This window comes from Felis catus, chromosome E3 (assembly GCF_018350175.1).
Source record: "Felis catus isolate Fca126 chromosome E3, F.catus_Fca126_mat1.0, whole genome shotgun sequence".
NCBI classification, from domain to species: Eukaryota; Metazoa; Chordata; class Mammalia; order Carnivora; family Felidae; genus Felis; species Felis catus.
This window is the reverse complement of record NC_058383.1, coordinates 25450429-25699856: the sequence shown is the minus strand read 5'-3', so window position 1 is coordinate 25699856 and position 249428 is coordinate 25450429. Positions and strand designations below refer to the sequence as shown.

The following is a 249428-nucleotide window of genomic DNA, read 5'->3' as shown; positions in this document are numbered from 1 at the left end:
GTGACTTAGAGACTTTCAAGCACCCCCTCCCCCAACCCAGACTTTGAGGACAGTCCATTCTTGTTTCTGAGAATGAGACCACCTTCCTCCACCCCATCCAGGTCCTACAAGACACTGCAGGGAGATGACCCCTGCTCCCTACCTCCCTGCAGTGGGGTGGGGATAGAGAGGCAGGAAGGTGGGTTGTAGAATAACACTCCCTTCTGGGGGTAGGTGTATGCCCTGATCTTTGAAGACCACAGACCTTTCAGATATTTTCATCACTTTCCCGAGAGCCTGTGGTCTCTCACTTCTTGCACAGACAAGCCGATTTTCTCCTGGTCAGGACAACTACACATCTCCGCGAATACCTTTTATTATTTTTAAGGAAAAATGGAAGGGAAAGGCAATACAATTTTCTTGTTTTATTTGCCTACGTATCCTCAGCACCTAGAACAATGCCTGGCATACAGCAGGCGATCTTTAAATACTTACGGGAAGACCCCTCTTCTGCGTTCCAGCCGGACTGCGTAATTGGAAAGTGGATAGGCACCGCCACCTGGTGGTTATTAGTGGAACTGACACCGAGATCCTTTCCGGTGTAAACGTGCGCAAGTTCACCTTTCTAAGCCCCAATTTCTTGCAAAATGCAAAATGGAGATAACTTTAGCAGTACATGCCTAATGGGGCTGTTGTGAAGATTAAAGACATAATACATGTAAAGTGATCCATGTAGAGTTTGGCATCTTGATATATATATGGTTATATTTCCTTTTCTGATTTATTTTACAGATGGAGTTTCACTGGGATGATTAGTTTAGCTTTGGGTGATGATACTTTGGGAAGCAAAGAGTGAAAATAAAGGAAGCTTTTGAGTGGCAGGTGCATACTTCCTCCCACCCCCACCCCTTGTTCAAGGAGTCATGGATAATCATCATCACCATTATGATAAGGTATGAGTGCTACTGTGCGCCAGGCGCTGTTCTAAGTACTTAACGTTCTTTAAAATATTTAAGCTTCCCAGTAATCCTCTAGACCAGATATTATTATTCACCCTGTGTAACAGATGTAGACACTGAGGCCCAGCAGGGTTAATTACCAGTTCACGGTCATACAGTTGTCAGAGCTGGGAGTTCAACCCGGGTTGTTTCTTTTACCCACTGGCTAAACTGGTGTAATTTGTTGCAAGGTCAGACATCTTCAGGGATGAGCTTCATGTCCCTGAAGGCTCCTTCAGTCTCTAGCCTTGAAGACAACAGCTCTAGGAGGTATAGGGAGCTGTGTCAGGTTCTCAAATGTTCAGTCCCCTTTGGGCAAACGAAGAACAGAGGCTTCCTTGGCTCTATTCCTCAACTGAAAAGTGACAAGAGCATTGCCCCTGGATTCCCACTGACAAATGTCACAGTGTGTCATTAGGTGTCTGTGTGGCTCTTTGTTTAGTGTCTGTCTCCCCAGCTAGATTATATCTCAGTGCTGTCCCAATAAGAACTTTCTACAAGGATGGAAGTGTCCTATATCTGCACTGTCAGCTATGGTAGCCACTAGCCACATGTGTCTGTTGAGCATTTTATACTTTACTAGTATGGCTGTGGAAATGAAATGTCAGTTTTTAATTAAATTAAATTTAAAATTAAATTTAAAAAATTAAATTTAAAATTAAATTTAAAAAATTAAATTTAAAATTAAATTTAAAAAATTAAATTTAAGTAGCCTCAGGTGGGTAGTGGCTATTGTAAGGACAGTGTAGCTCTAAGCTTAACGAGAATAGGAGCCATGTCGGCTGTTCATCCTTGTTTTCCTTGCCCAGTACAGGGCATGGCTCATCAGGTATTTGTTGACTACATGAATAGGTAAATTCCAGCCTCGTTTCTCCTGTTAGAGTATGTCTATTCTGTATTCATTCCTGTCAGGATCCTCTTTTCTCTGCAAAGTAGATCAACTCCCAGATGAATGTGCTGCTCAGGGCTCTGGAGTTGCCAAAGCCCATTTCCACAGGTCATGTTGCTTTAACCACGGTACCTTCTGAGGTGGGTGTCTGTATCTTGCTGTGACACAACCGAGGCTTGAAAAGTTGAGTGACTTCTCCAAGTTCTCACAGCTGGTAAGTGGCAGAGGCAGGATGAAAGCCTAGCCACCCATCCTCTTTCCACTCTACCCCACTGTCTTGCAGATGAAGTTTCCAGAAATATCAGTGCAAGTCTAAGGATGAATGAATTTAATTGATGGGGATTCAGGTGCCTGGTAGGATGAAATTTCAATACTTCTATAATAGCCTCAGGCAAGCGACTGCCTAAATATTGAACCCTGATGGTGTCACTAACACTTTCCTTGGGTGCCTTCTAAGTCCCAGGCTCTGTGCCTCATTCTGTTATGGTTCATAGATAGACATGAGGTGGGTCCTGCTATCAGCAGAGGGGGAGAGAGGTGGTTAGCACAAAGTGTTGTGGGAAGGCCTCCTAATTAATGGAGTCACGGGGGTCCTTGCTGGGCAAGGTTGAAAGGAAGCTCAGGAAAGGGCTCAGAGACTCCAGCACTTGACTTTCCCTCTGGAGTGGGAATGGGGGACACTCAGGCCATCGACATCTCTGGGCATCGACATCTTTGGAGTGAGTGGCTAGGAAAAAACAAATGTGGACACACCATTGCTACCATTCTATTATTTTGTGCCTGTGACATACATCACTAGTTGATCACCACACTGCTTTTAATGTCTTTGGTCTATAACTTATGCCACTCATTACTGGAAGATTCAGTCACTCTTGCAAAGGGCACATCAGTTACTTCCAGAGTCCCCAACAGGGTACATCAGAGTTCACAAATCAGAGTGCTAGCTACAATCACCATGTGGTAGCCACCTTTTCTTCTTTTCCTGTATTGGCTCCCCCAGGTCTTTCCTTGTCTGTGGTCCATAAGACTGCTTGGAGTAGTCTCATGATAACCCCTGTAGTCCCCTGTGAGGCTGCCATGGTGATGATATCCCAATGCCCCCAAGGCTGTCAGTTAGGAAATATTCAAGTAACAGGACAAAAGACGGCCTAAACAATAGGGATTTTTGTTATCACATGATAAGTTGAGATGTGGGTGATCTCACTGTTGATTCATGGTTCAACAATGTCAGCAAGGGCCCAACTCTTTCCAGCCATCTACTCTACCATTCTGAACTTGGCACCTCATGGTCACAAGATGGTTGCCACAGCATCAAGCATCAGGTCTTCATTTGATGGTCCCCAAATGGAGGACAGAAGGTGTTCAGGGAAGAGAGCTCCCCTCATGACCTCCCTGTTACCCAGGAGGGAAATCATTACCAGAACTATCTCCTCTCCCCCTCTCTTCCCAGCTGTAGACTTCCTTTTACATTTCATTGGCCAGAACAGGTTACCTAGCCTCTCCTGATGCAAGGGAGACTTGGGAACCAAGCACCTGGCACACGGAGACTCAGTAAAGAAGGATGGAGAGGGAAAGGTGGTTGAGACCCGAACTTCAATGTCTGTCTCAGGTGTGTCTCTTCCAGGTAGGGAGCCGTGCATGTTGAGAGTCTCAGCTAGCTACCCAGGAAAGGGGCTTCCAAGCTTCTGAATGTCACCACTGTGCCTCAGAGGGATCAAACCCCAATCCCAGGGCTGGATGGGATACAGGTGCCCCCACCCTTTAGTTTCTCCTGAAGCAACTTCATTTCCACAAAAGCAGCTCTCTTCTCTCAAGAAAAGATTTCTGCTTCACCATTTCACTGCTAGAAGGTGCCTTGCCAAGTACCCAAAACAAAGGAATTGTTTGCTCCTAAAGGCAAACTCAAGTTCCCACCTCTGTATAAAACAAAGAACCGAAAGTTGCTGTATGATCTCACTTATATGTGGAATCTTAAACAAACAAACAAAGAGGGGTGCCTGGGTGGCTCAGTCTTTCAGTGTCCCACTCAATTTCAGCCCAGGTCATGATCTCAGTGTTTTCAGCATGGAGTCTGCTTGGGATTCTCTCTTTCCCTCTCTTTCTGCCCCTCCCCTGCTCACAGGTGCTCTCTCTCTCTCTCCCTCTCTCTCAAAAATAAATAAACTTAAAAAAAAAAAAAAAAGGAAAACAAAACAAACCAAAAGCCAAAACCAAATCAAAATAAAACCACATAGAAAAAGAGATCAAATTTGTGGTTATGAGAGGCAGGGAGTGGAGGAGGGGTAATAGGCTAAAAGTGGTCAAAAGGTACAAATTTCCAGTTATAAATAAGAATTGGAGAGGCAATGTACAACATGATGACTACAGTAAACACAGCTGAAGGGTGTATTTGAAAGTTGCTAAGAGAGTAGATCCTAAGAATCCTCATCACAAAGAAAAAAAATTTTTTTTCTTTTTCCCCTCTTTTTTTCCCTTGTATTTGTATAAGATGGTCTTATATAAGATCTTAACTAAACTTACTGTGGTCATCATTTCAAAAGGTATGTAAGCTAAGTCATCATGCTGTACAACTTAAACATACATAGTGCTGCATGTCAATTATATCTCAATAAAACTGGAACAAAAATATAATAATAAAATGCAAGGAATTAAAATACAACAAAGAATTGTTTGAATTGTTGCAGTCCTAGGTTCTTTCTTTCTTTCTTTCTTTCTTTTTTTAATGTTTATTTTTGACAGAGTGAAAGCAGCAGAGGGGCAGAGAGAATGGGGGACAGAGGATCTCAGGCAGGTTCTGTGCTGACAGTGATGAACCAGATATGGGACTTGAACTCATAAACTGCGAGATTATGACCTGATTGAAGTTGGATGCTCAATCGATTGAACCACCTGGGTGCCCCTAGATTATTTCTTTACAGGCTTCTATGAACCTTCGCAGTGAAGGTCTCAAAAACTTTAGGAGCATTTGTCCTTACTCAGCTATCAAGCTCGGAGTGGTGTGGGTTCCTAGGTTAAGAAAGAAGCCATGGGAGGTTGGGGTGGGTTGTGGACAGGACAGCTGCACCTGTCACAGAGCCTGGGCTCTAACCACTACCCCATCCTGCCTTCTCATCTCTGGCAGAAATCTCAGCTCACGTTCCTTTAGCCCAGGCTAAATGCATGTTGTGACGTGAATGCAAATCACCTGGGGCTCTTGTCAAAAGCAAATTTCGCTTCAGAGAGTCTTGCTGGAGGCTGGTGTGTGGGAGGATTCTTCAAACTAAAACCCTCCCTGGTGGTTTGGGTAGCAAGGCCTTAGCGCAATTGTTCTCGATCCTGGCTACCCTTTAGAATCATCTGAGTCCTTAAGCAAAATGGGTGCCTGGGACCTTCCCAATTAAGCTAGAACCACCGGGGATGACGCCCAGGGATCTGTATGAAGACTTTGGCATCCACTTGAACAATTGTTAAGCCGGGTGGAGGGAGACTCTTGAACTCTGTATCTAAGAGCAGGAATTCCTGAATCAGAAATACTGGACACGGAATCTCTGGAATGCTGTGCAACCTTGGAAAAAGTCAGTCTGTGTGCCTCGGTTGGTTTCCACATCTGTGCGGGGGGGGGGGGGGGGGGCAGTGGTGGTGATCATAACAGCCTGCACCCATTAGAGTTGAGTGAGCAGTAACAATGTGTGTCAACGGCTTTGAATCCTGCCTGGACAGAGGCAGTGCTCAGTACTGGTCTGGTGGTGCTGTTTTAGTTTAAAAGACTGGAGGAGATTTGGGTCAAGAGAGCAAATCTGATCTCTAGTGACTTTTCCTCAGTATTCCTTGGTGAATACAAATTGGGTGAAAACATGAAAATATTCCCATTTGTCTCTGCTCTCTCCATCTCCTCCACCTACCAGGTAGTTCTCAAGGTGTGGCCCAGGGAAGCTCTCAGGGGATCTACAAGATCAAAACTGTTTCCATAATAGTACTAACATCGTATTTGCCTTTTTCACTGTCATTCTCTCACAAGCATCCAGTGGAATTTTCCAGTGGCTTCAAGACATGTGATACCTCGACTGGCTTGAATGTAGTCATAGATGTGGCACCCAGCTGCCTTTTATTAAGTCAGACATTACAGAGATTTTCAAAAATGTAAAATATCACTATGCTGCTTACTAAGAGTTTCTTATTTTGGAAAATACAGTTACTTTTCATAAAAAGATTTTATGTTAACATGTAATGAGCTTATTTTTAGATGAATGAATAACTTTTAAAAATATAAGTTTTAATTTAAAATACAGTAAATACTGGTAGGTATAACCCACCTTAAAAAAGCTCTTTGAAGTCTTCTGTCAATTTTAAGAGGGTAAAGGGGTTCTGAGGCCATTAAGTCTGAGAACCACCAATCAAGGCCCACTTATCTAGAACCATCTCTCCAAAAAGAATAGCAAACAGCTCTATAGCCAGGCCCTATTCTAAACACTATATATCTCTATATAGAAACTTTTCTGATCCTTGTGACAATCCTATGAGGTATACTATATCCCCATTTTATTTTAAAATTATTCTTCTAGCTTTATTGAGGTATAATTGGCAAATAAAATTGTAATGTAAGGTGTACAACATGATCACTTGACATATGTCTGCATTGTGAAGTGATTACCACAATCAAGATAATTAACATATCCATTACTTTGCATAGTTTTGTTTTGTTTTTTATTTTTCAGTGGTCAAAACACTTGAGACCTATTCTCTTAGCAAATTTCAAGCACACAATACAGTATCATTAACTATAGTCAGCATGACCTGGCCATGCTCAGAATTTATCACTCTTGTAACCAAAAGTTTCCCTTTGACCAACATCTCCCCATTGCCCCCCACCCTCCAGCCCCTGGCAACCACCAATCTACTCTCCACTCCTAGGGAGTTCGGTATTTTTAGATTCATCTTGTAAGTGAGATCATACAGTTTTTGTCCTTCTGTGTCTGGTTTATTTCACTTAGCATAATGTCCTCCAGGTTCATCCACATTGTCACGAATGGCAGGATTCCTCTTTTTTCAGGCTGAATAATATTCCGTTGTATATATACACCACATTTTCTTTGTCCATTCATCTGTCAGTGGACACTTATGTTGTTTTTATGTCTTGGCTATTGTGGATGGTGCTGCAGTGAACTTGGGGGTGCAGACATTTTGCCAAAGTGGAAGATGAAGCATAGAAACCAGGCTGAGTCCTTTGACAACAGTCCAGGCACCAAGGCTTTGTGTGCAGAAAGTTTCCTCCAGAGCTCATTCCTGCCGGTCAAGTTTCGTCTAGTCCCACTGTGGGGATGAGGAATTCCTTCTCCTCCTCCTCCCTCCTTCTTTTCCCCAGCCCCACACGCTTGCTGAGGGCTTGGTTCAGCCAACTGTGAAAGATTGTACCAGACAGGCGAGGCTGAGGTGGGGATGGAAGCCTGAGGTGACATGGGTTACATAAGGGCCCTTCGGATGGGGGACAGTTATGTAATGGGGGAGGCAGGCAGAGATGGCGAAGCGAGTCAGGGCAAGGGAAGAAACCAGGAGCTGGGGGAGGAGACAGAAAAGGACTGGGCAGAGGAAACGTGTCCGTCACCAGCCAGGGCAGCTGCCTTGTAGGAGACAACTAGAAAAGGCCAAGGGTGGGGCTTCCTGTGTCCTGTCACCTCCCCAGTAGCTCTGCCCTGGGAGACTCCAGCTTCTCCTTTTGTGGCCTCATTGGGTACAGATGATTCCAGAAGTTCCCCAATATCTTTTAGCCAAACACCTTTACTACTTAATTAATCAGATCTTGCTTACAAACAAGAATCTTGAGTGATACAGAGATCTTTCCTACTCAAATCCTAGAATATATGGGGGTCTGGAAACTTCCAGACACATGGTAGGTACTCATTATATGCATGTTGAGTGAAAAAGTAAACAATGGATATTTACCCATTTTCTTGTAATAGTTTTACTGTTATACTTTCTCTATCTGAAGATCACTTTGGTGGGCAAGTAAACTTGTGGGTTATTCTCACCCTTCTATTCTCTGTGGCCAACAGGAGAATGCACCTGCTACCACAGTCATTTAGTCGGTCAACAAACCTTACCAAAGCACTGTGCTAAGTGCCAGGAATGTAACTGAAAACAGGATGTTAGTGCTTTTGACCCCAAATTCCCAGCTTGTTGCCTTCTGGACATGTGGTAGGGTTGCACCATCAGGGTCTTTGTGGGTAGAAAGGTCCGGTGACCTCTACTGATCAGTGAGTTGTGGAGGGAATGATTGGTGTCACTTCCAGGAAAAAGATTTCATGGTTGGTTCAAGACTTTCCAGTGGTTTCTTTTCTCGACATTATGCAGAGGGTGGTTGCTCTGCCAGCCTCGGGACCCTTCTGAGGTTCTGTGTGCTTTGGTAACCACATTGAGCAGACAGCCAGGAGGTACATTTGTCTGAACAAGAAATAAACTTTGCTCTTTTATTCAACTGAGTATTGAGGCTTGTTTCTGCAGCATAGTCTGGTCCCTCCTAACTGATCAAATGGTGCCAGTCTTCCAGGAGTTTCCAGTCTGGTAGAGAAAGTGGACATATGTGCTTCTTTCTTCTTCTTTTTCTTCTTCTTCTTTTTTTTTTTATGTTTATTCATTTTTGAGAGAAAGAGACAGGGGGAGATAGAATGTGAGCGTGGGAGGGTCAGAGAGAGATGGAGACACAGAATCCGAAGCAGGATCCAGCTTCTGGGCTGTCAGCATAGAGCCCGATGCAGGACTTGAACTTACAAACCATGAGATCATGACCTGAGCTGAAGTTGGATACTTAACCCACTGAGCCACGCAGGCGCCCCCTATGTGCTTTTTTCTGTCTGTCCTCCCAGATCCACTCTCCTCCCTGCTCTTTGAGCCAGGAAGCTGAGCTGTGTGGATTGCCTCAGTGGGCTCCTTGTCTTCCGGCTTCTAGTTGGGTTTGGCCAAGGGAAGCCCTGGCAGAAAACTGGAGAGAGAGAGAGGAGACTGAGATCAAAGTGTTTATTCATTTGGCTCCTTTGCTGTGCCTTGGGCTGGCTGTGGTCCTCTGCTGAAAGTCAATCTTTTTGTGAGGCAGTCATTTCTACACAAATCTTTATTTTTTGGGTTCTGGTAATCGCTTCTTCCTCGTGACCCTTCAGACCTGGGGTGGTGACACCTCAGGTGCCACTAACCCCCCCGGTGACTACACTGTCCTATATAGATGGCTCCCCTAAACTATGTCTTTGTTACTAGCCCTTCTGTAAACAAACCCCTGCAGTGAATTAAAGACCTTGAGGATATTATGCTAAGCTAGGTAAGTCAGACAGAGAAAGACAAATACTGTATGCTATCATTTATATGTGGAATCTAAAAAGCCAAACTCACAAAAAACAGAGTAAAATAGTCATTACCAGGTGGTTACCATGGGCGGGATAAGACAGGTGATGTGTAAAGGTACAGACTTACAATGAGTAGTATATAAGTCCTAGAACCTTTATTTTTTTATTTAAAAAAAAATTTTTTTTTCAACGTTTATTTATTTTTTTTGGGACAGAGAGAGACAGAGCATGAACGGGGGAGGGGCAGAGAGAGAGGGAGACACAGAATCGGAAACAGGCTCCAGGCTCTGAGCCATCAGCCCAGAGCCTGACGCGGGGCTCGAACTCACGGACCGCGAGATCGTGACCTGGCTGAAGTCGGACGCTTAACCGACTGCGCCACCCAGGCGCCCCTATTTTTTTAATATTTATTTTTGAGAGAGAGAGACAGAACACGAGTGGGGGAGGGTCAGAGAGAGAGGGAGACACAGAATTTGAAGGAGGCTCCAAGCTCCGAGCTGTCAGTACAGGGCCTGGCAAGGGGCTCGAACCCACAGACCGTGAGAGCGTGACATGAGCCAAAGTTGGACACTCAAACGTCTGCACCACCCAGGCACCCCCTTCCTAGAAATCTAACATACAATATAGTGAACATAGAAAACAGTATTGCATTATAATCAGCAAACTTGCAAAGAGACTAGAACTCAGTTATGCCAACACTGAAAAAAATGATAATTACACCATATGAGGGAAGCGCTAATTATCACCACAATGGAAATCATATTACAATATATTAACATGTCAGATTAACATGTTGTACACCTTGTATTTACACAATGTTGTATGTCAGATGCATTTCAATTAAAATTAAAAAAAGATAAGCTCTAAATTCCAGCTATTCCACCCATCAAGAGGTGAAATCTATTTCCCCACCCCTTGAATCAGGGCCAGACTTGAATTTTGTTTGACCAGTGGAATGTGGTGGAAATAATGCTGTGTAACTTTTAAGGCTGGACTTTTAGGGACATGAAACTTCCGCTTTCATGTGCTTGGGACACTCGTTTGGAACCCCACCATCATGCTTTGAGAACCACAAATCACATGGAGAGGCCACATGTTGGAGAATTGAGGTGCTGTGGTTGACAGCCCCTGATGAGCTTGTAGCCAACAGCTGTGTCAGTGAGCCACCTGGACAGCCAGCCCAGCTCAGCTACATTTTCCACATTGTCCTATTTTGAGAGTGTCATCTCTTTTGTTGGGATTCTGGCTCATTCTCCCATGAATAGATAGTTATAAGAGATTTAGTACCTGCTCAGAGAGGTAGCATGGGCCCAGGTGCTCAGAGGAAGATTCTTCTCTCTGACTTGGGAAGTCAGAGCAAGTTTACAGAGGCAGTGACACCGAAACTGATCCCTGGAGGCTAACTGGGGTCAGCAGCTAGCTGGGTGAAAGATCAGGAAAATGGCACTGTGGGTGTAGGGAACCATATGGACAAAGGCCTAGATGGCATTTGAGGAGCTGAAAGAAGCCCAAGGTGGCTGGAACAGAGAAGGTGGTGACCCTAGAGGAGGGCAGAAGGATAAAAAGGGCTGGACACCATGGGAGGGGTATAGGTCTGTGCTCAGGGCAGTGGAGCCCCCTAGTGGTTTCAGCTGAGTGACACCATCTAATTCATGTTCTGCAATTTCTACTCTGGCTGTTAGGAAGGAGGTTGTCTTAGTCCACATGGGCTCCTATAACAAAATGCCACAGACTGAGTAGCTTATGAACCACAGACATTTATTTCTCATAGTTCTGAGGTTGCAGGTCCAAGATCAGGATGGGTTCTGTGAGGTTCCTGGTGAGGTGTCTCTTCCTGGCTTGTAGACAGCTGCCTTTCTGCTGTGTCCTCACCTGGCAGAGAGAGGGATCTCTGGTGTGTCACCCTCTTCTTATAAGGGCTCTAATCTCATCTTGGCGCCCCACCCTCATGAGTTCATCTAATCACCTCCCAAAGGACCCACCTTCTAATACCATCACGTTTTGGGGTAGGGCTTCAACACATGGATTTGGGGAGGACACAAACATTCAGTCCCTGGCACAGATGGACTGGGGACTGACTCTTCTGCAATTAGAGAGAGAACAGGGAGCTGATGTGTCTAGATTTTAGCAAATCTCACCTGGTCAACAGTCTATCTCGCCTGACAGGGAAGACCAACATGGCTGCAAAGGGACCGAGGAGGTCCTGGGAAGACCAAGACCCCTGACCCCTTCACTTCCTTCCATTTATTTTATTTTTAATATAGCTTATAGTACAACAGCTCCTCTATTTCAAAACACCTATATGCTTTTTATAGAAAATCCAGAAAATATTATAAATTTTAATTTTTTTTTCCAATGTTTATTTATTTTTGGGACAGAGAGAGACAGAGCATGAACGGGGGAGGGGCAGAGAGAGAGGGAGACACAGAATCGGAAACAGGCTCCAGGCTCTGAGCCATCAGCCCAGAGCCTGACGCGGGGCTCGAACTCACGGACCGTGAGATCGTGACCTGGCTGAAGTTGGACGCTTAACCGACTGCGCCACCCAGGCGCCCCTGAAAATATTATAAATTTTAAATGAAGCAAATTCAACACCATATTGCCACTCAGAAAGACTCGATATTTTTTTCTATTACACACACACACTATTTTATCTATATTATATGTCTATACTTGAAATAATTTATGAATGGTTTTGAGTTCTAGTCTTAAAAATTTACACTATGTTCTCAACATCATGGCACATGGTTGAATGTTATTTGAAAACACTTCAGTGACTGCATCATATTCAATTACCAGCCTAGACAGACAATTAACTTGACAATGTGTTTTTTCCCCTTTATTGAGATATCATTAAAATGTAACACTGTGCATGTTTAAGGTGTGCAAAGTGATGATTTCATACATGTATATACTGCAAAATGTTTACCACATCCTTTATCTCACATAATTACCATTTTTGTCGTGGTTGTTATGGTGAGAACATTTAAGATCTACTCTCTTAACTTTGAAGTATACAATATTATATTATTAATGATAGTCACCGTGCTATACCTTAGATCTTCAGAATGCATTCATTTTAAAACTGGAAGTTTGTGCCCTTTTTTATTTTTTTATTTTTTTTATTTTTGGGACAGAGAGAGACAGAGCATGAACGGGGGAGGAGCAGAGAGAGAGGGAGACACAGAATCGGAAACAGGCTCCAAGCTCTGAGCCATCAGCCCAGAGCCTGACGCAGGGCTCGAACTCACGGACCGCGAGATCGTGACCTGGTAAAGTCGGACGCTTAACCGACTGCGCCACCCAGGCGCCCCAAGAAGTTTGTGCCTTTTGATCAACGTCTCCCCATTTCCCCCTTCTTCCAGGCCCTGCTACTCTACTCTGTTTCTAGGGGTTTGGGTTTTTTTAGATTCCACATATATCGTGTGAGATCAAACAGTATTTGTCTTTCTGTGTATGTCTTATTTTACTTTGCATAATGCCCTCCAATGTCATCCATGTTGTTGCAAAAGGCAGGATTTCCTATTTTGGCGGCTAAATAATATTCTATTGTATATGCATTCCACGTTTTCTTTATCCATTCTTCTGTCAGCAGACACTTAAGAGTGTTTCCTTGTCTTTGTGATTGCAAATAATGCTGCAGTGAATATGGGAAGGTAGATATCTCTCAAAGATTCTGTTTTCTTTTCCTTCATTTATACACTCAGAAGTGGGATTGCTGGATCATATTTAGTTCTATGTTTAACTTTTTGAGGAACCTCTTCCTTATTGGTTTTTTTTTTTTAATAGCGGCTGCACCAATGTACATCACTACCAACAATGCACAAGTGTTCTATTTTGTCCACATCCTCGCCAATACTTATTTCTTGACAACATTTTCATAAAACGAGTTTTGCAAATTAAATTTTATGAGAAGTAGTTTAAAAGTGTGGAATTTTTTTAATGTTTATTTTTGAGAGAGAGAGAGAAAGAAAGAGAGGAGGGGGGGAGGGGCAGAGAGAGAGGGAGACACAATCCGAAGCAGGTTCCAGGGTCTGAGCTGTCAGCACAGAACCCAACTCGGGGCTCAAACTCACAAACTGAAATCAAGAATCAGATGCTTAACAGACTGAGCCACTGAGGCACCCCAGTTACTGTTGTATTTTAAATTTATTTATTTACTTTTGGTGGATAAATATTCACCTGGTTCAAAAACAGCCATGTAAAGAGATACCCAGTGTAAAATCTCTGCCTTCAGGGGCTGCAGAATTTTTGCATGGGTGAAGACAGGTATTCCCCTTGGTGAATGCAGCCAGGTGCTTCGGGAGAGGAAAAAAGCATCTCTTTCTTCTGGGAGACCTTACTCTGCACTGGTGACCAAGCTTGGTGGGGGCCCTGCAGGCATCACCCGAGCCCCTCTCACAACCTCATGTCGTGTTGAGCTCAGTCTCCCTGTCTGTGGCGGCTCTGTCCTCTGTCCCTGCTGCCATCAATTCAGGTAATCTCCTTCACAAGTAAACACTGCTCTTCCTTTTTTCTGTTTGCTTCCAGAGGTTATTTTTTTTATTCAAGTACAAGCTGTGGTATTATGACTTACAATAAAAATATATATTTGGACTTCATCCCTGTTCCTGGCACAGAGCTCCTAAAACTCTTGGAATTTCCTGTGATGAAAGCAGCCAGGTGTCTTTTGTTATGTTAATGAGGTGCCTTTGGACCGCACCTAAGGATGGGGGCTGGTTGCCTGGAGGCCGGGGAGCGGGGAGGGGCTGGAGGTTGAATTAGTCACGGAGGGCCAATGATTGAATTGATCGTGACTGTGTAACAAAGCCTTTGTAAACCCAAAAAGAGAGGCTTTGGAGAACTTCCAAGTTGGTGAAGACGTGCAGGTGTGGGGGGAGTGGTAGGCCTGGAAAGGGCAAGAGAGCTCTGCGCCCCTTCCCCACACCTTGCTCTATGAATCTCTTCCATCTGGCTATTCCTGAGCTATACCCTTTTATAATAAAGTGGTGATTTAGTAACTCCAATGTTTCTCTGAGTTCTACGAGCTGCTGTAGCAAATTAATTGAGCACAAGGAGAGAGTCGCTGGAATCTCCCATCCGTTGCTGGTAGGTCAGAAGCCCAGGTTATAAGCAGACTTGGAATTGGCGTCTGAAGTGGAGGTGGGTGGAGGGGCAGTCTCATGGGACTGAGACCTTAATCTGTGGAATCTGAGCTGTCTCCAGGTAAATGGTGATGAAGTTTTTGGGGGTGGGGTTCGCGGGGATGGCCAAGAAAGAATTCTTGAAGACGTGTTTGGTGCAAAAAGGTGATCTTGTTAAAGCACAGGAATAGGACCCGTAGGCAGGAAGTGCTGCCCGGGCACGGTGAGGAGAGACTGGCCGTATACTATGGAGCTGGGGGGCAGTAAAGTCCAGGGGAAGTTTCCAGTGAGATTTTCTTTTTTTTTTTTTAATTTTTTTTCAACGTTTTTATTTATTTTGGGGACAGAGAGAGACAGAGCGTGAACGGGAGAGGGGCAGAGAGAGAGGGAGACACAGAATTGGAAACGGGCTCCAGGCTCTGAGCCATCAGCCCAGAGCCTGACGCGGGGCTCGAACTCCCGGACCGCGAGATCGTGACCTGGCTGGAGTCGGACGCTTAACCGACTGCGCCACCCAGGCGCCCCTCCAGGGAGATTTTCATATGCTAAAGAAGACTCCCGGAGTACTGGAGGCCTAGCTCTTGTCAAGCTAGGGTTGTTTGCCCTCTAGCAAAGCATTAGCATTAAGACACTAGGAAGTTCCTGGAGAAACATTTTACTCTGCTGGCCTCAAGTATCTGTCAGTGGGCTGCAGGTTATAAGGAAATTTAATTCTATCTGCCATTTCCTTGTTTCCCACATCACTCCCAGCCTCCTCCCTTCTGGAAGAGGGTGGATAGATGCACCCAGAGTCCACGCAGTCAGCCAGCTTCACCCAGCACTTCTTTTTACCAAAGGCCCCCTCCTTTAGCCAACGAATAAGGAAGGTGGGATTGATTTAGCAAGAACAAAGTTTATGGCCGATAGAAAGGAAAGTGAGAGGAGGGCGCCTAGATGGCTCAGTCAGCTAAGTGTCTGACTTTGGGTCAGGTCCTGATCTCATGGTTTGTGGGTTTGAGCCCCGAGTCAGGCTCTGTGCCAACAGCAATGACAGATTCTGTGTCTCCCTCTCTCTGCCCCTCCCCCCCTCATGCTCTGCCTGTCAAGAATAAATAAACGTAAAAAAAAAAGAAAGTGGAGATCACTTTTCTTTAGCTAAGAGAGAAATCTCAACGAATACACCAGGAGACCTGAAAAGGTGCTTTTGCACTCTACCCCCCCAGCACCGTACAGGAGACTGCCCTTCCTTGCCATATTCCCCCAGGGCTGGGGAGTGCCCCACACTGTAATGCCCCCGATTTCAAATCCATCCGAGAGACCACCAAGCAGCCCATACCAATGCAAACGCACGAGGGTTTATTTGCAAGCTCGAGCTTGGGCCCAAGTATACCGGACACAGCGGAGCAGGGACTTGGACCCCTAGGTTAAGAGGCGTAGCAGTTTTATAGGGGCCAGTGGCCAATGAGATTGTAACACACACAGAAAGTTGCATAGTCATGTCAGTCCACACGCAGGTGGCCAATTGAATTACAATTTACCCTATAGTAACTGTTTGAACTAGCCTATCACTCTGGTCAGAATTGGCGCACGTTTGGCGGGCAAAAGGTGGGGTTTACATTCTTTGGCGGTTAGGGGTTCCGCATTCCTATTTGAGCCGGTTTCCAGTAAGGGTGTACTCAGCGGCTTGACTAGGGTGGGGGAGTGTCTTAAGCAATAAGCAGGTCATGTGGGGGTTATACATGCGATGGTGGCTGTAGCACAAAATGGAGTTAGTCTTGCTCTGCTTGTCCAGGGGTAGGGGATTTTTGTCAAATTCCTTGGATCCCACACACACGTGCACCTATCAGGCACCACAGCAGCTAGAGGGACTCTTAGCCTCAACCACCCACTGTGTCAAAAGAGTCCCTACTCCCAAATCCTAGCCCTGATAAGGAAACCAGGATACAACCCAGACTCCAGTTTCATGGAAGAGTGCCCTAATACATGGGAGAACCTCCCATGTTAGGAGAAGGAATATGTTCTTAAGTGAAATAGGTGAAAAGGGTAAGAGAGTATATCACATCTGCTTTAACAATTACGCGTGCGTTTATAGTGTATGTTTTCTCCCCAGACCAAGCAACTCTCTGACATCAGCTGGGTGTCTTACAATTCAACTCAATTCTGATACCATTTGATGTGGGAAACAAAGGCAGAAGGAAATGGCAGATAAAATTAAATTTCCTTACAACCTGCAGCCCACTGATAGATACTTGAGGCCAGCAGAGTAAAATGTTTCTCCAGGAACTTCCTAGTGTCTTAATGCTAATGCTTTGCTAGAGGGCAAACAACCCTAGCTTGACAAGAGCTAGGCCTCCAGTACCCTGGGAGTCTTCTTTAGCGTATGAAAATCTCACTGGAAACTTCCCCTGGACTTTACTGCCCCCCAGCTCCATAGTATACAACCAGTCTGTCCTCATGGTGCCCGGGCACCACTTTCTGCCCATGGGTTCTATCCTCGTGCTTTCATAAAATCACCTTTTTGCACCAAAGCTGTCTTTAAAAATTCTTTCTTGGCCGTTGGCTCTGACCCCTTGCCCTTGGTTGTATTGCCTGCCTGCCTCAGTGGTTTACCTGGGACTGACCAAGATCTTCATCCTCAAGACTCTTGAACACCTGGTCTCCTTGCACTATTCAAGGCTGTGGCTGATGCAGTTGACCCTTCCCAAGTGCAATGGGCTGAATGTTTGTGTCCCCTACCCCCACTCCAATTCATATGTTGAAATCCTAACCCCCACTGTGATAGTATTTGGAGGTGTGTGTGTGTGTTGGGGGGGGGGGGTCTTTGGGAGTTGATTAGATCATTAAAGTTAAGCAGTCTTGATGGGAATAGTGTCCTTCTAAAGGGGATCCCAGAGAGCTCCCTCTTTCCACCAAGTGAGGACACAAGGAGAAGTTGGCAGTTTGCAATATGGAAGAGGATCTTCACCTAGAACCTGATCTCGCTGGCGCCCGAATCTTGGACTTCCAGGCTCCAGAACTGTGAGAAATACATTTCTGTTGCTTATCAGCCACCTACTCTGTGGTACTTTGGTATAGTCAAGTTAAGACACTGCCAGAAGCAGGCAAGAGATGCCCAGGTGGAATCATCTGAGTGTGAATCGTCTTTCTGACCCCTTTGTGGGAAGGCAGCCCTGTCTTCTCCCACTGATCAAGGCCATTCTTCCTGCCAGGACAGTGGCTTCTTTCTTGGCCTGCTCATCTTGAGCCAGGAGGAGCCCAGAGAGACCAGATGGCAGCTGCAGTTTGAAATTTAATGGGATATTTGCTGTGTCCCCTGGTGGGGATGTTTCCCCTCTGGGAGCCAAGACCCCACCTTCTGCAGAGCCCGGAGTTGCAGCTGAGCGGTGGCTGTCCTGGTCCCCATGCAGCATGCCTCCCCATGTCTATCCCCTGCCTGCCCCAGGAGGCACTGAGTTTGCATCCCTGGTCTAGATCCAGACTGTTGTCTACCTCTCAGGTTCTCATTCAGAGAACTCCTTTCTCTCGGGAGGCATTTCCTGCAATCCCCACTTGGGGGAGATGTCTCTCTTTGTCCTGTTGCATTTGGCTTTGGCCTGACATCTCTTTTTTTCTTTAATTTTATTTTGACAGTATCTTTGGCATGTCCCAGGCTTTTGGCTTTGTTATAAATGAGTAGGTAGGATCGAGTGGGAGAAGTCAGAGTACCCCTAACAGCTTTATGGATTGACAGCCCTGCACTACTCAGGGCTCCCCCGAGACCCGTGGATCTCTGGGGTCTGAGACACAACAAAAACACACTTTTTTTAATGTTTATTTATTTTTGAGAGAGAGAGAGAGAGAATCTTAAGCAGGCTTGATGCAGGGCTCAATCTCACGAGAATCGGAGGCTTAAGTGACTGATCCACCCAGGCGCCCCAAGGACAAGTCTTTTTTTTTTTTTTTTTAATTTTTTTTTCAACGTTTATTTATTTTTTTTGGGACAGAGAGAGACAGAGCATGAACAGGAGAGGGGCAGAGAGAGAGGGAGACACAGAATCGGAAACAGGCTCCAGGCTCCGAGCCATCAGCCCGGAGCCCGACGCGGGGCTCGAACTCACGGACCGTGAGATCGTGACCTGGCTGAAGTCGGACGCTTAACCGATTGTGCCACCCAGGCGCCCCAAGGACAAGTCTTAATGTAAGCCTCTAAGAGCTTCATACTTGCTAATGTCCCATTGGCTGAAGCAAGTCATGTGGTCAGGTCAATTCAGAGTGGGAGGACACTGCACAAGGGTGTGATATCAGGAGGAGGAGCCCAACAGAGGACACCAATGTCATAGTCCACTATGGTCACCTCAATCTCTGTTTCAGTGATGTCATGTCAGATGGATGTGGGTTTGAATCCTGCCTCTGCTACATACTAGCTTCTTGGGGGTTGAAATGTGTCCTCCCCTCCCCCCAAATTCCTATGTTGAAGTCCTAACCCCCAGGAGCTCAGAATGTGACCTATTTGAAGATAAGGTCTTTATAGAGGTAATCAAATTGAGTGAGGTCATTAGGGTGGGCCCTAATCCAGAATGACTGGTGTCCTTATAAAAAGGAGAAATTTGTACACAGACAAGCACAGAGGGAAGACAATATGAAGAGATACTGAGAAAAGAGAGCCATCTATAAGCAAAGGAGAGAGCCCTGGAACATACTGGTCTCTCACAGCCTTTAGAAGACATAATTCCTGCCAACACTTTGATCTTGGATTTCCAGGCCCCAGAACAGTGAGACAATGAACTTCTGTTGTTTAAATCACCCAGTTTGTGATGCTTTGTTATGGCAGTCCTAGGAAGCTAATACATAGGTCTGTGACCTCGGACAAGTTACAGAACTCTGTGTCTCAGTTTTCTCATCTCTAAAATAGGGGCAATAATAATGGTTATAAATATTATTACCTGTAAGACTCACTGATACAACAGGCACTTCTTACTTGCCAACCACCATTCTAGGCATTGGAGATGGGAGTGGTTCTTGATCCCAGGGAGCTTACCTTCTTTACAGACAAAAAATAAGCAAGCAAATAAAATAATTGAGATAACTTGAGATTGATCAGTGCTATGAAGAAAATAAAGTAAAATGAGATGATAGGAATGGATAAAGTGGTCAGAGAAGGTCTCTGTGAGCAGAGACCTGAAACATGACAAGGAGCCACAGGTGGAAGATGAGAAGGAAGTGAGGTTCACATAGTAGAAACAGCAAGTGCAAAGGGCCTGAGGTGGGCATGATTTTCATGTGTTTGGGAAACAGAAAGCAGGAAAGGGTGGCTGGAGTGTGGAGAGAAATACTGTCATAGGGGATCTGTGCTGACCAGTGCTTTGAACAGGATATGTGTGTAATTCCGGTGTTTTAAATAGTAACCTGTACAAATTTCCTGTGGCTGCTGTAACAAAATGTCATGAACTAGGTGGCTTAAAACAGCAGAAATTTTTTGTCTCACAGTTCTGGAGGTTAGAGGTCCAAAATCAAGGTGTCAGCAAAGCTGTGCTCCCTCTAAAGGGAAGAGTCCTGGGGCTCCTGGGTGGCTCAGTCGGTAGAGCATCTGACTTTTGGTTTCGGCTTAGGTCATGATCTCACAGTTTGTGAAATCGAGCCCTGTGTTGGGCTCTGCGCTGACAGTGCAGAGCCTGCTTGGGATTCTCTCTCCATCTCTCTCTGCCCCTTCTCTGCGCATACTCTCTCTCTCTCAAAATAAATGAATAAACTTAAAGCCTTTTAAATAAAACAAAAAAAATAAAGGGAACAATTCTTCTTCGTCTCTTCCAGTTTCTGGTGGCCCCAAGGTGCTCCTTAGCTCTTGGTGTTGTAATTCCAACCTCTGCTCCATCTTCACATGGCCTTCTTCTCTGTGCCTGTGTGTCTCTCTGTGTCCTTTCCTCATCATGTAAGGACACCACTTATTATTATTTTTAATGTTTTTATTTATTTTTGAGACAGAGAGAGACAGAGCATGAGCAGGGGAGGGGCAGAGAGAGAGGGAGACACAGACTCTGAAGAAGGCTCCAGGCTCTGAGCTGTCAGCACAGAGCCTGACGCAGGGCCCGAACTCACGAACTGTGAGATCATGACCTGAGCTGAAGTTGGACGCTTAACCAACTGAGCCACCCAGGCGCCCCAGGACACCACTTATTGAATTTAGAGCCCATCCTAATCCACTGTGACCTCATATAACTAATTGCATCTACAAAGGCCATATTTCCAAAGAAGATCTCATTCTGAGGTTCTAAGTGGATGTGAATTTTTGAGGGACACTATTCACCCTACTGCAGAAGCCACCGAATAAGAACTAATTTGTTCTTCACTGTAGCCCTGAGAGGAAGATAACGAAAGGGTTGTTTCTTTTCTTTTTTTTTTTAATTTTAAAAAATTTTTTTATTTTTGAGACAGAGAGAGACAGAATATGAGCAGGGGACGGGCAGAGAGAGGGGAAGCACAGAATCTGAAGCAGGCTCTAGGCTCCGAGCTGTCAGCACAGAGCCCAACGCGGGGCTTGAACTCATGGAGTGTGAGATCAGGACCTGAGCTGAAGTCGGACACTTAACCGACTGAGCCACTAGGCGCCCCACGAAGGGGTTGTTTCTTACCCCTTTTTTACAGTTGAAGAAACTGAGGCTCAGAGAGCCTTAGGCACATGCCCAAGGCAATGAACCAGTCCATTCATTCACCCATTCACTTAATACATAAATGGGATATGGGCCAGGCAATATCCTAGTTGCTGGGGATATAGCAGTGAGTAGGACAGACAAAAATTACTGTCCTGTTAAGACTGACATTGTAGGGGCACCTGGGTGGCTCAGTTCGTTAAGCATCCAACTTTGGCTCAGGTCATGATCTCACTGTTTGTGGGTTCGAGCCCTTCATCGAGCTCTGTGTTGACAGCTCAGAGCCTGGAGCCTGCTTCGGATTCTGTGTCTCCCTCTCTCTCTGCTCCTTCCCCACTCATGCTCTGTCTCTCTCTCCTTCTCTCTCTCTCTCTAAATAATAAATAAACATTAAAAAAAAGACTAACATTGTAGTCAGGGGAGAGGCAATGGTCTAAGATACTAAGGTAGTAAGACATGTAGACCTTCAGATAGAGATGAGTACTTTGGGGAAAATATGGAGTACAAGGGGAGAGAGTTGCAGGTATTACATTTTGTTTATTTATTTTGAGAGAGAGGGAGAGAGAGAATCCCAAGCAGGATCTGCTGTCAGTGCAGAGCCCCACATGGGGCTTGATCTCATGAATAATGAGATCATGACCTGAGTGGAAATCAAGAGTCAGGTGTTTAACTGACTGAGCCACTCTGGTGCCCCTGCATTGTATTTAAAAAAAATTTTTTTTAATGTTTTTTTATTTTTGAGAGAGAGAGAGCATGACTGTGAGCAGGGAAGGGGTGGAGAAAGGGGGAGCCACAGAATCTGAAGCAGGCCCGAGGCTCTGAGCCATCAGCACAGAGCCCAATGTGGGGCTTGAACTCATGAACCATGAGATCATGACCTGAGCTGAAGTTGGACGCTTAACAGACTGAGCCACCCAGGTGCCCCAAGATTGTATTTTAAATAGGGAGGTAAGAGAAGGGCACATGTGAGCCAGGCTTGGAGAGCTGAGACAGGGAGCAATGTCTGTATCTGGGGAAAAACATTCCAAGTGAGGGAACAGCCTTTGTGCTTCCCAGTTGCCATGTTGCCCTCTCTCTCCCCTAGGGTTCGTTGGTTTTTGACACCCACCAAAGCCCAACTGTGCCTTCCTCCCCTCCTTTTGAATGTCACAGCCTCTGAGCTGATGGCGGACTTACCCTTGCAAGCCCATGGAGGTGGCCTGCTGTGGAGCCCAGTGGCCACAGGGTGGCAGTGCCTCCCGTAGTCATGGCTCCTCACCCAGCTCCGGCGAGTTCAGTAAGCGGTTAATGCAGGTCAGTAAGCGGTTAATGCAGGTCCGTTTCTCTTTGTCCTTGAAAGGACAGCAACTTTTGGCTCCAAAGAGCAGACTTCTTTGTGTTTTATAGCCCTTTGTGTCTCCACTCTCTGAAGGTGAGGGTGAGGAATGGGGAACCAGGACTCAGACTGTTAGAGTGGGGGTTTCCCACCAGGGGCTGATGAGATGATCACAGATGGAGAGTTTGCGACTGGGATGAGGAACTAGGGGCTTAGAGAGGGGAAGTGAGTGACTCAACATCACACAGCTGAGTCGTGCCAGAACTGTACTTTCTGATCTCTGGACCAGTTCTGGCCCGCTGTGCCACCCCACCTTCTTCCCCAGGCTTGGGACACAGATTGAGTTAGTGGTGGAGTCAGAAAGGTGGTCTTTGTCTGCTGCTGGGGTAGACCTTGGGACTTAGTTTTCCTATCTGTAAAATGGGAATAAATAATGGGGTGGTACCTGTGTGTAGAGATCAAATGTGGACTAGTCTTGGGGATGATATCTTATTTTGACCCCTCAATACCTGTGTTGGGAAAACTTTTTATAATGTTTATTTATTTTTGATAGAGAGTGTGAGCAGGGGAGGGGCAGACACACACACACACACACACACACACACACACACACACACACACACAGAATCTGAAGGAGGCTCCAGGCTCCCAGCTGTCAGCACAGAGCCTGATGCAGGACTTGAACCCATGAACTGGGAGATCATGACCTGAGCCCAAGTTGGACGCTTAACTGACTGAGCCACCCATGGACCCCGGGGGTGCACTTTAAAAAATTGTTTATTTTGGGGCGCCTGGGTGGCTCAGTCGGTTAAGCGTCCGACCGGCTCAGGTCATGATCTCGTGGTTTGTGAGTTCAAGCTCCGTGTCGGGCTCTGTGCTGACAGCTCAGAGCCTGGAGCCTGCTTCAGATTCTGTGTCTCCCTCTCTCTCTGCCCCTCCCCTGCTTGTGCTCTGTCTCTCTCTCTCAAAAATGAATAAATGTAAAAAAAATAAAAAGTTTGGGAACACTGGTCATTTCCCTAGTTGGGCAAGGGAAGGCTGAAAATCCAGGCTTTAGACTAGAAATAAAGATAAAATAATAACCACAGCAGCTACTGTTTCTTAAGTATGTCTGTTATTTCATTCGTGTCTCACAACCATCCAATGGGTGGGCATTCTTGCTAAACCCACTTTATAGCAGGGGTCAAGGCTGAGAGAGGTTCGTAACTTGCTTAAGGTGGCACAAGTGATAAATAGCAGAGCCTGAACTTTAGGATGTTAAAGACACTGGGCTCAGCCACTGTGCTATAATGTCTCTCAGCTTTCCTAATTTGTACCCCTGGGATGATAAAATCTACAGGGACCCATTGTGTGATACAAATTCTGACCATTCACCCTCATAGATAGTCTCCAATTCTTCTAAAAAAAACAAAATAAGACTATAGCCTGGCTTCAGGAGAGAAGTGAACCAAATTTTTTATTAAAAAAACAACAACACAATGAACTGGGTCGCCTGAGTGGCTCAGTCAGTTAAGTGTCTGACTTTGGCTGAGGTCATGATCTCTTGATTCATGGGTTTGGGCCCTGCATCAGGCTCTGTGCTGACAACTCAGAGCCTGGAGCCTGCTTCAGATTCTATGTCTCCCTCTCTCCCTGCCCCACACCCCCAAATAGATAAACACTAAAAATAAGATAAAATAAAAAAAATAAACAATGAATCTTTAAAATTTTTATTTATTTTCACTTTTAAAGTATAATTTTCACAATTATATAAAGTATATATGTAGGTAGTATATTCATTGCCCAGCTTCAAGGGTTATCAACATTTGCTGTCTTGTTGAATCTATTCCCACAGCCAAAATCTAGGTTTACCTGGGTGGCTCAGTCAGTTAAGCGTCTGACTTCAGCTCAGGTTATGTGAGCTCGTGAGTTCAAGTCCTGAGTTGGGCTCTGTGCTGACAGCTCAGAGCCTGGAGCCTGCTTTGGATTCTGTATCTCCCTCTCTCTCTGCCCCTCCCCTGCTCGCTCACACTCTGTCTCTCTCTCTCAAAAATAAATAAACATTAAAAAAAGAAAAAGCAAAATTCAAATTTTTTTCTCAAGAGGAATTTCTCAAGATTTAACTTTTAAAAAAATTTTGGGGAACTCACCACACTCCTCCCTCCACACATTCCCCTACAACCCACAAATTTATTGAGACACAATTGACATAGAACATTTTGCAAGTTTAAGATATACAATGTAATGATTTGCTATATGTATATATTACAAAATGATTACATAATAAGGTTGGTCCATATAATATAATAAGGTTGGACCATAATGAGGTCAATCACCTCACATAGTTACAGTTTTTTTGTGGTGTGGTGAGAACTTTGAAAATCTACTTTCTTAGCAACTTTCAAATATACAATATAGGTAACTATAGCCACCATGCTGTACATTACATCCCTGGAACTTATTCATCTTATAAATAGGAATCAGGTTTTTTTGTTTGTTTGTGTGTTTGTTTGTTTTTGCTGAGAGTATTTAAATCTCTAAGAATCAAATCATATTATGGCCTGGATCTTTATTATTATTATTATCATCATCATCATCATCATCATCATCATTATTTTTGAGAGACAGAGAGACAGAGTGCAAGCTGGGGAGGGGCAGAGAGAGAGGGAGACAGAATCTGAAGAATCTGAAGCAGGCTCCAGGCTCTGAGCTGTCAGCGCAGAGCCCAGCTTGGGGCTTGAACTCACAGATTGCAAGATCATGACCTGAGCCAAAGTCGATGCCCAACTGACTGAGCCACCCAGGCGCCCTGAGGCCTGGATCTTTTAAATTTGTTCTACCCACCCACACTGGTGCCTTTGGTCCTACCTCTCTCAGTAAACATTAGTTCCACTGCAAGTGAAAAAAGATTCAAATAATAAGGCTTAAACAATAAGGGCATTTGATTAATTTATATAATTGAAGTCTGTGGGTAGGCAGAGAGTTGGGGAAGTGACTCAATGATTGCTAGGCACTAGGGTGGTACCTCTGTGAAGTCTCAGTCTTTACTGCATAGTCTCAAAATGACTGCCAAAGCTCCAAGCATTATGTCCTAATACAACAGCTTTCAAAACAGAAAGGGTGGGAGGAAAGGAGCAAGAGGGTCATCTCCTTGTCTGAACCTGCAGTTTTCCACAGGAATGGAACCGATCACAGAGGGTGACTTTGGAAATATATGAGGACATTTTTGTTGTCACAACGATCAGAGGGTGACGGGGCATTTAGAGTGTTGGCGGTCAATGTTACATATCCTGCAATGTACAGGTCAGTTCCTCCAGTGATGATTATCTCTACTAGACATTCATTATAATCATCTGAGCCAAGAACTGAATTCCACTTTCATATAAACACAACTTGCTTTGAGGGTTTTAATATAGACCAACTTTTCCAGGGATGCAGCTATAGACTGTAACAAAGGAAGTCTGTACTTTGTTTTGTTGAGAATGTTGACAAGAGTTGCTCCTTGTCTATTTCAGGGACACACATCACTGGTGGCAACCTGCTAGTGGTGTTTAAGGGACCATCAACAGGGTCCAATGCCTGTCCGTGTTTACATGGCTGTTGCTTTTCTAGTTAAGTCTAGCTATAAGTATCTGGCTGCTTCATTCTTATGTTTTTTGTGTCATGGTGTCTAAGCATTGATATATTAAAATGCCTATTATTTCTATTATACATATCCTTTTATTATTTTTTCTTTATATTACAATCAGGTCATTACATCGATTTAACAACAAAAAAATATGTACAAAAAAACCAATGTGTTGAATTTCCCTTTAGGAAGAGTAATGGGGGGATTACAAACATTTTTATTATAAAAAAGGAGCTGGAGTCCCTGGCTGGCTGAGTCGCTTAAGTGTCCATCTCTTGATTTCAGCTCAGGTCATGAACTCACGGTGGGTTCGTGAGTTTGAGCCCTGAGAATCCCTGCTTGGGATTCTCTCTCCCTCTCACTCTGCCTCTCCCCTGCTCGCACTTGTGCTTTCTCTCTCAAAAGAAATAAAACTAAAACAAAAACAAAAACAAAAACAAAAACAAAAACAAAAAAAAAAAAAAAAAAAAAAAGGGAGCTACTGGGACTGAAAGTGTGACCCCTTAGCTTAGAAGTATCTCCTGGAGATGGGGCACCTTTCTTGAGTGCTTGGCCACTTGATCCCTGTGCAAAAGTGGGGAGTTGTTTGCAGGGAAAAAGGGGATTGCTGTTGGGTAGAAGACCGTGGATGTCTGTTCCCCACTGATGGTGGATTCCAGCATCTCAGCAAAGATCTCAAGCTCTAGGGTGGCTGGAAAGAGCAAAGCTTCTGATAACCGAGTATGCAGATGGGTAGACAGAGGTGTGAATGTGTGTAGGACAGGGGCAGAGCTGGTTTCCAGGAAGTATCGAGTATTTGTATATGTGTATGTATGTGCATGTGGTGTGTATATGTAGATGCAGTATGTAGATATATTTTAATATTCCCTGATTGAGGTTATTTGTAAATAAACAGGAGGCAGAGATAATAGTGGTTTGGGTGCAGTAGTAATTATTGTAGTCCTCTTCCCTTATCTGCGGCTTCGCTTTCCACAGTTTCAGTTCCCCGGGGATCAAAAGCAGTCGGGAAACAGATGATCCTCCTTATGACGAATCCGCAGAAGGTCAATAGGCGCCTAGCGCTACGTCACGGCACTTACGTCAGGGCACCTACGTCACAGCGCCTGCGTCACTCACCTCACTTCGCCTCATCGCGGGAGCATTTCATCACCTCACGTGGTCACAAGAAGGGTGAGTAGAGGATTGAGAGAGAGGCCTCATTCCCACAACTTTTGTTACAGGGTATTGTTATAATTGTTCCATTTTATTATAGTTTTGTTAATCTCTCAGTGTGCCCAATTTATAAAGTAAACTTTCTCATAGGTGTGTATATGGAGAAGACGCAGTATTTATAGTGCTCAGGGCTGTCTTCGGGGTCAGGTGTGTGCTGGGGGTCCCGAATGTGCCCCCCGGGATGGGAGGGCTGTGGCATTTGCCAGAGAAGCTCTTCAGAGAAACTGGGTGCAGCCTCTGTAACAGTTTAAAGAAAACCACGAGACTGAAGACGTGGTGCTGATATGCGTGAGGGCGAGGGTGGGGGGATTTTAGTTACCTAAGTGGCTGTTTCTTTAAACCAGAGTTGCCCTGACTTGCCTGAGGCTCAGAAGGTGCGGCGTGAGGAGAGGATTTTGGATTTAATTTCGGGGGCCCTGAGAGCCTCTGGTAGTTTGAGCAGGAGAGTAAGGGCGTATTTGTTAAAAAAAGGACAGGGGCGCCTGGGTGGCGCAGTCGGTTAAGCGTCAGACTTCAGCCAGGTCACGATCTCGCGGTCCGTGAGTTCGAGCCCCGCGTCGGGCTCTGGGCTGATGGCTCAGAGCCTGGATCCTGTTTCCGATTCTGTGTCTCCCTCTCTCTCTGCCCCTCCCCCGTTCATGCTCTGTCTCTCTCTGTCCCAAAAATAAATAAACGTTGAAAAAAAAATTAAAAAAAAAAAAAAGGACATACCCAGGCCCCATTCCAGCCTCTCAGAATCTGTGTGAGTGATAAGCACACCTCAAGTGATTCTTATCATCATGCAGTTTAAGGGATAGCATGCCTTATAGTGGGGGTTCTTATACCTGAGTGTGCATCAGAATCTCCCTCTCGCACCCGCCACCCCCCCCCCCCCCCCAAGGGCTTATCAAACCACTGCGTGCTGGGTCCCACTTCCAGAGTTTCATAATCAGTAGCCTGGGGAAAGATAGAGAATTTGCATTTTTAAAAAGTTTCCAGTGCTGCTGATGCTATGCGTCCCTGGACCACACTCTGAGAAGCATTGGCTTCTGGCAGGGGTTCTCAGCCCTGGCTGCATATTAGAATCATCTGGAAACTTTAAAAAATATCAATGTCCCGGTAACACAAGGGTCCCAACACGTCAAAATCTGTAGGGGTGGGATCCAGGCATTGAAACAAAGAAGCCCAACCTTTCCAGTGTGTAACCAGGGATGAGAACCATTATCTGAAAGTTGTTTTTTTTTTTTTTTTGAAATCGAAATGGCATCTGATTTCTTTTTTAAAGTTTGTTTATTTATTTATTTATTTATAATAATCTCTACATTCAGTGTGGGGCTCGAACTCATGACCCCAAGATCAAGAGTCAAACATGCTTTCAACTGAGCCAGCCAGGCACCTTTATTTCTCTTTTTAAAAAAGTTTATTTATTTAAGTCGTCTTTATGCCCAGTGTGGGTGGGACTTGAACTCCTGACCCTGAGGTCAAGAGTTGTTTGCATGTTCTTTCAACTGAGCCAGCCAGACACCTTCATTATCTGAAAGTTATAACCTTTAATAACCTTCAGTTGGTTATTAAAAGATGCAACACCTTCAGCCCCACCGCTCCCTAGTCAGAAACCCTGGGGCTGGGGATACTTGCATTTTGTTAAAAAGTTTTTTTCTTTTTGTCTTTTTTTAAAATATTTATTTTTGAGAGAGAGAGAGACAAACACACACAGGGTGTGAGCAGGGGAGGGGCAGAGAGAGAGGGAGACACAGAATCCAAAGCAAGTTCCAGGCTCTGAGCTGTTAGCACAGAGCCTGATGTGGGGCTCAAAGTCACCAACTGCGAGATCATGACCTGAGCCGAAGTCGGACGCTCAACTGACTGAGCCACCCAGACACCCCTGTTAAAACCTTTTTTTAATGTTTTATTTTTATTTTTTGAAAGAGAGAGACAGAGTGTAAGCAGGGGAGGGGCAGAGAGAGTTGGAGACACAGAATCTGAAGCAAGCTCCAGGATCTGAGCTGTCAGCACAGAGCCCAATGTGGGGCTTGAACTCACGAATGGCAAGATCATGACCTGAGCTGAAGTCGGACACTTAACCAGTTGAGCCACCCAGGCACCCCTGGGGTTTCTTGCATTAAAAAAAAAATTTTTTTTTTAATGTTTTATTTAGTTTTGACAGAGAGACAGAGCATAAGTGGGGGAGGGGCAGAGAGAGAGAGCCTGCAGAATCTGAAGCAGGCTCCAGGCTCTAAGCTGTCAGCACAGAGCCCGTCGCAGGGCTCAAACTCACAGACTGTGAGATCATGACCTGAGCCAAAGTCAGACGCTCAACCGACTGAGCCACCCAGGTGCACCGATTCTTGCATTTTAAACAAGCATCCTAGATGCACTGAAATTAGAGAATCTGGTCACATGGCCACTGTCCCCTCCCCAAACTTCTGTGTCTTGGGGGAAATAATGTGTAAAATGACCAAATCCTACCATGAGCTGAGCCCATTGCAAGCTGGAACATTTAGATTTAGCATCTCCTAGTTCCCAGTATAACCATGAACGAGGTAGAAGTATTAGCTCCCTTTGACAGATAGGGAAACTAAGGCTTAGGGACATCACATGACTCACTTAAGGTCACTCTGCCCCTAAATGGCAGAATCAAGATCTGAACCCAGGGTTCTCAAACTTTAAAACCCTTGCCCTTTGTGCCAGGCTATGTTCTTTGCTTGGGGTCTCCTTCAGACGTGTGTGTGTGTGTGTGTGAGAGAGTATTGGGAACCCTTGCAGAAATACAAAATATTTTATATCAGTGAAGATGTAGTCTGGGTGTTCAGGCCACTGTAGTTGTTGAATAAACAGAAGATTCATTTATGTCAGCCGTCTTGCCCCTTCCTTCTGGAACTGGCTCGTTGGTATTAATGGGTAAATGGGCCTCACTTGGGCAATTGTGATTAACGCTGACCACTGAGATTACCTCAGCCCCACTGGCTCCCACATGCCATAAAGCTTCGATTAATGCAGCTCCTCTACCCTGTGCTCTGGGTCCCGGGCCTGGGAGGAAGCCAGCCCCATGCGCAGAGGGGGGGTTAGCGGAAATGAAAGACTATTGGCGTTTTCAAACCATTGCCTTAGTTTAGGCACTCAGCATTTCCCTGTCCGGCCTGGCATTGACTTGAGAAGCTTGGCCCGTGGGGACTGAAGGAAGGAGGGCGCTTAGAAACCGAAGTGGAGTTTGGGTTCATGTCCACATGGGCTGCTCAGAATGCAGTAATCCAGGTTTTGGATCAGATAAGGTTAAATCTCTGCTCTGCCTCTTTTTCAGTAAAAATTGAGGTATAATTCATTTACCATAAAATTCACAGCATAAAAGTATACAATTCAGTGGGTTTAAGTGTATTTGTGTAACTATCATCACTATCTTATTCCTGAATGTTTTTATCATCCTCCAAAGAAACCCTGTTTCCATTTTCCATTTCCACTCCTGATTTCCTTCTGTCCACCAGCCTCTGGCAACTGCCAGTCTGCTTCTGTCTCTGTGGATTTGACCAATCTGGATATATCAGTGGAATCATACAATATGGGACATTTTGTGTCTGGCTTCTATCATTTAATGTTCTTAGGATTCATCCATGTTGTAGCGTGTTTTAGTCTCTCATTACTTTTTATGGCTGAAAAATATTTACTTGAGTGCATAAATAACATTCTGTCTGTCCATTCGTCCGTTGATGGACATTTGGATTTATCCCACTTTTTTGGACTATCATGACTAGTGCTGCAATGAACATTTGTGCACCTTTTATTTAGATAGACATGTCTTCATTTCTCTTGGGTATATACCTATGAGTGGCATTGGTGGCTCATGTGGCAACTCCATGGATAACTTTTTGAGGAACTTCCAGACTGTTTCTATAGCATCTCCCTGCTCCTTTTGGGGGGAAGTGGCTTCAGCTCTGGAATCTCAGTCTGCTCCTCCATAGAATGGGAGCCATTGGAGTGCCAGCCTCATTGGGTTGTTGTGATGGGGGAATAAAATAACAAAGGCAGAGCCCTGCAGCACCATCCCTGGCATGGGACCAAGCACTTAATAACTGTTAGCTCTTATTAGTATTTACCTACATATTTACTTATTTATGAAAGGAATATAGCCCAAAAATATATACCACCCTCACCGGGAAGGAGAATAATAAAATAGGCTTAGAAAATCAATGGGGATATAAATGGCAGTATTTCCTGGAGTCCAAGTGTGGGTTTTATTAAAGTTCAATGCAGTAAGCATTTCTGCATTGAGGCTGAGCTTATTTACTCTTAGAACCTGAGCAAAGCAGAGAGATTGGGACTCGAACCAGTCACCTGTGGGGTCTGTTAGCTCCCTCGGATGGCATTCCCCCATCCCCATACACTTATTTCTAGTTTGTCATTAAGGTAGGTAATCTGAAGATTGGACAGGTCTGTAGTTGGCTGGCATGGGATGAGGAGTCAAGAAAGAGCCTGGAAGAAATTCTGACGAGCTATCCTTGTGACCGTTCTTGGCAATGGTCACAATAGGAAAAGCTACCATTTTTTGAGCAGTAACTATATGCCAGGTGATTTGTTCAAAGCTGGGTATACAACCCTGACTATTAACTATGTCACAATTATGTGAGTCTTTTTGGTCGAAGAGATAATTAATAAATAATAATGTGTGCTAAATATGTGTTAGGTGCTGTGCTAGCTTCCTTATATACATTATCTCATTTAATCCACACACTACATCTATAGATTGTTTTCATATAATTCTTGTTTTACAAGTAAGGAAACAGGCCCAGACAAGTTAAAGGACTTACCCAAGGGCTCTCAGTGAGGAAGAAGTGAAGTTAGAATATGAACGTGGGTGTGTGATTCCAAGGCTTTGCCCACTGTTGGTGGTAGACACCCGGGTTTGCTGCTGTGCATAAGGGGCTGAGTCCTTTTCCTATGCCTTTTTTTGGTTCCTCATCTCCTCCTACTCAGTGTGCTCTGGCTATCCTGGCCTCCTTTCAGTTCTGAGAACACCGACTTCGTTTTCTTTTTGGAGACTTTGTACTTGTGTTTCCTATGCCTGTAACTTGCCCTCACCAACTCTTTTTTATTAAAAAATTTTTTTTCTAATGTTTATTTATTTCTGAGACAGAGAGAGAACACACCCACACATGTGTGGGGGAGGGGCAGAGAGAGAGGGAGACACAGAATCTGAAGCAGGCTCCAGGCTCTGAGCTGTCAGCACAGGGCCTGTCTCGGGGCTTGAACTCACAAACTGCAAGGTCATGACCTGAGCCAAAGTCAGTCACTCAGCCGACTGAGCTACCCAGGCCCCCCCTCACCAACTCTTTCACATAGTTAACTCCTGTTATTCTCCCAGTCCATGGGAGAAACTGCTTATTGCCTCCCCAAAACAATTTGCCCCTTATTTTTTTTTTTAAATTTTTTTAACGTTTATTTATTTTTGAGACAGAGAGAGACAGAGCATGAATGGGGGAGGGTCAGAGAGAGGGAGACACAGAATCTGAAACAGGCTCCAGGCTCTGAGCAGTCAGCACAGAGCCCGACGCGGGGCTCGAACTCATGGACCGCGAGATCTTGACCTGAGCCGAAGTCGGCTGCCCAACTGACTGAGCCACCCAGGTGCCCCCAATTCGCCCTTTTTTTTTTAAAAAAATTTTTTTTTCAACGTTTTTTTATTTTATTTTTGGGACAGAGAGAGACAGAGCATGAACGGGGGAGGGCCAGAGAGAGAGGGAGACACAGAATCGGAAACAGGCTCCAGGCTCTGAGCCATCAGCCCAGAGCCCGACGCGGGGCTCGAACTCACGGACCGCGAGATCGTGACCTGGCTGAAGTCGGACACTTAACCGACTGTGCCACCCAGGCGCCCCCAATTCGCCCTTTTTAATAACAACTCTGGGTGATGGTTTAGAGACTCCAGTGTCCAGCCTTTCTTGCAGCATGTTGTGTTCATGGGACCAGCTTCTGGCCAATGAGATGGAAGTAGAAGATTCATCTCCTTTTTTTTTAATTTATTTTTATTTTTTATTTTTATTAAAAAAAATTTTTTTTTCAACGTTTATTTATTTTTTGGGACAGAGAGAGACAGAGCATGAACAGGGGAGGGGCAGAGAGAGAGGGAGACACAGAATCAGAAACAGGCTCCAGGCTCTGAGCCATCAGCCCAGAGCCCGACGCGGGGCTCAAACTCCCGGACCACGAGACTGTGACCTGGCTGAAGTCGGACGCTTAACTGACTGCGCCACCCAGGCGCCCCAGAAGATTCATCTCCTTAAATGGGTGGGGGTGTGTTCCCTTATTTGTCTAATGTCCTTGCCCTGTCCTGTTGTTTATGATGCCAATGTGGTGGCTGGAGGTCTGGCAACCATTTGGACCCTGAGGAGAATGGAAGCCGCATATTAAGGAATGTAAAGCAGAAAGACAGAAGGAGGCTGGCCCCCTGAACTGATGGAGCTGCCAAATTAGTTTTAGGCTGTTAGCCTTCTGGCTTCTCATGGAATAAGACAAATTGGAAACTTTTGTTAAAGCTACTAAGTTGTGTCTCTATTACTAGCAACTAAAAAAATTCCTAACTAATACAATTTCTTGGCTTAAATATCACTTTCTCATAATGGCTTATGTGAAACTCAAAATAGGTCCTTCCTTTTGTTCTTTCTTGTAACTCCTGGTTCTTTTCTTTCATTGCCCTGATTCCAATGAAAAGAAGTATATATACATATTATATTTATTAATTTATTTTCTCCACTGGACTATTGGACATATGGGCAAGGCCACTGGGTATAGTTAGATTTGCATGACACAAATCTAAGGGGTACCAGTTAAATAATAGTTTATGTGGATGGCATTTCCTGAAATTGTGTTAATGCATAGCCTGTACAGCACAGTCCTATCTACAAGGTCAGGAGGGACCTTGACCTTGAAGCTTATCAGTGTACTCCTGGTGTGTAGCCATAATGTCTGGGCCATGGTCAATCCTCAACAAACTTTGTTTGCAGGATGAAAGGATTAACAAAAATTATGGATGCCCTGAGGTGGGTACTGAGGGTAGAGGGTTGGATGAAGCTTGGAAATGATGGCAACAAGGCATGGAGTCTCTAACCCTGAAAAGAACCAAGGATTCTGGGGCTCAGAGGGAGGTGGTCCCACTTTTGGGGGAGCTGGAGGATTTGTGGATAGGAGAGACCCTTCTCTTATTTGGCTTCAGTTTTCCATCTATAAAGTGAGGGCATTTTTGCAGAAAAGTGGTTTTGTGTAACCTTTATTTTCTTTTTTATTTTATTTTACATCTTTTTTTGCTTTAAGTAGGTAATGCCTGCATGATAAAATACTCAAGTATACAAAAAGCATAGAAAGAAAAGTAAATTACTTTCATTTCTAACTCCTACCTCCCCATATACACTCTCTGCATTACCCACTCCCCACTCCCCCTCCCCCCCCCCCCCAAAAAAAAAAAAAGAAACTCTCCTGGCTATCACTATAACCAGTAGTTTTCTTTTAAGGGAGCAAATTTCTGTTTTCTTTCATGAAAGCAGTGTAGCAAAGCAGTGTTAGCAGCAGGTGGGGATGTAGCTCAGTGGTAGAGCGCATGCTTAGCATGCATGAGGTCCTGGGTTCGATCCCCAGCATCTCCATTCTGTTTGTATCCTTGCTTGGGGAAATAGATTTCTTTGTTACAGCCACACCACTTACTTTACAATCTGCAAACTAATCATCTTGCTTGGAGGTAAGCACTTATGTTTTTTTCCTGGTTTGCTTGTAATTCTTCTGTTTTCTTTTTTAAATTTACTTATAATTGACATATAGCATTGTATCAGTTTCAGGTGTACAAATATAATAATTACATATTTGTATATATTGTGAGATTATCACTACCATAAGTATAGTTAACATCTGTCACCATACATAGTAAAAAAAAAAAAAATCATTGTTCTTGTGACGAGAACTTTTAAGATCTATTCTCTTAGCAACTTTTAAATATGTAATACAGGGGTGCCTGGGTGGCTCAGTCGGTTAAGTGGCCAACTTCGGCTCAGGTCATGATCTCGCGGCCTGTGAGTTCAAGCCCCGCATCGGGCTCTGAGCCTGTTTCAGATTCTGTGTCTCCCTCTCTCTGACCCTCCCCCGTTCATGCTCTGTCTCTGTCTCAAAAATAAATAAACGTTAAAAAAAAAGTTTAAATATGCAATACAGTGTTATTAACTATAGTCACCATGTTGTACATGACATCCCCATGACTTACTTTGTAACTGTAAGTTTGTACCTTTTAACTTCCTTTGCCCATTTTGCCCCCACCAGCAACCACCAATCTGTTCTCTGTATCTATGATCTTGGATTTGTAGATTCCACGTATAAGTGAGATCATAGGATATTTGTCTTTCTCTGATTTATTTCTTTAGCACAATGCCTTCAAGTTCCATTCAGGTCATTACAAATGGCAAGACTTCCTCCTTTTTTTATGGGCAAATAACATTCCATTGTATATACACACACACCATTTTCTTTTTTCATTCATCTGTTGAACACTTAGGTGGTTTCCATATCCTGGCTATTGTAAATAATGGTGCAATGAACATAGGGTGCAGATATCTTCAAAATATTGTTTTTGTTTCTGTTGAATAAATGCCCAGAAATGGAACTGCTGCATCATATGGTTGTTCTATTTTTAATTTTTTGAGGAAATTCTATACTGTTTCCATAGTGGCTGCACCAATTTACATTCCCACCAGTAGTGCACCAGGGTTCCCTTTCCTCCACATTCTTGCCAACACTTGTTATTTTATTTTACTTTTTTTTGGTGATAGCGATCTAACAGGTGTGGGGTGATAAGTCACTATGGTTTTGATCTGCACTCCCTGATGATAAATGATGCTGAATACCTTTTCATGTACCTGTTGGCCATCTGTATATCTTTAGGAAAATGTCTATTCAGATCCTCTGCCCTGGAATCAGTTTGTGTATGTGTGTGTGTTGTCTGATTAATACAAGTTATCTTTCAGGGTTATCTGTATAATACAAGTATACATATGCTTATATGTGTATGTATGGAATTTGAATATTTTTTTTTTTCAACGTTTTTTATTTATTTTTGGGACAGAGGGAGACAGAGCATGAACGGGGGAGGGGCAGAGAGAGAGGGAGACACAGAATCGGAAACAGGCTCCAGGCTCTGAGCCATCAGCCCAAAGCCTGATGCGGGGCTCGAACTCATGGACCGCAAGATCGTGACCTGGCTGAAGTCAGATGCTTAACCGACTGCGCCACCCAGGCGCCCCTTGAATATTTTTAAAATAGAAATTTATTCTAAATTTTTTTTTTCAACGTTTATTTATTTTTGGGACAGAGAGAGACAGAGCATGAGCGGGGGAGGGGCAGAGAGAGAGGGAGACACAGAATCGGAAACAGGCTCCAGGCTCTGAGCCATCAGCCCAGAGCCCGACGCGGGGCTCGAACTCACGGACCGCGAGATCGTGACCTGGCTGAAGTCGGATGCTTAACCGACTGCGCCACCCAGGCGCCCCTAAAATAGAAATTTATTCTTTAAAAATAGTTAATTGTTTTAAATCTAAACTATAAGGAAATAATGATTATTAGTGATTATTAAGTGACCATTACTGAAAATAATTTTGTTATTAATCACATACTGTTTTAACCTTATAATTTGTTTTATTTATTTATTTATTTATTTATTTATTTATTTATTAACATTTATTTATTTTTGAGACAGAGAGAGACAGAGCATGAACAGGGGAGGGGCAGAGAGAGAGGGAGACACAGAATCTGAAACAGGCTCCAGGCTCTGAGCTGTCAGCACAGAGCCCGACGTGGGGCTCGAACTCATGGACCGTGAGATCATGACCTGAGCTAAAGTTGGATGCTTAACTGACTGAGCCACCCGGGTGCCCCAATTTGTTTTCATTTAATAAGGTGTCTTGGGATTGTTTCATTGATCTCACTTCTTTTATTTAAATGGTTGTCTAGCAGAGTATTTCACTGTATGGCTGTATTATAATTGATTTAACTGGTCTCCTGATCTTTTACTGCTACAGACAGTGCTGCATATGAATAACCCTGTACTTAAATCTTTTCACACGTATGCAATTATATCAGTTGGTTAAATTCATAGGAGTAGAATTAATGACTCAAAGATGAAAAGTGCTTGTAATTTTCATAGGTACTGCCTACATGGGGTGTACCAATTTGCCTTCTTACCACCTATTCATCTATGACTTTATCAGTGTATTACCACACTTTTGGTACCTTTGGATGGGTTATTTCATTAGATTTTCTTATGAATGAAATATTTTCCTTTCTGTCAATTATCTGTTCATCTTCTTTGTCTTTTTATTACTAGATTAGGTTATTGGTCTTTTCATTATTCCTTTGTAGAAACACTTTATAAACTAGGGGGATTAGCTCATTGTCTTAAGATGATCAAACTTTCGATATTTGGATAGATCTTAATCTGATGGGTAAAAAATATAGGTTCACTTTGTGAGGTCTTTGTCTCTGGGTGAGGTTAACATCTTGTGTCTGAAATCCATTGGTATTTCCTTCTGTAAACTCTGTGCATGCTCTGTACAGCAGTGGTTCTTAACTGAGGTTGTGCATGAGGATCACCATCTTTGAGATACGTGAATGCAGCCCTCAGCCCTGGGGATTCTGGTGCAGTGTGTCAGGCACTTCTAAAGAGCCTCCAGGCTGATTCCGATGTGTTCCCTTAGTTATGAATGGGGGGCATGGGTGATCTGGGGGCCTTTTTCTGCTCAGTATTGCTGTGAGTAAGTATTCAGCAGTGGCAGGAAGGAGAGAGTTATGCAGGGAGAGAATCGATAACCCTCCTTGCTGTGGGGTTCAATGGGACTTGCACACGAGGTGGCTCAGGGGCTAATGTGGCTCGCTCTCGTTGCTATGGTAGCCAGTCAATATGTAGGCACTTGGTTTGGGAATTGGTGCCTCTGTGTGCTTGCTCTGGGCTTCATGGCCTGATAGGACATGAGGTTGACAGACAGCTGGGTCTTCAGAGACCAAAAGAGTTCCTGGAGGACAGATCTGGGAGGATCAAGCCCCTGGCTCAAAGGGACCATGGCCAGAAACTGTATAAAGGCAAACTGTATAAAGGCCAGAAACTGTATAAAGCCACCTGGATGGCTCAGTTGGTAGAGCATGCAACTCTTGATCTCGGGGTTGTAAGTTTGATCCCCACCTTGGGTGTAGAGATTACTTTAAAAAAAAAGGTGCCTACTTTCCTCCTCTCTTTCTCTTTGGAGGAATTCAGTGCTTCCATTTATTTTATTTTTTTACTAATTTATTATTTTTTAAGGATAATCTGCCTTTTTAAAAAAAGTTTATCCATTTATTTTGAGAGAGAGAGAGTGAGTATGTGAGCAGGGGAGGGGCAGAGAGGGGGGGGGAGAGAGAATCTCCAGTAGGATCCATGCTGACAGCACACAGTCCACTATGGGGCTTGATCCTAAGAGCCATGAGGTCATGACCGGAGCTGAAATCAAGAGTTGCCACTTAACTGAGTCACCCAGGCACCCTTCCATCATTTTATTTTATTTAGAAAAAAAAGTTTTAATGTTTATTTATTTTTGACAGAGAGAGAGAGACAGAGCATGAGCGGGGGAGGGGCAGAGAGAGAGGGAGACACAGAATCCGAAGCAGGTTCCAGGCTCTGAGCTGTCAGCACAGAGCCCAGTACGGGGCTAGAACTCACAGAGTGCGAGATCATGACCTGAGCTGGAGTCAGACGCTCAACCGACTGAGCCACCCAGACGCCCCTGCCATCATTTTATTTTAAAATAAGCAGCCAACTTTTGTAGCAACGTGGATGGAACTGGAGAGTGTTATGCTAAGTGAAACAAGTCATACAGAGAAAGACAGATACCATATGTTTTCACTCTTATGTGGATCCTGAGAAACTTAACAGAAGACCATGGGGGAGGGGAAGGAGAAAAAAAAAAGTTAGAGAGGGAGGGAGCCAAACCATAAGAGACTCTTAAAAACTGAGAACAAACTGAGGGTTGATGGGGGCTGGGGGGTGGGTATTGAGGAGGGCACCTGTTGGGATGAGCATTGGGTGTTGTATGGAAACCAATTTGACAATAAATTTCATATTAAAAAAAAAAGAAATAGGGGTACATGAAATGGGCTGTTTGCTGCAGACCTAGCAGAATATAAGCTGAAACCAGTCTTAATAAGTGAGGCCGCTAGAAAACAAGGAATAGTCTGAAACATCAAGTACAACATCAAACTCCAACAGGAAGGCTCAACACTTAAGCAAGATTAAGGATGCCAAGGGCAGATACTGGAGAGATCTTATATGGTGATTGCTTACTGAAGAGGGGTTTTCATTCAAACGGCATAGCTACTTAAGAATTGGGTAGGAGTGAGTAGTAAATGACTTAGAGCCATTTTGAAGAAGGAAAAAGTTATGGATATACAGGCAAACATATTCAACAAAGTAATAATATGTAAAAAAAATAAGCAGCCAAGAAGAGGAAAGTTTGGGAAACGTAAAACCTTAATATTGCTGTTTTGTCTTAAGAGCAAAGCTTGAAACGAAGAGTCTGTACAGAAAGTTTGAAGGAAATAAATTTAGGGGAGCACAAGATTAGGGAAAGGAATTTAGAAAGTTGAATTAGACCTATCCTGTAGTTCTTTCTGCTGTTTGACTTTAAATTATTTTAATATATTGGATAAAGACAAAGTAATATTTGTAACTATACAGTGAATACAAATCTAATGCTACCATTACTGGGGATAGTCCCCCAATGGTATACCTAGTGTTTCACAGTTGGGCTAGATTATTTTTATTTATTTATTTTTTAAATTAAAAACATTTAAAAAATATTTGTTTATTTTTGAGAGACAGAACATGAGCAGTCAGACACACACACACACACACACACACACACACACACACACACACACACACAGAATCTGAAACAGGTGCCAGACTCTGAGCTGTCAGCCTAGAGCCTGACACAGAGCTTGAACTCACAAACCATGCAATCATGCCCTGAGCTGAAGTTGGACACTTAACCGACTGAGCCACCCGTGTGCCCTGGCTAGATTTGTTTTTTAATATACCCTCTTTCTTTATAGAACAAAACTATTTTCAGTAAAGATTTAATATTCAGTAATAATCACTATTTTCTTGATCCATAGTTAGATTTAAAATAAATAATTTAAGGGAAATGTGAAATTCTATTTTTAACATAGTATTCAAGTTTAACAATATATGAATCAAAATTCGGAACCACCAAAAAAAAATTACATCTATAGTTCATACCTTTTTGGTGTTTTAGATTTTAAACACAAAAACTCCCAAGTGGTCAAATTGAAGGACAGAGTTGATGAGACTCAAATTTTCTCTCTTTTTCTTTAATTCTTTTTTTTTAATGTTTATTTATTTTTGAGAGAGAGAGAGAGACAGAGAGAGAGACAGAGACCGAGACAGAGTACAAACAGGGGATGGGCAAAGAGAGAGGGAGACACAGAATCCAAGACACATTCCAAGCTGAGCTGTCAGCACAGAGCCTGACACAGGGCTCAAACTCCTGAACAACGAGATCATGACCTGAGCCAAAGTCAGATGCATAACCCACTGAGCCACATAGGCATCCTTCTCTGTCTTTTTCTTTAGATCACTGTGCTATCATTTATTTCCAATACGTTATTTAAAAACAGGAATACACAATATCATGGAGGTTAGAGATATGAATTGCACCCCAAACAAACCCAAACAAATTCAGATTCATAACTTACACCTGAAAATGAAAGGATATCGCTGAATCTGCTGTGACTGTCAGAGGCTGTTGTGAAACCGGTTCTCCAAATTACCTTCCGTATGGAACACACTGTTTATTAAAGAGTCTGTCTGTCAGGGGCCACTCAGGAGACACACACCACACTAGTAATTTGAATAGGGAAAATTTTATAAAGAATTATTAACTAGTAGAAGGGATTAGCTACAAAGAGAGGTAAAGAAAGTATGGGACTAGCACATGTAGGAAGCAGTTATTATCTCTAGGGTTGAAAGAGAGTACTCAAGTATATCGGTTTTCAATTGCTGAGTAACACATTAGCACAAAGCAGTTTAAAACAATACCTATTTAGCTGTTATGGAAGACATCATGGTGGTTCCTCAAAAAATTAAATGTAGAGTTACATATGATCCAGCAATTCTGAGTATACACCCAAAATAATTGAAAATAGGGACTTGAAGAGTTATTTGTACACCTGGGTTCACAGCGGTAGCATACACAATAACCAAAAGGTGGCTACAAATCAAGTATACATCAGTGGATGAAGGAATAAACAAAATGTGGTGTATCTATGTAATGGACTGTTCTTCAGCCTTAAGAAGGAAGAAAATTCTGACACATGGTACAATGTAGATAAACCTTGAAAACATGTTGAATGAAATAAGCCAGTCACAGGACAAATACTGTGTGCCCACGCTTGTATGGTATCTAGAGTAGTCAAATTCATAGAGACAAGAAAGTAGAATACTGGTTGCCAGCAGCTTTGAAGGGGTAGGCTTGGGGATTTATTATTTAATGGGGACGGAGTTTCAGTTTGGGATGTAATGGTTGTCCAACAATGTGAATGTACTTAATGCCACTGAACTGTACACTTAATTAAAGTGGTAAATTTCATATTATGTTATTTTACCACATTAAAGAATTAAAAAAAACCCCACTTATTTCTTAGCTCACAGTTCTATAGGTATGGCAAGGTAAGGGAAATTCAAGACTGAAATCAAGGTGTCAGCCAGACTGAGTTCTTGAATGCAGGCTGTAGAGGAATGTTCACTTCCAAGATCATACTTGTTTTTGTCAGAGTTAATTTCCTTGCAGTTGTAGGACTGAGGTCTTCGTTTCCTGCTAGCTGTCATCTGGGGGTCACCCTAATTTGCCTGCCTGCCACCTACATTCCTTACCATGGGGTCCCCTCCATCTTCTAGCCAGCAGTGGCAAGTCAAATCCTTCCGTGCTTTGACTCCTTATTTTTTCCTCTCACCTCTAGACCCAGACTTAAAGGACTTACGTGATTAGGTCAGTTTCACCCAGATAATCTCCCTTAAAGTCAACTATGCCATAAAACATAATCTAATCACAGGATTAGCATTCATCATATTCGCAATGTTAGGAATTACATAGGGCACGTATACTGGGGATCGCAGGGAGATGCGGGTGGGGGGCTGCCTGGAGGCCACTTTAGGATTTTGCTTACCACACAAAGGAAGGAACAAATTGTAACATGCTGACTCCCCAAGGCAGGGATTTGGACCTTGTGGGACAGTGACAAAGTTCACTGAAGTTCTGAAGGCCAGGGCTGGTGAGTAGAAAACAGTCCATTGGAATGTTGGCAGAACTCACCGAATCCTCTCACTGGGGTGCTCCTGAAACTCCCTGGGAAGCCACCTGTTGGCTGCCATGCACTAGGGGCAAGAAAAACTTTGGAACCAGTAACAGAAGCACCTCCCCTTTGCAGTATCCCTCTAGTGTCCTCTACTGGCGTAACCTAATATTATGCCAGCTGGCAAAGGAAAAATATTCACAGGGTCCAGCTTCAGTATCTCATATCAGGTAAGAGAAGGATAAATTTGGAGTTCATAGGCAAAAAATTGATAACTGGCACAAAGGATAAGCAATAAAATGTGAAAATTTGAAGTTTATGTATATATGTGCACATATCTGTATATCTAGTCATTGCAGCAATTTTTAGCACTTAAACCAACAAAAGCTTTTTTAGTTAGGGGAAGAGTATTTTGTCACTGAAATTGTTTAGAATTTCTGGAGCTTGGTGAAAGTAAAAAACAGACCAATTGATTTTTCACTTGTTTTATTTTAAAATTCCCTGCAGCAATGAACACCATACCTGTGCCCAGGGTGGAATGCCCTGTTTTTCCCCTGATTCTGTCTCCTCTCTTCCCTCAGAAGTCACCACTATTGTGAATTTTGTGTTTATCATTCTGTTGCTTTTCTTTGGTTTTGCCTAATATGTTTGTAGCTGTAAATGTATTGTTTAATTGGTGGATTTCTGAATTTATGTCAGTGGGCTCACTGTATATATTTGTCTGCAAGTTTCTTTTCCACAGTATGTTGTAGCACATTCACATTTGAGCACTGCTGTAACTTGAACACAGCATTTTGGGCTGTCCCCTTACCATTCCCTATTTTTTTTAAGAGTCAGCCCTGATTTCTCCCTCATTGAGGTGGACACCTGTTGCTTTTACCTCTACACCATCCCTTAGTGTGGGAATATCTCTCTCAGGTTTTCCTTTGGAGAATCACTCCTCTCTCATGTCCAGCTCCAAGCAGAGAGAATTGTTGTTTAAAACCCTGATGAGGTAAAGAATTTGCCCTGCTTGAAATCCAGGTACTACACTGTCCAGTATGGTACCTACTAACCACATGTGGCTATTTAAATTTAAATGAATGAAAATTACTAAAACATTTGGTTCTTTACTTACACTATCCACTTTTGAAGTGCTTAATGGCCACACGTGGCTATGGGGTCCCATGTTGGATAGTGCAAATATAGAAAATTTACTTTATCACAGAAAGTTCTATTGGGTGGGGCTGTTCTAAGATGATTGGAAGTTAGTGATCAGGGGGAATGTCAGGAGGTGAGGCTAGAGAGGGGAGCAGGGACTATACCCATGAAGGTCATGATAAAGAGTTTGCATTTTAAGTCTAGTTGAAAGTCATTGATGGTTTCTAAGCAAGGGAATGACATCGCCGGATTTATGTTTTAAAAGGGTCACTCTGGCTGTTGTGTGGAGAAGCATGGCAAAGAGGCAGAATTGGAAGAGGCAGAAAAGGGGGAAAGCTAAGTAAGTTTTCAGAGTGGTCCAGGCAAGTGATGATGGTGGCTTGTGCTGATGAAACTGGATTGAAAAGGACAGGTACTAGAGAGGTTTAGAAGGTAGAACTGATAAAACTTACTATTGGTGAGGACAGGGAGGGAGCTGTGGTGGCCGTGAGAGTGGGCCTGCCAACCTTTGGGGAATATGATTGATTCACTCTAAATCAGTGGTCTTAGCCATGGCTGTAACTCTGGAATCTTCTGTAGGAGCATTAATAAATACAAATGCTCAGTCTCTCCCCTTAGGAATCTAATATAATTGGCTTGGAGTGAGGCCTGGACATTTGTATTGTTTTGAAAAGCTCCTCAGGTAATTTTAATATGCATCCAAGGTTGAGAATCACTTCTTTAAGTAAAAGGATCACTGAGGAGCATGTGCTGGATTCCAACACAGTAACTGGAACCGAAATTTAGTGGTTTGATGGTGTAGTTCAGTTCAGAATAACACTTGATTCCTAAGACAAAGAATACAATAATATGACCATAAAAAGGTAAATATACAGCTCAAGGTATCAGTGGGTTGAAAGTTCCAGCTTCAATGAGAGACTGACCTTGACAATGGCATTGGCATCCATGGCCCTAGCACAGTTATCTGTGGGAATCATCAGTAGAGATATCTTTAATAAGAATGGGCTAACAGTTTTGTGATCAGCAGAAGACATCACTATAGTTAACAGGAGCAGAAAAGGCAGGAGTGGAAAAGAGATAAGCAGTGAGGTCATTGTATTTGACATTGCTTTTGTCTGTCAGCATCATTTCCTTGAGAGGACCCCTTTCCTCCTCCTTGCTTTGCAAGTGGAGTTGTCTATCATGGTGTCCCATTTTGGCCAGGTGGGCCAGTCAGAGTGTAGCTTTCTCCTGGACTCAGTGATTGGTCCAGAGGTGGTTATATGCCTCAAAAAGTACCAATCCCTGTCCTTCCATAGGATTTTATGTCTGCACGCCACACGAGATGGCAAGATTCAGGTTCTTTCTGTATTTGTTATAAATGGCTATGTAACAAATTACTGTAGAATATGGTGGTTTAAATAATAACGTTACTTATTATCTCTTACAGTTTCTGCAGGTCAGAACTTCAGACAGGCACAGTGGGATGGATTGTCCCTGTTCTAGGATGACTGTGTTATCAGCTGGAAGACTTCACAGCTGGGGACTAGAATCATCTGAAGACTCATCCACCCACATGTTTGGTTGTTGATGCTGGCTGTCAGGTGAGCTTAATGGCACTGTTGTGTGTCTCTAGCCTCAGGAAGTGTCTGAGCCACAGACCAGAGTGTAATCATCCTCACACTACTAGGAAACCAGCCCTCACTGGGCTGAATTTGCCAGACCACTCCTGCAAGGTGACTTTCACAGGGACTCCAGAGTCATTGAACACAAAATAGACTGTGTTTTCTGATCCTGAGAAGGCAGGATGTCATTTAGTCAGTTCAAGAAAAAAAAGTTCAGCCCAAAGATAAGTGGAAACCAAATTTGTCTGCCTTTCATCTAAGTCCCAAGGTTGGAGAAAGATCCGGGGAGTGAGACTGGTTTATGACATCTAACAGGTTGTTAATTACCTTGAATGGGTCCCACGTGATGCTTTTAAGCACATGGCTTTTGCCCAGGGAGGATGGAGTGGGCATTTTGGTTTGGGCCAGGGGCAGGACGTGAGTGAGGTTTTATAGATCCATATCTTCGGCTCTTCTGAGCTCATCCTTGTGATGTTGAGGCTGGTGTGGTCAGTAGGACAGAGGGTATCAGCATGGTCAGACCCAAACAGTGAGTGAGGTTTCTTGTTCCTCTTTATTTTGCCATAACTCAGAAGCATTGCGATGGGGTATAATAGGGGCAGTGATTTCTTCCCCTGGGTTTGTTGTCCCCAGATGACACTTTTTCAACAATTTGTTTAAGGTAGGTGGCTGTACGATTTATCATCCTAACCTGGTCACAGTGTTAATTGCACTAGGACAACAGTTGGCAATAAAGATTTTACTGGGCAAACAGAGTTGGAGGATCCTCCTAGGTAAGGGTGGCAACATGCTTGTGGAAAGATGATGCCAAAGGTGGTATGAAAGCAAGACTGACATGTGTGTCAGGCAAGAGAGGGCAGTCAGAGGGTGGAAAATTCTTGATTGAGCTGGCTTCTGCCTCAAGTCCCTACCACCTGATAGTGGGACTTGGCCATTCCTCTGTAAATTGTACTCTGCCCCCTTCCAGCCTGCTGACTCAGTTGCTGGATTTAGGGGGATTTTTCTGGAAAAGTATGCTTATGTCATTCACTGCCTTTTTGAGTTTTTAGTTAATGTATAATACATGGTAAACAAAATTTACATATGTTTACATGTGTGTACACCACCAGCCAAATCAAGATTTGGCATGTTTATCTGGCTAGAACGTTTGAATTTGTTTCATCCTCCTGAGAGAAGACCTTGGTTGTTTTGCTTACTTCAGCCTCCAAATCTCACTGCCTTAGTTTCCTATGGCTGCTGTAACACATGAGAACAAATGTAGTGGCATAAAACAATGCAAAGTTAGGGGCCGCCTAGGTTGGCTCAGTGGGTTAAGGGTCTGACTTCGGGTTAGCTTATGATCTCATGGTTCCTGGGTTCAAGCCCTGCTTTGGGCTCTGTGCTGACAGCTCAGAGGCTGGAGCCTGCTTCTGATTCTGTGTCTCCCTCTCTCTCTGCCCTTCCCCTGCTCATGCTCTGTCTCTCTCAAAAATAAATAAACATTAAAAAAATAAAAAAAACAACACAAAGTTATTATCTTACAGTTCTGGAGGTCAGAAGTATGAAGTGGGTCTCACTGAGCTAAAATTAAGGTGGCAGCCGGGCTGTGTTCCTTGTGGAGACTCTAGGAGAGAATTTGTTTCCTTTGCTTTTTCAGCTTCTAGAGATTCTAGAGCCATTCCTTAGCTCATGGCTCCTGCATCTTCAGACAATTGGTGCCAGTTGACTCTGTTACATTGCATCCCTCTGACACTCATGCTTTTTGCCTCCCTCTTTTATGCTTAAAGACCATTGTGATTAAGGTGGGCCCACCCAGATAATCCAGGATAATCTCCCCATTTCAGGGTCAGCTGTTTAGCCAACTTAATCCCATCTGCAGTCTTTTTTTTTTTTTTTAATGTTTATTTATTTATTTTTGAGAGAGAGCACAAGCAGAGGAGGGGCAGAGAGGGAGACAGAGAATCTGAAGCAGGCTATAGGCTCTGAGCTGTCAGCACAGAATCTGACACAGGGCTTGAACTCACCAACTGTGAAATCATGACCTGAGCCAAAATCAGATGTCCAACTGACTGAGCCACCCAGGCATCCCTGCAGTTTTTTTTTTTTTTTTTTTTTTTTTTTTAGTGTTTGTTTATTTTGAGAGAGAGAGAGAAAACATGAGCAGGGGAGGAACAGAGATAGAGGGAGAGAGAGAATCCCAAGCAGGCTCCTCTCTGTCAGTGCAGAGCCTGTCACAGGGCTTGATCTCAGGAACATTGAGATCATTACTTGAGCTGAAATCAAGAATTGGATGCTTAACTGACTGAGCCACCCAGGTGTCCCCCCACAATTGCAGTTTTAATCCTCCCTTGCCATGAAATGTATTTGCAGATTCTGGGGAGTAGGATGTGGACATCATGGCCCGGACCCCATTATTCTGGCTATCACACATGCCTATATTAACCTGTTCACTAATTAGGGAAAAAAACGAATCCACCTTAACTCATTATACTATTTTCACTTTAAGCAGTCCAGATTTCTGCAAGGAGGTTTGGGAGGAGAGAGCTTGTATGTACTGAACATGAATGTTGTCTGATACATGGTTTTTTGATTTCATAAAGATTATTTCACTTACTTCTCCTGGAAGTCATTGGTGATGGGTAGTTAGGGATGCTTTTGGCTACAAGGAATTTAGAACCTGACTTACAGTGGTCTAAATAAACAGGGGGTTGTTTATATCATGGAAGAAGAAGCCTGGATGTAAGCAGCTAGCTGTTGACCTGGACTTAGCACCTCAGCAATGTCAGGACTGGTTTCTCAGAGTTCCCTTGGCTTTTTCTAACTGCCTATTGCCTCATGTTCAAAAGAAAGCTTCCCTGCTCCAGGCATCATATCTGTTTTCAAAGCAAAAAAGGGGAGAGGGAAAGATGGCATCAGCTACACCTGTTCATTTTATTCATTAAATTTTTTTTTAATTTAAATTTTTTATTTTTTAGAGAGAGAGAGAGTGCAAGTGGGAGATAGGAGCAGAGGGAGAGAGAGAAGCTTAAGCAGGCTCCATGCTCAGCGCAGAGCCCAATGTGAGGCTCAGTCCCAGGACCCTGGGATCATGATGTGAGGCAAAATCAAGGGTTGGACACTTAATGGACTGAGCCACCCAGGAGCCCTGTTTTGCATTTTAAGAGAATTTCATATAAATGAAATCATACAGCATGTACACTTCTGTGTTTGGCTTCTTTCTTCACCATAGGGTTTTTGAGATTAATCCATGTTATGCATGAATCAATAGTTTGTTCCCTTTTATTGCCAAAATGTGTTCCATTAATGGATGTACCACAGCTTGTTTATCCTTTCTTTTGTTGATGGTTGTTTGGGTTGTTTCCAGTTTTGGCTATTGTTCATAAAGTTGTATGAATGTTCTTGTATAAGTCTTTTTGTTGGCATGTGCATTCATTTCTGTTGGCTGTAAACCTAGAAGTGGAATTGCTGCATGCATATTTGCTTTATTAGAAACTGCTTGGCTGCTTCTTGCTAATGGCCCTCCTAAAAGAGGGGAGATGGGGAATGTAGGGAGAGAGTTCTCGGAGCAGAGGAGGTTCAAGGACCTTAAGCATATAAATAAGTCATGGATCATAGGCATGTGGCACCTGCATGTATGAAAATACATGTTGAGGCCAGGTGGGATTGGGGAATGGCTCCTCAGCCTCAGCCACTCTGTCGCATGGGAATAGGACACCAAGTGTTTCCACATATTCTGATTTTAATCTATTGGTTCTCAACCTTGGCCACCTATTGGAATCACCTGGAAGATTTTAAAAAATGCTGATGCCTGGGTCCTACCCCTAGAGATTCTGAATGAAAAGGGTAGAAAGTGGCCTGAGTATCTAGATTTTTAAAAAGCTCTTCAGGTCATTATAATATTTAGCCAGGGGTGTGAACCACTGTTCTAAAGTAAGTCCTTCTCAAACTTTAATGTTAAAATGTGAATTCTGATTTACAATGTCTGGGATGGGACCTAAAATTCTGCATTTCTGAAAAGCTCCCAGTTGGTGCCAGTGCTACTGGTCCGTGACCTCACTTTGAGTAGCAGTGTTTAAACAGAAGCTACAAATATGGATTTTAAAGTGGGAAATCTCCTAATTAGAAAACAAACCATTGGGTATGCTAAAACAAGTCTGTGTGCTGGTCTCCCTGTGGGCTACTGGTTTAATTCTCTCTGTCTCTCTCTGTGTATCTCTCTTTAAATATCTCTTTTGTAGGGTTCCTGTTTTGGCCAGGACACAGAGGTCTTGTGAGGTCTGTGACAAACTCCCTGACTTTCAGGGGCTCAGAGCTGTATTGGTCTGGAGGCAGGGATAGACAGGAAGGTGGGCGAGCTCTCAGCCTGTTTAGGGACATGGTAATCTGGTAAATGCCTTGGAACAGTCTTCCCCACACCACCTCAGGGCAATCACACCCATAATTGGCATAACTGGCTTTCCTGCAGATGAGAAGAGGCTAGACAAGGTCCAGACAGCTCCCCATCACACCCCGGCCTTAGGAGCACGCATTTCTCCTCTCCCTTTATCAGATCAAAGTCTTCCATCAAGCTGTCTGGTTCTGTCTTATTCAATTAAATTTTTTAATTCAATTTGACCCATGCATTCATCTTCTTTGAAATCTGAGAGACGACAGCATCCGCTACAAATTGAGAGTAAATGGCCGAATTAGCTTTCAGAGAGGATTCACCAGGACTGTTTCTTCCCAGAGACCAACAGGCTCTTTGGAGGCAGCTGGATCATGGAGGAAGCTGGCTGGGGGCATGGAAGAGGGGGAGGGACAGTCATAAATACACTTCATCTTGGGATCCTTGGAGAGATGGCATGGCACATGGCCCTTGGAGTCAGAGTGTCTGGGGTCAAATCCAGTTAGGTGATATCAAGGCAAATGCTTGAAACTCTTTGCCTCAGTTTCCCCACCTGTGAGATGAGGATGATGACAATAGTACTTACCTCCTAGGGCTGTTAGGAGGATTAAGTGCATCCATACATGTAAAACATGCAGAGTGGTGCCTGACACATGACAATAGGTGTTAGCCAGTATTGTTACTATGTTGTACAGTTTATGCAGTATATCCATACACAGTACAGTGGAAACACATCACATTAAACACCCATTTTACTTAGTGGGAATTAAACCATGCAAGCTTGGCCAAAATTTCACTCAGCAAAACAACCCCCAATCGGATTTGTGTGTGTGTGTGTGTGTGTGTGTGTGTGTGTGTGTGTGTGTGTGTGTTTTAACTGAAGGATCAGCATTCTGTTTTGTTGCTAGAGGAAAAATTGGCTCAGGGAGATAGTACAGTAATACTCAGAACCATGCTTACTTTATGGATCCTATATCTTTCAAGGAAAATTTTAGATTATATATGAGTTTGCCTTAAATACTGATTTTTCAACATTTCTACTGAGTCTCCATGTGATTTTGGACTTTACTGTGTCTTATTTGATCCTTGTCCAATCTGGTGAAGTAGGCAGGGTTTATAAGACTAATCATGATAGCAGAGCATGACAGTTAAGACTGAGAGTTTGGGAATCAGACTGCCTGGGTTCAAATCCTAGCTCTGTCACTTACTCTCTGAGTTACCGTAGATGAATTTACCTCTTTGTGTTTTCATTTCCATACCTGTAAATGGGGAAGATTATGATAATAACAAAAAAAATAAAGTAATAATGCTCATCTCATAGGATTGTTTGAGAATTAAGTGGGTCAATATATATAAAGTTATTGGAACACTGTTGGGTAACTGTGCCTAAGAAATACTAGTTAAAAATCGTAGTAATAGTAATAAAACAATGACTAGTGCCAAGCTGTGTGTGATGCATTTTGTATATAGTATTACATTTGAACCTGGTAGGAGTTCTTTTTGCAGACAGTGGGCTCTGCTGCTCATGTGTGCCATTAGCCTTAATGGTGCCAACCTGCCCCTCTATAGATGTACACTAGAACTTCAGTTTATTGAGCACCTGTTATGTGTAGGCATTGTGCTAAGTGCATTATCTCATTTAATCTTTACTGCGACCCTATAAGGCGGGTGCTGTCATAAGTTCCACTGCCATATAGAGAAACTGAGGCCTGTGTCTGATCCATTTCTGGAGTCCCAATATCCATCCTGGGTCTGTTGGGTATAACTGTTTGCTGAATAAAAGGTTGCCTTCAGTTCTGGGATAATGTGTAGTCTGTTCATCTGTTATGAGAAGCTGGGAGGAAAGAGCAGGGTTTTGAGGGGAGCACACAGTGAGGAAGGTGGGGCCTGGGGGCAGAGAGCCCCTGTGGGAATGTTGTGGTGCACTGTCTCACCGTCTATGAGCGTTAATGGGGAGCTGTCTGACAAAAATCTAACCAGACAGCAGCAGCGGCGGTTTATGAAGCTCAACCAGAGGTGTCTGATGAAGGGTGAGCCCAGCTAGAGGACGTCTGGGGTGTCTCCCCCACTTAGAGACATTTAGTTTCATGTAGGGCCAGGGAGCAGGGTGTGGGTGTGGGTGTGGGTGTGTGGGTGTGTGGGTGTGGGTGGTAGGCACATGAACAGGAGAAAGATTTTGAATGCTCTCAAATGAGACCTTCACATGACTTTCACTTAGGCCTTGGGAAGAGAATCCTTGTGAAGCATTTGTAGAGTTTATATCTCACTCCACTGTACAAGGAGGATCTAAGGTGGGTTCCAATCTAGATCAGCAACCTTAGGGTTATTGACAGTCTTTATGAAGGGTTCCTTTAGAGACTGAGGTGGAATTGCAGGGGACTGAGGAATGGATGAGAGGGTAGAAAATAGAAACACATGTAAATTCTTTTTTTGGGGAAGCTTGGTTGTAAGGGGCTGTGTGCCTTGTGGTTTTAATTTGCATTTTCCTTAAAAAAACAGAAACAAAACAAAACAAAATTTGCATTTTCCTGATCACAATTAAGTTGAGCCCCTTCTCCATATTTGATAGGTCATTTGGATATTGCAGATGGTGCAGTTTAAAATAGGGAATGAGGGGTGAGCCTCACTGAGGAGGTTACATTTGAGAAAAGACTTGATGGAGATGAAGATGATTCAGGAAAAAGGGAGAGTAAGTGGGAGGGGTCAGGATCTGGGACACATAGGGGCCTTGGTCATATATGATGGGAGGAGGTGGGCACAAGATATGCATCAGCTTCTTTGTTTCTCAGAAACACTGGACTGAGAAGCATGGAGTTCAGGGAGGTTAAGTGACTTGCTTGAGGTCATACAGCTAGCAGATGGCAGAAAGGGGATTGAAATGCAGAGCCATCACACATAGCCTTGGCTCTTTAGTCCGTGAAGTTCAGGGAGACCACCCTGTCCCTTTCATGAGAGGCCCATTCCCACTAAGAGTAATAATGCTCACCATTTCACTGCACACTGAGATCCAATGAGTTCTGCACTGAATGGAATTCTAGGGAGAGTAAGAACAGGAGCCTGAAGGACTGTTTGTGCCAATAAATTGATTTCTTTATGTCCTTATGCTGCTGGATTACAAGAAATGAGCCAGGCCTGCTGTTGCCCTGAGGAGTCCCTGGGGAGGTTTTTGGAAGCCCCTGTTGCCAAGGCAACTGAGGCCACCTCTGGAGCCTGGTCCTGCATGGCTCCTGTTTGCCTGCTTGCAGCTGGTTTTCTGGACCTTGGCCAGCCTTACCTGCCATGCTTTCCAGTGACAGTGGGAGGTAGAACAGGAGAACTCAGGGGTTCCCTGTGATAGGTGCATCACCCAGCACCCACCTGCTGCCCTTCTCAAAGCCATGCAACAGCTACTGTCTCATTGTGAGACCTATATTATCTGGCCTTACCTCTCTGGAACCATCTCTTGTTATCCTCTCCTCACTCCCATCCAGCCTCTTTGCTGGTCCTCAACACTCCAACCCTATACTCACCCCAAGGTCTTTGCGCTTGCTGTCCTCTGTGCTCAGAAGGCTATGTCCCCAGATTTTAGCCAGGCTGGTACCATCACTTCCTCCCGCTCTTTCCTGAAAGTCCTGCCTTTTCAGCAAGGACTTGACCAACATCTCTATTTAACATTATACCCCCATGTTGCCCATCCCTATTTCTTGCTATATTTTCCCCTATCCACAGGATCCCCAGTATACAATCTAATTCACTTGTTTCTCTTGCTTATTGTCTTGTTTTCTGTGGCAGGTAGCCTCTGTGAAAGCCCCCAGTGGTCCCCACTTCCTGGTATTCATGCCCTTGTGTAATCCCCTGAGATTGATTAACTTGCTTCTAGACAATAGATTGCACCAACATTGAGGGGATGTCAGTTCTATGATTAGTTTGTGACTTCCAACTTGGTAGCCAACTCTCTCTACTGCCTTCTCACCTGGCTTGTTCTGATGAACCGAGAAGCCACGTGGAAAGTCTCTGGTGGTAAGGAAATTACCAGCCTCCAGGCAACATCCAGCAAGGGGAACAGAGGCCCTCAGTCCAACAACTAGCAAGTAATGGGATTCTGCCAACAACCATGTGAGGTTGGAAGTGGATTCTTCCCCATTTGAGTCTTCAGAGGAGACTCTGGCCTGGCTGACATCTCAGTTATAGCTTGTGAGGGACCAGTTACAGCAGAGGAGCTAGCTGAATGTGCCTGGACTCTCTGACCCACAGCAACTATGAGCTATTAAGTGTGAGATGTTTAAGCTGCTAAGTTTTGTTGGTCATTTAACGCATGGCAATAGATAACTAATATACTCCTTTCCTAGAATGTAAGCTCTACACTCTCATTAAATTTGCCAGTAACCTCAGTGCCTGAAGTCCAGTGGACACTTTTCAGTCTGTATTCTGCTTGATTTGCATGAGAGGCCTGCCTCTCCAGCCCAGAGCCCTTGGCTTTCCTCTACCACCTGGCTGGCCACCTGCCCCCACAATGAGGAGAAAGATGTCTGGACATACACTGCAAACACTTGCTGGGTACTTGTTGTCTGAGGGATAAGCTGATGCATCTGGAGAGAGATTTCTAAAACATTGCTCAGTTGGGACACTGGGGAATTTCCCAAGGGAGAGAGACCAGAGAGGGAGGGAGGGAGGGCATATTACCTTTCTTAAGAAAATAATGCCTGGGTGTGCCTGGGTGGCCCAGTTGGTTAAGCATCTGACTCTTGATTTCAGCTCAGGTCATGATCTCACAATTCATGAGATCAAGCCCTGCGTTGGGATCTGTGCTGATGGTGCGGAGCCTGCTTGGGATTCTTTCTTTCTGCCTCTCCCCTGCTCGTGTGCATGCTCTTTCTCTCTCTCTCTCTCAAAATAAATAAATAAACATTAAAAAAAAAAAAAAAAGAATGGGACACCTGGGTGGCTCATTTGGTTAAGTGTCACACTTCGGCTCAGGTCATAATCCTGTGGTTTGTGATTTCAAGTCCTGCTTTGGTCTCTGTGCTGACAGCTCAGAGCCCGGAGCCTACTTTGGATGCTGTGCCTCCCTCTCTCTCTGCCCCATTCTTGCTCATGCTCTATCTCTCTCCCTCAAAAATAAATAAATATAAAAAAATAAAAAAAGAAAAGACAGTCTGGAACCCCTGTTAGAGAGAGAGTCTCAGTGGGGAGGATCAGCCTTTGTTTCCCCAACTTTTGTTCTGGGAGATGTGTCTTGCCCTGGATGGCTTCTGGAGGCTGCAGCTACATGGTTTGATTCAAGGGTGACAACGGTCCTCTTTATGGCCTTTGACCTATTCTTATTTGTAAAAGCAGCTTTATTGAGGTATCACTTATATAAGATCACCCAGTTTAAGTATATAGTTCAATGATTTTTTTAGTTAATACTTATCATTACAATTTAGTTTTAGATTTTTTTTTTTTAATTAAGTAGGTTCCACAACCAACATGGGGCTTGAACATACAACCCTGAGATTAAGAGTCACATGCTCTGGGGCGCCTGGGTGGCGCAGTCGGTTAAGCGTCCGACTTCAGCCAGGTCACGATCTCGCGGTCTGTGGGTTCGAGCCCCGCGTCAGGCTCTGGGCTGATGGCTCAGAGCCTGGAGCCTGTTTCCGATTCTGTGTCTCCCTGTCTCTCTGCCCCTCCCCCGTTCATGCTCTGTCTCTCTCTGTCCCCCCCCCCAAAAAAAAATAAACATTGAAAAAAAAAGAGTCACATGCTCTACCAACAGCTAGGCACCCCAGTTTTACATCATTTTTATTATCCCCCAAAGATCCTTCATTTCCAGCTAATCCTTATTCTTACCTCCAGCCCCAGCTGCCACTAATGTATTTTCCTTCCCTGTAGATCTGCCCTTTCTGGAAATTTCATATAAATGAAATGATACGACATGAGTATTTTCTGCATCTGTCTTTCACGTGGCATAATGTTTTTGGGATTCATCCATGTTGTGTGTGTTAGTAGTTTGTTCCTTTTTATTGCTGAGTAGTTTCCCATTGTGTGTGTACCCCAGTTTATCTGTTTACCACTCAATCAGTGTTTACATCACATCTGCTTCTTGGTCATCATGAATAACACTGCTCTGTAACATTCATGTGAAGTCTTTGTGTGGAAATATTTTCATTAAAAAATTTATTTATTGGAGAGAAAGAGAGAGAGAGAGAGAGAGAGAGTGAGAGAACATGGAAGAGAGAGGGAGAGAGAGAATCCCAAGCTGGTTGTGTGCTGTCAGCACTGAGCTTGACACGTGGCTCGAACTCATAAACTGGGAGATCATGACCTGAGCCAAAAATAAACAATCAGATGCTTAACCTACTGAGCCACCCCCAGAAGCCCCTGTTTTCATTTCTTTTGAGTGCCTACCAAGGAGACCCTATTTTTGATGCCCTCCATAGTGTGCCTGATGTCAGGCTGGACTGTTTGGGACACATTTTATGAAAGGCTTGGGAACCACCATAAAGACAGAGACATGAAGGGAGCTTGAAGACTGACTGTGGCTTCCCTTATTTCAGCATCACATTCTCTGACCCTTGGCCTGCTCACACATCCTGTCCCCAAGGCATCATACCATAGAGTGGGCTTGGGTGTTGGTCTGTCTGGCTTCAATTCCAGCTGTGTGACTTTGGGTTGAGTGACTTAAAAAATTATGCCTCTTTTTCTTCACCTGTGACATGAGACTCCTGATAGCACTTCCTTCATGGGCTTGTGAGGACTGATATGATCATGCATGTAGTGGGGAAAAGGTTAGCACCTGACATACAGTCCTCTCCTTTGTGTTGGCTTCATCTCCTGCCTGAGGTGGGTGGATGGATGGATGGATGGATGGAAAGATAGATAGACAGGCAGATAGACAGACACCTGCCCCTTGTTCCAGTTGACATTGGGCATATCCCTGAAAGTGCAGAGAAGCCACAACTGTAGGTAAAAAGCTGGGGCCAAAAGGAAGGTGTAGGAGGACATGGGCAAGAGGCTGGATGGAACTGGGTTCAAATCCCATTTTACCTCCTAGTTATTCTTAGGTTAGTAATACCTACTCCACATGGTTATGGTGAAGATAAAGATGCATGACAAGCATATAGCTCATTGGAGGTAGCCAGTGAACTACCTGGAACATGTACTCTGGGATTTGGAGCCTAACAAAACTGGATTTGAATCAAGCCCTACCATTTCCTAGGTGTGTGGTCCTTTTGAAGCCTCCTTGCTTCTCTGAGCTTTATTTTCACCATCTGTAAATTGAAGATAAGAGTAATTTAATTCACACATATGATGTAAAATGAAATGACATGATACCTTTTGCTCCTAACTTACCTGGTCCTTGGATCACTTAGCTGTTTATTAAAACTCAGCTTGTCAGCTTTATCTGTGGAGTCAATAAAACTGAGGTGGGGTGCAGGAATGGGTAATTTTAATAAGCAAGTTTGGGAAATACCAAGATAAGTATGCAAAACTCTTAGCTTTCTGTATATTTATTTTCATTTTAATAATTATAGTGCATAACACACAGCGTTATCACAGTCACTGTTTTTTGCATCAAACAGAAACTGGCTGTGGGAAGTGTTCAGGTGGGAAGTGGACAGGATACTTTCACTCAGCCCTCCTTTCACTTCTCCACCCACTTTCTGTGATCCTTCCTCAGTAGCCGAATGGCGCAGCTTTCCGTGCACACACCCATCCATCAGCTCAGGTCAAGCACTGCTGAAAGATTCGCTCTCAAAGCAAAGTGCTTTCTCTGCTAAACTCATTATTTCTTCCAACAGAGCCAGGAAAGGATATCATCTTTAAAACCTGCTCAGGCCCAGCCAGCAATGTTTCTTAGCACTGTTTGCTTTTGGAGAGCAAAGGCATAATAATCATTGCTTCCTGGATCAGCCAGGATCCAAATCACGGGGGGAGACAGAAAGAAACTACTCCAGGTTTTTTTTTAAACTGAGGGAATTTATATACTCAGGGGGTATGTAATACATGAGAAGGAAGAGCTGGGAGCCAAGCAGAGCACTGTGATGCAACCCAAAGCAGGAAGCTACCTCCATCAGCAGGGCTGGAAGGACAAAGGGAGGGAGTAGGGTTGGCAGAGCCCAAGGCTGGGCTCTTCTAGAAGAAGCTTCTAGAAGAACAATGGAAGAAGCTTCTAGAAGAACAGTGGCACATATGTCTTCTGCGGGCTGAAGCCTCAGAGACGTCAGAGCTGCTGCTGGAGAAGGTGACTGAATCCAGAGTGCAGGGAAGGAGAGCTATCCTGGCGTTGTGCTTCCTCCCACCATCCATTGTCCTGCCAACTGTGGTCAACTTCTAACTGATTCAAGAGCCTGGGAAATAGCCTGCAGGGGTCAGCACTGCTGGGAGTAGGGGGAGTGTCTCTGAGAAACAGGCCTAGGACTAGCACATCTCTGTTCCCTAAATGACCTAGAGGAAGGGTCAGTAAACTATGGCCTGAGGGCCAAATCTGGCCCACCACCTATTTTTGTAAATAAAGTTTTATTGGCATACAGACACTATTTTTTTTTTTAATTTTTTTTTTCAACGTTTATTTATTTTTGGGACAGAGAGAGACAGAGCATGAACGGGGGAGGGGCAGAGAGACAGGGAGACACAGAATCGGAAACAGGCTCCAGGCTCTGAGCCATCAGCCCAGAGCCTGACGCGGGGCTCGAACTCACAGACCGCGAGATCGTGACCTGGCTGAAGTCGGACGCTTAACTGACTGCGCCACCCAGGCGCCCCAACACTATGTATTTATATATTGTTTGCTTATGGCTGCGTTTGTGGGGCATCAGCAGAGTTGAGCAGTTGCGACAAAGACTATATGGCTTGCAAACTCTAAAATATTTGCTACCTGTCCCTTTGCAGAAAAAGTTTGCAGAAAAAGTCCTGCTCTAGAGGAAGGTATCCATGGTAAAAATGCCTCCCTATATAAAAGGGCAGGCTAGGAGCCCCCAGGGAGTCTGCTAGGCCTGGGGACTCATAGGGGAGGGTGGAGAAAGGATGTGACACAGTGGAAGTCCTGGGCAAACGTCCTCTCTTTCAATAGCTTCAGCACCAAAAGAGTAATTTAAGTGGAAGGGGTTTCAGTCTTCTAGCTAGACTGAAAGCTCCATGAGGGCAGGGACTCTGGATCCACAGGATCCATTAGTACTGGCTGAACTTGTCATTTGTTATCCTGAGAAGCAGGATGTGTTCCCATCATGCACCATCTGGTAACTGATTATTTTAACTATAGGAGGTCCTGGTTATCCAAAGATAATTTGTACTTGGGTCAGCCCACTGAAAGTGAATCTCCTTTAAAAGGGGACCAAGATTTCATTATAGACGGTGGGGGAAAAATGACCAACAACAATGAAAAAATGGAAAGATGGAGATATAGAATTGGGAAAGCTAAGTTTTATATTATGTTTGATGCATTGAATATGATTTTGGTTCAATTGACAACTCTCTACTAAATCTTAGGTTAAACAAAAAATTCATCACCTTTTTTTATACATATTTCTCTACCAAAATTAAGTGACAGTACAATATGACATCTTTCTCTTCACATTTGACTGATAACACCATCGTAAAGAGTATTTTTTTTTTTAAGGTTTGAGAGCTTCACCCATTTTTCCAAAGCCCTCTCAACCCATTGATATTCAAACCTAAGTTTTGGTGCCTTGGAGCAAATTTCAGTCACCTCATCCTAGTTACAGCTTGGTCTGACACATGCTAGGTGCTCAACAGATATTTTAGAATGAAATTGAATTCATAGGGAATAGATGAATCAAGAATTGGTAATAATTGATTCATCTTTTGGAAACTACATAACACATATATAGTGGTTTGATTGGAAGTGACAGAAACACAACTCAAAGTTGCCTAGGCCAATAGGGATCTATTGAATAGCCACAGGCAGGTTGTGAGGCAGTTGGGCCTCATGAAGCAGGACTATTGTTTTCTTGTTTCTGTTCCTGTCCACCTGTTAGCTTAATTCTCTCATGATGGATGAGTTTTCTCCATGTAGTAGGAAGTATGGTGGCCACAGGTGTTGACTTTCAAATCATGATTGTACCAACTAGAGAGAGGCCACCTTGTGGCCTCTGATTGACCCAACTTGGGTCAAGTGCCCATCTAACCAATCAATTGTGGCTTGAGGGCAAAGAACTTGGCAGCTCTTATGGAAATGTTACAGACAGAGCTGGGAAAGGACCAATTACCAGAGGAAGAAAGTTATGGGGAAGACAAAACAGTAGATAGTCTACAATGGGTTTATCTGTCACACTTCTTGCTGTTCCTTCTACCCAGATATTGCAGCACAAATTGCTTTTTAGACCCTTGTGAGGCCCCGACTTTGGCATAGTTGATCCCCAAATGTAGTCTGTGCTCTGTCTAGCACTTACTCTCTCATCTTTCAGGTAGGTCTCTTCCACAAATTTGTCTCAGTCCCTCCAATCCAGAGAGAGTTATCTGCTTTCTTTTTGTGCGTCAACATTTAACTTATACTTATGTACCTGTACAGTTTATTTAGGTGCTTATGTATCTCTGCATCTACCCATGAACACTTGAGGGTGGAGGTTATGGGGTTCCTAGCAGTTGGCATTGTACATAGCATGTAGTAAACACTCAATACATCTTTGCCGATCAAAGGCAGGGCTTCCAGATAGTTATCATCACGTGAGGACAGAGTTTGGTATCCCCTGGTGTGTGAGTTTTGGGAAAAGCAGGCAACATAGGGATTGAAAACCCAAACTCTAGAATCAGGAAATGTGCATTCCAGTACTGGCTCTGCCCCTGACCAGCTGCATGACCTTGGGCAAATTACTTAACCTCACTGAGCCTCAGAGGTCAAAATGGGGATGGTGGTGGTAATAATACTATCTTCCTCATGCAAGACTTAGCGCAATGCCTGGCACATAGTAGGCACTCAACAAATGGTAACTGCTATGATTGCTAGATGGTTAACCATTTTTCTTTTTGTGAAATGGCATGCTATTGCACAGTAAAATTGAGATAATAAACCAGGTAAAGAAAGTCTTTAGAGGAAACATTCCCCATACCTCAAAGCTCATTATTTGTAAATCTTGAAGTTCTTTGACACAGTAGCAGTTGAATGCCATTTCAGATACTGGCTTTCTTGGATTTTATTTTATCCACTTAAATTATTTTGGTCTAAATAGCAGTGTATTTGGGGGATATCTGATATATCCAGTTAGAGCAAGTGAACACACACTCACTGATCTTGCCCACTAGATGACAGACCCCAATTCAGACTTCCAAAGCTGAGGCTTCCCTTGTGAATAATTTATTCTATTTCCCTTTCAAGCCCATATTTGTGATTTCATTATAGATGCTTTACATAAAACTCATGTCATATACATCTTAAGTTCTGTTAATCACTGATTACAGAAAAAACAACCTTTGCTCCCCTATGGAAGTGAAGGTGTTCACTAAAGTGAGCCACAGTCTGCCTGCAGTGAATGCTGAGGTTGGAGGGTGTCCATCCCCTGCCATCCTTTCCCAACTTGTAGCCTTGAGTTCTGCCAGATGGGTGCATAGGTAGGAGACTGGTCGTTGCCTCTCTGGCTTCATACTTAATTCTCTTGTGCACCTGCCCCTTATAGACTCTTTATTCCGAAAAATGAAGAGGCTTTGACATAGCTAGGAGCCCCTTAAAGGCAACTGTTTCCAACTTGCCTGATCTGAGAGTTACAAGAATTACAAAAATACAGTTTCCCAGGGCCTGCCACAGAAGGTTCCGGTTCAAGAAGTCTGGAGTGGGAATGGAGGATGTAGTGTTCACATATCACAGGTGGTTCTTATAATGGGGGATTTTGGGAAACAATATTTTAGATTAATGCTTGTCAAGACTCACCTGGATATCTTAGTCACTTGCAGATGCTGATTCAGCAGGTCTGAGGTTGGGCCTAAGATTGTGCTTTGCTGATGTGTTCTCAGGTGATCCTCGCATTGCTGGTCCATGGACCACACTTAAGGAACTGCAGCTGCTAAACTGTTGGGTCTTTAAGAATATGTTAGTTTGGGGGCGCCTGGGTGGCTCAGTCGGTTAAGCGTCCGACTTCAGCCAGGTCACGATCTCGCAGTCTGCGAGTTCGAGCCCCGCGTCAGGCTCTGGGCTGATAGCTCAGAGCCTGGAGCCTGTTTCCGATTCTGTGTCTCCCTCTCTCTCTGCCCCTCCCCCGTTCATGCTCTGTCTCTCTCTGTCCCAAAAATAAATAAACGTTAAAAAAAAAAAAAAAGAATATGTTAGTTTGTCTAAGTGGTTTATTGGAAGTTAGAGGTTTAAGGAGATGGTGATTTGCATAGGTTTGCTAGGTAATTATGAATCCCCTTGAGGAATATTTATTTATAAGGGTACCTGGGTGGCTGAGTTAGTTAAGCATCCAAGATCCGCTCAGGTCATGATCTCATGGTTTGTGAGTTCGAGCCCCTCATTGGGCTTTGCCCTCTCAGCACAGAACCTGCTTTGGATCCTCTCTCTCTCTCTCTCTCTCTCTCTCTCTCTCTCTCTCAAAAATAAATAAACATTAAAAAAAGGAATATATATTTGCATAAATGATTTATATTGAGTTTTTTTGGGGGGGGGCAGGAACCTTCACTGTTCAGGGCACTGGACTTCTAAATAGAGACATTTCTTGGGCTATGAGAAAAAAATTAGGCTTCTCTCTTTGTTTTTCATTTCATTCTTAAAAATTCCCCACCCCACCTCTGGGGATGTTTTATAATCATCTGATGTATCCATACAATAGGACATGCAAATAATCTGTGTATACATGTATGTAGATAGTGGGAGTGCATGTTCAACAACATTTTATTAATGGGGTGTGCAGTACAGAAGTCTGGAGACTGTGGCATAGGTTCTTATGAAAGGAATGAGTTTCACAGTATTAAAAAGTTCAACCATGTAAATTTTAAGGATCTTAATTGGCTTTATTCAACAATTCATGAATTGGGAGCATCCCATCCAGCAGAAAGAAAGGAGCTCCAAGGAACTGTACAAATGAAAGGTTATTATAGGTAGAAAAGAGGAGGAATGAAGAAGTTACACTGGGCAAAAAAATGGACTGTTATTGCAAGGTCACTTTCCTTAGAAGATAGTAAGGGTCTATCAGGCACATTACTCAACTAATGCTGATCAAGCAATGCCTGATTGACAGGCTTGAGATTCCATTTCTGGGAGAGCCAAAGCTGTAAAAAAGTCTCAATTTGGTGACATAGGGCTTAGCATAAGTGACTCCATTTTGGGTCCGTTGTCTAGTTTTCACAATAGGAAGGAGAATTTTTTTTTAAAAGGTGAGGTCATGGTTTCTGAAAGAAGAGAGGGGCCTTGGCAGACAGCAGTCAATGTTTATTTCCATTGGCTCATGAATGAGCAGTGGAGGTCATCTAAAGAGCAAAGGTCAAATAGTAGTGCATTGGCTGGACCTTAAACATTTTTTTTTTAATGTTTATTTATTTTTGAGAGAGAGAGAGCAGAAGAGGGGCAGAGAGAGAGGGAGACACAGAATCCGAAGCAGGCTCCGGGCTTCGAGCTGTCAGCGCAGAGCCCGACACAGGGCTCGAGCTCACGAACTGTGAGATCATGACCTGAGCCAAAGTCGGAGGCTTAACCGAGTGAGCCACCCAGGTGCCCCATTGGCTGGACCTTTATTGCAAGGATCTCTCCCTCCCTCTCTGTCTCTCTCTTTCTCTCTTTCTCTCTCGTCCCTTCACTTTAGCCCCTTCCTTGGAAAATGTTTGTTCCCAGGTGGCAAAGGAACAGAGATTGCAGGACAAGGTCATAGACCATTCCTGGAGCTCAGGAGAAAGAACTCTGCAGACAGCATGTGTAATTTCATCTTTTCTTGATTAACTGCTGCCCCTTGTCCCCACCATCCAATTTCTGGCCTTCTCTCCTTTCTAAGTGAGTAGTGCTGAAAGGTTTGACACATACGAATGTGATGAGTATACTCAGAAGATCCAGAGAAGGTGGTGGATTTGGGCCACTGATTTATGTCTCATGAAGGCTGAGGGTAGAGGTGTGGTGGTTGGAATTGTCTAGTAACCCAAAGGGAGGGCACCAGTGACTCAGCTTGGTACATGGGCATTGGTTTCCAGATCAGTCCCCAGTGCATCCTCCAAGGTCATCCTGACAAGGCACTAAGTTAATACAGAGAGCATTGGGCAGTAGAGCCATAGATTTTGTTGAACCAAAGGTATGTCCCCTGGGAGTCAAGCAAGTTTCAGGACCATCCCTGACTCATGAAGAGATCTTGAGATAGAAAATAAGTGTAAGCAAAGAAAAGAAAGAATGGCCATGTAGCAAAGATGTGGTCAGGGTCCAAATAATCTGGGGCCCCATGGGCCATGGTAAAGATGTTCAATTTTATTCTAATTGCAGCAGGAAGTCGCTGGAGGGTTTTAAGCAACTAATTTTGGTTTTTGAAGGATCACTGTGGCTGATATTTGGAGAATGGAGGGCAAGAGTAAGGGCAGAGAGACTGATAAAGAGGCTGCAACAGTGGTGCCTGGCTGGCTCAGTTGGTAGAACATGTGACTCTTGATCTTGGGGTCATGAGTTCAAGCCCCACATTGGGCATAGAGCTTACTTAAAAAAATAAATAAATAAAAGGCTGCTGCAGTATCTCAAGCAAGAGATGATAGCAATGGGAATTGGGAGGTAAAGACCTTGGCAAGGCATGTGGTGGGACTGAGAGGTGGACCCAGGGCTCAAATCAACAGTGTAGGAATAGATAGACCTCAACAAAGGGAACAAGTACTCAGTGAGGGCCTGAATAATTTGGATCTGGACTGAGACCAAGAAGCAGGCATGGGACATGAATAATAACAATTGACATTAAGACTGTTCTTCAGGGGCACCTGAGCGGCTCAGTCGGTTAAGCAGCTGACTTCGGCTCAGGTCATGATCTCATGGTCCATGAGTTCGAGCCCTGCGTGGGGCTCTGTGCTGACAGCTCCGAGCCTTGAGCCTGTTCCAGATTCTGTGTCTCCCTCTCTCTGACCCTCTGCTGTTCATGCTGTCTCTCTCTGTCTCAAAAATAAAATAAAAGTTTAAAAAAAAAAAAAAGGCTGTTCTTCAGTGCTGGAGGCTCCTAATAGATTTCCTGATTTGTGCAATGGGATGCAGCATGTGCCTGGCATGGGTCATTTAGTGAGACAAGAAGGTGCATCAGGTGATAGTGGAGATGTGATACACAGGTGGCTTGACAGTTTCCAACATGGACCATAATTTTCCCTTGGTTCCCAGTAAAACTGGATGGTACCCAAGTTGTATTAGACCCATAGCACTTCCTAGTGGCTGTCCTGACAGCAGATTTGTTTTCTTACTGGCTCCATTTTGCTCCTGCAAGGGAATTTTGTGCAGTCTTGTCCTCTTTGAAACAAATCTTAGTTTTACTTTGGGCCTTTCACTGGTCCACATACCACATACATGTCCCTTTAACCACCACTTTCTTTTCCTAGCTCTTTGATGTTAGGCAAATCTCTTGCTTTCTTTCCTTTTATTCTTTCCAGTTCATATAAAAGCCCTAAAGGGTCATAAACAGGCTTGCTAAGTGGCAGAGTGGTATGGGTAATATGTCTGTATTAAGGTGAAGGAAAATCTCTAGTTTTTCCTTAATAAAAATTCAGCTTTTTTTATGATATAATTGACAAATAAAATTGTGTATATTTAAAGTGTAAAATGTGATGATTTGATGTATGTGTACTTTGTGAAATAATTACCGCAATCAGGTTAATCAACACATCCATCACCTCACATAGTTACTTTTTCTCTCTTAAAATTTTTAATGTTTATTTTTGAGAGAGAAAGAGAGAGACAGAGTGTGTGTGGGGGAGGGGCAGAGGGAGAGGGAGACACAGAATGCAAAACAGGCCCCAGGCTCTGAGCTGTCAGCACATAACCCAATGTTTGAACCCACGAACCTGAAGAGCATGACCTGAGCTGAAATTGGCCACTTAACCGACTGAGCCACCCAAGCACCTCCATTTTTTCCTTTTATGGGGCAGTACTTAAGATCTACTCTCTTAGCAAATTTTTTTAATGTTTATTTGTTTATTTAGAGAGAGAGAGAGAGAGAGTGCGTGCATGTACATGAGTGGGGGAGGGGCAGAGAGAGAGAGAGAGAGAGTGAGAGGGTTGGGGAGAGGGAGAGAGAGAATCTCAAGCAGGCTCTGTGCTCTCAGCACAGAGCCCGACACAGGACTTGATCCCAGGAACAGTGAGATCATGACCTGAGCCGAAATCAAGAGTTGGCCACATAACCAACTAAGCCACCCAGGCGCCCCTCTCAGCAAATTTTGAGTGCCTAACACAGTATTATTAACTATACTCACAATGCTGTACTGTATTCACAATGCTGTAATGAAGCTCACAGAGCTCCTTAGAACTTCTTCATCTTACAGTGGAAGGTTTATATGCTGTGACCAGCATCTCCCCTGTCCCTGGTGCCACCATTCTACACTCTGTTTCTATGTTTGATGAAAATCTCTCATTTTTGAAGTGGCAGTAGCAGTGTCAAAGAGAACCATCCTCTTAACCTCAAAAGCCATTGAAAGGGCTCAGGGTTCTGTTCAGAATCTACACAAATGCCTTCCTTGATCTCTCTGTGACCTTGTGAATTAAACCTGGTTTTTGCCCTTCTTACTGATGCACTTCCTACTGTATGCAGGACATTTGCCTCTGATCTAAGACTGTCTCTTATTTAATACTTGAATTAGTACCACTTGCCAGAACTGCTTTCTACCATTTAAAAAGTTATAAAATGGAGGACTTCGGCTATGGTAGTGTTAAGTAAGCTATTGGGAATGACTCTGGGAATTCCACCACCACATTTTCCTCAGTATGTACTTTATTTATTTCAAGAAATATTTATGGAACACGTACAGTATACCAGGATGGAGCTAAATGACAGCATTGAGTAAGATTTGGTCTCTGCCCTCTAGGAACTCACAGGGCATATGAGAGAAAGTCAAGTAACTAGATAAGTATAATATAATATTTGGCAGGGTAATGTGTTGGTATGTTAATTTGTGTTCATTGTACCTTTATGTTTCCCTTTTCCCATTTCAAGCAGATTGCTAAGCATTGCATTTCCTAACCCTTGGGAGTATTTACAAGATCGAAAGAAGAATCTGCTTAAAGTCGATAGTTCTTCCTGTGTTTTATAAAATGCCTGGAATCACTGAAGAGATGAAGGAGGAAGAGGAGATGGTGGGAGGGCACTGGAAGGCAAGGTCAGAGAAAGGACTCAACCCTAGAGTCTGGGAAGGTTGAAGGTTGGCGGGCCACTTGATTAGTTGGTGTGATGGTTAATTCTGTATGTCAATTTGACTGGGCTAAGGGAGGCCCAGGCAGATGGTAAAACATTACATCTGGGTGTGTCTGTGATGGTGTTCTGGGAAGAGATTAGCATTTTAATTGGTAGACTGGGTAAGAAGATCCCCCTCACCAGTGCAGGTGGGCGTGATCTAATCCATGGAGAGCTTGAGTAGAACCAAAAGGTTGAGGAAGTGGAATTTGCTCACTGCTTGAGTTAAGACATTCATCTTCTCTTGTACTTGGACATCAGCACTTTTGGTTGTCAGGCCTTTAGGTTTGGACTGGTATTACACAAGGGTTCCTGGGGTTCCAGCTTGCAGATTTTGGGACTTCTTAGCCTCCAAAAACCTGAGCCAATCTCTTTACACACACACACACACACACACACACACACACACACACACACGCACACACACACACCACTATTGGTTCTGTTTTTCTGGAGAACCCTGACTAATACTTTTGGTACTGCCACCTTGCTTAGAAGTGAGTACAATTCAGCTGGGATTCTGAACCCCAGGAATCGGGGTTTCCAGCCTTTGCAGAAATTTCTATGCCCCTCTCTGGGGCTGAATCAGAGAACTCAAGGGACTTATGTCTGCTTAGACCTAGGGTCAGCAAATTATGCCCTGCTGCCTGTTTGTGTAAATAAAATGATAATTGGAACACAGCCATGACCATTCATTTGTCCAGCCTATGACTGCTTTTGCAACATGATAGCAGAGCTGATTAGTTGTGACAGAGACTATATGAGCCTCAAAGTAAAAAATATTTACAGGGCAACTGAGTGGCTCAGTTGGTTGAGCATCTGACTCTTGGCTCAGGTCATGATCCCAGGGTTGTGGGATGGAAAACCTTGTATCAAGCTTTGCACTGAGCATGGAGCTTGCTTAAGATTCTCTCTGCGGCGCCTGGGTGGCGCAGTCGGTTAAGCGTCCGACTTCAGCCAGGTCACGATCTCGCGCTCCGCGTCAGGCTCTGGGCTGATGGCTCAGAGCCTGGAGCCTGTTTCCGATTCTGTGTCTCCGTCTCTCTCTGCCCCTCCCCCGTTCATGCTCTGTCTCTCTCTGTCCCAAAAATAAATAAACGTTGAAAAAAAAAATTAAAAAAAAAAAAAAAAGATTCTCTCTCTCCCTCTGCCCCTCTACCCTGTGCTTGCATGCTCTCTCTTTCTCTCTAAAATATTAAAAAAATTTTTTACTATTGTTAAGGTCAGGCATAGGGTAGGGTAAAGATACGAGTCAGAAGCTAAAAAATTTTAACAGTCAAAGGCTTTATTGGGAACTAAGGTCTCGGGCGAGGTTCCATGACTCAGGGAGAGAGAAAGAGAGGAGTCAGGGAAGTCGCCCCCGGGTGTGGTGGGGTAGGGTTTTTAAGCTGCAGCGGGTCCGGGTTTAGGTCCGCTGGGCCTTTTTTGCAACAGGTCGTGCTATCGTTCGGTGATTGGTTGACCTTCAATTTGTTCTGGCGCGCAGCTTGGGGCTTTCCGTTGGGTTGCGCTGGCAAGATGGCCGTCCCCTCCACTGTGGTTCCAGGGACATCCTAACAACTATCTAACCTTTCACAAATGTCTTTGCTGACCGGCTTGGACAATGTATATCTTAAGCAGTGATAGAAAAGGCCAAAACAACTACTTGAAGAGTTTGGGCTGATTAAGACCTCGGTATTTTCACATGACCTTCAGGGGTAGTGGGCTGCTGTGCTCAGGGAAGGTGTTCTGGAAATCACTGATGTCTGCTTTCCCACTGGGCAGTAGGATGGGGACCCAGAGTTGGAGTTGATTTAAAGAAAATGAAGAAACGGAATAATCTTGTACACTGGCAGTGTGCATCTGCTTTATTGAAAATGACATGATTGTAAAATAACTATTTGGTGCATTTCACTACTCCTGGAAATTCCTTATATCACTGTCTTTCCCACCTCAGGCTGCAGCATTCCATCCTCATCACCCTCAGGGGAAGGCTGTAACAGGAGGAATGCACAGAGGAAGAAAAAAGACAATGCTCAGCTTTTGAGTTCCAAAACAGGCTTTTGAAACTCTTGGCACCTGATAATAATTTTGAAAGCCAAGGCTTTTGCTTTACGAGAGCCAGGTTTTTTATGGTTTCAGAAGCTTAAGTCGTGAAACGTTTGGGGTGTAAGGTTTATTCCATAATAAAAAAAATTGGAAAGGACAGATGAAGAGGCGGTTTTATCATTATAGGAGTGATAAAAATCTCCCCTGGAAGAGAGAAGAACAAGGAGAAACAAGAGAATTAGGTGCTGATAAGTATTGTAATAGTTATTTATTACTGCATAACAAATCACCCCAAAGCTCTGTGACTTAAAACAATAGCACTTATTTATTTTGCTCACTACTCTGCAATTTTGGCACGGTTTGACCTAGAAAGCTTCTAAACTGGAATGGCTTGGTGGAGTAGGGGTTGATGGTGATTAGGAAGGTCCATTTGCAAGATGGTTAATTCATATGGTTGGCAGGTTGGCGGTGGCTGTTGGTGGGGAACTCAGCTGGGGCAAGGCCAGGGATTTTAGTTCCCACTCCATGGAGTTCCCACTCCATGGGATGCTTGGACTTTTTCATAGCATGGGTCTGAGCTCCAAGAGCAAGTGTCCCAAGAGACAAAGGTAGAAATGCATGGCATTTAAATGATCAAACCTAATCATATAATGTCTCTTCTATCTTACTCTGTTGTTAAGACAGTCATAAAGTTTGGCTCAGGTTCAAGGGCAAGGGACATATATCCCACTACTCAGTGGTGAAGTATAAAGGTTATACTGTAAGAAGAGATGTGGGATGAAAGACATAGTTGCCACCATCTTTGGGAAAGCCAGTCGTTACAAGTATTTTTTAGAAGGGACTTTGTCTCCTGCCTCCTCTCAAACTGAGTCTCAAGGGAGAAGGGGTTGAATAAATTCTAGGTAGGTTTAGGGGTCCAAGAGCAGAGAGGGCCTGAGCTTCAGCTGTCAAATCTCCTTGAGGAGCTCCTACCCAGCCTGGCTTGAAATGGCAGGTAAGAGGTGGCTAGGAGTGTTGTCTGAGCAGACTGGTCAGGAGCAGGCTCACTGAGTCCTCAACCTCCCAACATCTCCCAGGGAGGAGAAAATGCATTCCTCTGTGCCCAAGGTCATCCAAGGTCAGCATGGTCGGGGCACCCAGTCTTGCAGTGACAATGAGGGGGAATGGCCATCACTGACTGGAGACCAGAGGCATTAACAAGTCCCTGTCATGTCAATGAGAAATAGTGATTTGATTGAAGATAAGACAAAACATTTCTTGGTGGACCACTAAAGGGGTAACCAAGGGCCAGATATTTCTTCCACCAATGCCATGATGCTATGTGAGCCTCCCCAAAATTAGATGTAATTTGAAGGAGAAGGCAGAAAGGAATAGACCATGACATAACCAATGAAGCCTTGAATTTGCTAAGTCCTTCCTGACTTGTCCATGTTTATCCTCAATTGACCAGGATTAGGTTTACTGCAGCCAGATAGACTGGGGGCTCGGGAAAATCATAAAATGCAGTTATGAGGAAATAAGAAAGATTATATTTTTGCTTACCTGGGTTTGTGGCTTTTAAAAGTTATACTAGCTGCCAGGAGATATGCTTTGGCTACAAAAAGCACAGAGCCAAACATTTAGGAAGAGGGAACGTTGAGGCTTAGTGGTGACTGAGTTAGTAGGGGGTCCAGACAAATAATCTTTAGGAATACCCAACATTGTAAAGTGCCTGTATTCCCTGAATTTTTGTGGAACTGAGAGGGAGCCTGGGGACAGATACGGTTTTAATCCTTCTTCTTTTGAAACGCAAGACAGAGCTGCAAAATTGAGCAAAAAATGATGGACATTTTTGCATCGCTGTCCAATTTGGCCAAGGCTATATCATCTCCATAAGCAAATGAGTATTTGGCATCCCTTGGCAGGTTTTTCCTCGAGTCTCATTAGTTCCCCAAATGGAACAGCTGCTGCCCAAGCATTTTGCTCCACCAGCCCTGTGAGTGCTCCCTGCCTGCCCCACTTCCTCAGCTCTGAAGGAATTAATTTCATCTGTAGCAGAGCTCAGAGGCACTACAGTGATTTCTGTTGGCGGCCAAGGGGCTCCAAACAGCCAAGCTAAACATAGTGGGGAGGTGAGCTCTGTTGTCTCAGCTGATGGCCAGCATGTCAAGACCCCATTAGTTACAAGCACCTTCCACAGTACTGGGCAGGTTTGGGAGGAGGCTGGACCAAAGTCTCATCCTGAGGGTGGGAGAAGGTCTAAGGAGCGAGCATGAGGTAGTGCTGAGGGCCCCCTCTCCCTTATTTCTTGCCTTGAGGCCGACCTTGTACCATTTTCTGTTCACAGCTGTCCCAGCAAGGGCTTCTTTGCACCTGGGTGGCGGAATATTCTAATGGCAGTGCTTCTTAAACTTTAATGTGCATTTGTGTACCTGAGGATCTTGTTAAAAAGGCAAGGCCTGGGCTAGTCTTGGGTGTGGCCTGAAACTGCATTTTTTTTTGGGGGGGGGGGATTACTATTATTTTATAAAACTGTGGTAAAATACATGTAACATAAAATTTGCCATTTGTAAAATACAGTTCATTGGCTCTAAGTACATTCACATTGTTGTGGAACTGTCGTCGACAACCATCTCTAGAACTTTTTCGTTTTCCCGAGCTCTGTACCCATTAAATCACAACTCCTCATTGTGCCTTCCCCCCAGCCCCTGGCAACTACCATGCTACTTTCTGTCTCTATGAATCTGACCACTCTAGGTACCTCCTATAAGTGGAATCATACAGTACAGGCATACCTCATTTTATTGTACTTTATTGTGCTTTGCGGATATTGCATTTTTTTACGAATTGAAGGTTTGTGGCAATCTATTTGTTGAGCAAGTCTATTGGCACCATTTTCCCAATAGCATTTGCTCACTTTGTATCTCTGTGTCACATTTTGGTAATTCTCACAGTATTTCAAACTGTTTCATTTTTGTTATATTTGTTATGGTGCTCTGTGATCAGTGATAATAACTCCCTGAAAGCTCAGATGATGGTTAGCGTTTCTTAGCAAGAATGTGTTTTTAATTAGGATATGTGTAATTGTGCCTGGGTGGCTCAATTGGTTAAATGTCCAACTTTGGCCCAGGTCATGATCTTGTGGTTCAAGAGTGGCTCTTTGCTGACAGCTCACAGCCTGGAGCCTGCTTGGGATTCTGTGTCTCCCTCGGTCACTGCCCCCCCCCCCCCCGCCCCCACCCCTTCTCACGCTTTGTTTCTCTCTTCATCAGAAATAAATAAACATTAAAAAAAAGATGCATATGATTGTTTCTCTTTAGATATAATACTGTTTCACACTTAATAAACTATAGTATAGCATAAACATAACTTTTATATGCACCGTGAAACCAAAAAATTCATTTTACTTGCTTTATTCCGATACTTGCTTTGATTGCAGTGATATGGAACAGAATCTGCAGTGTCTGTCAGGTATGCCTGTATTTTTCCTTTCGTGTCTGACTTCACTTGGTGTAATGTTTTCAAGGTTCATTGAGATATTAGCATGTGTCAGAATTACTTCCTTTTTAAGGCTGAATAATATTCCATTTATGGATACATTACTTTTGTTTATTCATCCATTGATGGACGTTTGGTTTCTTTCCAGTTTTTGGCTATAGTGGATAATGCTGCTACAAACATGGGTGTGCAGGGGCGCCTGGGTGGCTCAGTCGGTTAAGCGTCCGACTTCGGCTCAGGTCACGATCTCGCGGTCTGTGAGTTCTAGCCCCGCGTCAGGCTCTGGGCTGATGGCTCAGAGCCTGGAGCCTGCTTCCGATTCTGTGTCTCCCTCTCTCTCTGCCCCTCCCCCGTTCATGCTCTGTCTCTCTCTGTCTCAAAAATAAATAAAAAACATTAAAAAAAATTAAAAGAAAAACCAAAAACCAAAAAACAGACATGGGTGTGCAAAGGAGACTGTGCATTTTCCCAGGATGCTACTGCTGCTGGTTTTTGGACCAGCCAGGGTCTAGTCAGGGTTCACTGGCTTTGACTAGCCAGGGTTCACTGGCTTTGACTAGCCAGGGTTCACTGGCTAAGGGCCTTGGCCTTGGATTTAGCCCCCAAGGTTTTTATCTTAGATTTGTAATTTTTTACCTTGGGCAAATAACCTAACCTTGCTGGTTTCTGTCTCCTTCTCTGTCAAATAGAGATATTAATGGGACTCACCTCAGGAAACTAGAGTAAGTATTGAATGAGATGATACATGTTAGCTGCTAAGCACAATGCCTGGCATGTGTTAGTTTGAACCATTTGAAATTGCTGATATCTGACCATTTCTGACCTATAAGGATGGCAATTTCTTTATTTTTTTAAATGTTTGTTTGTTTATTTATTTATTTATTTATTTATTTATTTATTTATTTAGAGTGCTAGCTGGGGAGGGGCAGAGAGAGAGAGGGAGGGAGAGAATCCCAGGGAGAATCTGCACTGTCAGCAGAGAGCCTGACACAGGGCTTGAACTCATGACCTGAGCCAAAATCAAGAGCTGGACACTCAACTGACTAAGCCACCCAGGCACCCCTAAGGATGGCAATTTCATACTGTTCAACCGAATAACGAGCTTTTAAGATGTTTGTAATAATTGTTATTGAATAGCGTTAATGTTAACCCTCATTTTCAAACCATAGTTACTCATTTTCTTAATATGGACTGTCTCCAGGGAGCTCCAGCAGGGAAAAGTTACCATCCCTTTACTTCTTTCCTTACCCCATTTGACCTTAGCCAGCAGGCACACCTGCCACCTTGGCCTCACTCTTTGCAACATTCTCCTTTCCTCAAACCTACCAAAGTGAGGAAATCCTTGCGAGTGTCAAATAATGTTCTCTGTATTTTTCTGCCTAGAGATAATTTTTTCGTTTGTGTATATCTTACCCTTACTACTGTATAGTTTTATTAGTGACCTGGTTTTATAGGCTTCCCTCAGCCTTTGGTGACCAGTGGGGTCTTGTTGACTAGGACAGTTTGGCTTTTGTTGGCTTTATCTGCATAGTGCAGAATCCTGGTGGGTCTTTCCCAGAGTCTCCCCCACATTCCTGAGTCCCAGGGGTGTCCCATATGATCCTAACCAGTCCTCTTGGCCAACAATGTGTGTCCTCTGGCTGATCTTGGCTGTCTGAGAAGGCATGAGTGGAGGGAATGTTCACTGTGGCTGCTGTGCTAGTACCTCTAAAAATTCCAGACCCTGGACACAGAGTTGTTGTCTCCCCTCCCCAGAAAGACAAATCCTTGAGGTGCTGAAATAGCACTGCATCTGGGTCTATTCTTACTGTATCCTGGTCACAACATGGGGGGAAGATCTTTCCTGGTACCTCAGGATCATATTTAATCCTATGGACCCAGAACTGTGTTTAGATTTCTGCACCTAAGACCCAATTTGAAACTGGCTTCATTGGTTGCATCCTGTAGTCCTGATACCCAAGGTTTCTAGGTGGGGACAGACTCAAAGCCATGCTTTCCTTCCCTCTATCTTTTCCCATAAGAACCCAAACCTATCCATGCCATGCATGAAAAGCATAATAGCTAATTTTTACTAAGTGCTATGTTAAATTTTGTGATTTTCCCCAATAACTTGTTTACCAATAAGGGGATTATACATTACTGCCCATTGCCATGTGATTGAAGTGCCTCCCAACAGGAGAAGCAACATTCCTGCCCATTGACATTGGGCTTGGCCATGTGACTTGCTTTGGTCAATGGCATGTGAATGGATATGATGGGTGTCTGAACAAAAGCTTTAAAGCTATTGCCAGTTTTTGCCAGCTCTCTTGTTGTTCTTCTGTCACAAGAATGGCACATGTCAGGGCTTGTCCTTGATGGGGATTTCCCTTTATCATGAGAGCAAGGAGTAAAACTTTGTGGTTGTAAGCCTCTGAAATTAGGGAGTTATTTGATAGACAACAAAGCTGATTAGTAAAAGGGCTCACCATGTTCTAGACACTGTTCTGTAGTGTATTTATTTATTGATTAACTCTTATAATGACTTTATGAGACACATACTAGTCAGGGTAATGTAAGTTTTGCTGCCATAACAAAAACTCCAAAACACTCAATGGCCCCACAAGAACTTATTTTATTTTATTTTTTTCATTTACATCCAAATTAGTTAGCATATAGTGCATCAATGATTTCAGGAGTAGATTCCTTAGTGCCTCCTACCCATTTAGCCCATCACTCCTCCCACAACCCCTCCAGTAACCCTCTGTTCTCCATATTTAAGAGTCTCTTATGTTTTGTCCCCTTACCTGTTTATATATTATTTTTGCTTCCCTTCCCTTACGTTCACCTGTTCTGTCTCTTAAAGTCCTCATATGCATGAAGTCATATTTGTCTTTCTCTGACTAATTTTGTTTAGTGTAATACCCTCTAGTTCCATCCACGTTGTTGCAAATGGCAAGATTTCATTCTTTTTGATTGCCGAGTAATACTCCATTGTATATATGTACCACATCTTTATTCATCCATCGATGGACATTTGGGCTCTTTCCATAGTTTGGCTACTGTTGATAATGCTACTATAAACATTGGGGTGCATGTGTCCCTTTGAAACAGCATACCTGTGTCCCTTGGATAAATACCTAGTAGTGCCATTGCTGGGTTGTAGGGTAGTTCTTTTTTTAATTTTTTTGAGGAACCTCCATACTGTTTTCCAGAGTGGCTGCACCCACTTGTGTTCCCACCAACAATGCAAAAGAGATCCTCTTTCTCCGTATCCTCGCCAACATCTGTTGTTGCCTGAGTTGTTAATGTTAGCCATTCTGACAGGTGTAAGGTGGTATCTCATTGTGGTTTTGATTTGTATTTCCCTGATGATGAGTGATGTTGAGCATTTTTTCATGTGTTGCTTGGCCATCTGGATGTCTTCTTTGGAAAAGTGTCTGTTCATGTCTTCTGCCCGTTTCTTCACTGGTTATTTGTTTTTTGGGTGTTGAGTTTGATAAGTTCTCTATGGATTTTGGATACTAACCTTTTATCTGATATGTCATTTGCAAATATCTTCTCCCATTCAGTCGGTTGCCTTTTAGTTTTGTTGATTGTTTCCTTCGCTGTGCAGAAGCATTTTATTTTGATGAGGTTCCAGTAGTTCATTTTTGCTTTTGTTTCCCTTGCCTCCAGAGACGTGTTGAGTAAGAAATTGCTGTGGCCAAGATCAAAGAGGTTTTTGCCTGCTTTCTCCTCAAGGATTTTGATGGCTTCTTGTCTTACATTGAGGTCTTTCATCCATTTTGAGTTTATTTTTGTGTCGGGTGTAAGAAAGTGGTCCAGCTTCATTCTTCTGCATGTTGCTGTCCAGTTTTCCCAGCACCACTTGCTGAAGAGACTGTCTTTATTCTATTGGTTATTCTTTCCTGCTTTGTCAAAGATTAGTTGGCCATATGTTTGGGTCCATTTCTGGGTTCTCTATTCTGTGCCATTGATCTGAGTGGCTGTTTTTGTGTCAGGAACTTATTTTTCACTCATGCTTTATGTCTGCTGAAGATGAGCAGGAGACTCTGCTCCTCATTGTTACTAAGGGACCCAGGATGATGGAGAATCCAATCTTGACATGTGGTCACAATTTAGGAAAGGACATACAATAAATTGTGCACTGGCTGTTAAAGTTTCAGTCTCAAAGTGAGACACATGATTGTGCTCATGTTTCTTTGGTCAAAAGCAAGTCATATGGTGCCTCATTTCAAAGGGTTATCTTAAATCCACATGGCAACCCTGCAAAGCAAATGGGCTTCACTCTAGTTTACAAATGATGGATTCAAGGCTTGGCAGGCTGAAGGGCATACTCAAGGTCACACAATGGGGTGAATCTTGCATTGAGTTCAGGTCTGTCTGACTTCAAAGCTTTCTCTTAACTACTAACTATTACAGCTTTGCAAAAGTTGGTTTCTTTCAGGTTAAACACCTTGTGGATTCCACCAGGAGAAGTCTTATTTTCAGATTTTTAGCTTCCCCTAGCTCAGAAATTGGCTCAGGAGTTTGATTTGACTTCTAGTTTCTTTGGCTTTGCACAGTGTTAACATTCTTAATGATTAATTGCAGGTATTTAAAATTGGGAATTTGGGGCATCTGGGTGGTTCAGTTGTTTGGGCATCTGACTCTTGATTTTTGGCTCAGGTCATAATCTTGTGGTTGTAACATTGAGCCCTGTATTGGGCTCTGTGCTGACAGTGAGGAGCCTGCTTGGGATTCTCTCTCTCCCTGTCTCTCCAATCCTGGAAAATTGAAGATATGGTCATCTTGGGGTCCCATTTACACATGGTGACAATGAATAGGGGCTGAATAGGGCTGTTGCCTTTAAATGGTAACTGTGTTCTCAATTTCATCATCCTCTCTTGTCCCCCAGCTCTATGCCTTCATTTGCCATACTCCCCTGGCCCTGGCAGGCGTATGAATTTGGACCCTTGCTCTAAATCTCCCGTACTCAGCTGAGAGAGTTACCAGGCAGAGAACCCACCTGTACCCGATCAACAGAGCTTGGTGGTAAGGCAGGTGGGGGGAGGGGGTGCTATGATGGCTTGTCCAAAGAAATGAGCAAATGGGCTGCCTGTCAATAAAACTGTAACACAGTAATTCAGAGTGATCCCAGCCACTAGGACAAGCAGGTTAGACATGCAGGGGCATGCTCAGGACAATCAAATTCAATAAATATGAATTTTATATCAGCAAGTTTTTGCCACCAGCTCATTAAATTGCACTAATAATTATGGGGCTGAGTGCCCACTTAACACACTGCAGCCAGAAGGAGAGTTGATGAGGAACCAGGCAAGAGCCTCACTGAGGGAATCGATATAAGCAATGAGAGAACATTCATCACAGCTGCTGAGTAGGCTGGAGAATGCCCCACAATGCACAATTGCAGTCCGAGGAGGAGGAGGCAGAATACAGAACATGAAGCATTTAAGCCAGGTTGCTTTGCTAGTGGTTCTGGTGAAATTAAGTTGCTCTTGGTCACCACCTTTGCTCCCTCTTCCCTCTTTCAGGAAGGCTTTTTCTTCTCATCCCAGCACAGGTTGCTGTATACAGTTGTACAACTTCCCAACCATAGGAGGTGCTATTCCCACTGTGATTATGTGATGATGTCCCCTGCACTTGTGCAGTGCACAGTCTATGCAGCTGCACATGGCAGCCTTGTTCCTGCACTTCCAAGTCCCACTCATCCTTACAGGTAGAGTTCAAATGTCACAGCTTTCTAGAACCGTCTCTTAACTCTTTCTCTGAACTGCCTCTACCTTTGCTGTTGCAGTTTTGGGGCATTTATCATTCCTTTAGAGAATTCTTTTCTCACCTGCCCCTTGCCCCCCAACTTAGATGCATTTTCTCTTGTTATTCTCTCTCATAGCATCATGTTCTTTTCCTTCATGGCATTTATCCCAATTTGTAATTAAATATTTATCTGTGCAATTATTATTTCATTTTCCTTTCTGCATCTGGGTCGTAACCCAAAAGCAGGGGACCATGCCTCAATTTGTTCACTGCTGTTGTCTCACCCCTGGCACATAGTAGGTGTTAAGTATTTAATGACTAAAGGAAAGTGCATACATATCACTTCATTTACTACTCTGTAGGCTAACAGAGGCTAGGATGTAGCCTTATTCATACTTGGGTCTCCTGAATTTTTAGCAAAGACCTAGTGCATAGTAGGTCCTCAGTGAATGTTTACTTGAGTAGTAAATGACATAAGTTTCTATGATCAGATGGACTAAATTTACTCTAGCCTTTCTCAAAGCAGGCATCCCTTCCTGGGTCATTGCCATTTCTGCTGTTCCTCTTATTCCAAATTTTGTCTGAAAGATTTGAGTGAATAGTGGACAAACATGGGGTCAAATCTTCCTTAAATCAGTGCCCAGCTCAGGAGCTCACAAACTATGGCCAATGTATCAAATTCTGCCAATCAGTTGTTTTGTAAATAAAATTTTATTGCAACATGATCAAGCCCATTTTTTACATGTTGTACCTTACTACAGTGGCAGAGTTGAGTAGTTGTACAAGGACAACATGGCCCATGAGCTTAAAATATCCACAGACTGGCTCTTTACAGAAAAACCTTGCTGACCTCTCTTCTGGCTCAGTAGCCTTGAAGAAATAATTTAACCTTTCTGAAGCTCAGTTATCCTATTTCCAAAAGGTCTTGTAATACCTACTTCATAAGGTGGTTATGAAATTTCACATATAGTAGGTGATCAATAAATGCTGTTTTCTCTCTCTCTCTCTTCTTTTAAACAGAATTCTGGTCCCTTTTCCTGAATCTTAACAGAATCCCTGTTTGTAGTCATCCATTTATTTATTGGGCATCAACTATGTGCTAAGTATTTTGTGAGATACTGAGGATTCAGTGGTGAACAAGACACAGCCTCTGGCCTTGTGGACCTCCAGGTCTATAAGGGGAGACACAACAAACAGGCAACTCAAACCCATTGTGAGTAGGAGGTCCAGGGGACTCTGGGAACACACAGGGAGGCAGCTAATCCAGCCTCTGCAGGCTGAAGAGGCATTCTAGAGGAAGTGACATTTAAGCTGAAACTGGGAGAGAAGGTGAATTAGCCAGGAGACAAGATTAGAAGGACCATTCTGGAGCTGTTGTTAAGCCTATAGTTTCCTGGAGCATGGGATGGTGCAGGATCACTGAGTACCTGCAACAATCCTTCTGGAGGAGAGAGTGAGACATAAGACTGGGCAGGAAGGCAGGCGTTTATCTTGAAGGGCTTGGTGGAGCCTCTTGTTCCACGTCCATCCCCAAGAATGTGGGTGCTGAGTCTTGAGGTGGCCTCCTGGCTGGGTGTGGTTTGGGCTGGTGTATGGGATGAGAGTATTAGAACCTCTGTCTCCTGGGAGCAGCAGTGATGACATGTGCTTTTAATTAAGTTCTTAGTGTCACTGCCACCAAGGCCTGCGGGACCACCTGGAGAATCCCATGAGGGATGGCAAGGTGACTAAGTGCTGTGTGTGGGGTGACAGCATCACCAAGGCCAAAGTGGGCAGACACCACCTGAATCCAGCTAAGTGGTGCCATGGGAAGTCTACATTTTAATATAGTTAATCTTTACAGAGTATTTATTCTGTGCCAGACACTCTTCTGTAAGCTTTCTATCCATGAGCATGTTTAATACTCTTACATACTTATGAGGCTTGGACTGTTATTACCTCATTTGGTGGCTGAGGAAACTGAAATCCAGAGTGTGTAAGTGGCACAGCTGGAGACTGGAGCAACCAAGATTTCTTTTTGTGTTTTTTTTTTTTGTTTTTTGAACTCAGGGCTTAGTTTTTATTCCTACACCCAAGCAATTAATCACCATACCACTGTACCTTTTTGAGCACTTACTTTTTAGCAAGCTCTATTTTGGATGTGGATGTGGAGAACATTAGGAGAGGTACAAGTTAAAGAAAAGAAAAGAAAAAGACTTTGTACCTGGGGAACTTTCTTTCTTTCTTTTCTTTCTTTCTTTCTTTCTTTCTTTCTTTCTTTCTTTCTTTCTTTCTTTTTTAATATGAAATTTTTTGTCAAATTGGTTTCCATACAGCACCCAGTGCTCATCCCAATAGGTGCCCTCCTCAGTACCCATCTCCCAACCCCATCAACCCTCAGTTTATTCTCAGTTTTTAAGAATCTCTTATGGTTTGGCTCCCTCCCTCACTTAACTTTTTTTTTCTTTCCCTTCCCCTCCCCCATGGTCTTCTGTTAAGTTTCTCAGGATCCACATAAGAGTGAAAACATATGGTATCTGCCTTTCTCTGTGTGACTTATTTCACTTAGCATAACACTCTCCACTTCCATCCATGTTGCTACAAAAGGCCATATTTCATTCTTTCTCATTGCCACGTAGTACTCCATTGTGTATATAAACCACAGTTTCTTTATCCATTCATCAGTTGATGGACATTTAGGCTCCTTCCATAATTTGGCTATTGTTGAAAGTGCTGCCATGAACATTGGGGTACAAGTGCCCCTATGTATCAGCACTCCTGTATCCCTTGGGTAAATTCCTAGCAGTGCTATTCCTGGGTTATAGGGTAGATCTATTTTAAATTTTTTGAGGAACCTCCACACTTTTCCAGAGCGGCTGGAGCAACCAAGATTTGAACACAGGGGGTCTGTCTTTAGGGCTGTGGCCAGATTCTTTATTTTATTTTATTTTACTTATTTATTTATTTATTTATTTATTTATTTATTTATTTATTTATTTAACGTTTATTTATTTTTGAGACAGAGACAGAGCATGAACAGGGGAGGGGCAGAGAGAGAGGGAGACACAGAATCTGAAACAGGCTCCAGGCTCTGAGCTGTCAGCTCAGAGCCCAACGTGGGGCTCGAACTCACGGACCGTGAGATCATGACCTGAGCTGAAGTCGGACGCTTAACCGACCAAGCCACCCAGGCGCCCCTATTTTATTTTATTTTATTTTATTTTATTTTATTTTATTTTTATTTTTATTTTTATTTTATTTTATTAAAAAATTATTTTAAATGTTTAGTTTTGAGAGAAAAAGAGCATGAGTAGGGGAGGGACAGAGAGCGAAGGAGACACAGAATCCAAAGCAGGCCTCAGGCTCTGAGCTGTTAGTACAGAGCCTGGCATGGGGCTTGAACTTACTAACCGTGAGATCATGACTTGAGCTGAAGTCAGATGTTTAACTGACTGAGCCACCCAGGTGCCCCATAGCTAGATTCTTTTTAAAACCCTCGGTGAAGTGTCAGGGTGGGGAGACTAAACATCTGGCCAAAGAATGGCTCAAAGCTGCTACCTTTAGACCTCTGATTAAGGGGGGCAAAAATGAATTTCATAAATGTAAAATGATGATGAATTAAAAAAATTTGGCCCACTTATATGAAACAGCATTCTTTCAAAAGCTGCTTTGTCCTTGATGGATCAAGATGTATGTGCCAGATGTTAAGGCAGGATGCTTGTAATGTGGGTCTCAAGCTTCAGTGTGCATAAAATTCTTTCAGGGGTGTTTTTTCAAATGCAGACTCAAAGACCAAGGACAGGGCCCAGGAATATGCATTATAACATATTCAGCAGAGCCCCATTTCGATTCAATTGTGAATGAATCCTGGGCCAGCTTTCAAGAAGCAGTGTGATGTAGGGAGATCAGGAAAGGTCTGATCCAGCTTCCTAGTGAGTGATAAAGAGGGTGAGATGCTGCTTCTGTCTCTGGGCATCAAACTAGGGGGAAGAACTCTGCCTTTAAGTTCAGAAATAATGACCACATCATTTCTCAGCCACATGTCCCTCCCTGAGAAAGCCACCTAATCTCTATCATAACCCTCAGTTTCCTCATCTGTAAAATGGACACATTAATATAAGGGCCAAATCCATTAGCTTCTTAGCTGTGTAGTATTGAGAAAGTTGCAGAACCTCTCTGAGCCTCTGTTTTCTCATCCATAAAGTGGTCAATAATAATAATGAAGACTTTATAATTCTAGTGGGTAATAAAAATAAATAAATAAGAAAAAGATTTTTAGAGAAATTAAATGAGAGGGAAAATAGGCAAGTACTTAGGAGACTGTTGATAAATGTTTCTTCTCTGTTCCCTTCTACCTATATTGGTCCAGTTAATTGCTTTCCCTGGGTGAGTTTATTGCTTTGAAAGGAGATACTTGGTTCATTATGGGCATTTAGCTTAGTTGGTTAAGATGTGGAGTTAACAGGATCCTAACTGTGGTTTGAGTCCCAGCATGTTGGGGGATTTAGTTTTTTCTATTCAGAAGTCCTCCAGTGGGTTTCCTCACTCCATTCGGCAGCCAGCCACTGTCAGACCAGAGACCTGGCAGATTAGGGCAGATGAGGAAGGGAAAGTGGTGGGAGGCCATCATCCATCACCATTACCATTACCCTTACCCTTCACAAGACACAGGTTCCCCATAGTAGCAATCAGCAGCAGCATCCTTGAATTGGAAGATAGCTCATAATTATGAGTTTATGAATGGACAGCTCAGTGGGGTACAAAGAGCTCATTGGGTGTCTGGAAGGCCCAGCCATCCCCCTGGGTCCCTGGGAACTTTGGAAACAGCCCCAGGTCCCCTTCTCCAGCCTCTCAAGAGGACCTTCTTCAGTTTGTAGCGGACTTCAGAAGGGCCTTGTGGCCTGCTTCTTCAGAGAGAGGTGACAGAAGGGAAATTGTATATAGGAAAATGTCAGTAGGAGAGGTGAAGGTGACTTTGGAGTAATTGCATTTTCCACGAAGCCTGTCTTGACGCCATCCACACCTTTGGAGGGAAAGACTACTTCCAGCTTTGTGCCCCACAGTACTTGAGCACTTGTACTGCTTCACTGTGTGTATTTGGCTATTTATTTACTGATGTCGACTGTTGGTTACACAATACCTGAAACATTGCTCTTGTAAAAAATTGCAAATTAAAGATCATTCTAAAGACTCCTTTGTCCTCCTTTCTCATCACAAAATGCTCTGCATACATGACGTGTGTGTGTGTGTGTGTGTGTGTGCAGAGTGGATAATTTTTTTGAATGTTTATTTTTTGAGAGAGAGAGAGAGAGACAGAGGACAAGTGGGGGAGGGGAAGAGGGAGAGGGAGACACAGAATCCAAAGCAGGCTCCAGGCTCTGAGTGTCAGCACAGAGCCTGATGTGGGGCTTGAACCCACGAACAAGAGATCATGGCCTGAGCTGAAGTTGGATGTTTAACCAAATGAGCCACCCAGGTACCCCCAGAGTGGATTGTTTTTAAAACACAAATGGTATCGTATTGAATAATCCTTTTGATCCTGCTTTAAAAAATTTTTTTCAACCAGCAGTGTAATTGTAATTTCAATGTCTTGGAATTTTTGCCATGTGAATAAATACAGACTTCATTATCTTTCTTTTTTTTTTTTTTTAATTTTGTAACGTTTATTTATTTTTGAGACAGAGAAAGACAGAGCATGAGTGGGGGAGGAACAGAGAGAGAGGGGACACAGAATATGAAGCAGGCTCTAGGCTCTCAGCTGTCAGCACAGAGCCTAACGCGGGACTCAAACTCACAGACTAGGAGATGGTGACCTGAGCCAAAGTCACTTAACTGATTGAGCCACCCAGGCACCCCTTTTATCTTTAATGGCTGTTAAGCATTTCATAGACTTCATGGATTGCAAATATAATTGTGTTTTGGTTTTCTTTTTTTTCTCATTTTTGGCATTTCCCTGTTGATGGACATATTTAAGTTTATCCTCTTTTATTTTACACTAAATTTTATCTTTACATTAAAATTTTTTTTAATGTTTATTTCTGACAGAGAGAGAGAGAGAGAGAGAGAGACAGAGCATGAGCGGGGGAGGGGCAGAGAGAGAGGGAGACACAGAATCTGAAGCAGGCTCCAGGCTCTGAGCTGTCAGCACAGAGCCCGACGTGGGGCTCGAACTCATGGACCGCGAGATCATGACCTGAGCTGAAGTCGGATGCTCAACCGACTGAGCCACCCAGGCCCCCCTAAATTTTACCTTTACATTTTAATGAAAAATTTAACACATAGGATTTACATTTTGACAAATGATATTGCCATGCATATTGACCCTGCATCCTTGTGCACAGGTAATACATTGTTTCTTGTGGGCTGTGTATCTTGCTCTCATTTATATCCTGCATTTGACTGAGCCACCTGAGGATACAGACCATGCCCTAGCTCTTTCTGTATCTCCAACTCTAGCATTGTGCCTGGCATGTAGTAGTGGCTCAATGAATGTTTGAATGAATCAATGATTGAATGGTTAGTTATCTGTTGTTGCTTAATAAACCACTGTAAAACTTAGTGATTTAAAAGAACACGCATTTATTAATGCACAGTTTTTTTAAAAAAATTTTTTTCAACGTTTTTTATTTATTTTTGGGACAGAGAGAGACAGAGCATGAACGGGGGAGGGGTAGAGAGAGAGGGAGACACAGAATCGGAAACAGGCTCCAGGCTCCGAGCCATCAGCCCAGAGCCCGACGCGGGGCTCGAACTCACGGACCGCGAGATCGTGACCTGGCTGAAGTCAGACGCTTAACCGACTGCGCCACCCAGGCGCCCCAATTAATGCACAGTTTTCATGGGTCAGGAATTCAGGCAGAGCTCAGCTGGGTCCTGGGGCTCAAGTTCTCTTCCAGGCTACAGTCAAGGTGTCAGGAGCTTTGGGCATCTCAGGGTTCCAGTGGGGAAGGATTTGCTTTCAAACTCACGTTTTTGTTGCTAGGATTTAATTCCTCATGGGTATTGGAGTGAGGGCCTCATTTCCTTTTGTCTGTTGCCACATGGGTCTTTCTAACATGGTAGCTTTATCAAAATATGCAAGCTGAGGGGCACCTGGGTGGCTCAGTCGGTTGAGCGTCTGACCTCAGCTCAGGTCGTGATCTCACAGTTCATGAGTTCGAGTCCCACATTGGGCCCTGTGCTGTCAGCCTGTCAGTGCAGAGCCCCTTTGGATCCTCTGTCCCTTTCTCTCTGCCTCTCCTCTGCTCTCAAAAATAAAACATTAAAAAAATTAAAAAAACAAAAACAAAAAAATATGCAAGCTGAGAAAGGTAAGAGTCTGCTAGCAAAACAGGAGTCACGATCTTATGTAACCTAGTCATGGAAGTGACATCCCATTACTTTTGTCTTGTTCTGTTGATTAGAAGCAAGTCACAGGTCCCAGGCACACTCAAGGGGAGGAGTTTACGTAGGGTGTGAATACCAGAAAGTGGGGGTCACTCAGAGAAGTTAAGTGATTTGCCTAAAGTCACAGCAAGAAGTGCCAGGATTTGAATCTGGGAATTATTCTACAAGTTTAAGCATGAAAACAAGCCATTTTGCCCCGAGATTTGTCTTGACATAATCTAATGCAAGTGGTACATGTTGAGAGGGTTACAGAGAGTCATCCTGGTACAATGGAAAGAGACTTTTTAGGCAAGAGACTTACATTTTTTAAAAGTTTTTTTAGTGTTTATTTTTTGCGAGAGAGAGGCAGAGTGTGAGAGAGGGAGAGGCAGAGAGAGGGAGAAATAGAACTTGAAGCAGGCTCCAGGCTCCGAGCTGTCAGCACAGAGCCCAACGTGGGGCTCAAACTCATGAACTGTGAGATCATGACCTGAGCCAAAGTTGGACACTTAACAGACTGAGCCCCTCGGGTGCCCCAAGAGACCTACATTTGAATCCTGGCCATGCAACTTCTGGTTGAATGGTTTTGGGCACTGAATTCAGTGATCTCCATGTTCTCCTCTGCTAGTGGGATTGTTGTCTGGATTAAATGTGATAGTGAATGTATATACAGTGCTGCTCAGAATGCCCCTCATGTAGCCTGCACCTCGTGCATGCAGCTGCTGTTTTCAGGAGAGCTAGTCGACAATGGTATTGTTTACAAACATGTATCACGTGCTTTTGAAAGCTTCTTCCAAACCTGATTATTAATTGTTTTTGGGCCGAGTCTGGGGTGCTCCTTCTGAGGTATTGTTTATGATGGCTATTCTCCTTGTTGATTTTGTACACACTAACCCACTTGATTAAGCATTGATAGAAAAACAAAAGTCGTAATTCAGGCAAATAAAGGATTCTCCATGAGAGGAAATCTTGACAGCCGTGAAATTAGTGCATAAGTATGGTTTCCATGGTTAATCGTGACTGAGTAGCTGGCCTCAGTGGGAAACTGCCAACTTAGACAATGGATATCAAGGGGACTTACCCACTGTGGGTTGAGGACAGGTTTCTAGGAGGCACACACTAGGTTGTGGAGTTTCAGGCAGATGGTTGCCCCTTTGCTCTTTGAGTTTTGGACTGAGAAATTAACAGACATAGGAGCAAGACAGGGATAAAAGTATCCTGTTGCTGACTAATTCGAATTGGACAACAGGGCTTGGACGTGTGGACCCAATCATCCCTCTGGTCCTCTGGTCTAGAACTTGAGACGTTCTTATGGGGAGAGCTGGGAGTGAGGGGGAGAAAGAGGGAGGGGAAGGAAGGGAGAAGAGGTGCTGAAGGGCTGGAGTGGGGAAAGAAGAGGGACGACTGGAGAAAGGGATGAAGAGGGAGACAGAGATGCCAGGAGGGAGCAATGGACCAGTGGAACCCAGACTCTGGTCAACTAACCAATCAGATCTTTGCTCTGCCTCACGGTGGGAGGAGTCAGTGAGAGGGTGATAGAAAGGTAAAGGCTTTCACCTAATATTCACCTAATAATGGTTCAAGTCCCTATTTTATGAGCCAGACTGGACACTGAGAGGAGACTCTGGTTCCCACCTTTCGTCAGCAAATGTTCATAATTGTACCAAATATTTACTGAGTTTTAACTGTGTGTCAGGCATTGTGCCAAGCCCTTTAAATGAATTATCTTGTTTAGTCCTCACAGCAATCCTTTGAGAGGAAGAATAAAATTAGCCCCGTTTTACAAATGAGGGTACTGGGACTGTGACACCTTGTCAACAAGCCAAGGTCCCACAGCTAGTAAATGTCGGCCTGAGATTCAAATCCAGGTCTGTCTGCTCCCAAACACTTGTTTTTAAATGCCAGTTTTCTAAAAAGGTGATCCACGCACTTGCTGATTCAGAATCATCTGGGATGTGTTTTAAAAGTGCAGATTTCCAGTGGGCCTGACTCCCACCCCCAAACACTGACTCAGGAGGTCTGAGGCCTGGCACAGGGATGTGCACTTTAAGGACCCTTGGTGATTCTAATGCACACCAAGGTTTGAGAATTATTGCAGTGGAGGGATAGATTTCCAATTCAGCTTTTGCTAATTTACCTTTGGGAAAAGAAAGTGAACACTTGTTTGCAAACAGGGTTTTTCCTTACTGATTTTTACTAATATATTGAATCTGGCAGCTTGTTGGGAGCTAGATAAGCGGGTCCTCCCTTCACTCAGGTATCTGAACTGCAAAGCTCTGGATGTCACCACCAGGGCAACTTTTCTTACCATCTTTGATCTGGAGGGTTTTTCCTTTTGCCCTGTGGTGACCCCAGTGCCAAGAGAGGACAAGACCAGGGGGTATTGCCTCTGAAAAGCTGACTCCCCCACCCACTTTGCTTTTCAGGACGTGGTCATTTACATAGACTGGCATAGCCACTTGCATTCATTTGCATTAATCTGCATAGATTTGCATTCATTCGGGATGTGCTTGGATTCTTCACTTAGATCTGTGCTTGAGTGTGTTCTATATATTCCAATTTCCTACCTTCCATCCTCTGATTTGGACCTAATGTAACTCTGATTTCAAAGTTTTTTGTTTGTTTGTTTTGACTAAAAAAAAAAAATGTTCCTCATAGGGACAGTTGGCTTTGGGAACCTGACTTGATTGTTGGGACAGGTGGAGTTTCCTTTATGGCCAATGGGAGGGTGTGTGTATTAACAGCATGGACTCCACAGTTAGATGGATCTGGGTTCCAAATCCCGGTTTATCCACTTATTAGCTATTTTACATTGAGTACATCATTTAACTGTCCTAAAGCCTCATGCACTCAACTATAATGGGAATAATAATAGTACCTACCTAATTGTGTTGTGGGGACTAAATGCATATAAAGTGTTTGCTTGGCACATGGCTCATATTGCTTGGCACATAGTAGAAAATGGTAGTAATTAAAATATCATTCTCTTGTGTTGATGATGATGGTGATGATGGTGGTGGTGGTGATGAAGATGCAGCACTCATAATGTTGTTAATCCCAGAAGACGAGTATTAAGTGGGGAGAGAACAGATTCAGTGTTACTGTGGTTTTGAAAATACATCCACAAGTTCTTTGACATCTTCCCCTCAAGACATAGAGCTTAAGCCCCTCCCTTTGAGTGTGAGCTGGCTTTAATGCCTAACTTCTAATGAATAGAATATGGCAGAAGTGATAGTATGACACTTCCAAGATTAGGTTATAAAAAGACTACAGCTTCTGTTTTGGATTCATGTGCTTTCTCTCTCCTGGATCACTCTGGGGAAAGCCAGGTTGTGAGCAGCTCTATGGCCAACAGCCATGTAATTAAACTTGGAAATGAATCCTCCAGCCTTTTAGAAGCAGCTGCAACCAATGGCTTGACTGTAATTTCATGAGAGACCTTGAGCCAGAACCAAAAGTGAGCCTTTCCACATTCCTAACCCTCAGAAACTGTGAAATAATGAATGTTTTCTGTTTAAAGCTGCTAAGTTTGGGGGTAATTTGTTACACAACAAGCAGTTGGGAAGTCTATTCCAGTTGTGGATGTCCCTTTCTGGGATCATAGGGTTATTATTCTTGGTCTGAAATCTGAATGCTCAGGCCTGATTATAGGAGAGGTTTATGCAGAGGTGCATTGAGGCATAGCTGGAATACTAGTGAATTTTAACTTGTTGACCACCACACACATGACAAATGCCTTTCCTTGCATGACGTACTTATATATATGTTTCTTGAATAATATTTAAAAATCATTGATTTAGAAAAAAAATAATGGATTAAGTAAAACACCGTTGCATTTTTCAGCAGCTACAAGGTACATTAGTAACAATATTCAGTAGATGCTTGAAGCACCGTTGGGATGGGGGGAGGGTTATGTCCCAAGCTGGTTAGGAGCCCACTTCCTTTTTCTCATTCTTAAAGTTATCCATTTATTCCCAGATGTTTGTTGAGTATCTACTAAGAGTTATTCTCACTACTAGGCCCTGAGAAGTCTATAGTAAATAAGACAGCTTGTGCCCTTACAAAGAATATAGTCTAGTAGAGAAAATCTGGAGGCAGCAGGCAATTAAATAAGCAAAAATAATAGTGTGTTGAAAATTATGATAGTTGTATCTCTTAGGCTTTTAAAGCCATCATGGTAGAAAATCTTGCTTAAAACTTGCTTAGGAATAAGAAATTTATTCACGCAGAGTTGGAAGTCTATATAGGGTAGACTCTAAGCAAGGAATGATCAGCAGCTCAGTGATGTCAAGAGAACCCAGATTCTTTCTTTCTCCCTGCTTTGCCTTCCTGGAGCTGGCCTCATCATGGTTCTCCCAATGCGCAAGATGGTATCTAAAGGCAGCCGGGCTCCATGCTTCATTGTTCACTTCTATCAGGAGAGATGCTAAAAGTCTCCATGCTGTACCTAGACTGTATCCCTTCCCTTCAATCTTATTGGCCAATTTAGATAATATGGTCTTTCTGGAACCAATAACAATTGCCAGGGTCATAAATTACTCTGATCAGTTAAGACTAATTAAGCTATAGCTGGGGATACATTACCATTGCCCTATAACATGTGGGAGGTGTGAATGCCTGATGTGATCAGATTTTGTTAGGAAGAAATAATAGAGAGGATTTTGGATTCTGGTTAGGTAGACAACAGTGTCTTTTTTCTAATTATTTTTTTAAGTTTATGTATTTATTATTTATTTTAGAGTGAGAGAGAAAGGGAGCAGGGGAGGGGCAGAGAGAGAGGGAAAAGTAAGAATCCCAAGCAGCCTCCTCACTGCCAATAAAGAGCCCGATGTGGGGCTTGAACTCATGAACCATGAGATCATGACCTGAGCTGAAATCAAGAGTCAGATGCTTAACTGACTGAGCCACCCAGGCACCCCAACAACAGTGTCTTATAATATGAGAAGACTAGGGAGATGTGGGAATATATGACTGAGAATATGGGAGGACTTCACTGGGGAAATAATGTTGACAAAGGGGTCTGAAGGATAAAGAAATGGAGACAGATGAAGGGTGTGTGTGTGTGTGTGTGTGTGTGTGTGTGTGTGTGTGTGTATTTTGAAGATTATAATACCACAGATGGAATATGTTAGGACCCATGAGAAAGAGTTTCCCAGGAGATCTTCTCAACCCTCATCAGACTATAATGTGTGTAAGATATGAACCCTTGTTTGTTAGGTCACTGAGATTTTGGGGATGTTTGTTATAGTAGCTAGTGTTAATTACCCTGACTATCACAACCTGGTGTTCTCTATTTTAGAAGGAGGGTCATGGCAAGAATGAGAAGGACCCGAGTAAGCAGAAATTATCTAGGAAAGGATGTGGACTTAGGGTCAGATATAGATTAAGTCCCAGATCTTTAGTTTATTGGCTAGGTGATTCTGAGTAAATTCTGTTGCCTCTCTGAGCTTCATTTTTCTTCAAATGCACAATAATGACTAAACTTAACTTTCAGAGTTATTGTGGGATTTAGGAATACCATATGTGAAGCCTTCACATGCAATAGATGCTCAATAAATGATAACTGTTATTGTTATTATTATTTAGCAGCCTCAAACCTTTTGCCCAAATGCTAAGCAATTTTGATGTCTAAGATAGGGTGTGGATGGTGTTGGGGAATGAAGAGTTGACCAAACCCATGGCATCTAGCTAGTGCTAGGGTGGGACATGCTACTTTGATAGACTGGAGCCAGAGTGGGTAAGTCCACATTGGAATCCATTAGGACATGCCAACAGGTAAACCCAGAGACTGAGTGTATACCCTGAGTCCTAGGCAGCATTTCTCAAAGTATGGTCTATGGATCATCTTACTCTGTAGCACCTGGAGTAGCATTGACTTCTTCAAATGACCATTCCTGGAGCCCAACCCAGTCTACTAAATCAGAATCCAGAGTTGTGTGACCCAGTTAGCTGTAACTTTAGTGAGCTCCTCCAGGTGATTAGGATCACTGATTTAGGACATGGAGCCCTCAGCTCAGAGACTGTCTGTGACAAGACTGGAAGGGGAGTTGGTCTCCATTAGTAATGGTTACCATTGCATTCCTGGGTGCTGGGTAGTACCCACTATCTGAATCTATTTTGTTCCTTAGTTTTCATAGCAAGAGTTCTGGTAGAGAGGGTTACCTGTATTAACTCCTTCAGTCATCACACAGCAGGACTTTGTATTAGTTTCCTGGGGCTGCCATAACAAATGACCACAAACTGTGTGGCCTAAAACAACAAATTTATTCTCTTACAGTCCTGGAGGCCAGAAGTCTGAAATCAAGGTGTTGTCAGGGCCATGTTCCTCAGAAGACTCTAGGGAAGAATTATTCCTTACTTTCCTAGCTTTTGGAGGTTGCCAGCAACCCTAGGCATTCCTTGGCTGATGGTAGCATAACTCCAATCTCTGCCTGTGTCTTTACTTGGTCATTTTTCTTCTGTATGTGTGTGTATTTGGGTTCAAATTTCCCTGTTTTCATAAGGACACCAGTCATATTGTACTTATGGCCCACCGTAATCCAGGATGATCTTATCTTAACTTGATTACATCTTCTAATAGCCTGCTTCCAATCAAGGTCACATTCACAGGTTCTGGGTGTATATGAATTGTAGGGGGATGATATTCAACCTGATATATTATTAACCCATTTTACATATGAAGATATTGAGATTCAGAGAAGTCACTCAGCTAGTAGGCAGGGGTACTGAGATCTGAACCCAGGCAGACTTAGTCCAGAGCCCATGGTCTTTTTTTTTTTTTTTTTTTTTTTTTTTTAATTTTTTTTCAACGTTTATTTATTTTTGGGAGAGAGAGAGACAGAGCATGAACAGGGGAGGGGCAGAGAGAGAGGGAGACACAGAATCTGAAACAGGCTCCCGGCTCTGAGCATCAGCCCAGAGCCTGACGCGGGGCTCGAACTCACGGACCGCGAGATCGTGACCTGGCTGAAGTCGGACGCTTAACCGACTGCGCCACCCAGGCGCCCCAGAGCCCATGGTCTTAACTGCTTCTCTGGAACACAGAAGAAGGGCTCAAGGACAGAGCTGTAAATAGCCTTGGGGTATTGTATTTTGGACCTCTAGTGTCAGTGGCTATGTGGTAGGAGGGCAGATTGGATTAGTTTCAAGGTAGACATTGAGCACATGGATCATGGGCAGGGCCAGGCCAGGACAGACCACAGTCATTGGACTTATCCAGTGACCCCTTTAACAGCCCAGCTCCTGCTGTTTCAGTTTTTACAGCAATAGAAAACCACCCCCAAATTTAGTGTCTCAAACCAGTCACAGTTTATTATTTTTCAGGATTCTGTGAATTGACTGGGTAGTTCTGCTCTACATGGTTTTGACGGGGGCCATTTATGATGTGTTCAGTCAGGAGTTCTACTGGGCTTTTCTATATATGGCTTATTCCACCACATGTTGTTTCATCTTTTAGGATCTCTCTATGTGAATGATACCCAGGACTTCCTTATAGTGTGGTGGCTGGGTTCCAAGAGAGATTATTCTAAGAAGATAAGTCCCTGTGTGCAAAAGCTTAGTAAGCCTCTCCTTGCATTATAGGTGCTATGGTCCCATAGGCCATTGTAGGCCATTGTAGGCCATAGAGTCAAGGGAATAAATTAAAAGGTGTGGTTCATTGTGGGTCTCCATGGAATAGTCTACCATCCCTGTATCTTGGGGAGAAGGAGGTAGCTGCTACATACTTCCCTAAGGCTAGATAATCTGGTCAACTGGGTCCTTGGCCAGAGTTCTCATACACCTGTCAATTTCTGCAATTCTGTGTGTTTGAAGCTCTCCCAGCTAATTCATGTGCAATAATTTGAACTAATATTTATGCCCAAGCAGTCTTAGAAGGCATGAGTCATTTACTGTGTGACATAAGCTTGATCTTCCACTTTGGTCTTGTTCAAAAGGTGGAGCCAAGCTTTCCTTTGGTTCCAATGTAATTGAGGATTGATGACTTATTTTCTTCTGTTAGCTTTTTCCCTTGTTGCACAAATGATATGTGTTAACTATAGTACATATAGACAAAAGGAAGAGAATTAAAATCTCCTGTGAGGGCATGTGCTACACCCCACAGATCCCCCTTCTAGGAACACTTGTTGTCTAGAGTTTGGACGTATGTTGGCCCTTTCAGGGACTACCTTGGCCTCAGAGGGTGGCCGACATTCAGTGACTGATGGACGTAGGAAGCGTAAATGTCTGGTTACCTTGGCCCAGCTCGGGACTCTCTGAAGGACTAGTCTAGATCTAGAGTTCTCTGTATCGAAGTTCAAGCTGTCCCCTTCCCCACTTCCTGCTTCCTGTTTTTCTCTCCCATAAGTGTTGATCCCAAGAGCCCTCCTCAATAAACATCCTTCATGATCAACTCCATCTCAGAGGCTCCTTCCTGGCGAATGTACCTGTGACATTGCACCTTATCAATCTCCTCAGGAGATGACCGCTGTGAACATTTGGGCATATATCAGGGTGATGCTTTAAAACTCTCTTCCTCTTTCTATATGTAATAGTTTTTTTTTGTTTTTATAAAGTCAGGATCACAATGCACAAACTCTTTCTGTTTGATATAGTACTGTGTAGTGCTTAAGAGTGCAGGCACTGCGGGATCATATGGTAGTTCTATTTTTAATTTTTTTTGGGAATCTCCATACTGTTTTCCAGATTCGCAGCACCAATTTACATTCCTAACAGTAGTAAACAGGGCTCCCTTTTCTCTACATCCTCACCATCACTTGTTACCTATGCCTTTCTGATGATAGCCTTTCTAAAAGATATGAGGTGATTTCTCATTGTGGGTTTGATTTACATTTCCCTGATGATTAGTGATAATGAGCATCTTTTCATGTACTTGTTGGCCATTTGATGTCTTCTTTGGACAAATGTTTACTTAAGAAAGCTGGACTTGCAAAAACAGAGAGTAGAGTGGTGGTTACCCAGGGCCAGGAGTCAGGTGTTGGGGATATGTTGTTTAAGGGTACAAACTTGTAACTAGTGATAAAGAAGTCCTGGAAATCTAGTGATTATAGGCATTAATACTGGGTTATAACCATCAAAGTTGCTAAGATCTTAATTAGTCCCACCACAAAAATGAAATGATAATTAAGTGATATGATAAAGGTGTTAGCTAATGCTGGTAATCATATTGCAACATATAAAATATCAAATAAACCTGTTGTACACCGTATTAAACTTATACAGCATACACAGCGTTTATGTCAATTATCTTAATAAAAAAGAATGCAAGAATGAAAGGCAAATGGCCTGGGTTCCAGTCCCAGCTCTGCTACTGCCTGGGTTTATAATCTTAGACACATTATGTAATCTCTCTGAACTTTAGTTTCCTTATCAGTAAAATGGTGGATAATCACAATACTTTCTTTCTAAAGTTGTTTTGAGGATTTAATGAGTTAATTCATTTAAGGGTACAGTAGAACAGTAGTATAGAGTATTTCCTTAATAAATATTAGTTACTATTATGATTTCATAACTGGGTTTTCTCAATATGTTGTAACATTTCCCTATGACACCTGATACTCTTTTCCATTATCATTTTTAATGGCTTCCTGATACTCTACTGTGAGAGTGTATCAGAGTTTATTTAACAGTCTCCTATTATGGAAGGATGTTTCTGGAAGAATGACCAGCATATACAAACACCAAGAGGCAAGAGAGTATTTGGACCTGAAACTGATTTAGTGTTGGGGGATTGAAAGGAGGGAGCAGGACTGCACCCCTGTGAGCCTTTGCCAAGGTTTGGGCTTTACCCTGTGATTGACGGCCACCAGTAGACATTGCTCTCCAAACATAGAGTTACAGACACTATAATGTCAAAGTCTAGGACAGATATTTTATAAGGGAGAAGAGTCTTGGTGACACATTTGAGTCATGCTGGACTTGGTCCATGAGGCTTTTATGCTGGAGACAGAAGGCAGGGCAGGAGGACTATGTGCTGCCTGCCCATTTGCCTCCGGAGAAGCAGCTGTAGTCTGACCCCCTAATAGTAACCTCATATCCTGAGCGGTCAGGATGCTGCAAGCTCCCTTAGTATGAATACACTTCTCAAATTGAATTCCCACAGCAGGCAAACAAAACTATTGGATCATTGTTAGCTGTTGTGGGCAGAGTCAATTCACTTGTGGTGAGAGATGGTTAGCAAGGGCAAGGAACTCAAGTGCTGGGCTAGAGGGAAGGTGAGCTCATCAGGAGGAGGCCTTGCATGCTTCCTCTGCACTTTTGGAAACCAAGAAACAAATAACATTCATAAACTCCCTCTTAGATGAAAGATAGGATGCTTTTGGTGAAAGCTGTTTTGGATTTTGAATTTGATGAAACTTTAATACCCCAGAGAAGTCTAGGCTGTGGGAGGAGGAGAGTGTCACTGTATAAGGTTGTGCAGGTTGGGCACTGAGCAACCACCCCATTCATATTATAGCTAATGGGATTGGCAGCCTTTAGGGCAGTGCTGTGTTCAGTTGGAATGTTTTCATGTAGCAGCCCTTAGGTAGGTTCCTGGGAGAGGATTGAACCCTCATCTAATTACTTCTGGCTCTGAGAAGGATGCAAACCCTAGCATTCTAGTTCTTCACAAGGAAGGAACATAGAATTCCCCAAATGTTTGCAAAAGAGGGAATGTATTTATGCTTAGAAATTCTCTTCTTTATCAGTTATTAACCTGGTCAATTTAAAAGGAAAATGTACATTTTTGTGTTTGAATAGGCAACATTTCTATCTGGTTTAAAATTCAAAAGACATGAAAAGGTTTTCAGTGACCAACCTCCCTTCTCTTCTGTCCCCCAGACACACATTTGCTTTCCTATGAGGTGGCAAGTGGTGTCAGCCTGTCTTATTCTTGGTCAATTATTTTATTTTTTAATCCTTTTTTTTTAAAGTAATCTCTATACCCAATGTGGAGGTCAAACCCACAACTCTGAGATTAGGAGTTGCATGATCTTCTGACTGAGCCAGCCAGGCACCCCTATCCTTGGTTAATTCTTAAAAAAAATTTCTTTTTAAATGTTTATTTATTTTTGAGACAGAGACAGAGCATGAGCGGAGGAGGGGCAGAGAGAGAGAGGGAGACACAGAATCGGAGGCAGGCTCCAGGCTCTGAGCTATCAGCAGAGGCCCACGCAGGGCTCGAACTCACCAGCCGTGAGATCATGACCCGCCGGAGCCAAAGTCGGATGCCCAAACAACTGAGCCACCCAGGTGCCCCTATCCTTGGTTAATTCTTAATCCTAATTCAAGACTTTGAGAAAATTTCCCAACCCACCTCCTCCCTGCAGCCTACCATCATTTTTGTCATTCATTTACCAACCCACAAGCCTTCCTTTGTCTGTTTTCTTTTTCTTTCTTTCTTTCTTTCTTTCTTTCTTTTTCTTTCTTTCTTTCTTTCTTTCTTTCTTTCTTTCTTTCTTTCTTTCTTCCTTCCTTCCTTCCTTCCTTCCTTCCTTCCTTCCTTCCTTCCTTCCTTCTTTCCTTTCCTTTCCTTTCCTTTCCTTTCCTTTCCTTTCCTTTCCTTTCCTTTCCTTTCCCTCCCCTCCCCTCCCCTCCCCTCCCCTCCCCTCCCCTCCCCTCCCCTCCCCTCCCCTCCCCTTTGTTCTTTCTGGATTCCAGAGGCTAAGGATTCATCCTCCTTCTTGCCCCCTATTGTTGTATTACTGATTAGTTAATTCTCCTTTGTTCCACCCTCTCCAGGTTCCTAATGATGAGGGAGCATGGGGCGGGCTGAGGACAAAGTGCAGGCTAGCAGTGCCCCCCCCCCCCCCCCCCCCCCCCCCCCCCGCACTGTGGAATATGTGCGATATTCCTCAGGCACTCTTGGCTCCTCAAGGAAAAAGGAAAGGAAAGAAAACAAATGGCTAACTCATAGAGATCACGGTTGTACAGGACATGGGTCTCCATCAGTTTGCAAATATCCTAGTAAATTACAAGAAACAAGCAATCTTATCAATAGCCTAATCTCCAGAAACCTGTAGACTCAGTTTCCTGGGCCCATCATCACCCCTCCATAGTGATATGGGGAACAAAGGCAAGAAGGAAATGGCAAAATTTCCTTATAATCTGCAGCCCATTGACAAATACTTGAGACGAATACAGAGTATAACATTTCTCCAGGACCCCCCTCCCCTCCCAGCTTACTAGAGGGAAAACCACCTTAGCTTGACAATAGCAAGGCCTCCAGTACCTTAGGAGTCCTCTTTAGCACATCAAAGTCCCTTTGGAGACCTCCCTTTTGACTTTACCTCCCCAACTTCATAGTATATAACAAGCCACTCCTCACAACCCCGTGGCTCTGGACCCCACAAACCCTGCATCACCCCAAAACCTCATCACCTAATAGCATTTCTAATGTGTCTAGTTTATATTCTTTTGTTTATATGTGTTCTTGTACATGGGTAGTGTTTACAACAAGAAAACAACAGGGCTCCAAGTGGAGTCACTTGTGCTATGCTCCACATCAGCAAACCAAGATTTAAGATCTAACCTAATTGCAGTTTTAGTCTCCTCCTGGAATTACCTGGTCAGCGCTAGTGAGCTGATGGGCCTGATAGACCTTCCCCCAAAGAAAGGTGACTTTGTCTGGACAATCCGCTCATTGCCCTGCCTCCTTCTGCTTATAAAAATCTTCCATCTTGCATAGCTCCTCAGAGCCCCTTTCTGTCTGCTGGATGGGATGCAGCCTGATTCATGAATTGTAGAGTAAAGCCGATTAGATCTTCACATCATTCAGCTGAATTTTGTTTTTTTTTTAGCAGTAGCCATGTATTTTTTAAAAATTCAAGTAAACACTGAGTATCCATTCTGGGTTAGGCCCTGTGGTGGGTCTTGGGATGAAATTCAGAGCAGCATAAGACGGGCTGGTTCCTGCTCCAAAGGAGTCTCCAGAGTGATGAAGTTTTGGGGGTTATAGTGGGGTTTGGAGCTGATAGCCAAGAAAGAATTCTTGAAGATGTCTTTGATGCAAAAAGTGATTTTGTTAAAGCACGGGGACAGGACCTGTGGGCAGAAAGAGCTGCACTGGGATTGTGAAGAGTGGCTCCTTATATACTATGGGGCTAGAGGAGGTAAAGTCAAAAGGGAAGCTTCCAAAAAGATTTTCATATGCTAAAGACTCACAGATTACTGGAAGCCTAGCTATTATCAAGCTAAGATTTTTTTTTTCCCTCTAGCAAAGCATTAACATTAAGACAGTAGGGAGTTCCTGGAGAAACCTTTTACTCTGTCTGCCTCAAGTATTTGTCAATGGGCTGCAGGTTATAAGGAAATTCAATTTATCTGCCATTTCCTTCTTGCCTTTGTTCAACACCACATCACTGTGAAGGGGAGGGTGATGTTGGGGCTCCAGGAAAAGGAGTCTGTAGGCTTCTGGAGATTAGGATATTCATAAGATTGCCTCTTTCTTGCAATTTACTAAGATATTTGTAAACTGATGGAGACTCTATCAGTTTAATCATTTGTTTTCTGTCCTTTCCTTTGTCCTTTGGCAGCCAGGAGTGCCTGAGGAATGTCACACACATCCCACCTGTGTGTGTGTGTGTGTGTGTGTGTGTGTGTGTTATGTGTATGCTGTTCCTGTACTTTGCCCTCCACTTGCCTTATGCTCCCTCATCAAGGTGTGGATCACTTGGGAGTTGTCCTTTGCTCTTTTTTCCTGCACAGATAACTTTCTGAGTGTTCTTCTTGCTCCTACATCTCCTGTTTCTCTTTCTGTCTGTTTTCCTGTTTCTGTCTTCCAGTCTCCCTTGTCCCCCTTCTTACTTAATGCTTGCTCTGGGCTAGCCATTTTACATGTTGAATCTCATGACTCTTCTCCCCAGCTCTGGAAAGCAGGGGACCCAGGCTTGCTGGAGCTTTCCGAGGGATGTCTTTTCTCTCTGCAGGCCCCCAAAGAGACTCAACTCCTCAGTGCATTAGCAGTGATGCCATTTTTCCTGAAGACTTCATGGATGTGGGAAGGCAGTTCACATTGCACACCATTCCATAGAAACTTGAGCAGATTCCCCGTTAGATAACTGTGGTTTTGCCCACCAAGTTTTCTTCCCAGCAGGGAACTTGTCTCTCCACATCTGTATTCTCTTCTTCCCCCCTCTTCCACTTCAACCTTGCAGCCTCCAGAAGTCCCTCTGGCATCCCAGGGAATGCAACTCTCACCTTCAGTTAAGCATCCCCTATTAAGCAGGACAAAAACTGGAGATTAGCTGTAAAGGCCACCCTTTACAGAGGGCCTTTACAGCTAATCTGAGAGAGGTTAGGGGTAGACGTGCAGATGATTTACTAAGGGGGAGGGGTAATAGGAACAGTCTGCCCCAACAGGAAATGGCAGGTGGAGAGGGCGTCATGGCCTGCAGAGAGAACTCAAATCAGTATTAAAACTGACCAAGAGCAGGCACACTTTTTATTATCACCAAGCATTGGCCAGAAATTTTAAACACTATCTGTGATAAAAAACTACTCCCCCTCCCCACATGCCACTGCCATCACAAGTTGGGTGCAGTTATAGCAGAATGTTTAAATTAGGAGTGGGACAGCCAGGTTTCAATCCCAGCTGTGGTGTTTAAGAGCTGTGTGATCTTGGGTGAGTTACTTCACCTCTCTGTACTTGGTTTTCCTACTTGTAAATTGTGGACTGTACAAAATCATGGCATGTTGGTAGGTTTATATGAGTTAATGTCTGCATTTGCTTGGAGCAGTTAACAAGCATTTAAAAAAATGTTGGCCATTCTTAGTGACAGGGAAATTATGAAAGACTTGGGTTGAGCAGGCAAAAAAGATGATTGGGTATCCTATCCAGTACACTCCTCAGGTTTATCTCTACCTTTCATGGCCTCTGAGCTATTTTGCAACTCTCTAAGTTGCAGAAAACTGATAATAATGCAAATGATTCTTGTCCCTAGAAATGCAAATAAATTTTGTCTCATAGACTACAAGTGACTGTCATACTGTGCCTGTTCACCAGTTTTGCATCCAATAAGTATATTCATTTCCTGGAATCCTGATTACCTATGTGTGTGTGTTCTTTGTCTTCTCCTTTAAGCCAGTTGTAGCATATTTACGGTTCACTCCTTAACAAATGACTTAAATAAAATCTATGATGTGTTTATATTTATGTGAGAGACATTATTTTGCCTGTTTTAGAAACATTATCCTTTAATGGTTTGTGCTATTTTTCTTCCATTTCATAAAGAAAACAACCACAGCTTAACTTTCCTCGTCTCATCCAAACTCCCCAAACAAAAGAAACTTCTTTAAGGACCGTGGTGGCTGTGTAATGTGTCGACTAGACTGAACCACATTTTCCAGAATCCTCTTTCCTCCATATTTCTGGGTAGGGTGGGCTACCAAAGAGATTCTTCTGGGGGTTGTGGTGGGCAGGAGTGAAACAGCTTGCCCACATTGCTGCTTATCTTCTGGCTCCCTTCCTTGGTGTGATGCAATGCTCGAGCCTGCAACCACTTCCCTCCCTGGCTCTTCCTTTATTTTTTCCTTTTCTTGGACAGGTGTGTGTGTTCACCTCCAAGGTAAGGTTACCAGGGTGACAGGCAATAGGACCTGATAGAGGTGCTTGTGGCTTATAGCCTGTTCTTTAATTTTTATTTTTTTAATGTTTATTTTTGAGAGAGAGAGAAAGAGAGAGAGGAGAAGGGACACAGAGAGAGGGAGACACAGAATCTGAAGCAGGCTCCAGGCTCTGAGCTGTCAGCACAGAGCCCTATATGGCGCTCAAGACCATGGACCGTGAAATCATGACCTAAGTCAAAGTCAGATGCTTAACTGACTGAACTATCCAGGTGCCCCATAGCCTGTTCTTAATTTTACTCCACCCATCCTCATTTTTTTTTAACATAAGAAGAAAAGAAGGAAAGAACTCAAAAGGTGTAAACATTTTATAGGTAGGAGGAGAATAAGAAATGGATTGAGAAAGAATAATCATAAAGATAGAAAATCAGGAGACTGTTTCTGCCCTCTCAAGTCTACCTGCAGTTGTGTTCTTCTGATTTCAAAGGACTTGCTAGACTTTTCTAATTATTGGATATTGCTCTGATATCTCAAATTCAACATACTTTGACAAAAAAAAAAAGCTTTGACATCTGACTTTCCTATTTGTGTCAATGTGATGAAAAGCATGGTTTCTTTTCAGATAAATCTGAAGCCCGACTCCTTGCCAACAGTTATGCTTTGAGTTGCTGTCCTTGCAGGTTCAAAGACTCCTTTGTGATTATTCCTCCTTTAAGAATAAGCTGGCCTCCATCTTTTTTGCAGTGTTGGTGGGAATGCAAGCTGGTGCAGCCACTCTGGAAAACAGTATGGAGGTTCCTCAAAAAATTAAAAATAGAACTGCCCTACAATTCAGCAATGGCACTACTAGGTGTTTATCCAAGGGATACAGGTGTGCTGTTTTGAAGGGACATATGCACCCCATGTTTATAGTAGCACTGTCAGTGATAACCAAAATATGGAAAGATCCCAAATGTCCATCGGTGGATGAATGGATAAAGAAGATGTGATACATATATACAATGGAGTATTACTCGGCAATCAAAAAGAATGAAATCTTGCCATTTGCAACTACGTGGGTGGAACTAGAGGGTATTATGCTAAGTGAAATTAGTCAGAAAGACAAATATCATATGACTTCACTCATATGAGGACTTTAAGAGACAAAACAGATGAACATGAGGGAAGGGAAACAAAAATAATATAAAAACAGGGAGGGGGACAAAACATAAGAGACTCTTAAATATGGAGAACAAACTGAGGGTTATGGGAGGGGTTGTGGGAGATGGGATGAGGTAAATGGGTAAGGGGCATTAAGGAATCTACTCCTGAAATCATTGTTGCACTATATGCTAACTAATTTGGATGTAAATAAAACAAAACAAAACAAAAAAAAGAATAAGCAGGCCTCCATATTCTCTCCCCCACCCATCAGAAGCCTTCACTATTCTCATGGTCCAAAGTGTGAGTTAGAGATTCTGTTCACTGTTCACATTACACCCTGCACACAGTTTTACCACTGCATTTAAAATAGTTTATATGTAGTTATGGTTCTGTTATTTCATAAGTACTAGTTTGGATGAAGGAATATAAGATGCATATTAAATGTTTGTTGAACATAGATCTCTCTTCCCCTCTGTCTAACTATATGGAATATCCATATGCGTATCTACCTTCTATATCCACATCCACATCTCCACTAATTTCCGTAGATCTTCTAGTGGTTCTGCTTCTCTGATGAGGCCCTAAATGAAACAAGCACCCCGTTCAAGGACGCAGGGCTGGCCAGTGGCAAAACCCAGGTCTGTGTGGGCCTGTGTTTCCTGATTCTGCTGGTTTCTCCTTCCCTCTCTGCTCTCCTGTGTGTCAGCTCTACATGGGTGGGCTGACTTATTTTTCTATCTGTTGGCTTCTATATTCTTTGTCCCCAACTTGCTCTTCTTTCTTCTCCAGATTCCCTTTCCTTTTTCCTCACTGTTTTTGGTGTAAAAAGAAGAGATGCTTACCTGTTATGATTATGTTGACCGAATGACTTAAAAAAGTCTATTGGTGATTTAAAAATCAAGTGACATAAGAAGAAGAAACCCAATAAATTAAGTCAGCTTGCTTTTAAGTGGGGTGTGGCTCAGATTGTGTTTTTTTCCTTCTAAGGTCCTCAGTATTTTTATCTTCTAAGGTCCTTCTAAGGCAAAGTTCTGCATCCTAGTGGATTTAGATCTACACTGCACAACTCCTGTTTTAGGTGAGTCTCACTTTTAGCCTGATGCAGCCTCGATTTCCAGATGTTAACGTGATTGTGCTTCTACTAGGAATTGGTTCTCCCTTCTCTGACTGTCTAGCTTTCAGTCTTTTTTCAAGGTATTGGCAAATCTCTTCCTTACAGTAGTTAATTTTGTAACCCAGATGTCTTCTGTCAGGGCCATACACCACCCTGCACCCAATTCCTAAGAGTTTAACCTCCTAGGTGCTTGTGAAATACCAACTGTTTACTGAAGAAGTTGTAGGGAGACCTACATTATACACCTCACATCACAAACTTATATTCCCTACTATTCTTCCTCCCAAGGCTACTTGCCCCTGGTAGCCACCACATTTTCCCTCTTCCTTCCCTACACAAACTCCCAGCCTACTCTGATTTCTGGAATCAGAATCCCAAGGGTGTAGGGTCTGGAAATAATAAATTTTAACAATTGTCCTGGATTATTTTTATGCACAGGAAAGTTTGAGAGCCATTACACTATAAGGCATAGTCCCAGCTTTGTCCAGGATCCTGGGCCCTTTTGCTACAGTTAAAAACTCAAGCTTTGAGGGGAGCCTGGGTGGCTCAGTTGGTTAAGCGTCTGACTTTGGCTCAGGTCATGATCTCACGGTTTGTGAGTTCAAGCCCTGTGTTGGTCTCTGTGCTGACAGCTCAGAGCCTGGAACCTGCTTCAGATTCTGTGTCTCCCTCTCTTTCTACCCCTTCTCCGCTCATGCTCTGTCTCTCAAAAATAAATAAACATTAAAAAAAATTAAAAAAACCCCCAAAACTCAAGCCTTGAATTACAAAGTGCCCTAGTTTGAATAACAGCCCAGTTACTTTTTAGCTTTATGACTTCGGCAAATCATTTTAGCCCTGTGAACCTGAGTTTACCCATCAGTAAAATGGAGTTAATGATAGTATCTCATTGAGTGATAAATGAAAATTCATTCACTCCTTTATTCACTCATGCATTCTTTCATTCACTTGACAAGTATTTATTGAGCATTTACTATGTACTAAAAACTGCTAGGCATTGGGGAATATAGAAGTGGAATACACACACATGCACACACACTCACTCTGCTTGCCCTCCTTGAGCTTATATTCTAGTGTAAGAGTTGGCACACTTTTTTAGTTAAGGGCAAAATGTTAAATATTTTATGTTTTGTGGGCCATGGGTGGTTTCTATCACATATTTTTTCTTGTTTTTTTCCCCCTAAAACCCTTTAAAAATGTACAAATTCTTACTTCATGGACCAAACAAAGACAAGCCACAAGCTGAATTTGGCTGACTTCTATTGTAGTGGGTTCAGTAAAATAATAGCCATAGGTATTTTAGCAGACATATTGATGAGGTAAATTACATAGCATAGTTCCTGGACTGGAGTCTGGGCTTGGTAAATAGGTGTTTTATTAATGCCTGATGCCACTCTGTCCTGGTCAGTGTCCTCTGACAATGGGTGTCAGACCTGTTGGCTGTTCCGCCTTCTGGAAGTGACCAAGGCCTGCCAGCAGCTCTCTGCCTCTCCACAAGGTCAGAGGGGTGGCTGTAGGCATCCATTCTGCCTGTTGGACATGGCCATGCCTGGCAGGGTGGCTACTGATCTCCTGCCTGGCCTCTCCAGGACACACTTCCGCCAGTTCCTCTGCCTCCCAGGGAAAATAGCCGGAACCAGCTGGGATGACTCATGATGCAGTGGCCACGCGGCTTGGTTCTCTGCAGGCCCACAGCCTCTTGGTGCCAGTTGAGGGGGTGGTGGAAGGGGAGAGGCCACTGCTCAAGATGTCCTCCCCTCCCCAGGGTGGGGCAACCTGAGGACATCTCTCAGCTGCCGGAAGCTTTCTGGATGTGGAGTGCAGTGGTCTGGGGTTGCGTCAGGTTCCCTCACTGGGCAGTCAGCCATCAGCTCTCACATCCTGGGGAAAAGCAGGGACTGAGTCTGCCTTTGGCATTTGCAGAGCCCTTGAACTCCTGCTTTCACTGGATTGGCGTGTCCTGCCCTTGATATCATCCTGCTGTCTTTTATTACATGGCAAAAGCTGGCCTCGGGAAGACAAACGTTCCAAGTGTGGCTTGGATGACTGCTTCCTAATCTGTCTCCTCGTCCCTGCCCTGAACCTACCCCTACCACCCGTCCCCAGCCCTGAATCCATCTTCCACGCTATAGCCAGCATGTTTTTTCAAAGATGAAACTTTGATCTTGACCTTCCTGCATTAAAAACTCTTCAATGGCTCCTCATAACTTTTAGGATAAAGTTCAGTCCTCGGCTAGAATGTCTGTGATCCTGTTGTTCTTTTCTTCAGCCTAATCTCCCTTACTCTGCACCCAAATCATGCTGTATATACACCAGTTCCCTGAAATTCCATGCCTTCATGGCCCCATGGCTTTGTGCATTCTGCTCTCTATTTGCTTGGAATTCCCTCTCCCTCCTTGTCAGCTGGAAAAAAACGTGTTCTTTTCAATGCCACTCAGTTGTCACTTCTTCACGGAGCCTTTCCTGTTCTCCCAGCTGAATCCTTCTTTCCGTCTCTGAGTTCCCGCTTATACAAATTTTAATCCTGTCTCCCTAGTGTAGGCAGGGTGCTTAAGAGTCTGAGATTGAATTCCAGCTCAATCTACTGCTAGCTGTGTGACCTTGGGTAAGTCACTTAACCTCTCTGAGCTCCAATCTCATTTGTAAAGTGGAGCTAATAATAGTACCTACCTTATAAGGTGCGTCTGTTGTGAAGATTGGGTGAGAAAATACATGTAAATATCATCATACTATGAATGGCCCATAGTAGATGCTCATTAAATTCATCGACATCATCATTAGATGATACTGTGAGCTCTTTGATGATAGGGGCCATGGTTTATTCACCACTGGATAAACCTAACACAGTGCCTGCCTTATATCAAGTGTTAAGTTACTTTTTGTTTGAATTCCATTGAATAAAGGTCATGTAAAAAAACCAGTCTATCCTAAGTATCAAAATTTATCTATATAAGGATGTTCATTGCAACATTCATTTGGAGAGTAAAATCCTGAAAACCACCAAAATCCCAGCAATAAATTATGGTACCTCCTTAATATAGAGAGTATTTTATAGTGATTAAAAACAATGAGATTAGGGGTGCCAGGGTTACTTAGTCGGTTAAGTATCTGATTCTTGGTTTCGGTTCAGGTCATGATCTCAAGGTTTGTAAGATTGAGCCGTGTATAGGGCTTTGCACTGAGCATGGAGCCTGCTTAGGATTCTCTCTCTCCATCTCTCTCTCTCTTCTTTTCCCGCACTCACACTGTCTCTCAAAATAAGTAAATAAACATTAAAAAAAAAAAAAAACCCAAACTGAGATTACCCCACATGTGCTGACATAGAAATATATCCGGGTGGGTGGGGTGCTGGGTGGCTCAGTGAGTTAAGCATCTGACTTTGGCTCAGGTCATGATCTTGCGGTTTGTGGGTTCAAGCCCCTCATTGGGCTCTGTGCTGGCAGCTCAGAGCCTGGAGCCTGCTTCAGATTCTGTGTCTGTGTCTCTTTCTCTGCCCCTCCCCTGCTCATGTGCTCTCTTTCTCTCTCTCTCTCTCAAAATAAATAAACACTAAAAATAAATTTAAAGAAGGAAATATATCCAGAACATTTTCTGTGAAAAATGCAGGTTTATGTCAGCAGATATGATACTATTTGCATGTGTGTGTGTGTATATGTAAAAGGATATTTATGCATAGGAAGTAATTTGGGTCCTATGAGAAACTTAATAGCAGTTATCTCTCAGGAAAGAGGGAAAATAAGGACTTTTCTGTGTATTTTTTAAATTTATAGATTTATTTTTTATTGAGATAAAATTGATATATAACATTGTGTCAGTAAAGATATGCAATGTGCTGATTTGATATATATTGTAATATTATTACTACCATAGTACTAGCTAACACCTATCACACCACATAATTATCATTTCTTTTTCGTGGTGAGAACACTTAAGATCTAGTCTCTTAGCAACTTTGAAGTTTATAAGACAGTACAGGATAGTATAATCACTATCCCGTGCATTAGATCTTCAGAACTTATTTATCTACAAGTTACAGGTTTGTATCAACATTTCCCCTGGCTATGTGCCAATAGAACTTTGTTTACAAAAACAGTCAGGCAAATTTGGCTATAGTTTGCTAGCCCCTTACTCTTACTGGTAGCAACTATTATAGTATATCCTAGTGTCTTCAGAGACATTAAGATGTCTAATGATAACTTTTCTCTGCTTCAGTTTCTTAATATTTAAGATGTGGGCGATGTCCCTTATGAGCTCTGAAGGGTATAGGAAGAGGTCAGTGAGAGGAAGTGACTGCAGGTTGACCCATGAGCTAGCTCTGGGCAATTGGAAGTTCCTAACACCCTCTCCTGTCTTTGGGATGTACACTCTGCCCACTGTTCCCATAGCCATTTCAAGGAGGCCTTGAGAGAGTGAGGTGTTGAGACCATGTAGGTGGCAGATGTGACTGAACCCTGTTGAAACCTCTTTATAAACTCTTAAGATTACGTTACGCAGAACAAGCCTCATGAGTAAGTTCCCTGATTATTAATTCTGCCCCCTACCCACCTGGACTGGCCTGCCTCTTTCTTCCCTCTCTTCTTGCTGTCCGGGTATAGGGGCTGGTTTGCAAACCAGTGCTTGGTGAGCCAGCCATGAGAAGGAGGAAACAAGCTTTGGGAAGGATGTATCCATTGGGAATATCATGAGTTGGCTATCGCCTCTGTGTGAAGAGGGCCTTTATGTCACATGCTTGTGGACCATTGTGTGAGTATAGGGATGAGCTGAAAATGCTGCGGGCCTGATGCACTTGTTTGAGGAACTGCACAGAGTGTCCTGTGGCAGAGAAGCAAAGAGCATGGCTGCACAGTGGGCTGACATCTACTGTGGGCACATCGGACGGCCACTGATGCCCAATTAGAGGCTGAAGCTCAAGTGAGAAAGTTAGAAAAGCTGAGGTTAGAGAGGAACAAGCAGTGTCTACTAATTTTGTGGGCTTTGGAGCTGGTAGACTCAGGTGGGAGAGCAGGATAAGTTGGAGACCCTAGCATTTTGTAAAGCTGGGAGAGTATAGGCTGCCATGGATTAAAGTCCAAATGCTGTGACAAAGCTTGATTGGGATGCTAAGATGTAGAATCCCTGGGAAAGTGTTGGAGGAGGTCATCTAGAGGATGTGACTGCGGGTTGACTCAAGAGCTGGCATTGGGCAATTGGAGGCTCCTTACATCCTCCCCTGTCCTTCGAATATATGTTCTACCCATTAAGAGCTGTTGCAAAGATGCAGCCTTTAGAGAGTGAGGTGTGGTTGAGACCATGTGGATGGTCAATGTCGTTGAACCCTGTTAAGGCCTGTGTATAAACTTTTAAGATTCTGGCAGGTGTATAGAGATCTACTCACCTTGAGGTGCCAAAGACAAGCTTTGTAAATTCCTTCGCTTATTAACCCTGCCTCCTACCCATCTGAAGTGGTCTGCCTCTTTCTTTGGTCTCTGCTTGTCCTCCCCATACAGGAACCAGTTTGCAAACTAACAGTGAAGGAGAAGTCCCTTCTGGCCTCTAGTGGTTATAGGTGATCCTTGGTGTTCCTTGGCTTGTAAGTACATCTCTGCCTCTGTAGTCATATGGCAATCTCCCTTTGTCTGAGTCTCTTAGAAGGACACCATGATTGGATTTAGAGTCTGTTCTGATTCAGTTTAACTTCATTTCAACTTAAATCCTGATTATGTCTGCAAAGATCCTATTTCCAAAGACGGTCACATTCATAGGTCCTGGGGTTCAGGGCTTGAACATATTTTTTGGGGGAGACACAATTCAACCCACTACAGAGGAAAGGAAGATCAGTGTTGTTTGCTTCTCCATCAGAAATTAGGGCCACAGGGGACCATGAGCAGTGATTAATTCCTAATGAATGGAGAGCCACCTCTCTAGAAGAAGATAACTCTTAAGTTGCTGCTTAAGAAACTGGGTAGATGGTGGTGCCATTTGTAAACTTCTTTCAAAGTGAGTTTCAGAAATATGTAGATTCTCCCTTTTCCCAAATGATTTTTCATTGCAACCACTTGCCTATGTCCATGTTCACCAGCCTGGCCCAGGTCCACATCATCTGTTGCCCAGACCACTGTAATCACTCCTTCACTGCGTGCCTGAGGCTACTTTTGCACAAGTGTGAGCCATTTGGCATCCAGCAGCCAGAGAGATCTTTATAAAATGTGAACTTGATCATTTATTCTCTTAACTAGACACTTCAATGGCTTTTCCCTTTGCACTTAGAATGAAATCCAGACTCTTTACCAAGGCCTACATGGCCCTCTCTCCAGTGCATTCTGTGTTTCTCCCCAGCTTGATCACTTGTTTCAGCAACACATGTCTTCTTGGAGTTCCTGGTACATGCCAAGCATTTTCCTACCTCAGGCTCTTTGCACACACAGTTCCTTCTGCCTCTAATGCTCACTAATCTAACTGATAGCTGGCTAACTGCTGATCATTGTTTAGATCAGGGAGGATTTTCCTGTTTCCTGGTTTGAACTGGTACTATTCTCTCCCTTTGCCCTACTGATTTCCTTTATAGTTTCTGGCAGTTCAGAATTTTTTAGTTAATAGTGTTTGATAGTTTTGTACCTATGTCCCCACTAGACTGAGAGTGATAGGAGGTCAGGAGCCATGTCTATCTGGTTTGCTGTGGACCCTCAATGCCAATGCCATTGACGGTGTCACATGAAGAGTAGATGCTGTTCATGGAATGAATGAATGAGTGAGTGACTGAGTGAATAAAAGAAGTTGGGAACAGTTAGTTTTAGGGAATGATTCTGTCCTTCAAATAGAGAAGGTACAATGGACTGCAGCAAGCCAGGACAGCAGGTGGAATGACCACTCTGTGTGATTCCAGGGTCTTTGTTTCCAAATATTTCCTTTACCTTTGGGCCACTGCTGTAGGTTCTGATTCCTGTTCACAGAGTGATAAAGGTATCACTTAAATTCTGCTCTAACTCAGCTAAAGTCCAGGCCCCCATCACCACTTACCTATATGAGGAGTAGCCTCACAGACCTCCATGCCCCCCTGCACAAAGCTGCCATGGGTGGTCCATGTAAAATGAAAATCTCACTATGTTTCACTCCCACTCCAAATCCTTTATGACCCCTTATTGACTGTAGGATAAATCTAAGCTTGAGATCTCCAACATCTGCCTTGATGTTATTTTCCTAGTGTTTGTTCTTGCTTTTTCCCTCCTTAAACTTTTTCCTTCAATAATCTCTTCTAGATTAGGATTTCCACCACACCATATTGCTGACTTTCCTTCTCTGCCCATAAAGCCATCCCATATCCAACAGGAAAAACTTCTATTCATCCTTCAAACCCCATCTTGGGTGTCCTCTCCTCCAGGAGTCTTATATGAAAGTTCCTTTATGACCAGATAGAGTTTATTGCTCCTTTCTCTTTGCTAATTTGTAGCCATACATGTACTTAACTGTTGTACTTACCTCACCATATTGGTACTGTTTTTTATTTCATGAAGATGTACCCTGTTAGATAGTTGAGGAAACTGATTTTCATAGAGTGTGTGGCACCTGCTTAAGTTACACAGCTAGTGATGTCAGAGCTTGATTCTGGGCCTGGCTCCTGCTTTTCAAAACCCTCTGCTCTCAACACCATGCTATGTATTCTGCCTCCCAGGGCATCAGGAAAATGTCTGGACCCCTCTTTTCTGTGCTCCCAGTCCCTGGGGGCCTTTGAGGAGGGGATTAATTGCAAATTCCAGACTGTCCCTCTCCTTGCACAGGAAGCAACATTTTTGGGGTTGAGGGCAGCACTTGGGAGAGGCACCCAGGGATCTGCCAGGTCTGGCTGTGTCTCAGGTCCCAGAGCCCCCGGATTTGCATGCTGCCTGTGCCACCACTGCCTGCACGACAGCCTTGCTGTCACGTAGCGCTGGACCGCAGGTGTTCTGCACCAGACCCTCTTTCAGGAAGAAAATGCAATTAGGGCTGCACAGTTGTCAGACTTCATCTCCATTCCTGCCTTGGGAGAAGAATCAAAGGGCAGTGCGTGGGCTTTGGGTGCCTGTGCGTGTGACTGTGTATGAGTGTGCCCGTATGCACGTGTGTCTTGGGTTAACCCCTTCAAGATTCACAGGGTATTGTTGGGAATGGAGAAACTGGAGCTTTTCATTTCTGCCAGTGAACCTTGCTTCTTTTTTCAGTAATAATAGTTACATTTCTTAAGGACTTACCCTGTGCTGAGTACTGTGTCAAACACATTATGTGTGTAGTGTCATTTAAAACTCCTAACCACTCTGTGAGGTTAGTGTTACTGTTAATCCCATGTTACCGATGAGAAAATAGATGTAGAAGGACTGACTCCATCGAGGTGGTGAGAGTCTGAGACAGGATTTAAATCTAGGCTGATCAGACTCCACTTATCTAGCACATTGCATCACCTTTTCAATAAGGTTGATGTTGCTTGTCTGTTTTTAAGCAGACTGAAAACATCTCTCTTTGATTTGACATCCATTAATAGATTCTTTTATGCATACAATTTTTCCTCCATTTCATTTTTATAGGTGCCGCTAGCTTGTTACTCTTTCATAGTTATCACTATATTATTCAGGGTAGGCAAAGTGAAATGCAGTAACAAACATCACAGAAATACAGTTACTTAACACACATTCATTTCTCATTTAAAATTCACTGTGGGTTTGGGTGGCTGACCTCCATGTATTGGCTTAACCTAGATTCTTTCAACAATTTCTTGGCAGGGAAAGAAACACAGACAATCACTTAGTGACACTCAAATGCCACAAAGTGGTTTAGGTCTCTTGTGCTCACATACCATTGGCCAAAAAACCATATGTCTATGCCTCACCTTAAGATGGTGTATGCTCACAAAGATTAGAGAGCCTCAGGGTCTTGTTGAATCCCAATAGTATCTCCGTAATGATCTGTTCCCTTTCTCTTCCCCTTCTACTTTCTGTGTCTGATGGACTCTTCTCAAACACCTGTCAAGTCTATCCAGCCTTTTGGGGGTCATATTATTATTATTATTATTATTATTATTATTATATAATTAAAAAATTAATTCCAGTAAAGTTAACATACTATGTTATATTAGCTTCAAGTGTACAGTATGGTGATTCAACAATTGTATACTTTACTCAGTGCTCATCATGATAAGTGTACTCTTAGTCTTGGGGGAGGTCATATTATTAATTATAGTCATATAAGGGACAGATCCCAGACTTTGGGGACACACAGACCTGATGATGGTCTTGGCTCCACCATTCTCTTTATTAGCTGAGTGATTTTGAACAAGATACTTGGCCTCTCTGAGGTTCGGGTATCTCACCTGTAAAATGAGGTTGATAAGAGGGTCCTGCCTTGAGGGATAATGAGGACTACATGAGATAATCCATGTAAAGCTCTCAGCAAGACTAGTGATAGTAGCAATGTTTAACATCATTATTATTCATTGAATGTTTAGATGAGGTGCTCAATAAATACTATTAGAATGGTTTTGACTGTTACCACTTTTTAATTATATTATGGTTATTTATGAGTGTTTCATATTTCCCTTCCATTCATTCATTTATTCAAAAATATTCATGAGAGTCTCGTCATGTGCCATGTACTATTTTACCAGTTGAAGAAATATCAGGGAAGATGTTAGACAATCTCTGTCTACACAGAGGTGAGTCTTTCTCTTCCTTTCCCCTTCTCCCCTTTGTGTTTCTTTCTGTCTCTCCTCTACCCCTAACACCCCCTTTTCCTTTCTCTGTTAGTCAAGACCCACCTTCATTAGACATTTAACATGTTTTCATTGAGTGTCTGCTATGTGCCAGCACATGGGGATATAGTAGTGAACAACACACGTACCACTCATGCCCAATGGCACAGCAGCAGTTTTAATTTAGGGTATGGGCAGTGCAGGCTCTGATCTTGGTTCTGAGAAGACCTGGCCCCTTGGCCTCCAGAAACCCCTACTGCTGGGATAGAGTTCTGCTGCCCTCTTCTCAACCTCAGCATCCTCCCTGGACTCCTTACATATTCTCGTCACCACCAGTGGCTACTAGAGCTTCCTGATTCTTCACGAAGTTTTGGGATAGAGCAGGCACACAGCATCCTGAGCCCTGGCTCCTGACTGGCTGTTTTCTCAGGCATGTCAGGACTCTGCTTCACTTTTCTGCATAAGAGGCCAGAGCTGATGGACTAGGCTTCCTACCATGCTGACTGGCGACTATTAGGAACGTGCCCCTCTGTGAAGATGGAGAAAAAAGGGTCACAGATGGGGTTTCAGCTTGGGCTATATAGTACATATAAGGGGACTTATTTGGTGAGAGTGAGTCCTGGTTTCCAGAAGGACTAAAAAACTGGGAATGGAGAGACCTGGTGTTTGATTCCAGCTCAGCCTGTAGCATGCCATGTGATCTAGGGGAAATGCCTTTCCTTCTCTGGCATCACTCTTCCTGTCTGTGATGTCTGATTCTTATAGTACTTACACTGTTTTGCCATATCAGTGTATTACCTCTAGACTTACTTAGTTGTTTTTCTTTAAAATGACTTACCTTAAATTTACTTTAAAAGGAAAATTTATGTAATATTTATGTCCTATATTTAGATCATGAATGAAAATCCAATTATCAATCAATTTCCATAAATAAGAGACAACCATGAAAATAAATAGGGGGAAAACAAACCCACAATACTAAGTTATGCTCAGATAGTATTGCCCATTAGAAGCTTTGAGTTTGGGGCCTGACATGATTTGTTAAATAGGAAATATGGCATGTTTTAGAAAGGTGTTCTAGATGTGCCAGCACCACATAGAGACTTGTAATTAGAAAGATAGAAAGAGAACAGTGGAGATAGAATGTTGTATAAGTTGATGTTATTTACTTTCATGTCTGGGTACCACATAAAAGCCAGTCTCACTCTTATGAGTGATAATTACCCCTCATTTTGGAAAACCTCCATGATTTCTTTTTTTTTTTTTAATATATGAAATTTATTGTCAAATTGGTTTCCATACAACACCCAGTGCTCATCCCAAAAGGTGCCCTCCTCAATACCCATCACCCACCCTCCCTTCCCTCCCACCCCCCATCAACCCTCAGTTCGTTCTCAGTTTTTAAGAGTCTCTTATGCTTTGGCTCTCTTCCACTCTAACCTCTTTTTTTTTTTTTTTTTTCCTTCCCCTCCCCCATGGGTTCCTGTTAAGTTTCTCAGGATCCACATAAGAGTGAAACCATATGGTATCTGTCTTTCTCTGTATGGCTTATTTCACTTAGCATCACACTCTCCAGTTCCATCCACGTTGCTACAAAAGGCCATATTTCATTTTTTCTCATTGCCACGTAGTACTCCATTGTGTATATAAACCAAAATTTCTTTATCCATTCATCAGTTGATGGACATTTAGGCTCTTTCCATAATTTGGCTATTGTTGAGAGTGCTGCTGTAAACATTGGGGTACAAGTGGCCCTATGCATCAGTACTCCTGTATCCCTTGGATAAATCCCTAGCAGTGCTATTGCTGGGTCATAGGGTAGGTCTATTTTTAATTTTCTGAGGAACCTCCACACTGCTTTCCAGAGCGGCTGCACCAATTTGCATTCCCACCAACAGTGCAAGAGGGTTCCCGTTTCTCCGCATCCTCTCCAGCATCTATAGTCTCCTGATTTGTTCATTTTGGCCACTCTGACTGGCGTGAGGTGATACCTGAGTGTGGTTTTGACTTGTATTTCCCTGATAGGGAGCGACGCTGAACATCTTTTCATGTGCCTGTTGGCCATCCGGATGTCTTCTTTAGAGAAGTGTCTATTCATGTTTTCTGCCCATTTCTTCACTGGGTTATTTGTTTTTCGGGTGTGGAGTTTGGTGAGCTCTTTATAGATTTTGGATACTAGCCCTTTGTCCGATATGTCATTTGCGAATATCTTTTCCCATTCCGTTGGTTGCCTTTTAGTTTTGTTGGTTGTTTCCTTTGCTGTGCAGAAGCTTTTTATCTTCATAAGGTCCCAGTAATTCACTTTTGCTTTTAATTCCCTTGCCTTTGGGGATGTGTCGAGTAAGAGATTGCTACGGCTGAGGTCAGAAAGGTCTTTTCCTGCTTTCTCCTCTAAGGTTTTGATGGTTTCCTGTCTCACATTTAGGTCCTTTATCCATTTTGAGTTTATTTTTGTGAATGGTGTGAGAAAGTGGTCTAGTTTCAACCTTCTGCATGTTGCTGTCCAGTTCTCCCAGCACCATTTGTTAAAGAGGCTGTCTTTTTTCCATTGGATGTTCTTTCCTGCTTTGTCAAAGATGAGTTGGCCATACGTTTGTGGGTCTAGTTCTGGGGTTTCTATTCTATTCCATTGGTCTATGTGTCTGTTTTTGTGCCAACCTCCATGATTTCTGTAAAAAAATCTTTTAAAAATGTTTATTTATTTTTCAGAAACAAAGAGAGTGTGTGAGCAGGGGAGGGGCAGAGAGAGAGAGAGAATCTGAAGCAGGTTCCAGGCTCTGGGCTGTCAGCACAGAGCCTGTTGTGGGGCTTGAAATCATGAACCCATGAGATCATGACCTGAGCCAAAGACGGATGCTTGACCGACTGAGCCACCCAGGTGCTCTGTTTTCTAAGGTCCCTTCTTGCTTGGACATTTTAGGACTCTTAAATACCTAGATTCTCCAGCTGTTTTAGCACATCTTGCTGCCTGGTGAGGCATGTGGAATTGTTTCATTTTTTAAATGAGTTAATTAAGGCCTTAATGTGGTTGGTCCCAGGCCTCCCATGTCCCTGCTCAGCTTTCATGTTTGGGATCCGTAATGGCAATTTCAGACCTTCTCCATTCCCATGCCTCCTGCCAGCTACTATCCTCTGACTAGATGGTCATGGAAGCCATAATTCAAAGGGGAGGTCCCCCTTTCCAATCCAGCCTCTCCTTTTCTTATTTTGTGGTTCAAGAGGTATCTTACCTGTTCTCTGGATCCCCTCCTGGGTTCTCAGGGTCTTCACTCCATCAATTATCCCTAGTCTTTTCAGCATTTTCAGTTTCTCTCCTCTAGTGACTCCTCACCAACATTTGTTTGGGTATCTCAGAAGTTCTTTCCTACAAATGGACAGTTTATTGGGTGATAAGGAAGACTCCAAGGAAACAAGATTGTTTGAAAAAAATATCTCCCATACTTGTTGAGAGCGATTACCTGTCTTTTGACAAATAGTTCAATCTGGTAAAGCAGGCATTTGGCAAACTATAGATAGCCTCTAGCCCTGCTTGTTTTTTTTTTTTTTAATGTTTTAAAACATTTATTTATTTTTGAGAGAGTGAGAAGGAGGAGGAGGGGCAGGGAGAGGGAGACAGGATCTGAAGCAGGATCCACCCTGTGAGCACAGAGCCCACTGTGGGCTCGAACCCATGAACTGTGAGATCCTGACCTGAGCTGAAACCGCAAGTTTGCCACTTAACTGAGTGAGCCACCCAGGTGCCCTGTGCTTCTGCTTGATTTTACAAATAAAGTGTTATTGGAACATATGCATGTTCATTTGTTTATGCATTGTCTGTGTCTGCTTTTGCACTATAATGGCAACGTTGAGTAACTGTGACAGAGATGGTTTGGCCTTCAAGTTAATATTATTTATTATCCTTTACTTGAAAAAAAGGGGGTGCTTGGCCAGTTCATTCGGTAAGCATGTGACTCTGATCTTGGAATTGTGAGTTTGAGCCCCATGGTGAGGGTAGAGATTACTTTAAAGCATTATTTATCATCTGGCCCTTTGCAGAAAAAATTTGCTGACTCCATGCTAGAGAAGAACCAGTTCATATTTCAAGATAAGTATTAATGATGGGCTGCTTAAAACTGACACATGTTTAAAACCATTGTCTGAATAGAAATGTGGCCACAGGCCAGAACAGACCATAGAGTGATGGTTCAAGGTCTGGATTGCACGCTGGATGTGTCACACTTTGATCCATCCACCTCTTAGATTTTTGCTTGCATTCAAAGATCTCGGTGAGTGAGGGCATTGTCTCATTGGAGTAGTGTGTGTTTAGATGAGCAAGCTGGGCAATGATGATATTTCATAACAGCACACATCCATTCAGCATGATAAGCACAGCACTGCCATGTGGAATGATATCCAGGTGAAAATCCAGTGCCTTAATGCTATCTGTCTACACCTTGAGCACACCTTTCCCTTCAATGTAACACATTCATTTATGTGTGCTTTTTATCTGGAAGAAACACACATGCACTCAAATCACAATTTGGTCATCATACATTCTGGATCCTGTGGTTGGCCAATGTGAGATGAAATGGATGGTTGAAGCTTGTCTTCATGTCTCAGAGTTTTGGGTGAGTTCTCAAAGCTGATAGGAATAGGGAGGGGCAAGGAATTCCCTGTATTCTAAAGTGAGGTGTTAAATTCTTTTGAGAGGACTTTGGCAGGCCCCCAGGTTGGATCTTCTAGAATTAGCCCATCCTCAGACTTCAGACTATGGGGAGAAGGCTAAAGATTGATCCAGGAGCTGAAGAAAGTATAGAGTGAATAAACCAAAGAGTGGAAGTGTTTTTAGACAGAGAGTTTTTAGATTATTGATGAATTTCTGCATCCTCTTCCCACCATGAGGCAGAAGGGGGTGGTGGCAGTGAACTTAAAGATAGCTGCTTGGAAAGGTTGAATTATATCCCCTGAAACTCAAGGAATAAAGTAATTGTTACCTGTTGTACGCATAAATATCCAAGACAAGCTCCAATCCAAGCCAAGCTGGAAGCCGAGGAAGAGATAAGGCTGCCTTTGCATTGCCCGGAGTCACACAGGCAAGGTTGCTCTTAACCTTACCATGGAAGGGAGCTGGCTAGGGGTCATCCTAAAAGGTATGCACCCATGAGGATCATCTGGAGAGAGAAGGTTACTTCAGCAGATGGGTGGACTGCCAGAAGCCAACACCTGGGACATAGAAGATGAGAAAGTTTGTTTAATGGAACAGTGGTAAGAAAAAAAGTTTACAATTAGTCTGTATTCCTACCTTCAGTCTCAGGTAACCATTAATCTACTTTCTCTCTCTATAGACTTTCTTTGTTCTTTAGAAAAATATTTTATGTAAATGAAATCACACAGTATATAGTCTTTTGTGTCTGGTTCCCTGCACTTATTAGCATGTTTGTGAAGTACATCCATGTTGTAGCAGGTATTGGTATTTTGTTCCTTTCTATTGTTGAGTAGTATTCTGTTGCATGGATATACAGTGGTTATGGGCATTTTTTGTAGCCGATACTACCCAAAGCAATCTACATATTCAGTACAACCTCTATCAAAATAACACCAGCATTCTTCACAGATCTAGAGCAAACAATTCTAAAATTTGTATGGAACCAGTAATGTTGAAAAAGAAAACCAGTGCTGGAGGCCTCACAATTCCAGACTTCACGCTGTATTACAAAGCTGTAGTCTCAAGACAGTATTGTCCTGACACAAAAACAGACACATACATCAATGGAACAGACTAGAGAACCCAGAAATAGACCCACAAATGTATGGCCAACTAATCTTTGACAAAGCAAGGAAGGATATCCAATGGAAAAAAGAAGTTTCAGCAAATGGTATTGGGAAACTGGACAGTTTGTAATGTAATGGTATTTTGTTCCTTTCTGTTGTTGGGTAGTATTCTGTTGCATGGATATACACTGGCTGTGGGCTATCCTAGGTGATTCTAATGTGCAGACTGGATGTATCCATTCAGCCATCTGATTATGAACAAAAAAAAAAACCTGTGAGACACCAAGTCAACATGTTTAAATTTCTCCTAGTTTATAAAAAATAAAACCAACCAGTTTCCTTCAGCATCACGCCTCCATGCAGTGAGCAACTCCCTCCCTCTCGGTCTTCCTCCCTGACAAACTTCTTGGCCAGCTGTCTCCAGTTCCTCACCTTCTTCTTGACTTCTGACCTGCCTGCTGCTCTGAAGCTGCTATGTGTAAGGAAATGTCTTGGTTGTCCCCTACTTAGCCTTGAGGGCATTTGTCTAGCTAATTATTTCCTTCTTCTTGAAACATCATGACATCACAATTTTATGATTTTCCTTTGAACTCCTGACTGTTTCTTTTCATGAATATTTTATTTGTATTAGTTTTCTACTTATGTGTAACAAATTACCAAAAATTTAGTGGCTTAAAACAACACATATTTATGATCTCAGTTTCTGAGGGTTAGGAGTGCAGGTACAGCTTACCTGGCTCTTCTGCTAGGGTCTAAGAAGGCATTTACATCAAGAGTCTTGACTGAGGGAAAATTCAGTCCTAAGCTCATCAAGCTGCTGCCAGAATTCATTTCCTTGTGGCTCTATGACTGAGGGCCGTGCTTCTCATTTGGTGTCAGCTTGGGGCAATGCCTAGGTCCTAGAGGGCCACCCACAGTTCCTTGCCATGTGGCTCTCTCACAACATGACAGCTTATTTGTCAAAGCCAGCAAGACTAGTCTGCTAAGGCAAAGCCTCATGTAATGTAACATAATAATGAGAGTGATATCCTATCACCTTTGTCATATTCTGTAGGTTAGAATCAGGTCACAGGTTCTGTCTGCACTCATAGAGAGGAGATTATATAAGGACTTGACTCATTGGGGATTACTTTGCCTTCCACATTCTTTTTTTTTTTTTAATTTTTTTAAATTTTTATTTATTTATTTATTTATTTATTTATTTATTTATTTATATGAAATTTATTGACAAATTGGTTTCCATACAACACCCAGTGCTCATCCCAAAAGGTGCCCTCCTCAATACCCATCACCCACCCTCTCCTCCCTCCCACCCCCCATCAACCCTCAGTTTGTTCTCAGTTTTTAAGAGTCTCTTATGCTTTGGCTCTCTCCCACTCTAACCTGTTTTTTTTTTTTTTCCTTCCCCTCCCCCATGGGTTCCTGTTAAGTTTCTCAGGATCCACATAAGAGTGAAACCATATGGTATCTGTCTTTCTCTGTATGGCTTATTTCACTTAGCATCACACTCTCCAGTTCCATCCACGTTGCTACAAAAGGCCATATTTCATTTTTTCTCATTGCCACGTAATATTCCATTGTGTATATAAACCACAGTTTCTTTATCCATTCATCAGTTGATGGACATTTAGGCTCTTTCCATAATTTGGCTATTGTTGAGAGTGCTGCTATGAACATTGGGGTACAAGTGGCCCTGTGCATCAGTACTCCTGTATCCCTTGGATAAATCCCTAGCAGTGCTATTGCTGGGTCATAGGGTAGGTCTATTTTTAATTTTCTGAGGAACCTCCACACTGCTTTCCAGAGCGGCTGCACCAATTTGCATTCCCACCAACAGTGCAAGAGGGTTCCCGTTTCTCCGCATCCTCTCCAGCATCTATAGTCTCCTGATTTGTTCATTTTGGCCACTCTGACTGGCGTGAGGTGATACCTGAGTGTGGTTTTGACTTGTATTTCCCTGATAGGGAGCGACGCTGAACATCTTTTCATGTGCCTGTTGGCCATCCGGATGTCTTCTTTAGAGAAGTGTCTATTCATGTTTTCTGCCCATTTCTTCACTGGGTTATTTGTTTTTCGGGTGTGGAGTTTGGTGAGCTCTTTATAGATTTTGGATACTAGCCCTTTGTCCGATATGTCATTTGCGAATATCTTTTCCCATTCCGTTGGTTGCCTTTTAGTTTTGTTGGTTGTTTCCTTTGCTGTGCAGTGCCTTCCACATTCTTATAAAATACAGTAAATGCAGAGTATATATACTCATCTGTATAATATCTTGGCATTTTTCCTTGTTTGTTTCAGAGTTATTTAAAGGAATGAAACATCAGTCCATTCAGTTGCAGTCTGTTTTGTGTCTGTTTCCTTCGGATTTCCTTTCTTTTGTCCAAGAAGTATTCACTATCAAAAATTTGGGATTCAGCATCTCCATTCATATTTTTACTGTTTCTCTAAATGTATGTATGTACCCAAGGAAACTTAAATAAATGTAATCATATTTTATATACATGTCAGTTTTTAACATTCTCTTTTGAGGTTTATTTATTTATTTTTTTTAAATTTTTTTTAACGTTTATTTATTTTTGAGACAGAGAGAGACAGAGAATGAACAGGGGAGGAGCAGAGAAAGAGGGAGACACAGAATCTGAAACAGGCTCCAGGCTCTGAGCGGTCAGCACAGAGCCCGACGCGGGGCTCGAACCCACGGACCGTGAGATCATGACCTGAGCCGAAGTCGGACGCTTAACCGACCAAGCCACCCAGGCGCCCCTTGAGGTTTATTTTTGACACCTGTAGCTTTAGTTCATTCATTTGCTTTGTGATGTAGCATCCTATCTATTTGACCATTTTCTTGGTGGACATGTAGGCTATTTCCAAGTTGTTGCTAATGCCACAATGCTGCCATACACATGCTGGTACCCATATCTTTGAGCATATGCATGAGATTTTTTCCCCTGAAGTGTGCAGCTGGAAATAGAATTATTTGATGGTAAGGTGATGCCTCGCTCACCAGTTGTTCTCTGTGTTGCCCAGCTTCTCCTCAAAGTGCTTATACCCATTTTTTCTCTTTTCACAGGCATTTGCCTTTTCCATATCCATCCAACACTTGAGGCTGTTTCTTTTAATTATTGACAATCCAGTAGGTATGAAAATTGTTGATGTTTTAATGTCCACATTCCTGATTTTTAGTGAAGTTGGACATGGTATGTATGTATGTATGCATCATTCATTCATTAATTCATTCACCTTCCAGATTTCCTCTTCTGTGAACTGCTTACTGCCTACTCATAGTTAGAATCTTCATGATTTTTTCCCAAATATATGCCAGGTGACTTGACCTGGAAGAGAGACCATTTCCCACTTCTGCTTGGAATGTGGCCCTGCTCTAGCTTTTGTTGGCCTTTTCATGGTGGCCTCTGTCAGTAATGGCAACAGTGAGGTCCTCTGAAGTTCTTCATGTTTGGGAGACATCAACAAGAAGAACCTGGGACAATAGAGGAAGAAGAACAGGGAGGCCTCCATGTGGACACACTAGCTAATAGATTGGGGACATGTGAAGTGACCACAGAGACTCCTCGAAATATTGAAAGGGGGACCCAAGGGAACACACAGAGGCAAGACAGAAAAATCTAGGTAGATTATAATTAATAGAACTTTAAAAACAATTTTTTTGACGTTTATTCATTTTCGGTAGAGACAGAGTGCAATTGGGGGAGGGGCACAGAGAGAGGGAGACAGAATCTGAAGCAGGCACCAGGCTCCAAGCTGTCAGCACAGAGCCCGATGCGGGGCTTGAACCCATAAACCATGAGATTGTGACCTGAGCCGAAGTCGGACGCTTAACCAACTGAGCCATTCAGGTGCCCTAGAACATTTTTAATATAGCTCTTTGTATATCTACAGGATGGTGAGGCAGGGGCACGTTTGCATTATTATACATTTAGCCTTTTCTGATTAAGATAATATGGCATCAGTAAAATCCTTTTATAACCTTAGCAGCACATGTATAAACCAAAGGGAGAGGTTAACCTCCCAAAAGTATTGCTGTTTCCTTAAGCAGGGTCTCTCTCACTGTAAGGTATGATCCTTTCTCTTTGGAAGGGGCTTACACATCTACCTACAGCTGTGCTGTACTTGGTTGGAGATATAGTCTCATTTAATATTTCAGTTCCACCAAGATAAGATGGAATATTTTAAAGGTATGGGATGTAGCAGAAAACCAGCAAAGAGAACCTTAAGGAAGCAGTCAAACTTGAAGTAGAATTGCCTCTAGGTAGACCTATCTCATTGAGAGAAATCTCAGGAAAGATGAACCATCCCAGTTCTCTTTTCTTCTGGCTTCAAGCCCCACATTTAGCATCTTCTTCCCAGGAAACATCTTGTAAACATATAAATTGTCCAAGTTAAGACAAAGAAGCTGAACTCTTTCTCCTACTTTTCCAAGCCCATTCCTTTTGCCTTGTCCAATGGCCTGCTTCTTCCTCAGATGACAGATGCTATGATGACCTCATTCTTGGGGAAAACCCTGTCCTTTCTTCTCATGGCTGTGGCCTTTCCCTTGCAGACTTCACAGGGACAGCGATGTCAGAACACATCACCATGCCCCAGAAATCAGATACACTAAGAGGGACACACATATAACCACAGGGAGTCATTTCCTTACAGCCTCTTAAAAATCAGATATTTATAAGATTAATTTGCAATAACAAGAAGCCCTTGTCTCTAGCTGAGGAATATTTGTGTCCTCTCTCAGAGCCCTGGAGACATACTTGACATCTTGGGGACAGGTCACCTGTATCAACCTTCACCCACCAGCAGGAACTATTTCCATTTTTCTCATCACTGGTGCGAAATGATAGCAACCCTAACGAGATGGGCAAGTGGCCTTTATGCAGCCGCCATCACATCATCCTGAAGGCTGAAGTTTCACTCCAGCAATTAGTGTTGGTTGCATACGGTTTGAGAGAAAGAATTCGGGTGTAACTGGAGGCCACATTTCATGGTATTGAAATTGACTGTGGAGTGACTGATGGCCTGCCCCTAGTCTTCCAAATCCTTGATGCTCTGTCTTTTCCAGGGACTGTCACTAGATGATTGCAATGAATGATATGCTTTCTCCACTTTGAAAAAGAGAGAAAGCTGGAACATGACATAACTAAACCTTTCTTCTCAAGAGTGGCCTTGTCATTGCAAAGGTGACCCAGTTTCCCAGAGAAGTTCTGGAATATGCAGTGTTCTCTTGTCCCTATCGTGGGGAACTAAATAATCATAGCACTATTTATTAGTAATACAGGTATGTTCCAAACACTTAAAAAAATCATGCAAATAATTCCTACCACCCGCCTTTTCAAGTCAGTACTATTGTTATTCCTACTTTCCTTATGATGTAACAGTAGCTCAGAGACTGGAGTAACTTTTCTAGTGTCATGTAGCTGGCAAGTGGTGGAGTCAGGATTTGAACCTAGATCTGCATGACCCACATCCTTGCACACTAGGAAGCTGCCTTTGAGGGTTGCAGTGCTGTGAAGGTGTCTGATACTGGCACCACTTTTGTTCACTCCTAAAAGTGCTATTTGGCATACTTATTTTAATCAAAGTCAATTAAAATTATTTTTGATGTCAGGGGCACCTGGGTGGCTCAGTCAGTTAAGCATCTGACTTTGGTTCAGGTCACGATCTCATGGTTCACAAGTTCGAACCCTGTGCCGGACTCTGTGCTGACAGTTCAGAGCCTGGAGCCTGCTTCAGATTCTCTCTCTCTCTCTCTCTCTCTCTCTCTCTCTCTCTGCCCCTCCCCTGCTCACACTCTGTCTCTCTCTCTCTTTCAAAAATAAATATTAAAAAAACTAAAAAAATTATTTTTGATTTCAGAGCGTTTAGAGAACTGTGTGCTGGCAGTGAGAGATAGACCAGGGCTGAGGCCTTGAAGATAGAATTATGCCTTTGGAGGCACCCAATAGCCCTAATTTGAGGACATGAGGCTCTGGAGGATTAGAAGGATCTTTTCTTGCCTTTTTTTTTTTTTTAATTTTTTTTTTCAACGTTTATTTATTTTTGGGACAGAGAGAGACAGAGCATGAACGGGGGAGGGGCAGAGAGAGAGGGAGACACAGAATCGGAAACAGGCTCCAGGCTCCGAGCCATCAGCCCAGAGCCCGACGCGGGGCTCGAACTCACGGACCGCGAGATCGTGACCTGGCTGAAGTCGGACGCTTAACCGATTGCGCCACCCAGGCCCCTTTTCTTGCCTTTTATCTAAGTATTTTAACAGTGCAGTACACCGGACTGTTTTTCTCCTTGTGGGTTGTGAAATACTGAGCCACATTTGTAAAATTCCCTGGGTCATAAGGATGTGAATATAGGGGAGACCCATTTTTTCTTTCTAATAGTTTTTTTTTCCCCTAATCCAATTAATTATTTTTTATTTTTTTAATTTACATCCATATTAGCATATTGTGCAATAATGATTTCAGGGGTAGATTCCATCTGTTAGTTCTATCTTAACCCGTAGTTTAGGAAGTGTTGATTTTACTCTCAGAGGTACTTGGAAGGTAACTTTTCTCAACCCTTCTTTTTCACTCTGCCCCCAAAGGAGAGGGAAGGCCTTGACTGATTTGTAGCAGAGGAAGAAGGAACACCATATATGTAAGAAAGCCACCTTATCTTTCTATTTCTCAGGCCTCCAGAAAGGAGGAATTGTTTCCATGCTCCTGCCTTCCACACAGGAATCCTAACTGGGTTGTGGTCCAGGTGTGGCTTGCAGAGGAGGGTCTAGAGGTCCGTCTATAATTGTCCTCACTGATAGGACTCTCCTTGGGGGACAGATATTATGCTTGCAACTGTCTTCTATACAGTTCCAGACTCTCATGAGTGTTTGAGCCAAAATATAAACTGATTGGGTAGGAAGTCCATTGGCTCTCAATTCAACCAGGTTTTCCAACCCACCCTTCTAGTAATAGAACTGATCATTGATCTCCACTAGTCCGTTTCTTGAATCTGTTTCTCAGCAGGTTCCACACTCAGAGTAAGGGGGTATAGGGTGTGATTTGTCAGTTTCCTTAATCTTCAACAGTGAGAAGAAGTACACACACCGTGAAACCTCAACCAATTCTGGAAAGTCTGAATTGGGAAATAGCCAAATGAAAGATTATTTGGGAAAGCTGTATTGTAATTTGCCAGTTCTTACAGGCAACCAAGTGTTACCAAATAGGCAAGTGGTTCTCAAGCCTGGCTCTGTATCAGAATCACATGGGAAGGCTTTAGAAAATTTTGATGTCTTGAGCCCATTGCCCTTGGTTCTGATTTAATTCATTTGGGTGTAGAGTCAGGCCATAGGTTTAAGTTAAGGCTGGAAATCACTAAAGGAAGGTGCTGAAGGCTCCTTGTTTAATAGGTCAATGTCTTCTAAAGTACAGTGCTTATAACAAGGGGAATGTGAATCAAGTTAGATGACAAAGGCTTTGCTTCAGTAACATTGAAGCACATTGCAAAAAATTTTTTCCCTTTCTAATTTGTTATTAATCCTTCTGATTAGGTTAAGGAGAAAGTCTCAATATGGTGGTAGTAGGCCCTTAATTCCTGTCTTTTGTTATTTATTTATTTATTTATTTATTTATTTATTTATTTATTTATTTAAATGTATGAAATTTATTGTCAAATTGGTTTCCATACAACACCCAGTGCTCATCCCAAAAGATGCTGTCTTTTGTTTTTTAACACAAAGAGAAAAGATGTTAGTTTCAGACAGTTGTATAAAGTAAGAATTATTAACAATCTTTGGCCTTTTTAAAATGGGTTCTATCTATTATGGCAGGTGATTCTGGTTTTCCATTTATGATAGTGATTTAAAGTTTTCTTAAAAAAAAAACATTGGTTCTCCATTTTGGTTGTACATTAGAATTATCCAAGGAACTTTAAAAAATACTGTCATCTGGGTTTCATGTTGGGTATTGGGATTTTCAAAAAGCTTCCCAAGGGTGTAAAACCACTGTTTTAAAGTCCAACAGTGCAGTACTTCTCAGTATTTCATGTGTGTATGAATCACCTGGGATCTTGTTAAAATTGAGATTCTGGTTCAGTACGTTGGGGTAGAGCCTGTGATTCCATACTTCTTACAAATTCCCAGGTGATACTGATGTGATGCTGCCATTAGTGGACCATGGTTTGAGGAGCAAGGCCCCAGTGGACCTCGTGTTCTAAGAAATCCAATTCTTAAATAGTTTCATAAAGTAAATAATGCTGTACCAGTTCCTTTTATTTTAATTTTATTTTTTAAAATTTACATCCAAAATAGTTACCATATAGTGCGACAATGATTTCAGGAGTAGATTCCTTAGTGCCCCTTACCCATTTAGCCCATCCCGCCTCCCACAACCCCTCCAGTTACCCTCTGTTTATTCTCCATATTTAAGAGTCTCTTATGTTTTGTCCCCCTCCCTGTTTTTATATTTTTGTTTCCCTTCCCTTATGTTCATCTGTTTTGTGTCTTAAAGTCCTCATATGAGTGAAGTCATATGATATTTGTCTTTCTCTGACTAATTTCGCTTAGCATAATACCCTCCAGTTCCATTTACGTAGTTGCAAATGGCAAGATTTCATTCTTTTTGATTGCTGAGTAATACTCCATTGTATATATATACCACATTTTCTTTATCCATTCATCCATGGATGGACATTTGGTCTCTTTCCATATTTTGGCTGTTGTTGATAGTGCTGCTGTAAACATGGGGGTGCATATGTCCCTTCAAGACAGCATACCTGTATCCCTTGGATAAATGCCTAGTAGTGCCATTGCTGGGTCGTAGGGTAGTTCTATTTTTAGTTTTTTTGAGGAACCTCCATACTGTTTTCCAGAGTGGCTGCACCAGCTTGCATTCCCACCAACAATTCAAAAGAGATCCTCTTTCTCCACATCCTCACCAACATCTGTTGTTGCCTGAGTTGTTAATGTGAGCCATTCTGACAGGTGTAAGGTGGTATTTCATTGTGGTTTTGATTTGTATTTCCCTGATGATGAGTGATGTTGAACATTTTTTTTCATGTGTCGGTTGGCCATCTGGATGTCTTCCTTGGAGAAGTGTCTATTCATGTCTTTTGCCCATTTCTTCACTGGATCATTTGTTTTTTGGGTGTTGAGTTTGATAAGTTCTTTATAGATTTTGGATACCAACCCTTTATCTGATATGTCGTTTGCAAATATCTTCTCCCATTCTGTCAGTTGCCTTTTAGTTTTGTTGATTGTTTCCTTCGCTGTGCAGAAGCTTTTTATTTTGATGAGGTCCCAGTAGTTCATTTTTGCTTTTGTTTCCCTTGCCTCCGGAGACGTGTTGCGTAAGAAATTGCTGTGGCCAAGATCAAAGAGGTTTTTGCCTGCTTTCTCCTCGAGGATTTTGATGGCTTCCTGTCTTACATTGAGGTCTTTCATCCATTTTGAGTTTATTTTTGTGTCTGGTGTAAGAAAGTGGTCCAGGTTCATTCTTCTGCATGTTGCTGTCCAGGTTTCCCAGTACCACTTGCTGAAGAGACTGTCTTTATTCCATTGGATGTTCTTTCCTGCTTTGTCAAAGATGAGTTGGACATACATTTTTGGGTCCATTTCTGGGTTCTCTGTTCTGTTCCAATGATCTGAGTGTCTGTTCTTGTGCCAGTACCATACTGTCTTGATGATTACAGCCTTGTAGTATATCTTGAAGTCTGGGACTGTGATGCCTCCTGCTTTGGTTTTCTTTTTCAAGATTGCTTTGGCTATTCAGTATCTTTTCTGGTTCCATACAAATTTTAGGATTATTTGTTCTAGCTCTGTGAAGAATGCTGGTGTTATTTTGATAGGGATTGCATTGAATATGTAGATTGCTTTGGGTAGTATTGACATTTTAACAATATTTGTTCTTCCTATCCAGGTGCATGGAATCTTTTTCCATTTTTTTGTGTCTTCTTCACTTTCTTTCATAAGCTTTCTGTAGTCTTCAGTGTATAGATTTTTCACCTCTTTGGTTAGACTTATTCCTAGGTATTTTATGGTTTTTGGTGCAATTGTAAATGGGATGGATTCCTTGATTTCTCTTTCTGTTGCTTCATTGTTGGTGTATAGGAATGCAACCGATTTCTGTGTGTTGATTTTATATCCTGCAACTTTGCTGAATTCATGAATCAATTCTGGCAGTTTTTTGGTGGAATCTTTTGGGTTTTCCATATGGAGTATCATGTCATCTGTGAAGAGTGAAAGTTTGATTTCCTCCTGGCCGATTTGGATGCCTTTTATTTCTTTGTGTTGTCTGATTGCAGAGGTGAAGACTTCCAATACTATGTTGAATAACAGTGGTGAGAGTGGACATCCCTGTCTTGTTCTTGACCGCGGAGGGAATACTCTCAGTTTTTCCCCATTGAGGATGATATTAGCATTGGGTCATTCATATATGGCTTTTATGATCTCGAGGTATGATCCTTCTATCCCTACTTTTTTGAGGGTTTTTATCAACAAAGGATGCTGTGTTTTGTCAAATGCTTTCTCTGCATCTATTGAGAGGATCATTTGGTTCTTGTCCTTTCTTTTATTGATGTGATGAATCAGGTTAATTGTTTTGCGGATATTGAACCAGCCCTGCATCCCAGGTATAAATCCCACTTGGTCGTGGTGAATAATTTTTTTAACGTATTGTTGGATCTGGTTGGCTAACGTGTTGTTGAGTATTTTTGCATCCATGTTCATCAGGGAAATTGGTCTGTAGTTCTCCTTTTTATTGGGGTCTCTGTCTGGTTTTGGAATCAAGGTAATGCTGGCCTCATAGAAAGAGTTTGGAAGTTTTCCTTCCATTTCTATTTTTTGGAACAGCTTCAAGAGAATAGGTGTTAACTCTTCCTTAAATGTTTGGTAGAATTCCCGTGGAAAGCCATCTGGTCCTGGACTCTTGTTTTTTTGTTTTGTTTTGTTTTGGGAGAACCAATTCCTTTTTTAATGAGAGGGAGCAAATATGTATCTTTAAAAGTGAAATTTTCTTTTTTTTTAAAGTTTTTATTGAGAGAGAGAGAGAGAGAGAGAGAGGGAGAGAGAGAATGAATGAATCTGTCAGCACAGAGTCTGAGTCGCAGCTTCAACTCATGAACTGTGATATGACCTGAGCCGAAATCAACAGTTGGATTCTTAACCAACTGAACAATCTGGGCACCCCTATACATAAAATTTTCTTAGCAGATTGTGCATTTCTTATTCAAATCAAAGTCGTGGGCAAATGATTTCAGCACCTTGGACAGAAGCAAAGGCCCTTGCTCTGAAGAGCCAGCCACTAAGCTGGAGAGGGACCAAGAATTGAAATCTGTGTATAAGAGCATTTGCAAAACAATGTCATTGAAAATATTATTGAGGTTTGTTTTAAAAGATATATGCTTTCAAAAATTTTAATATATAATATAACAATACATATTTTATTATATATTACATATAATATATAATTATATGTTACACAGTACATATACATATTACATAATTATATAATATACACATATACATAATACACAATATATAAATATATATATATACATATATATATATATTTAGGTAAATAAATATGTATATTTGCTTTGCCTGCCAGTAGAGTCTATATTATTTTCTCCATGAACTTGTGTGACTGATTCTCTACTCTGCCAGATTTCATCAGACACATGAATTAGGTCATGAAATAGAACCATATGCTATCATGACCTGATGATTTCTGACTCTTCATTACTGGAATTAAAGGATAGCTTTAGTCTAAATATCAGCTTTTGATGATGAAAAGGCTAATGGGAACAAGCTGCTATTTCAGAAGAGAGTATGGGATGTGAAGGAAGTTGTGTCAAGGTGGCCTGAAGAAATGGCTCTTGTAACCAGACAGGACTAGGCTTAAATACCACTCATAAATTACTTACTGTGACCTTGAGGCTTCCCTGTGAGAATCCCCATGAGACTTCATTTTCTTATCTGAAGAATGGAGGTAACAATACTCTTCTTCAAGAGTTGTTATGATGGTTAGGTGATGTGGTTAGAAGATCACATCAGGGGTGCGTGGGTGACTCAATCAGTTGAGTGTCTGACTCTTGATTTTGGCTTGGATTGTGATCTCACTGTTCATGGGATTGAGCCCTTCATTGGACCCTGCATTGGACTGATATCATGGAACATGCTTGGGATTCTCTCTCCCTTTCTCTCTGCCCCTTCCCAACTCGCATTCTCTCTTTCTCTCTCAAAACAAATAATTGAACTTAAGAAGATCACATCAATTTCTTTCTTAAAATTCGTCAGTGGCTTTTCACCAAGTTCCTTACCAGACCCCACAGAGCTGTGCATTATTTTGCTCCTGCCAGCCCCTCCATGCCTTGTTCTGTATCACTGTTCCCCTGGATTACTATGTTTCGGTAATGCTAGTCTCCTATTTGTACTATGAGTGCTCAGGGTTTTTCTCATTTCAAAGTGTCTGTACTTTATGCTTCCTTTACCTAAAAGGAAAGTCTTCATAGTCTTAGCACTACTTGAAATTACCTTATTTGCTTTCTTGCATATTGTCTCTCCTGATAGAATGTAAGTACCACAAAGTCAGAAGCCCTATGTGTTTTGTTCACCAGAGAATCACTATGCCTACAATAGATTTGGAATATGAATAGACATCATATGTTTCAACACATATTAGTCAAATAAGTGAGTGATCGTAGGAGTGCCTGAGACACAATGGTTACTAAATGAGTGCCCAGCTTCCTCATTTCTCTCCCAAACATATTCATGTTGACAACTGGAGATGCTGAGGATTAATGAAAGAAAATTCTAAGTATGATGGTTGGAAAGCAAGTTTGTGAAGGTCTGCAGTACATGTTCCTGGGATTGTGCTAGAAAATCATTAGAAGGTGGACCTACCAACATCTAGGTCATATGACCTCGGGCAAGGCAATCTCTTAGGCCTTAATTTTCCTTTTCTGTCTCTCTCTTTCTTTCCTTCCTTCCTTTCTTCCTCTTCCTTCTCCTTCCTTCCTTCCTTCCTTCCTTCTTTCCTTCCTTCCTTCCTTCCTTCCTTCTTTCCTTCCTTCCTTCCTTCCTTTCTTCTTTATTTGAGTGAAGTATCCTCCATGATCCTCTCCAGCATTCAGTGATAGGAAAATAAGAATCCAAGCTTTGCTGGTTATTCTGCAGTTGCTGCTTGTCTCACTTCACTCTTGATCTATTTTTCACTGTTTGTGCCTTGAGGCCTGGCCACTATGGACTACATCACCAGCTCTCCCTCCTTGGCTGACTTCTGTTTGAGCTCTGCTGGTGGGGGCATCAACATGCTATCAGAGGGAAGGAAAAGAGAGATTGGGGATCTTCCATTTCCTCTCAGGCCTCACATCTCTGGTAATGGTGTGGCACTTGTTTGCTAGAAGGCCCTACCTCCAAAGTTCAGCCACACTGAGCTGCAGTAACAGTGTTTTCACTAATTTTTCTAGTTCCTAGGAATCTCAGTAACTCTTCTTCGTTCCCTTAATCTTGATGAGACCATTTTTAAAGGTCTCCTTGGTTAAAAGCTTTTTATTGAAACCGTCTGAGTGAGATTTGTTTTCCTCCAAGACTCTGATATACAGTCCATTTGAAAATATACCCAGATTCTGAGAACTCCATTTGTGGAGGGAGTAGACATCATTATGAAGACTTCCCTTTTGGGTTTGATCTGGATCTCTCATACTTGAGTTTCAGTCTCACGTGCTTTTTTATTCCATCTCCAGTAGAGAGAAATATTGTATTATTACCATTCACTAGGTAACAAAGCTCTATGGACATAGTAAGTTCTTCATGCAGAGAGTTGGTGGGAAGGAATCTCTTCCCTATGGCCCTCTTTTGCTCCTTTTTAATCAGAGAAGTTTTCTTTTTCTGGCATTACAGTGACACATTCTCCCAATAAACCCGGGAAATTCACAGTTTCTATTTATCCCAGTAGACAAGAGCCTCTTATCCCCCTTGTTGTGTCTGGCAAGTTTGTGGATTAATTGCATACCCTCCATAGAAGCTGAACCATCACATTTAGCTGAGTGCACTAATAAAAGGATTATTATTTAACAGTTCAACCTTCATCAACTTACTTTTATCCTGCCTTCCTGAGTTGGTGAACAAAATTAATGAGGATGCTGTAGCCATGCCTAACAGCTTCTGCTTGCAACCTTCTCAGCAAATTCTTTGCTTTTTTGTGCTTCCCTCTCAACTTGTAAGTTACTTTCATTATCCAAGTTGACGCAAAGATAGATTGTGACAATAGTTTGTGGGTGGCTGTCAGAATTGATAGTGGTTTGTGTGGGAAATGCATAGCTAGTTTAAGAGCTGTGGTTAGGATTCCAGAGAGTCAACTTAAAAAAAAAAATCTACCTTAGAGGGAAAGGTCAAGCAAAATGTTTTAATTACGATGCAGTTATAATATATCTCATGCTTGGATGACCTGGGCTTGAAAGGTTGGAAAACTATGCAATATACTCAAATCTGAAAAGGGCATGAGTCAGAATCTTTCAGAGAAGGCAATGAGGTAAAGTGGGAGGCATGAAGTGTGTAGTGACTACTTTGGACAAAGTCATTGACCTCTTTTGACCCAGTATCCTTACCCATAAAATGATGTGCACTTGGAGACTCCTTTTAGCTCTACTATTAATAATCACCCTATGAGGTATGTATTGGAATTACTAGTAGCCATATTTTATGGAGAAGAAATTGAGACTTAGATTGAGAACATTGTGCAAGGCCACACAGGTAGGAAGTGGAATAGCCTGCAAAGTTATAGCCTGCCAAAATTGACTCCAAATCTTGGTTTCCTGACCTTGAGAGCTTCTATTTACCTTGAAGGAAACCAAAAAATTAAATTTTATACCATTTTTTATGTGAGGACCATCTTTCAGAGATGTTCAAAGAATTGTTGAAGGCCACCCATTTAGTAAATGGTGGGGCTGGGATGTGAAACCATGACTGTCTGGCTTCAGCATCCAAGTTATTACAAGATACAGAAACAATTTAAGTGGCCATTAATAGATGAATGAGCAGAGAAGATGTGGTATATACACACAACAGAATACTATTCAGCCATAAAAAGAATAAAATCTTGCCATTTGTAACAATATGGATGGACCTTGAGGGCTTTATCCTAAGTGAAATAAGTCAGACCGAGAAAAGAAAAATACTGTATGATCTCATTTATATGTGGAATTTAAAAAACAAGACAAAAAGCTAAGCTCGTAGATACAGGGAACAGATTGATGGTTGCCAGAGATGGGGGGTAGGCGTGGGAAAAATGGGTGAAGGGAGTCAAAAGATAAAATTTTCCAGTTATAGATAAGTCATGAGGGAAAAACAAGTCCAAGCTCTTTGTCATTATGCTAGATTTCCTCTTATGATTATAGTCAGCATTGTCTTGAAGACATGTAAAGGATAAAGTCAAAAGAGAATTCAGATTTATCCCCGGTAAACTACCTAATTAGGATTATAGGAAGCAGAGTTCAGTGGTCTTAAATTCTGAAATATATCTGGCTAACCAAGGGATAGGTGGGATTCAGGTCTCATTGTAGCACCAGCACAAAGGATAAGTAAAAAGCTCATTTAAAAATTTTTAGCCAGAGTTCTGCCATAGCATGAACATATATGCAAATTCCAAACACCAAGTGTGCACCATATTAGAATTTATTATAATACAAACAAGTCCAAACACAATATATTATCTAATTAAGAAAATATGAACATTTACTATTCTTCTCTGGTAACATTCTATTCCATTCTTTGAACTGGAATAGCCAACATTAGAGTCTTTGATTCACTTCACATAGGCTCATGTTGGACCAGTAGGCTCCAACTGTGCAAAGTAATCTTCCAGTTGCAGAATGTTTGCAAAATGGAAGTTCATACCTTCTCATGGTCTGTCTTTTATGGTTTGTCTTTCATGTTCCTCATTTCTTTCCCCATGAGACAGTTCAGTCCTTGAGCTGTCTGATAAAAAGACACAGCATGTACGTGTGTAGCATCACTGCATGTCCAACCAGGGACACAAATCACACAAGAGAAATGCTAGTTAACAGTCTTTCACAAAAACCTAATATAAGGCAATTGCTTAAGTGCCGTCAACAGCAGCTCTTTACATGACAGGCTTTAAAATTCAAGGCTGTTTCCAAAACTGGCCTGAAAGAAAAGGTTTAAAAGTTTTTTTTCTTAAAAACCTTATCATTATTGTCCATAATTATTACTATAAATAATAATAATAAATTAAAAGTCCATAGATTATCTGAAACAAATTTTAGGACATATGTATTAACCTAACCCAGTGAGTACTCTTATGCATTTTAACCAGAAGATAACAACTCATTGGAATGCCTTCAAGAATCAGACCTCTTTTAAATATTATTTATCAAAATATAAAATATAGCCAGAAGGAAAAAAGATCACAATACAACGTGGTACAACCTCTACTGGTAAGAGAATTAATAAATGAGTGTATGAGGAAAACATTCCAAATGCACACCCAGTTTTTTACTTTTTAAACATCAACAGTTTTTACATGTAATTAAAAATGTGGAGCAGGGAGCATTGAGATTTACACACATATTTTCCATCTTGCATACATTCTTAAAGAGGAATTGCTTAATCTTTAGAGCTATTGCACTGTGACTCATCCACATATAGCTCAAACTAGCATTTTTGAGCCATGTGTTTAAAAAAAATATATATATATATATATTCAGTGTAGGTAGCCTTTGGTCAATGTTCATTCATAAGGGGGTGTGGTGGAATTGCATCATACACACACTTAATGAACACGACATATTTGGACTACATGTGCTTGGCAAAAAAGAAACTGAAAGAGAAATGCAATTTAAAGGTTGTGGGAGAGTCTGCCCACCATTCCATTTGATGCACATGTGCGCTGGGGAGAGTGTGATATGGGACATACTAACCTGTTTGTCCCTCATACAACTTCCGTGAACCTCTTCTAGTGGGAGCATCTTGCTGCACCAGTGCGATCTTAATGTTCTTGGATACATTAGATTCATACAGTGAAGGGAGGTCTCTAAATGCATGCCAACTTTGTCTTATCCTTGGTATAAGAAATCTGTTCTATTGCTGGAGAAGAACTTAGCTGAGTTAGGTTTTATAAGGATTAGAATATGGTCTCCAATACGGTTCCTTCCTCAGGACCTTGCAGAAGTAACTTCGGCTCTGCCAGATTTTTTTCTTTTGCACTGACTTTAGAATCTAATCTTTGGGTAAGATGAGACTCTACTGCAGTCATTTAAAAGGAGTAGGAATTAGAATAATCAGGACTACCATGACCTAAAATTATATTGACTTAGTATTGAGGGCATTGACTAATTGTTTAGGGCTTGTGTTGCACTGGGGCCTTTTCTACCATACTCATTTTATTGCAGATTTCCTTAAAAAGGGTAGACACGTCTTCCAATTTAGGACTAAAAATGTAGTAAGAATCCAGCCTGAGGAACCAAGTGTTCCAGGAGGACTGTTTGCTTTTTGTTTGCTCACCAAAAACACCATACAATTCCAAAATCATTTTGGGGAGATTTCTTCCAGAACACAGATAATTTCAAATACTGGTAATCTGGAAGAGAAATTTTTAAAAAGCTAAATAAGTGGAACTCCAGCATGGTTTTCCTTTTAAAATACATTACTGGATACATATAAGCCTAATATAATCAAACATGTGTGGGCATGTGTGTGTACACACATGAGTGGCAAATCCGAGGGAAGCCCCTATTAATTACATCAGAGGGCTCTTCTTGCCTTGGACAGGCAAGGGGAGAAGAGCTAAATAAATTCATATTTTATCATTTTGCAAAGGATCTGAATTAAGTAGCTTCACTGAAAACTGGTACCACCCTTTTGAGCCATATGCATCAAAGGGCACACAAGCAGACAACATGGGCACCTTTCCGTGTGAATTTTATCTGCATTTGTGGCTGAATAGTAATACCAGGTAGACTGTGGGGCAGAGCTAAGAATGTCTCCTTTCACACCTGGAGGGCTACAGTTCCTGACCCTTGAAAATTAAGTCCAGTTTGGAAGTCACTTCAGATAAAACAATTTGGTGAGGGCTTCAGCAAGCAAGGAGGCAGGGTTGTCAACTCTACATGTAAAAGGCTTCTCCAGGAAGCTTAAGTGGCACCGCAATAAGAAGCTATTTTGAGTAAAGGGATCATACACAGCTGACACGGGATGGATCGAAACAATGGCAAGAGTGGGCTTATTTTTTTGTTTTTCTGGGCTCAAGAGATCCTCCTTCCCCCCACGCACCAGGCAGGGGTCTTTGTTTTGGAGGAGATAGATAAAATCTATACATAATGACAAATAGAAAGCCTGCATTTTAGACCCAAATCTGAGGGTCATAGTTATGTTGGTTTGAAGCCTTTCCAAAGAAGCTCTGGCTAGAGTTTGGATGGGATTAATACTTGCTTGTCCCCTTACAGTGTCATTCTGTAGCTTAGGGTTCCAGGGCCACTTCAAGACCACAACCTTCTCTAGGACAAAGGGCACCTTGGAAAAATCCCAAATCCCAATGGTCAGCATTATTAGCTGCTGGGGATGGCACAGGGAAGAGATGGTTGACCTCAGCTCTTAGAGGAAGAGTGTGGACTCAGCTACCTGCTATTGTGGCTTGGTGTGTCACATAAATGAGAGGTTCCCAATGACTGGATGGTGCCAAGGCAAAGTCATAGACTATTTCTTTCCTGTGTCCTCATTGGCCACAGGATGATGACACAACCTCTAAAGACATCTTCAAACTGGTAGAAATTCTGCTGTCAAGTGACATTGTGAAAATAAATGCACAAATGAAAACAAGATTGATGCTTTTCTTTCTTCTCTTCCATCTTTTCTCATCTACCAGTCTGAGGGTTGCTCAGTCTGTGGAGATAGGAAATCAGGTTAGCACTTTTAAGTGGGCTACCCTCCCATCTGGAAATAGATTAGACAGAGGCACTAGGTGCCAAACCTGTGAGGTCATGGGGATACTTTTATAGGTTTTCCATTTTTGTCATACTGGTACACCAGCATCTTGATACAGTGTGAGTTGGCTGGTGAGATCCAGGGGCTACTTGTTATGGAAAAGTTATGGTTGGTGTAGAACTGTACAGGTTGCTTTTGGCACTTGAAGAAGGCCTTGAGCGTGGCGGCCGCCATAGTGCGGAACCTCTTGCTGATGAAGCAGTAGAGGAAGAAGTTGATGGCTGTGTTCAGAAGGGCCAGCATGTTGGCAATGTCGGACATGATGTGCACCAGCCAGCGGTTTTGGATAGGTGCCCCATAGAGGTGGTAGAGAATCATGACGATGCGGGGGGCCCAGAGTGTGGCAAAGATGGAGGTAATGGTGAACAAGATGGCAGTAGTTTTCCCTGTGGAATAGCCACGGAGGCGAAAATTGCTTTTCCTCCTGAGCTTGTACACAATGATTGAGTTCAAGATGAAGAAAATGGAGCAGGGCACCAAGTACACGGTGAAGCAGTGAATCCAGATAAGGACGTGATGCATGGAGGTGCTGATGTAGTCTTCAGTCCAGATGTTGGGCCACCAGTAGTAGGGGATGCTGGTCAGGAAGCAGGTGATGTAAACACTTACAATGACTTTCCGGGTGCGGGCTGGGTAGGAGACCGTGTGGTACTTGAGTGGGTGGCAGACTGCGATATACCGATCAATGGTTAATGGAACAGTAATCCAAATAGAAGTGTGGATGGATGAAAATTCCAGCACTTCTATGATCTTATTGGGCACCTGAGGCATCTGCATGTTCAAGATGAAGTCTTCCAACAGGAAGTCCACAAACACAATGAAAAAGAGGACCAAGATGTCAGCAGCAGCAAGTGCCAAGAGATAGTTGTAGGAGGACTTCTGCCTTCTAGCTACCAGCTGAGAGAGAATGATCACTGTCAGGATATTGGCTGTGGAGAGAAGAGAATCTGGTTTATCTCTGAAGTCAGATGACTTCATTGGCTAATATAGGGCCCTAGGCTTATGTTTATGGGTACTTCCATGGAAGCCAAAGGGACCAAACCAGTGCTTTTGGAAGACAGTCTCTACACTACAAATTATAGCTCATGCAGCCATCTGGATACTATTTTGACAAAATTACATACTCGTAATTTAATATTGTAGGAATAAATAAACTATTCCTCACAATCATTGGAGGTGGTGTTGCCATTATCCTCACTTCAGAAATGAAACTGGGGCCCAGAGGGCTTAAGGAATTCACTTAAAGTCACACAGTTAGTAAGTGCTGGCGACAGGAACCAAGCCTAGATCCCCTAATCTGAAATCCCATACTCTTTCTTTTGTCCTCATGCATGCAGGAAAATATGGGGTGTTCCCTGCTTCATGTGTTCAGGTAGGAGACTAACCTCTTAAGAACCTTTTTGGAACCTGGATTTTAGGACCTTTCCTTTTTGTGTAGGTTTAGTATTGATGGAGTGGAGAAGATCATGACCTTCAGATTAATTTAAAGATAAATTATATTTATTTTTTAGAGTAGGTGCCGATGGTCTCTGATTTATGATGGTTCAACTTACGATTTTCTGACTTTACTGTGGTGCAAAAGCTTTAGACATTCAGTAGAAATTGTACTTGGGATTTTGAATTTGGATCTTTTCCTGGGTTAGTGATGTGCGGTATGAGACTCTTGTTATGCTGGGCAACAGCAGTAAGTCAGAGCTCCCAGTCAATCACGTGATCATGAGCTCTTAAAACTGACACACTTGGGAGACAGCCAAAACATAAGAGACTGTTAAAAACTGAGAACAAACTGAGGGTTGATGGGGGGTGGGAGGGAGGGGAGGGTGGATGATGGGTATTGAGGAGGGCACCTTTTGGGATGAGCACTGGGTGTTGTATGGAAACCAATTTGACAGTAAATTTCATATATTAAAAAAAAAGATTAAAAAAAAAAAAACTGACACACTTAATGACCATCTGTACCTGTATAACCATTCTGTTTCTCACTTTCAGTCCAGTATTCAAAAAGCTTTGTGTTAGATGATTTTGCCCAACCATAGGCTAATGTAAATGTTCTAAGAATATTTAAGGTAGGCTAGGCTAAGCTATGATGTTCAGTAGATTAGGTGTATTCCATGCATTTTCAATTTTTATGATGGGTTTATCAGGATGTAACTCCATCGTATCATGAAAGAGGTGTACCTATCTACAATAGGGTACATAATTAGAAATAATAGCAGGGAGAAGTAAATTTCCCTTCTTGTTCTCCAACCACCCAAATACCCCTCCCTCAGGGCAATCACAGTAATAAATAGTCTATCCTTATATATGTCTTTATAATATATATAGTTTTTGAACAAACAGTAGCAATATATTATTTTTCTTGGTGTGTGATTTATTTTGAAAATGCATGCATATAATTTCTTCTTCTAAAGTTTTTTTTTTTTAAAGTAATTTCTGTACCTAACATGGGGCTTGAATGACTTTGAGGTCAGGAGTCACATGCTCTTCCAACTGAGCCAGCCAGGTGCCCCTTGACATGCATGCATATAATTTCTGATCAATTAAAAAAAAAGTGTCTCTGAATAAGACACATCTGGAAAGTTGTTAGAGACTCATTCTAAAATGATATTCCAGTGGATAATATCTATAAGTCATTCTGCACATTGAATCCCATTAATTTTCAGTCGACACTATTAATCCTATTTTGAAAACAGGAGTGTCAGAGAATTTATGTCTCTTTTCTGAAGTCTGGTGGTAGAGTTGACATGTGAATCTCTCTTAATCTCACTTTTTAAAATGTTATACAATAGTTCACTTGTAAAATTAGCTTGTAATATACATATCCTGGTGCACTCTTCACTCAGATTAAATAAATTTTAACATTTTAACATATTTGTTTCAGTTCTTAAAAAAAAAAGAACTGACACTGTAGATACAATTGAAGTCCTCTTTGAAATTGTCCCAGGCCCATTCTTTTCCTTCCCTCCTTCTTTCTCTGTCTCTAGAGGCAAACCCCATGCTGTAATCTTCAGGGCCACATTTGCATACCCTTACTTTTCTTTAGATTGGACCATCCATTCTATATGCTTCTGTTTCCACTCAACATTATGTTTTAGAGACCATATTGTTGATACATGCAGCTCTCATTCACTTATTTTAATGACTATATAGGATTCCATTATATAAAATTACTGTAATTTACTTATTCGCATATACGTACAGAGACAAATCTGTACATATATATACACATGTCTGTATATATTTCTGTATAATAGGCATGTACACACATGTATGTCTACATAATATGTGCATATATACATATATAGACATATGTGTGTGTGTGTGTGTGTGAGCGTGCGCGTATAAAACAATGTACATTTAGGGGCACCTGGGTGGCTCAGTTGGTTAAGCCTCCGACTTCGGCTCAGGTCATAATCTCACAGTTCTTGAGTTCAAGCCCTGCATCAGGCTCTGTGCTGACAGTCCAGAGCCTGAAGCCTGCTTCAGATTTGGTGTCTCCCTCTCTCTCTCTCTCGGACCCACCCCTGCTGACACTCTGTCTCTCTCAAAAATAAACATTAAAAAAAATTAAAACAAAAAATAAAACAATGTACAGTTAAATTAGTCCCAAGGTTTTGCTATTAAAAACTGCTGTAGTTAACAGCTTGATATTTGAGAGTTTCTCTTGGGTAATATACATGTACAAGTATATTTATTATGTTCTAGAGTAAGTGCATCTTTATCTCTACCATCTACAGCTGAATTGGTCTGTAAAGTGGTTTTACTAACTTACATTCCCAACAGCAGGGTATGAGAGTTCTAGTTTCCTCATATCCTCTCTGTATTTCCTACTGTTAGTTTTTGTTTTTAAGTCTGTGCTATTCTTGCTCTTTTTCAAAGCACTTTGAAATAATATTTTGAAGCAGTGAAGAGTTAAGCATTTATGATATTTATTAGCCAGAATTCAAACCCAGGACCAATGCCCATGCTCTAAACCACTCTGCAATATGAATAATTCCAGGTAGTGGTGGGGGTACCATGCAGGTATATTACAGTGTATACAAAAGAGAAAAATAATGAGTAAATTCTATTTGAAGTCACTACTTAAGAAAAGAGGTCCTGGGGCGCCTGGGTGGCTCAGTCGGTTAAGCGTCCGACTTCAGCTCAGGTCATGATCTCACGGTTCGTGGGTTTGAGCCCCACATCAGGCTCTGTGCTGACAGCTCGGAGCCTGGAGCCTGCTTCGGATTCTGTGTCTCCCTTGCTCCCTGCCCCTCCCCCACTTGCACTCTGTCGGTCTCTCTCAAAAATAAATAAACATTAAAAAATTTTTTAAAAAAAGCCCCATTAAAGCAAAGTTTTTTTTGTATTTGTAAACACGAAATTTCAAAAGTTTATTCATGCATTCAACAGTGTTTTTGTGCATTGATTATGAGCTATGCCCTGGGAGGAGATGTTGACCAAAATAGACATGGATGGTCTTGCCTTCATGGAGTTTAGAATCTTTTAGGCAAAAAACCAAAAAGTTAACTGAAGAGCCACAGTAGAAAATATGTAACTGGAAGCTGTAAGTGGTATGAGTGATAAATAAAAGATTTACTGAGGAAATGATGTTCAAGCTGAAATTTGGAGAACCAGGAGGAAGTAAATAGGCAAAAAGGGTGAGAGTAGAAAGTGTGTTTCAGGCAAGGAAAACGGCATATGCAAAGGCCCTGAGATGGCAAAAGCATGAAGAGTTGGGTTTATTAAGGCAAGGAATGCTAATGTTAATTTTCTACTTGCTTTGTATACATTTTTGTTCTCTCTCTCTTTTAAAAATTTTTAATGTTTATTTATTTTTGAGAGAGAGAGAGACAGAGCCTGAGTGGGGAGGGGCAGAGAGAGAGGGAGACACAGAATCTGAAGCAGGCTCCAGGCTCTGAGCCGTCAGCCCAGAGCCAGATGTGGGGCTCGAACTCACAGACTGCAAAATCATGACCTGAGCTGAAGTCAGAGGCTTAACTGACTGAGCCACCCTGGCGCCCCTTCTCTTTTTTTAATAGAATGTACATTTTATTTTATTTTTATTGTAGAGAGAAAGCAAGTTGGGGAGAGGGGCAGAGGGAGAGAGTGAGAGACAGAGAGAGAGAGAGAGAGAGAGAGAGAGAGATAGAGAGAGAGAGAGAGAGAGAGAGAGAGAGAGAGAGAGTCTTAAGAAAGCCACATGCTCACTGTGGAGCCCAACAGGGCTCAATCCCATGACCCTGGGATCATGACCTAAGCTGAAATCAAGAGTTGTATGCTCAACCGACTGAGCCACCCAAGCACCCACACACTCTTGCTGTATTGTGTTGAAAAATGTTCCAAAATGTTTTATTCATTTAGAAATCTTTTCAAAAAGTATTTAGCATCTACCTTCTGTGTGCATGGGCCCATGGTAGAAACAAATTGGTATTCAGAGTCTCCACTCAGAAAGTATAGAAAAACACACAAGTAACTAAGTATTAAAGAGATAAATGAGAGAGGCGCCTGGGTGGCTCAGTTGGTTAGGTGTCTTACTTCGACTCAGGTCATGATCTCACGGTTTGTGGGTTCGAGCCACACATCGGGCTCTGTGCTGAATGCTCGCTCAGAGCTTGGAGGCTGCTTCAGAGTCTGTGTCTCCTCTCTCTGCCCCTCCTCTGCTCATGCTCTGTCTCATTCTGTCTCTCAAAAATAAATAAAGATAAATTAAAAAAAAAAGATAAATGAGAGAGAACACACAGGTGATTTAAGAGGGATTGGTGAACACACATAGAATGATTTGGGGGAAGGTGTGGGTCAAAAGTCTGGCTACTTTGATCTAATCATATACACTCAGGGCTTCGTAAATTCAAGCTGTAAAATCAGGTCTGATGGTTACGTATCAAAGAGCATCAGGACTCTGGATTAAGTGTGTGGAGTCTGGGGCTGGGCTGCTGGAGTTTAGTCCTGGCCCTACTGCTTATTGGCTCTTTGCCTTTGGGCAGATTTATTCAATCTCTCTGCATGTCAGTTTCCTTCTTTATAAAATCGGGTTAATAAGAATATCTCCTTGAGAGGGTTGTTTTGAGAATCAAGTGAGATAATTTTTACAAAGTGTTTAGAACAGTGCGTGGCATGTGGTTAAGTTTTCAATGAATGTTAGCTATTGACTGAGAGTCCACTCCTTTAGCAAATTTTAGCAGAGCATTTCCTATGTGCCAGGCATTGTATGAGGCGTTGGAGATGCAGGGGTTAACAAAATGCACAAGTTGCTTTATTGTATGGTGAGGAAGACAGACAATAAATAACTATAAAAATGTACAAGAGAATTTCAGACAGCATACTATCCAGAATAAAACCCAGGGATGAGACAAATTGATGGGAGATTATTCTTTAGGTTAGGAAGTGACATTTGAGTTTAATTAAGGGTGAAAAGAAGGTTATCTGCCGTGAAAAGACTTGTGGGAAAGGAATTCTAGGCAGTGGGAATGCCAAGTGCAAAGGCCCTGAGGTGGGAATGAATATGGTATTCATGGAACAGAAAGAAGGCCTCTTATCAGTCCTATTATCATCCCCATTTTATAGATGAGGAAACTGAGGATTGGATCTTTAGGTTATTTGCCCAAAGCCATATCCGGAGTAAGTGGGAGAGCCAGAAAGTGACTCTAGTTCTTTCTGACTTTATGGCATATCAAGTTCTGTGTTGTTTATTTTTGATCACAGGAAAGGGTTCTCAGCTGGAGGAAAGTGATTTCCTGTTTCCTGGGTTGCCCCTGACTTAGAACTAAGTGCTATCATTTCTCTCCCATGTTCCTGCCCCACCTGCCAGCCTATAAGGAAGCAGGAATGGATAAATGCTGGGGTCTCCCCAGGGGAAAAAAAAAACCTTACTATATGTTCGGCAGGGAGTGACTCTTCACCACTGTCTCTTACTCCCCAGATGAATGCTATTTGAAGTGTGGTGCTAAAAATTTTCCATATCCAAGCTCTTTAAAAAATATTTCAGCCCCATCTAATTAATGCTTTAAGTCAGGCAAGTCATTGAGTCCAAACGAAATTGCTACGTATTCCTATTTGACATTTCCTTAAGTTTCTAGTAATTGTCTCTCTTGAGAAACTAACCCGCAGACACTGAGTCTCCCGTTTCTTTTGTACGGATAGATTTGCCCCCAAGGCAACATCAAGCACACTTAGGAGATCCTTGGGATGAGAGAGCATGTGTGAGCCACAGAAACTTGGAGGGGAATGGAAAGATGCCTGTGTATTGATTTTCTGAAAAAGAAATGAGAAGGTAGAGTTTTCAACTCTTAAGGTTTCATATTTGCTGTAATTACATCAAGAAATCCCTTCATTTCTTTGGTGGCACGTTTTCCCCCAAAGAAAAGGAGTGGTGTTGACAGGGTCTGTGCGTATTTATAATGGGTGAAACAAACAAACAAACAAACAAACAAACAAACAAAGAAAACAACCAAAGAAACCCAAGTCATCACCGCCTGATATTCTATTTCTCAGGTTTTCTCTCAAACTAACCAGCCCAAGACTCTGTTGTTGTGGAAACCTAAGCAAGCCCCAGTGAACTTCACAATCAAAATGTCAGTGCTTCAAAAAAGCAAATCCTTTCTGTCAATGGTGTCACAGGGCAGTTTTAAGCTCCTGGGTAATAGAAAGCCCGTGTTTTGTGATTGCAAAGCTTCTTGGTTATATTCTTGGGGGAATTAATTTCCTGTACTTTGCAGCTTACTATGCTCAAACCTGAGAGGATTTGGGGAGTGGCTGAAAGAACAACATGGGTTTGGCTGTCAGACACTACCACCGAATGGCCTACTGGTGCAGAGGTAAAGGGTCAAAGTTTTCCAGAGGTATTTTCTGTGTCTGTGAGGAGTATACGGTTCCTGTAGGTTCCTTGGAAGAAGTAGCTGGAACAGAGCATTGACTGGGAGTTTTGAGTTTATCTCTCTCATTTCTGCTGGATTTTTTTTTTGTCATTGAAAATTAGTTTTTTCAATTACAAAAGTAAAACATATACTTATAAAAACTTAAACATTATATTGACATGTAATTATATTATTATTAGCTTGTTTTTATTGAGCATTTACTTGTAAGCATCTTAACAGACCATATATCATTTAATTCTTCACAACCACCTTTGAGGTTGGAACTATGCTTTGAGAGCATCAAGGCTCAAGAGAGGTTAAGAAACTTGTTCGAGGTCACACAGCAAGCAAGTGGTGATCTAGGACATTAAACCAGGCTTTCTGCCTCCCAGTTTATATATTTAACTACTACATTAGACATTGGAATGTGAAAGTCTGTCCAAATCCCATTTTCCAAAGGTATTGTAGTGCCTAGTCTCATAGATAGCCCTTGATGAACCACATGTCTGAATATTCATGCCTTTGGGTAGTCTCCTTCCCTTGAATTGGAGCTGGTCCTGTGATTTACTTTTGAACAATAGACTATGGGTCTGTACATACAGGGGTGACCTTGTATGTCCAGGTAATATGTGGGCCTTCTGAATACTTGGTCTTGGGATGTTCCATTTTGGAACCCAGCTATGAGAAGCCCAAGTCAGATGGAAAGGTGTGCAGGACTCTGGTTGAAAGCCCCAGGTGATCTCATAGCCGAATCCAACATTAATTGTCAGCCATTTGAGTGTGCCATCTTTGATGTCCAGCTCAGTGGAACCCCAAGTGACAGCAGTTATTATAAATTATAAATGTAATTAGTAATAATAATTACTGCTACACAAGGAGATCATACAATAAAACTGTTGTGCAAATTGATATTTTTTGAAATTAGAAATAAATCGTGGATTTTTCCCATGTCAATAATATTCATGAAATATTCACCTATGGCTGAACATTATTTATTTTATTTTTTGTTTGGCCACTGTAGAACTTCATTAAGTGTCTTTTTGTTTATCTGTAGAATAAATTCCCAAAAGTAGAAATGCTGGTTTAAAGGGTAACAGTTTTTTCCCCTTCTTCCTCCCTCTCTCCCTCTTTCCATATCTCTCTTTCTTCCTAAAGGCAGCTAAGAAAATTTGTAAAAAGGAAAAGAACTCAAGTTGAAACTACAAAAGGATTTAGATTAGGCACCAAGAAGAACTTTTGATTATAATGGCTGCTATGTGAACGAGAGCAGGCCAGACACCACAGTTGCTTGGTTCATGGAGGTCTTCCGAAAAGGACAGAGAATTTCTTATCTGGGCTGATTCCTGAGGTTCCCTTCTGCAAATCCTCTTTTTCTGCATCCTAAATTATGTTCTTGTGAATTTCACCATCCTTGGTGACTTAAATGCATCTCTCCTCCTTAACGTTGTCTGTTTTTTGCACTGGAAGAGTTAGGCCTGTTGTCCTACAGAAGTACAAGGACCCCTAACATTGTAAGCAATTTCAATGGTGTTATTTTAGCTGTTCCTGGGAGATGCCCCAAGGATAGACTTTTAGGAGAAGCAATGTTTAAGCCTCCCAGGCAAGAAGTCAGCACTGCCTTTGTTTAGATCAGCTGGGGAGTGGAGATTGAATTGTGTGATGGGCATTGACTCTTGGAGGTTGTCATCTTCCTCACTGTTACCTGTTCCACTCTGGATCTTGGAGGGTAGGGAAGAAGAGGGAATAAAGCATGATGCTGACGACTTGGTGTTCAGTCTTTTTGGCCTCCATGGATGGTACTAGAAGGTCTTCAGGTGGTTCTGCCCTGAGGGCTCCTAGGAGAGGAGCAGGGAAGGAATTGAGGGTAGCTGTCTTGCCATGTGGTTCCAACCTCAGGCACTACTAGCTGGCCAGTGGCCATCTTGTCTCTTCATTGTTCCTCTTGCTCCAGGACAGAAGTTTGGGAATGCAAAAGTCTTTCTTGCTTTTGGTTGTTAGTGGCACAAAACTGACTGTGGACTAGTGAGGACAGGCAGTGGGTCCCAACCCTCACCCTATGGGAAAGGCAGTCCTTGAGGGATGGCTTCCAGATTCCCAGATGGGCTCTAAAGAGCCATTTGGGTTTGTTGTTGTTGTTCTTTTCAGGCTTAACCTCACCCAAAATATCCAGGTACATAAGAACCTATCCTAGTTGGAAGAGTTTGTGAAGTGTAGTGTTAATCTCTCTGAGCCTCAGTTCCTACACCTGTGAAATGGGCATCATAATAAACATACCCCCGTTGGTTGTTATAAAGATACATGAAATACGTGTGTGTAATGCTTAGCATAGTTTTTGGCACATAATGAGCCCTCAGTAAATTTTACCTGTTGTTTCTTTTTACACCTATGTTACCTATTGTTACATTTTACACCTGGCAAGTGCAGTTCAGCAGACAATTATTGAGCTAGAGGCCAGACACTGTGCTGGGAGCAGAGATGAGTCAGAGAGAGTCTGAGCTCTCCAGGAATCCCAGAGAAGATTCTAGTTTCCCTTAAACTATAATTCCAGGCACTAATAATCCTGTCACCCTATCCTGAAATTCTTTATTGCCTCTAACTTAATCCCTCTAGCTGCAGTGGTATTCCACCGGCTACTCCTCACTTTGTTTCTCTGCTTGGTGGAGAGGAACGCTGGCTGTTATCTAGGGCCCTGAAGAGCCATTGTTACACGATGACTCAGTTGCCTCTTGCTTTCTCTGAAATAGCCTTTGTTCTTTTAAAATTTTAGTTTTTATTTTGATAGCTCTTTAATTTTCTTTGTAGCTTTACTATCATGTTCTTCTCTATTTTCTTGTGGAGACCCCTATTTGTCACCGCATTTAGCACTGGAGTGGATTATTTTCAAAGCTAAGGGTAGTATTTCCTCTATTTCTACAGTCTCATGTGAAGGGTGATTGCACAGCCTGAGACAGGAATGGCAAAACACGGTTCATCTTCAGTCTTTTGGTAGTGGCTACCATGTTCCCTGTCCTAAAACCATGCCTGAGTTTAGTAGTGCTGTGTTGGATTAGTGATATTTGCCATGGTGGAACAAATGCTGTGGATTTGCCCCAGGGCTTTGAGCCCTGGATACAGGATGCAGTCTTCCTGGCTTTTCCTAGAATCTAACAAAGCAGTGGTTTCCATTGTAGACCAGAACTAGTTGAGATCTAGTAAGGCTAACCCTTGCAGATGAATAGTCGGCAAGAGCTAAGATGGTTGCCAGGCTAGTCTGACTCAAGACAATGGGGGAAAGTGAATTAGTACCTGGACTGGTCATCACATTCATCTGGGCCAATCATTTGGCCTTCTCTTGACTGCAAAATTCCTTCTGACTTTTTGACCAGGAGCACCGTCTTGGGGTAACCATGACAACTGCTAGGTCTCAAGTTGGCCAATAGACTCAAAAGTTTCCAAACCATACTGCTTGGTGCCAAAGTTTATTTTCTTATGACTACTATACATTGAGCACCTACTATGAGCCTCTTGGCTCTGTAGAGATGAGGTGATTTTATGTGATTCACTGATGAATAATTTTACTTTTTTTTTCAATATATGAAATTTATTGTCAAATTGGTTTCCATACAACACCCAGTGCTCATCCCAAAAGGTGCCCTCCTCAATGAATAATTTTACTTTAAAAGTTATGTGTTTAGTTTAAATGGAATTAGAGGAATGTTATTTTTTCATTTAGGGTAGTGATTAAAAACATGCTTATAAAATAAGTTCAGTTTATTAAGAAAATGAGTTGATTTAAAGAAAGATGTGAGGGCATAACAGTGCAAAGAGAATGTAGGCTCTGGTCTCCATTTACAAAGAAGGAAACTGATGAAGGGAGGGTTAAGCACCTGTCCAACATGGCACAGCTGGTAAGTCGAAGAAGTATCTTGAAAGCACTCAGTGGTACCATCCTGGGTCAAGTGATAGATGCAGCTGTGTTTTTATGGCTCCAGGGTTTGTTGCAAACACAGATAGGGGCAGAGCTTGAGCTGTCTTTCCAGCAAACATAGAATGTAAGAGTTTCCAGAAGGGACAGGCTCCTTAAAATGACAGGCATATATTTTGGAGTATAGATGAACTGCACTCAGATCTGCTCCTTTCTAGCTGTCATTCTTGGACAAGTAACACCAGAAGCTTCAGCATCCTCCTCAGTAAAGTAGGAGAACCAGTGACATGTGTTTCCCAGAAGATTGTTGGGGAATCAGAGGAGGTCACATGCCTAAAGCTCTTGGCACAGAGCCTGGCATGGGCAGAGTGGACAGTAAGTGGCCACGGTTAGTTAGTATGCACGAGTGTGATGAAGGAGATGATCTGAACGAGGTGAAGGCTTGACATGGAGGAAGAATCACTGGCAAGTCTAGGCAGGGGATTCTCCTGCTGTATTTCTTGAGGATGGGAGAATTGGCTGTAGAAAAGACCTCTGACTCATTATACTCGGTCAATGAAAGTGTCCTTAACACTGCTGTCTGAGATACATGTGCAAGTTGTTAATGCAGAGTAAACCCTAAGAGTTCGCATCGTAAGGAAAAAAAATCCTTTTCTCTCTTTGCTTTCTCTTTTAATTGTAGCTGTTTGAGGTCATGGATGATAAGCTTCTTGTGGCCATAATTTCATAATATATGTAAGCCAAACCATTATGCTCTATACCTTAAACTTATACTGCAATGTAGGTCAATTATATCTCATTAAGATGGGGGAAAAAGTGTGCCTAGGCATCCCAATTTTGTTGGGAGATGCCTCAGGCTTCAATTAGGTTCTGACATAGACCTGTGTGTGCCCGTGGACAAGCCATTTCCCTTCTCAGGGCTTCAGCTTCCAGGGCTGCAAAAATGAGCCAGTTACCAATAAAGCAATAATAATAAAGATAGTATCATAGCTCGCATCTAGTTAGGGTGAGTGGTAGTTTGACAGGTACACAAGACAAGGAAGGACTCTCCAGGGAGAGTGAACTGCCATGTCCCAAGGCAAAGAGGCATGAGACAGAAGACCCATTACCATTTTTTCAGGGCCCCTGGAAGTTATGAGCACTTACTGTGTTTCAGGCCCTAAAACCCATCCCTTCATATATATGAAGCATGTTTCAGATCAAATGTCATCTAATATCATAGTATCTAATATTAAATATCCAACATTTAATCCTTACGAATAAACTAGGCACTCTTTCCATCCCTTTATTGATAAGAAAGACTGAAGGGTTAAGTAGTTGGCTGTTAAGGAATCAAATGCCTTTTCCAGTTCTCCTGTTTATGGATACCTGTTATATTAGAGCTGAGCACATTTAGTAATAACTAATGCATGTATTAATAACAGTTCCCTTTTTAAAACATTTACCCCATGTGGCTCACTTGTTAGAGGTTTTACTTAACATTAAATTGAATCCTCACATGACATTGGGAGATATGTACTATTAATATCCCCATTATAGGGATGAAAACACTGAGGCTCAGTGGGTTAAGAAACTGGCCCGAACAGACATCAAGTGTGTCCTGGACTTAGGATTCAAAAACAATTTATTAGACTTAGAGTCCATTTGATGCACGTGCTTGTCCAGATGCTTCCGTAATTAGCTCTAGTGAACTGACCATTATATAGAAATAGGCCAGTTTGTTCTTTCTCTTTCTTTCCTTTTTTTTTTTTTTTTAAATATGTGTATCAGCTGGCACTCTCCATTGCCCTTTCCAATATTGAATGATGCTCCCCACTGGCTAATTCTCCCTCGTATTTGTCCCGGGTGCTCAGTTTCAGCCCACACTGCCCATCCCCTGACTTCCAGCTGGTGACTGCCTTGCACACAGGATGCTCATTTGTTTGTGCTGTTTTGTGGACCCAGGGTGATGGTCAGTGGGTGCCAGGGGACCAACAGGAAGTCAGAGGCTTCCGGGCTCTTCATCTAGAGTTCACTGGGGTGTCAGAGGCTAATTGTGGCTCTGCTCGGGTTGTCACTGTTTGATTAAACATCTTGTGCTTAGCACCATCCATCTGCCTCCCAATGGCTGCCAGGGGTAGGTATTTTTAGCTTCGGGCAAATAGCTTATCAATTGTGCATACAAAACACAGTCAACACAAAGTCAACACAAAAAGCCTTGTTTTCCGTTGCCTGTCTTCTTCAGTGCAGGCAAGGAAAAAGGAAGAATTAAATGAAGTTGGTGCTCACTTATTCATTCAACAAACATTTACTGAGCCCCACCATTACTAGGCCCTTTGCCAGACATGGGTGATGCAGTAATGTGGAGACACACAAGCAGATCAAGTCCACACAGAGCTTACAATGTATGTTGACCAAGTAGAATTCTGTTCTGCTACCTACTAGCTTTGTGGCCTTGGGTAAGTCACGTATTTCTCTGGGCCTTCTTGCACTCAAAAGGCATGTGCTGGACGTGTGCTGTGTGCCATTCACAGTGCTGAGGCTGCTGATGAGGGGAGGTAGATCTCTCTGCTAGCAAGAATGGCAAAGAGTTTGCATGACCAAGCAGCAAGAGTGACTCAGGCTGCTCCAGGCATTTTCTCAGGTCTATGGGGAGAGAGCAGCAACAAGGCCCCCCAGTGGGGTCAGGGAATGCTACACAGAGGCATGAAAGAGGAGACCAGGGAGACTGGGCACTCCAACATCCAGGAATGGTATGAGCTAGGGAGGCAGGCCTGTGGGCAGCACAGTCAAGAACTAAGAATCTAATAGATATAAGAGATAAATTAAACAAATAATTCTTCAGCCAGTGACCCATGCTGTCTTTCTAGCCTGAAGGCTTTTCTTCTAAGGGGCTACTTCTTAGGGACAGCTGGTTGCCCTGGAGCTAAGACTGTGTATAAATGGCGACAATTAGCTGGCGACTTTGTACCTCCAGCTGCTTTCCAGTATTAGGTCTGCATCAAGGGTCTCCAACTTAAAAAAAAAAGAAAAAAGAAAAGCAGTAACATGATGTCAGGAAAAACTTGAACATTCACTAGGTTCCAGAGCACATTGCTACGATTAATCTGTCTACTTATGGTTCCATTGCTATAAACACTACTGGAACTGACCACAACTTTAAAGTCTGCTAGTTTGATGATTCAAGAGGCATTTCGGGGGCTCCCACTGTTATTCCAGAAAGACAAGGGCACAGAGAACAGATTCCAGAGCCAGACTGCTAGGGTTCAAATCTGCCTTTGCCACTTTTTAGCTGTGTCATCCTGGGCAATTTACTTAATAATGTGCCTCAGTTTACTCATCTATAAAAAGGATGATGATTTGGCAGCTATCACAGGCTTCTATGAGCATTAAATAAATAAATATAGGGAAGATGCCTAGAACAAGTACGATGCATACTTGTACCATGCATGCTATATAAATTTCACCATCATTACTATTAGAGGGGTTAGAACTCTAGAAGGGCAGGAAGTGTATCTGTTTTGCTTATTATTACTAATACATTTCCAACCTCTTACACAGTTTCTGGCATGCAGTAGCTGCTTAATAAATACTGTTGAATGAATGACTAACTACAAATATAGATTAACACAACATCACAGACACACAGAAGTTCTGGTTAACAATTTTGAATAGACTGGGAGCTTACCAAGGGTTTACTGCAGAAAATGAGTCAGGTGATATGATCAAAGGCAACTGGAAATTAATTTAGTGTTCAGTGTGAGAGAGAGATTATCATTCTTCTCTGAAGAGGATTTGTGCCAGAATCTTCCACGTGAATCCAATTTCGTTCAACATAAATTTAGTGATGCCCACCTACGTGCCAAGCCTGGAATAGGCTCTTGGGAGTACAAGACCTATTCCTTGGGCTCAGGGTGCTCAGAACTTACTGAATCAATCATACCAAGGCAGCATGAGGAGTCATTCCAAGCTTGCTCCTGTCAATGGCTCTATGCCAAGGTTTGAAAATTCAAATGGCAACAGGGCCAGGCAGGTAATATCAATATGTGAGGTGGGCATGCAGGGACCTTTAATGAACTGAGTAGTTCATGCCCTCCTTCAAGAGAGCAGCCACTATTTAGTTCTTCCTGGTGGTTTTCCATGAGGGAATGACAGCCAACTGGCCAGGTCTTCCAGTGCTTTAGGAGAGGCTTTCAAACAACACACACACACACACACACACACACACACACACACACACACACACACACACACAGTGTGGCCTGTGGGCAACTAGTTTGAGACCTCTGCTCTGTAGCCAAAATCCAGGATTTTTGCATGACCAACAAGACACCTCTCACACCATCAGCTCCCTTCTGTAACTCATGCAAATGCACCTTGCTCTTCACTTTATGAGCTTTTGCCTAAATGCACAGCACTCTTTCTTTCCTTCATAGCACTGAATGGGCTATTTCTTCTGCCTGGAATGCCTTCCTTGCCTGTAGCTCTTTGGCTGGTAGATTTTTTACTTTTAAAGCCTTCCCTGATCTCAGTATGCTGAGTCAAGCATCTCATTGGCTAGAGTATTTAACACATTTTTGTAATGATCTTCTTCAAAATCTTTATTACCCATTCAGTGAGAGCCCCTGGGAGGTGGGGACTGTATCTCTTTTCTCTGAACCTTGAGGGTTTGCAGGGCAGTCGAAGAGTATGTACTCTATCAACATTTGTAGAATAAGAGTGACGGATGGATGGATGGGTGGATGGATTCCCCATGGCATTCTTTGTGGAACATTTATCTGCTTGCTGTCAATTTTGTGGTATTCCATTACACACATGATAACTTGATCATATCCCTTCCCTCTGTTTTTTTCTGTCTAAACCCAGTCTCTCTAGGTAGCTTCTTAGGAACTTTTATTTCTCTTACCTCCTATGATGGATGATGGATCTGAGTTCCCCATTTCCTTGCCTGAACATGACACTTAACTCAGTTTTCTCATCTCTGCAAGGCAGACAATAACATTTTCCCATAGAAGACTGAGCATTTATACCATGCCTTGCATGTAGTCGGTTCTCAAATATTACTCATTTATCCACCGAGTGTGATAGACATCCATAGAGCACTAACCCTTTCCCTTGTTGAAAGGTGGAGAGGTTAAGGGCACTGATTCTGAAACCAGGCTTCATGGGCTTGGATCCCAAGTTTGCCAGTTCCTTGTTTTGTGATCTTAAGTTTCTTAAATACTCTGTGCCTTAATGTTCCTTATCTGTAAAAAGGGGATAGTATCACCTGTCTCATAGGGTTCTTGTAGGAACTACATCAAATGCTTAGAAGAATACGTTGTACATAGTGAGTGCTCAACAGATGTTATTTTTGTTGCTCACAGCCCAACCCAAGAGATTCTGGAGTGAGAAGGATTTTGCATTATCACAGACAACTCAGGCCAGCCTCCCTCCCCTTTCTTCTATCACCGATACTGACTCCCTGCTGTGTTCAGGCACTGTGCCACAGCTGTGGATGTCATAGTAAACCCGAAGAAATGGTTTCTTCCTTCCTGGAGCTTCTAGCCTGGCAGAAGCCAGATAGATACCCAGAAAGAAGCTCCATAACAGCAGAAGACAGCATGTTATTGGGAGCACTTGAGAGTGGGTAACCATCCAAACCAGAGGATCACGGAAGGCTTCTGGGAGGAAGTGGCATGTGTGTGCAGTGACATGGAGGAGTAAGAACCAGTTGAGTGGGGAGCAAAGTATGCCAATAAGAGAGAACAAAATGTGCAAAGGTCAAGAGACAAGAAAAAGAGAATGGCTGTTGGAGAAGCTGAAAGTTCAGCATAGAATGGAGGTCACAGACCAGAGGCTTGTGGGGTAGATACCAGGCTGCAGATGTGTCTTTAGGATTTCTGAATCAGTTTGTCATATCTACAAATTGAAGTATTTCATGGCCAATGGAAGATTTGAGCTTCTTTTGAAAATCAGAAGGAGAGGGCACCCTGGGTGACATTTTCATGGGGGCGGGGGTGTTCTCCAGCTGAACCAGTCCCCACCAGACCTCACTCATTTATGTTATCTGCCTGCCCTTGCTGGAGGGAGAGCTGGGAGAGAGGCCTGGTTGGAGAAGTGGTAGAGAAGTAGTAGCACCCGACTCTAATGATTCAGACAGTTTTGCAGTCGTGGTTGAGTTGAATTTGTCCTGAGGAAATGGAGAGTCATTGAAGGGCTTTCAGCCTTAAGGGGTTTTACTAGGTAAGATAGTTGTGGGGTGCCTGGGTGGCTCAGTCGGTTAAGCATCCGACTCTTGGTTTTGGCTCAGGTAATAATTTCACAGTTTCGTGAGTTTGAGCACCACCCTGGGCTCTGTGCTGTGAGCTGACAGCATGGAGCCTGCTTAAGATTCTCTCTCTCCTTCTCTCTCTGCCCTTCCCTCACTTGCACTGTCTCTGTCTTTCTCAAAAATAAATAAATAAACTTAAAAAAATTTTTTTAAAAGATGGTTGTTATTTCTGTATCAAACTACAGATATCCAGGTGGGGATGGGGTGGGTGGGTGGGGGAGTAAAGAACAGAAGGTCCTTTATAAACCTCATTGAAACTTCCAGGGGCGCCTGGGTGGCTTGGTCGGTTGAGTGTCCGACTTCGGCTCAGGTCATGATCTCACGGTCCGTGAGTTCGAGCCCCGCATCGGACTCTGTGCTGACAGCTCAGAGCCTGGAGCCTGTTTCAGATTCTGTGTCTCCCTCTCTCTCTGACCTTCCCCCGTTCATGCTCTGTCTCTCTCTGTCTCAAAAATAAGTAAACGTTAAAAAAATTAAAAAAGAAAAAAAAAAAACTTCCAGACATGGGTATTGGTATTGTAGCTTCCTCATAGACCTCATAGACCAAATGCTTGAGAAGTAACACCTCCCCATGTGATGTGTCCCCCTTTCCCTGCTTGGGCTAACAGAGGAAAGTTCCACGGGATCTGAATGTTCAAGAACATTGGAAAATTTCCTGATGCACACAGCCCTGCTGCACGCTTTCCAAGGCCGCTGTCCTAATGGACATTCTGTTCCACCACGGGACCTGCATTCTCCCAGTGGATGCCGGGTTGAAGTGGCAGCACCTATGTCAGAGGATGTGGATGGACAGGGAACAGGCCATGCCCAGAAGACAATGTCTAATTACCCTGGGGCCTCGGGAAGCAATTTTCTCTGGCTGCAGAAATTGTTTTGTGCTTCAGGCCCATGCACACAGCCGAATGACATGTAGGTCAAGGAGGCATAATTATATGGAAATGGTTTTATGTTTGGGAACTTCTAAAAACCCACCTCTGTACACTGGGAGGTGCCAGAGAGAGAGTAGCTTCCCCTCTGCCCAAGCTGAATTCAGCAGGTGAAGGATGCCTTACTTTCTCATGACTTTGGAGGGGTCTGTTTCTTTTCTGGCTTTGGGACACATGCCTGAGTGTCATAGAGAAAAAGAATCGTTGCCTTCTGGTGTGCTGGTGATGAGCCTGGGCACTGGATATAGATCTGACATGTTCTTGCTGTGTGACCTTGGGCAGGTTACCTAACTTCTCTGTGCCTATATTTGCTCATCTGTAAAATGGATCTGATTGTGAGGACTAAGTAAGTTAATGCATAGAAAGTGCTTAGAAGAATATAGGCTGCCTAGTAGACACCACTGGAATTGTGCCCTCTGCTCCCCTCTGCATCCCATCTCACTCATCATCCCTGCTGAGGGGATGTCCCAGCTGAGAGGAACTACTGCACGTGAAGCCCCCCAACAAGCCACATTCTCTCCAGACTTTGACCTTTGCCTATGCAGTTTCCCTTTTCTATAACACTTCCCCCATCCGCTTTGTCTTGGATGACTCTTGTTCTTGACTCTTCATGAGCCAGCTTGTCCAGCCCCCACATTGATACCCCCTATGCTTTGCTGTACCCCTTGCCTGTAACAAAACAAACTGCCTCCCTTTCTCCTCTGAGCAGAAATATCATTTCTAAGAGAGAACAAGGAGAATGTTACTAGGAAAAGCAAGTGGGTTTTTAGAAATGAGAGAAATGTAAATAATAGCAGTAGCAGTAATGATGATGATGATGATGATGATGATGATAAATGTGTGCCTTTTTCTGCCACAAGGGAAGTGGTCTTACTAATGAATAATAGCTTCCACTTCGCAATCCCTTATTGTACGTTAGAAACTGTGGTGGGTGGTTTGCACTTAGTTACTGCTACTCCCGTCATTTTAAAGGTGGGTATTGTTAGATCCTTTCTATAGAGGAGGGAATTTAGAATTAGGTTTAGAGATTTGCCCAAGGTTACACAGCTAGTAAGTCACACAGCCAGAATTTGAACTCAAGTCTGTCTAATTGCAAAGTGTTAACTGCTACACTCTTTAAGAAGGCAGAAGGCCTGGGGGCCATTGCTTCCAATGACACCTAAGTCACCTGCAGGACAACTTGTGCCCTACTGGTCTTCTGGTCTACTCTGACATGGGCACCATCATTGGGTGCTTTATACTCTAGGATGCTGGGCCTTCCTCACTGCCCTAGGGAAAAAAGGCCTTTCCCTGCCTGCCCATGGTTTCCCGGAATGAATAGGATACTCCTTGTTTGAACAAGGAAAGGATGGGCTGCTTTCTTGGCACAAGGGAACCACAAGTGCAGAATCAAGGAAGTGTGAAAGCATGCTTTGTTTGCAGCACTGTAAAAAATGCCAGGCTTGGCCGGCGTGTGGACCAGAGGGAAATGAGGGATAAGAATTCAAGAATCCAGGGTGATAACCTCAGTGAAATTGCTCTGCGGACTCCCAAGGTTGTTGTGGGGACTGAAGAAGACAACACATGGGAAGTGGCTTTGCAAACTGGAAAAGCGTTAGACAAATGTTAATTATCACAAATTGTTTCACAGGTAGCCTGATTGGTATCAGGGGCGAGATAGCAGAAAATTAAAATATCTGGTAATTTCTCTTGAATCCACGTTCTCAAAAGCATTCATAAATGAAAAATTCTAATGTCACTGCTCTCATCTCCTTTTTTCAGCTGAATAGATTGTAAAAAATTTCAGAAGCTAATAAAAATTCAGTCAATTTCTTGGTTATTATCAATGGTACTGCCAGGTTTTGAGACTTGCAGTAATGTTTTTGTTGCTCATCTAAAAACCACATCAGCTAATTCTTGGTCCAAATACCTTTAGAGGCACCTTGTCTTTTCTCTTTCCTTGGTCATCCTGATCCTGGGAGCCCTGGGAAGGCCTGTCTCATTTTGGGCCATATTCCCAGTCACGAGTACAGTACCTGATACATGATGGTACATGGTGGGTACTTGACAAATGTTTAGTGCAGCATTGAGCCTAGATGTCATCATATTCCACCTGAGTTACTGAGGGAACTTAGTTCTGTTCCCAAAGCAATCTGTCTGCATTTGATGCAGAACTCAATCCATTCTCTTCATTCTGATAAAATATTATTGGTAAAACTAATTTAACTAATATTAAATATTAAAGCTGCTAACAAAGAATCCAAATCTACAGTGTAGCCAAAATGGTAAAGTGGGAAACTAAAATAAGGAGGATAACTATGTAACTATTTAAGAAGGCATCATCATCATTATTTATTGATAGTATAATGGTATGCTTAGAGAACTCAAGAGAATTAGCTGGAATGTTATTAGAACCAGCAAGAGAATCCTCAAGAGAACCAAAGCCCAAAAGTAATAGCAATTGTTGCTTACACAATGGAATGGGAAGAAGATTCCATTCACAAGCTTCTAAGTGCCAACACCCTTAGAGGCTATATATTCCTAGCAGAGGTGAAGAGAATGGCTTCCTTTTCAACCTTGGGTTGCACTTTGTCTCCTGCATCCCCAACCAGTCCTGCTTGAGTCCAAAGTCTTTCAGCATCTCTCACCAGACTGTTCTGTTGGCTCTGGTTCTTAACAGTATAAAAAATAAGGCTTAAATCCAGTTGGCCTGATGGGGGAGTTAGATGCCACCCCAATTATCTTGCCAGTATCCCCTCAGGGAAGATTTTCTACCTGATTCCTACCTGATTCTACCTCCAACACAGACAGCCTTTACAATTCTATACCCCAGAGGTTAGGTGCCTCAACTCCCCATATCCATTTCAGTGGAAGAGATCATGGCTTTAATGAAAGCCCCACTTGGATGATCCTGGAACCAAAGAACTGTTCTGACCAAAAGCACAATTAGTGCTTCAGCTGAGCAGATGACATCACTCCTGATGTCTGGGTTAGAAGCCTGGCTTTGTCATAGCACTAACTGCATGACTTTGAGCCACCTCACAACCTACCATGTGTCTCATTGTACACCATCTGTAGAATGGGGTAATAATAGCTATTATTATTATAGAATATTAGGTATTATAGAATATTAGGTATTATAGAATAATACCGACTTCATGGGTTAGAATTAAGTTAGTTAATTCATTGGAAGTGCTTGGAACAGTGCCCAACAGGTCATAGGCATTCCATTCATGTTAGTTACAATTATGGTAAATAGCTGTCAGTTTAGTTTCTACCATCAGGTCTTCAGTAACTGTGCTCTCCAAGCTTCAGCCATGGATACTGCTACATGGGGGATGCGGTGGTAGATGCATGAGTATGGTGTCAGATCACTGGTTTGGGGCTTCGACATCATCCTGAGCTTTTTTTCTGAACAGCAAACCATTACACTATAAGGTATACATTTTAAAAGGTAAAAAATGAACATATGCATTTTAAAAGGTAAAAAATGGCCAAATGCTGATAATTTCATATAGTACAACCTTACAATTTTCAATTTACTTGTTTTGCCCACTGGACAGTACACATCTTAAAAGTATGGGCAAAGTTCATTCATCTCTCTCATTCCCAGTTCTTAACAAAGATTCTCATGTGAAGGAGATGCTCCATACGTGTGTATGATGAAGAAAGAGATTTGTGATCAGAATTCACATTGCGTATTGGGTACCAGATAGGAGGAAGGTGAGTTCCAGATAGTAGGAGCAAAAAAAGTCTGCCCTGTGACCCTGCTGCATTCCCAGCAACCCAACCCAAGACTGGGGTTGATTTCTTCTTCTTTGTCCCATGGTACATGGGCTTCCCTCTTGCTCATATCTTACTAATTTTCATGCTACTGTGAGTTGCTTCTTCATCTCTTCAGCTAGATTGAGTCCTCCCTGAGAGCAGGAACCCAGATCTGTTTGTCTTTGTGTCACTAATAGCTAACACATAATTTGCGAATGAATGAATGAATAATGGAAAGTCCTGGCAGAATTCATAGGGGAGGCTCCATTTTGGGGATCATTCCTACTTCTGACAGCTTTGTATAGGATATAGCTTTGCTTTTCAGCCTGGCCTACCAGTAGTAACTTGAGAAAGCTATTTAACTCCTCCGAGCTTCAGTTTCATAATGGATGAGAAAGCCCTTTGTAAATTTTAATTCACTTTGCATATTGGCCAGCACTATATTAACATTAATGGCTGTTATCGATGATTCTTTTTAAGCATGAGGAATAGAGCCTGGCACATAATAGGTGGTCAATAAACATTCACCACATGAACTGGATTTGAAATTTTGAGCACTTGACTGAAACTAAGCGCATTTATGGCTGATAACAGAAACCTTGGAAGGATTTGGAAGACCACAGAGTTTTCACAGAAATTGTTTCATCACAATATGCTTCTTAAAAAAAAAAGGCAGCTCAATTTCCATTTTGTAGGTTAGGTATGAGGTGGAGAGGGAATTCACCTGCCTGTCCTTGCTCAAAAATAATTTCAAGTAATTAAACCATCTGCTTGGGGAGAGGGCAACGGGGACACTGGGAGAGTCTTCAATCAGGAAGGAGGACATAGTCCCTTTAAATGCCTGCAAAGACCAGGCTGGGAGGGTGAACCAAGACAGAGGTCTGTAGACACAGCATTTGTCTTTTCTGATGCTCTGAATACCAATGTTTGCAGCAGGTCCAGTGGTAAGAGTGGAGTGCAAGCAGTGATACACAGGCCTACTCTGTCTTAGCTCTGCTCCTCAGGAGCTGAATTGCCTTGGGCAGGTTATTTTACTTCTCAGAGCCTCAGTTCCCCCATCTACCAGATGGGGATGATAGAAGTACCACCTCACAGGCATTACTTTGGGGTTTAATGAGGCAGTGTGGAATAATGTGTTTGATTCAGTGCTTGGCTTGGATTAAGTGCTTGATAAAGGGTGGTGGTGGTGATGATGATAGTGGTGATCAAGATGTTTTCTTCAGTCTCTTCAAGGTTAGTGTGGACATGACACTAATGGGATAAAGAAGGCAGTCACCTATTCATGTGATGCATCCACCCACCTATCCATTCAGTATTGCTAAGCCCCCTATCATGTGCCAAGGCCCCCCAGAGGGTACTGTCATCATGGAGATGACTCAGATCCCATGCCTATTGGCATGGTTAGTTCAAAGCCTAAGTCTGCATTTTTCGATGCCCTTAGGCAAAGATAAGTTTGAGGTCCCACAGGAATTTAAATGCTTCACCCTCACCCCTGTTGTAGAACTTGTCATATCACATTATGATTATTGACTTGCTTTTCTACCCATCTAGACTGTGAATTCTTTAAGGGCAAGGGCCATGCCATGTTTATCTTTGTCTTTCGCTCATCTTTATCCCCTAGAATTCCTGGCACAAAGTATGAAATGAAAAGAAATCTGGCCTCATGTAATGGAGCCGGATCTTTAACATAGCCTAAGGAGTCCAGGCGAGGATTTGATAGGAAATCCTTGTCAGTCTTAAGAAAAAAAATCCTCTATTAAAAACCTACCATGTGCCAGGTACATTGTCTTGTGTATTCCCCTCAACAAGGGGTGCATCCTTGTTACTAATCCTCATTTTACAGATATGGAAATAGACATTCAGGGAAGCTAATTGCACACAGCTGGAAAGTCCAGTGGATCTCAAACCCAGGTTTTCACCAACTTCCCTTCTTGCAGGAAAGCATATAGTGTGGTTGGAAAGCATAGATGCGGCTAAAAGTGTGGTGGTATAAATGGATATGGGATATATGTACGTATGTGTTAAGCTTTAGACAGTAAGACAGTAAATTTAAAATCCTATAGGAGCAAGGTAGGGAACAGAAGTGAGAGAAACAGGCCAGGTGTGTGTGTGTGTGTGTGTGTGTGTGTGTGTGTGTGTGTGTGTGTGTGTGTGTGTAAAATCTTTGTGCTGGGGCACCATAACCCCGATGAACTGGGTAGCACAAGTGCCACCTAAAGAAGGCTGTGGCTACTTGGTTCTAGGCACTTAGTGACAGGGAAAGCTCAGTTTTTCCAGCCTTTGAAATTTTCCAAGACTCATGAGAAACCTGAATTTTTAAGAGATTGCCTCTGAGTGTTAATAGGCATGGTGCTGCCTTTTAAGAAGACCTTTCACAGGCTTTTTTCACATTCCAAGGGGTCTGAGTTTCTGGTTGGTTGTTGGCTGTTGGCTGGCTATGACCCCCGGTCCAGGCCTCTTCAGGAGGTTATATGAGGGTGGTTGAGAAAGGTATTAACCAGCATGTATCTGAATAGCATTTTGAGGAAATTATTCAGTACTGATAGTGATTAAGGAAAAAAAATCCTCTTATTTCTTAGAGCCATTCTCTTCTGGCCAGAAGGTCTAATGCTGAGAAGATCCAAGAGGCAAACTACCATTTTCTTTCCTCTTCCATGAGCATTCTCTTCCCATTTTCAGGATGTCCTTGGAGTCTCCACCTCAATCCTGGGGGCATTACTCCCTTCTTCCTGTAATACCTTGGGTCATTAGAACTGAATGCAGTCACGATGATAATGTCTCTCTACCATGCCAGCCAGAACTCAATCCTGTTCATTTGTCAAATGACAGTGCTGAAGGTGACCCTTTTCTTCTTGTCCAGACACTTGCTTTCTCTCTGTTCAGGACTCTGCAATTGACAGCTGGATCATTAGCAGGACTTGCCCACTGCCACAACCAAGATGATAGCTCTCTGTTGTGCTGCGGGCGCTTTGCCATGGTGCCTGGAGAGCCAGGCACAGATGTCCTTGATGTCTGAGGACATTGTTAGTTTGCTCACTTCACATGTCTGATGCTGTTTCACTTGGAGACCGAGGTGATGGTGGATGGGGTGGGAGTAGGATTGGAGCGTCTGTGAACATGACCCTTGACCCACACTCCTACTGTGTGCCGGGCACTGTGTTGGCCACTCTACAGGTATTGCGCACTCTCTCCTACTGGAAACCAGAGGTCGTTCACACTGCAACAGCTTCCTCTTCTTTCCTAAGAAAAGGAGCTTTCCTCCTAAACCACCTTCCATTTGTTTTTTTCACAGCAGCCAGAGAGACCTTTGAAAAACTCAAATTAGGTCATATCACCTGCTTAAAAGGCTCTGGTCTCTTCTTGCAAATCCAGATTCCTCACTGTGGACCAAAAGGCCCCACAATCCAGCCAGTGTCCGCCTCTTCCCCTCATCTCCTGCCACTCTCCCTCTTGTTCATTGTATTCCAGCCACACAAGTCTGCCCTCACTCCACCTCCTTCCCACCTCTGAGCCTTTACCCTGTGGGGCCCCTCTGCCTGGCATGTCCTTCCCCTGTGTTTCCTGTGGCTGGCTCCTTCTCATCATTCCAGTGTCATTCTGGACATCAACTCTTTGGAGAGCCCCTTCCTGACCACCCTATCTAATATAGTTCCCTATCTCCTTACCACGTTGTTTTCTTGATAGCATGTATCAATATCTCAAAGAGTGTTGTGTATGCATTTGTTTATTTGTTTACCACTTGTCTCCCTGGTAGAATGTATACCTGTGCAGACTTTCTTTATTTTTCCTCCAGTGCCTACATAGGTGCCTGGCATATGAAAGGAGTGCCACATATATGCCAAATAAAGTTGTTATCACCCCCATTCTCAGATGAGGAAACTGAGGCTCCAAGAAGGGTAAATTACCTGCTCAAGACCTCACAGTTAGCAAAGTTGCAGTGCTGGGATTCAAACCCCCAGGTGTGCCTAATTCCTAAGCCAGTGTTACTTTCCTGATAGGAAAGGTGGTGTTCAGCCTTTCAGCCGGGACAGGTGGTGTTCTGGAAGGGTCCTGGGTGTGGAGGGTGGACATGATGTGGAAGCCAGGCTCTGTGAGGGTTAAGAATGTGGGCCTGTGATTCCTTTAAGGAATGCCCATCTCTACCCTTTTCATAGCACCAGCCCCTCTTGAGTTCTCTCTCCAGTTACTGCTCCATTCTGCTACCTTCCAGGGAGGCCACTGCTTTTCGTTCAAGAGGCAGATGATGGTTCTTGTCAGCAGCTCTATGGAGCTGAACCATGGTGGTGAGGTCCAGAATGCTAACAGCAAAAGGCTATAGCAAGGACCAGACCATTCTATACCTTTGACTGTGGGAGGAGAGAGAGAGGGTGTGTGTGTGTGTGTGTGTGTGTGTGTGTGTGTGTGTGTATGTGTATGCATGTCTCTGTGTGTGTATCCCTGTGGGTGTATGTCTGTGTGTTTGCATGTCTGCGCATCTGTGTGTCTATGTGGTGTCTTTGTATATGCCTATGTATGTTTGTGTGCACACATCTGTGTATGTGTGTGCACATGCGCATGCATGCATCTCTGTGTGTGTGTGTGTGTGTGTGTGTGTGTGTGTGTGCGCGCGCACGTCTCTCTGTGTGGGTCTGTGGATAGTCCCTCCTGTGAAGTCATGTGGTAGATAGTTTTCCCTGCACTTAGCTGTAAATGATAAGAAATGTCTGTGGTGGAAAAGCAATTGCCCCAGGTCTTCAACTGCCAAATATTCTGGTAAACAAAGGGGGAAAGAAAAGAAATCATTGGTTAATACCAGAAGTCAAAAGGAGTCAACACTGTAGAATGTGTTCTCCCAATTCAGGGTCACTTTGTGTGGTTTCTGTAAAGCTCTGATTTCCTGTTTCCTCTGCTTACATCTCATGCCTTGTTTTCCTCCTGTCCTCAGACCACCTTTTGGCACTCCAGACTTGTCCTCTTTTTGTTCCTATATGGTGCACCAGTCCTCTCTTGCCTAAGAGTCATCGTGAAGCCTGTCCCCCTTGCCTCTTCTTTCCATTCTTTCCTTCCTCAGTCTTCAGGTTCTGGGTCTTCCCCACTGGGCAAGTCCCCCCACAAAAAGCTCTCTTATCACCCTGTGCCTCTCCTTCATGTTCTTCTCACATGGGACTATTTACATTTATTCAGGCTTCTGATCATGCTGGTCTTCCCCACACGAACATGCAGACATCGAATGGGTCTTTTTAGACTTGCCATGAGCCTACCACAGACTTGCCATGAGCCTACTTGGCAATGCGAGGCACATGGATAGATGGATGGAAGGAGAGAGGGAGGGATAAGTGAATCGATAAATGCAGATTCAGGGGCTCCTGGGTGGCTCAGTCGGTTAAGTGTCTGACTTCGGCTTAGGTCATGATCTTATGGTTCGTGAGTTCGAGCCCCGCGTTGGGCTCTGTGCTGACAGCTCGGAGCCTGGAGCCTGCTTCACATTCTGTGTTTTCCCCTCTCTCTGCCCCTCCATGCTCATGCTCTGTCTCTTTCTGTCTCTCAATAATACATAAATGTTAAAAAAATTTTTTAAAAAATGCAGATTCATTTGCCTAATTGTGCTTTCTGGTTTCTTGTCTCATCCTTCTTTGCCATGGGACAAAATGAAAACATGTATTTGGGTTGAAAGTCACAACTGTCACTGTAGTTCGGCTGGTCATGACTTTTACTCAAGAGGAGCCCAAGTTGGGGCGCCTGGGTGGCACAGTCGGTTAAGCGTCCGACTTCAGCCAGGTCACGATCTCGCGGTCTGGGAGTTCGAGCCCCGCGTCAGGCTCTGGGCTGATGGCTCGGAGCCTGGAGCCTGTTTCCGATTCTGTGTCTCCCTCTCTCTCTCTGCCCCTCCCCCGTTCATGCTCTGTCTCTCTCTGTCCCAAAAATAAATAAACGTTGAAAAAAAAAATTAAAAAAAAAAAAAAAAAAAGAGGAGCCCAAGTCATTCAGCTTCACTTGATAGAAAAGCAAAGATCCTGGGTTATCCATACTTAGAAGTCCTCTCCTTTTGAATACCAATGGGATTCAAGGTAGCCACATCCTCCCCATGCCCCAACCCCCTTTCCTTACATTTCTCTTGGTGGGGGACAGATGGTAGGGCTGTTGCAATGGCCAAAGCACACTGGATTCAGAATCTAGAAGATTTGGGGTCAAGATCACACCTGATTAGCTGTGTAACCTTGGGGAAATTTCTTGTCCTCTCCAGGGTTTCAGTTTTTGTATTAAGAGCATTGTACTATATCAGGGCTCCCCAGATTTTAGTGATTGGCCACCAATATTATGATTTTTGCCATATTCTTGTGTCCTCTGTGCTATTATTAACATTTTGTTTTAAAGTGACTTGTCTTTTCCCCCCTGAATTAAACTTTATACAATACTGCTGTCCAATATAAATGTAATGTGAACCACATATGCAATCTTGATTTTTCTAGCAGCCACATTAACAAAATAAGAAACGGGTGAAATTAATTTTAAAAATATATTTTATTTAACTGTGTTCATCCAAAAATGTAATCAATATAAATTATTAATGAGATATTTAATTTTTTTTCATACTAAATGTCCGAAGTCTGGCATGTATTTTACATTCTGAGCACATTTCTCTAAGGATGCTAAATTTTTCAGTGGAAATCCTGATTTCTGTTTAGATGTCATAAAATATACAGTTGAAAATTTCAGAGTAGATTCACATACCCAAGTTGTTCCAATATACAGTTATTGTCCAATAACTGAATCAAGTATCAGGTCTTAATTGTAAATGAATTGAAATGAAATTGAATGAAAAAATCAGTTCCTCAGTTGTGCTACTCAAATGTCAAGTGCTCAATAGCCATGTGAGGCTGGTGGTTACTATATTGGACAGCATATATAGCAACCCTGAATCCCAAACCCACCTCCCTGTTGTAAACAGAAGATAGCCTTAAACATAAATATAATGACAGTGCAAGGGTGACATTAAATTTTAGCTAGATACTGCTGCTTCCCAAGGCCGAGCTCTAGGCCTGCTCTGTGTCTGTTAATAAGGGAGGTTTAGCACACGTGAAAAGGTGTTAAAGACATACTAGCACCAAGATGAGACTTTCCCTTTGATAGAATCAGAAAGGTTGAGAAAAGTGAAAAGGGATTAAATAATGATGCAGTTTTGTGCCACCTAAAATAATCCTACATAAAACAACAATAACAACAACAAAATGCCCCCAAATCTAGATGATTACTCTGAGTTCTAAAATTCCACAGCCTGTTTCTCCTTTACTCCTATCACTTTGCTTCCTCAAGAAATCACTAGCAGTGTGATTTTATAAAAAGGGAACTAAATTAAAGTTGGAAAAGTTAAGTTCTGGTTTAGATTCTGCCATTCCTAGCTCTGTGACATTGGCTAAGGTGTCAGTTTCCTCATGTTATAAAATGATGGTGCTGACATTGATTAAAAAACAGCAGCCATGGAGTGGCAGACATTGGGACCCCTGCTAGCCATGAATTGCTTCATTTTGTCTGTACATACACCCTGTGAAAAAGGCACTGTTATACCCATTCTGCAGAGACGATCACTGACTCTCAGAGAGGTTTAAGCAACTTGCCAGAGCCCTGCCACTAGGAAGTCACAAGGCTGGAACTTGAATCCAGGTCAGTGGGAGACCATGAACCCACATCCTAATCCACCATGCTGTCGGGTTCTAAGGGCTCTTCCCATTTACAAAAAAAAAATGGGGGATTTGTGTTCCAGGACATTGTCAACATGCAATTTGTGGTACTACTTGGAACCCTTTCTTCTAGTCATGCCAAACCCCTGGTTTCCTGAGTTGGCATGCTTTTTTTTTTTTTTTAGTCATGTGTTTCTTTGGGTCTCCCTCTCTTTTATTCCTTACTCCTCCCCCTAGCTTCTTGTTTTTATTCTCCACACACTGTGCACTGTGTTGGCATTTCTTGGTACCTCTTAAAGCTTTACCCACTCTGGAGTTTGTGAATTGGCAGCCTGGTGGGCTGTATCAAGCCTGAAGATATGTTTGGTTTGGCTCATGCAGTGCTGGCTCGCACAGTGTTTTTTAAAATTTTTGAATTAGTTGCCAACATTGAAACATTAGGATATTTCGTATAAAAATCTAGATTTGTAGATTTTTGGAAGAATTTGGCAACACTGCATTGGCTAGAGAGCTGAGTGGTGATGGTACTTTGTAACCTCCTCCAGTCCTTACTCCTCCCCTCTCCTCCCTATTGTTTGTTACCCCTGTCCCTAGTGATCTAGTCCAAGTGTTGCTTGTCAGCTGTCATTGTGTGTGTGTTGCCATTTTCTTATCATAAAGCTGGATAGCAGTAATGAGTATCACTCTGTTGATTTCTAGCTTTGTGACCATGGGCATCTCATCATTCTCATCTGAAAAATGGGCATGATAAGTATGCACACCTCAAAGGGTCATTGTGGGAATTAAATGAGCTAGTGCCTGTAAAATGCTTTGAAGAATCCCTAGTACATAGTAAGTGCAACAAACGTGCTAGCAGTTGTTAAGAGGAGAGTGCAGTGGTTTTGGTACATACGTCTCTATCACTGAGGGAAGATTAGAGAGACCCAAAGGGCCACATGTTTTCAGAAAAATAGCAGGGAAGGATGATTCTTTGGGTAAGTGAAATATTTCTTAAAACTGGGCCACTTTGTTTATGCTATCTGACTGCCTCTAGCAAGTATTTGAATTCAAGACACCTGCCCTTCCCTGCCCCCAGCGTTTCATGGCACCCTGTGCAGGGCTAGCATCCCCTATCAGCATTGCCCACACAGTTCAGATCACATGGAGGTTCAGTGGCAGGATCTGTGTTCACCTCCCTGCATCACTTCTGTTTATGATCCTGGCTGCAGAATGCAGGGCACTCTTCTGGGTGCTTGTCAGTCCCTTTATCAACTTTAGCTGAAGAAGGTTTCATGTTCTGGACTGATGGTATTTCTGGAGGTTTCACTGAACCACAGGCAACTCTTTGAGAGGTACAAATTCCTTAGGCTTATGATGGAATTGATTGTTTAATCCATTGGATAATTCTTTCTTAGTTTTCCAGGGCAAGGAGTTTCATTCCTGGTGGGTGCACTCTGAGTGGAATTGTATGGGAAAGACCTTGGTCAACAAGGCTTGTTGACATGTTAAACAATAAAAACAACACCAGGTACTCTTTATTGAGCTCCTACAATGTTTGAGGGATTGTGAGAAGCCTTTGCATATTTTATTTTGGATCACCACAGTAACAATGCAGGGCACAGAAGGTTAATAACACTTACTGAACTCTTACTCTATACAAGAGCAAACATGTGCCAAGAATGGTGCTAAGTATTTTTACATTTTCATTTAATCCTCACAACAACCCTATGAGATAGGTATTAGTATGGCCCCACCTCATTGATGAGGCTGCGACTCATAGAGGGTGAGAAATTGGCCCAAGGTCACAGACTGGTAAGTAGGGAAGCTAGGATTCAAACCCATTCAGTCTAACATCAGAGACCTCTTTCTTAAATGCTGAACTTGGCTGATTATTTTATTACAAATGAAAACTGGGACTCAGAGGTACAGTATCATATCTGAGATCACACAACAAAACATGGGTAAGATACAGGATCCAAATCCATGTCCATTCAGTTCCAGTGCAATGCATTTTATACACAACCTCAAAAGCAGAAATTACACATGGGATCACTACAGAAATTGTGCAGGGGCAAGGACAACAAAGCTCCTGTTCTGGACCCCAGCCCAAGGCCAACCCGGCCAGCCTCCAGCATAGCTACTTCACTGGTCAACGCTTGTGTCCCATTTATGGGCCATGTCTCCAACTGAGCTATACAAGCAGAGCCCAGCTCTCTCAGGCCTCTGACAGACCCACACTGTGAGTTATTGCTAGAGAATAGCCTGGAATCCAGGACTCCTCATGCAGTGCTCTTTCTCCCACTGTTATAACAGGGATCCTAGGGCCAAATGTGCATAAAGAGGGGCCATACATGTTACAGAGAACAGTGAGGTGTCGCATATAGGGACTTTCACATAAGAGTGCCTATGTGATTTTGAAAGGGGCACCCATTAAATTATGGTACAAATATATAATGGAATACTATGCAGCTTCATAAAAGAATGAAAAAGCTTCAATATACCATGATGGGTGATTAATATATTAAGTGAAAAAGAGCAAGATGGAGGACAGTGTGTATAATGTGCTCATTTTGAGAACAGTAAAAAAAAAATGAAGAGTTGAGATCCTCTGTTCATACTTGCTTGTATATAAACTAAAACACTCTGAAAGAACAAATAAGAAACCAAGATACTGATGCCCTCGTTATCTGTGTAGTAGTGATGATGGGGTGGATTTAGGAATTGGTGAGCGGGGGAAATGGATGGGAGGGAGATTTCGCAATGTGTGCCTTTTTATATTACTAGGTTTTTGAATAATATGAATGTCATTGCCTATTTAAGGCGCTCTCTCTCTCTCTCTCTCTCTCTCTCTCTCTCTCTCTGTCTCCAAAAAGCAGCTACATAGGAAAGCAGTCCATTCCTCCTCTGCAGCCAACCTTCTGGGAATATGTGCCTAATGTTAGTTCCTCTGGCTTTTCAAGGAAAGTTGGAAATCTATTTTTTTAATTCCAATTTTTAGTTTCAAATTGTTCATTGCTAATACATAGAAATACAGTAGGTTTTTGCATATTAACAGTGTGAACATGGTGCAACATGTGCAAACATGGTGAACTCACTTATTCTGAGGAGCTTTTTTTGTGTGGAGTCTTTGTGATTTTCTGTGAAGGTAATTGTATCATTTGTGAATAGAAACAGTTTAATTTCTTCCTTCTAGTATACCTTTTTTTAAACAATTTTTTAAGTTTATTTATTTTGAGAGAGAGTGCAAGTGGGTGAGGGGCAGAGAGAGAGAATCCCATGCAGGCTCTGCACCATCAGTGCAGAGCCTAAGTTGGGGCTCAAACTCACAAACTGTGAGATCATGACCTGAGCTGAAATCAAGAACCAGACCCTCAGTTGACTGAGCCACCCAGGTGCCCCTTTCCAGTATACCTTTTATTTCGTTTTCTTTCCTGGCTAGAACTTCCAGTATGATGTTGAATTGGAGTAGCAAGAACAGATCTCCTTGCCTTGTTCTAGATCTTAGAGGAGAAACATTCCATCTTTTATCATCACATGTGATGTTAGCTATAGGTTACCTATTGATAACCTTTATCAGGTTAAAGAAGTTCTCTAGTGTGATGAATTTTTATCATGAATGGATGTTGAATTTTGTCAAATACTTTTTTATATCTACTGAGAAGATCATATGGATTTCCTTTTTTAGGTTTTTTATTATGGTGGATCACACTGAATGATTTTCAGATGTTGAGCCAGCCTTACATTCCTGGGATAAACCCAACTTTATCTTGATTTATCATTCTTATATATTCCTGAGTTAGATTTGGTAATATTTTATTGAGGATCTTTTGTGTCTTTGTTCATGGGGAATATTGATTGGTAGTTTTCTTGTAATATCTTTGTCTGCTTTGGTATTAGTGTAAAGCTGGTGTCATAAGACAAGTTGAGAATTTTTCCTTAATTTTCCTAATTTTTTTTTAATTTTTTTTTACCGTTTTTATTTATTTTTGAGACAGAGAGAGACAGAGCATGAACAGGGGAGGGGCAGAGAGAGAGGGAGACACAGAATTGGAAGCAGGCTCCAGGCTCTGAGCCATCAGCCCAGACCCCGACGCGGGTCTTGAACTCACGACCGTGAGATCATGGCCTGAGCTGAAGTCAGACGCTTAACCGACTGAGCCACCGAGGTGTCCCTAATTTTCCTAATTTTTTTTTTTTTAATTTTTTTTTTCAACGTTTATTTATTTTTGGGACAGAGAGAGACAGAGCATGAACGGGCGAGGGGCAGAGAGAGAGGGAGACACAGAAACGGAAACAGGCTCCAGGCTCTGAGCCATCAGCCCAGAGCCCGACGCGGGGCTCGAACTCACGGACCGCGAGATCGTGACCTGGCTGAAGTCGGACGCTTAACCGACTGCGCCACCCAGGCGCCCCTAATTTTCCTAATTTTTAAATGATGAAAAATATGACTTATGGAGTGCTTACTGTGTGGCAGACATTGTGTTAAATATATAACCCACTGAATTTTCACAGCAACTCTATGAGGTATGTGCCATTATTATCATCATCCAATTTTACAGATGGGGAAACTGAGGCAGAGAGTAAAGTCACTTGCCTAAAGTTACACAGCATATAAATAGCAAAGCCAGGACTCAAACCCCAGAGGTCTAACTCCAGACCTTGTACTGTTAACCTGTTTACTATATTTTCTTAAAAGATGTTTATAGGTTCTCAAAAGAGAATGCATCTGAGGGCTCAGTCCAGCTTGCTAGTCACCATTTTCTCACCTCTTGTTAGCAGCAACTGTAACCACCATGTGTCAAAGCACTATCTGACAGGTGACAGACTCATCATCTCCTTCATTGTGCACTGATCCTCACAGGCAGGTATTACCATCCTCACATGGCAGTTCCAGAAATGCTCCTATCTGCTGGGCTGTGTGTGGTGTCAGGCTATCGTCTTCCTTACCTTGTCTCCCGTAACATCCCTGGTGCCTTTTAGAAGGTAAAATTTAAAAAAATATCTTTCATATCTCAGTTTAATTTCGTGCTGCTCCTTCCTTATCAGCCAGGCTCACCCGTCCTCCCTGCCACTCTCTTCCCTCAGGCATCAGGCTCATCTCTTCTTCCTGTACTGCCTTCTGCTTTGGACTGTCTTGTCCCATTTGGCCCCATCAGGGTCCCCAACTGTACCTTGTTAGCTTTACTGGCTTATTGTATGCATTTGGAAAAGCTAGAAACATCTTGCTTACTTAAAAGGAAGAGAAAAGAGACATAGTTTTAGGAACAGCTGGGACACACCAATGTTCTCCACTGAGTACACAGCATAAAGGACTGGGGTTCGTTAGAAGAACTTCCTGGCAATAATGAAGGCACCGTGGTACAATGGAAAGAGCAGGTGTTTACATACTGGTTTGATTGTGTGACTGTGGACAGGTTGCTCCATTTCTCAGAATCTCAGTTTGCTCATCTGTAAAATGGGTTCAGGGACATGTACAGGTCACAGGGATGTGGTGAAGATTAAGTGCAATAATCTAAGCATTTAGCATAGAAAAAGATCCCGTGCAGAGAAGGCACTAACAAGTGTTTTCCTCAGTCCAGGCACTGTACTTAGCCATTTTTATATGGATGATCTTATTTAATATACATTATCTGTGTGGGTAGTTGGTAGTGCTGTTACCCCCATTTTACAAGTGGGGTAATTTGTGGTACAGAAATGTTAAGAATTCTTAAGTGGCAGAGCTGTGCCCATACTTCATATTAGGACCCCCAGGTCCCACTCCAAAGCAGTTAAGTTAGACTGAGGTGATTCCTAGAGGCAGGGGATTGGACCACATGGCTTTTCTCAAGCTCTTCCTTTTAGTCTAGATACTGAAGGAGGTAAGAAACATCTGTGCTTTCTCCTAGTCACTAGCTCCCTTGTTGCCAAACAGCCACTCCTCATCCACCCCTCAGTTTCCAATCACTGTGAGAATTTGGAAATGGGGGTGAGTTCACTGCCAGGAAAAGTGATTCAATTAAAATCTCAGTTTTCAACAATATGACCAAGCTCTGTGGTCTGTTACTTCACACTCAGCATAGCTGTGCATCCTGGTCAGTAGCAGGGTAATGAGGGTTTGCTAATTGCCGGTAGCTGGGGGTGGGGAGGGGAATACTGTAGTGAGCTCAGGCGCTGAGCTAAGTGCTTTTCTTGTGTGCTCCCAGTCCCTTCTCTGACTCCCATGCCACGCAGTCCCCCTCCTTACAACCAGATCAGCTTCATGATGACCACAACTGCAGTGTCACAGCAGCAATCAGTCAGTGTGTGGTGTGTCAGGCACTGAGCTGAGCGCTTAACCTGCACCATCATCTCCATCAACGTCTTTCCTTCTTGCCATCATTCCGGGAGGTGGCTGCTGTCCTAATGCCTGTTTTACAGATGTGGAAACGGAGGCACAGAAACACAGAAGGTCCACATGTTAACAACCAGCTCTGCTTCATTCTACAGTCTGCATTCTTAGTCACTAGGACATACTTGCCTGCCCTTATGGTTCTAAGAGAATGACTTAAGGATTTCACCTTCTGAACCACCTTGCAAGCAATTAACAAAACACTTATCAACCTATCATCTTCCTGCAGGCCTGCCCTCTTCAATCATCCTTTTCCAGAATGCTTGGTCCTTCTGCATCCACCACAAGCTCCACTTGTGAGCTCCTTGAATCCTCTAGGCACCTCTTTAGCACTTGACACACAGTAGGTGGTCACAGCTTTTAGTGGAGCATAAGAACCTATCAGTGCCTTCCAAGTTCTCATCCTAATCCCTCTCTCTTTGTCTCCTAACCCTGGGCTCAGCCATGATGAGCCTGTGCCTAGGACTGCTTGGCACACAATAGGTGCCAATGCTATGGGTCAGGAAGGCCATGTCTGGCATAGGAGTTATGCTGTAAAGATGTGAGGTATCTTGTTTTCCACCTTGAGGTGTTTGAAGGTCTGAGCTTTCCCCTGTTCTACTCATCTTCATGTCCCTGCTCTGGGCCCTTGGAGCCTCCCCGTCTTTATGTCTCTGTCCCTTAAAGTGTTTTCAGAAGGAAAGCCTGAGACAGTAGCTTCTTTAGTCAGCAGAGGAGATGGAGGGTTGAAGGCGGAGGGGTCAGACATTCTGATGTGAGAGCCGAAGGGAAAAGGGGCAGCTATCACTTCTCTGGTTCAGCAAGTGTCACCAATAACCAACCTCCTCAAAAACTCACTCCCTAAAAGAGAGCTCTGGGAGAGGCTCGGGGGGGCTGATGGGGAGGTGGGGACTGGACAAATCAATTCCTGCTCAAGGTAATTATAGGACACGTGCTGCTGCCCCAGCAGGGTGAATCAGAGGCTGAGTGTCTCTCCCAGGGCAGCCAGAACGATTAGTTAGTAATAAAAACCTCATCACTCGCTGGGAGAGAGGCTTGGTGATTGTAAACTTATGCTTTCTCATTCCTTCCAAAATTTGGGAGGGGTAATTTATATAAACAACCTTATCAGGGGCCCTGACCACCAAGTTGAATGTTTTGAAAAGGAAATGTCAACAAGGCTTTCAGAAATCCAGCTCCCAAGTTCCCAGGATGCGGAATGGCAGGGTAGATGATGTTGTGATTCTAGGCTGTATGCTGGATTTTTTTTCTTTCTGTTTCCTTTTGTCCCTCTCTTGTCTGCTTGCAAGTGATCTTTAGGAATCTTTCTGCCACACAGACCGTCTCAGAGACTATCTGGAAGAAGGGGTTATCTCAAGCTGGAGCCCCAGGAACCCCAGGTACCCCCTCCCCCTCTCTCACAAACAGCAAGCACCCCCAGCCCCCAGCAGCCCAGCTCTCTTCAGGAATTCAGCAGAAGTCTCAGTCACTCTTTGGAGAGGACGTTAAGATGTGGGACCAGCCAGACATCCGCAGCGGTCATCAGCTGCCCGGAATGGATGGACAGGGAAGCAAAGCCAGGGGGCAAGGCATGTCCTCAAGGAGACTGTGACCCCCTGAAGTGGTGGCTTCTGAAGCCTGTGGGTGTCTCTGGACCCTTACCCTGGCCAAGGCATGGTCCCAGACCCACCCAGACTCTTCCTAGCCTCCCTGGAGACCCCTTCCTCGCTTAGGGGTCACAGGGGCTCATCCTTTGCTCCATCCCAGCAGCCCCAGAGAAAGAGTGCTGGACATCAGAACCTCTGGCTTCACCTCCAATCAGGGGTGACACGCGCGGTGGGGGAGGGGGCAGAGGTTTTCTCAGGCTGGAGTGGATGTGGGGGGGGGCCACAAGAGAAGTGAAACCCCAGAAAGCTGTGGGGAAGTGCGGTCAAGTCACACAGCCCCCACTGGACACCTTCAGGGACGCGGATCGCTTCATATGCTCATGCAAATACTAGAATCCACGCGCACACTCACACCAACACATACACCATGCCCATCACCTGCCACACACGCTCGAGACGCGCACGCGCGCGCGCGCGCGCGCACACACACACACACACACACACACACACACACGAGTCCCTGACAGGCACAGCAACTTCCTTTCTCCCCAGTCTGGAAATGTCCGCTGTTGCCCTTAGGCTTAAACTTTTTCAGAAGGGGCGCCAGGGATCACGCGCCGAGGATGTCTAGGCCTGGGGGTTCTAGACAGGGTGAATCCGCATTCGGGGGTCCCGGCTTCCTCCCTCTCCCCCACGCTCCTCACCTGGTAAACCGAGGCACAGCAAGAGGCTGTAATAAACCACGGGCACGAAGCCCAAGCCGCAGGTCGAGCCGGGGGACCAGGACAACGAGCTGTTGGCTACGAGGTGGGCGTGCGTGTGCTCCATGAGCTCGCCCCTCGCTCCTCTCGTCTCCGTGCCTGGCCTGCCAGCCCCGCTCTGGACGCTGGTTCGGTGGTGGCGGCAGTGGCGGAGGCAGCAGCCGGAGCAGCAGCGCCTTTCTTTCTGCAGGACTTGCTTCTACCTTTGGCCGTGGTCCCCTTTGCTCCCTCTACACCTGCCCTCCTGGAGTCCTGGCACGGCCGTCGCGTAGGGCACAGGGCGCTGGGCACAGGGACTTGGGAGGGGCTCCCAGAGCCGGTTCGTGCGCCTCCCACCTCGGACCCGCTCCGCTCCCGCCTCGGAGACGGGGAGCTGGGGCGCTGCTCTCCGCAGCCAATCAGCAGCTGCCTGGACGCGGATGGTGGGGCGAGGGGGATGCATGGGAGGAGGGGGTCCCAGCTGCCTCTCACAGCTCCAGTTTGAGAAGAGTGAGACCTGGAAACCCCAGAGGAAGACCGGGGTGGGAACAAGCTATCCCTCTGCGGGAGGGGCGTGGTGTGGGTGGGACCTGCTTCCCCGCAGCGGCTCTGGCTCCGTACTCCTTCAGCGTGTCCTCAGTTTGCCTTGCTCGATTCTCCTCCCAGTCACTTTTCTTCCCCGTTGCCAGTGCTCTGAGTCCATCTCCATGTAGAGGATCCTTCAGCCAGGGCATCGGAGGGTGGGGTTGGGGGGTGGGGAGGAGGCTGTCGGAGCGAGGATGCTCAAGGTTTGTCGGTTCTCTTGGGCCAAAGGAACAGCGCTTGAAAGGAAGTGTGCGTGCATCTCAATGCGTGTGTTGATTCTGGGGAAGGCCAGAGGTGGACTGTCCCTGAGCTGGAGTGCCTTTGAAGAGGATGCAGGCTGGCTGAGAGAAGTGTGCCGCAAAGACCTTCTGTCGGGAGTAAAGATGTTGCAACCACTCACACACAGACTCACCCACGCTCACACAAAGACACACAATACCCGGTTATGCGGGCGCGCACACACATACACACACACTCACAGGCACGCGGAGGCCTCTCATCCCTCAGCAAGACACGTGAAAACACAGGAGCACCCTAATCAACATGCACAAAGACCCCACTCACGTGACAACTCAAACACATACAAATTCACGTGGGTGTCATTTGAGGGTGGTCTAGTTTGAAAGTTGAGTGAAGCATAGGAGAGGTAAACAGGTGGGACCTAGGCAATCTTGGAAATTTTTGGTGCATAGACACCCTCCTTTTTCTTGAGTGTAGGAGGGTGGACAGTTCCTAGTGTAGCTCTTCTAGAGGCCACAACAGATTTGGGCAGGGGGAGAAATCAGGGCTCAAGACAGCTTGTGTGAGAATTAGGTTCTGCAGGAATAGGAGGAGAAGCATTTCCAGAGGGATCAATGCAAGAGCATGTGATGAGCTCAGAGAAGCCTTAGACCTCTCTCTTGGCTTCCCAGCCCCTCCCCACTCACATCTATCTATTCCTGGGGAGAAGGAACTGACAGGGATCTCCCCAGCCTCTTTCAGTCTCCCAAGGTGGAGGAGACCCCTGCTCCTCATGCCCAGCAAGGGGCATGTGTCCAATCTCCATCATTGTTAGGGGCTTTCCAAGGCAGGCGTTGGGGGTGGGGCTGGTGGTAAACCACAATGCATTCAGGGCCAGGCATTCTGCATAAGGGAGGCATTCTGGCTGGGTTTGTGGTGAATAGGGGGGCTTATGCCCCCTGAAGGGACAGATTATTACAAAGAGTCATGTGGGCCCAGTGAGCACAGGTCTGATATCTCAAGCCAAGTTGGATATTGAAATTTTGTTGTGAACTCTTTCATTTAAATGTGACTACCCCAAACAAAGACAAAATGAAAACCCCACTGTGTTGATAAAGAAAGTAGTACCATTGCAGAAATTGAATACCTAATGGTTCAAAACCCTATAGATTAGATTTGTCTATAGGCAACAAAACTGAGATGAGAAGCTGGGGCTGGGAGGGGGAGTGTGTATGGTTTGGCTAAGTGCTCCAGTCTATTCAGGTATCTCTCAACATTATGAGTCAGGGATAATGCCTCAGGGCTTTGCACAGTCTGTTCCTTCTGCCTGCAATGCTCTTTCTCCAGAAAGCTGTATTAACCAGCTTCTTCACTTTCTTCAAGTCTTTCCCAATCAGTCCTATTTAAAATTGAAATCTCCACTCCTACCCTCCCAAATGCTCACTTCCTCTGCCCCTCCCCTGCTTAATTTTTCTCCATCGTGCTTAGTACCATGGTCATACCATATACAGTTTATTGAATTAGTTTGTTTCTTATCTGTTTCCCCTCTTAGAGAATCAGGGACTTTTGTCTGTTTTGTTCACAGTTCCATCACCAGCTTCTACATGGTGCCTGCATGTTGCAGATTCTCATTAAACATTGAGAGAATGAAAGGCCCCAGCACCTGCTGACTTAGGGCAGGCAGGGCATGGGGAGATGAGTTTATCTTTGCTTTGCTTGTCTTTGCAGGCCAGAGTGTCAGAACATGGGATACTGTTAGGGTTGTGGGGCTCAGTCTCAGATTTAGCATGTAATTATCAAGTCTGATTAACCACTATAAAAATAATTTGTGTGATTTGGTTCTGGAGATCTTGTTAGAAACTATAAAACTAGAAACTTGGCTAGGCAAAGGAGCAGGGCTGCATGGAGAATCTTGATGGACCTTATTTTTACTGAGCCTCTATTTCCCCATCTGTAAAATGGGATGAAGGAAACCAGGTGCATCTTATTCCAGGGATGCTGAGCAGGAAGAGAGGGAGTAGAGAGGTAGAAACCGTGCAGACTCTGATCTGGAGAATGGAGAATGGGATGGGGTTCACTGCTGGTTCCATTGAGAACTCTGGCAGCCTGTCAAGGTCAAAGTTTCCTAGGAAATGGGTGGGTTAGATGAGAAGAAATTTAAGGTCCTGGGTCAGGCTTTTAGTACCAGGGAAGGGACAGGATGAGTCAACAACGAAGTTTGTTGAATTTTGCTCAGGGGCTGAGCCACTTGACTGGCTCTGTAAGATAATGGCGTTCTTGAACATCAACTGTGGTTGGCTAAATTCACTCACTTATTCATTCTCTCAACAGACATTTACTGAGCATTTAATGTGTATTGATCAGGACTGGCTGCATCATTGCAGGGCCTGATACGAAAATAAAAATACAGGGCTCCTTGTTCAAAAATTAAGAATTTGGGGGGCAGCAACAGCAGAACATTAAACCAAGTGGAGAGCCCTTTTAAGTATGGGGCTCTGTGTGGCTGCACAGGACACATTACCCATGAAGCCAGTCCTGCGTAAGGTACAGAGGTAGGAAATAAAAGATATGGGAGTTTATGATGAGACAGCTGTGTCTTAACTCATTACATGCACACAATAACACTATTAGCTCAATATTACAGGTGAGGAAACCAAGGTATAGAGAAGTTTGGTAAGTTGCTCAAGGCCACCTGGCTGGGATTAGGTCCAAGGCTGTCTGGCTCCAGAGCTGGTGTTGGAACCACTTCTGCTTAGTGGAAGGACAGATATACAACAGGAAACTCACACTGTAATTCAGGCACTATGACTTGAGGGCAGGGACTTCATTTGCCATATCCGCTGTATCCTCAGTGCCAAGAACATACCTAGTGCCAGGTGGGTGTTCAGAAATAAATCTTAAAATTTTTAATGTATATTTATTTATTTTGGGAAAGAGAGACAGCATGAGTGGGGTAGGGGCAGAGAGAGAGGAGAGAGAGAGAATGCCAAGCAGTGTCCATGCTGCCAGCACAGAGCCTGATGTAGGGCTTAAACTCACGAAACTGCAAAATCATGACCTGAGCTGAGATCAAGAGTCAGATACCTTAAATAAATAAATAAGTAATAGAAATATATGAATAATGTTAGGGGAAGGTATTGAAAATTCAAATGCCTACAAGCCTGGACAGGAAATAAACATACGTGAGACAGAACTATTTATTGTACATTTTCTACTTCCATAAAGAAAAATGCAGTCTCCCATTTTCCTGGAAACACTTGGCCCTCTGGGTCTAGCCTCCATTTCTCTACCCTTTAATAGAGGCAGTAGTCTAAAGGAATAATTCTTTTTTTCTAGGGAAACAGTAGCACAAACAACATAAATTGTAACTAACACAACTTGGAGTTGGGAATGCAACAGGGAGTGGTGGGGACTGTAAGAAAATGGAAGTGTGCACTAGCCACTGTACTGAATTCTGGGTATGAAGTTATTTTAAGAAGTTGACGTGGTCTCTGATTTCCTGGGTCTTAAGTACAAGACACAGGCATGAATCAATCCATCAAATACACACACATACACACATTTCTAAACTTGGATAAGTGCTATAAAGAAAAAGTCAAACAAATGAGAGAACATGTACCAGTGAGATCTGATGTGGTCTGGCAATCAGGGAAGGCTTCTCTTAGGAAGTGATATTTGAATCTGAGATAAGAAGTAAAAGACGAGTAAGTGTTAATTAGGTAAAGGGATGTGGGGCTGGGGGTGAGAGGAGCATTTCAAGGAGATTTCAAATTCAAAGGCTCTAGGATGGGATAGAGAAGGACTCTTTGAAGAACTGGAAGACCAGGGAAGCTGGGGTGCAGTGAGTGGGGTGGATACGTGGAGCTTGATGTGGTTGGAGAATGGGAAGGGTCTTGTAGGCTGTGTTGAGGAGTTCTTTCTTTATCCATGGTTTTAAGCAGGGGAGTACCATGATTAGATTTTCATTTTAAAATATTTGCTTTGTCAGAGAGGTGGACAATTGATGGAAGCAAGGCAAAAATGGAGGTGGGAAGACAAGTTATGAGGCTGCCAAGTTGGACATGTGAGAAATGATGGTGGCTTAGACTAGGGCGGTATTGATGATGGGGTGGACTGCATCCCAGAAGGTAGGCGAGTGAGTGCATGAAGAGAGGAGAGAGAAAGAAGGGGAGGGAGAGAGAGAGAGGGATACAGAGAGAGAAACGCAGAGAGAGACACACAGTGAGAGACAGGAAAAGAAAAAGAGGGGTGCCAGGGTGGCTCATTTGGTTGGGCATCCAACTTTGGCTCAGGTCATGATCTTACAGTTCATGAGTTCGAGCCCTGCGTTGGGCTCTGTGCTGACAGCTTGGAGCCTGGAGCCTGCTTTGGATTGTGTGTTTGTCTCTCTCTGCCCCTCCCCTGCTCCGTCTCTGTCTCTCTCAAAAATAAGTAAACATTAAAAAAATTTAAAAAAAAGAAAAGAAAAAGAGAGACAGAGATGTGGAGAGAGACACAGAGAAGACAGATGAATAGACAGATTGATAGAGGGACACACGCACAGATTATGACTGAGATTGTTTTGGTTCAGAAGGTTGGTGAAAAGGGCTTGGAGCTCCCTAGGACCACTCTGCTGACCCGCTCTGTTCTCTACCTCCCATAAGAGTGCAACTTGTGCTCTGTTTTCTCCTGACTTTACAAGCCTCCTCTTTTTTTTTTTTTTTAATTTTTATGTTAATGTTTATTTATTTATTTTTGAGAGAGAGAGAGAGAGAGAAAGAGAGAGAATGAACAAGTCGGGGAGGAGCAGAGAGAGAAGGAGACACAGAATCTGAAACAGGGTCCAGGCTCCAGGCTCTGAGCTGTCAGCACAGAGCCCTATGTAGGTCTCAAACCCATGAAGTGTGAGATCGTGACCTGAGGTGAAGTTGGATGCTCAACTGAATGAGTCACCCAGGGGCCCCTACAAGGCTTGTTTTAAGGGTCACCTTGTCCTCCAAGCTTTTCCAAGTCCCCCAGCACCTCCCTGACACTGAGATCTATCTTCTATACCACTTACCACATTGTGTTCCCACTAGAGGGTTACTTGTTACCTGTGCTTTCTGGATTCACATCACCTACTGGGCAGGGTAAGTTTCCCTCCTCTTTGAATTTTCAGTGCATGACCTAACTGTAGCGTAACTTAACAGTCAAGAACTTGAACCCAGACTTGGGTGTGAAACCCATAGTAACTATTCGCCAGGATTATTTTTATTGAAATGAATAGAAAAAGAGCTCAAGCTATTTTTTCTTTTTTAAAAGCTTATTTGTTTATTTTTAGAGAGAGAGAGTGAGAGAGAGAGAGAGAGAGAGAGAGAGAGAGAGAACGAGCAGGGGAGCGGCAGAAAGAGAAGGGGACAGAGGATCCAAAGCAGGCTCTTTTCTGACCGCAGAGAGTCCAGTGCAGGGCACGAACTCATGAACTGTGAGATCAAGATCTGAGCCACAAAGTCAGATGTTTAATTGACCTGAACTATTTAGTTTTTTAAAAGGAATGTATTAACTCTTATAACTGAAAAATACGGTTTTCTGGACTTTAGGCCTGGCTGGATCCAGGAGCATAAATTACCTGTACCTTTCTACCTATGGGCTCTGCTTTGCTTTGGATTAGCTGCATTTTTAAGCAGCTTCTTACAACATCTTAAAAAAGGTGGACACCAGCACACCAGCATCCCTAGATTTATCCTATTGGATTAGTAACCTGAACTGAAAGAGAATTTCAGTGAGGGTCTTCGGGAAGGCTCTCAATGGACCAATGGGATCCATGTGCCCATCTCAACTCAACTCACCATTTGAATTGGATTTCTGTAGCCAATCAGCACTGCATTGATTGGCCAGGTAGGGCTCATGGGCCTGGTGATAGAGCCAAGAGAAGCAATCCGTTCTTCCCAACACACATGGATTATGAGAGGAGGTGGATCATTTATTCAAAAGAAGCTTGGGATTCTGTAACAGGAGGAATGAGAATAGATTCTGGGCAGGGAAAACCAACACATGTCTGCAAGCCAAGTTCAGCCCTTGGGATGCCAGTTTGCCGATCCTCTGTTAGAGATAAGTCATAGGTTTTATTTAATTTTCAATCATCTATTTAATTAAAAAATAGACTTTATTTATAAAAAGAAAAAATAGACTTTTTAAAGAGCATTTTTAGATTAATGGCAAAATCAAGCAGGAAGTATAGAGATTTCCCATAAAACCTCTGGCTACACACATACACAGGCCCCCTCATTATCCATGTCCCCCAGCAGACTGGTACACTTGTCACAATGGATGTACACATCATTATCACCCAGAGCCCATAATTTACAATAGGGTTTACTCTTGGTATTGTACATTCTGTGGGTTTGGACAAATGTATAAGAACAAGGGTCCTCTATTACAGTGTCATAAAGAGTATTTTCACTGCCCTAAAAATCCTCTGTGCCTCATTCATTCATCCTTCCCTCTCCCTAATCCCTGTGTTTTATTTTTTATATCAGAAATATCTTCTGCATGTGCCCTAAGCAAATACTGCATGCTGAAGCTCTGAGGTAACATGTACCATTGCATGCCACTAACTGTGAAGTGTATCAAAAAGTCAGATGGATTGATGAGTAGATAAAAGAATGGATAAATATGTGTTAACCCAGGGAAATATTAATAGTAGAATCTAGGTCATGGGTATATGAGTTTTCACTATAAACTTCTTTCAGTTTTTATGTATCCTTGAAAATTTTCATAGTAAAATATAGGAAAAAATATCTTGTGTACTTTGTCTTGGGCATGTAGGTTATTACAAGCTATTGTCAAAACCAGCACCTTCTGGTGGTATTGCAGTTCTTGACAAATTCAGCCTTGGGAGTTGTTGCAGAAGACCATTCCTTCCTTGCTATTAGGCTGTCAAAATAGTACCTGACATTTCCCCTGATGTTCCTGGTTCTCCACTGACCTTGGCCAGCTTTACTAGAGCTTTTACTGGTTTGTCTTTGTCTGCAGGCTCTTGTTTGCTTTCCAATAAGAACTGTAGCATTGCGTTTCTCTGCTGTGTTTGTTTTACTCCACACGCATGGCTTGTGGTTGAGGGCGTCTTGGTGAGCTGCTGAGAATCCATCCATTCCAGTGCTCTCTGTAACAACCATTCACTACAGTTCTCTGAGGGGCATGCCAATTCTGATAGAATTTGGATAAAGTCTTTTGTTGCTTGTCACTGACCTGTTGAGGTGGTCAGTGATTGCCACAGAGCAGGAAGAGAATTATTTCCACAGTTGCATGCCTCTTTCTCAACCCTGCAGCCTGGTGGGGGAAGAAAGGGTCCAAATTGCACGTGGGCAAATTTCATCAGGAGGTGAGGAATGACAGAGGATGAGGTGAAGGAAACAGGGCCTCTGCCTGAGAGGAAGAGGGAAGCAAGGGTTGGGGCGTGTATCTGTGTCTTATGTGTACGCACCTGTGTGGCAGATTGAAGGAGGGGTAATTGACCAGGAGGTTGAAGCATGAGGAAAACAGTCTTTTCTCTTTGGTTCAGAGACCCAGGAGACTCGTAAGTATCCTTTAAGCCTTTGCTCCTATCACCTTACCGGACAGGAGTGAGTTGGGGAAGAGAAAAGAGAAGGAGAGGGACAGAAAGGTGGGGACAGAAAGGAGAGGTGGGGGTAGGGGTGGAAGAGGAAAGAGAGAGGATATGGAGGAAAGAAATAAAACCACTCCAACCAAACTACCTGTCTCCTATCAGGCAAGGGAACATGTAATGTTGAAAAGTAAAAAAAAAAAAAAAGTCATACTGGTGGGTGACATACTGTGATTATTTAAGCATTTAAGTAATCTCTGGGTGGTCATTATTTCATATTCAGGAGCTGTGCAGAATCTTATTCCCCTTCCCCGCAGTTTTGATTTCCTTTTGGAGAGTGATCCTCTCTACCTGGTGTGGTCTCAGCGAATTCTGGTGTCTGCTACTCATTTACAGAAACAGAAGGGGCCAGATCCTCTGGCTCAGGACTGTCATGGGTGGGAAGGCAGGTGTTCTAAACTTGGCCAGTAGATTCTGTCTTCTGGGGTCAGAATCTTGAATGAGTGAAACAAGGGCAGGAGAAGAGTTTGGATTTCATTTGTCCTATGAGGACTGTCTGGCAGGATTCTACTGCTCTGGAGCCATTGTTGTGGTTCTTGTTTCCTGCCCATTCTCAAATCTGTGGCTCCCAGTTTCCCTGTGAGCCCTTGAGTACCTCGTAACTCCCAAGTTCATAGCAGCATTATTCATAATCATTAAGATGTGGCCACAGCCTGAATGTCCAATCAGGGGTGAATGGACAAAGAAAATGTATATACATACAATGGAATATTATTCAGCCTTAGAAAAGAAGGAAATTCTGCCTAATGTGACAACATGGATAAGCCTTGAGGATAATATGCTGAGTGATATAAGCCAATTACAGAAAGACAAATACTACACGATTCTACTTACATGAAGTATCTAAAATAGCCCACTCATGGAAGCAGAGAGTAGAATGGTGATTGCCAGGGGCTGGAGGAGGGGGAATGTAGAGTTGCTACTCAAGGGGCATAAAGTTTTAGTTATGCAAGATGAATAAGTTCTCAAAATCTTACCGTTAACATCATGCCTATAGTTAACAATATTGCATTACACACTTAAAATCTTGTTAAAAGGGTAGATCTTATGTTAAATGTTCTTATTACAATTTTTAAAAATCCAAAAAACATAAAGATAGTCTAGGTAAGGCTTTGTAGAGAACAAAAACAAAAACAAAAATGAAAACAGAAAAAAACCCTCCCATTTGTTTAAGTTAGAGAAGGATTTTGTTCCTAGCAACTCAAGGGCATGCGTCGATCAACCAGTGATCTTTGTTGTCATTACAGTAACACTTCAAAACTGATGGAAATTTACTTTTAACAAATATAGCTGTGTACACCATTTTATTTTAATCCTCATCATTATCTGTGTGAAGTGGTCAGAGCTTAATTAGCTCATTTTACACATGGGAAATCCATGGCCTGGAGACAGCAAGCACAGTGCCCACATGATTACCTAGTGTTTGAGGATTGTGATACCCACAGAGATGATTCTGTCCAATTCCTATATTTTACAGATGAGAGAATTGAGGTCCAGGGAAGTTAAGTGAGGCGCCCATGGTCACACACTGCATTGATATCACAGCTGGAACACAAAGGCAGTTTTGACAACACTTAGTATCATGCCACTCCCAGCATAATTGACAACTGGCTCCAGAAGAGGCATGAACAGTAACTTGTTGTTGAAATCCTGTCTGTGGATTATATGAGTTTCTTCTGATTTGTATACATTCAGAGGCCAAGAATTCTCATATACTATATAACACCTAGAATAGATGGTCAAGTTGTCAAACGAGTAGATGAGAGAAGTTTTGAATATTCTTTCTAGCCAGGTTATCACAAGAACATTCCCCCCATCCTGGAGCCTTTTTTTTTTTTTTCAGCCACTGCACTCCAACTGCTGAAAAGTTCAATTTTCTTTAAGAGCCTCAGAAATAGTCCTAACAGGGAAGCATGGAGTATTAAGAGCAGTGAGAGTGAAGGTACTTACCAGAATCTTCCCTGCAGGGATAAAACATTGAAATGTACAGAAAGCATGACTCATCAATGTACAGATAAGGCGGATTCTGCCAAGCAGCAACAAAGACAGAAGCAGAGCAGCTAGAAAGGCCAGCAGATAGGCAATCTAGTGGCTGGGCCACACTAGGTAGGGGCAGAGGAGTGAACTGTCCTGATCAGGAAAGTTTCAGAATGTCCTGAATACCTGAGCACCAGATGCTGTCTTCCCTGGAACAGCACTGTCATCCCGGGGACTCCACATTACTGACCTAAGAGACCAATTAACAGTGCAGCATTGGGTTCTAGTACCACTCTGCCTCTCTATAGCTGATGCTGTGAGAAGAGAAGCTGCTGGAGATTTGGAGAGAGAATTTAGTGCTTGCCCAAGCATTTGCAGGTGAGGGTTAGCCATACACCTGGAAGCTAATTTCTAAAGCCAGCACTCACTGGAACTTTTTATTTTTTAAATTTTTTTTCTGAGAGAGTGAGAGAGTGTGTGTGCATGCACGCACAGGGGAGTGGCAGAGGGAGAGGGAGAGAGAGAATCTTAAGCTCAGTGTGGAGCCCGATGCGGGGCTTGATCTCACAACTTTGAGCTCCTGATCTGAGCTGACTGAGCCACCCAGGCACCTCTGGAGCCTTCCTAAGAGATGCATCGGAGGTTTTCCTAAGTTGACAACTTCTGATTCTGATAACAAACACTGTGATCAGTCAGCGTGGTGAGATTTCAAATTTTGCAGCTAGGTAGAATTGGGTTGAAGAGGCCTGTCTGACTTTGGCCGCCTCACTTTTCCTATCTGCGTCACAGACTCCAACATGTAAACTAGAGATAAAAATGGCATCTACCTCACAGGGTTGCTATTAGGATAAAAGAAGTAAGTCAGCACTTCCTGAAATTTAGCCATTTGAGTACTGTGTGTATGATTTTTGTCACATGTACTATTATTAACATGATATTTCTTTTTAAGTAGGTATTTAAATTTTATTTTAAAATTAATTTTTATCATGTATAAGCAGACTAGTTTCTTGTTCTTTAAAAAAGGAAACCATTTAAAGAATCATGGAGTAAAAAAAAAATAGTCACTAAAATTCTAGCTAGTACTGTAGCCTGCCACGGCTCTGAGTCTAAGGCTTGTTCATTTTTTGTTGAAAGGAGAGATTAGCAAGTGGTAGAGAAGTGTTAAAGACATGCTAGCACCCACTTGAGACTTTCCCTTGGTGTAATTAGAAAGATGGGTGAGGGATGAACTGCTCACCATGTGTTCCAATGTTATTTAATACTGGGTCTAGGAACCCTTAAAATTGTATTCTCCATGGTCTCTTGTCCTAGTCTGTTCAGGCTGCTGTAACAGAATACCTCAGAGTGGGTAGCTTATAAACCACATACATTTATTTCTATAGTTCTGGAGGCTGGGAAGTCTAAGATGGCAGAGCCAGCAGATTCAATATAGTGGCTGGTGAGGGGTTACTTCCTGGTTCATAGCCAGAGTGTTCTCACTGAGTCCTCACATGGTAGAAGGGGTAGGGAGCTGTGTGAGGTCTCTTTTATGGCATGAATCCCATTCATGAGGCTCCACCCTCATGACCTCATCACCTCCCAAAAGCCCCACCTCCTAACACTATCATCTTTGGGGGTTAGGATTTCAACATATGAATTTAGTGTGTGTGGGGGTGGGGGTGGGGGTGCACAGCATTTAGACATAACATCTCCTGTAACTATATTTGGGGGAAATATACTGCAATGGTGTATATGCCTTACATAGTGCTTGGTCCATAGGATACCTGCAATACATTTACTCTTTTTCCCTTATTCTTTGTCATGGCTGCTTTTAAAGTGACTGTTGGGAGGTTTAATCATGGTGGCAACATTTCCAATGGTGAATACATATTTATTTATTTAATCAATCAATCAATCAATCAATCCATCCATCAGTTGCCAGGGCTGCCTTGCATTTTGGAGGGTAGATGGGAAGTTTGTTCTAGTTTAAAATGCAGGTAAGAATCCATATGCTATGGGGTATTTTCTGGTCTAAATGTAGCATTGAGGTCAAAATGTTATAGCAGGAAGGGGAAAGAAATAAAACTTTTTTATATAGTTTGCTTTATTTCTTTTTCCTTTTTTAAAATTTTAAGTTTTTATTTTAATTCCAGTTGGTTAACAGAGTGTTATATTAGTTTCAGGTGTATGATATAGTGATTCAGCACTTCCATTTATCACCCTGTGCTCATCACAAGTGCACTCCTTAAGTCCTATCACCTAATTAACCCATCTCCCTGCCCATCTCCCCTCTGGTAACCATCAGTTTGTTCTGTGTATTTAAAGAGTCCGTTTCTTGATTTCTCTCTCTTTCTCTCTCTTATTTTTTTCTCTTTGTTTTGTTTCTTAAATTCCACATATGAATGAAATCATATGGTATTTGTCTTTCTCTGACTGACTTATTTCACTTACCATTATACTCTAGCTCCATCTTGATTGTTGCAAATGGCAAGATTTCAGTCTTTTTTATGGCTGAATAATATTTCATTATATCTTCTTTATCCATTCATCAATAATGGCCACTTGGGTTGCTTCCATATCTGGGGTATTATAAATAATGGTGCTATAAATATAGGAGTACATGTATCCCTTTGAATTAGTGTTCTTATATTGTTTGGATAAATATCCAGTAGTGCGATTGCTGGATCATAAGGTAGTTCTATTTTTAACTTTTTGAGGAGCCTCCATACTGTTTTCTACAGTGGCTGCACCAGTTTGCATTCCCACCAACACTGCAAGAGGGTTTCCCTTTCTTCACCTCTTCACCAAAACCAGTTGCTTCTTGTGTTGTTGATTTTAGCCATTCTGACAGGTGTGAGGTGATGTCTCATTGTAGTTTTGATTTGCATTTCCCTAATGATAAGTGATATTGAGCATCTTGTGTCTGTTGGCCATCTGTATGTCTTGTTTTTGGAGAAATGTCTGTTCATGTCTTCTATTTTAAAATCAGATAATTTGTTTTTTTGGGGGGTGTTGACTTTTATAAGTTCTTTATATATTTTGAATACTAGCCCTTTATTGGATGTCATTTGCAAATATCTTCTTCCATTCTGTAGGTTGCCTTTTAGTTTTGTTGATTATTTCCTTTGCTGTGCAGAAGCTGTTTACTTTGATATAGTCTTATTGATAGTTTATTTTTGCTTTTGTTTCCCTTGCTTCAGGAGAAAGAAATTGCTGTAGTCCATGTCATAAAGGTTACTGCCTGTGTTCTTTTCTAAGATTTTTATGGTTTCAGGCCTCACATTTATAATCTTTAATCCATTTAATCTTTGAGCTTATTTTTGGGTATGGTGCAAGAAAGTGGTTTAATTTCATTCTTTGTCATGTTGCTGTCCAGTTTTCCCAACACCATTTGTTGAAGAGACTGTCTTTTTCCTGTTGGATATTCTTTCCCTCTTTCTTGAAGATTAGCTGATCATATAATTATGGGTTTATTTCTGGGTTTTCTATTCTGTTCTATTGATGTGTCTATTTTTGTTCTATTACCATTCTGTTTTGATTACTACGGTTTTGTACTATAACTTGAAGTCTGGAATTGTGATGCCTCCAGCTTTGCTTTTCTTTTTCAAGATTGTTTTGGCTATTCGGGAGTTGTTTGTGTTTCTATACAAATTTTAGTATTATTTGTTCTAGTTCCATGAAAAATGCTGCTGATATTTTGGTAGGGATTACATTAAATATGTAGATTGCTTTGGGTAGTATAGGCATTTTAACAATATTTGTTCTTCCAATCCATGAGCTTGGGATGTCTTTCCATTTGTCTGTGTCATCTTCAATTTCTTTCATCAGTGTTTTATAGTTTTCACAGTACAGGTCTTTCACCTCTTTGGTTAAGTCTGTTCCTGGATGTCTTACAGGTTTGGGTGCAATTTTTTTTTTTTTTTAATTTTCTTAATGTTTATTTATTTTTGAGAGAGACAGAGACAGAATGTGAGTGGGTTAGGGGCAGAGAGAGAGGGAGACACAGAAGCAGAAGCAGGCTCAAGGCTCTGAACTGTCAGCACAGAGCCCGACGCAGGGCTTGAACTCACAGGCCCTGTGAGATCATGACCTGAGCTGAAGTCGGACGCTCAACCGACTGAGCCACCCAGGCACCCCGGGTTTGGGTGCAATTGTAAATGAGACTGATTACTTAATTTCTCTTTCTGCCGCTTCATAATTGGTGTATAGAAATGCAGTAGATTTCTGTATGTTGATTTTGTAGCTTGCAACTTTATTGAATTTGTTTATCAGTTCTGTCAGTTTTTTGGTGGAGTCTTTTGGGTTATCTATTAATAGTATCATGCCATCTGCAAATAGTGAAAGTCTTACTTCTTTCTTACCAATTTGGATTCTTTTATTTCTTTTTGTTGTCTGATTGCTGTGGCTAGGACTTCCAGTACCAAGTTAGGTAAAAGTGGTTAGAGTGGACATCATTATCTTGTTCTTGACCTTAGGGGAAAAGCTCAGAAACAAAACAAGGATGTCCACTCTCACCACTTTTATTAGAAATAAAACTCTTAAAGACTTCCTACATTTTCAGTTCCTTGTATACCTTGAATAACTATATAATTACCGGAAATTTTCATTGCCCTCATCTTAGAGGTAATACTAATAGATATCATTTACGGAAAGCTTGTTATGTGATAGCATGTTGATTGTATTCTCTTATTTTGATTTTGTGTATTCTTGATGTCCTCGCACTTGGGGCCTGGATTCTAGAGAGACTGTCCCTCCCAGGGCTTGCTACTTCCTAGAGACAGCAAACAACTCTGTTCAGGCACACTTTTGCTAGGCACACCAACTAATTCAGAGCCCACACTCCCAACCATCTCCTTTGTCAAACTCTTTACATAACAGCCAATGTTCCCCCTGCCCTAAGTCACTCCAGGGCCAGGTACTAGACAACTAGGGACCACTCTTACAGCCCAGAGCCTATTGAAATTACTTAAACTATCCAATCCAAAGTTATTCACTGTACCTACCCTGCCTGACCCATTTCTTCCTGTGAGAATTCCCACACAAGATCTGGGCTTTGCCCTCTCCCACCTCCGCCTCCTGACTTCCTCTGGTGGTTCCTCATGTGGCCCTGCATGACATGCCTTTTATTTCTAGGGATCTGTGAGTATAAACTTCCTTTATGACAGTCATTTCCATGTCTGTGTGTCTTACCATACCTGATTAAACCAAATCTTGCATATGAATTTTAGAATAGATGGCACTTAGGTAAGAACTTCTGTTTAAAAACCTCCACTAATGTCTTTTCTTTTTAAGTTGAGTAAAATCCAAAGTGCCAGCAAGAGTAAAGAGGCTTCCCAGGATCCAGCCCTTGACTACCTCTTACACTGCTCTACCCTTTGCTTAGTATGTCCAGACACACTGTCCTTTTATTTTCTTTTACAGTCATGCCAAACTCTGTTTCACCTCAGGTCCTTTGCACTTGCTGTTCCTCCTGCTCAACCATTATTCACCTCTCTGTTCAAACTTCCTCTTCTGTGTCAAAGCAACTATAGTTTGATCACTGCTTGATGTTATTTTGTTATTTTAATTATCTGTGTATCATCTCTTCCCTCCCACTCCAATGAGAGCTCCATGAGAACAGGGATATTGTCTGTCTTGTCACCACCAGAGCTGACTAGCATATAGAAAATCTTCATTGACTATTATTGAGTGTATGACTTACATAATTTCTTCTCCATCATTTTAACAGGTAAGTAAAACTATCTTTCCCATTTTATAGATGAGGAAACAGCCTCAGAGAGTTTATAAATAATTTATCTGAGATTACACAGCCCAAGATTTAAACCCATGTAGTCTGACTCCAGAACAATTACACTGAGTTCCCAAGAGTTAGGCATTGTGCTTCAATCACCTAGATACTAAGGATTCTAACCCAAATGCCCTACTGTAGCTATTAGTTCATTTGCTTTTTGGAATAAGGGAGTTTCAGACTTCAGAACCCTGATTACCCAAATGCTTGAGGTCAGTTTATGCCCATGTCAGCTGATGGAGAGGTGACTGAACTGTAACCATCAGCGACATAGATTTTTGATGACAAGAGTGTATAATATTTGGATATGAATGCCAGTGTGTGGGTTTTTTTTCCCTTACACCAGCAAGTGTCCAGTACCAACTGGGTGTCCCTATGATTCAACTCAGTTCTCACACCATGTACCTGGAGATAGCATCAGATTCCCAGATTAAGGGCTCAGTCTTACAGAACTGCTCCCCTCCCCACCCCAATCACTTCAGATGCCAGTCCCAAGCCCAGATTGTTACATGTGCTTTTTACTGACTGGCTATAAATCAGAGGTTCCCAAGAACCTTTCTTTGGGTTCAATTAATTTGCTAGAGCAGCTCACAAAACTCAGAGAAACGTTTCACTTCCTAGGTTATTATAAAAGGATATGACTCAGGAACAGCCAGATGGAAGGAATACATAGGGCAAGGTATGGGGAAAGGGGCATGCAGCTTCCATGCCCTCTCTGAGTTCACTAACCCAGAAGCTATCTGAATCCCCACACCAGGTAAGTTTTTCTGGAGGCTTTATTACATAGGCATGATTGAATAAATCATTGACTGCTGTTGATTGAACTCATTCTTCAGTCCCTCTGTCTTCCCTAAAGTGGTAGTGGGAGGAACTGAAAGTTCCAACCCTCGAATCACAGGGATGGACCTCCTGGTGAACCAGCCCCCATTGATAGGCTCAATCCAAAGGCATTAACATAACATAGACATAACATGACATAACAAAGACACCTCTGTAGCTCTCTATACTTTTGAAATTAACATAACAAAGACACCTCTGTAGCTCTCTATACTTCTGAAATTCCTAGGGTTTTAGAAGCCCTGTGCCAGGAATGGGGCAAAGACCTAACATATTTCTTATTATAAATCACAATACCACAGTGCACAAGGCAAATCTCATAATTAACAGGGCCACCTGGGTTGGTGATCCCATAACCATCCTTGGAGAGTGTGTGCCTAGAGACTGGCTGCACTTCTGTAGATTGAGGGTCACCCATCTGGTAGTGCCCACCTTTCCTGCCCCCCACAGCCTCCCTCTTCTCACAGTTCACCCAACATGTTGCCCATGTTCCTTGACAAAGCACAAAGGGCTTTTCACAACCTGGGCTTAATCTGTCCTTCCACCTCTCTGTCCTAGCCCCTGCCCCAAACAGCCTTTGTCATGTAACTACACCCAGTTCTTTGCTACTAAAAGAAACCTAGTTAGATCTGAATCCCAACACCCTGCTTATTAGTAGTGTGTGTGTGACAACTGATTTAACCTCTTTAAACCTTAGTTTTTTCATTTATGTAAAAGGGGTAGTATCTCCCAACCTTGCCGAACTATGAGGAACATTAAATCATGCACACAACATTTGTTGATTGGATGAACCTCATTTCATCCTAATACCACTTAGAGATGCAATTTTCTTATCCATTTTAAGGGTGAAGAAACAAGCTCCAAGAGAATACTTGGTAAGTAATTGCCCAAGATCACATGGCCAGTAAGTGATAACATTGGATTTCAACAAGATGGTCTGACTCAAGAGTCTGCATTCTGAGCCATCTCCCCAGTGTCCCAAGAGGTTATGTATTGTCAACCTACAAATGTTAGTTTTCTTTACTCCGCTCTATTACATATCTGTAAAATAGAGTTAATAGTAGTATCTACTTTATGATTTGCTATATGAAATATTAAATGCAATATGAAATCTAAGAAGCTTAGTACAGTATTTCCAATGTTGTCAGTGTACAGTGAATCCTATTCTTATCAGTAGTAAAGGAATTATTATTTGTGTTGATTGTATCAGAGTACATTTGGATGCAAGTAACAGAAAGCCTGATTCAAATGGATGAAACAAAAAAGATTTGTTTTCTTACATGAAAACAAGTCCTGAGAGAGGTGCTTAGGGCTGTTCAATCAGCAATTGGTTGAGTAATATGATCAAGGGCTCAGATTTTTTGCTGTCTTCTTCTACGCTGTTATCTTTGATGTTTCTCTTTTCCCCTCCAGTTTGTTCTTCTCACGCTTGCAAGATGGTGGCAGCTATTTTGTGCATACCACACAAAAGAGGGGCCATTTCTCCCCTGTGAATCTTTTTTTTTTTTTTTTTCCAGTGAGGACAAGCTTTCTTAAAAGCTCCCATACTGCCTGAGACTTCTCAGGTCTTTGAGGCCAGAGTTATGTTGCCATCACATACACCAGCCAGTCACTAGAATTGCAAAAGAATGAGTGGGAGGGCTTCATAATATAAACCTGATAATCTGCCTCCACCTTCAACCTGAGTGACAGTGGGCAAATTACTTCTCTGTTTCAGATGTTTTCATCTGTGAAATGGAGATACCAATGACTGATTCTCAATATTATAGGGATATTCAGTACCGTTATGTAAAGTACCACACACCTTAGTGGACACTCAGTCTCAACCCCTTACTCAGTCTCAGTCATTACAGAAAATGAATTTAAGGATCAGAATCATCATTTATTGGCAGTGAGACTCTGGTTAAATTGCTTAATTTTAATTTTTCTTAGCATTTCAGTGATGATAGGTGATAATTATGGTACTAATACTTGTTACCCTTTAGTATATGCTTGCTAAGTGCCAGGTACCATAATAAATTCTTTACCTACATTAGCCAATTTAATTTTCATGACAACCTGTATTACCTAGGCATTGAATCCATTTTACAGATGAGAGGTTAAGTAACTTGACAAGATTAAATAACTAGTAAGTGATGCAGCTAAGAATTGAGGCTGGGTTTGTTTGTATTAAAAGCCCCACACTTTTACTGCCCACATGATAGTGCTTCTATTTCCCATCTTATGGATATCAGTTTCCTCATCTGTAAATGGGCATAACAAGATTTTTCCTTGCCCACTTCACAGGGTTTGTGGGAGAGAATCAAATAAGACTGAGTCTGAGAAAACCCATTGAAAACTCTAAATTATATGAGATCACTCTTACTAATATTGGTAGTAGACACAAGAAACATGATCCAACGACCCCAGGTTAGAATCACTGATGCTCAATTATCACCATCTACCTCCTCCATTAAGGAGTCTGAAACCTTAGTCCCTTCTCCCCTCCTCATGCCCTCAGGCTGAAGTATTTATATGTCTCATTCTGTTTCACATGCCCTGGGACCCTAGCTCTTCTTCCGAGTTGACAAACAGATAATATGATAAATTAATTGGTGCCAAGGGGCTAATGGGAAAATGATATAGGAGGTGCTGGAAGTGCTACAGTCTCCATTCTTCCTTCTCTCCTTCCCTCACTTATACCATGTCTTTCTCCTTATCCTCTCTTCCATCCCCCAAGATGTCCACATTGATAATAATTTCTGGGAAAATGTCCTCTGCTCTCTCATCTCATGTTCCTGTATTTCAGTGGCTCTCAATCGGGAGCAGTTTTGCTTCCCAGGGAAGTCTTGGCAATGTCTGGAGATATTTTTGGTTGTTACAGCTGGGAGATGGACCATTGCTCCTGGCATCTAGTGGGTAGAGAGAACTGGGATGCTGCTGAACATCCTCCAGTGCACAGGAGAGCCCCTACAGTCTGATATGGCCCATGTTGTTAGTAGGACTGAGCTTGAGAAACCCTGCTCTGCTATCATCAGATTACTTAAGGATTCTTAGTTAAGGAAGATCAACTCAGTGGGAAGAGAATAGCCAAGCCTTATTTTGGTTTCAGGTCACAGGTTTTGTTTGGTCAGCATACAAGACTCTCTTTTGCTAACAGATTCTACCCCCTAGACACAGGTCTAGGAGATTGGTCAAAGAGGAAGAAAAGACCCACAAATGACCAGAGTCCTTCCCTGGGAGGTTTTTTTTTTTTTTTTTTTTTTTCCAAATGGGAGGTAAAGGAGAAAATTCTTTTTCTACTCTAGCCCCAGGACTGTTAGAATATAAACTCAGAGAAAGCTCAGATAAATGATCATGAAACTGATGTGCAGAAGGAAGAAGCCAGCATGAGACAGAGATGGAAGGAAGGCTTGATGGCATTGCAGACACTGATACCAGCCATTTCTTAGAAGCTGTTTCAAATTGAGTATCTGTCACTTGCAATCAAAGAATTCTGATTTAGCCACGTTTAAGGGAAGTTCTTAGACAAAGGAGAATTTTTGGGGTGCTAGGTGCATTGTGCCTTACCTGAGCAGGATTTGACAAAGGACAAGTGATGTATGTCAGATAGATCTTGCGATCTGGACCTTTTTATTTTTTATATTATTATTATTTTTTTAATTATAATTTTTTAATGTTTACTTATTTTTGAGAGAGAGAGAGTGTGAGTAGGGGAGGGGCAGAGAGAGAGAGAGAGACAGAGAGAGAGAGAGAGAGAGACAGAGTCCAAAGCAGGCTCCGGGCTCTGACCTGTCAGCATGGAGCCAGATGCGGGGCTCGAACTCATGAGTGGTGAGATCATGACCGGAATCGAAGTCAGATGGTAACTGACTGAGCCACCCAGGAACCCCTGGAGATTCTAAATAATGAACATGTCAAGGAAAAAAGTTTTTTTTATAAAGAAAGGATCATAAAAATTAAGTTCCAAATATTTTTCTTTTCTTATAGTGATGATTTATCTATTTTTCTCCAGTCATCAAACAAATTTTGGAAAACTCAAGAGGAAAAGGAAAGCTTACTGTTTTTACCAGGGTTTTGTTTACTGTGTTCTGTCTTCCATGATGTTACAAGGTTCCTTTTAAATTTTTTTTTAATGTTTATTTATTTTTGGGAGACAGAGACAGACAGAGAGCTAGTTGGGGAGGGGCAGAAAGAGAGGGAGACACAGAATCCAAAGGAGGCTCCAGGCTTTGAGCTGTCAGCCCAGAGCCCGACGTGGGGCCCGAGCCCACGAACCCTGAGATCATGACCTGAGCCAAAGTCGGACACTTAACCGACTGAGTCACTCAAGTGCCCCTACAAGGTTCCTTTTTAAAAATTATTTCCTTTGGGATCTAGCGCTCTGTCTGTCTCTGTCTCTCAAAAAATAAAAATGTTAAAAAATTAAAAAAAAATGATTTCCTGTTTAGAGAGCTTTAGCCATTCTTTAGGCTGCTGGTGACAAATTCTCTTAGTTTTCCTTCACTTGAGAACATGTTGATTTCTTCTTTATTCCTGAAGGATGTTTTCACTGTGTATAGGATTCTGGATTGGCAGTCCTTTTCTTTTTGTACCTGAGAATATGTGCCATTTCCTTCTAGCCTCCATAGTTTCTGATAATAAATCTCATGTCATTTGAATTATTCTTTTCTATTGGTAAGGTGTCATATTTTTCTTCTGGCTGTTTTTAGGACTTTTTATTGGCCATTAGTTTCCAGAGGTTTAATTATTACATGTGGTTCTCTTTGGGTTTGGGGGTTGCTTAGCTTCTTGAACCTGTAGGTTTATGTCTTTGACCAAATTTGGGAAATTTTCAGCCATTATTTCTTTGAGTACTTTTTCAGATTTACCCTCTTTTTCCTCTCCTTTTGGGACTCTAATAACATAAGAGTTATTAGACATCTTTTATAGTCTGACAAGTCCTTAAGACTCTATTCATTTTTCTTTTTTCAGTCTATTTTCTCTCTGTTGTTCAGATTGGATAATTCCTTTAGTTCTATCTCCCAGTTCACTGATTGTTTCCTTTCTTCCATCCTTTCTACTGTTGAGTGTGTTCACTGAGTTTTAATTTTTTGTTGCATTTTTCAGTTCTAAAGTTTTATTTGGTTCTTTTTCATATTTTCTACTTGTTGGCTAAGGCTTTCCATTTATTTCCTGAGGTTTTCAATTTTTGCATTTGTTTTGAGTGTTTTTGTAATTGCCCGCTAAAGCATTTGTACAATGGCTGCTTTAAATTCCTTGTCAGATTGGGGCAGTTGAGTGGCTGAGTCAGTTAAGTGTCTGACATGTCAGGTTGTGGTTTGTGGGTTTGAGCCCCACATCCAGCTCTGGGCTGATAGCTCAGAGCCTGGAGCCTGCTTTGGATTCTTTCTCTCTCTCTCTCTCTCTCTCTCTGCCCCTCCCCTCCACTTCTGCTGTCCCCCTCTCTCTAAATAAGTAAACATTAAAAAAACTTAAATTCCTGGGGCGCCTGGGTGGCGCAGTCGGTTAAGCGTCCGACTTCAGCCAGGTCACGATCTCGCGGTCCGTGAGTTCGAGCCCTGCGTCAGGCTCTGGGCTGATGGCTCGGAGCCTGGAGCCTGTTTCCGATTCTGTGTCTCCCTCTCTCTCTGCCCCTCCCCCGTTCATGCTCTGTTTCTCTCTGTCCCAAAAATAAATAAACGTTAAAAAAAAAATTAAAAAAAAAAACCAAAAAAAAAAAACCCAAAAAAACTTAAATTCCTTGTCAGATTATTTTTAACATCTTTGGGATCTTGTTGTTGGCATCTATTGATTGTTTTTTTTTTTAATTCAGTTTGAGATATTCCTGATTCTTGGTATGATAAGTGATTTTCAGTTGAAGTATGTACATTTTTATATTGCATTATGAGGCTCTGGTTCTGGTTTGGCCGATTGTGTCTGACACTGCTTTCTGGCAGGAGAAGAAAATAATGCTTCCTTTTTACTTCAGGTGGGAGTAGGAGTTGTACTTATGTTTGTTTTATACATAATGTCCATGGATTTTAGTTGTACTTAGTGGGAGGAACAGGGAAAGTATCTGCCTAACCTTTTTGGAAGCTGATTTCTTTTATTTGTTAACCATCTATAAAATGCCAGAAATGTGTGCAAAGTGCATACTCATTGCAGTCAGATCCAGCTAAGTCTGAATTCTGAATCCACCACATACAACTGTTCTGAGAATCAAAGACAATATATAGCATTTCTTACTTCCACTTAAATTCTCTCCTTTAATCTTCACACCAAATCTGTGAAGTTGGTCTTAACATAATTTTACATATGGGAAAACAGACTCAGTGAGACAAAGTAATTTTCTCATGACAAGTTGGCCCTCAACTTGCCACCCCACTATGAATGAAGAAAACATAAAGAAATACAGAAAAAAAGGACTATGGGGGTGGACGTCTGGTGTTAGGTGGCAGGAGAAATTAGAGGAGTAGGCAGCATGGTAGGCTGGAAATCACCTTGGAGTGGACATCACAAGACCTTGGATCTGGTCCAGGTGGGTCACCAGGTTAGTTGTGTCATCTCAGACAAGTGACTTCACCTCTCTGGGACTTCCCTTCCAGTGAATGCAGAAGTGTAGGGTAGATGGTACCTAAGGTGCTTTTTACTGCTGTAATTTTATGATGAATTGAAGACATATTATGTTCCAAGGACATCTTAGATGCAATATATGAGAGAATGGAGATCTATTAAACTCAGAAACAGACACACAAGACATTCATGCAGAACTGAAGAGCTGAAAGTACTTTGCCAAAGACCTTGGTCAAATGGAAGAAAGGGTGATTATCCATGAAGTCCTTTGAATGCTTCAAAGTCATCAAGTAATTAGAGATAAGTCTTCTCTCAGAAGAGATGCCTTTTTTATGAGAAAATGAGCTGGGGTCTTCCCCTTTCCTGCGACTTGCTTGATGCCTCAGGTGGACTTTAGTTACCTCCTGCTTCTTGGGCTCTTATCTCATGTCTTAACTTGTTTATAATTATATCTTTCAAATACATGGAGTTCTTTCAAGACAGGAACTGGTTTAATAATAACATTGACAACTGAGCCTGTTTGAGCAGTCACGATGTGCTTGATTTTGTGTTCTTACAAATAACTTTGTGAGTTATATACTACATTTGCTTCCCTAGCCCATTTTATACAGGAGGAAACTGAGGCTCACAGATGCTCAGGGACTTACCCAAGAGTATTCAGTGTATGAGTGACAGAACCCAGATTGTTCACTTAGTTCTATCTGTTGTTGACCTTCATTCCCAGCCACTGTACTATGGCATGTCCTGTGTTCCATCTTTGTATACCCTGAGCCCAAAGCAGTGTTGGAGCTAGAGTAGTTTATCAATAAATGTTTTTTTTTTAAAGTTTGTTTGTTTTGTTGGAACCAGAAAAGACCCTGAATAGCCAAAACAATCCTGAAAAAAGAATACCAAACTGGAGGCATCACAATTCCAGACTTCAAGTTGTATTATAAAGTTGTAACCATCAAGACAGTACAAAAACAGACATTTAGATCAAAGGGACAGAATAGAGAACCCAGAAATAGACCCACAAACGTATGGCCAACTAATCTTTGACAAAGCAAGAAAGAATATCCAATGGAATAAAGACAGTCTCTTCAGCAAGTGGTGCTGGGAAAACTGGACAGCGACATGCAGAAGAATGAACCTGGACCACTTTCTTACACCAGACACAAAAATAAATGCAAAACGGATGAAAGGCCTAAATGTAAGACAGGACACCATCAAACTCCTAGAGAAGAAAGCAGGCAAAAACCTCTTTGACCTCAGATGTAGCAACTTCTTACTCAACATGTTTCTGGAGGCAAGGGAAACAAAAGCAAAAATGAACTATTGGAATCTTATCAAGATAAAAAGCTTCTGCACGGTGAAGGAAACAATCAGCAAAACTAAAAGGCAACTGACAGAATGGGAGAGGATATTTGCAAATCACATATCTCATAAAGGGTTAGTATCCAAAATCTATAAAGAACTTACCAAACTCAACACCCAAAAAACAAATAATTCAGTGCAGAAATGGGCAAAAGACATGAATAGACACTTAAAATTTTTTTTTAATGTTTATTTTTTTGAGAGAGAGAGAGGCACAGAGTGTGAGCAGTGGAGGGGTAGAGAGAGAGGGAGATACAGAATCCAAAGCAGGCTCCAGGCTCTGCGCTGTTAGCACAGACCCCAATATGAGGCTCGAACCCACGAACGGTGAGATGATGACCTGAGTTGAAGTTGGATGCTTAACCAACTGAGCCACCCAGGTGCCCCAAATAGACACTTTTCTAAAGAGGATATCCAGATGGCTAATAGATGCATGAAAAAATGTTCAACATCATTTGTCATCAGGGAGATACAAATCAATGAGATACTACCTCATACCAGTCATACCAGTTAGAATGGCTAAAATGAACAACTCAGGCAACAACAGATGTTGGCGACGATGCAGAGAAAGAGGAACCCTTTTGTACTGTTGGTGAGAATGCAAACTGATGCAGCCACTCTGGAAAACAGTATGGAGGTTCCTCAAAAAAGTAACAATAGAAATACCCTATGACCCAGCCATCGCACTACTAGGTATTTATCCACGGGATACAGGTGTGCTGTTTCAAAGGGGCACATGCACCTCAATGTTTATAGCAGCACTATCAACAATAGCCAAAGTATGGAAAGAGCCCAAATGTCCATCAAAAGATGACTGGATAAAGAAGATGTGGTACATGTATATACAATGGACTATTACTGAACAATCAGAAAGAATGAAATCTTGCCATTTGCACCTACATGGATGGAACTAGAGGGTACTATGCTAAGCAAAATCAGTCAGAGAAAGACAAATATCATATGACTTCACTCATATGTGGAATTTAAGATACAAAACATGAACATAAGGGAAGCAAAAATAATATAAAAACTGGAAGAAGGACAAAACATAAGAGACTCTTAAATATAGAGAACAAACTGAGGGTCACTGGAGGCATTGTGGGTGGGGGGATGGTCTAAATGGGCAAGGGTCATTAAGGAGGCCACTGGTTGGAATGAGCACTGGGTGTTATATGTAGGGAATGAATCACCGATTCTACTGAAATCATTATTGCACTTTATGCTAACTAGGATGTAAATTTAAAAAATTTTTTTTGTTGTTTAATCTCTACACTCAACTTGGGGCTCAAATTCATGACTTTGAGATCAAGAGTCTCACGCTGTTCTGACTGAACCAGCTAGGCACCCCCTAGTCAATAAATGTTTGTTGGAGTGCCTGAGTTACTCAATCAGTTAAGCATCTAACTCTTGATTTTATCTCAGGTCATGATCTCACCGTTCATGAGTTCGAGCCCCACATTGGGTTCTGCACTGATAGCGCATAGCCTGCCTGGGATTCTCTCTCTCCCCCTTTCTCTGTGCCCATCCCCTGCTCACATGTGCACTGTCTCTCTCAAAAATAAATAAGTAAACTTAAAAAAAAATAAATGTTTGCTGAATAGATGGATTGGAAGAAGAAAGGAAGGAATGACAGAAGAAGGAAAGATGATGGAAGGGTAGATTGGTAAAAGGATGGGTACAAGAAAGAATGCAGAATTGATGGATTGATTGATAGATAAAGAATAGGTGGATAGGTGGATAGATGGATGGAACACCCTGAAATATGTCATGGGGGCATAAGATGTGAGGGAACCCAAGCTACTCTTAACAGAGAACTAGTGATCTCTAGTAAGTCCCATCTCTATTTCCTTCAACCATTTATGCAGCTAGAAAGCAGCAGAGCATTGGAGCCTGGTCTGTGTGATGCAGAAGCCTTGCTTCTTGTCCCTCTGGTATTACTTGGAAGAGTATCTCCTATATGTAAGGGGCCTCCTCTAGAGGTGGGGCCCCATTGTTGGGATGTCTGAGCAATGGTGTTCTTGTAGTCAGATGGGTGGGATCATGGTTTAGGATTCATTCAGCTTGTGACAGATACAGAGACTGGGATCAATTTTCAGAGAAGGAAGGTGGCAAGCATTAATAACCCAGACATGACAAATTTAGTCTTTTTTATTAATTAGCTGGGTGACCTTAGACAAATCATTTAATCTTACTGAGCCTCTGTTTCAAAGTAAGGGTATTATTACACCCATTTTGCAGGGTTATTTTGAGAATTAAATGAAATAGTATATGTATAAAAAGGCCTTATATGGGTTCTCAATAAATGAGAGCTGATGTTTTTGTTTCTATTACTATTACTGTTGAAAAGTCTTTGTATTCAGAAGAACTGCCTTTGAGTCTCAAATCAGAGAGCTGCTAATAGATATGTGGCTGTGGATAGGTCATTTACCTTCTTACTTTTTTTCCTCATTCATCATATATGTACTTCAAAGTATGAGGGACTGTGCAAGCTGGGGAGAGTGCTATGGATATATGCTTTTTCTTTGCCTAGGAACTCCTAGAGGAGGCAGACGTATGCATAATAAATACAACCCAAGAGCTAATGGGTATAACAGTAAGCTGGTTAACATCTTGGAGTCAAATAGACAGGGCTCAATTACTGTCTCTACCTCTTACTGACTCATGGGCCAGAGCAAGTCACTTAATCCTTTTAGGCCTTAGAGTTCTCATTATTATAATAGGCACAATAATAATAGAAATAGCCTCAGAGATTGTTTTTGAGGTTTGAATGAAATAATGCATGTCAAATCCTTAGCACAGTGCCTGGCACATAGAGAGTGAAAGTCTGCAAGTTTCTAAGATGTGACATAAAATATCAGTTGTTACTAATATTCTGGATAAGAAGGTGTGCACAGAAATTGCTCAGCATCCACTATTGTCTAAACTATTCGTGTAATATTTGGTAATGTATAATCATGAAGGTAAATTTTTTCTTGTTCTTCCTCTTATCCAATGGAGCTCTGTTTCCAAAGCATTCTGCCTCCAAGAGAAAAAGGAGCAGAAGGAGAGGTTGGGAGAGCAGATTCCAGATGAGGTTAGAATTGGAATAGCAGGTGATTACATGTGATTTATTTTCTAAGCAACTGCTTCAACTTCATGGTTTACCTCCTTGTATCAATTCCACAGGCCATCTCCTGCTGTCCCCAGCACAGGTGTGAGTCCTGACAGTAAAGGTAGTAGAGAAAATCTATGGCCAACTGGGGAGGATCTCCAGAGGAGAAAGCTCTGCTTCAAAGGACAGAGGGTTGGTGATGGGCAGGGGTGGTGCTGGAATTAATGAGGGTGGAGGTGTAGAATTATTCTGCATGGCTCTCTCTGCTTGTGGCTTGCATGGATTCTTTCTGGTCCTGTAATTCCTTCATTCAACAAACGTGTTTTGAGCATCCACCATGGGTCCAGTGCCGTGCTAGGGTACTGCAGATAAAGGTGTGAGCAAGACATCATCTGTCTTCCCAGAGCTCATGCAGCGATCCCAAGTTCAAATGTCTACAGACGCTGTGTTAGGGTAACAGCTACTGTAAAAAACAAAACCAAACATTTCAGTGGCTTTCACATGGTAAGAATTTTTACTGTCTAGTGAAATAATAGTCCATTGTGGTTGTTCCTCGTAGGCAGAGAGTAGGTGAGGAGGTCTCTATGCAGTCATTCAGGAACCTAGGCCGATGGTGGCTTTTGCATATTTGGGAAGAGAGAGAGGAACTTTCATGGAAGGTTTTTATGGGCCAGGACTAGAAGTGGCCCTCATCACTCCTTGGCTAGAACTTAGTCACATAGCCATGCCTAGCATCAAGGTGGGCTGTGGAAAGTAATCTAGCTGTGAACTTAGGAAAAGGAGGAAGGTTTGGTGACTGCATATTAGTCTCTGCCATAGGAGTCCAGTGGAAGTGAGTGATGTGGGTTAGATTAGGACTGTGGTGGGCAGGACAACTGAGCTCTTTGAAAACAGCAGATGTGTCTCAGTTTAGAGGATTGCTGCCATGTGGGAAGTATTGCCAAATCTTTGGCTTTTTCAAGAGAATCTGAAAATCTGGATTTTTAAGTGTAATCTCCCAGTTCTTAAATATTGGCAGTCAATTAAAAAATTTAAAGGCATGGTGGGAACAATATTCTGCTGGCCAACTAATCAAACTGTAGGCCAAGTATGGCCCATGGGTTGCCAGTTTTTGGTCTCAGGCTCATGGTCCAGCTGGAGAGACCTAAATAAGTAATTACAATTCAGTGTGATCAGAGCTGTCACTCCACATAGTTATTCATTTAATCACTTGATATTTATTGAACATCTACTATATGCTGGGTTCTTTTCCAGGTGCTGGAGAGAAAGGTATGAATAAGACAGACACAATCTCTACCTTTAAGGACCTTACAGGCTACTAGTAAGGCAGATAAAATAAGAAAATACAAAAGAGAATAATAAGTATGATGGGTACACATGATAAAGGAACCTAAGCTGGCCAGGGGAATTAAGGAAGGCTTTCTAGTAAATGAGAAGTTGAAGGGAAGATATGAGGTGTGAGGAAGAGTTATTCAGGTGAAAGGTGCTCAGGGAAAGTATGACTCAGGTAAAGGAGTAGCACGTGCAAAGGCCCTAAGGTAAGAAAGCAGAAGGTGCGAAGAATTCCAGTGAGATTGGAAGTAAAGAATAGCCCAAATACCAACCTATTCAGAGCCTGAGGGTACAAATGGAGACCCACATCCTTTATGTCTCTTATCTGTTACATGTAGAAAGTAAAATTTAAATGATAATGAATGTCAAAATCCAAATCCAGATTATTTGAATAAAACTGAAGTTTATTTCAGCTCTAAGAACTTAAACTTAAACTCATTAAATAATTTTAGCATTCAAAGTTCAGCTAGTTGTCAATGTAAAGAATAGATATCATGCTTCATGCTTGTCATGAATGGAATCTAGACCTACATACATACAAACTTCAGAGTAATATAAATTAATATTGCAAAATATTTCTCAGCTGCCATGTTAGACCCATTGCAAATATTGTGCTAATTTGTGAGTGCCTCTGGACCAATGCATTACAACATGAAGGGAAGCAAGAAAATGGTTGCTTGGTATTCCTAGGAAACAGTGCTTCATTTTGTAGAACTATCTTGCATTCGTGTTATCTGAGAGGAAGGATGTGGCACATTAATTAATTCGTTTTTTCTCTTACCTAAGTGTTTTCAATGCTAAAATCTCTGCTTTCCAAGGCACTTTTTGTTTCAAGATGAGCAGGGACACTTCATGGCATTTGAATGCAGTTGCCTTTTGTTTTAAAGATACAGAGCAAAGGATGCAGAGAAGCATTTCCTTGTGGCTTGAATCATGTTAGACATGAGGCTTGTTATTTAGGGTATAGCGCCCACTGTGCTGGTACTACTGCCAGATCTCAAGTTTTCTTAAGAGTTGTCCTAGTGTTCTGCAATATGTTTATTTTTCTGTGTGTTTGTGATATGTGGATGGTCTAACTTGTGCGGGCCCAGCATGGGGACCCTTCTTTTTCAGATCTAAGGGTGACACTTACAGAGTAAGGATGAAAGAGGCACCAGAGAATTTGCAAGAAGTAGACAGGGACCCAATCATGTAAAACCTCACAGGCCACATGAAGGGGTTCGGATTTTATCCTATGTGCAATGAGAAGCCATTTAAAGGTTCTAAGCAGAAAAATGACAATCAGATTTGGATTTTTAAAATCTCACTCTTGAGAGATTTGTGGAAGAGGGATTTGAATGAGGCAATAGTGGATGTGAGTTTTCATTCAATAGGAACTGAATGAGCAATTAGAAGGTCATCTCCATAGTTTTGTACATCCAAGATTCTGTATTTCTGTAGATGTGTCAGCCTTGATTGGGGTTCTTTATGTGGGGACATGTTAGCATTCATTTGGATTTGTTTTCAGTTGGAAATTAGGCTTAAAGACTTTTATGTACTTAGGGAAAAGCCCTTCTTTAAATATTTGGTTCAAAGGATTATCTTTGGAGGAGGTAGGGAGTTGAAGTGGGAGGAATTCCTCTCCATTCCCTCATGACTTAAGATGAATGGCCAATTCCATGAGGGGACAGAAGGAGAGGTGGTGAGATGAGAGGAGGAAAGTGTGTGTGTAGACGTCAGGTGAACATCAGCATCATCTGGGGGCATCCCAGGCGTCTCCAGTGGGTGGGAGATGTTTCAGGCTTCCATGGGCACTCCTTCCCCATGGACAAGAGCTATCTTATTTGGAGTTTGTTGCCTCTGGTCTCACTTAGTTCCCTCTGGAAATTCCTGGAAAGCATTCGGGAGAAGGGCATGACACATGATGGAACAGGTCAGTATCTTTCTCGAACATTTAGGAATTAACCCCTAAACATTTTATTATTTAGGTAGGGATAATGAGTGTTTTGATCATGCTTAACAGCGGTCAACTCTAAATTTCAGAATGACCTTTAATGTCATCTTTGCCTTCCTCATTTAAATAATAACCCATGCTGGCAGATTATTCTTTTGTGGAATCTCCATTTATTTCCTCTTTCTTATTCCTTAGGTCACTGTCTTAGTTCAAGACCTTATCATCTTGTGTGTCATAGGAGACTAGTTACAGTTTTTTGGGGGGCAATTGATATCATCTCTACAAACCAGTTTATCCATCTCCATAGATGAGTAAATGATAGAGCCTGTCTGTGAAAGAAATCAGGTCATGGGGCTCAAGTAGCCAGCATGGCTAGATCCCTTTCTTGCTGTGCTACTGTAAGGACTAGTGATATGTTAAAAATAGCATTTGGGTGTCCTGACACTAATAGAGGACTCATTCCCTGCTTTAGATTTTCTCTTCTCTTAGCCTGTGACTACTCTCTTTTAAGATACTTGTCTCTAGTTTTTTGAGCCTCAAGGCTCTATGGAAGAATTCCACTCTTCTAGTCCAGACATGGCTGAAACTGTTGGTCTCCCATACAAGAGCCATCCTGCTCTCTTCCTTGACAATAAAGCCTGTGGCCATATGCTCCGGAAAGGGGAGCCATATCCCCAGCCTCTGAGGATGAACCACAATTGGCCCAGCTCTGTTGCTTACTAGATGGATAACCTAGTACAAGTTGCTTTACCTCTCTGAATTTCAGTGCTAACATCTGTAAAGTGGGGAGATGGACAGATGAGAAGATATCTGGAAAGTCCTTGGCATGTCAGAGACACTCGATAAATGGTAGCCATCCTGACTTTTTCATGGATTTCTGACTGCTTTCCCTTTAGTGACATTCAAAGGGATGGATTTCTTTTCTTTTTTTTTTCAATATATGAAGTTTATTGTCAAATTGGTTTCCATACAACACCCAGTGCTCATCCCAAAAGGTGCCCTCCTCAATACCCATCACCCACGCTCCCCTCCCTCCCACCCCCATCAACCCTCAGTTTGTTCTCAGTTTTTAAGAGTCTCTTATGCTTTGGCTCTCTTCCACTCTAAGCTCTTTTTTTTTTTCCTTCCCCTCCCCCATGGGTTTCTGTTAAGTTTCTCAGGATCCACATAAGAGTGAACACATATGGTATCTGTCTTTCTCTGTATGGCTTATTTCACTTAGTATAACACTCTCCAGTTCCATCTACGTTGCTACAAAGGGTCATATTTCATTCTTTCTCATTGCCACATAGTATTCCATTGTGTATATAAACCACAATTTCTTTATCCATTCCTCAGTTGATGGACATTTAGGCTCTTTCCATAATTTGGCTATTGTTGAGAGTGCTGCTATAAACATTGGGGTACAAGTGCCCCTATGCATCAGTACTCCTGTGTCCCTTGGGTAAATTCCTAGCAGTGCTATTGCTGGGTCATAGGGTAGGTCTATTTTTAATTGTTTGAGGAACCTCCACACTGTTTTCCAGAGTGGCTGCACCAGTTTGCATTCCCACCAACAGTGCAAGAGGGTTCCCGTTTCTTCACATCCTCTCCAGCATCTATAGTCTTCTGATTTGTTCATTTTGGCCACTCTGACTGGCGTGAGGTGGTATCTGAGTGTGGTTTTGATTTGTATTTCCCTGATGAGGAGCGACGTTGAACATCTTTTCATGTGCCTGTTGGCCATCTGGATGTCTTCTTTAGAGAAGTGTCTATTCATGTTTTCTGCCCATTTCTTCACTAGATTATTTGTTTTTTGGGTGTGGAGTTTGGTGAGCTCTTTATAGATTTTGGATACCAGCCTTTTGTCTGATATGTCATTTGCAAATATCTTTTCCCATTCCGTTGGTTGCCTTTTAGTTTTGTTGGTTGTTTCCTTTGCTGTGCAGAAGCTTTTTATCTTCATAAGGTCCCAGTAGTTCATTTTTGCTTTTAATTCCCTTGCCTTTGGGGATGTGTCAAGTAAGAAATTGCTACGGCTGAGGTCAGAGAGGTCTTTTCCTGCTCTCTCCAAAGGGATGGATTTCTAACTACATGGGTTCAGAAGCTGTGATTCTTTTCAAACAGCACTTCTTACACTAATGTGTGCAGGAATCATGTGGGGATTTTGTTAAAATGCAGATTCTGATTTTGCAAGCCTGGGGTGGGGCCTGAGACTTTGCATTTCTAACAGGCTCCTGGGTGATGCTGCCAGTGCTGGTCCATGGATGACACTTTGAGTAGCCTGGCCAAGGTCTGTAAGGAACCAACAAGTGCAAGCCCTGTTAATGGAAGAGGGAAGAAGTCTGAGACTCAGTCTGTCTTCTCTTAGAATTTTGCTTCTCATTCAGGCTTCTCTGGGGTCTTTGTTGAATAAGAGAAATTTTCCTCAGACTCTGAGTCTTGGAGGGCTCATACCTCAAGGTCATCCAGTATAGGTAGAGCAACACAGGAGCCACGGGTGATGGCCTGATTTTTCGAGTCCAGTCAGTGCATTTCTGAGTGATGGCTCCTTATGAGCAGCAAATTGTTCTCTGAATTTGGGTTTCCGCTCAACTGCTTCAGGCAAACCTAACCTTTCAAACACAAGTGGTGTCTGTCTGGGTGTGACTCAGGTCACCAGGAGGAGGTTACTCCGATTAGGTGAATTGCATTTAAGATACGGCTTCGGATTGGTCCCTGCAAGTAGTATCTCTGCCAAAATGGATGTGTCTGGAAGATGTGGCTGGAAATTCAATCTTGTGGTGATTTGAGGGAGGCGTGTGCCATCCATTGTCCCTAAGTGAAGTCATCTGGGCTGTAACCTCAGATTTGCTGAAAAGTGGCTGTAGGGGTTTGGTCTATTGGGCCTTGTGTTGGCAAGTGCTGCCTCTTTTGTGCATCTGTCTGGGGGCTCTCCTCTCCTTCTTGATGTCTACCACATGGCCTGGGAAAGAGTGGGCTTCAAGATTTTATGTCTGTGTCTCTTGATGTGCTGGTCCCCCCAAGCCCCCCACCCTGCACCCAGTTTGGGGAATATTTTCTGCTCTGATTTCAGTGTTCCTCCCTGTTTTCAAAACCCATTTTAGAAGTCCCTTCTTCCTGGAAGCTCCTCCTCTTCCTCTTTCTCCAACTTCTTCCTCCTCCTCTTTCATCTATGGTGTCATCAGTGATTATTATATAGCTGCCAGTCATTATTATAGCTGCCATTCTAGTTACTGTTGCGATCGTTATGTTTATTACCATTTATTTCCATTTTACCATCCTTGAGCATTGATATGGGGGCTGTATGCCTATTATTTCATTCTCCCCCTCCACAATTTCATGTCATTTCCATCTTACTGTGTCTCAGAAAGGCCAAGTCACTTGCCTGAAGTCACAGAGTTAGAAAGCAATTGAGCTAGAGTTTGAGGTTAATTTTCTCTCCCTAGCTTCATGTTACCAGTTTCCCAATCTTAGAGAAAAGTGAGGCCCTGTTGTGCCACCTTCCAGGATTGCTCCTTCACTCTGCATCCCATCCACACACTGAATAATATAATACTTAAAAACCTGGCCTGTGGAGCCAGGCATCTTGAGTTTAAATGTCAGCTCTGTCTCTTTCCAGATATGTGACTGGAAGCAAATGTCCAAATCATTCCAACCTCAGTCTGTTCATCTGTAAAATGAGGACGAAACATCTTAGGGTTGTGTGGGGATTAGATGAGTTGGGAAATTCTAAAAGGGTTTTGGCACCTGTCAGCTATTATTTTTACCCAGTTTTGCTTTTTCAGTTGGCTTTTGTTGAGAAATTACCTATTTTGTTTATTCAGTCATCAATTCAGCAAATATGTGTTAAACACCTACTACTTGCCAGATATTATAGTTGGTGCTATGAATGTTCTTTCATTAATCCTAACTAACTGTGGCCAAAACCAAGTTGTTGCCAGCCTTGTTGCCTCAGTTTTCTCCTCTGTCAAGTGGGATTAATGAAGACTACCTCATAGGATGGCTTGCAGGATTCAGTGCTTGATGAATGCTTGCTAGACAGAATATGAAAGTCCCTAACAAGCTCTTATAATCCCATGAATGACATTCAGATTCAAGAAATATATCATTTTTTCCTGAAACAAATTAAATTGATTTCTGGGGTCATTTACTTAGTTGATGGGGTTCCATCCTGCTTCCTGCTGGAATCTTATTAAGGACCTCATGGTCTCAAGAAAACTGAAAAAGGGTCCATCCTTGGTCCTCAGTTCTCCACCCTTGCAGTTGTTTTTGTGGGTACCCCAGCTGATCTTTTGTCCTCTACTCTCTGGGGGGGGGTGCTCCTATTCTTTCAAGGGTTGCCTCAGCCTGCTGAGGTTTGCCCAAGGAAATGGACCCCTGAAATTGTGTTTTTGCTAACTTGGATCTTTATTTCTTGGACCTGGATGGCAACAGGGTCCAGGGTTCTTTTCCTCATGGGACTGGCCTCCCATCTCAAGGTACCTCTTTCTCTGCTTCTGCTGCTCTGTTTTCTCTTCCTCCACCTTCTTCAAGGTAACTTCTGCTTGATTCCTTGATAGGGCTATTTTTTTTTCCAACAAGGGTCCTTTATTCCAGCATTGGTGAGAGTAATTACCTTTCTTTCTTAGTTTCCTATAACATTGTGAAGAACTTGACAAATCAACATGTGAATCCTCAGCTCATTGAAAACATAACACAAATGGTAGCTATGGCATCTCTGTGTATCCTCTTTTCTCTCCCAGAAAGTCAGCTCCCACCTGTGGACAGAAAAAGGGTCTAACACTGTTCTTAACTAGGTACCAGATATTTTGCAGTTATTAGCTCACTGAATCCTCAGAATGATGCTGTCAGATCAGTACAACTTTCATTCATCCAATCCATTGAGGTTAGATAACCTGCCAAGGTCACGCAGCCAGAAAGTGGCAGACCTGGGCTTTGAATCCAGGGCTGTCTTCTCCCTGTCCACACACTAGTCACTACATTTCCTGATCTTCCAGGTCTTCTGTTTTTTGTTTGCTTGTTTATTTGTTTTTTTGTGAACCCTGTAGCAACCAGTACAATAGATTATACTAAATGCTGATGGAAAGAAGTACTTCACAAGCAAAGGAAGTTCAGAACTCACTTGTGTTGAAGTCTTGCATTCTTTAAAGCAAATGGGCTGTGAAACAACCCTTTTTCTAGACCACTTGAACATAGCTCATCCATTTCTCACCCTTCTCTCTTCAATAATTTAGAATCTGCTGTACATGGGGGGTATTTTGAATTAGGGAACTATATTGAAATTTAAAATCTATTAAAAAATTACTTGTTACTATTTGGGAGCCTATCAACTGGGAGTCCTAGACTCATTGCTAAAACTCTTTGTGTCTTCACAAACCATTTTTATATGCGAAGCAGGCACTATTATTCGCAGTGTAGAGATTGAAACTTAAGCTCAGAGAAGTTAAAAAAAATATGCTCAGGGTCACTCAGCTAGAAAGTGACAGTGATGTGATGTATAACCAGGTCTATCTGAAGCCACAGGCTGAGTTCTTAATCACTTTCTTATGCCCACCCACAAGTCTAGACCAATAGGAATTTTATGATCCCTTGTAGCTTGAGAAACATCTACCTCACCTCCAATTTCTAATATTCAGTGGCTCGGCCTAGGATTCCCTCCACTAATTTCATATTCAAATATGAGGAAGTCAGAAGTTTTGAACTTGTAGCATATTTTTCTATGGACACTCCATTATAAAACATGTAATATAAGATCTCAGATTATTAGACCATTTTTGAACACTTGGAATATAGTGGAAATGGCTACTCTGATGGTTAATTTTATGTGTCAACTTGACTGGGCCTGGGGTACCCAGATGTTTGATTAAACATTTCTGGGTGTGTTTGTGTGGGTGTTCCTGGATTAGATTAACATTTGTATCTTTACACTGAGGAAAGCAGAGTGGCCTCCCTAATGTGGGTGGGCCTCAATGAATCTGTTGAAGGCATGAATATACTCAAAACTTGAGTGAGAAAGAAGCTTTTCTCCCTACCTGACTATTTTTGAGTTGGGACATCAGTCTTTTCCTGCCTCTGAACTCAGACTCAGACTGAAACTATACTATCAGCCCAAAGACTTGGACTGGAACTTCCACCATTGATTCTCTTCTGGATCTCCAGCTTGCCAACTGCAGATCTTGAACTTTTAAGCTCCCGTTATCATGTGGGCCAATTCCTTATAGTAAATATCTATATCTGTTTCTATATCTGTGTCTGTGTATATATCTCCTATTGGTTTTGTTTCTATGAGAATCCAGACTAATGCAGCTACCTTCATGTTCACAGTAATGCATTTTGCTTCCTGGCGCTCCTAGTTGCTATGGTGAGTCTTCATCTGCATGTACATTTAAGGAAACATCCCAGTTTATTACAAGTTATTTGGAAGAACTTGGCCATGGTGTCTGTTTGCAGTTAATATTGGGCAAATGGAAAATGGCTTGGTGCTAAGTGGTTTCTAATCAGTGGCAACAGATGTTCACAGAAGGCAGAATTTCTTTGAATCAGTGTTTTGATAATAACATTAAACACAAATCCTAAGGTAGAAAGAAGAGCTTTAGTTTAGGCCATATGTGCTTTTGCTAGAGATTCTGGGTGAGTGAGTGATGGAACTTTCTACATATCTCAAGAATTGTAACTGGCTACCCTGAGGTCATTGGAGTTGTCCCTTGCTTCTCCTCTAGCTCTGGGGATTTGAGGAAGGAGGTCTTCTGAGATTATAAGAGCCCTAGACTTTCAGTTAATAAAATTGAAAACACAAAGGGGCTAAAAAAATTCTTTTCTCTTATAAATACCTCCTCTCTGCAAGGATTCTTCTCTTTTTCTTCCTTTGGAGGATGCAGTATTATGCTGAATCCAGCTCCCACTGGCTAATGCGAACAGACTCTTAAATAGTCAAGAATTTTGGAAGCAGTTGTTAAACCGTTGGTGGTTTAGTCATGGTGGGATTATTTACATCAGTGACATCTTCAAATGTTACAAACCAAGGTTTGTTTCTTTTCCTGAGAGCCAGTTTACCTGCATACCACTAGCCATAAACACTAAAGTTAATATTTGTGGGGTTTGCCTGTCCATCATCCATTTCTTTGCCTACTCTGGTAACAGCAAATTTCCTTCAGGAAAACACTTTCCACTTATCTCAGGTGGGTGGTTTGGGTGGGATTGGCCATATCCCCCAGGTTCAAGAGTGAGTATGTGACCTAGCTTTGGCCAGTCAGAGCATTCCATCCCCTGGCCACAATGATTGGTTTGTAGGTGGACATGTGACCCTTTTAAAACCAACTAGAGAAAATTATGGAACTTTTTGTGATACCTCCAGGGAAGAGAATCTTGCTGCTATGAAGGATAGAGATTGTAGGAGATTAGAGTTCAAGAGAACAAAAAGCCTGGAGATAATTCAGGAGAACAAGATGAAAAGAGGTGGATAGACACCAGGTCCTGATGGTGTGGATTGAGCCCCTGAAAGTTGTGCTGGAAGCTAAATATCCCTTAACTTTGAAATTTCTGAGCCAATAATTCTGACTCCATCCCTATCATTGTTCGGCTTAAACTGTGTATATTGGGTTTTCTGTCCCTTGTAAGTTACAAATTGCAACTGAAAAAAGTTCCATTTATTTCAGGGTTCTTCCAGCGTTCATGCTTGGAACACATTCCAAGAAAGCCAGCTAGAAAATTTAATGGAGTCTCTGGTAGAGAGAAAGTAGGAAGAGCTTTTATCTCCACTTAAGGAAACATGCCATGGTTTTCAACCCCCTCTCCTCCACACCTACACAAATCTTGGTGAAATACCAGTTTTACCATTTTCCAACTGTGTGTACTCAGGCAACTACTAAACTTCTCTGAACCTCAGGTCCTTAATCTGAAAAGGCAATATGTTAACGTCTAACTCTCATGGTTGATAGGAAAGTTAGATGAGACAGTGCACAATGTTTTGTACAGAATAAATATTACTATAATTATCAATTAAAAAAGGTTGTACAGAGGTAGTCTGGGACCTTATATTACATGTTTTATAATGCCGTTCCTGTAGAAAAATACCTTTCAAGTTTCAAGACCCTGACTTCCTCATGTTTAGACCCCAAGTGGAGGAATCCTAGACTGTGCAACTGAAAATTGGAAATTTGAAGTGATGTGGAAATTTTAGGGATCATAAAGTTCCCCTTGGTCTATCCCTGAGGGTAGGTTCCATGCCCTTTCATTCATATCTGTATCCCCAAGGCCAGTTGCTTTGTGGTATTTGAGAACACTTTGTCAAATGAATAACTCTCTCCTCATTTTATCACTGGGAAACAGACTAAGAGAAGATGAACTTCTGAGCTATAGTGTCTTCACCCTATGATGTATGAAGGAATAGATATTAAACATCATCTTAAAACCTGGCACTGGAATTTCTTCTGAAGAAACATGCCTAACTCACCCATGTGAGCTCAGTGGTTTAGACCATGCTGTCCAGTAGTAATACAGTGTGAGCTACATATGAAATTCAAAATTTTCAAGGAGCCACATTGAAAGTTAAAAAGAAACAAGTGAAATTATTTATTATATTTAAATATTATCATATTAAAATTATTGGTGAGCTATTTGGCATTCTTTTTTTTGTGCTATGTTTTCAAAATTCAGTGTATATTTTATGGTTATGATGGGTCTCCATTTGGACTAGTCACATTTCAAGTGCTCAGTACCCCCATGTGGCTCTTGGCTACTCTATTGGTTTAGAGAGTGAAACCCCAAGGATTTGCTAAGCTGTTTTGTAGGAGATATGGAGGGGGGAATGGTAGAAGCATCTAAATGGAATGTTCCAACAAAATGGGAGAAGGATATGTGTTTCTGTAAAGTATCTTGATACTGTTCTGGGAACCTCCAAACATTATAGGAAAGTCAAACAATCCCCTTTGTAATGGTGAGAGTGGTTTTTAATGTGAAAGCTGGAGAAGGCCTAGAGTTTCCCATTAGGCATAATGTGGTCAGCCAGAGGAGACTGTGAAGTTCCTCTCTTGCCCTGCAATCACAGTTTTTGGGAGAACTTTGGACAGGAGTGGAATTCATTTGAAAATGATGGCTGAATACAGTTTTACTTAGCTCTCACAGCTGGTAGTGGGGCCACAGAAATGACAAAGTGTATTGATAAGGGAAGCACAGGGGATTGCAAGAACAAGGGAGGGTTCCTTGAGGCTGGGATGTTTAGGTCATGTCCTGGAGAACAGAAAGTAAGGAGGAGAGACAGGTCTTCCCAGAAGAGAGAGGGGACAATATGTGTGAAGGACCAGGGGCCAGAGAGAGCAGGAAATTCTAGGAATTTCAAGGACTTCCTTCTGGTGGGAATGTGAGTAAGATAGAGTGGTGGCCAGAGAGAAAGTCAGGAGAGCAGAGAGCACATCCTGAACGGCTGGCTGGGTCATAGTGAAGAGTTTGGGTTCCATCTTAAGGCTATGGAATATAATCTGTATGTTTAAGAGATCACTCAGGTTGTGGGGGATGGTCAGAGGGGCCAGGATGGAGGCATAGTGGTCATTCAGGGGTTTTGCAGTCATCCAGGTGAGAAGTGATGGTGGCCCCACCTAGTGTATAGGTAGTGGAGATAGGTAAGGTTGTAGAGATGTTTTAGAGGGAAAATGGATGAAACAGGTTTGTACATGCATATGTCTGAGTGTGCAGGTATGTGGGGTTATGGAATGGAAGGACACAAGAGACAGGGAGGAACCTGGGATAATTTCCAAATTTCTAGATTGGCCAATTGTGTAGAAGATGATGCCATTTAGCCAGTTGAGCAAATAGCCAACCTAGAATGAGCTCTGCAAGATACCAATAATGAAGGCATTTTTCCAAATCTTTAAATCAGGCCACTCAGATTTCTTAGGAGGGGAAAGAATAACTTAAATCAGGTTTCTCCTAGAAGTTTCAGAGAGGCCATTGGCTCACAGAGTTGGGAAAATTGCATTTTCTCTCTCAGCCTCAATTTTTCTTCCATTTGCAAAATGAAAATAATAACTCTTACTTTTATAAGGGCACTGACAGAATAAAATGCAATGACAGATGTAAAGGCACTTTGAAAGTAAAGCATTCAATTATTATTATTGTTATGCTTATCGGGAAGTGTTTGGAAAGTCCTCATCATTATTATCGAAAATCAAGCTTGAGGCCTTGGACTGGTGGGTTACATAGCTTATTATTCCAAGAGAAATTTACATCAGAGACAAAAAAAAAACTTGAGTCCTGGAAGCTCAAAAAACAGATATACAAACTTTTCATTCATACATTTGTTCATTCACTCAGTTGTTTAGCATTTCTTGGGCACCTACTATGTGCCAGTCATCGTGTTGGGTGCTGGGGGGCTAAAGAAGCAAAATCTGTTTCCTGTTAACAAGACTATAAAGGGCACGTCCCCAAATAACTGTAATTATACACATTTAAAAAGTTTATTACCATCTATAGAATATTTTTATATACTGTTCAATACTTTAAAAAAAATTCCCCACGGTGAGCATCATTATTTTCATGTTGTTGACATAAAGACTGAGGCATAGAAAGATGTATTTCCCTGGCCAAAGTTGCCTATTTAGGGAGACCCAGGACTCAAACCAGGGACTTCTTCATCCCAATCCAATGCTGATGGTGGGTGGCTTGCAGTAATAACACCAGCTAGGATTCGTTGAATGTTTCTTTGTATAGCTGCTGTGCTGACTGGAAATATGTTATTTTAGTAAATTCTCCTGACACCAGAGGAGTTAATATTATCTTTAGAAGATAGGCAGACAGACAGAAAGTATGTCTATGCACATACATATGTGTATACGCCCAATTGTTTGCCACTTAGTATATACTAAACACTTCACATATATTATTTAATTTTCACAACCACCCAAGGAAGTTGGCACTGTTATTGTCTCTTTTGTGGATGAAAACATTAATTCCCAGAGCCATTAAGTAACTTGCCTGACTTCACACAGAGAGAGGTACAGACAAAATGCCCTGAGAATTCAAAAGAGAACCATTTAATGGTTGGTGTGGAAAGGTAAGTGGAAAGCTTCCAAACCCGCAGATGTGCATATGCCTCTGGTGGATACTGGTAATAGACAAATGAAATGTCTACATCAAATATGTGACACTGGGCAGGGCTGACCTAGGGTAAATGTATCAATGTCTGGGCATTGGTCTGTTCTCATGATCTGGAAATAACAGCATTGTCATCTCCCCATACCCCCCAGGAACTTTCCTGTTCCCTCTTAGCTCCCAGACACCCCAGGGCAGACCTCTTCCTCTTGTAGCTCCTGATACAATGGAACCATCAGTGTCTCATGCCATAATAGCAGTTCTCTGTTGTGAAATGAGAAAATGTGACTTAATTCCACTCATCCTCAGTCACTCCATGGTAAAATAGCTTAATAACATTTATTGCCTATCATTATTGTGAGGAGTATATGAGATCAAGCATATGTAGTACTTGAAACAGTGGCTGGCATACTCTGAGAAATGATGGATCTTATTATGGGTAGTACCTTCTAGATTAATTCCCCATGAGCTATTCTTTTTTTTTTTTTTTCAACGTTTATTTATTTTTGGGACAGAGAGAGACAGAGCATGAACGGGGGAGGGGCAGAGAGAGAGGGAGACACAGAATCGGAAGCAGGCTCCAGGCTCTGAGCCATCAGCCCAGAGCCTGACGCGGGGCTCGAACTCACGGACCGCGAGATCGTGACCTGGCTGAAGTCGGACGCTTAACCGACTGCGCCACCCAGGCGCCCCCATGAGCTATTCTTTTATGACAGTTTTGAAGTCAAAAGCATTCATATTTGCAGATGGAATATATGAATCTCAGATCTCTGGGAGAGCCAAGTTCATTAAATCCATTTGGTCTTCTTTGCAGTGGGGATTTGGAGTGGGATTCTCCAGATGCTGATTGTAATGCCAGCTGTTGAAACAAACCAATCCCTAGATCCAGTAGTGCAAATACTGTAAAGTTTATTTCTCACTCATGTACTGGGTCATTGTGGTTGTTCTGGTCATTGGGGTGGTTGTGATTCCAGGACCCAGGTTTTTTCCATCTTGTGGCTCTGCTCCCTCCTCTGGAGCCTTGAAATCTTCTACATCTAACCAGAGAATGAGGGAGAGAACATGAAGGGGAAGTGAGATCTTCAAGGGCGAGGCATGGAAGCAGCTCCCATCACTTCTGTCCACATCCTTTGCCTGGAATTCAGTCACATGGCCACACATAACTGCAAAAGATGCTGGGAAATGTGGTTTAGTCATATGCCCAAGAAGAAGAGAACATGTTTGGTGACCAACTAGCCAATCTCTACCTTAGTGATCCTGTCAAGGGGACTTCAGATTTGGCCAAGAAGCCTGAGGTATTTACCATTCCTTTTCTGAAAAGCCTGGGAAGACTCTTTGAAGAAGGAGAGATTTTAGGAACTACTAGAAAGAATGGAATTCATCTTGTTGGGGACCCACTATGTGCAGAGCATGCCTGTTACTCCTATCACCTTGTTTAGTCCTCACAGAAACAACCTGAAGGCAGTTTAATTATCCCCACGGAGCAAACCCTGGTAAATGTCTAGATACCATTAATTGAGGGCCTACTATGTGCTAGGTCCCTTGATTTACATGTGTTATCTTGCTTTAACCTCACAAACCCTGTCAGAGAGGCAGCGACATTCACCATTTTACAGTGAAGAAATCAAGGCCCAGATGTGTAAAGTTATTTGCCCAAGGACATGCAACTAGTTAGTATGTGGCTGAACTGGGGCTGGAATTGACCCTGGAGTCCTAGTTCTTATCACTAAGATTTGGAAATAAGCTCCTATGCAGGATTCCTTTATTTTTTAATTTTTTTAATGTTTATTTTTGAGACAGAGAGAGATAGAGCATGAACGGGGGAGGGTCAGAGAGAGAGGGAGACACAGAATCTGAAACAGGCTCCATGCTCTGAGCAGTCAGCACAGAGCCTGACGCGGGGCTCTAACTCACGGACAGTGAGATCATGACCTGAGCCGAAGTCGGATGCTTAACCGACTGAGCCACCCAGGCGCCTGGTAGGATTCCTTTAAATACAGGATTGATTTCATCTCAGGCTCCCATTCCGTGCCTGTGCTCCCCTGAAGTGAGGGAACCTCTGGAGCAACCAGGGATTTCCAGTGGCCAGGGAGAGATGGCATGGTTGAGGTCTTTCCTGACAAGGCTCTGCTTCTGAGTTCAATTCCTTCCCTAATCTAACCTCTGCTACATGCCAACAGTGACTAAGCCTTTGACTCACTTCTTTGATGGCCTGACGAGTCCAGCGCAGATGAAATGGGCAGCGCCTGGAAGTCAGCCACCTGCCAGCATCTAGGCCTGATGCCAGGGGTACACATTTGGGTGTTTGAGATGGGAATACCCAGAAGCACCATTTGTGATGATTTTCCATGCCTTACACAATCAACACTTGTCTGTGTTCTTTGCAGGCCATTGCACTGGCAGATTTATTTATCTTATTTCAAAACTCTGTGTAGTTTCTGAACAGATACTTTAGGTAACAGAGATTCTTGCATTTTTTTTTTTTGGCCGTTCTTACTCAGCTTTAATACTACTAATTCTAATAATAGCATTAATACTATAATAGCCAATGTTTATTAAGTACTTGTGTGTCAGATTTTTATATGGTTGTGCTAGTCATTATCCTTGTCAACAACTCTCAGAGGTGAGTACTATTATCCCCATTTTATTTTTAATTTTTAAAAATTTATTTATTTATTTTGAGAGAGAGAGAGAGAGAGAAAATGTGTACATGAGCAGGGCAGCGGCAAAGAGAGGGAAGAGAGAGAGAGAGAGAGAGAGAGAGAGAGAGAGAGAAAGAATCCCAAGCAGGCTCCATGCTGTCAGGACCCATTGTGGAGCTCAGTCCCACAAACCATGAAATTATGACTTGAGCTGAAATCAAGAGTTGGATGCTTAACCGACTGAACCACCCAGATGCCATTATTATTCCCATTTTAAGGAATAGGAAAATGAACCTCAGAGAATTTAAGCAATGTGTCCAAGTGATGCTTGGAGTTGCAGTTGCTTCCCTGTTCACTCACGTGGTTGTTGGTGGTTTCACTTCCTGGCTGGCTGTTGACTACAGGCCTCAGCTCCTTGCCATGTGGGCTTCTTTTTTGGGTACCTGAGTGTCCTCACACTCTGGCACCTGGACTCCCGCAGAGTAAACGATCTAAGTAAACCCAGACAAAAGCCATAGTACCTTTTATCACATAATCTTGGAGGTGACTTATCATCACTTCTGCCACATTCTATTGGTCACACAGACCAAGGCTGGTATAGTATAAGAAGGTATGGAGACTAGGAGGCAGGACTCTTTGAGGGCCATCTTGGAGGCTAACTAACATCCCAGGAAGTGGATTCGTGCTGTGTGCCAGAGTACTTTACCAAATGCACTTTCCTTGAAGGTCAAAAAAAAAAAAATGGTTTATGTTCTGACTTCCTCACTCTGAGTGAGTTATAGCCCCTTTTTGCTCTCCACCTAAGCAGTATAGTGAGGATGCTAGGACCATGGGCACTGGAGCTCACCTGGGTGCAAATCCTGGTTCTACCCCTAAATAGTCCTGAGAACTTGGGCAATTATTAATCCTCTATTCAGTTTCTCCTTTGTTAAAAAAAGGATAGATTACTTCCTGGAGTGTTGTGGGGATCAAATGAGGTAATGATGGAAAAGATAGTGGATGTAAAGAACGTGCTTGTCACAGAGCTTAACACAAGCAAGTGTTCCAGAATAAGTCTGAGCTATTACATTTTAAATAAGAAAGTTGGACTCTCTTCTCTCTGGCCATAACCTGAACTTCATGGTCACCCAGAACTGCTCCATCACTGAAATCCTAAATGTAGACACTTCATACTCAGGTCACACTCTCCTGTCCTTCGAACTTTTCATTCACTTACTACCCTCCCCCTCCACCCCCCCGCAAAGATGGCCACTGCACCTTCAATTTTCTTTATTTCTGCCAGCCCCCATGTGTCTTCACTCCTTTCCTTGTCAAGTCTAGGAATCATAGTCCATCATTTGAGCTAACTTCTTAGCAGTGTCTTCAACTGCCTCACTCCGCTCTCCCTCTCTTATACCACTGGTGAATCCCCCATCCTGAACCCATGCATCTTTCTGACTATCTGCACCTACGTCTGTTCTGGGGAGTTCTCCTGGATTAAATCCCGGAGTATTTATATTGGCACCACTGCAATTCAAGGGATCTATTCTCACTGTAGCCTAAATTCCTCATGTTACTGTATTCAGCTGCCTTTCTTTCCCAACTTTCTTAACTTGTCCTAAATCTCCCTCTCTACCATCCTTTTTTTTTTTTTTCCTGCTGTCCTTCTTCCTCTCACCAAATACTGATCACCTAGCACATGGCATGTGTATTGATAGGCACTAGAGAATCAGCAGTGAACAAAATGGTAGGGTTATGGCTCCTACATTTGGAAGTTTCAAAGAGAAAATATAAGCCATCAGGTAGGCATTATCTTTACTTCCTGTTTTAACAGGAAGTAGCGGTTATACCCATCTTGAGATTTATCATCCTCTTCATTCTTTTCGTTCTTCTCTTTGTTATCAATATCACCACCACAATTTCTTACATTGTGTCTACTATGTGCTAAGGAATTTTTTTTTAAGTTTATTTATTTTGAGAGTGAGCGCATGCACAAGTGTGCATGCGCGTTCAAGTGGGGGAGGGGCAGAGAGAGAGAGAGAGGCCTGAGCAGGCTCCACGTGGTCAGTACAGAGCCCGATGCAGGGCTTGAACCCATGAACCATGAGATCATGACCTGAGCTAAAACCAAGAGTCGGGCGCTTAACTGACTGAGCCACCCAGGCGCCCATGCTAGGGACTTTTCCAAGCAATTTATATACATTAACCCATTTAATACATTACATTACATGTATTAATTCACCAAACTCTAGGAGGTAGATACTCTTATCATCTCCTTTTTTTTTTTCTTTTTTTTTTTTACATGTGAGGAAATGAAGCTTAGGTTAAGTATCTTGCACAAATCACAAGTCATACCACCATTCATTTTTTTACTCTTAAAATGGAAGGAGTATTCTGTCCCCTCCTGAAGGTTAATCTGTCCATATTTGTTTTGGATCTAAGGTTGCCAGATTTAGCAAACAAAACTATAGGAATCCAGTTACGTTTGGATTTCAGATAAACAATGAGTAATTTTTAACAAAAGTATGTCCCATGCAATATTTGGGACATACTTAACACTAAAAATTGTGTATATAATAGCATTCTGTAGTTTATCTGGTAACCCTGTCTGGATGCCACACTGTCCTCAGGGAATTTAGTAAGTACTCTGTACCTGTGCCTCCTGGGAGTGTTATGATCACTGCACTCTAGTGCAAACTGAGTGATAGTGCTTTGGGAGTGGCATAATACATTCTGGACAAAACATCCTGAGGCTGCCCTTTGGGATGGGTGCCACTGATGGAGGCACAGGTATGGTAATGATCTGCAAATGTGGTGATTCCATTTTACAGAATCAAGGTTTCCCTATTCAGCAAGATCCCTGGAACTGGACGAGAGGGAAGCCTGGAGTCTTCCTCATCAAGAAGGTGCAAACAAGGGCTTCTATCTCCTCTCTTGGTGTTTCTGGGCAGAGAGCTGCACCTCTAATGAGAAATGAGGTCAGCAGGGTAGAGGGAACACTCCTTGGTTCTTTATTGAATCCAATCATTTACATCTCATTGAACCCAATCAAATTAGCCACTTATCACATTAAAATGGCAAAAGAGAGATTGTGTCAAGCAGTGCTAATTCAATAAAAAAGAGGAGCTGGCTGAGAGTGCTGTGTCATAGGATTCTGACACCCACTTTCAAGAAGTGGAAGTCTGATGTCCCTTTCTGTCCACAGTGGTCATGATGACCTTCCTCAGACGGTTTTGCTGGATACCAGGCTGACGAAGTGAAAATAGAAGTCCTGAGCTCTGTAGCAGCATAGCCTGTTAAGAGTGGGACAAAAGAGGAATGGGGTGACATGTTACCTTCAGGGAGAAGTAATTTTAAGGGTGTTGCCTGGGATTTGGAGTCAGACTCTGAAGCTTACCAGCTGTGTGACTTTGGGCCAATTACTTGACTTCTCTGATACTTAGTTTCCTCATCCATTAAATAGAGGATGGTAATATTTGCCCCATCAGTGTTTCCCATAGATGGTATTCCAGAGAAAGTCGTTCCCTTCCCAATTTCCTGTTAATCCTTTTCAGTAGGTTAAGGAGAAGGACTCATTTTGGTACTAGACTGTCTTTAATACTTGAAAAACTCTGATCCTTCCCTGGGTGCTAGGGTGTTAAGTTATGGTTGAGAGTTAGAATCATTCAGGCTTGCATTTGAATCCCCCTGCCATCCTTACTAGCTGTGTGATCTTGGATAAAGTGGTTTAACCACTCTGTATATTAGTTTCCTCACATGTAAAAAGAGAATAATAGTACCCACCTTGTAGGTTTGTTAAGTGTAAATGACTTCATGAATGGAAAATGCTTAGTACAGAGCCTGGCTCATAGTAAATAGCAAATGCTACTGGTTCTTCTACCCCTGTTCTTCCCCCTTCTCCTTCTCTTTTTCCCTCCTTCTTCTTGTTCTTTTTTTGAAAAATGTTTATTTGTTTTTGAGAGAGAGAGAGACAAAACGAGCAAGCACGAGCTGGGGAGGGGGAGAGAGAGAGAGAGAGAGAGAGAGAGAGAGAGAATGCCAAGCTGACTTTGTGCTGTCAGTGCAGGGCCTCATGCAAGGCTCAGTCTGACTAACCATGAGATCATGGCCTGAGGTGAAATCAAGAGTTGGACGCTTAACTGACGGAGCCACACAGGTACCCCTCCTTCTTGTTCTTCATCAGTCTCTTCTCTGCCACTTCCTCTCCCAGACCCTCATGCCGTCTGCAATCCACCCAGTAGAACAACTTGTACTTCCTGACTATGCCATGCTTTCCCCTGCCTCATGACCTTTGCATGTGCTTTCTTTCTGACTGGAACATTCTTCTCTCACACTCTTTGCTGGCCAACTCCTACTTACCTTCTAGCCTGCAGCTGATAATTTGCTTCTTCCAGGATGCCTTCACTGACTTACATTCCCCATTCCCTGTGGTTCTTTCCAATTGCAATGTCTTAAAATTTTTCTCTCCTTCCCTGAGAAGTCTGAGAGCTTTGTGAGGGTAGAGTTCAAGACCCTGATATGCCTTGTTTTTCTTATACTCTCAACACCCAGCACAGAATCTGACACCCAGTAATTGGTGCCTGAGAGCCCCCCCAGGGGCCTGATACAATTCTACATATTTTATATATACTGACTTGTTTAATACACATAACTTTCTGAGATAAGTTCTATTTTATTCTTAACAACTTTATTGAAATATAATTGACGTAAAATAAACCACACATATTTAAAGGGTACAATTTGATACATTTTGACATATGTACACTGATGGGGAAAAAACATAATCAAGATGATGAACATATCCATCAGCCCCAAGTACTCCCTGTGCCCCCTTATAAATCTTCTATCCCTGCTTTCCTGCTAACCCCTCCCCAAGTAACCATGCTATGCTTTCTACCACTGTGGAGATGTTTGCGTTTTCTAAAATTTTATGTAAGTGGAATCATGCAGTATGAACTCTTTTTTGTCTGGCTAATCCACAGAGCATAGTTATTTTGAGATTCATCCATTTTGTTGCATGCATGAATGTTCATTCCTTTTAATTACTGAGAGGTATTCCGTTGTATGGATACATCACAATTTATTTATCTACCCCCCTGTTGATGGACATTTGGTTGTTTCTAGTTTGGGGCTATTACAAAGAAAGCCGCTATGGATATAGGTTTTATTTATTTATTTTTTATCTCATTTTGGAGGTGAGGAAGCCAAGGTAGGGAATATATCACTTGCTTATGGCCACAGAGCTAGTTAATGGCAGAGCCATATGCAGACTGAGCTACTGTAGATCCAGAGACCAAGCTCTTTTTCACTTCCTTTTTATAAGGAAAGTCCCAAATGTAAACAAAAGTAGAGAGAATAGAATAATGCAGACCCATGGATCTATCACTCAGCTCCAGCAGTTAAGTCATGGTCATATTATTTAACCCTTTCTACGTTTTAAACGTTTCTCCTAGAATATTTAATATTTTTAAATGTTTATTTATTTTTGAGAGAGACAGCGTGCGCGTGCACGTGAGCAAGTGGGGGAGGGGCAGAGAGAGAGAGGGAGATGAGAAATCTGAAGCAGGCTCCAGGCTCTGAGCTGTCAGCACAGAACCCGATGCGGGGCTCGAACCTATGAACTGTGCGATCATGACCTGAATTGAAGTCAGACACTAACTGAGCCACCCAGGCACCTCATCTCTTAGAATATTTTAAAGTGAATCCCAGCTATAATGTTTTCTCACTTACAAATATGTCAGTTTATATCTCTGACTTATGTGAATATAAAAAAAACTTTATTGTGGAAATTTCAAACCTAGGCAAAAGTAGAGACAATAATGTAATAATTTCCCTTGCACGCATCATCAGCTTTGACACTTATCAATTCTGGGGTGGTCTTGGTGCATTAGACTCTCATCTATATTCCACTTTTTCTCCCCTGCCAATTATTCTGAAGCAAGTCTCAGGCATTTTTATCATTTTATCTGTAAATATTTCAGCATGTATCTATAAAAGATAAGGACTCTTTTAAAAAACATAGCTATAATGCCATGATCACCCCTAAACATTTTACAGTAATTTCCTTTATATCATCAAATATTCAGTTGACATTCATAGTTGTCTGATTCTTTCATATTGTTTTATTGCTTTTTCTTCTCTTTCCATCTTTCTCCCTCCATCTCTTTCCTTTTTTTCTTTTTATAGTCTGTTTGAATCAGCATACAAACAAGGTCCATATGTTGCAACTGGTTGAAATGTCTCTAAAGTCTGTTTTAATCTATAGATTCTTTCTTTTTTTCCTTTGCTTTTTTTTGCTAGAGAAACAAGGCCACCAAGGTCATATTTTACATATTCTCCATGCCATCAGCACTCTCACAAAATTAACAATAATCCTTAATATCATCTAGTATCCATCTGTATTCATATTTCCTGTCTCAAACATGTCTTCTGGTTTTTTCAAATCAAGATCCATGAGAGTCCCCCATTGCATTCAGTGGTGATGGCTCTGAGACCTCTTCTGCCCCATGACAGACCAACAAACCTCTTCCCCACTTGTCAGTCTGTGTCCTGAAGAATGCTTCATAGCCAGGGTCCTAGAGACTATGCTGTGAGCCACAGAGCTGCGCTCCCTTTCCTTTATATCATCAAATATTCAGTTGACATTCATAGTTCTCTGATTCTTTCCTATTGTTCTATTGCTTTTTCTTCTTTCTTCCTCCTTCTCCCTCCCTCTATCTCTTTCTTTTCCTGACAGGCTATTCTGTGAATAATTGTTGAATGAATGAAAGAACAATTGAGTTCTAGCAAGGAGCAGCTAAGAGAGCAAGGGGTCCTAACACTCCTGGAACATTGTCTAAAGTAATTTCTTTTATTTGAGTCTAGACCAGTGATTTCCATGGGTGTATGTGCATGCATACACAACAAACTGAGATATTACATGAAACCTGCAAAAATAATGATGTTGAAGACTGAGTGTTTAAGAGCCTGAGTGCCAATTGCATACTGCCTGCCTGGTCAGAGTCCTCACCTTGCTCTTACAAGCTGAGTGACCTTGGACCTGTTCCCTAACTTCTCTGAGCCATGGTTGCCTTTTCTGTGAAAGGGGATTTGTAATGGCACCTACCTCTGGGAGCTGTTGTAAGGATGTAATGTGTCAACCTGTGCAAGCTGATTAGAAGTATGCCTGGAATATTGCGAGTTTTCAATATATGTTGGCTCCTATCATGATAATTAATGTTATGAAAAGGGAGGATGGGGGCGGCATGATGGGGTTTATGGATCCCCTCTCAGAGTTCTGTGGAGCCCAGTTAACAACCTCTGGCCTCAATGACACCCAGAGGTTTCTCCCTCTGCTATCACTTTATTTGGGGCTCATTGCAGCCACCATATCCCTCCATCCCCCATCCTGCAGTCTGTGTCAAGGAGGTCACTAGGTCTGCTGAAAGCCAAGGGTTCAGAGCCTGTCCTAATTAAGTCAGAAAATACCATCTCCCACTCCTGCCCCCAGCCCTGCTCATATCATTCCCAGGGATTGTCTTGGAAACATGAAACAACCCAGTGCCAATGTCATGTTTTGAAACCTAAACCCTGAAACTGATCTCCTGCAACTTGGCTGGCAAACCCAAGTACATCTGCTTTACAGCAATTAAGAAATTGCAGTCCGACGAAGGAAAACATGCTGTTGAAATAAGCTTCTGTGCTCCATTAAATATTCACAGCCCACTGATGGGGTGTCACAACAGACCAGGGGGGGTACTCTAAGTCAGTGAATCTGGACATGCAGAGCAAAACCTACCACTGATACTCTGAGGCCTTTTTTATTAATAGTGAAATCGCTATAAGCAATGTATCTTGAGATCTTACTCTGTGCCAGGCATTGTGCTAAGCTAAAGTTTATGTTTTCCCTGATTCGATTTTCCCAGCTCCTCTAGGAGGCAGATAGAATGATTCCCATTCTACAGATAAGGGAAATGAGGCTTTGAGAAGTTAAGTCATTTATGCAAGATTTCTACAGGGGCAGAGCTGGGATTTGAACCCAATTCTGTTCAGAGATTTCAACCACACCACTAAGCTTCCTCCTGGCCAAGAAATATGTTAGTTCATAGGAGATCTTATGCATCAAGCTCAGAATTCTTGGTCATCTGTGATTAGAAACCACGTTTGTTTGTTTGTTTGTTTGTTTGTTTGTTTGTTTTGTAAGAGGACATACCTAAGTCTTTACAAATGCTTTAGTTCCAAAGAAAAATTCAGAATGCTGCAAAACAGCATTGCAGATGTACTGGAGGAGAAATCTATTCCAGGTTGATGGAGAATGGGTTAATATATAAAGATGTATTTTTAGAGACAAGTGTTCAGTGTGTGTGTGTATAAGCAGACTTGAAATAGATGTTTTTGTTTGTAGTTCTTTCTCAGTACCCAACAGCTTGTTGATTTATGATCCTAAATCCCTAGGTCTAACCTCCTCACCCTAGCTATGCTTTCCTTTCCCATCTCTGTTTTTTTCTTACTCTAGTTTTCTCCAGATTTCAGTATGCTCTGGAAAAAAAAGTGTATATTAAAGACACACAGACACACATATTCTCATGCACTCCCAGTTCGTAGTGTGAGTTTACACATCCTTGACTGATTGGCTGACAGTATTTCAGCAGTGTGTTGGAATTTTGCCTGGGACAGTAAGCCAGAAAAATATGTTTTTACTTGCACTTGGCTCTCAGGTAAATAATGTCTTTGTATGTCTGGGGCAGAAGCTGGACAGGCAGAGAGAAGATGTTACTAGTAGCCCGTGGTCTGAAAATACAGTGGCCATCTTTTAGGGGGAGGGAGGCAGTTGTTTTGTTTTGTTTTGTTTTGTTTTACCTGCAGAGATCCTCTGGTGTTTTTAAGTTACAAACAAATAGGTTTCAAGCTGCCTTGTTAAAGAAAAAAAAATACAGTGGGAAAGGAAGAAATTATATTCAGCTTGCTAGCATGGTCAACTTGGAGGTGACTTGAGTGGCATTCTGTCTCATCTGGATGTTCTAAAGGTTGAATAACTTGCTTAGGCCACACCTTGGAGTCCCCTGGACTCCTCTCTTTTCCTCACACCCACCATAAATCTTGTCACTTCCACCTTTGTGAGAAAGGAAGATCAATATATCCACCTCCATTACCACCACCTGGCTGAACCATATCAGCTTATACTCGGATTATTGCAACAGCCTCTCAGCTTTCCCAGTTTCCTCACTGAGGTGTCTATTTGCTGTACAATAGCCAGAGTGATGCTGTGAAGATATAAGTCAGACCATATTGCTCTTCTACTGGCTCCCATCTCATTCAGAGTAAAAACCACAGTCTTCACCTTGACTGTTAAGTGCCTGTAGGACTGTTTCTGTGTTCTCTCCCCTTTATTGCTATGCTTCTGCTTTACCCCACCTCCCACGTCACTCGCCTTCTCACTGTTCCTTGAATACACCTGCAACAAGGCTCTACCTCCGGGCCTTTGCACATGATATTCCTGCTTGGAATGTTGTTTCCTCAGATAGCTAGCTACACACTACTTCACTTTTGTACTTTATTCAAATGACTATTCCATGGGTCTCCTTCTGCCCAATCTAAAATTTAAAATTTTTGCCTTCAATACTTTTTATTATCTTCCTTTTAAATTTTTCCTCTATATCGCTTATTGTCTAACATATCATATACTTCTTGCTTTTATTTATTGCCTGTCTCACTATCTCACACCACCTCCAGCACTTTATCTGTTCATCTGTTCTATTAACTACTCTATCCCTCATGTCTAAAACATCAATTGACAAATATTTCTTGGCTGATTGAATGAGTATCAGTCCATTCAGCTGCTATGATAAAACACATTAAACTGGGTAGCTTAGGGACAACAGAAGTTTATTTCTCACAGTCCCTGAAGCTGGGAAATCCAAGATCAAGATGCTGGCAGATTCGTGTCTGGTAGGAGCCCACTCCCTGACTCAAAGACAGCTGTCTTCTCTCTGTGTCCTCATAAAGCAAAAGGGCAAGGGAGCTCTCTGGAGTCCCTTTTATAAGGGCACTGATCCCTTTCATAGGGGCTCCACCCTCATGCCTTAAGCATCTCCCAAAGGTCCCACCTCCAAATACTGTCACACTAGGGGTTAGGTTTCAACATACGAATTTGGGGGAAGGTGGGACATAAACATTCAGTCTGTAGCAGTGAGTTTATGTTTTTTGGATTGTCCATACAAACCCACGTTACCTATGCTAATGTGTACAAGTTTTATAATGAGACTTTTTTTTCTTTTGGTTGTGACAGCAGTCTGGCTATTGAATTTATTTTGTAGTTGCTGTGTGGGTATTGACTTTATTTTTTATTTATTTATTTTTTGTGTGTGGGTATTGACTTTAAAGTCGGGTGGATCCTTAAGATAACTGCAGGAGGAAGACACTTAACAAAACTAAAGAAATAGTCACCTTCGTGAGACCCTACAGTTACAGGACAGGGAAAGACTTGAGTGTCCCTAAAGGCTGGTGAGGCAAATGGTGTCCAGTTAAACAGCACCGGCTCTTGTGTCAGACCACCTGGGTTCAAATCCTGTCTTTACCTCTTATGAGTAGAGTGATAAAATCTGGAGGAATTTGTGTCTTCAAACCTTTGTTTGTCTATCAGAAAAATAGGGATGAGGGCAGTAGTGCCCAGCATAGGAGGCTTTGAAAATTCAGAGACAAGGAATGTGCAATGGGTAACAGGTGTGACTGGCACACATGTGGGCTCTGTGAATGCATGCTGTGGTTGTTACTGAAAAAAGAGGGATTGGTAACTGACGTCACTGAGACAAGGGGCCAGGTAAGACTGTAGGGGGCTTAGGGTGTGGTGCTTGGAACTCACATACTGGGAACTCCAGAAAGGGGTCCATTAAGTTTGCAGAATGCAAAGCCTACAAAGTTTGAGTCTTTATCTAGTTTTCAGTGCTGGTTCTGAGCAGCGGATGTCTTTTTGGGGTGCATACTCAGGCAGGTCTCTCTTTTTTTGAGGCTTGTTGTTTTCCATGTTTTGTGGAGAGCCCCTATAACAGAGTTTGTGTTGCATGACCCTACCCTTAGGCAAAAGCTTATTGATTGGAACAATCAGACCAAAGCTCCTGGAAATTTAGAGGTGGGACTCAGTTTCTATTGGTGCTTGAGCTGGGAGGATGTATGAACCCACAAGCTGTCAGACAGCCACATTCAGCCACGTGTACTGAGCAAGTCTGTTTTAAAGGACGTATTGAACAAGTCTGTTTTAGAGAAGGAGAGGGATATGGAGGCATCTGTCATTTGAGGGGCTGTCTGCTGTCTTAGCCCCCTCTCAATATTTGGGAAGTTTCCTCCTCTGTCAGCTTGGTGGGAAGAAAGAAGCTGGTCACAAACGTCCAGAAGATGAAATCTTTGTTTCCTAGCTCTCCTGGCCACTGGTGCAGAGGCAAGTGATTCTTGGCCAGATGTGCTCAGCAGCTTAGGGCGTGAGTCTGCAGCCAGAGTTGCCAGGAAATTGAGACACACAGGAAGGAGCTAGGGCTCCTTGGAGAAATGACTGACTTCTGGTCATGAGCAGGAAATGTACACCATAAACCTAGAATATTCTCTTATAGCAGGAAGCTACTCAAGACCACTGGGGGCTTCCAAAGAACTCAGGAGCCACCCTGAAAGGGCTACCACTGGCTATAGATGGAACAATGGAGCATCAAAAGGAATATAACTGTGATGAACTGAAATGGACTAGAAAAATTTTCTAATAGGTTTTAATTCACAAGCTCAAGATTATGACAACAGTAAAACTCACAGGTTCTGTTTGGAGAATGCTACTTTATCACTGCATTATTTTGAAAACTGCAAGTAAAGGGAACAGATCAAGCATTCTACTTTCCCTTTACAAACTGTTTGTTAAGGTAACCAAACAACGAGAAGTCAAGTTTCCAGCTAATTAATGAAGAGGGATGATACAAGTTAATCAGTTTTAATACCTATGAAATAAAGGATTTAGGAAGTGATTGCCAAGTCTGTTACTACCCAAGAAAAGAGGCAAACTGGCATCATGATCTTCTTATAGAAGATGTGCTTTGTAACCATGAAACAGTTAGTAATAGAACCTGAATCAGATCAAACCTCTAGATCTAACTACTAATTTTCAGGAAATCCAGGGAATGGAAGAGCATGTTAAATTCAACCATCATATATAATCAATAAAATTCAGACTGTGGGAAACTCTACAAGACCTGATCTCTCAAAAAAAAAATAAAAATAAACTGCAAGGGAAAAAAAAGAGAAAGGAGAAAATGAAGCTTAGTATTAGAAGAGGCTTGTGAGACCTGTTTACCATTTGCAAGGTATAGGTCTTATTCTAATAATAAATAAATATTGTCAAAATATTTATGTGACAACCAGATAAATTTAAACTCTGATTTGACATTTAATGACAGAAATTATTTTAAAGATTAAAATGTGATGATAGTTTGTAGATATATACGTGTGTGTGTGTGTGTGTGTGTGTGTGTGTGTGTGTGTGTGTGCATCAAGGGCAGTTTTGCTCCCTAGGAGACCTTTGGCAATGTCTGGAGACACATTCGTTTGTTATAACTAGGAGTGAGGAAAGCTACCAGCATCTAGTATATGGAGACCAGGGATGCTGCTATGCATCCTATTATGCTCAGCATAATAATGGTAATAATGGAAATAATAATCTTTCCCTCAGCAAAGAATGGTGTGACCCAAGATGTTAGGAATGTCAAAGTTGTGACACCCTGTTTTGGAGATACATGTTGAAGTAGCTATGAACAAAATGATAGGACATAGGTATTTGCTTTGGAGCACCTGGGTGGCTCAGTTGGTTGAGTGCCTGACTCTTGATTTTGGCTCAGGTCATGATCCCAGGGTCGTGGGATCAAGCCCCACTTCGGGTTCTGCACTGAGTGTGGAGCCTGCTTGGGATTCTCTCTCTCCTTCCCTCCCTCCTTCCTTCCATCTCTCTCTCTCTCTCTCTCTCTCTCTCTCTCTGCCCCTCCCTTGCTTGTGTTCATGTGCACGCATGTGTGTGTGCGCTCTTTCCCAAAGTAAATAGATAAACATTAAAATAAAGGTATTTGCTTCAAAATACTATGGGAGATGTGGGGATGGGCCATGAGTTGAGAATTATTTAAGTTAGTGATGAGAGTTCCTTATACTATACTCTCTAGTTGGGTGTATGTGTGTGTATGTATGTATGTATCTATTCATGTGTGTATATAGTATATATATGTATATGGGTATATATTTGTGTATGTATGTATATTATATGCAATTATAAATTTCCATGACAAAAGCTTATAAGCCTGATACAGGTGAAGAAGAGACTATATTCTGGCAGCAGTGCCACAGCAGCACATGGCACCTGGTGCCAGCAGTTGTGGAGGGTGTACAAGCTGAGATGTTTGGTTTTCAAAAAGTAGTCCACAGCAGTGGCATCCTTACCAGGCTGTCTATAGTACGATTTGGGCTGTGTCTGGCTGTCTAGCCTCTCCTTATCCCTTCATTGATTGATTGATTGATTGATTGATTGATTTTGTCTTGTTATTTGGGCTTCCTAAAACCCTTTCAAAAAATTCCTTTTCTGTTTGAATCACCCAGAATCAGTTTCTGTGAAGCCAAGGATTCTAATACAAGAAAAGAATGAAGGAGATGTATAGAGAAAAGCTGATATGACAGACCATGGAAGGAGAGAGAGAGAGAGAGAGAATTCGGAGAAATCCATATATAAAAATATATGTGTAATTTATATATATAATACAATTTATAATATATTTGAGAGAAAGAGAAAGAGGATCCCATGATTTCTGTTTTTCCTGTTCTTAATATCTATCCCTCCTGAGACCAAAGTTTAATTCCTGTCCATGGACTCTATGAGACACACCCCCCCCCCCCCCATATTTTTTTTATGTAATAAACTTTCTGCTTAAACAAATAGAAGTGGTCTTCTGTCACCTACAGCCCAAGGAATCTTGGCATAGATTGGCTGATTACATGGTCACCTAACTACCTGTTTGCTATGCCTACTTTTTGCTCACCCCTGTGCAGATGTTCCACAATTATTTGCTTAAGGGATAAATTATTGCAGTTTGGCTCCAGACAAGGAAGAATGTGCTATTCATGCCAGCAGAGGCATTCTGGTATTCTTGGCACTTCAAATAATCATTGTAAGTGAACACATTTACTGTGAGTTCATTCTGGTATATGTGCCAGTCTCTTGTGAGTTTTGCCAGCATGGCTCAGTCTCTCTGAACACCACTGACTGCAGGATCCTCAGGCCTTAGGTATGTGAGGCACAAGGAATGAATGAATCCAGCAGGGCCCCTTGAGAGGCAGCTTGCCATCCTCTCCTGCAGAGTCCTATGCTAATGGACACAGCCCATTCAAACTTCATTGATCAAGGTGGGATATAGGAAGAATTTATAGACAGGGTAGCCTAGGTTTTCAGAGAACAGGCTTTGAGCCAAATAGCCTTAGATTATAACCCTAACTCTACCATGTGCTACTGTGTTTTCTCAGACAAGTTACTTAACTTCCCTATGCCTCAGTTTTCTCACCTGTAAAATGGACTATTTTAAGGGTTAAATGAAAAAAATATGTATACACACACACATACAAAGAGAAGATGGCACATGGGGAGCATTCTATAAGTGATATTTTTATTATTACCAAACATTTTGGTTAATACTATCGTAGGGAAGTTCTTCTGGTATAAAGACTACCAAGCAGGAGATGCCCAGGTAGAAGATGGTAAACCTTTTGGCCCATTTCAAGGCCCTTTGGTTCCCATCTCATGCTTGGTTGACCCCATCTGGGCGTAACTCCCAAGGATCTGGTCTGGTGTGGAGGGTTTGTGTGTTTGGCTCTTGGGGCCTACTAACCTGGACTCTACCACCTTTCTACCTGTGTGACTCAGGACCTAATCACCCTGAGGGGCAATTTGCTCACCTGTGACAGGAAAGTCATTCTGCCTATTCCATGAAGTTTTTGGTGAGAATTAGATGCAATGATAGATGTAAAATGCCTGGCACATGATGGGAGGTGTGTCAAGAAATCTTTCACTTTATTCCATTTATTTGTTTTTTTTTTTTCCAGCTCTCAGAACAACCCATTTCTACCAAAGAGGTCTTTTATCTGATTCCCATTGTTTCCTGTTTTGGAGAGGGGCAGAGAGACAGAGAGAGAGGGAGAGAATCCCTCTTAGCCCAGAGAGTAGGCTCCATGCTCTTAGTGCAGAGCTGAATGTGGGGTTCAATCTTACAAACCATGGGATTATGACTTGAGCTAAGATCAAGAGTTGGATGGATGCTTAACTGACTGAACCACCCAGGTGCCCCTTACACAGTGTTTTTAAAATTGGGAAATTCCATACTTCACTTGAACTGAGTTACAGATGGTCCTTCCAGACAGGGCAAAAGGCTTTAATCCCCTACGTTCCCCACCACTCTCTTAATTTAATCTCTCATCCACATCCATTTCACTTACTTCTTATACCTGGCACCTCTAGGCATCTGAGATCATGTCTGTGGAGGTTTTAAAACATGGCTCAAATCCTTTAACACTACTCCCTTCAAGAAGTAAGGTCTGTGTCCCCTCCTCTTGCACCTGGGTGGGCTTGTGACTGCTTTGACTAATAAAATATGGGAGAAGTGACACTCTGTGACTTTGGAGCCCTTAGGTCAATACAAGGCAGAGCTTCTACCTTGTCATCTTGAGGCACTTGCTCTGGGGGGAAGCCAACTGCTGTGTGAGAAATCTGACTACCCTGAGATTACCCTGCTGGAGAGGCCATGGAGGGTACGCCTGGGGACAGCCCCAGCTGAGCTCCCAGCTGACAGCCAGCGTCAACTGCCAGCCCTGTGTGTACTCCATCTTGAAACCATCTTTGGCCTTAATTGAGCTTTCGGATGATTGCAGCTCAGCAATTCATTCATCTAACAACTATTTATTGAGCATATACTATGTGTTAAGCATTTGAGAAGTGTTGGCTTTTTTGTAGTAAAACAAAGTAGACCAATATCTTTGCCTTTAAGAAACTTACATTCTTTATGAGGGAAAGAGATACTTACAAACAAGGAAATACATGTTGTATATCAGGTACTGATAGGGGCTAGGAAGAAAAATGAAGCAGGGCAGGAAATTAAGAGTGCTGAGGCACAGAGGAGGGTGCTAGGACTCTTATAGGTGACTATGGAAGTATTTTAAGTATATTCAAGTGAAATAACGGCAATAAGAACAACAATAACAGTCATCTGTTGAGTGCATACTACATACTGGCTTTTAGATGTATACCTCCATTTAAATTTCACAATAATCCTGAGTAGTAGGCATGGTTTTACCCATTTTGCAGATGAGGAAACTGGGGCTTGGAGAGGTTAAGCAACTCACCAGAAGACATGTCACTGGAAGGTGGTAGAGTGGGGATCAGCAACCAAGACTGCGGACTCCCACACTATGCTTTTCTCATGAACTACTCTCTCTCTTAGAGCTTGTTTGTCAGTGTGGTAAATCAGAAATCTAACTGATTATCTTTCTACTCCTCTGTGCAATGTCAAGTGGAAAAAAAAAGGAGAAAGAAAAGAGAAAATGATTCCCTTTGGAGAAGAAACAGTCAGGAAATGAAGGGACACACTTGAAAGATTCTGTATTTAATGTTTATGTGTCTTTCTCTTCTCCCTCAAGTTCATTTTAGCATCCGACTGTTGAAGCTGACAATTTATGAGAATCTTGGGCGAGTAACTGCTTGAAACCTCCCTGTGGCTCTAGCTGTGGCAGGCAATTCATCCAAAAGTCTGTGGGGCTTTTAGGGTAAAATACTTTTCTAATATTTTTTCCCCTTCTGCTCATACTTTTCCCAAAGGGCAACAAATTGGTAGTAGTTTGCCAAGAAAGTGCTGTATATGGTCTTGAATGAGACTGTCCTTACACTTCAAGTTATTCTCTAAGAGAAAAGGAAGTGATCAGTCCTCTTGTCCCCCATTCCCAAGCTTGGGTCTGAATCTCTCCAACTCCAGTGACTGTTCCAAAGTTGTCTCTTCCTTGGGTTATCTATCTCTCCCTCTCTTTTCTGTCTTGGCCATAGGAGGAAAACAAAGTACCTTTTCTTTATTCCCTGTAAATCATTCAGAGTTAGGTTTTCTGGAGGGAAAAAGCTGTAGGGTAGAGGACAGGCTAGTGAAATAAGCTTCCTTGGAAAAGTATAAAATTGACTAAGGTGCTATTGGTGAGGGAGATTCTGGGCCAAGGTTAGACCTCCTTCCCAGCATAGTCAACTGGAGTAACTAATGGCTGTGACTGTTCTGGCTGTTTTGCATATCTGGTCTTCCTTAATTGTCCAACCACTGTGAGGGAGGCATAATTATTAGTCTTACTGTAATGATGGGTCATCTGAATCTCAGAGAGGTGAGGTGACTTGCTGAAGGCTATACTGTTAGGCTAGTAAATTGAGGAAGAGACATTGCAGGAGTAGGAAACAGCCTGAGCAAAAGTGGGGAAGAACCAGCTGTGATGCTGTGGGTAACTGGGCTTGGCTGGAGAGCCAGGTGTGGGTAAGTGAATGGCAGGGGATGAGTTTAGGAAGGTCTTTGGATGATTTGACCCAAAAGACAGAGTCCCTGAGGAATTTTTAAACTAGGAGTGACATCATTTAACTTACATGTTTTCAGAGCTTTCTGGAGGATAGGCTGGAGGAGGACTCAAGTAGAGACAGAGTGACCACAGAGGAGGAGGATCTTGTCTCAGGGACAATGGCAGGCAATGCAAGGGGTTTCACACAGAACGTGGTAAGGTCTGGGTCCTCAAGGAAGACAGCTCACTGGGGAAGGGGAGGCCTGCGGGGGAGGCAAAGTGATGCGGTACAGTGTCAAGCTTCAAACACACAGAGCATCAAGCCTGGAACACCTGGTCACTCAGGTATATAGTGCTGAGTCACATATGCATGGATCAGTGTATTCATTTTTTTTTTTTAATGTTTATTTATTTTTTGAAGGGGAGGGGCAGAGAGAGAGGGAGACAGAATCTGAAGCAGGCCCCAGGCCCTGAGCTGTCAGCACAGAGCTTGACTTGGAGCTCAAACTCATGAACTGCAAGATCAGGACCTGAGCCAAAATCAGACGCTTAACCGACTGAGTCATCCAGGCACCCCATGGATCAGTGTATTCAGATCAGATCAACAGATTCTTCGAGTTCTGCCTTGGTCAATAGAATCACATGAGTTAGCTTCCTAAACTCCTGCTTTCTTATCACTGCTCTCTCTTCCCAAGGGTTGTATATGTGTTGGAACAAGGAACCAACATCTTAGTCACTGAACCGGGAGAGAAACCTAATTTTTATTTGTGAGATGTTACCTGCCTCCTATCCCAACCAAATTCCATCAGCCCTCAAAAATCATTTCAGCAGTTTTTGTCATTAGGCATATCTGAATTGAAGTCCACATGCTGCCACATCACTGTATGAACTTGAGTAGATCACCTTATTTCTGTGTCCTTGGTTTCCTTATATGGTAAAATGGGGATTTTTATGGTGTCTTCCTAGGGTTTTTGTAAATATGAGATAATACATATTTATACACTTATCTCAGAACATAGCATGGAGTAAGTGCAACATGAACATTAACCATTGTTTCTCACCTTGTCATTTGTGGTCTTATTCTCAGGTATGATAGTTTTGGTTCACATCTTGACATAATCCTCAAGTCTTGAGAGCTATTTTGTTTTCTATACAGATCTCAGTGAATACAACAAAGCCCAAATACATAACCAAACGGACTTGAACTTTCCTCATTGGTCTGGAGCATCCGATTCCCAGTAATGGTCCAAGGATCCCTGGGGGGGCACAGCCCACATGCAACTAGCTCAGGAGCATTCTGGGACTCAGTGCCTCATGACTCGCCTCATTGTGAGAATTCTGCAGCTGAATTTCCCAGCAGGGATCATTAATCACACCAGCCACTGATATCACAAACAACAGAGGTGAGGCTATTTGCCAGGCATCTATGACAGATATGGTTCTTGCTTTATTATCGTTGGTTCCAACCCACTAGGGGGAGAAGGAGTTGCAAACTCCTGCTTTCCCATGGAGGAGGTTGTTGTTAGATGCAGACCATGGATTAGCTTCAAACTTCGCTTAACTCAGAAGCCCACCCTTGCTTCCTTCTACCCTGTCTGTCCACCAAATAGCTGCAAATGCTGACCTGCTGGGATATGTTTGACGGGGTTGAGGAGGAGGACAGGGAAAAGGAAAACAAGTATGTATCCCACATCTTCTCACATGTTTCTCATATGTTAATTCCAGGTTTTCCCAAACATTCACAACCATCATATGTGGTAGGTACAATCATTTCCATTCCCACTTTAATTTTAATTGAAGAAGCTAAAACTCAGAGAGGGCAAGTTAAGTGCCCCAAGACACATAGCTAATATGAGACTCAGTGGTACTATATTGTACCTCTTCTTATTGGTTCTCACACTTATTTGACTATTGCATTTTAACAGAAGGGGAAATGGAGGCTAGATGGTATTAGATAATTTACCCAAGGATCCACAGCAAAAAAGTGGTAGAGATGGGTTTTGAATTTAGGTCTGTGATCCTAACCCCTCGGCTACCTCCACTATATAAGCAGTATCTCTGTTACTCAGAGTGTGATCTTGGAACCAGCAGCATCAGCAATCACCTGAAACTCGTTAAAACGTTGCCTCTATGATCACTTACATTTACTGAATCAGACCTGCATTTTAATGCAATCTCCAGGGGATTGTGGGTACACTGACGTTTGAGAAGCACTGGTCTGCATAGTTCACCCTGGCTGTGAAAGACACTCACAAAGGACAGAGGCACTGTAGCAGCTAGTCTCCAAAGATGCCCCCAACAACCCATGCCCTCCCCCCGTGCACATGCTACATCTCACATCAAGGTGTGGAACTTGTGTCTCTTAAATCCATACTGTTCCATGACTGATTTTAGCCACTAGAATGCACTGAAATGATGTTCTGGGATTTCTGAGCAGTTTCCAATTTTTGCCTCTTAGAACCCAGCTGCCATGCTGCATGGAGAAGACAAATGGACGGGAATTGAGGCACTCTGGTTGACAGTCTCACTGAGCATCCAGCTGACCCCAGCCACCGACCAGGTGAGTAAACCATCTTGGATGGTCCATCCCAATTGAGTCCCCAGATAACTGTATTTCCAGCCAACACAATACAGAGCCGAAGAATCACCCAGCAGAACCCAGTCAACCCAGAAAATCAGGAGAGATAGTCAAATGGTTGTTGACTGAAGTCACTAAATCTTGGGTGGTTTGTTATGCATCAATACATAACTGAAGGAGACATTGGTACCTAGATGTAGGGTGCTGAGGTAATATAAATGTAAAACATGTGGCAATGGCCTTGGAACCAGGCCACGGCTAGAGGCCTGATGAAGCACCTCTAGGAGACTGTAAACAGAGGCTGGAAGGACAGTGAGAAAATTGCTAGTGGAGGCAGGAGAAAATGGAACTTGAATATTGAACTGCCAGAACAATTAGCAAAATGTCCCCTTCAGTAACATGGAGGTAGAAGCAGAGCCTAATGAACCCATCAATCTGGTGAAGGAGATTTCCAGGTAGAATGTTGAAAGTGGCAACTACTTTTACTAGCTCAGCACTAATTATTTTTATTAATCAAAATGTAATAAAATTAAAAATCCATTCCCTCAATTGCTCTAGTCACATTATGACTTATGAGTACTTAACAAGTCATATATGGCTACCCTGCTGGAGAATGCAGACTATTATAGAGCGTTTCCACCACCACAGAAACATCTATTTGACTTCCCTCCTCAAGTGTTAGTAGGCAGGAAGTAGACAACACACTCAAAGAGTGTTGAGTAACCAAGGGACTGTTATCAAAATGTGGTATCTCCTGAGAGGTTGTGTGAAAGAAAAACTTCTCAGACCCCATCCAGACCTATGGAATCAGAATCTCAGGTTGCGGGTGAGGGTTGAGGGGTGGGGGGTTGAGCAGGAATCTGTAGTTTAACAAGCCTTTCAAGTGATTCTTATGCACATTAAACTTTAAGAAGTACTAAAGAGAATTTAATAAAGGGACTGCTGTAGAGTTGAGGGCTGGGTTAAGAGAAGCAGCAAGGGAAACCAGAGAAGCAGAGAAGAAACCAGACAGTATTAGTGGGACACTAGGACAGCTGGAGCCCTGGAAGGCAGCTGAGGGACACAATGGGTCCAGAGCAGGCATAAGGCAAGAAGATTAGGGGAGTGGGGAAAATACTCTCACGTCTGTCTCTTCTGCCCTCTGATTTTTCACTGGAGTCCCTGTTGACCCCAACCAGCCCAAAGCTAGAGAACAAAGAAGGCTCTTCTATACAGAGCAGGGCAGAGGGGAGTGGAGAATGGATATGGAGGGACAAATGAGATTGAGCCAGCACACATGGTTTTGATGTGTTAGCTGTATTTTAAAAATACACATTTGACTGATTGTATAACTATTAACATTAAAAAGATGTTACTACCTTTCAAAATCATGTCAGTTGCATCGTCTCCGGGAACCATGTTGTTAATAATGAGGTCTGTCCAGGTAATTTTAAGAAGGGTAATAATAGCTATTAGTGTTTCTTTCCAGTTTATTTTTTCCTCCCCTCCCTTCCCCATTTCCATTCCCTTCCTTTTTCCCACCCTATCCTTCTCTTCCCTCTCTCCTCTCTCTAGTCATCTTTATATTATGTAACAATATTATAGTAAATAAAGTGTTGTGCCATGTCTTTTTCATTTAAAGTTACGTTTTGAACATTTCCTTGTGCCATTAAGGATTCTCTGAAAACATGTTTTTCAGTGGCTGTGCAGATGGTTTAAAGATGATTGTTATTGTAAGCTGTCTCAAATCCTTTTGGGAAGTAGGTGGTGTATAATGCATAAATTATAAATGAAAAGCAAGTTGTTCTTAATTTTACTCTCAACCTCTAAAGTGCAGTAGCTCTTTGTGGATCTGTTTCTCTAAAGCCACAGAGACACAAAGGGTAGTGACAATGATCAAAAAGGAGCCACATGGTGGAAAAGTGTTGAACTAGGGTCCTGTGCTTAGGTGTCTCTGTCCAGTTTCTGCTCCTGTGACCTAAGATGTGGGTGCTTAGACCAACTGAAGTTCAAGGTCTCTTTTAGTTCCATCTCTGATTTCTCAGACAAATCTAATGCCCCCTTAGGTAGAAAAAAGTCTTAGATTTCAGGGACCTCCTCCATGATGTCCTAGTCCCAGGAACTATCCTCCCTCACCTGCACAACACCAATCCCCTCCCTTCAGTGGTCTTCTCCTCCCATTCTTGCCCTCCATCTGTTCTCCACAAGGCAGCTAGAGTGATCTGTAAAAGACTATGGCAGGTAATGGCGCTCATCTTATTCTTTGTCATGGTGAATGAGTCCCCACGTGATCAGGTGCCCCACCACCTCTCTGATTCCATTTTCTATTTCTCCCTTGAGCACTCCACCCCAGCTAAATCCATTAACCATTCTCTCACTCAAGAGCCTTTATACCTGCTGTTCCCTTTGCTTGGAATGCTGTTCCGTCACATTTCCTCACAGCTCATATTTACCAGAGATGTCTTTTTTGACTACCCTCAATAACATAGCCTTAATTTCCATCATTCCCTATACCTTTCTGCAGTTTTATTTTCTTTCATGGCACTTATCCTGGACATGATATCTGTAGGGGCTTATTTACTTACTATTTGTCTATCTCCACTAGCATATAGGTTCCAGGAGAGCTTGGTCCATTTTATTCATTGCTACTTTGAAGTGAAATTAGTAAGTTCTCGGTAAGTGCACTTAGTGGGAAGTGAATAAAAAAAGCTTCCTGAGGAAAGTCAGTGTTCAGGAGGAAAAGATGCCCAAACACCTCAGCTTCATGGTTGGCATAGATAGATTGATTCTCAGCCCCTGCTTAGGGCTTTTTCCATTCCCTCAGGCCACCTCCTAACAGCTCCTCCTGGCATCCCCTCCAGCTTTTTGCCCCCATTGTAACTCTCCTCTTGCTCACCCCTGTCCCACTAAGGGGTCTGTGGTCCCCTCTGCACCTCACAGAGTATTGCAACAACCACTTTTCTTGTTTTCATGGTATTTCATGGCTTATAATACCCTATACTGCATGCGATTTCCTTTACTGCTGCAGCAGTTCCTGGAGATAGGAGCTAGTGTCTTTATTTTAGTCACTTGTTCAGGCAGCACAGTTTATTGGGCACCTACTCTTGTGGGGACTTGGGGACAGTGATGAATAGGCAGAGATAGTTCCTGCTCTCATTGAGCTCAACATCTGGCAGAGGCGACAGACATGAAACACATAATGGGGTAAATATTTCCTAATATTACAATTAACCTAAGTTCTGTGGAGGAGAAACGGGTAACCACTTATTGAGTATCTCTGTATCTCTTGTAGTTAGTATCATTTTATCTTCACCTCAACCCTCTTAGGTGAGACTAATATGAGACCTGTTTTACAGATGGGGAGATCTAGTCTCAGAGGACACTTTTCTCAAGGTCAAATATATACATATATGTATGTATATATGTGTGTATATAATATTTATATATTTGTATAAATATATTTTAATTTTATGTGTATTTAGTGCATATGTCATATAATATATATAAGATATATTGAATGCATATTATACAAATATGTAAATATATAAATATATATAAATATAAATATATAAATAAATATAAATATATAGTATACATTGTATTACATATATTGCTTTGTATTATACAATATGTGTATATGTATTTATATATTATTTATGTATTTACATATTGATGAAGATGAGAAAGCTGTGCTCCAGGAAAAGGAGGCGATTTGCCCAAGGCCCTATAGTTCATACATAAACAAATTTGGGATTAGAGTTCAGGTTTCTGACTCCAAAGCTTTTTTCTGACTCCTTTTACTCTACTGCAGCTGCCTCCAGCTCAGACACCTGCCAAACCCCTGCCCTCAGGTCCAGAAGATTAGAAAATCCTTTCCAGGATAAATGAGAGAAGGGCACTGCCTCTCACCTGGCACCAAAGTGCACATGCTGTCCCTGTGTTACAAGCATTAATTCATTAATTGAGAAGACTCGACCCCAGAGCACCTGGTGATCCTGCTGGCATTATTGCACCCATTACTCAACACCCCATTCAGCATCTGCCTTCTCCCAGATCCAGGGAGGAGGAGGAAACTACGGCTGCCCAGTCTGTACAAGGCACGACTATTATCTATGTCTAGTTGGTTCGTGTTCAACTCTTTTGTCTTCCACTCACAGTCTGAGCTGAACACTGCAGGCGTCTAAGTCATGTCTACCTGATTGGAACTGCTGGCAGAGTCTATTATCATGAACTCCACAGAGCCTTCATCCAAAGGCTGTGCGGCATTGAAGGTGGAATGTGCTCTAATGAGAACATTGCTCAGAACCTGCCTGCCAGACTGAGGAATCAGAGGAAGCAGGGCTGGTGTCTTGAGAGTCTACTGTGAATTAGGAAGTAGAGAAGGAGCTCTGAGCCCAATAAGTCAAGGTGGTAGATAACATAATTTGATTTTCACAATTCTTCCAAGCACCTAGACATTGGATGGGAGATTATATGATTTTATTTTATATTATATACATATGTTATATTTTTCTTTTATAGATGTTTTTTACTTTACCACATGCACACACAGATATTGATGAAGTTATATGAATGGAAAATAATGAATATGGATAGAGGGTAGGAGGATTTAGAATTTGAAGACCAGTCAGAACACTGGCTCTGGCACCTGCTTTCTATAGTCAAGCCCTTTAAATCTCCTGGGACTCTGTTTTCCCATCCATAAAGTGAGAATTATACAAGCTGTTCTCTAGGTATATCCAAAGTTTTCTGAGTAAATAGATGCTCTCCCTCATCTCCACTTTACTGCATGTGGTCTGAACAAAGTGTTTCTACATACAATGAACAAGAGCCAAAGGACAATTGGAAGGGAGAGAGGTGGGCAGGGAAGAGGCAGAGGTCACAGAGAGCTGCTGGGATGGGGATTGTGGGCTGGTCTTCTACAATGGGTGCAGGCAGAGCTGGGATAGGGCTTGGAGGCTGGCTTTGACTTCTGCCTGGTCGCTGGCCGTATGGAGGCACAGGGAAAAAAGAAAATGAGAAGGGGAATAGGGAATGTCTGTGCTTCTCTCCACTGAGGCTAGAGTATAATCCAGCCTGCTCTGACAAGTAAGAGCCATTATGCATCTTGCAGAGGGAATAAGAGAACGTGGAAAGAAAGCAGTGCTAGGACCAGTCCGTTGAATTTACTGCATAAAACAGAAGAAGGCAAGTTTGCCTTTCACTGTAGTGTCATGCAGCAATGCTTGGTCCAGTGAATATTAGATTAACAACTTCTCCACTCCTGGGATTGGGTGACATTCAAATGACGGGGTACAGAAGGAAAGAATTCTCTTTTTCCTTGAGAAAGAGTCCAGAAATAAGAGCAGAGACGGGGAGAAAGAAACACAGTTTTATTTGAAACATTGTCCAGATTAGTTCTTCTCGATTATTGCATTAAAGGCTACCCCAATGGTCATTTGGAGTCCAGTTCTCCTCCTTGGGGGAGGAGCAGAGGCAGAACTAGGCAATTCTGCTTTAACTTTCAGGAGAATTCCCTCCTAACACATCCTGGGTGTTTTCCCGGAATCAGTTAAATGGGTGGTTCAACCCTTGCCCACCAGAATTCTCTGAAACGGATCATTCATTCAGTGAAGGCTCTCTGCACGGAGAGGCTGAAAACGCGCTGTCTGTTCCAATGTCCACTGAGTTCAATTCCCACAATAAGCTCACTGCTGTCAGTGCAGAGCCTGCTTCAGATCTTCTGTCCCCTCTCTCCCTGCCCCTCCCCCACTTGTGCGTGCTCTCCGCTCTCCCCCCCCCCCCCCCCCCCCCCCCCCCGGTCTGTCTCTCTCAAAAGTAAATAAATCTAAAAAAGAAACACGAATTTAAACTCAGCTGGGGAAAATCTCCCATGTAGAGGTTGTGACCCTCTGCACCCCTCATTCTGGGGGAAAGTCCACCTATGTTGCTGCCTGTCTCCTCTTTCATTGCGTGGGGTGTGTCTAAGTTATTTATGCTGGTCTTCTTGCCACATTTGTGTGTTTTCTGAGGGGATATCCAGTCTCCAGGTCTTGAGGCTTTCTTCTTCCCTTTATTGCCCTTCCTATTTAAAGCCTCCAATGTCCATTTCCCTTTGGCTCTGTTGAGAACAAATTCTCCCCCACCCCCACTTTCTTCTCAGCCACATGTACCTTATATTAGACAACTCTCCAAACAATGCTTGATGCCTTACATTCTCCAAGGGCCCCATTGCCTGTGTTTGTCTCTATTTTTCCATCATCAGATATATCTTAGGGGGTTAGGAAATTTAGGGAAACTCAGTTGTTGAATGGGAAGTTTAGCAAACTGACTTTCAGGGAATTGGTTGTTTTTAAATTGGTGTTTGGTGTACTGGTTTGTCTGTTGGTCTGGTTCTGTATCTCATAGCTCATCAACTCTTGGTCTTTCTCCCTTGGAAGGAAGGAAAGAAGGAAAGAAAAGAGCCAGGAAGGGGAAAAAAAGGAAGGAAGGAAGGAAGGAAGGAAGGAAGGAAGGAAGGAAGGAAGGAAGGAAGGAAGGAAGGAAAAAAGGAAGGAAGGAAGGAAGGAAAGAAGGAGGGACTAACTGCTGTATTGACTAACTGACAACTGCCTAGCTCCAATGTAAAAGGAAAAAGATGTAGTTTGGACATAGACAGTTCCTGACATATCAAAAATCTCAGACCTTGTGTTTGGGGAAATCTTCTCTCCCAGTTCATTCTTCCTTTCTCCTTTGCTTTACCACTGTCCATACCCAACTGCAAGACCAAAATCTGCTTTTCTTAAAGTACTAAGTCTCTGAGAAAAACTGGTGCTGGACATATGTTCTTAGAATTTTTCCTTCACCACAACTCAAGAAACTCAAGGGTCTGTAAAGTGCTTCACAAAGAACTGGGCATTATGAGGGCTCCCGTGATGATGTTGGTGGTGATGGTGGTGTTCACCTCAAATTATAATAAATGTTTATAGAACTCCAGTCATGGATGAGGCTATATACTCAGCTCTGTGGAAGTAGAATTGTGTGATAATAACTACAGTTTATTTATTTATGTTTACTGAGTTTTATTTGACATGTAACATTGTGTATGTTTGAGGTGACCTGATACATTTATATTGCAGTACACTTGCCACTGTAATGTTAGCTATCACTTCTATCTTGTTACATAATTATTATTTCTTCTAGAGTTGGGAACAATTAAGAACTAGTCTCTTAGCAAGTGTAATGTTCATAAGATAGTGGTTGTCTATAATTACCGTATTGTGCATTAGATAGCCAGGACTTGCTTATCCCTCAGTTACAAATATGTGCCTTAAACAACACCTCTCCCATTTCTCTACCCCACAGCCCTTGGTAACCACCATTTTGCTCTGTTTTTATAATTTTGGTTTTTTTTCTTTTTTAGATTGCACGTATAAGAGGTACCATACATTGTTTGTCTTTCTCTGTGTGACTTATTTCACTCAGCATAATGTCCTCAAGTTCTGTCCCTGTTGTTGCAAATTTCCTTCTTTCTCATGGCTGAACAGTATTCCATTGTATCTATCTACTACATCTTTATTCACTCATCCTTTGACAGACACTTAGTTTGTTTCCATTTCTTTTTTTTTTTTAATGTTTATTTTTGAGAGAGAGAGAGAGAGAGAGAGAGAGAGAGAAAGAGAGCACGCGCGAAAGAGGAGGGAGGGGCAGAGAGAGAGGGAGACACACGGTCCGAAGCAGGTTCCAGGCTCTGAGCTGTCAGCACAAAGCTTGACATGGGGGTTCGAATTCATGAA

General features: G+C 42.6%; 1 protein-coding gene, 1 long non-coding RNA gene and 1 other non-coding gene across 4 annotated transcripts; 2 read left to right on the top strand and 1 right to left on the bottom strand.

Moving 5' to 3' along the window:
• Nucleotides 1-26603: 26603 nt before the first annotated feature.
• On the top strand, nucleotides 26604-245058 carry LOC123382521. 2 transcript variants are annotated; one of them, XR_006590999.1, is made up of 4 exons: nucleotides 26604-26996; nucleotides 44953-45106; nucleotides 240274-240520; nucleotides 241576-245058. It is a non-coding gene; the product is annotated as an uncharacterized LOC123382521 (long non-coding RNA). The 2 variants fall into 2 exon arrangements; XR_006591000.1 differs by lacking the exon at nucleotides 240274-240520 and having other exon boundaries at nucleotides 26606-26996.
• On the top strand, nucleotides 34577-34648 carry TRNAA-AGC. Its single transcript has one exon. It is a non-coding gene; the product is annotated as a tRNA-Ala (tRNA).
• On the bottom strand, nucleotides 135362-176995 carry GPR139 (G protein-coupled receptor 139). The gene is made up of 2 exons (XM_003998794.4): nucleotides 176583-176995; nucleotides 135362-138516 (listed from the first exon to the last, which is right to left on the bottom strand). The coding sequence occupies exons 1-2, from the start codon at nucleotides 176704-176706 to the stop codon at nucleotides 137582-137584; spliced, it is 1059 nt and encodes a 352-aa protein (XP_003998843.1). The 5' UTR covers nucleotides 176707-176995; the 3' UTR covers nucleotides 135362-137581.
• Nucleotides 245059-249428: the final 4370 nt, after the last annotated feature.

Coding starts and splice junctions, on each gene's coding strand:
- GPR139 (XM_003998794.4), bottom strand. CDS start 176,706: ATGGAGCACACGCACGCCCACCTCGTAGCCAACAGCTCGTTGTCCTGG. Junction 138,517..176,582: donor GCTGTGCCTCGGTTTACCAG/GTGAGGAGCGTG, acceptor TTCTCTCCACAG/CCAATATCCTGACAGTGATC.